Source organism: Cetorhinus maximus, chromosome 13 (genome assembly GCF_964194155.1).
Source record: "Cetorhinus maximus chromosome 13, sCetMax3.hap1.1, whole genome shotgun sequence".
Taxonomy (NCBI): Eukaryota; Metazoa; Chordata; class Chondrichthyes; order Lamniformes; family Cetorhinidae; genus Cetorhinus; species Cetorhinus maximus.
Genome location: NC_135891.1, coordinates 47130238 through 47418595, shown reverse-complemented (window position 1 = coordinate 47418595; position 288358 = coordinate 47130238). Strand labels below are relative to the sequence as shown.

Sequence of the window (288358 nt, the reverse complement as noted above, 5' to 3'; positions counted from 1 at the left end):
GTGGTGACTAAGAATTGATCCTTGGGGCACTCCAAAAGTAATGGTGCAGAAGTATGCTGGCCTTTATTGCAAGGGGATTGAAGTACTGGAATAAAGAAGTCTTGCTACAATTGTACTGGGCTTTAGTGAGACCATATGTGGAATACTATGTGTAATCTTGGTCTCCATATTTAAGGAAGTTGGGGGGATTAGAGCCCCACTCTGTATATTTTTATGAAATAGATATAGATATCCTCATGGCTATTTCTAAAATTTTAAAAACTGGACAAAAGTCTTTTAAAATGGCTGAGACCCTCAAACAAAAGGAGCTTTTTGGCAGTGCCAGGGAAACTCATACCTCGTTATTCTGAAGAGGCACTAACAACACCGCTGTGGGCTGCACAGACCAAATTCAAAGAGAACTATACAAAGGCCATCTGCATTCCCCAAACCCAGGTTGCCCAACCAGAGTCTATTCATCTGCTAGGACAATGAACCACGCAACCTTCCTTTCAATTCTTAATGTTTGGAACATTTAACCATCTCATGACCCCAGATGAAGGATACAAATCCCATGTCAAAGGCAATGTGGAGAGGTGGCATGAACCTCTAGCTGGTGAAACCAGTTATATTGCCTTACTGTACTGCAAACTCAGTCTGCCATTTTACCATCCAACTAGCAGTAGCACAGAAAAGGGGCTCCACCCAGATGGAACACCTGGCCCAATCTACACTGTTTCTACTGGAACTCCTGTACCATCGCCTACAAGACTGATTCATCTCTGCATGCCTTCCTCATCGTGGGAAGTCAACACCACCAGAAAAGTAAATTACCCAGCATTGGTTTTCAACCCACTGACCTCCATGAAGGAATACTTCATTGGACTTTGACTCAGAACTCTGGGATCCACGTGATGCAATAATTATTTTCTCTGTGGTCTTTGCCTTGTAAATCTTTCTTTCCTCTATCCCTCTTTAACTGTATGAGTGCAAAGGAGGCAATGTTGCTACCCTCCTCCCACATTTCAGTGTGTGCAAATAAACTAACCCTTTGAGTTCTTCCTATCTCAAATTTGCTGTGGGGTTATAATAGAATATTTGATCACACCAAAGGGGTTGGGAAATACACCACCACTTATAGAGGGGGAAGCAAATCAAAAACACCTTTCTGTTTATAGATGGGTGGCGAGAGGAGAAATCAGGGCTGTGAAATTAACTCCTTTCCTTTCCGTAACCGAAGGACATACTTGCATAGGAGGCATTATAGCAAAAGTTCACTAAACTGGTCCATGGGATGAGGATGTTGTCCTATGATGAGAGGTTGAGTAAATTGGACTTACATTTTATGAAATTATGAGGGGTGACTTCTTTGAAGCATACAAGATTCTGAAAGGGTTGATAGGGTGGACGCTGAAAGATTGTTTCCATTAATCAGGGAACCTTAAACATGGGGGCACAGTCTTAGGATCAGGGGCCAATTATTTAGGATTGAGATGAGGAAAAATTACTTCACTCAAAGGGTTGTGAATTTTTGGACTTCTCTACCCCAGGGGGTTATGGATGCTTCATTGTTAAATATATTTAAGGCTAGGATAGACAGATTTTTGGTCTCTCAGGGAATCAAGGAATATGGGGAGCGGGCAGGACTATTGCAGTGAAGCCCAAGATCAGTCATGATCACATTGAATGGCAGAGCAGGTTTGGTGGGCCATATGGTCTACTCCTACTCCTAGTTCTTGTGTTCTTGTGGGAAGGGAGAGAAACTATTGCAAGTGATTCTCTGGCTATGACTGGATAGTTAAGAATGGAAGCAGGCGAGCACAGTCGCACCCAGCCGACGGTTGGAAGAGAGAATGGTTAAGAAGGATGATGAGGGGTAGTTTTTCATGGTCAGAGTCACATGGAATGTCATTTGCGACTTTGGTTACAACCATTTTAGTCCTGTGACAGGAGGTGAATCTGATTGGAGGGATTAAAACATATAGGCCAGGATTTTCCTATCGGCAATTTGGAGGCGGGGCTTGCTCGGCGACGGGAAAATGACGTGGAATGACGTCGGGAGGAACCCCCGACGTCATCCTGGTCCCTTTAAATTTTTAGGAAGGCGGGTGGAAATCAGCTGTCCGCCTGCTGACCTATCAATGGCCAATTGAGGCCATTGACAGGATAATTAAGACAATTAAAGACCTGCCCCACCAACCTTAAGGCTGGTGGGTAGGCCAGGAGCCCCAGCGGGCTCCTGATAATACATGAAACCTCATCCACTGGCAGGATGAGGTTTCATGTCCGTTTTAAACAAGTTTAATAAAGCTTATGTCCTTTTTATTAACATGTCCCATCTCGTGTGATATTGTCACATGAGGGGGGACATGTTAAGAATAATTTTATTTTTCTATTTTTTAAGTTTTGTGCAGTCACTAATCTCCCTGAGACACCATTTAGTTTCAGGGAGCAGTGTGCTCTTTCGCGCATTTTGACAGCTGGGGATTCCCTCCCCCCTTCCGCACAGGAAGCGCTATGTGCTTCCTGTTGGGCAGGCCGCTGGACGGGCCTTAATTGGCCCGCCGTCTCAAAGTGGCGGGCCCTGTTTCGGTGGCGGGGGTCGGCTGTCCGCCCGCCGCCGAGCTGGTGGGGCCTGCATGTCCACCAAGGGCAAAATTCTGCCCATAGTTCTAGGAAAAACGGGCATGGATTTGGGAGGTGACAAAACGTTCAAGGACTTTGGAGAGGAAAAGCTGGTTTGAGTAGTAATTGGCAAGGGCACAGCAGTCATGTGTAGGCTTTTTTGAGAAGTGGGTGATGATGGCAGGTTTGAAGGGAAGGGGGCCAGTATCTGAAGAGAGGGCACCATTAACAATATCAGCTAACATCTGTGAGACAGAATAACCACTTCAAACAACAACAAAAAATGTATTTATATGGCGCCTTTAACATAGTAAAATATCTCAGGGCACTTCACAGGAGCATTATCAAACAAAATTTGATACTGAACTAAGGATGTATTACTGTCAATGAGCTTAGCACAAGAGATAGGTTTTAAGGAGCATTTTATTGGAGGAAAGGGCGGTAAGAGAGTCAGTGAGGTTTAGGGGGGTAATTCTAGAGCTTAGGGTCTTGGCAGCTGAAGGCATATCCACCAACAGAAGCATGATTAATTTCAGGGATACACAACAGGCCAGAATTGGAGGAATGTAGATATTTGAGAGATTGTAGAGCTCGAGGACATTACAGATCAATAGGAAGGGGAGAGACTATGGAGAGATTTGAAGGCAAAGGGAAGATTTTTAAAATTGATGCAGTAAAGTAAAAGTGCAGCCAGCTACATCTTAGATAAGTTTCCACTTTAAGGAGGGGGTTTAATGTGGAGGCGATGGCCTCACCCAGCGGCTGGAAAGTCAGGGGCAAACCCACCCCTGCCAGCCCTGTAAGCCACAATGTTATTTTCCGTGGTTTAGAATTGGTTGCCTGAGATCGTGGCTTCCATCTCCCTGAGGCAGGATGTCCTGCCTCCAAGCTGTCAGCCAAACAGAGGTAAAATACCACTGGAGGCAGGTAGGTGATGGGTACAGCAACCCCTACCATCCCACCTGATTTTCCCCACCTTTGTCACCAACCCCCAACCCTCAGACAGCCAGCTCCCGGTGTGTGTGTGGTGGTGGGGGGAGCAGGGGATTGTAAAATTTCAGCCTAATATTAAACACTGCAACTCTAAATAGCTTTTCCTGTAGATTGCAGCCTGATAATAGAATTGTATTATTTAAAATAACAGTAGTCAGTTTCTAACATTTGCATTGAGACAATGAGCGGGGGTTAGGATATAATGCTTTGGATAACAATATTGTAATCATGATTGACTTATTAGTCATTGCTAGGAACAATTGGTGGCTTCATTTCATCAAAATTCAGCTTCCTGATGAGGTTACCTTCAGCAAGTTTATTTTTCCACATGAATCATTTTGAAAATGGTATTATTCCATTCCATTTTCCTCTCAGCATTTTTCTTCTTTCTCTTTGGCTGCTGCAGTTTGCATTTTGACATTTTGTCCCTCTATTTGATTTTGTTCTCACAGTTTCTCTCTTTTTATTCTAAATATCTTATTTTCCCCATTCCCTGCTACTGTTATTTGAACCCAATCACCCACCCTCAATTATTATTTCTTTCTTCAGTCTCTGCACTCTTCATTTCAAGGTTTCCCCTCCTTGTTTTACACTCTCCTTAGTCATTAACACTTTAATCATGTTTTCTGTTTTTTTGGCTGTTGAATGTATAATCAGCAATGTTTTCTTCGTTTTTCCTTAAATTTGATTTGAATACTTTTCTCATGGTGGCACACAATTGATTTTATGTTTATATATTATTTTCCTGTCTCTAAGTCAATCCTTTCACAGCACATATCATTACATTGGTTTTAAGTGCGAGCAGGCAACTTGTTGGTGGAATTATGCTAATGTTGTTCTCAAACTTACTTCACTCTCTGATCTTCCTATTTCGAGAATAGGTCTTAATACCTCTCTCAAGCATGGCCTAGATAAGGTTAGGGACTCACTATCACATTATCATCATCACTTTGGGCCAACTATAATTCATTGTTTTTCAGATGAGATGAAAGCGAGACCCCCGTCTGCTTTCTCAGGTGGACATTTTTTTTTGAAAAATATACTTTATTCATAAAATATCTGGACATAAGTCTGAGGATGAGCATGCACAGGGAAATGCTGAGTGGGTAGACGCTGACCCGGGCATATTCCAGGGAGGCTTTAATCCAATGAACCTTCAGCTAGCACACCACATATGGACCTCCAGGACAAGCCAACACAAAAGCACCAGTGGTAAACCCATGGTGTGCCTAAGCTGCCTTATGTTTACATTTTCAGGTGCTACAACTTGGTGCTGACTGTGAGTGGCATCTGAGACAACCTGCTGTCTCTGCTGTCCTGTTGGCCTCGATGACCCTGGTGGTCGTCCTCTGGCCCATGGAGCCTGTGCTGGCCCCGCCTGGGAGGGAGCTGCCAGTTCCACAGCTGGCATCTCCTCACTTGTTGCAGCCTCACCGGATGCAACGGTCACTGGCAGAGGGGCGGATAAGCTGCCGCCTTAATCTGGGGCGCCCTGAGAGGAGTCCGTAGAGACGACAGGCAGCTGCTGCGCCGACACAAGGTCGCTTCGGGCCTCCCTGCTCACTGTGGATGGATGGGTACCGAGCTGGGAAACTTGGTACCCAGACCATCTCCCACACTGGCACTGACTAGCTGAGGTCAATGCCAATGTGAGGGCTTGCTGGTCCGAGCACATCCCCAGGAAGCCCTGATGGGTCTCCAGGAGGAGTCTCTCCACTAGAGTCGCCACTCTCTCCATGGAGGACACATGGTTCTCGGACATGAGGCTCATTTCTTCGGCGATAGTCCAGGTAGACTCCTCCACCACAGAGACCAAGCCAAGCATAGCCTCATGTATCACACCCAGATGCTCCCGCATACCCGGTCGCATTTCCTGCACTTGCTGCATCGCGGACAACACCAGAGGCACATCATCAGGCACCTACTGAGCATGTGCCTGGTCCCCTGCAGTCCTCCGACTGCTGGCACCAAAGGGCACTCTCTGTCTCTGCCAGATCATCCAGCGACTGTGAAGTGCCCTCGCCGCTGTGCCCCGGGACATTAGTCGATGTTCTAATTCTCACCGAGGTGCTAGTATCTGCGCTGCTGCCTGCCTGGCAGAGATGGTGTGACGTTGGTGAGACTTCAGGGCCCTCAGGTGTGAGGGGGTCCTCTGCTGCTCCACCTCCTGGCCCTGCTCCACTGATGCTGAAAGGAAGAACAAGGACATTAGATTAGCTAACGTGGAGACAATGTCAATGTGTATCCTTGTCCCCAGGATCATTATGCGCTCAAAACAAAAACAGAATTACCTGGAAAAACTCAGCAGGTCTGGCAGCATCGGCGGAGAAGAACTCAGTTAACGTTTCGAGCCTTCATGGCCCTTCGGCAGAACTGAAGCATAGTTAGGAGAAGGGAGAAATATAAACTGGTTTAAGGTTGGGGGGGGGAGGGGGGGGGGAGAGAGACGCTCGAAACGTTAACTGATTTCTTCTCCGCCGATGCTGCCAGACCTGCTGAGTTTTTCCAGGTAATTCTGTTTTTGTTTTGGATTTCCAGCATCCGCAGTAGCTTTTAGCTTTTTGTTTTTATCATTATGCGCTCATCCTTCCATAAGCAATGGTTAAGCCATGTTGCAAACTTCAATCACTGAACATTCAGCAGTGCCATGGCTGCTGGGAGAATAATGGTGACCTCAGTGCTGGTCATGGTGCATGGACATACCTGTCCATGGCACCCCAGCATCACCGGCACCAGTGGACCTGGGCACATGGTGCCTCTCCAGACCTAGGGCATCCTACTTGAAATGGCTGAGAATCACTAACTGGGCCGGCCCTCCGCCAGTCCTCACCCGCTCGGCGGCATTATGTGCATTCTTCTGCTGAAAAGGAGAGAAGAGCATTGATTAGTGCTAATTGTGCCTTTTCTCTCTTCACGGACGGCCCATCCCAACTAGAGTGGGACATATCAGGGCTCCAGTGCCTTCTCACCCCACTGCTGTCGAACACTCACACAAAGACACTAGGCATGTCCCCACCCCCCACCCCCACCCCCACCCCTTGGACACATGCTGCCTACATCACATTAGGCACCACACGGTCTAACCTTCCATAGCAAGGAGGCACAAGCACATGGAGCGCAGAGGACAGCAGATCGATCGGTGCCAAGCTACCTTGCAGCTCCCCTCCCAGCATGTCATCACCCTGACTTTGACATGTCGCGGAGTTCCAGCACTGCGCCTAGGCGCAGCTCCTCCAGGTTGCTCCCAAAACAGTCATGTGGGTCACAGTCTATCACTTGCTGCGGGGTCAGAACCCGTTTCCTCACCATTGTCTCAGGGTGACCTTGGCCTGGGCAATATCTGCTGGCCCACCCAACAAAGGACACATGCCGTCAATGATTCAAAGCAGTCACTACACTCAGACTTCGGGGTTGTGGGGGGGCACCAGGGGGGAAAGCCTACCTGCTGGCTTAAGTGACCAATGCCAACATGGTAATCACCCTTCCTGAGTGCAACAGGTCGTTGAAGCGCTTGCGACACTGGATCCAGGTGCACCGCACCACATCGCGGGAGCTCACTACCTCCGCCATCTCCTCCCAGGCACGTTTAGTCATGTGGGGTTCCTCCTCCTCCCGTCCTGGGATATGAGGACCTCCCTCCATGCTGCCACCTCCTCGAGGAGGGCAGCAAGGCAATCATCAGAAAAACGAGGTGCACAGTGCCCCCCCGGCCCTTTCCTCCTGCCTGGCCTGCTCACCAGCAGCGCCCTGGGGAGCCCTTCCACTGGCCATGTTTCACAGCCTTTGAAAGGCTGCAGCAGCTTTTTAAAATAAGACCTGGTGGGCATTGCAGCCCCGCCGCCACCCGCCCACTCCTGCTGTCCTCAGGAACCGCGCTTCATACTGGGCGGGCCTTAATTGGCCCGCCCGCATAAAATGGCGGCACGGACCCAATCACGGGCGGCGATCAGGTCCACGCCCGCCCTCGCCCGCTCCCACTCTGCCACCACCCCCACCCCCTGGCAGCCAGAAAATTCAGCCCTTCGAAACTGGAGCAGGTTATACTTTGATGACTTACAGCTAGGTTCAGAGTTTAGTTCTCAGACTGATTAACGACTGATGGCTCTGATGGATCTGCTGGGTCCTGGGATAATAAGGGTGCAATCCCTGAAACCAGCTTCAATCGCATGACCACTGGGTTAACACTTCTGAGGTTCACTGAGTTTAGTTTGGCTGGGGTAGGCCAGGAAGTTAATAGTGGCCAGAGTTTCGATCTTCTCTTCAGTACAGTGTGAAACATGGAGACAGGCAGTCTGAAAACTCTATAGTGTTTAGGTGTTGACTCATTCTACAAGTGCTGTGAGGTATCCTCGCCTATGTCCATATTTAATTAGGTATTCGCTAGAGATTTGATACTGTCTGTATCAAGTCCAAATGCCAAGTCACATGATTTGCAACAATCATCTTAATAGTTTGTTTGTGTTCAATTTTTAAAACGTATTAATTGAAAATTCAAAATATGACATGCCTGTACTGGACATGACAGCATCCAAAACCCCAAGTCAAAGACAGCAAATCTCTTTATGACCACTTAGATCTTTCAATCAAATGGTGAACTTATAGGCTCCCCACTGTGAAAATGATAGGATGTGGAAGCAGTCAAGCAGCACTAATACTACAATGATAGCACCCAGGCTTATGTAAACAAACAACTCGTGAAATTGCCAGCACCAATATTTTTTAACTCTTGGCTTTTTTCTCCCAAAATGTAAAGAGCAGGGGATTTAAATGTATTAACCACTCCATAGACCTTACCTCTGTTTTACGCACATTCAAGTCTACTCTTAACAATCCAAAGGGGGTATCTGACCTCTCCCAAAGGGGTGCCTGACCTCTTCTAAATAAGTCTGGTGGGTTTAAACCTTGAAAACAAATTTGTAAGGCCCATGAGTCATGTTTCAGAAACCTTGGTGACCAAAATTTCTTCTGTTTGAAGGTAGCTGCACTTTTACATGTGTCACTGCCCTTGCAAACTGTGGATGTGTGAATTATGTCCTGACTCTACCCCCACCACCATCCCCCCACCTCCACCCCCCAACCCCGGCAAAAATGGTAGGTGCCGGATATGGATGCGGGACTCCAGGATCGCATGCTGTACCACCATTTTGGCTGAGGTGTGGAGCCCTTCCGCACTTGTGAAAATTCGGGCCTAGATCTGAACTGTCATGCTTCCTTGCAGTGAGGGAGTTTGTTGTGCATGTGATGGACAGAACATCTGCCCATGGCTTCCCAATTTCAAGGTCCAACCAAAATGTGACAGAATGTTGACTGTAGAACATTTTTCATGTCTTTCCCCACCCCCCCACCCCCCAACACACACACACACACACACACACACAGATTGGATATAATTTATGCCCTCTTCAGCCCCAGGACTTTGATTTTCTAAATTAAATATTATTTTAAAAGGTCCCTCAAGGACTCAGTAATTCAGTATATTACACACTGCAGATAGTAATACTAATTGTCTCAGGTTTGATCCCTTTTACTGAGTTAGCCAATAATTTCTGAGGCAATGGCAATGTTGTTTTAGTTGATGGCACTGTCTTTGGATTAGGGAGGGAAAGATAACCATCCTGATCACTGTCCAGAAACCACTGATAGAAGTGAAGATAGACAACGTTAGATGCTCAGGCTTGCCAGTGACAAAGTATATGGTTGATTAATCTGATAATGCTCACTGTTCAGTCACATAGGTGAGATACTGTAGGGCAACATCCTCTAGTGTTAATGGCTATACTTGCTCAAACCAACCTGATTAACCTTAGTGGTGCAACAAATGGGCTAGAAATTCAAATTTGGCTTCAATTTACATGGGATGTTGTGGGGTTGAAAATTTTAGTCTAATTTGATTGTTGGGAAACTAACATGATTGGGTGAAATAATAGTTTTACATACCACCATTGAAGTCATTAATATAGATAGTAAATAATTGATGCCCTATGACTGATCTTTGTGACGCTCCACTAATTGTGTCTTTCCAACCTGAAAAAGACCCATTAATCCCGACTCTCTGTCTTCTGTGAGTTAACCGATCTTCAATCTATGCTAATACATTACCCCCAATACTGTGAGCTCCTATCTTGTGTAATAACCTTTTATGTGGCACCTTATCGAATGCCTTCACAAAATCACAGAATCACACAGTGCAGAAGAGGCCCTTCGGCCCATCGAGTCTGCACCAACACCGCCTTCTGGGAATCCAAATACACAACATTTACCAGTTCCCCTTTATCAACTCCGCTTGTTATATCCTCAAAGAACTCTAGCAAATTTGTCAAACATGATTTCCCTTTCACAAAACCATGTTGACTATGTTTGATTGCATTAAGCTTTTCTAAATGTCCTGCTATTTCTTCCTTAATAATGGACGCTAGCATTTTTCCAATGGCAGATGTTAGGCTGACTGGCCTATAGTTTCTTGCTTTTTGTCTCCCTCCCTTCTTGAACAGGGGCGTCACATTAGCGGTTTTCCAATCCGCTGGGACTCTCCCGGGATCCAGTGACTTCTGGAATATTTCGCCAATGCCTCCATTATCTCTGCAGCCACTTTCTTTAAAACACTTGGATGCAGGCCATCAGGTCCTGGCGACTTGTCTGCCTTTAATCCCATTAGTTTGTCAAACACTTTGTGCCTCGTGATAGACTGTTACAAGATCTTTCCTCTCATTAGCTCCTGGTTTATATGATTTCTTTGGAATGTTTATAGTGTCCTCCACCATGAAGACTGCTGCAAAATATTGGTTTAAATTATGTGCCATTTCCCTGTTCTCCTTTATCAATTCTCCAATTGCATCCTCCAGGGGTCCCATACTCACTTTTAGCTACTCTCTTTCCTTTTATATACCTGTAGAAGCTCTTGCTGTTTGTTTTTATATTTCTTGCCAATTTACTTTCATAATCAATTTTCTCCCTCTTAATCAGCTTTTTAGTCATCCACTGTTGGTTCCTAAAAGAAAATCCCAATTCTCTGGCCTACCACTAGTTTTTGCCACTTTGTATGCCTTATATTTAATTGGATGCTCTCCTTGACCACCTTTGTTCAACACGGGAGGTTCATCCTTCTCATCGAGTCCTTCTTTTTGACCGGAATAAATTTTTGCTGAGCATTATTAAATATCTGCTTAAATGTCTGCCACTGTTCATCTACTGACCTTCCCCTTAGCCTATTTTCCTAGCCCACTTTGGACAACTCTTTCTTCATACCTCTGTAATTGCCCTTATTTAAGTTGAGGACACTGGTTTGAGACCCGAGTTGCTCGCCCTCAAACTGAATTTGAAATTCTACCATGTTGTGATCAACTAATTGAGTGCAAACTATGCATTGAGCCTAGGATCTTCCTGGTTTATATAGTCCATTTACTCACTGAATAAATTGGTTAAGAAACTTAACCCATGAAGTGAAATTCCAATTGAACTTTCATATCCACATCTTACATTTCTTTGACGCCCAATAAACTGAGCTCATATTGTCACATTCATGCAATGTGGACTTATGAGATGTAAACTCGAAATAAACGTTTTAAAACAAAAAGAAGTTGAGGGGTCAGGTGACTGTTTCTTTCCTGCCAATACAAATGGAACTACAAGAGCCCCTGAGCTAATCTTCAAGTCTGTCCAAATCTAGACAGAGTCATTAAAATGTAAACAACCTTTCTGGACATATCTTTGAGAAATCATTAAAATACGTAAAATCCATCCAATGGTTAATGGCTGCCCTTCTCCAAATAATTAAAGAAAGTTGTTTCACAATGTTGTTTGCAGGCTTTTCAACTCCAGAGTTGAAATCCAGGGAATGGTGTGAAAAACTCCACAGCATTTTATCATGATGGTGTGAGAATGGGTGATACTCAGAACCCATTGTTTGACAATGGCATGGCCATCAGAAACCATTTGTGAGGACAATGGAAAGAAATACTCTGGTCACATGAAAGAAATTAGGTTTGTGATAAGGAAATTTAATAAGGCACATTTTTGGAGCAGAGCGGAAGAAACATTTAGATCAGAAAAGGAACAATATCCTGTTTAAGAAAGAGAGTTGGGTTGGCAATAACCTCGCCACCTGAGGAACCAGGCCAGGCTTTTGCTACATGGCTCTGATTGCACCTTGATAAAAGCAAAAAACTGCAGATGCTGGAAATCCAAAACAAAAATAAAAATAAAAATACCTGGAAAAACTCAGCAGGTCTGGCAGCATCTGCGGAGAGGAACACAGTTAACGTTTCGAGTCCGTATGACTCTTCAACTTTTGTTACTCAAGAAAAGATTGTGATCACAAAAGATAGCATTTTAAGTTTTAAAAATTTAGGAGATCATTGTCACACTTGCTTTTCCCGTGGATGAAATCTTGAAACAATACAGCCCTATAATCCTTTTTTGGCCCCCATGGAAAAGTGCCTGAGGTTTAGGAAGGCAAATTCACTGTTATTTATTGTTTGCAGTATCAAATTTCTCTTCTTCCACTCCAGTCAAGGTGCAATCAGCAACAAAAATAAAAATAAAAATACCTGGAAAAACTCAGCAGGTCTGGCAGCATCTGGGGAGAGGAACACAGTTAATGTTTCGAGTCCGTATGACTCTTCAACAGAACTAAGGAAAAATAGAAATGAGGTGAAATATAAGCTGGTTGAGGGGGGTGGATATTAGTTCTGATGAAGAGTCATACCGACTCGAAACATTAACTGTCTCCCACTCCGCAGATGCTGTCGGACCTGATGAGTTTTCCCAGCTATTTTTGTTTTTGTTTCAGATTTCCAGCGTCCGCAGTGTTTTGCTTTTATCTTTTCTTGAGTGTGTTTGTGCGTGCGCCTGTATGAGCATGCGAGTGGGTGTGGTTGTGTATAAATGTGTGTATTGAATAATAATCATTTATCTTTCTTTTAAAACTCTAGGAGAAAACCTGTTATTTGTCTGTTCCTGACAGCTACATCACTCAGGAGGTGAAAACGTTTTGATAAAACACGCTGGGTGGGATTTTGCAGCCCTGCCAGCTGCCGGAATTGTCCGGTCCCGCCAAAAGTCAACAGACTTTTGGCTGGGCAGCCAAATCTCCCGTGGCGGGTCCCACCATGACGGGGATGGAAAATCCTGGCTGCTGTCTAGTCAGTTGAGAGATGGGAAAAGGGGAAACCATCCCTATTGTCTCTCACTTGTCCATAACAATATCATGGAAGCTCCATTGTTATATCTAAAAGATTTATAACGGCCGATTTTTCAGTCAGTGGTGAAGCAGTGCCACTTGCCGCTGATTTCAAGAAAAGCTGCTCACAAAGAACTAGTGATCTCTGATGAATGGGTTTCACCTTAACATTAATTGAAATCTGCTGCCAAGTCAAGGGGATCTTCAGACATCCAGCAATAATGATGTCAAGTAGGTTAAGCTGCCAATCACATTGAAGCATGCTATCAGACAGCAAACTCAGCAATAAAATGCACCGGTTATCCATAATTTTTAAAACATATAAATTTACAGCAAACAAAATAAACAATCGAGTCATATACATTAGAAACTGAATTATCATAAACTTAAAAAAATTAAAAGCTTGGAATTATCAAAATGAAAAAATGTGACATTACATAAATGTAAAGTTACTTTTCCAGAGCCAGAGAAGTTATTTAGCAGTGCTTGTAACTTATACACTGTTATAAACTCAGCTACATCTCTTTAACATGGGCTAGAATTTTGCCCTTGACGGGCGGGTGGGCCCGACCGACTCGGCGGTGGGTGGGCAGCCGATTGCCGCTGAAGAAACGGGCCGCACTGCTATTTCCCATGGGCGGGCCAATTAAGGCCCACCCAGCGGGTTAGCGACTCCCGTGGAGAACGGGAAAATAGTCGCGGGGGCGGGCAGCCTCAGACTGCCAGTTCCAAGGGGAACCAGCAGCCTGTTTATAGAGTGGCCAGGCAGCCTCGTTGAGGCAGTGCACCATGGCCACTCGGGAAGAGAGAGAGGCAGCTGTAGTTGGACAGGAGCATGAGCAGGAGGAGGGGGGCAGGCTGCAGGAGAGGCTAGAGGGTGACAACTGTGCCCCTCGATTCTCCGATGCATGCCTTGCTGTCCTCGTCCAAGAGGTTTCCCAGCCGTTGGGATGTATTGTATCCGGATGATGGGAGGAGGAGGGCCCCCCATGTCACCAGGCAGGTGTGGGAGGAGGTTGGTGACTCTGTCAGCGCCCATGATGATGTGCGGCGCACAGTCACCCAGTGCCGCAAGAGATTCAATGACTCGCTGCACTCTGGAAGGGTGAGCACCATGTCAGCATTGGCCATTTGACCCAGCAGGTAGCCTTAGCCTTTGGGCCCCCCCCCACCCCCCACGTCTTGCTGTCATTACTGCATTGGGCATTTGGTGTACACTGGGTGGGCAAACAGATAGTGACCATGCTTACATCAGCCTTAGTGGTTGAGGAGAAGATGGGTTCTCCCCGCAGCATATGTTGGTGTTTGTGGCATTTGAGTAGTATGGGGGCAACCTGCAGGAGAGGCCGCTAGACACATACTCAGAACTCCAACACATGTCATATTGATGGTGATGAGATGGTGGAAGGGGAGCCTCAAGGTGTTGTGGCCAAGTGCCAACCGCTGGCATCGGCGCTGCACCTAGTTATGCCTCCTTGCTATGGGCGCTAAGACCTGTGTGATATTCAAAGTGATGGACGCCAAATGTGTCCAAGGGGGCCGTTGGGGGAGGGGTTTGGGACCAGCTGTACTATCTCCTGGGGACTGATCACCAGTCATGTGGACAGGAGCCGCTGGAGGCCTCAGATGGGCCACTGTGGTTGGGGTGCGGCGTGAGCGTGCAGAGTACATGAGCGATCAGCCCCAATAAATCCTCTTCTCTGTTCTGCAGGCAAAAAGTCACACAATCAGCGGGAGCGCCAGAGGACTGGAGGTGAGCACGCCCTGCTCCAGCGCCTCACACCCTTTGAAGAGCAGGCCATGGAGCTGGGGAGGAGGCAGGAGGCCAGGGCTGCCGGGGGCAGCGAGGGTGGGGTCCAGTGGCCAGGTATTTGAGTTCCATAGTCCCATCCACTCTGTCTGCCCACCATCCAAACCACTGATGGTTTCTGCAATCGTTAATGCTGAAACAAAGCTCAATCACAGACTGAGGCACTCTGACGTGTGGGTCGTCCCCTTGAGGAATCCCATCTCCACCACCTTCCAAAGCCGCCTTATCCCATTTATGACCACTATCCCCAAGGCCTAACATGCCATGGCATCGCTGTTGCACAGCTAAAGACTTATTGCATCTTAGGGGGTTTGGGACCTCCACCACCCTTTCAGCCAGTGCGCCCCACATTACTTTGTCCAAAAGGTGCCCAGCACCTCAGCTGTGAACCTCATGGCACTCAACTTAAATAAATGCCACCACATTACTCATCCCTGCGCCAAGGGGAAATGTTGCCTTCCGTCCACACGGTCTATGCCCCTCCTAACAGTATGAAGGTCAATAATGTGACCTGTCAATCTCTTGTGATCCACGGCAAATGTCGCAAGTGTTTGCAATGTTTCCTCAGCACCGCAACTCTCCAGGCCAGCATGCATCCAGGTCAGGTACCTCTGCACTCTCCCCACTCCAATGGTACATAACATGCCATGTGGCATTCCTGAGGCCATCTGACCAGCCTGTCTGTATGCGTGTCTAATGTTTGGGCCTCTTCTTGATTCTTTTCCACCCCGCCAATGTTTGTCTCCTTAGGGTCTTTAAGGGTGAGCGACTTATGAGGCTGGGGGGGAAAGGGATGAAAGGTGTTACTGACTCTACGCTAACTGATGCACTGTCCTTGTTGTTAATTTCAGCATCACCACCACATGGCCAAGCACATAGACACCGCAGCACCCCCTTCACACCTGAGGCCAAAGACGTGCAACTTGCGGCACATCATTTCAGCCAGCCAGGCACCAGCACAGACACAAACACCTAGGTGGAGAATTTACCATCGGCTAGTGTCCCGGGTCACAGTGGAGAGGGCACTTCACAATCGCTGGAGGAGATGGCAGGGACAGAGAGTGCTGATGGTGCCAGCAGCCGGAGGACTGCAGGGGATGAGGCACATGCTGAGTCCGGTACTGATGACGTGCCTCTGGAGTTGTCACCAATGCAGCAGCTGCAGGATAAGTGGCAGGAATCGCGTTTGCATCTGGCAGGGTTGCATGAGGGTGTGCTTCAGTTGGTCTCTATGGTGGAGGAGTCCAGGCAGAGTGTAAGTGAAGGCATGAACCTCAGGACAGAGCTTCAGGCTTCTCCCATTGAGAGATTGGCGGCTCTCATGGAGAGGGGGCTCGATCGGATGGAGACTCTTCTGATTGGGTTACGCTCTGACCTGCAATCTCTCACAATGGTACTGGCCATAGGTGGTCATTCCCAATGTGGGAGATGTTGTGGGCACCAAGTGTCAGCGCTCGGTGCCCATGCATCTGCGGTGAGCAGGGAGGTCGAAAGGGACCTCATGTCAGCGCAGCAGCTGACTGTCGTTGCTGCGAGCTCCTCTCATGGTGCTCTGGATGAGGGCAGCAGCTCCTCCGCCCCTCTGCCAGTCAACATTGCTTCCATTGAGGCTGCGACAACTGGGGAGGTGCCAGTTCAGGAACTGGCCACTCCCTCTCAGGCGGGGCCATCACAGGCTCCATGGGCCAGAGGACGCCCGCCAAGATCATCGATGCCAACAGGACAGCAGAGTCAGCAGGCTGTTTCATAAGCCACTCGAGCGATGGGGCAGCACCTAGACGTAGCACCCACAAACGTAAGCATAAGGCACCTTAGGCACTCCACGGGTATGTCACTGGTGATTTTGTGTTGGCCTTAGAATTGGGAACAATATACTTATGTTTGCAATGGAGACGTTTCTGTTATATTTTGGACATAATAAAGTGCACTTTTCTGACCATGGCTGAGGGTGTCTCCTTTGTGCTGCATTTGTATGTTTCACAGACATCTCATGAGCGTTTGAGTGGACATTGATGTTTCTGTACTAAGCTCTTAGTTGCAGCTGATAAGGTGGAAGATGTAGCACCTAAGTGCCACGTGTGGAAGTGCCAGGCAATGCTGGTCCTGCTGATCCATGTGTGTGGAGCTAGCTGAAGGTTCATTGGATTTATTTGTCCCGGGTGTCCCTGCCTCCTTGGTGTAGTAGCGGGTCGGCGTGCTGCCCCTCATCATCACCCTGTGCTTCCTCATCCTCTGAGCCACTGCTGGATTCATCATGTGCAGCCTCATCCAGGGCGTCAAGGTCTTCATCGTCAACTGCATCCCCCCTTTCCAGCGCAAGATTGTGCAGAGCGCAGCATGCTACCACTATCAGAGAGACGCGATCTGGGGGGTACTGAAGTGCGCCGCCTGAGCAGTCCAGGCAATGGAAGCGCATCTTGAAAGGCCGATGGCTCTCTCCACCACAGCCCTTGTGGTGCCCTGGCTCCTATTGTACTGCTGCTCAGCTTCTGTTCTTGGATGGCGGAGAGGCGTCATGAGCCACCTTCGCAGGGGATAGCCCTTGTCGCCCAGCAGTCAACCATCCAGCCGAGCCGGAGCACTGAAGAGCCCCGGCACCTGGGAGTGTCTGAGGATGTAGGCGTCTTGGGAGCTGCCTGGGTACCTTGCACAAATTTGCAGAATCTGTATCCTGTGATCACACACTATCTGCACGTTCATGGAGTGGAAGCCCTTCCTGTTGACGAAGGCACTGGGCTCACCTGCTGGCGCCTTGATGGCCACATGTGTACAGTCTATAGTACCCTGGACACGGGGGAAGCCAGCAATGGCCGCGAAGCCTCTGGCTCCCTGTGTCTGGCTGGCCTGGTCGCAGCGGAAGTGGATGAAGGTCAATACCTGTCTGAACAGAGCGTCTGTAACCTGCTTGACACAAGTGTGGACAGCTGATTGGGAGACAATGCAAAGATCACCCACTGAGCCCTGGAAGGAGCCAGAGGCATAGATGTGGAGGGCAACTGTGAGCTTCAGAGCCGCTGGCATGGGGTGTCCACCCACACAGTTAGGAGATATCTCAGGGCCAATCATCTGACAGATATAGGTGACTGTCCCCCTTGAGAGTCGGAGCCTCCTTCGGCACTGCACCTCAGTCATATTGAGGTAGCTGCTTTGCCGCCTGTATACCCTGGCAGCAGGATAGTGGCGTCTTCTGCAGCCCCTTGCACCTTGGACAACCTCTTGGTCCTGCACCCCTTGTGCCTGCGCCTGGCCTCCCAAAGGTGGATCCCCTGGAAGCTGATTGTCCAGTCCTGGCCTCCTCCTTATTCTATCCCTCCCTTCCTCCTCAGAGGAGCTGCCTCCAGTGGAGATGTCAGAACCCATATCCCCAGGCTAAATGGAGGCCTCCGGAAAGCTGCAGGCTCGAGAAAGATTACTGTCTGCAGACTGGTTTCAAAGTACACAAAAAGCTCTTGGAAATCAATGTGAACTGCTAACAATCAAACAGGCAACTTTAAAACACTTTCTGCAATTAAATCTTCGTGGAAAACATAAACAACCCCTCTGAGTCCACATATCCTGCCAATGCATTACTTTTATTTAAAATCCCCTCGCCGCCTGCCCATTGGGCCCGTGTGCCGCCCCGAAGTTCGCACGGGCCTCTCAAAATCCTGGACAATTGGCAAGTTAAGGGCCTTAACGAGGCCTTTAATTAATGGCGGACCCGCGTCTGCCGACCGAAATATTGCGAAGCTGCACGCTGACATCAGGACGCTCGCGCGACATTTTAAGCACTGCTGTGTGGGCTCCACCACCCGCACGTCAGTCAGAAAATTCTGCCCGTGGCATAACTTATTGGGTTTTTAATCTTGATATTACAGTGTAAAAGAGCAACTTCTCATCAGTTCGGCGACTGCAGCTTTTGGATTTCTGCATTATTCTGTACATGTGCAGAGTCCAGTAGTTGCTATCAGTATCCGAGGAGTAATGACAGCGAGTGTTAACAGTTTCATTGTCATCACTACTGAAAAATCCAGGCCATTATTTTGCACTAAACAGTAATCAACAGCATTTTCAGAAGAGGAAGCATAGCAGCAAAAAAAAGAGGAAGCCAAGGGGAAACAGAAACCATGAAAAATAAAAGGTTTAACAAATTCAGCAGCGACAAACTGGAAAAACAATACATTAAAGTGATGGCTGTCCATTACATTAATTGCCTTTTAAAGGAAAAAATAATCCATAATAGTGTAATATTTTGTCCATGACCTATTTCTTACATTTTATCCTTGTTTACGTTGCTGTTCTAGCTTCCCATTTGTGGTGAACAGAGTGGATTAACAGTAAAACTGCAAACAGTGCAGTCATTTACTTCAATGCTAGTCTGAGGTAATGACATTTCTGGACCAATTTAGTGCTGGTTACCAGCCAATATATTTCAAATTCTGATTGGCATTATCTCTGCATAGTTATAACAGTGTAAACAGTCTCATTTCACTCTCTGGCTATTTTCTAGCTCAAGAATAGCTATAACACATGGATATACTGACTTGGTAATTTGATACCAACAGCCATACGAACAAGATTAAAACAGGGCTGGGTGGGCAATGAGAGATCACATTCAGTTTGAATTAATATGATCTCCCAGTATCAAAAGGCTGGAAGAGTAAAAACAGTTAAATCAGATTAATACGTACTCCCAAACTAATTCCCCAATCTAATTGTTATTGTATTATCTAAATCAGTATGTTAGTTTTTTTTAAACTTGAGTTTCCTAGGAACTCTTACTAATTAGATTTTGCACTGCCAAACCCAATAGAAACTTAGCAGTCACTTCCTCATTTACGCAAACAGAGACAGAGACGGAAATTTGTTAGTGCCTGCACTTTTAAAAAGATTCCTGGCCTCCTTGCTTCTACAGTCCCCTGTACCTCAAAGCAAATTAACATTATTCATTTATGAACTTTGACATTAATTGCTGACAGCTTGTTCAATCATAGTTGAATAAAATATAAAATAGAATCTCAAGCGTTACAGATGAATCTGACTTTGTCCTTCTCTGATATCCAAACACATGTGTTGCTCACAAGAGTTGCAGGGTAGTTATCAGGAGTGAGAACCCTGGCCAATTTTCCCCTCTCTAAGTGAGGCCACTTATAGCACTCCCACCGTTACACTGGCTGATATCGGTTAACTCAGCTCACTAGGGAGTGAAGCTAAGTACAGATATGTCCTGGATGACTCCAAAACACGATGAGTAAATTTGCTGAACCCACCAGGAGATTCACAGTTGCTGTACATTAAAGTTTTCAACGCCTCATTCATCTGAACAAAGCAATAGTAAACATTAGGCATTCTCAGTTGAAGCAGGGCAAACATCAGTATTGGCAAAGAACTTTAGTGGTAGCACATAATTTTCCAGTCCATTCCATTGCTACTTTCTTCAATCTGCTTTAAATTCAATTGTTCAATGAATACTTTAAATGTGTTAATGCTGGATAATCTATTTTGAATCCTCATTAAAGTAAACTTCTTTAGAAAATCCAAGGGGAGAAAATACTGTGAGAATGGAACAAAACCCATCAAAATGTATGAAGCTAGGCTAATTGCCTGATAAATTATGTTTTGCACTTTTGAAGATTCTATCTAATCCATACCATAGAGAGGAGTAGGACCAGGAAGGAAATTACTTCTGAAAGATAGCATTACTTTCCAGGTCAAAAAGATTAAGTTTGACTTGACAGATGTTTACAGACATGAAAATGAAGGGTTTGCTGTCAGAAGAGCCTTGAGGGAAATTGAGGGTGGATGGGACCAAAACCAATCTGAACTCATTGCTTTACAGGATATGAACATCTTTATATCCTCTAAAGAGTGGTCTATGGGACAGCTGGATGTGATAATGACGAACAAGGGTGAAAGTTCAATCAGTAACCATACTACATATGTACTGATTAAACATTTATATGTAACTGTGAAAACATAGCAAGTTAAGGAACTTTTATCAATGATACAGGCTAAGATGTAGTTTCAACCAAACTGTGTTAAAGAAAGAATAAAAATAATGTAATCAAATTTACATGAAAACTACAATCAACAGTAAAAGTGATTGCCAAACAGATGCAAGAGTCACACACTACAGATTATACTTTAGAAACTGAGTTAGTCACATACTGAAGATATATATTCAGAAGAGAATTAGATATTTTGACATGAGCAAAACTTGCTGTGGGCCAGCTGAACAAATCATTTTTTTCTATATATTTGTTCACAGATGAGAAATGGCCAACATATGGCCCAAGGGATGAAAAAGAAAATCCAGAAGCACTTATCCATCTGAGAGGCAAAATGATGAGTCCTTCTCAAACAATGTTAAATAATATACTACATCATATTCCTCTATCAATGTTATATATGTAATATATGGTTTATATATTATATTTATATATTTGTTACACCTCTCGACTAACTGGAACATGATGTGTGGAATTGTCCCAGAGTTGCACGAAGTGTGGTAGCGGGCGGGTAAAGGGGCGTTTTACCCGCCAGCTGCAATGGCGGCTTTTTGCGCCACATCATCCCATTCCTGGCACGTCTTGCTTCATTAATTGTGCACACACAGGGAACACACCGGTTTGCTGGCGGGTGGGCTCAGATTTGCCCACCATGCTTTCTCGCTCTTGGCGCCATATTTAAAGTGCAGCCTGCTTCATGTCTTCAGACCAGAACTGCTCCAGGCGACAGATGGCCCCGAAAACAAAGAAGACGACAGCACCCAAATTTAGTGACGCCTCTGGGGCGTCTGCTGCATGCAGTGGAACGCTGCCACAATATCCTCTACCCCCGCACTGGCCGCAGGATGTCCGCCAGAGTTACCAATCAGGCTTGGAAGGCGGCGGTAACAGTGATCAGTACCAACGCACCACCAAAGAGGTTCGCCATCCAGTGCAGAAAGAGTATGAAAGATCTCATCCATGCTTCCAGGGTAAAACAACTGTCTCATCACTCTAAACTCACACAATCACAAGCCCATCACACATTCACTGGCATCTCACTCACTGCCAGCTCAAGAGACATCACAACTCACACTCTCACACACACCCTCACATCTCCATCTGGCCTCATCTCCTGTGGAGATTGCCTCCTCAGCCCTCACCCTCTTGAGGCCACTTGCACACATTAACATGTGTCCCCAGTACAGCCCGGGCACTGCAGCCTCTTCCCTAGCTTGAGGCCACTTCTCCCCCTTCCTCAAGCAAGCCCTAGCCCTGCAGCTGTTGAAAAGCGTGATTTCCCCCCTAAAACTGATGTGGTGCTACCTGGGAAGCCTGGCGCTGATGACCGCGAGTGCTGCTTAAAGCATGGTAGGCAAACAAACCTCAAAGTCCAGAATGAAGCGCAGCTCACCAGGTGCATGTCGCTTATGTTCAGTTGTGAAACACGTCAGTGTGATGCCCAGATGATCCAGCGTAGAGAGGTGATTCTGACGGCCAGGCAAGATGATGAGATACAAATGCATTGAAATTACATTTCCAGCGTTGGAAGGCGGGAAAGGAGGCCCGCCATTGACAGGCGGAGCGAACGATCGCAAACTGATTGCACCACTGCACAAAACCGATTTTTGACCTATATACATATGAACACATGAATTAGGAGCAGAAGTAGGCCACTTGGCCCCTTGTGCCTACTCCGCCATTCATTCAAATCATGGCGGATCTGAATATAACCTCAACCCCATATCTCTGCCTACCCCCGATAACCTTTCTCCCCCTTGTTAATCAATCTAGCTCTGCCTTAAAAATTTTCAAAGACTCTGCTTCCAATGCCTTTTGAGGAAGAGAGTTCCAAAGACTCACATCCCTCTGAGAGAAAAAAATTCTCCTCATCTCTGTCTTAAATGAGCGACCCCTTATTTTTAAACAGTAACTCCTAGTTCGAGATTCTCCCATAAGAGGAAACATCCTCTCCACATCCACCCTGTCAAGACCCCTCAGGATCTTAAAGGTTTCAATTAAGTCACCTCTTACTCTTCTGAATTCCAGTGAATACAAGCCTAACCTGTCCAGACTTTCCTCATAATACAACCCACCCATTACTGGTATTAGTCTAATAAACCTTGTCTGAACTGCTTCTGACACTTTTACATCTTTCTTTAAATAAGGAGACCAGTACTGTACCCAACACTCCAGATGTAGTCTCAGCAATGCCCTGTACAACTGAAACATAACCTCCCTACTTTTGTAATCAATTCACCTCACAATAAATGATAACATTCTATTAGCTTTCCTAATTACCTGCTGTACCTGCATACTAACATTTTGTGATTCATGCACTGGGACACCCAGATCCTTCTGAATCTCAGAACTCTGCAATCTCTCACCATTTAGATAATAACTTTTTTAAAAAATTCTTCCTGCCAAAAAGAACGATTTCACATTTGTCCACATTATACTCCAGATCTTTGCCGCTCACTTAACCTATCTGTCACTTTGTAGCCTCTTTACATCCTCTTCACAGTTTACTTTCCTACCTATCTTTGCATCATCAGCAAATTTAGCCACCATTCCTGTGGTCCCTTCATCCAAGTCATTTATACAAATTGTAAAAAGTTGAGGGCCCAGCAATGATCCCTGTGGCACACAACTCATCATATCCTGTCAACCAGAAAAAGACTAATTTCTGCTTCCTGTCAGCTAACCAATTTTCTATCCATGCCAATATGTTATCCCCTACACTATCAGCTTTTATTTTCTGCAATAACTTTTGATGGAAATCTAAGTACAGTACATCCACCTGTTCCCCTTTATCCATAGCACATGTGATTCCTTCAAAGAACTCCAATATATTAGTTAAACGTGATTTTCCTTTTACAAAACCATGTTGACTCTGCCTGATTGCCTTGAATTTTTCTAAGCCTCCTGCTATAACATCTTTAATAATAGCTTCTAACATTTTCCCTCTGACAGATGTTAGGCTAATTGGCCTGTAATTTCCTGCTTTCTGTCTCCCGCCCCTTTTGAATTATATTTGCTATCTAATGGAACCTTCCCCAAATCTAGGGAATTGTGGAAAATTAAAACCAGGGCATTAACTATCTCACTAGCCACTTCTTTCAAGACCTTAGGGTGAAGTCCACCTGGACCTGGGGATTTGTCAGCCTGCAGCCCTAACAATTTGCTCAACACCACTTCCCTGGTGATTGTAATTTTTCCTGAGTTCCACCCTCCCTTCCATTTCCTGATTTACAGCTATTTCCAGGATGTTACTTGTGTCCTCTACAGTGAAGACCAAACCAAAATACCTGTTTAATTCGTCCACCATCTCCCTACTTTCCATTATCAATTCCCCAGATGCACTCTCTATAGGACCAACGCTCACTTTGTTAACTCTTTTCTTATTTAAATATCTGTAGAAACTCCTACTATCCATCCTTATATTACTAGCTATCTTTCTCTCATACTTTAATTTTTCCATCCTTATTAATCTTTTTGTCATTCTTTGTTGTTCTTTATATTTTTTCCAATCTTCTGACCTGCCACCCATCTTTGCGTAATTATATGCTTTTTCTTTGAGTTTGATGCTGCCTTTAACTTTTTTAGTTAACCACGGATGGTGGGCCCTCCCCTTGGAAATTGTCTTTTTCATTGGAATGTATATATTCAGTGTATTCTGAAATATCCCCTTAAATGTCTGCCACTGAACTTCTTTTGACATATCCCTTAACCTCGTTTTCCAGTGCACTTTAGCTAACTGAGCGTTCATGCTCTCATAGTTGCCTTTATTTAAGTTTAAAATGCTAGGCTTGGACGCACTCATTTCTCCCTCAAACTGAATGTAAAATTCAATCATATTATGATCCCTGCTACCTAGGTGTGCCTTCACTAGAAGATTACGAATTACTCCTATCTCATTGCTCAATACCAGGTTGAATATAGCCTGCTTAAATAAGAGCAAAACACTGCGGGTGCTGGAAATCTGAAACAAAAACAGAAAATGCTGGAAAAACTCAGCGGGTCTAGCAGCATCTGTGGAGAGAAAAACAGAGTTAATGTTTCGAGTCCGTGTGACTCTTCTTCAGAGCTAAAGTGAAGTTAAAATGTGATGAAATTTATACTGTTTAAGAGGGATGGAGGAAGTGAGCTGGATAGAAGGCCAGCTATAGGTGGGGGCAAAGGAGAGATTGCCAAATATGTCATGAACAAAAGGACAAAGGGGTGTTAATGGTAGTGGTACTGGCTAAAGGAGGTGCTGATGGTGGCATTAAGGTCAGGAAGCAGAATGTGATAATAGCAGGACAAGGGTAAGCGCCCTGGAAAGAACAAGATGAACAAGTGACAGATGGCTCTTGTGAGGGGGGGGTTGGGGGAGGGGATGGTGGTGGGCAAAAAGATTGAAAATACGATAAAAGGTGGGGATAAAACAATGAATAAAAATGCCACCACCAAATACATCCTCCCTTCACCCTCCCACTGTCGGCATTTCATAGGGACCATTCCCTCCGGGACACCCTGGTCCACTCCTCCATCACCCCCGACACCTCATCCCCCTCCCACGGCACCTTCCCATGCAATTGCAGAAGGTGCAACACCTGTCCCTTTACTTCCCCCCCTCCTGTCCATCCAAGGGCCCAAACACTCCTTTCAGATGAAGCAGCGCTTCACTTGCACCTCCTTCAATTTAGTCTACTGCATTTGCTGCTCCCAATGCGGTCTCCTCTACATTGGAGAGACCAAACGCAGACTGGGTGACCGCTTTGCGGCACACCTTCGGTCTGTCCACAAGCATGACCCAGACCTTTCTGTCGCTTGCCATTTTAACACCCCACCCTGCTCTCATGCCCACATGTCTGTCCTCGACCTGCTGCAATGTTCCAGTGAAGCTCAATGCAAACTGGAGGAACAGCACCTCATCTTCCGATTAGGCACTTTACAGCCTTCCGGACTTAACACTGAGTTCAACAACTTCAGACCATGAACTCTCTCCTCCATCCTCACCCCTTTTTTTTATCCCCTTTTGTCTATGTTCATTTTCATTTTTAAATTTTTATTTTTTATCCACTTATTTTTATTTTTATTTATTTTCATTTTTATTCATTATTTTATCCCCACCTTCTATCTTATTTTCAATCTTTTTTCCCACCACCATTCCCTCCCCCCACCCCACCCCCACAAGGGTCATCTGTCACTTGTTCATGTTGTTCTTTCCAGAGTGCTTACCTTGTCCTGCTATTATCACATTCTGCTTTCTAACCTTAATGCCACCATCAGCACCTCCTTTAGCCAATACCACTACCATTAATGCTCCTTTGTCCTTTTGTTCATGACATCTTTGGCAATCTCTTCTTTGCCCCTGCCTATTGCTTCTATCCAGCTTCACCTGCTCCACCCCCTTTAAACAGTATCAATTTAATCACATTTTTACTTCTCTTTAGCTCTGAAGAAGGGTCATATGGACTCAAAACGTTAACTCTGTTTTTCTCTCCACAGATGCTGTTAGACCTGCTGAGTTTTTCCAGCATTTTCTGTTCTAGCATAGCCCGCACTCTGGTTGGCTCCAGAACATTCTGTTCTAAAAAACTATCCTGAAAACATTCTCTGAACGCTTCATCTACACTACCTTTGCCCATCTGATTTTTCCAGTCTATATGTAGATTAAAATCCCCCATGATTATTATGTTTTTTGGCAAACTCCCATTATCTCTTCTATTATACTCTGTCCTACTGTGTAGTTACAATTAGGAGGCCTGTACACCACTCCCGCAAGTGATTTCTTGCCTTTACCATTCCTCATCTCAACCCAAACCGCTTCTACATCCTGGTTTCCTGAACTTAGTTCATCCATCTCTAATATGCTATTACCATCATTAATTAACAAAGCCACCCCTCCAACTTTTCCTAACTTCCTGCCCTTCCAAAAATTCACAGACCTTTCAATATTCAGGTCCCAATCTATGTCATCCTGTAGGCATGTCTCTGTAATGGCTATCAGATCATAAGCACTTATTTCTATTTGCGCTATCAATTCATCTCTTTTGTTTCGAATGCTACGTGTGTTTAGATAAGAGCCTTTAGTTTTGTCCTTCTATTATTAAGCGGTCACCCAGTCTGCATTTGGTCTCTCCAATGTAGAGGAGACTGCATTGGGAGCAGCAAATGCAGTAGACCAAATTGAAGGAGGTGCAAGTGAAGTGCTGCTTCACCTGAAAGGAGTGTTTGGGCCCTTGGATGGAGAGGAGGGGGGAAGTAAAGGGACAGGTGTTACACCTTCTGCAATTGCATGGGAAGGTGCCGTGGAAGGGGGGATCTAGCCTTTCTGCTGATTTAGTCTTAGAATTGTACACTCTGTCCCTTCCTGTCGCTGCCTGTTTATCATTTCCCATATTAATACCTGCCTCTCTTGCCTTGTCTCTACTCTTTGGTTTACCACATCTTCCCAAATTTTATCCCTTGCCTCTACTATTCAGTTTAAAACCCTCTCTACTTCCCTAGGTAGGCAGCTGCTGAGCACACCAGCCCCAGGACAGTTCAGGTGTCGACCGCTCCAAAGGTAAGATCCCACTTTCCCCAATACTGGTGCCAGTGCCCCACAAATTGGGACCCACTTCTCCCACACCAGTCTTTCAGCCACACATTCATTTCTCTGTTCTTATTTGTCCTATGCCAATTTGCACATGGCTCAGGAAATAGTGCAGAAATTATTACCTTTGAGGTTCTGCTTCTTAATTTGGGGTCTAGATCATCATGCTGACAATGCAGAGCCTCCTTTCTCATCCGGCCTTTGTCGTTGGTATCTGCATGGACCACGACCACTGAATCCTCCCCCTCCCACTGCAAGTTCCTCTCCAGCCCTAAGCATATGTCTTAAACCCTGGCACCGGGCAGACAAGAAAGCTGTCTGGACTCTCGCTCTTGGTCACAGAGAACAGTGTCAATTCCCCTTACAATGCTGTCCCCTACTATCACTACATTCGTTTTTGCTAACCCCACTTGGATGGCTTCCTGTACCATGGTGCCATGGTCAGTTTGCTCATCCACCCTTCAGCCTCCACTCTCATCCAAACAAGTTGAAAAAACCTCAAACCTGTTGGGCAATTGCAGAGGTTCACACTCCTGCCCTCTGGGTCCCTTTACCTGCCTCACTCGCAGTCACACCCTCCTGTTCTGGCCTCTGACCAAATCAGCAAACCCTATCCTAAGGGGTGTGACTGCCTCCTGGTATAAAGCATCCAGGTAAATTTATCCCTCCCTGATGTGTCGCAGAGTCTGCAGCTTAGCCTCCAGCTCAATGACTCTGAGCCGAAGTTCCTCAAGCCGCCAACACTTACTGCAGGCATGTTTGCCCTGGATCACAATGTTATCCAGGAGCTCCCACATGTTGCAGCCTTGAAACATCACCTGTCCTGCCATCCTTAATGTGTGTTAAATAATTACTTAATTATAATAATCACTTATTTAATGTTGCTTTCTTATACATTTGATTAACTTTGCCACTAAATTGTGTACTATTTTAAATCTTAGGGATAGAATAGAACTTGCTCACTTACCAGATGCTCACCAAACAGCCAGGTCTTTTCCTTGTTGTCTGCTCATGCTCATGATGCCTGATGCCAATAGGGGTGAAAAATTCTGGCCAATTTGCTTTAAAGAAGTGTTTAAACCCCTTGAGTGCTGTGGCGCACACAAGCCAGATTTTCTTGTTACTTTTTTTAAAAAGAGCAAATAAATGCTTATTTCTCAATACCCAAAATATAATTGCAACATCACCCACTCACATTCTCTTACAAGATGCACATATACAAGAAAAGGTGATTACAAAAGAGGTAGCACACACTTAGACCAGCATCTTCCGGTCGACGAGCAGGGGCATAAAATGATGTGGGGTAACATCGGGCGTGGGTCCCGACATCACCCCGCGTCATTTAGATTGTCAGTTCGGCGGCACGCATCCAACTTGGATGCGCGCCCGCCGACGTGCCAACAGCCTATTAAGGCCATTAAAAAACCAATTGAACTCATTAATGGACCTTAAAATGGCCCGTCAAACCTTAAGGTGGGCAGGCAGGCCGGGAGCCCAGGCGGGCTTGTGAAAAAACATGAAACTTCATCCACGGACAGGATGAGGTTTCATGAGTGATTTTAAAAATGCAGAATATTTTACAATAAAAGTTGTGAACATGCCCCAGCTCATGTCACAGTGTCACATGAGGGGACATGGCAGGAAAAATTTTTTCTAATCTTTATTGAAAGTTTTAAATCGGTGCCGATCTCCCTGAGGCAGCAGTTTGCCTCAGGGAGATCTATGTGCTCTTTCGCGCACATGTACGGAAGAGCGCACTCCCGGCTGAGGGAATCCCCCTTTGCTTCCTTTGCTAGGTGGGATCTCTTCCCTTTTGAGTCTCTTTGTCTCCCAGACTGATTTCTGAGGCTGCTTTCAAGGTATATACTAATACATGTTTCTTACCATCAGCTGGCTTCTGTCAGGTGACCAAAATATTGATGTTCTCATTGTCCACAAAAATGGTCCCTGATGACATTATCATTGACACACAATGGAACTTGAGTCTTGGCTAATTGCACCTTCTTGTGATAAGAGTGGTTTTGCTTCACACCACTTCTGCAGAATTTCTTTCTACAGCCATTAAATCTCTGTAACCATTGTACATCAGTTTCTGTAGACTTTTAGACAATAGTAGTTGTTAATCCCACAGGAGAAATCTGTTGTACTTTTAGTGACTCTTTAATAGAATGTCCTAAAAAGGTCATTTACATTTTAATGTCCTGACCAGATACACAAGCTACTACCAGCCTTGGGCACTTTCAGATATATTTTCAGGCAAGGAGAGAGGTCACCTGACCCTATGACTCCATCTTGTTTCAAGAAAAATTGTCCACTTTCCATTTTGCCTTTTAAAGTGTCCAATTTTCACAAATTTGCAGGCATAACTATATGGCTATTTATATATATATTTATATATATATATATATATATATATTTGAGCGATGTTATGCAAAAGACATAGGAATTGGGGATGTTCCATGCCCCTCTTTTCCATAGAGTCCATGTGCATGGAAAACAAGCAAACATAAGAGCATAAGAAATAGGGTGAAATCTTGTATTCATTCTGGTAGCCTGTTTAGAGGCGGGAAGGGCATGTACTTAGGCAACTCACCACCTTACCATGCATGCCCGAATTAAGTGAAGGGCGGGAAGGCCCATGGTCGACCTTCCCGCCCCGTTGTCAATTGAGGATCTTAAGTTGCCAATTAAGGACCACTCAAAGGCCTCATCCCACCTCTGCTCGGATTAGCCCAGCTGCCAGTTGGCCTGTCGCATGTGGCGTACATGGCAGCTGCTACCCTGCGGGCAGCTTGTCACCTCCGCAGAGCAGAAATCCCTCAATCAAAGGCACTCAGTGCCTGATCGACGGGCTAGACATCAGGAAGGGGGAGCACATTGAAAGCCACTCCCCTGCTCTTGCTCCTGACACACATGCCCCCCTCTCACCATGACCCTCGCCCCATGAACTCCCCCCTCATATCACTCACCACTCTGTGATCCTGGGGTTCTGGCTGGGGGTTGTTCCTCCAGCAGCAACCACGGCCTTCTGCATGGTGCTGCTGAGCACAAGAGCTGCTGGCCCGTTTGACCAGCAGCTCTTGCTAGGCAAGACTTCCGCACCCAGGGACCTGATTCCAGAAGAACGCCCGTCACTGGCCTCACCACTGCCTGATTAGCATGAGATTCAGCAGGTCTTCCAGAAAAAAGGCAGTGCAAGTCTCTCACCAGCTCTCTGGGACCCCCGATGTCTCAACAATTCTTCCCATAGGGGTAGGAGTAGAACCCAAGCCTGCTATGCCATTCAATAGATCATGGCTGATCTTCTGTCTCAACTCTATTTTTGTACCTGCTCCCCATATTCCCTTGATTCTCTGAGTGACCAAAAATCTCTCTATCTTAACCTTAAATATATTCAATGTTGGATGATCCACAACCATCTAGGGTAAAGAATTCCAAAGATTGAGTGAAGAAATTTTTCCTCATCTCAGTCCTAAATGGCCGGCCACTTATCCATGTCCTTGATTCCCCTGACAGGGGAAAGAATGTAAATGTCTAACTTGTCAAGCCTCTTCAGAATCTTGTACATTTCAAAGAGATCCCCTCTCATTCTTCTAAACTCCAGAGAATATAGACCCAAATTACTCAGCCTCCCATCCCATATGTGAGAAAGAAGGAACTTGCATTTATACAGTCTCTTTCATGGCATCAGAACAGCAACAAACAACCTGGCTTTATAAAACATCTCTAATGTAGTAAAACATTTCAAAATGTTTAAAATTTATGTGCTCAGACTAAAAAAAAATGTTGCTGAAATAAGGAAGCAAACATTAGGACAGGCAACCAAAAACTTGGCCAAAGTAGGTTTTAAGGAGTATCTTATGGGAGGAGAGAAAGATGGAGAGATTTAGGAAGAGATTCCAGACCTTTGGGGCCTAAACAGCTGCAGGTATAGTTGATAGTGGTGGGTTGAAGGAGGTCATAGATGTACAACAGGCCAGAATTGGAGAAACACAGAGTTCTTGAAGGTTTGTAGGGCAGGAAGAGGTCACAGTGATGGGGAGGAGTGAGGTTATGGAAGGATTTGAAAACAAGGATCAGAATTTTAATATCAATGTCTTGGTGTATTGGGAGCCAATCTCGGTCAACGAGAAAAGACAGAGGTGCTGGGTGAATGGGATTTGTTGAGTTAAGATACACCAAAGAAATTCACAACCAATGAAGCCACTATTACAATGCAGGAAATGTAGCAGCCAGTTTGGGAACCTCAAGGCCCCACAAGCAGCAATGAGATAAATGGCCAGATAAGGGGTAGAATTTAATCCAGCCCATTGCAGCGTGAAACATGAGGGCCAGGCCCACTTAATCACAAGAGAGGTTGCATGTCAGTCTGGCAGCAGTGTCAATACCTCCCGCAATTAAGTCAGAGGTGGGAAGAGGCTGATACAAGAGACTTGCCCGCTTGCAGCGGGATGCAAATTAGGCTCATTAACGACACCAATTATCCCTGAGTCCACCAGAATTTAATGGTGGCTCAGTGATTAAGTGGGAGCAATATGGCTTTCCTGTGCCAATCAAATTAGCCTGGAAAATCAAAGTACCTCAAAACTTTGAACAGGTTGAGCATTTTCACACCTACTATACAGTGGCCAGGATTTTCCTGTCGGCAAGTGGTGGGGCGGGGCCCGCTCGCCGATGCATAAAATGATGAGCAGTGACGTCAGGCAGAACTCCATTTAAATTTTCAGGTGGGCAGGGGTTCAGCAAAATCAGCCGTGCACTCGCCGACCTGTCAATGGCCAATTGAGGCCATTGACAGAGTCATTAAAGTAATTAATGGACCTGCCCGTCCAACCTTAAGGTTGGCGAGCAGGCCAGGAGCCCTGGCGGGCATTAGAAAAATCATGAAACCTCATCCACTGGTGGGATGAGGTTTCATGTAGGTTTTTAAAAATTTAATTAAAGTGGTTTTAAAAGTCATGGACATGTCCCAACTCATGTGACAGTGTCACATGAAGGGACATGTCAGGGAATTTTTTTTTTCTATTTTTAATATTTTTTATTGTACAGCCGATCTCCCTGAGGCAGTACTTAGCCTCAGGGAGATGAGTGCGCTTTTTCATGCACATGCGCGAAAGAGCGCATTCTCGGGTTTACGCATAGCACTTACATGCGGACGTCACGCTGGGTGGGCCTTAATTGACCTGCCCATGTAAAATGGTGGCGCGCCCCCAATCAGGGCCACCAATCAGAGGCGTGCCTCCGTGCACCTGCTCTTCAACTCCACCCACCCCCCACCCCCCACCCCCCCCGCCCCCCCGCCCCCCAGCGGGGGGGGAAGTTCTTCCCAGTGTTATTTTTCACTAGCAGTCCTAAAAGATGTCAAAAAGAAACACTATTGAACAACATTGTGTATGAATTTTAGTGCCAGTACAATGTCAGGTACATAGGCCATGCAGACCCATGCTCATCCAGCCTGTGTTTGCAAATCCCAAAATGAATCTTGCAAATCTACTGTTGGATGTGATACCATGATTGGGCAGTACTTGCTGAACAATCCTAAGTGCACTAATAGCTGCACTAACCACCAATTTAAGATAATCAGTCAAATTCATAATGTGGCTCATTTACACTTGCTAGAAGCCACATACATTCAAATGCAGGGACCTGTTCTTTGAAAACAAATGTAATCAACAACTTGTATTTATATAGCACTCTTCATGTAGTACAATGTTCCAAGGCACTTCACTGGAGTGTTACCAGACAAAAGTAATAGGTTAAGGCCTGAATAGTATTGTGAAGTAGTAATAAAGGGCATGTGTGGCTAAGATCAAACCTTGCACCATTTTTGAATTACCTGGGACCTTGGGGAGCCTACAGTGCTCCATATCTTTCCCCATGGCCACGCCTTGGCCAATCAGAGCTGACTTGCCAACCAATCAGCACCCTTTTCTCCTGTGGTATAAATTGTTATGATCGTTTGAAATTTGGCATTCTTGCATGTGTCCTGTTGAGTGCAAGACAAAAAGCTTCATCAACACACCTCTCTTTTCAGAAACATTCAAGAAGATATATTGCATGATATTGCTTTTTTTATGTGCATTAAAATGCGTTTTGAAATTAGATTCATTAAGGACAATTATTTGTGAAGGAAAGAAGGTGCTCAGATGGTGGGACCCACTAAAGTCTGTGTTCCTGCACAACTCAGATCAAGCACTCTGCATAATCAACATTTTCCTATGTTATCTGGATTATTAACATCACCCACTCCCCCACCCCCAGTGGTAGCATCTTTCCTTCATCACTGTGTCCCATTTCAAATTTTACAATTATCTTCTACCCTAGCATGTGCATCTGTGTTTATGCCAGCTTTGAGTGGAGATGGTAATGCAGGGTTCTCTGGTGAGTGAGACTCATTCAATGTGCCTTACAGCACTAGTGGTTCTCCTTATTTTCTAAAGAGAGCAGATGGGAAATAATAAGCACACTTAGCCATCTGGGTAATGCATATTGTTACATGTACTACTGTGTACTTGTGCATTATTCAGTGATAATCCAATTAGGATTAGTAATTTTGACATGTATGAAATGTAGGTCCTAGCAAGCTAAGAGGACTTAAAATAAATAAATCTCTAGGGATGGATGATATTTATATTTATACTGGACAAAATTTATTAAGTGCTGATTGAAGAAGTCAATGATGCTGAGGAGGGCCTACTAGACTGGAAAGAAATAAACCAATTTCAAAAATGACGACAGAACATATCCAGATTACAGCTCTTGCATCAACACCAGCTAAATTATCAATTATCAGGACCAAACTTCACAATGAAATCTTGATAAGTTAGTAAATTGTGCCCTCAAATATGCATCAGCTTTACTCCTAAACACAAAAATACAGATTAAATGGAATGATAGTCTCATGGCAACTCCATTCTACCATGCATTCTCTATAATTTAGTTTATATAGCCCTGCTACTTTCACTTCTACTACCTCACACCTGCTGTATGTTGGCATAACATTTTTTTTTGTGTATATGTATATATATAGTTCCTCACTTTTAAATACTTTTAGGACCAAAGATTGAACTTTGGATCTTTATATTTTGCATATTTTAGCTATGTGCCAGTTAAATTTGCTGAACTATTGTGAGAGGGGTTAGTAATCTGTTAACAACAGCTACTTTCCTTCATAGCCACGCATGCCCTTTATTACTACTTCACAATACTATTCAGGCCTTAACCTATTACTTTTATCTGATAACACTCCTGTGAAGTGTCTTGGAACATTGTACTACATTAAAAGTGCTATATAAATACAAGTTGTTGTTTTTGTTGTTGTTGTAGTACTCGCCTTTAAGGCATATGACCTCTTCCATGCCTCTACTAAGCTCTTCCTTAAGCAGGTGACACAAAGTTGACTCTCTTTCAATGACAATGACAATTCATGTTTGCTCCTTCCTTGGCAAATGTGGGAGCGCCTCTTCCCTTTGCATTAATCTATGGCGATGTTCCATGACATTAACAAATATTGTCAGGTTTTTTCCAATATTCTTTGAAACATTCTCATCTAACATTATATACTCCACAATTGGGTAAATGAGCGTATCAACATTTATGCAAAATTCGTCACTATTTGCTTGAAAAATCTTAAAGGATCACTATTTCAGGTGAATTATGAATTACTGAATTTTTTGCTCATTGCATATGATATTACAGTCATAGGAAGTGCCTGTGTCAAAACCAGATCTTCCCATATTTCCCATCCCATCAGTGAGTGGATGTTAATGTAATAGAGAAATGAGAATTACTCACATTTTTCATAAAGTAAGTGTCAATAAAATAAACCATGTCTAAGCATTATTAGCAATCACCTACGTTATAAGCCTGGGAAATGATAGCATCTGACTTTCCCTTTGTCGCTGACATAAAGAAAACTATTCTTCAACTCATCTACTGCAGTGTGACCCAGAAAGGTTAAGGTTCAGAACTCTTTTTCAAAATATGCTTTTAAGAGCCACATTTGGGAGCACAAAGGAAAAGAATATGTCCTGAGGTTTAAGAAAAATCACTAGCTATTAGTGTCACCAAAGAATACTGCAAATAAACAGATTTTTGGATGATTTATCTTGTTCCATCTTTTTACAAAGAAACTGTAGCATCTTATTCATAAGCCAATACTCAGTACAGCCTTTACTGTCTAACACTTGAACAGCCATTTATGCATTCTTTATTTTGCTAGAAAACATATTCAAAGTAGACTTTTTATGGTTCCATTAATTATTCAGATCTTTACCCATTACGTATACAAAGCTTTTATATGTGCCAAGCCTTCTTTCCTTTCTAACCTGCTACAACCTATCTGATTATATACTATAGCGTAACATTATCTCTGTTTCTAGAGAAAAGAACACTGCATGCTTTCCTCCCGGAACATATCCTAGCATTGTCAATTTCTGCACAAAGGTAATAGCCCTTGTCAATTGCAAGCGCACAATGGTGTACCAAATACCAAAATTAAAATAGAAAGCAAAGTTTGTTGGTTGGGTTTGTTGACTGTCTTCATAACAAAATATTTTCCATGCCTTACATTGATTAAGGGAGAAAGAAACCGAAGAAATGTGCATCATTATCACAATCATATCACAGCACAATGATGCCTTTTTACATGACTTTTGTCACTGCGTCTTGTGTCTTTTTGGCAGGTGTCTTTTTTGGAGACGATACTACTTCAAACGAATCCCTGATGCAACGGGTGGAATCTAGTAGAAATTTTATGAAAATCCTCCTCTCCTCCCACCAGCAATTGTTTTCAAAATCTCGACTTAACCTAAATTGTAAAACTATCCCACTATTTGCATATATTTCTTATTGACCCTATGAAGTCTCACTCTACCTTTACCTTACTTTGTTCTTGTACAGGCCTAGATCATGCAGCTCCTCTGTGGCAGTAAGAACTGGGTAGCCAGCCCACTTAATTCTCTATCTATCTTGCAATAGATCATGTTCTTGAAGAGGTGCTACTGCAGCCTAATCAAGACCCCCTTCAAATTTTCTCATATTTCAAATTATTTTCTTTCAAACTCTCCCCAGTTGCCATTGGGTATATTGAACATATGTTTCTGCATTCTGGTAGCCTTGCCCACAGTTGAACATATCTTTTGGCTCTTTCGTATTACACAACCCCTTCAATCGTTTATACTGTGGGACGTCATTGTCATTGGCTGTCCCTCGATTTGAGGATGCCATTGGCTCAGGATCACAAGAGTTGACTGAACAGGCCAATTCTCAACCCACAGATCTTTGGGCACATGGGGCAGGATGCCCCACAAGGTAGTAGGATCCAGAGTGCAGGATTTGTTTTCTTTTCTTTCCTTCTCTGCCTCATCATTAAGGCGCTGTGACTCAAAGCATGATGTGACTTGATGGAGAGATTGTCACCATTTTGAACAATTGGTAGCAAGCTCCTCCCAGCCATTAATGTCAATGCTGTCCTGTTTCAAGGCGAGCTACAGAGTGAGTTTGAAGCATTTTCTTTGTCTTCCCCTGGAATGTGGGTCATTTGAGAGTTGAGAAAACAGAACCTGGTGGGGGAGATGTTGCTTGGCCATCCAGGCACAGTGTCCAGGCTTTGAAGTTGATTTTGCAGGATTTTTTGCCTGAATGCTTCTGGAGCTGGCTTCAAGAAAGACCATAGCATCTGCTGGGTGATTCCTCCATTGCATTCAAAGGATGCAGTAGAGGCATTGCTGATGGAATTTCTCTAGTGCTCTTATGTATCGCTGATACACAGTCCAGGTCTTACTGTAGTACAGGAGTGTGGTGACAACAACTGCTCAGTGAACTAGGACTTATGCTGATTTGCAAAGATCTTTGTTGTCAAACACAGTGCAATTTGTAGAAGGCTGAGCTGGTGCAGCTAAACCACTGTTGGATTTCTTCATCAGTGGTAGTGTTTTGAGAGACGTGGTTGCTAAGCTATGGGAAGGGCTCAACATATTCCAATGTATCTTATTATGGCTGTCCAGGTGTGGGTTGATATATGAGTTTGGCAACATTCAAGGACAGGCCGAGGTATTTGTATGCAGAATTGAAGAGGTTGTGGCTTGCAGATTTGGTGCAGAGTGGACAACAACACTGCAGTCATCCTCAAACTGTAGATCATGTATGTCTGTGCTGGTTCAATTTAGCTTTGGCACAGAGGCAACTGAGGTTAAAGAGTTTTCCATCTAGGCAGTATTTAACACTGACACTAAAGGGCAGTTGATCTTTGCTGAGGTGAATAGCCACGACAGGTAGATTGTAAATAGGATGGGAGCTATCAGACAGCCTGGCTGGACCCCGGTGTCAATTTTGAAGGCTTCTGTTTCAGATCTCCCTCTCAAGGTAGTTGCAGTCATATCATCATGAAGCAACTGCAGGATTGTGATGATGTTTTTCTCTTTTCCACTTCCGTCACTCATGTTGTGGGACAACGGTGAGGCAGTTATGCATACAAGACTTCTGTGAATGCAGTTTGTGCAGAGTCACAAACACAAATTAGTCATCCTGACTGAAATTTTCCACTTGATGGAACCAGGACCACAATGGTGTATTCAATTGTACCTGAGGTAACAGAAAATGTCGATGAGGGTAATGCTGTTGATGTGGTGTACATGGACTTTCGAAAGGCATTTGATACAGTGCCACGCAACAGACTTGTGAGAAAAGTTATTGCTCATGGAATAAAAGGGGAAGTAGCAATGTGGATACAAAATTGGCTGAAAAATAAGAAGCAGAGAGTAATGGTCAATGGATATTTTTTGGGCTGGAGGATGGCTTGTAGTGAAGCTCCCCAGGGGTCAGTTTTGGGACCCTTGCTTTTCCTGATATATAATTAATGATCTAGATGTTGGTGTGCAAAGGACAATTCAAAGTTTGCGGATGATACGAAGATTGGGAGTGTTGTGAACTGCGAGGAGGAAGGTGTAGAACTTCAAAAGAACATAGACAAGTTGGTGGAGTGGGCAGATAGGTGGCTGATGAAGTTCAATGCAATGAAGTGCGAGGTGATGCATTTTGGTAGGAAGAACATGGACAGGCAATGTAAAATGAGGGGTGAAATTTTGAAGGGATTGCAGAAGCAGACCTGGGTGTATGTGTGCATAGGTCATTGAAGGTGGCAGGACAGGTGGAGAGAGCAGTTAATAAAGCACATAGTATCCTGGGCTTTATTAGTAGGGGCATAGAGTACAAGAGCAAGGAGGTTATGCTGAATTTATACAAGACATTCGTTAGACCTCAGCTGGAGTATTGTGTACAGTTCTAGGCACCACATTATGGAAGGATGTGAACACATTGGAGAGAGTGCAGAAGAGGTTTACAAGAATGGTTCCAGGGATGAGAAACTTCAGTTACAAAGATAGATTTGAGAGATTGGGACTGTTCTCCTTGGAGAGAAGAAGGCTAAAAGGAGATTTGATAGAGATGTTCAAAACCATGAGGGAGCTGGACAGAGTAGATAGGGAGAAGCTGTTCCCGCTTGAAAAGGGATCAAGAATGAGAGGGCACAGATTTAAAGTGATTTACAAAAGAAGCAAATGTGACGTGAGAAAAAATGTTATCACACAACAAGTGGTTTGGGTCTGGAATGCACTGCGTGGAAGTGTGGTGGAGGCAGGTCCAATCGAGGCATTCAGGAGGCATAATATGATTATTTGAATAGAAAAAAAGTGCAGGGGTACAGAGAAAAGGCAGGGCAATGGCACTACGTCATAATGCTCATTTGGAGAGCTGGTGCAGACATGATAGGCTGAATGGCCTCCTTCTGTGCCATTAAAATTCTATGATTCTGTGATGGTTGGAGCTTCTGCTGGGTTACGTTTATTTATATGATACAATTTCCCGGATATCTGTGTAACTAGTACAAAAGATCATGCAATTTTAAGTGCAGATTGCATTTGAGGCAATTGAATTTTCCATGGTCTTTTGTGCTAGTTTTAAAACCACAGTGCTAAAAGCAGGCCCCATAACTGGCCCCACCCCAGAGTAAATTAATCACAATTGGAAGTTTAATTGTGCTCATTTGCAGGACTTCAGGGAGCCTCCAAATGTTAAGCTGAATCTTTTTTGGTTGCAAAAACACTAAGAAGCACGTTTTGAAAGATCCTGAGTGATTTTTTAAAAATATCTATATATTAAGGAGCTCACTACTGTACCCCAATCTAATCAGAAAATAGTTTTGTATATTTTTAAGAATCATTTTCAGTAATTTCAAATTAGGTTACTCACTGGTGGATTGACACTGTGATTTAAACTGTTTATGTTTGTGATAAACCCATTTTTAGCTATATTAATCAAACTTTAATAAATTTACTAAATTACCATTCATTTATATCAAGGAATATCCTTTATCCAATTTTTTTGTAAAAAAATTGTGTTAAAACTTTGCTCAGTTGCACAGATTAATGGCAGAGGTTGCATTGGCAATATGCAAATTTGGTTGGAAACTTGGATGAAAATATTCTTCAAAATGGCACAATTCTGGGCGCGATTCCCTAAAGGGGAAACTACTCGTTTTATTTTTATCTTCCAGTTGTTATGATCCTTGGCCACTACCCGTAACGGGGGATCCGGTTAGGGACCAATGACGTTTTGTTTAAAGGGGATATAGGGTGGAATTGTCCCAGATTTGCACTAAGTGCAGTAGCGGGCAGGGGCCAATGACATTTTACCCACCGGCCGCAATGGCAGCTTGTCATGCTATATCATCCCAAATGTGCAAATTATGCGTTCCGGGGAAACGTGCCATTTCCATGGCGGGCGAGCTCTCATTCACCCGCCATGCCATCAGTTTGCCACTTCATCACACTGGGCATCATATTTAAAGTCCAGCTGCGCACACACCTCTCAGTGCTTCCAGCCCACAACTGCTGCAAGGAAGACATGGTCCTAAAAGGAAAGAATACAGCAGCCTCCAGGTTCAATGACGCGCTGCTCGAGCGCTTTTTGGTTGCAGTGGAGGCACACTGTGATATCCTCTACCCCCCGCTCTGGCCGCAGGGTGGGCAGCAACAGCACTAACCCGGCCTGAGAGGTGGTGGCAGTACTGGTCAGTGCCAATGCCCTGCTAATGAGGGCAGCCACCTAGTGCCACAAGAGGGTGAATGATCTCCACCATTCCACCAGGGTAAGTCACTCTTCTCATCACTGTCAACTCACACACTCACAAACCCATCACACATCCACAGGGCTAACTGCCAGTTCAAGGGACCTCACCATTCACTCTCTGACATACACCTTCATTGACCTCACCCCATCCATGGAACCATGCACCACCCATACGTGCCAGGCATAATTACCATCTGGCCTGGCAGGCATCCTGCTTACACTCCCTCCATCTCTATTCATGCAGGATAAGCTGGCACACAACAAGAGGGAGAGGTCACAGACTGGTGGACAAATGCCTGAAATCAAGGCCCTCACAGACTTTGAAAACAGAGCCCTCCAGCTGGTCGGCGACGATCTGGATCAGTCCTGTGCTGATGGTGAAGTCGGTGGTGCTCTACCGAGTGAGGATCCAGCAGTGCAACATCCATCAGGCAACCGTGCTGTGAGTGATGTGTCCTGTTTCACAGGCCACTGCCATACACTAATTATCTCCCCTTGCTTTCGCAGGCACATCTAGGAAACAGCCAAGAGAGTCCATGATGCAGGGGCTCCAATCAAGCCCCAAGGGAAGCTCAGAAGAGGAATCCACTGAAACCCCCTGTTACAGCACTCACCCACACCCTCCACCAGCGCAGAGATACACACCTTGGTGGGACCTAGCTTTAGAGTAGCCTCAAATCACAATCTGGTGAGCACATCACACTTTCTGATCCACAGCAGGCAGTGGCAAGGACTTCCAAGGTGTCCAACACTTGGAGGACTGCTGGAGGGCAGAAATTATCTGAGCCCGAGTCAGATGACGAGCCTCTGGACTCGGTCATGTCACAGTTGCTGGAGCTGCAAAGACAAGCTCGGGAACATCAGGAACAGATATCCACTGCACTTCTCAGATTGCAAGGCACAGTGGGGAGTCTGTCGCCCTTCAGGTTGAGGTAATAGCGCTGGCCTGCCAACACACTGAGGTCAACACTGGTAGGATGGTGGTCACCATGGAGGCCTTGGTCCAGGACTTTGCTCCTGCATCGCTGTGCGGGCTGATCTCCATTGCCGACACCATAGTTGGCCTCTAACAGTATGTACACAGCAGAGGTGTGGGGCAGCCTGATTTCACTGCTGCTACCCCTTCTCCTCAAGGACTCAGCCAGGGAGGAGGAGGATCATCCAGGTGACTCCAGGAGTGTCTGGCCCATCTGAATCCCCTCTTCCTGTGACCTAAGCAGCTCCTGCTCCACAGTCCGAGGACGGTGGCACTGCCACACAGCAGAACCCCAAAAGCAGACCGGGACCCTCCAGGTCAAGGTCATCACAGACAGAACATAGCAGTCAGCAGGGTTCCTCCACCTCCGCTGTGGATGTCCGGGGAGCATCAAGACATAGCGGCAGGGTTAGGAAAGTTAAGAAGATGTAGTTGCACAGTCTGGGCACGGTGTTAATCACTTGTACATAATGTTCACTATAGTAAATAAGCTCCCAAGCATGTCTCCCTGCCTATGGCTCCTTGCTCTGATGAGCAGTGTTCATGTCACTCAGATATGACAGCTTTCTGTACACGATAAAGGCAGGCGTCTCAATCCAGGGCCTCTTCCCTGTGCTTTGTGCAGCCTTCAGACCAAAGTGATGGTCCAGCCTCTCACTCACTGGACATATTAGTCGTGCCTGTGCCTCGGTAGTGCTTGTTATTGCTGCCAGAATGTCGTGGGCGGGTGTCACAGAGTTCCGTCATTCTCTCTGTGTGCTATCAGTACCTTTGAGGTGAGAATGGCCCCCATCTCTTCAGCATCTGTGACCAGTGACTCTCTGATCCTGAAGGGGTCAGTTGCTGAAGATGGACAAAGGATTAGATGGCTTTAAAGTTTCATGGCTGTGTCTGTATGATATGATCCTAATCACAGACTGCAAACAAACTGCTCTCAGCCAAACAGGAGTCAGATATTCTCAGAAGCTATGTGAAGACCTATGGAGTGTCCTCACTACATGTGGTCATCATCCTCCTGCAATCGAGTGACTAATCGGGCCTCCACTGCCTTTCGATGACAGGAGCATTATCACAGAGGCTTATGTGCACTGCCATAAGTCAGACTGGAACTAAACGTTCATAGATGCAATGTGAGAATCTTATGGTGTCTCCTCACAGCATGTCATCATCATCCTCCATAAATCTAGCAGCTATGAGGGCCTCCTGAGCACGCCTGCCTCATCTGGCAGTGTGAGGGCCTCATCGATGTCATCGTCACCTTCAAGGACCTCCTGACCCACATCCCTGTCGTCGTCTTCCTCATCGGAGGAGACCTCCAGCTCTGTATCTCCTCCTCAGCCAGCTCCTCTCCCCTTTGCAGTGCCAGGTTGTAAAGGGCACAGCAGACGATAAGGATGTGTGACACCCTCTGTTGACTATATTGCAGGGCTCCACCAGACTGGCCCAAGCACCGGAACCTCATTTTCAACATCCCGATGGTTTGCTCCACCAAGTTGCGAGTTGCAGCATGAGATTCATTCTCCCTTTGCTCTGCTGCAGTCCGAGGCCACTGCACGGGGGTCAGCAGCTGTGCCCTTTGTGGGTAGTCCTTGTTCCTAGGAGACAATTCTGCAGCTTCTGTGGACCCTGGAAGATGTCAGGGATCTGTGACCGACTGAGGATGTAGGAGTTATGAACACTCCCTGACACTGCAGGATGCAATTGTGGTGGCCGCACACCAGCTGCACAATCAATGAGTGGAAGCACTTGTGGTTGACATACTTGACTCCATAGTTGCAACGGATATCTGAGCATACCTGTGGGAAACCCGAGATCTGGGCGAATCCAATTGCTCTTGCATCCTGGCTCTCTTGGTCTCGGGTGAAATGCTCAAAGTTGTGTGCCCTTGTGAAGATGGCATTCGTTACCTCTTGGATGCATTTGTGGGTGGAAGCTTGTGATATCACACAGAGGTCACATGTGGAGTCCTGAAGGAAGCGACTGGCGTAAAAATTGAGTGCCGCGGTCACTTTCATGGCCACTGGCAGTGGATGCCCTCCATGCCCGCCATGGCGCCAAATCCTGCAGTAGCTAGCAGATATGTCCAACAAGCTCCCTAGACATGCACAGTCTTCAGCAACACTGGTTGTCAGTCATCTGCAGGAATGAAAGGCGGCGTCTATAGACCCTGGGTCTAGCCCCTGTAGCCCTAGCCACCCTTTCTTCCAGAGGGTGCTGCTCCTCCCTCTGTGCAGCCAGGTGCCTCTGTCGCCCTCTTCTCTGTTGTCTTCACTCTCTGTAGGCCATCAGGCATACAGCTGCTTCACCAGGCTCCATGCTCCTGATGTACTCCCCCTGCAGGATGAAAGAGGGAGACACTTGGGTTAGCCTGGGTATACTAAAAACCTCTCTTGGTTAAGTCTGAAGGCCACTTAACACATCCCGGAGAGAGCTGGCCACCACTTGGATGGCCAGAGATTAGTGCACTGCATGGATGCCTGAGACCCCACCCTCCTCCGCCCCACTCTGCCCCACCGATTGGTGGCAGCCTTGCTTATTGGGCTCAGGCGCAGGCATTCCCCTAACCCACACTGCAAGGCTGTACTGTTAGCTTCACCCATGGGGAAAACCGGTCCAAACCAGGATGATAACATTGCAGGGGGCTGTGAGCGCCTCCACCAGTGACTGCTCCATGGCCAGCTTTAGCAGGGAGATTTACAACATGTGCAATAGTCCGACTGCTCTGCAGTCCACTAAAACATTTATTAGTTTGCAGCCTGTGCCCAAGGCATGAAAAGATCTGGAGCACTTGGTGGCACTTTCTTGCCTCTGTGTTGTTTGAGTGGGCAGATAAGCTAAAGGCTCGATTCCACACATGTCAATGTGACTGCGTCTGAGCTGTCTCAGCTGCAGAGAAATGATCACTTTCTACAAGGTTTCCCTAATGCGTGGCTGCTTCCGTCCCCCACCACCCCGCACTTTTGCACTAACTTCAACCACAGGGCATCCCTTGGCCCCCCCCCATCCAACCCCATCACTCCTCAACCACAAGGGAGCTCTTGCCCCCATCCCCAAGTCACCTCAACAGCAGGGCAGCCCTTGCCCCCACCCCCAAGTTGCCTAGCCGCAGGATAGCCCTTGACCTCACTCCTTCAACCTTGAGGCCCGACAAGCGACCCTGGTGAGTATTGCACAATGTTACTGTGCACTCACTTCCGTGTTCCACTCAAAGTGCAGCCCACCAAGTGCATGCCTTATTATATGCTGTTGTGAAACATGTCGGTGTGCAATCACGCCAATGTGGGTGGACGATCCAGCGTTCGGGGTGCTGATTCCAGTGGGCTGGCCTTATAATGATATGCAGATGTATTACAATGAAGTTCCTGACATCCGATGGTGGGAAACATGGCCCACCATCAAAAGGCTGAGCGGACGATCGCACGCTTGTTTCACAACGTTGTGAAACCAATTTTTGGCCTTCTCGCCATATTGTCTGATCACGCCGCCAAGCATGCTCGATGCCAGTGGTCACGGACGACTCTGCTCCATAGTTTGAGATTCAAGATGCTTACTAAGTGAATAAAGCCACAGATTTCATGGGATTTGAACAGCAGAACTAAACTTTTCTGTACAAGTTCAGAAAAATAAAACAATTTACAATATCTATCTTATACACTAACATTCAGGGTAAGTTTGAGGTGCATGTGAATTACCAGGTGTACTGTGGTCAGACACACTACACTACACAATGAGGGAGGCCGTCATATAGCCGCTAGACTGGTATTCTAGTGACCCAGGGTAATGCTCTGGGGACCCAGGTTCGAATCCCACCAAGACAGAGGGTGAAATTTGAATTTAATAAAAATTTGGAATTTAAAGTCTGATGATGACCATGAAACTGTTGCTGATTGTTATAAAAACCCATCTAGTTCACTCATGTCCTTTAGGGAAGGAAATCTGCTGTCCTTACCTGGTCTGGCCTACATGTGATTCCAGACCCACAGCAATGTGGTTGACTCTTAAAATCCCCTCTGAATAACGGCAATCAGGGATGGGAAATAAATGCTGGCCTAGCCAGCAACACCCACATCCTATGAACGAAAAAAAAAGACAAATGCAACCAAACCTGATTCCATGGATTTCTCAACAACCCACATGGATGTTTGTCAGATTGTGAGCCAACCAATCTCACTGAAACATTATCTTTCTCACTAGGGTTTCCAATCTCCACCTTTGAGGATGTCACCTTGGAATTTTCTCCAAAGGTCACTCCTACCCAGATGGTTTCAACAATGACCCACTTCACAGGGCTTCAAACTCGCCTTCCGAGATTTCTTTCCCCTGGACCTCTGAGTACACTCAAGCTTCACCTTCCAAGCACAATTTCAGGTCTTCGACTGTGGCAAGCAGAATACCACTGCTTCAACGGGGTACCTTTGCCCTAAAGGCCTACAGCATGGAGTCACCAACCTTCAGCTGCCTTCTCAGATCTTCAGGCTTCTCTCATGCCCACTTTGCTTAAAGTCTGCTCACTGCAGCTCTTTCTTTATTTTGGAGCCTATTTCTCTGCTCCTTTCTTTTAACTCAAATTATTTCTGTCCTCTGTCTTTTATCACTTGCCTGGTACTTCCTTTTGGGATGTCTCCATGTCCCCCTCCCTGATCTGGGACCCTCCTGTATCCTTCTCCCTGGGACACCTACTTCAGAATGACACTTCATATCAGGTTATCTGACCTGCCTTTTCGTGCCGTTCCTTTTGTTTCTACGCAGGTGCACAGAGTCAGTCCTCAGCCTGAAGAACGTAAAATAACCAAACTGCGCATGTGCAGCCAGTTCACAACCGGTGTATGCACAGGAGACCTGAGGTTTGTTGGGAATTGGAATTCCCAACCTCCGAACTTCAGACTAAGTTAAATTTAGGTTTCCTCACACAGTATACTGTATTTTAAAGGATGGTATAAAAGGTTTTCGTTTTCATATATTATCCTTCATCACAGAGCTTATTTGTTTAGTTCAAATCAAAGTGCCACTTGTGTATTGTAGCAGTGGATTTTGGTCATGAAGCTGTTTTGCAAATGTTCTTCTTTTTTATTTGACAGATTTCTCAATCCCACTTCACCAATCTATGCTCCTGGAAGGGATACTAGATGTCCTCAATACATTGCTCAAGAGGTCATCATTCACCTTTGAGCCTAATGGTAAAGGTCCCATTGCTAATGAGCTAAAGAGTGGGAGAATTGTGTAGTCCTGTTCCCCCAATGTCCATGCAAGAGTACACCCACCCAGAGTAGAAATTTATCTTGAGTGGTGGTGCAAAGTGGGGCAGGACCAGATTGACCAACCATCCTAGGCAGTGGCAGATATTTAATTCCGTTGATTGCATTGAAACTAAATGTTTAGGCACTGCATTTGGCAGAGCTGACACTGCTCGGTTTGCACCATTGCCCAGGATGAATTTCTGCCCCATTGAATTTTGATCAGGAACCCTGGCCTATTTTTCCTTTCTAACTCAGGAGGATGAAGTCAACTATAGCTTCCGGCTACTGTCCTGACTGAAATCTACTAGCTCAGCACAGACTAAGGAATGAACTCAAGTCCTTCAAGCTCATTATGGCTTAGTTACTCACTGTTTCAGCCAGCTGAGACATCGGAGGAGTCTTTAACCAAATGTTAAAGCTGGAGGAGGGTGTGGCATCTTTGTCAGTTTTCAAGTTTTGTTCAATATTTTCATGCCTCAGGTTGCAATAAAATTGTATGCAAAACACCTGCCAACTGTAGTTGGGCACAAGTCGTAGCCTGCAATGATAATGGTGCTGACTGTATACTGAGAAGGACACTACGTAATGAATTTGATCATTTTCATTCCGGAACACTGACCTTGATTTTTATTCCTTCAATTTTCTCCCCTCCTTCTCCCCTTAAGTCAATGTCTTGTTAAGACAGAGACACTCAGGCAGCCCATGCCCTCTGCTTCTTCACAAGGTGGCTGTTCCTCATGCGTGACTGCTAATTGTATTGGAACATCATTCCAAACCTATTCCTGCCCAAACCTATGCAGGAGTTGCTAGATACCAAACATGGGGGAGATCATTTTCTCTGTTCGTAACAAAATTCTAAAATGATTTGCTTATTTATTTTGTGCGGCATACTTGTAGTTTGTAATAGGGCACAGATATTTTATTGTGGTGGATGTGGCTGAAATGAAATATAAGATCAGTTGTTGATAAGTTGCCAAAGGTCTCAATGTCAGCAATATGTTGCAGCTGCAAGTTACTTAGTCAACTAACTGTTAATGGAACGGATAGCAAACAATAAAAACGCAAGCTAACCCAGATCAATTCTGTATTAATTTGGGTGTACTCACACTCTTAGCTCTGGTTCAGAAGGCTATGGGTTCAAATTCCTATACTAGGAATTCTGTGCTGCAGTAACAGAGTTCTTTATTGGTGGATGTTATCTCTGGAGTCCCCCAAGGATCTATTCTTTTCCTTCCACTCCTCTTTCTTATCTACATTGGGTGGAATCTGGTGCCCACCCCTGAGGTGTGTTTCATGGTGGGGGAGAATTTAATCGATTGGGATGGTGGCGGGTGAGAAGCCTGCCATCTTCTGCACCCGCCCACACCTCGATTAAGTTTGTAGAGTGGAGGCCAGTGGATAACGTCCCTGACCTGCTGCCAATTGAGGCCCTTAAGTGAGTAATTAATGTCTTAGTAACTTAAAGGCCTCGTCAGCTGTGGCTCAGTTCATAGCACCCTCGCCTTTGAATCAGAGGGTTGTGGGTTCATGTCCCACTCCCGGAAACCAAGAACTGTGATTGTACTCAAAAGAGTTGCAATCTGTGACTGTTGATAACTCGAAAGAGTATCCTGCCGCCACAGGTATTAACCCAGTAGCAGGCAGGGGGCTCACCAAGCAGGGAGCACTACAAGCGGGATTGCTTGTGGGGTTACCAGCAGGAGGGGGCCACTCATTCAAAGACAATCAGTGCCTGTTCGAAGGACCCAGCATAGGGAAAGAGGGCTGTCCTGCTGAGAGCCCACCCTCTGTCCTTGCTGTCAAACCACACCACCACCACCCCCCACCCCCGACTTCTGCACAACCCTATCCTGCGATCACTCAGCTGTGGCCTGGGATCCAGTGGTGAGTACAGGCCTCAGGTGGGTGTCATACCAGCAACAACCACCACCTGTCTGGTGGTACGGCCGTTCAATAGAGCCGCCAGCCTCTGATTGGCCAATACCTCTCGGCTGGTGAGACCTCTGTCCCGGGGGTTCCTGATCTCTGTGTGAGGCCCGTGCTAGTCTGTCAGGTGCTTGAGTGAAACATGATGCAGCGCACCTTCCCTAAAAGAAGCGACACAGGTTTCTCACCAGTTATCCAGCTGGCAACCAAGACCCCCATCACCTCCACCTATTATCTGTATACAGGGAGTCCAGTTTGCACTTCCAGCATCTAGTGTTAAAGGGCTGTATCAAAATCAAAAGAGAGCTGATAAGCAAAGTCGCCACTAATTTATTTTTATTGCCCATGCCTATTCATTTAACTGTGTGGCACTTATAATTTCTTTTGCACAGCTGCTCACATGCAGTATCTTAAAGGGGACCACATCTAAGTGACCTGTGCAGTAATTTAAGCATTGCATGTGAAATTACAAACACACGCAGCTTCTTGTGAGTATTGTCAGCATAGCCTCCCTGTACATGAACGATGTCGCCATCTTCTGCTCGGATCCACTGTCGGTGCGCAGACTGATCCACATCTGCAGCCAGTTCGAACTGGCCTTGGGAGCTAAGGTAAATCGTGGGAAGAGCGACGCCATGTTCTTTGGGAACTGGGCTAACCAATCCTTTGTCCCCTTCACCATCAGGGCTGACGGCCTGAAGGTGCTGGGGATATGATTTGGAGGGACTGGGGCATGCATCAGAAACTGGAAGGAGCGAGTGTCTATGGTGCAAAGAAAACTGGGTATGCAGGAGCGACGCTCCATCTCCATTGTCGGTATGAACCTGGTCATCAGGTGTGAGGCACTCTCGCTGTTGCTGTACGCGGCGCAGGTCTGGCCCATTCCAGACTCCTGCGCGATGGCGATCACCCGAGCCATCTTTCGCTTTATCTGGAGGACGAAAATGGATTGTGTCAGCAGGGACGCGATGTACAAGCCTCTAGATAAGGAGGGGATAAACATGCCCAACATCGCCCTCATACTGATGGCCACCTATGTGTGCAGCTGCATCAAGCTGTGCGTAGATCCTCAGTATGCAAACACCAAGTGTCATAACGTGCTGAGGTTCTACCTGTCCCCGGTGTTGCGAAGGATGGGTCTGGCCACGCTGCCGTGGAACGCTCCAAGCAGTGGGACCGTGCCGTACCACCTATCCCTCGTGGGAAAATTTATGCAGAGAAACACCTTTTACCACAAATCCATCAGGCAGTGGTCGGCACATAACGTCTTATAGGCCCTGTGGGAAAAGGAGATGGTGGATCCTGTGGGATGGTTCCCCGAGCAGACTGTCAAAGTCATTTGGCAGAATGCCTCATCGCCAGAACTTTCCAACAAGCACCAAGATATAGCTTGGCTGGTGGTGAGAAAGGCCCTCCCCGTCAGATCCTTCCAACACGCCAGGAGTCTCACCCCCTCTGCATGTTGCCCTTGAGGTGGCTGTGGTGGGGACGAGACCGTTGTTCACCTCCTTGTGGATTGTGCCTTTGCAAAGAAGGTCTGGAGAGAGATGCAGTGGTTTCTGTTGAGGTTCATCCCGAGCAGTTCTGTAACACAGGACTCTGTGCTCTACGGGCTGTTCCATGGGACACACACTGAGACAAACATCAACTGCAGCTGGAGGATCATCAACTTGGTGAAAGACACTGTTTGGTCTGCCCGAAACTTGTTGCTCTTCCAGCGCAAAGAGCTGTGCCCGACCGAGTGTTGCAGACTGACACATTCCAAGGTCCAGGACTACGTGCTGAGGGACGCACTAAAGCTTGGGGCAGCCGCCGCAAAGGCGCAATGGGGAAAGGTTGCTGTCTAAGACCTTTCTGCCACAGTGCATCGAGGGGCTGGGAATTGTTTAGAGCCCCTAGGGCTGTACAGCTCACAATGAATGTATGCATTGAATACTAATTGTATTATAATTGTATGGAAGCACCTCAGAGTGCAACATGATGTATGCTGATAACTCCATTACCATTGTCTGATTGTCTGTGATGACCATATTGAAATGATTGTAATATTCACTGATTGTATTGATGCACCTCGTGATCCATGTGTAAAAGTTGAATCTGATTGCACTTTTTGTGGTGGCGATTTAGAAATGTTTTGTAATGTTCTTCCAGATATTTTATGAATAAAGTATATATATTTTTAAAAAGTCAGCAATTTTCATCCCATTAACACTGACAGAGAACCTGAAGATACTTTGAAAGGGGCTATACTGCTGAGCAGATAAAGTGCTCGCAGTGGGCCCTTTTAATACACAAATCGAGGCCCCAGTCATTGCCTCATTTTCTGTAACTCCGTCCCTAAAGCCTCTGCCTCTCCACATACCTCTCATCCTTTAAGATGCTCTTTAAAACTGTGATACTCATCCTGTATAATTTTTTTATTCATTCACGGGATGTGGGCTTTGCTGGCTGGGCCAGCATTTATTCCCCATCCCTAATTACCCTTGAGAAAGTGGTGGTGAGCTGCCTTCCTGAACCCCTGCAGTCTATGTGGTGTAGGTACACTCACAGTGCTGTTAGGAAAGGAGTTCCAGGATTTTGACCAGGTGACAGTGAAGGAATGACGATATATTTCCAAGTCAGGATGGTGAGTGACTTGGAGGGGAACTTCCAGGTGGTGGTGTTCCCATATATCTGCTGCCCTTCTCCTTCTATATGGTAGTGGTTATGGGTTTGGAAAGTGCTTTTGAAGGAGACTTGGTGAATTCCTGCAGTGCATCTTGTAGATGGTACACACTGCTGCTACTGTGCATCAGTGCTGGAGGGAGTGAATGCTTGTGGATGTGGTGCCAATCAGGTGGGTTGCCTTGTCCTGGACAGTGTCAAGCTTCCTGAGTGTTATGGGAGCTGCACTCATCCAGGCAAGTGGGGGGTATTCCATCACACTCCTGACTTGTGCATTGTAGATGATGGACAGAATTTGGGGAGTCAGGAGGTGAGTTACTCGTCACACGATTCCTAGCCTCTGACCTGCTTTTGTAGCCACAGTATTTATATGGCTAGTCCAGTTCAGTTTCTGGTCAATGGTAACCCCCAGACTGTTGATAGTGGGGGATTCACTAATGGTAATGCCATTGAACATCAAGGGGAAATGGTTGGATTCTCTCTTTTTGGAGAGGTCATTGCCTGACACTTGTGTGGCGCAAATGTTACTTGCCACTTGTCAGCCCAAGCCTGGATATTGTCCAGATCTTGTTGCATTTGAACATGGACTGCTTCAGTATCTGAGGAGTTGTGAATGGTGCTGAACATTGTGCAATCATCAGCGAACATCCCCGCTTCTGACCTTAGAATGGAAGGAAGGTCATTGATGAAGCAGCTGAAGATGATTGGGCGACGACACTACCCTGAGGAACTCCTGCAGTGATATCCTGGAGCTGAGATGACTGACCTCCAACAACCACACCATCTTCCTTTGTGCCAGGTATGACTCCAACCAGCAGAGAGTTTTCCCCCCGATTCCCATTGACTCCAGTTTCGTGAGGGCTTCTTGATGCCACACTCAGTCAAATGCTGCCTTGCTGTCAAAGGCAGTCACTCTCACCTCACCTTGGGAGTTCAGCTCTTTTGTCCATGTTTGAACCAAGGCTGTAATGAGGTCAGGAGCTGAGTGACCCTGACGGAACCCAAACTGAGTGTCAGTGAGCAGGTTATTGCTAAGCAAGTGCCGCTTGATAACACTGTTGGTGACCCCTTCCATTACTTTACTTGAGAGTAAACTGATGGGGTGGTAATTGGCTGGGTTGGATTTGTCCTGTTTTTTGTGTACAGGCTATACCTGAGCAATTTTCCACATAGCTGGCCAGATGCCAGTGTTGTAGCTGTACTCGAACAGTTTGACTAGGGGTGCGGCAAATTCTAGAGCACAAGCCTTCAGTACTATTGCCGGAATATTGTCAGTGCCAATAGCCTTTGCAGTATTGAGTGCCTTCAGCTGTTTCTTGATATCACGTGGAGTGAATCGAATTTGCTGAAGACTGGCATTTGTGATGCTAGGGACCTCCGGAGGAGGTTGAGATGGATCATCCAATCGGCACTTCAGGCTGACGATTGTTGCGAGTGCTTCAACCTTATCTTTTCCACTGCTGTGCTGAGCTCCTCCGTCATTGAGGATCGGGATATTTGTGCAGCCTCCTCCTCCAGTGAGTTGTTTAATTGCCCACCACCATTCACAACTGGATGTGGCAGGACTGCAAATCTTAGATCTGTTCCGTTGGTTATGGGGTCACTTAGTTCTGTCTATCACTTGTTGCTTATGCTGTTTGGCATGCAAGTAATCCTGTATCATAGCTTCACCAGGTTGACACCTAATTTTTATGTATGCCTGGTTCTGCTCCTGACATGCCATCCTGCACTCTTCATTGAACCAGGGTTGATCCCCTGGCTTGATGGCAATGGTAGAGTGGGGGAAATGCCAGGCCATGAGGTCACGAATTGTGTTTGAGTGCAATTCTGCCACTGCTGATGGCCCACAGCACCTCATGGATGCCCAGTCTTTAGTTGCTGGACCTGTTCGAAATCTATCCCATTTAGCACGGTGGTAGTGCCACACAACACGATAGAGGGTATCCTCAATGTGAAGGCAGGACTTCATCTCCACAATGACTCTGTGGTGATCATTCATACTGCTACTGTCATGGACAGATGCATCTGCGGCAGGCAGGTTGTTGAGGATGAGGTCAAGTATGTTTTTCCCTCTTTTTGGTTCCCTGACCACCTGCCGCAGACCCAGTCTAGCAGTTTTGTCATTTAGGACCCGGCCAGCTTGGTCAGTAGTGGTGCTACTGAGCCACTCTTGGTGATGGACGTTGACCTAGAGTACATTCTGCACCCTTGCCACCCTCAGTGCTTCCTCCAAGTGATATTCAACATGGAGGAGCACTGATTCATCAGCTGAGGGAGGGCGGTACGTGGTAATCAGCAGGAGGTTTCCTTGCCCATGTTTGACTTGATGCCATGAGATTTCCTGGGGTCTGGATTCGATGTTGACACTCCCAGGGCAACTCCCTCTCGACTGTATACCACTGTGCCGCCACCTCTGCTGGGTCTGTCCTGCCGGTGGGACAGGACATACCCAGGGATGGTGATGGTGGAGTCTGGGACATTATCTGTAAGGCATGATTCCATGAGGATGAATATGTCAGGCTGTTGCTTGACTAGCCTGTGAGACAGCTCTCCCAATTTTGGCACTAGGCCCCAGGTGTTAGTAAGGAGGACTTTGCAGGGTCGACAGGCCTGAGATTGCCGTTGTTGTTTCTGGGCCCTAGGTCGATGCCGCTGGTCTGTCTGGTTTTATTTTTGTGACTTTGTAGCGGTTTGTTACAACTGAGTGGCTTGCTAGGCCATTTCAGAGAGCATTTAAGAGTCAACCACATAATGCCATGGAATTGCTCATTTCTTCTTTAAGCAGCCAGACAGGCCCTCAAATTTAACTTCTTACCAAAAAGACAGCAATACAGAACTTTCACAGCAATGCTGTACGACATTATAGATCATTTTGCTTAAATCCCTTGAACCTTGAAGGCATCACCTTCCAATACAGAGGCAAACGTGTTTACAACTGGGGTGGCCACATTGTGTTTGAATGCACTCTTTTTGCTTCATGCCCAGGCTGAAGCGTTGGGAAGGGAATCTGCTCCAATACTTCCACAAACATTTTTGCATTGACTTTGTAGGGCGAATTAGGAAAAGTGATGTGTGTCAGTCCACCCTCTGGTTCCTCTCTCCCATGTTTAAAATGAAATTGTTATCAGATTTTGGGTGGCTCAAGGCAAGGCTGCATTTATTACCCAATGCCAGTTGCCGTGGGAAGGAGGTGTTGGGTCTCCTTGAACCACTGCAATCCTTGTGACAATGGAGCCCATGATGATATAGTGAATTCCAGGAGATAGATACAATAATGATATATGTCCAAGTCAGAATGGTGTATAATGTGGAAGGGAAGTATCTGACCTCTGGCCACTCTCAGTGTCACGCTCAAATAATGTGGCTGAAACAAGCAATCCACCATGCGGACAAAAGTGGAATGTTAACTTGCCTCTTAGCCTCCACCTTCATTTCCATGTTGTTGATTTCTGCTTAATGTCACTTTTGTTTTTAAAGCTCAAAATGGATTTAGCAGCTCATCATTGTGTTTATTTTATCTGTTATGGTTTTTCATTTTCAGTCCTCATTTGTTGCCAGTTTTCCTGCAGATAAACTTACTAAAAATAATTTCCTTGTCACATTTATCAGGTGCAAATGTTTGTAGTGCCACATCATTGAAATCCTATCAAACTTGAGGGGTAGGTTTTGCTGAAGCAAGTGATTATTTTATGGTGACTATTAGATCATAATTGCCCTTAACTGTATCTTCATGAATCTTTACCACACTGGAATGAAACCCTGCTATTGTCACTAACCACTAACTGACTGGCAATAACCCATTAGTAAATACAATATGGTTGAATTAAGTTTATTTGAGCTTCTTGAACAAGATTTGCATTAAATGCCCTGAAAGAGTTTTGGCTGAATAAGTCTCAACATGCCAATGCCCTAATGGGCTCCACACTGACAGTACATAGCCTATATACCGCTATGATGTTGTAAGGTGTCTCAGTAGTTTCTCTACTAGTCACTGCTGCCTGCAGTGCCCACAAAAATAAGGGTGTGGTGATCTGGCATGAAATTCTGAACACACCTCCATACTTAAATGGTCACAAAGATGTTGTGCAGTTTGCTGACAGCTTGATAACTTCCCTTCTGTGAAACAAAAGCAGTTTTTAAAAAATCGTTTTCAGAATCAGGTCACAGCCCAGATGATCACCATTACTGACTAGCTCATGAATTACAATAAAGGTGTTACTGCAAAACCTGATTCAGGATCTCACTCATGTTGGCTGCCAACATGTTATCAGTTTGCAAGCTTTGTCCCTCATCTATTTGAATGAGACATATGCAGCCATATTTTAAATGGAGCCAGCACCAGTCACCAATAAAACAACGGCAGAGTCATTTTATTTAGAAGAGATCTGTATCTTGTAAAGGAGTAGGAAATAGTTTCATAATTTACAGTACAAAAGCAGCATGATGTCACCAACAAGTCAGAACTGCATTCCAGATACTGAAAAAACTAGTTGCCAAAACTGTATACTCTTTATTTTACTGTCACTCCTTCATACATTCATTCTTCCATTCTGTTTCCTTTTTTCCCTTTGTCCCTCTTTCTCGCCCTTTTTCCCTTCTTGCTAATGCAGGAATGCAGTCAAAAAGTTAAACATTAAGCCTTTGTCAGTGTAGTCTAGAGGTTAGGCTGAGTAGTGTCTGTAAAGTATAGTTGCTGATATATGATCTCTGAGATTCGATCCAACACTGACATTAAAAACAGGTGCTCCTTGCCTAAAGGCAATATGCCAGTCCTCTCGTAATTCTTGTCAACATTTTAATTTACAAAAGATGTAACATGCCAGGTTTCTTGCATTCATTTGGAGCTGAAACATGAAGGAAAACTTTTTGGGCTTTAAAGTTTTGTGCTGGCTTAATTTTGAAGATCCGCGTTAACAATAATCTAAAATCCCCTGCCTAACGGCTTTTGCAGTAAGTCAACATGAAGATTCCTCATGACTGACTACATGAGATCTGATCGGATAATTTCTCCAGAAAAGGGCTTTAGTGCCAAAACACTGAGACTGTTGTTGAAGTTTCAAGAATATATTGGACCATGTGCATGTACTTAACTATGTAATACATGCTAAGAATCTAAAAATAGCTAACTGCTGTTTCAGACTGGGATCCTTTGTCAAAAAGACAGTATCCTTTTTCCTGGTCTGCATAAGCTGTATAGTCAAGATTATTAAATATAGATTCCACAATGTTCTTATTAAAACACTAAAGCATTATGTGAATATTTTATTTTGGATTAATTTTAAATTAACCAAACAGATGACAAGGAAACTTTGAATGCTGTGATGGCCACAAGCTGTAAAATTCCTGTGTTGAATATATATAGCAGTTAGAGTCACTGTGTTAGTCATAACACAGACATTTCACCAAAGTGTTTGTAGAATACGTGCATTTCTGAAGCCTTAAAGGTCTGTTCTCCCAATGATAAATTAGTTATCAAGCAACTGTCTTACAAAACTATATTTACATTCAAAAGATGGCTGCCTGATAAAACTATTTTAATAAGAAAGAGACATCTGATGTGTTGGAAACACTGTATAAACTTTACAAAAATGCCAGTTTCAAGATAAGAATCTACATGCAGTGTAAAAATAGCATACTTCAGAATCGTTTATTTGAATAGACTCAAAGGACAACCGTGAGTTAAATATATTCAGCTTAATTATAAATGTGAACATTGTTGGATAACAGAGGCACTCTTTCTTTTTCTATACGTTAATCTTAATGTTTCAGTCTATAATTTTCCCCTTGATACCTTGTCACAGTAAAGGCTTGTTTAGTAACTAATTGGTTACAATGGTGCATTGTATAACAATAAAACCAGTCTTTTAGGCTGCAGAGGTAGATACGAAACAAGTTTCACAAATAATAGTGAACAATATGTGTTGCTTAAAGAGCTGAAATAAAATAAACTATAAATGTACAATTTGCAGAGTCTCAGACTAGTGATGCAGTGAAGTTCATGTTGAATGTTTGAGTTCAGGTTGTACAGCTATTTAAAATTATTACAGTGGTGTGAACACAAGAATGAATGTGACCATTTTCCCTATTTCAGTTTAATTTAGGTAGCAGGGAAAAGGCTCTGGCTGTAGCTGTAGTCACATGATAAAAGATAAAATCTTTTCAAAATTAACAAGTAAATTCTTTGCTTTTAAATTCTATCCCTTTCTAAAGGAAACAGTATGATTTGGTTCCATTGGTGCCAGACGCCCTTTAATACTACACCCAAGTTTTTATTATTCATGTATGAATTTGATGGTGATTTTTGGCAGACCATTAGCGTGTAAAGACATCAGAGCCAAGCTGACTTCAGCCCTGATCCGTGCATGTTGATCAGGGTTCACTGGATAGAGAGCAGGACCACCAGGGCACTGAAGATACTTGTAGGTCCATCGTGGCCTTTCTGACTGAGATCGGCTAATTCAGCGCAGAATAGGGATCAAACCTCTGACCTTCCTGGGCTCAGCAACTCGTTGGTTAGGGTCACTGAGCTACGAAAAGAGGAAACTAATAAAGTTATGAGCTGGAATTTTATGGCCCTGTCACGGCAGGGTCGGGGCTGTAAAATGCGGCGAGCCATTCTAAACTCCATTGACATCGGCGGGAACGTAAAGTACCACTACCGTAAAATTCCGCCCATGATTTTAAACAATATCTTATTCATTGGCCAACAGTCTCCTGGGGTCGAGGTTGTGGAGGATGGAGTGTTCTGATATTCTAAGTTCCATCGTTTCACAAAGGATTCAATTTGTAGCGGTCTAGTAGGGATGTCTGAATCCCAGCAGTTTAAACAGGCACTTGATCCAGTGGAATTGGTGGGGGATGAGTGGGGGCAAGGGAAGGAAACTGGAGAAGAAAAGAGGCCTATTTATCGGAGATTTGCAATATGAATATGGATGTGTGGGGGTTCTACTTGTCAATTTGCTTCATCATTTTGAATATAAAATGAAAGACAGAGGTGATGAAATAATTGAGCTATGTCTGGATTATCTTGCTCCGTTGCATCATCGTAGCTAAAGGCATCAGGCATCCTTTCTATGGCCTAGACACGTTTTGGAAAAGAAACCAAAGACATTATTAATAATAAATGCTATGATATCTAATGCACAATCCAGCCCTTGAGGTTTTAACTTTCCTGATAAATGTTTATTAACAATTAGAGATTTTCTCTCAGATTAACTGTAGAAACACTGAAGCTTTTATTTAAGACTTTCTTAAAATTGTGGTTTCTTTCTTAAGACCAGCAGACCACTCATTGTTCCCTGTCCTCAGGTACTGTTCCCCTCTCTTTCAAAACTTATATCATCATCCCCTCTTAAAAAAAACATCTTGGATCCCTGAGTCCTTGCAACTGCCACCCCATATCCAACTTCCCTTTCCTCTCCAAAATCCTTCAATGTGGTTTGACCTCACAAATCTGTGCTCATCTTTCGCATAATGTTTGAATCTCACCAATCAGGTTTCTGCTCCTACCACAGCACTCATGTGGCTCCAAACAAAGTCACAAATTCCATTCTCTGTGATGGTGCCCATAATGCATTTTCCTGCTACATCTTCTGTGACCTCTCTGTAGCCTTTAACATGGACAACCATGCTCCTTGAATGCCTCTCCTCCATTGCACTTGCTCACTTGATTTCACTCTTAGTGATCTGATCATAACTGAGCATCTCCAGCAACATTGCTTCTGGAGTTCCCAAGGATTTCTTCTCCCTTCCCCGAACCCTTCCCAACAACACTGATGGCTGTGCCATCAGCCACCAAGGCCCCACACTTCTCAAATATCTCCCTAAACCTCTACGCCTCTCCACCTCTCCCTCCTCCTTCAAGATCTACAAGGCTCATCTTTCTAATGCCTCTCCTTTTTTGGCTCAACATTTATATGTGTCTACGTCCCTGTGAAATGCCGTGGAATGTTTTTTCTACATTAAAGACACTACATAAATGCAAGTTGATGTTGTACTGTAGTTTATAGTGGATCTAGTTTCTAGTAACAGCTGTACCAGAATAATTCATGCACTGAGTTGAATGAGAGGGACCTGCCATTGCACCAGGTATGTTGAAATGTACATAAAACAGCTCTTTGTAATTTTATGACTTCCTCTTAGTGGAAACATGGACATAGTTCAAAAATGATACGCAATAAATCATTCATTACACATTTTGGAACTAAATGGGGGGAGGGTGCGAAATAACTCCAACATTTTTTACCATAATCTTTCACTTAAGATACTTTTTCAAATATTTGAAATGTTACATTATTTTAAAGATATGTTTTCAATTTTTTGCCCTCCTTTCCTGACGATAGAAATTCTTGTTGGCCTACCCATCTACAGGCCCTAGTAACAATCTGATTCATTGACCAGGTTTCATTCTTTCCCCTTGTCAGCTCAGACAGCAAATACCAAAAAGCTGATCGACCATAGGAAGCATCAGAGAAAAGCTAATTCCTGGCAATATCCAACGTCTACACTTGCTTACCAGAATACACCAGGACTGGGGACCCTGGTTTACTTTATTTCCTTTCGCAACAGGCTTTTAAGACGATTGATTACACCACCACCAGACGAGATGTACAAGCTGAGTGAAGATCAGAGATCAGATGTAGGCCTTCATGACCTATATAACTCAGCATCACAGCACACAAGTGTTAGAGCCTTCAAGATAAACAGTAGACTTAAAGAAAGAAACACTGGTGGGAAGGGAACAACAGGATTAGCTGGAAGCAGAAAAGAAAACCATTGAAACAGCAGACGGAAAAGGACCAGAGAAGAGAAAAGTTACAAAGGAAAACAGCAGGAGGATCCAAAAGTCTGTAAATGTGGAGATATAAATAGCAAGTTATAAACGTTGGGCCTGAAACATTTCCTGTACACGCGAAAATGAGTAGATTGAAAATAGTTTTGTTGTGCCTTTACCTCCTTTGGTTTTGCATGAATAAAGTATGTGAAAATATAAACACAGGTAAAAATGTAAGTGGACTCAACATATAGATCTCTGTGAAACGAAATACCTTCCTATAAAATTTAAATCAATTGGCAGATTTAATGTTCAACATGTGTTCAACATCTTTTAAAATGTTTATTTTAGAATCAGTTTTTCAGCGGATGCAAGTGATTTTTATTAACAGCCTCACATAGTGTGAGGAATATACTGTTATTAAAACTTTTACTAAATCAATTTGCAATGAATAAATGTAGTAACAGAAACATTGGAGTGTTTTTGTTATTCTTGGAGTTATTGATGTCACTTGAACTCCAAGATTGTAACAAATACTTCCCTGTCACATTTTATGTATATCTTTTCTCTCTCTCATTTGCGTCCCCCCACTACCAAAATATGACTCTATCAATGCTGCTCTGTAGCTGAGCACCAGGAAGTAGCTCATAAAATCTTGGGTGACACTAGGCAATGTAGACCTGTTTGCTGTGGGGCACACCTGTAAATGGATACTCAGAACTCCTGCCTAAAACAGGCCCAAGGCTACTTGAATTTGTAAATTGGGGTACGCCAGTGGTAGGACTCTATTTACAACCCAGAAATAAAATAGGGAAGCATGCACTGCACACACTCTGCCCATATGCACCAGGTATGAAGAAACCTAACTAACAGGCCTTAAATGCACTGCTGGAAGCTGCTCTGAAAATGCCTGGAATATCTTTCAAGGAAAATTGCATCAGGTTGGCCTTGGGCACAAAAGTATTTTGATACTCTGCTTGCCCCTGCTCGATGAGCCACCTCCCCTTTACTGTTGACATCTGTCTTGACTCACTCATGGAACTCTGATTCGGTGAGTTGCTCCCTTACTCAGTGAGCTGGGTAGTTTGCCAATTGTGCTCCAACATGGCTCGAATGTGAAGGCGTCAGGCAGCGAGTGCAGCACTGCCATCTTCACCCTTTCTTTGATCTTAAGTTTAAAATTTTCCTTATAGACTCCAATCAATTGCTGACCTGCAAATGTTATCCTGTCGATCAAATCCAAACAGCACAATCAGTACTTGTCAAGGTTGGGTAACATAGATTCAAAAAGTGGGACTAATGCTTGTTTCATGTGATTTAGAACCCTAGTGATCAGTGATACTCCGTCATATAGTCACATTTTGTAAATCCCACCTGGATAGCTGAATAGGAAAGGTAAAAAAAAATCCAGGTTTGCTCTTCTGCTTTCCAGAAGGTGCTAACACATGCTGGGGTATGCTTCTTCAGGAACTGGCAACATTAAATGACCTCAAGCATATAGCAATTCTTCAATAGGTAGTGAATGTTCACAGCTTATTTGTTTTTTGGAGGACATTAAGATTACCAACAATTTGCATTTGTAAAGTGTCTGGTAAGTAGGACAAAATCCCTACATGCCTGACAGAAGCTTAATTAATCAAAAATGGACATTGAGCCAAGTGGAGATATTAGGGAGAGGTGATCTAAAACTTGGTCAAAGAGGTGGGTTTTAAGGATGGTTTTAAAAGGATAAAACAGAGGTGGAAAGGTTTAGGGATGGAATTCAGAACTGTAGGGCAGAAGTTTACAGTCCCCCATCAGCAGAGATTTGCAGGGGGAGGGGCCCATGAAGTTCCTCAGGTGGCCTTCCTGCCCACCCCAACCTGTCTGCAACATTATGGAGTGTAGGCGAGGCCTGAGTGGTCTGCCTGCCCTCTCCCCAGTTGAAGCCCTTAAGTGTCCACAAATTTTCAGCTGGCAGGAGGAGTTTAGGGATGGGGGTGGGGGAATGTCTGGAAAATCAGCTTATTTGGGCCACAGATGGGAAAGGGTTGGGCGGGCGGGGGGGTTGCCTCCATCATTGACCACCCTTCCAGATAGGGCGTCCTGCCCTCCAAGGTATGACCCCACCAGGGGCTCCCTCCCTTTGCCCCCGGCTCCATTCCCCACCACCTCCAGGCCACCGCCTGCTGTGAGACCCCATGGCTACCTGTCCCTGTAGACTCTGGCCCCTAAATTGATGGGTCTGCTTGTAGTCCTATCAGTCGCCATCGCTCCCAGTGGCACGGATGGAAGTACAGAGCTGCCAGACAATCTGATTGACGGGCAGCTCTCTGAGACAGGACTTCTACCTGAGTGAGGGGTGGAAATCTTGCCTTCAGCCAATTAATGTTCTTCAGATCATTAAATGACCAAGGGGCATTTGACATTGGCAGGGGTGTATTCCTTACCATCTCTTCAGGTGGTGGGGCAGGAACCCTCACAATCTGAAAAATTCTGCCCTTAGTGTCCAGATGGCTGAAGGCATGGTCAAGTCTAATCCTGGTCTCTCCCTGTATTGAATGCACACATCTTGCAACAGTGTGTCACTGCAGAGTCTTCACAAGACACAATTTTTCTTCTCTATTACTTGCAGAGTGAGCCCACTCTGGTTCCGGTTGACTTCAGCTAATGCAGTCAGATTGGGACTGGAACCTGAGGCCTCCTTGATCCCAATGGTTCAAATGCACATGGATATACACATAAAATTGCTTATTGGTATTTATTAATTTCCGAGGAAGACAGTTTTTTCTTAAAACGGTCCTTAAAATCCACCTCTTTGACTAGGTTTTGGATCACGCACCTAATGTCTCCTTCTTAGCTCTCAGTGTCCATTTTTGTTTGATGTAGGTAGTGTTTTTTCTATGTTAAAGGCTTTTGTTATGATCCCCTTAGAGACTGATAAGTTTAGAAAAAAGATATGGGGCGGAATCGTCCCAGATTTGCACACAGTGAGGTAGTGGGCAGGTAAAATGATGTTCTACTCGTCAGCCGCAATGGTGGGTTTTCATGCTGTATCATCCCAACCCCGCCGCATGAGCTATGCATTCTGGGAAACACGTCATTTTGATGGCAGGTGGGTTCTCATTCACCCCGCCATGCCATCACCTCACCGCTTCATCACACCGGGCACCATATTTAAAGTCCAGCCTCGCGCACACATCTCAGTGTTTCCAGATCACGAATACTGCAAGGAAGATGTCCACAAAAGGCAAAAAGACTGCAGCCCCCAGGTTTAGTGACGCATCACTAGAATGTCTTTTGGACACCGTGGAGGCCCGCGGCGATGTCCTCTACCCCCACTCTGGCCATAGAATAGGCAACGGCATAACCAATCAGGCTTGGTAGGCGATGGCAGTGGTGATCAGTGCCAATGCTGCACAGAAGAAGTTGGTCATCAAATGCTAACAGGGGATAAATGATCTCATCCATGCAACCAGGGTATGGCAACGATCTCATCACTCTAAACTCACACACTCAAGCCCATTCACTGGCATCTCACTCACTGCCAGCTTGAGGGACACCGCCACACATACCCTCACATGTCCATGTGGCCTCATCTCCTTACCATTCTGAGGCCAGTTGGACAGATCAACATGTGCCCCCACACACACCCTGGGTGACCCTTCTTTCCCAGTACAGCCCTCGTCCTGCAGCTTCTTCCCTTGCCTGAGGCCACTTCTCTTCCTTCACCAAGCAAGCCCTAGCCCTGCAGCCACTGTGCACCCACAAATGGCTGATCTAGGAGCTAGAGACCTGCCGTGAGCCCCACCTAAAAGTGATGTGGTGCTGTCTACGAGCGCTGACCAAAGCAAGGTAGGCAGACAAACCTTGAAGTCCTGAGTGAAGCCAGCTGGAGCATGTTTTCCCGCCGACATGGACAGGCAATCCAGTGGGACAGGAGGTGAATGATTCCGGCGGGCAGGCCTAATAATGATATGCTGGTGTATTACAAAGAGGTTCCCGATGTCCAATGGTGGAGAATGCGGCCCGCCATCAGTGGGCTGAGCGGATGATCGCAAACCGGTTCCGTGTCGTGGTGAAAATGATTGCTCCATATTGTCCACTCATGCAACCGAACACGCCTGACACCGACGGGCACGGAAAATCCTGGCCATAGGCCTAGGTCTTCCTGCCTCCAGGTTGTCGGGAGATACGCCTGCCTTGGGAGAAAGTGCCCACAAGGACAGGGTTTTCATTGTGTGGGTGTGGGTGCAGGCTGCAGTCGGGCTAGCTGAGCCAGGAAATGTTCGGAGGCAGCCACAGGGGCTGCCTGATGCAGAAGTGAATGTGGGACTTTGATCCAATAAAAATAAAAATAGAAAGGTCTTCCAGCCCTCATCTCTCACCCTCACACACTCCCCATGCTCCATCCACCACCTATGGCACCTCATATCCCCTGTGCCAAGCTATGCCCCCAAACAACCTCTATGCCCCCTCAAGGAGGGTGAAACCAGTGACAACTATCCACACAGAAACAGCAGCAAGCCAATCTAAATATTTAGGGCCAAGAAAGGGGCAGATTGGGAATGTCGGTAGGATGTTCTCAGTGCTGGACTACCCCCCACTGCTGATACCTGGAGGTGGCTTTCAAGGCCAAGGGGCCTGAAATGACTCCTGTACTTGGCTCCCCACTGGAGCCTGAGGGATCAGTGGGTCACAGCTGAAGCCACAGGCCATCCAATGGACAGGTTTCCACTACACAATGTTGGCCTGGTAGCTATAGTTACAGTTTATTTTAGTAAAAACCTTTTCAGAGAGTGCCTCAAGATGGAGGTGTCTTTGCAGTCCTGTTCCTGCAGCAGCAGCCTCCATCCCTTCCAAAGCTGCAGGCCCATTGATCAGCTTGCAGCATCAGGAAACCACTCACTGTCTCTAATTGGATGGCGGATGTGGAGGTGATCAAATGGAGGCTGCCTCCCATAAGCTCAGTGCCACTGCTGACAAGTGCGGTGTCAACATAAAATGGTCCCAACTGACGATAAGATCCCATCCATTGTTGTCAGTCCCTACTTCTGGCCCCTAGTCACCAACTCTATCCCTCTTACTGGCCGCTGTCTGAGCTGAAATGACATTGTTCGCATCCTTGGTGTCATTATTGACCCCAAAATAAGCTTTCAATCTCATACCCACACCATCACAAGACTGCCTACTTCCACCTGCGTAACATCGCCTGACTCTACTCCTGCCTCAGCTTATCTGCTGCTGAAACCCTCATCCCTGCTTTTGTTACCTCTGGGCTTATTATTCCGACACATTTCTGGCTGGCTTCCGATCTTCCGCCTTACATAAATTGAATTAATCCAAAGCTCTGATGCCCATATCCTAATTTGCACCAAGTTCCTTTCACCCATCATTCCTGAGTTACTGACCTATACTTGCTTCTGGTTATGCAACACCTCAATTTTAAAATTCTCATCCCTGTTTTCAAATCCCTTCATGGTCTCATTTCTTCCTATCTCTGTAACCTCCTCCAGTCTGATCTGCACTTCTCAAATTCTGGTCACTTGAGCATCTCTGATTTTAATTGCTTCACTATTGGTGGGTGTGCCTTCATCCCTCTAGGCTCTAAGCTCTGGGCTTTTGCCCCTAAACCTCTCTGGCTCTCTATCTCACTCCTCCTTTAAGACAGTCCTTAAAATCGATGTCTTTGACCAAGCTTTTGGTGATCTATCCTGATATGGCCTTATGTGGCTTGGTGTATAATCTTTGATGCTGCTGTGAACCGTCTTGGAATGCTTGACTATGTCAAAGGCACTATATAAATACAAGTTGCTGTTGAAAGTTTTCCCGAATTGTGTGGGTTCCTGGAATTCCAAGCTGTATTTCAATCGAATGTCAAAATATGAATTAAACATTTAGTATGGGTGTGCTTCATCCATGAGCTTTTACAAAGATAAATATACAACACCCTGTGGTCATTTTTATTTATTATTGTAAATATTTATTCAGAATTATGACATTTTGTGTGCAATGAACTTTAGGGCTTTAAGTGAAAAAAATTACCTTGCTCACTTTACAGCCTATCCATAATAATTTAAACATGCATTACAATGATTTACAAGTTACCAATATTTTAAACATGGGTCCAGTTACATTTTAATATATATATTTTTAATTAAAACCATCTGCTCTATTTGTAATACTTAAGAGATCATTGCCACATCCTCTGATTCTAATTAGTTAATTGCTTGCGAATTTTCTTCCCTGCAGCCCAGTCATTCTTTTAAACAGATAAACTTAATTTGGTTAACAAAGGCCACTCTCATATTTGTAATATATTCTAAATTGTCATTTTATAAAGGTTTTCTGTAGCTGCAAGCACCAGTTCAGATCCTTTATTTATTATTATTCTCACGTCTGAAAACAGCATGAATTAACCTTTTGCACAGAGATATGCACAATGTCTTGTAATTCTTTTTAGGTCTTGTGGAGTGGGTAATCGTTGAAGGAATTAATACATGAAACAAAATCAGGAAATGCACAGCAGATGAATTGATATTTGAAAGAGGAAATAAACATACTAATTATTTGGATTGGTCTCTTTAACAAAACTCTTCTGTGCGTTTGCACCAATTGCTGTTATGTGTTGCCTCAATGCGTATCCTACTTTTCAGTTTCAACAATGGGGTTCTATATTTCTCGTGCATTTCACGGAAGGTGGGACTGGCATAGTGTCCTTAAATCTAACCAGAGCCTGAATAGAAGTGGGAATGTTGAAACCGTGATCAGGTGCTACTTACTTCGAAATCACTTTGAAGCATCTGGTTACATTCCAATGATAAAGATTTGTTTTGGCTCTCCATTATGAAAAACCAGCTCACCCAAACACAAAGCTGATCTGCTGAATGTGCAGCTTCAAGTACAGATAATTTGAGAACGAAATGTCTGCATTGTGATTCTCTTTCTTGATTTGTAAACTAGATTTTGTTTTCAGGATAGCCAAAGTAAAAAGAAATATATTAATTTGTGCCTGCAATATCTGCAGTGCCTTAATGCCCTGCAATAATGACCTCACTTCTAATCTTATATTTCCCCATCTTTAGCTCATTGTTTTTTTTCCTGAATAGTTTCAGGGGTCTCTATGGAGTTCTGCCATAGAGGAGCCTCACATTCATTAAATATAGTCAAGTAACAGCATTGTTATGAAACTGTGTCTAGAAAGAAATAAAGAGTTTAAACAAGATCACACACTTTCCTTATCATCCTTCCCTCATAGTAGGAAAAAAATAGTTCCAAATGCTAAAATCTTATGAAATGCTTTCTGCAGGAAACAGATTGAATCATACAATGGGGAGATGACTGAATGTTTTTCAAATACAGTGTGGTGTTTGGCTGACAAAAAAATCTTGGCTGATCTAGCTCACTGGTGGTAGGGAGACAAGAAAATTGATTTTGTTTTTAAATTAGGAAACTCCCCTTCGCTCTCAGGTGCAGGTTAGGTTTAGTAATCTGCCTTTTAGCTTGCTTTTCTTGGGTTATCCTTTAGTTAGTCACTAATATGAAACTCCTCCTTTCATATTTGGAGATACACAGAGGGGGAGCTGTGCCTGCTGTGATGTGTCATAATGAGATATAGAGCATAATTAAATGGAGAGAATTGCTTAACTGTAACTTCAAAGTGATAAGTAGCTTTAGAAAACAGAAATGAAGACTTGTGAGTGGTAAAAACAGAAGATGATAAAATTACACAGCAAGTCCTCAGCATCTGAAAATAGTAAAAATGGTTCAACATTTCAAGTACAGTTCTGACCAATAACCTCAATTCAGAGAGCAGTTAGAATGAAACTCACTGCGTTGTTGAGGTGAATAGCATAGGTGCATTTAAGGATAAGCTAGATAAGTTCATGATTAAGAAATAGAAGAATAGTTTGGTAAGGTGAGATGAATTAAGTAGAGTGAGAGGAGACTTAGAGGCATAAACATTGGCAAATTGATGTGCCTAATGGGCTGTTTTTGTGTTGTAAATTCTACGTCCTTGTATGTGAAAGCTGCCTATTGCAGATTTAAAGCTGGATGATTCCTGAATTCCATTAGCAAGCCACCAAAATGAGGAGTTCTGGGCCACTTCTCATGTTAGTGAGGAAGAGACTGCTCTTTGCTCATCTTCTTTAACCCCACTGATAAGGCCAAAATTGGATATTTTGTCAAATGGGGAATTGCAGGCTTCCACTGTTTAATGACAGAGCACTATGCCATGTTGCCACCTTGAAGTTTGCATAATTAAAGAATTTGCTCCACCATTGGCATTTGTACCTTTAGTTGCCTGGGCCCCAATCTCTGGAATTTTCTCCCTAAATCTCGCTGCCTTGTTATCTCTCCCTCCCCCCTCCATTAAGATAGTCCATAAAACCTACCTCTTTGACCAGGCTTTTAGTCACCTGTTCTAATGTCTCCTTATGTGGCTTGGTGTCAAATTTTGTCTAATGTGCTACTGTGAATTGCTTTGTGATGTTTTACTATGTTAAGGGCACTATATAATAGCAAGTTGTTGATGTTGCCTGACATCTGCCAAGTCCAATCTTTGGTTGCACATAGGCACTTCAACAGTTTTAGAGGGGAACTCTTGAAAGAAACCGTCCAAGGTCAAAACCAGGTTGGCAGAGTACAGAGGAAATAATAAATATAAAAGAAAGACTGCAGATTAACTAAACTCAACATAAATAAATGCATTCCTGAGACAGTCAAAGCATTTTTTTTTACACTTTCTGCCATTTATGTATTGGAATCTCAAACATGCTATTGAAAACATAATAATTGCTGCTATGCATCAGGTCCGGGTTGAATTAATTACAATTGGATTAGACAGGAATGAAACAGTTATGCCGCCAATTTTTTTATGGTTCTGGTATTTTTCTCAGATTATATTCCAGTATTTTAGGCTGCAGAATTGTTCACTGCGTTTATAAGTTTATGATGTTTGGAAGCCTTTAGTCAGTATTTGACATTGTAGCTCCTGCTCATTCTTGTCAGAAGTCCCATGTTTGACTAGGGGGTCAAGGTGGCAAGCAGCAACTAGCAACCATGGTATAATATCCCAGGAAATGATCAATGTCTTCAGGAAAGGAGAAAAAAACAGTGAATATTTTCAAAATTTGTCGCATGCAAGGATAAATATAAATAGAATTAACTGCAGAAATAGTTAGACCAACAAAACTCTTTGGAAAACAACATCTACCCGGCTATGTGGAAAATTGCCCAGGTATGTCCTGTACACAAAAAGCAGGACAAATCCAACCCAGCCAATTACTGTCCCATCAGTCTAACCTTGATTATCAGTAATGTGATGAAAGGGGTCATCAACAGCGCTTTCAAGTGTTACTTGCTTAGCAATAACCTGCTCACTGACGCTCAGCTTGGGTTCCGCCAAGGTCACTCAGCTCCTGACCTCATTATAGCCTTGGTTCAAACATGAACAAATGAGCTCAACTCCAGAGGTGAGGTGAGAGTGACTGCCCTTGACATCAAGGCAGCATTTGACTGAGTGTGGCATCAAGGGGCCATAGCAAAACTGGAATCATTGGGAATCGGGGGAAAGATTTCTGCTGGCTGGAGTCAATTTGCATAAAGGAAGATGGTTGTGGTTGTTGGAGGTCAATCATCACAGTTCTAGGACACCAATGCAGGAATTCCTCAGGGTAGTGTCCTAGGCCCAACCATCTTCAGTTGCTTCATCAATGACATTCCTTCCATAATGAGATCAGCAGTGGGGATGTTCGCAGATGATTGCACAATGTTCAGACCATTCATGATTCCTTAGATACTAAGCACTGCATGTCCAAATGCAGCAAGACCTGAACAAGATTCATGCTTGGGCTGACAAGTGGCAAGTAACATTCACACCACACAAGTGTCAGGCAATGACTATCTCCAACAAGACAGAATCCAACCATCGCCCCTTGACGTCCAATGGCATTACCATCGCTATCCCCCACTATCAACATTGTCGATGTTGATCAATGGGGGCTATCGTTGACATAAAAACATAGAAAATAGGAGCAGGAGTAGGCCATTCAGCCCCTCGAATCTGCTCCACCATTCAGTATGATCATGGCTGATCCTCTATCTCAACGCCATACTCCTGCTCTCTCCCCATACCCCTTGGTGCCTTTAGTGTCTAGAAATCTATCTATTTCCTTCTTAAATATATTCAGTGACTCCAGAGCCTCCTGTGGTAGAACTCACCAAGGATTCTTAAGCAGCTCCTTCCAAACCCACGACAGCTATCATCCTAAAGGATAAGGGCAGCAGACACATGAGAACACCACCACCTGGAAGTTCCCCTCCAAGCCACTCACCATCCTTCACTGTAGCTGTGTCAAAATTCTGGAACTTCCTTCCCTAACAGCACTGTGGGTGTACCTACACCACATGGAACTGCAGCGGTTCAAGAAGGCAGCTCACCACCACCTTCTCAAGGGCAGTTAGGGATGGGCAATAAATGCTGGTCTAGCCATCTGGTCTAGTCATCCTATGAATGAATAAAAAAAAAAGACACCTGGTTGTTGCAAATCACTGCAATTTCCGGAAGTTTCCAATTTGACCTGTAGGGGCGGAATTTTCATTCACTCCATACAAAGTAAGTGATGGGAAAGGAGTGGATCCAGTTTTAGGAAAGCTTTAAACTGGGAGCTCTTGCACCTGACCCCCAAACTGGACCCAGTGGGTAGTGTCGTTGGTACATTGGGTGAGTTGAGGCACACCAGCCCCCATATGGATGCATGCTGATTCCACCATTGAATGCTATCGACATGCAACCAGAATGGTCCACTTTCTCAGAGACTGATTGGACTCTCGCTGTGGCTGAACACGAGGTGGGGGAGGACCAAAGCCAATGACCTACTCCTGCTGGGCAGATAAAAGCAGAAGTTTGCCTTGGCATGGGTGCAGTGTGTGCCAGTGATGTGCCCAAAGTGGTGCTTGCCCCCATGCTAATGATGTGCTCTCCAACGTCAGCATGCTGTGGTGAGCTCAGTGCTGGAAGGGACCATCAGGTGCAGTCCCAATCTAACTGGTAAGGTGACAACGTGAGCAGGTTCAAAGCCTCATTATGGTTTTAAAAAATAAATAATCAAAAAATATTTCCTTGTAATTGGGTGGTGTGTACTCTCCTCCACTATATCTCAGCAATCTCTTACAGCAGGATACACCTGATCACCTTGAGAAACACTGTTGAGGATCTATTAGCTCTTGTTAAAAATTAAGTTATAAAGTTTTAATAAAATAGATCACCCAGCTAGGCATTGCTTGGGGTAAGCATTCAGCAACTGTTTCTTTAAGGTTAGCTCTTAATATAATGGGCACATTATTTCCAATACATTTATGAGCATATTTCCCTCATACATTTTTAGTCTTTCTTATGGCAGGTGTCAGTCTCAGCAGCTGTTAAGATATGGAAGCAGCTTTGTCCAACCGGGAGAAACACTAGATGGTAATATCGGGCGTCATACAGGTGGTATAGCCAATCAAAGTGTCATGAAAAAAAATATTACTACTGATGATAATAATTACTAAATACTGACTTTTTTATACATATGCTAACTACAATTTAACTTTCTCAATTAAAAATGTTAACAATTAAATATCAACCATGGTGACTACAATTCCAAAGTTACAAAGAAAACTGAGTTTTCTCCTTCATCCCATTTTATCTTACTTTCGTGACAGAACTAGTGATCAGTCAGGAACAGACCAGAGGATGGAGAGGCTCAGGTCTCACCCACCTCCTCAATCACCATTATGATTTCTCTGTAAGCAGCTGCCAGGATACACACTCCTTGTTGCTGGCTCCATGTTGTAGCCTGGATTGATGAAGCTCAGGCCAGGAGACTTGCCTGAATAAAAAAGCTTCTGGGTTTTAACTAACATGTTTATTTCTCACTTAAAAAAAGGGGCTTTGCTATTTTGCCTTGTTCTGAACACAGTTGTCATTTTTTAATATAAATACAAGATATAGATTACACGAGTATTGGTGGCTATTGCTTACAAAGTGAACAAAGTATTTGAAACCCAAATTTAATACTCTTCCACATATTTTGGAGATCTGCTGTGGTGTTGCTCTTACAATCTAGAACACAGTTAAAATGGCTAGCTGCTAAGATGGGGCAGTGTTTAAAACGGCCTCCTTGGGTCACTTAGGAAAATGACATAAACAAGAAAATCCCAGGTAATTGTCCCTGTCAGCAAACTCCAGAGTTATAGACCATGATTATGGCTCTTAATAAATTTCTGGCTCCTAGGTTAAAAGAAAGCACCATGAACCAGTTGGATTGGATTTTAATCTGGAGGTGAGCTTCTGTTAAGAGGGCTGTTGTGAAGTTGAAAAATGGGTTTCCTGAATGTCCTGCAGAACTCAGCTAGGGTCACAGGCTGGTGGCATGTAGATGTGGGGAGGATTCTGTGATTGGTAAAGACACAGTGGTGGTGCTTAATGCCAAAGTGCTATCTAGTTTCTGGAGACTGAATGTAAAAGTGCTTTTACAGATTAAAATGCAGTTTAAAACTAAAACACAAATGTGCAGAAATGGTGTGACAGCATAACAGTCAAATTGTGACATATAAAGTCATCATGACAGTCTCCAAAGTTTTATTGTATTATACTCAATCTCCTGTGACATTCCCCAAGAGTCCAGTTGAAGTGCAGTCTTCAGGTGATGGCCATGCTGCAGCACCTCCATCAGGGCAAGTGTATAATTACAGCCTGACAAGTTTTTCAGAGAGCAATTTGTTGGAACACACTCAATTCCAAGTCACATTCCTTCCTAACTTGGACATACAATGCCTTTCCTTAAATCATCACTTGGTCAGAATCCTGCAATCCCCTGGTATTGTGGGAACACCATCAATGAAAAGATATAGTGGTTCATTGGCAAGACCCTTCACCATATTATAATAATATAAAAGCAAAATACTGCAGATGCTGGAAATCTGAAACAAAAACAAAAATAGCTGGAAAAACTCAGCAGGTCTGACAGCATCTGTGGAGAGGAAGACAGAGTTAACGTTTCGAGTCCGTATGACTCTTCATCAGAACTAAAGAGAAATAGAAATGTGGTGAAATATAAGCTGTTTAAGGGAGGTGGGCCAGGTGGAGCTGGATAGAGGGCCAGTGATACGTGGAGGCAAAGGAGAGATTGCCAAAGATGTCATAAACAAAGGTCAAAGGGGTGTTAACTGTGGTAATATTAGCTAAAGGATGTGCTAATGGTGACATTAAGGGTAGAAAGCAGGATGACCAAGTGACAGATGGCCCTAGTGGGGGTGGGGTAGGGGGAAGGGATCGAAATAGGCTAAAAGGTGGAGATAAAACAATGGATGGAAATAAATATTAAAAATAATAATAGAAATAGGTGAGAAAAGAAAACTATATGTATATATAAAAAAAATATATATTATTAGAAAAAAGGGGATCAAAAAGGAGATGAGGATGGAGGAGAGAGTTCATGATCTGAAGTTGTTGAACTCAATGTTAAGTCTGGAAGGCTGTAAAGTGCCTAATTGGAAGATGAGGTGCTGTTCCTCCAGCACTGTTCCTTCACCATATTCTTGGACCAATGATAAATGGACAATGCCTGCTGCATCACTCACTTCCCAAGGACATTTTGTAAATATAAAAAATAGTTTCCATAACTAATTTGGACATAGGAATTTACAATGGAAAAAGCTGAATGGCAATTTGTGCGTGCATAAGACTTTAAATACATTAATTATATAAATGTAGATAATAGTCTGGAGATCCTTTGTCAGTGCTATCTGTGTTCTTATTTCTCTTTCATTTTTCTTAAGGTGTCTTCTACCTTGTTCTACACTAGCAAGAAAATGGAAGAGAAATAAGAACAAAAGTAGAGTTGGCAAAGGATCTAAAGTTGAGACATTACTCTATGTTTTCTTTTTCTGAATTTGTACAAGCACTGTATGTTTTTACCCTCCTCTGCTTTCATTTCAAATTTCCATTTTGTAGAGTCTTTTTTTAATCTTTATATCTCAGTTGAATACATCAATTGCCTAAACCAGCACTCAGCTTCAAAATTATCAGTCTAAGAGGACAGTTTTAAGATAATTGTCTTACATGCATCATTCTCAACTAGTGCTGCAGCTAATCTATTATTGGAGCAGCTGACATGCAAATACAGCTGGTAAAATTGGTGAGTAGGTTTTGCAGAACTTCCTGCTTGTGCAACAGAATTGATATAGTCTTGTGGTGTGTGGTGCTTCATTTTTACACTTCCTTATCATCCAATTTGATGGCACCATTTGGGATGTGTTAATATTGTTAGTTTATAGTTGCATACAGAAGTTTTTTTTACAGGATGAAGCAAAACATGTATTTTAAAGGCTTTTCCTCATGAGGAATTTTTTTATTGGTGAATATCTTGCTTGCCACATTTCTCTATTTTCTCCGTCAATCTTTCCCCTCATCACCTTGACATACTTCAAATATCACAATCAATTACATTGCAAAATAAACTCAAGAGTATAAAAAAAGGAAACCAGCATTTCCTGCTGGACCAATCTATGAAGGAATCACATCTTCTCATTGTCCTCAGGATTTCTAAATGACCTCAATATGTGCATAATTACAGCAATTAGATGGTGTAGCCTATAAGGGATGGCTCACATTTCACACTATTAAATATCACTCCTGCCCTTTTAAAAGAGACTGTGTTCACTTACTGAGTATTGTCACATGAGATCTAGTAGTAGTCAGAAATATAAAGGACATATATTTGATACAATATTTGATATAACATATATTTGATATAACATTTTTGATGACCTCAGAGCATCCCAAAGTGATTAAGAGCCAATGAAGTAGCCACTGTTTTAATGTAGGAAACATGGCAGACAATTTGCATACAGAAATCCCACAAATAGCTATGAGATAAATGATCTACTTTTTAATGTCTGTAGTAAAGGGATAAATGTTAGTCAGAGCACCAAGTAAACACCACTGCTCTTCTTCAAATAGCACCATCAGATCTTTTCCATCTACCTGCAAGGGAAGACAGGACCTTAGTTCAACATTTCACCAGAAAGACAGCACATCTGACAGTGCAGCATTCCCTCAATACTGCGTTGCAGTATCAGTATCATACATGAGTCTCTGCAGTGGGGCTTACCCACAATCTTCTGCTTCAGGGATGAGGATGTTATCACTGAGCCCAGGCTGACACCATGAAGGGGAAATCCATAGGACAGGTAGGTTAAGCAATAAAGAGGTTAAAAAAAAACTTTTTCACAAAGGAATAAAGAAACTTTTTAAAAATTGTGCCTTGAAGTGATTGCCTAGCCTGTGAATTGAGTATTTTTGGAACCTAAAGCTTTCTTTCTGCATCCTTTGAAGTCATTCTGGTTAAATAAATGCTTTTAGTTATAAATCACTAAGAGCTATTTCATCTCATCTATAGCCAATGCTTCATTCTGTTTCATTCCTATTAGAAAAAATGAAAAGATCACTAAATTCAAAAGCAACTTCATACCATGCAATAAGCTTTCAGGGCAGTCGAGCATCATTTTGGGGTACCTGTCCAGCAATACTTTTTATAACCTACTGAAGTCATTAAAAGCTGTTATCAACATAGTAAAGCTGGTATCAATATAGTTATATTGACTAAACTTTAACTCAGGTTCTTAGCACAGAGCACACAATGCACATGAATTGTGATTCTGAGAAGTTTAACGTGAAATGCAGAGAAAGTACTTATATACAGTGCAAGTGATAGCATGTCTCCCATAGGCCAAAAAGTTCCTAAACAATAGCATGCCTTGGGCTATATAAATCATTGGGACTTAAAAGGAGAAATTCTTAGCCAATCTCAAACCAGTGTGCTGCATTTTCCTAAGTGTTCTTTTCACCTCTCTATGTCTTGCTGGGTTTGTTTCCAGTCCTGGCTACCAAGAAATAATAAAGCTGTGCCCGTGGAACAATAGGGATAATTTTTCCGTTTCGTACTGTGAGTGAAGAGCTTCACTCACTGAAAATGTATCTGGGAAATTGTGAACAGAAAATCATAGGAAATTACTCATATGCATTCCTGTTGAAACATGGAAGATAGGAGAAGGTTTGAAAGAGTTAGCCTAGCAACAACAGATTAAATTAATTTCAAAGGCAGGAAGTCGCTCATGATAAAAGACAAGTCCAGGCATGAAGGAAAATTACTGAAGAGGAAGCAAATGTGAAGTCATATGGCAAGGGCAATAAGACAGAACAAGGGAGTCAAGCAGAATTCATTATTGTGCAAATAGGCTGCAATGTTTAGATTTTAGTCATACGATAGGTATACAGGTGCAATATCTGAATCTGGAGGGCTAGACTTGATTGTACTCAGTTTGCGTAACTTCTCTTCAAATTGAACTTAATAAACTGAGCATCTAAAACTCATGCTTAATTCAATTTTGTAATTAATCACCATTGGCAAGTCAGCCTTGATTTTTCTTTGAAAACCTGGGATGGTACACCTGACTGAAGTGAGCCCTAAACCACCAAGGACTCGATTCAGAAGAGCCTTGTGACAGGAGCTATATCATTACGACCTTCCATAACCCACAGCAACAACACAATAAGACACTAAATAACGAACATATAGGCCGGAACTTTCCAGCCCCATTGGCATCGGGCGTCTTGGCTGGCGGGAGGGGACAATATGGCAAAAGGCCAAAAATTGGTTTTACGCCGTCCTGAAACCAGTTTGCGATAAGCGACTCCACCTGTCAATGGCGGGCCATGTTTCCTGCTACCGCAGGTAGGGAATATCATTTAAATATATTTACATCTAATTATAAACCCTGCTCACCGGAATCATCCCCCCACATCAAATTTACCGCTCACAGCAGCACTTGAAAAAATTTGTCAAAAGTGAGCATTCTGCCGCAGCTGAGGCGTTCAGCTGCAGCTCCATTGCCGTGATTGGAGTCGGGCCGCTGAAGCTTTTCTGCCCACTCAAGCAACACAAAAGCATGAAAGTGCCACAAAATGCTCCAGAACATTTCACTCCTCGGGTGCAGACTGCAAATTAATGTGCGTTTTAGGGAGCAGCAGAACAATTGGCCGACTGAGCAAGTTGTACCATCCCCTTGTGAAAGGTTGCCAGTTACTGGTGGAGGCGCTTACAGCCCATTGCAATGTCTTTGTTAAGCTGTGGACTAGTATCCATTATTGTTCAAGCTAACAGCGCAGCCTTGCAGTGCAGGTTAGGAGAATGCCGGTGCTGGAGCTGAAAGCACAGCACGTAGTCCAATGGCCGAAGCTGCCGTCAATCGGTCAAGTGGAGTGGGGCGGAAGTGGGTGGGGCTTTGGACAGCCAATGAACGCACAACATACTGGCATCCAAGTGGTGGCCAGCACTCTCCTGCATGCATGAAGGCACCGTCAGACTTAACCAAGTCTTAGTACACTCATGCTAACCCACTCTTTGATCCTGCAGGAGGAGAACAGCAGGATTATGGAGCCTGGTGATTTAGCCGTATGCCTCGTAGCTTACAAAGACCAGGGAAGAAGAAGAAGAGAGTGGTGGAGGCACCTGGCCTGGCAAAGGGAGGAGCGCCTCCCTCAAGATGAAGGGGCGGCAGGGCCTGCTGCGCATACAGCTGAAGATCCACAGCGAGCTGAAGATCCACAGAGAGCCGTCGCTAGTAGGCGCCTCGCTGGACCCAGGGTCTATAGACGGCGCCTGTCATTCCTGCAGATGCATGAGAATCAGTGTTGCTGAAGACTGCGCTTGTCGAGGGAACTGGTCAGTCACATCTGCCACCTGCTGCAGGATTTGGCGCCACGGGGACATTGAGGGCATCCACTGCCAGTGGATGTGAAAGTGACCGCTGAGCTGAATTTTTACGTCAGTGGCTGCTTCCAGGGCTCCACAGGTGACCTGTGTGGGATCTCGCAAGCCTCCACGCACAAGTGTATCCAGGAGGTCACAGACATCATCTCGCGAAGGGACAGAACTTTGTGCATTTCGCCTGGGATCAGGAAAGCCAAGAAGCAAGAGCGCTGGGATTTTCACAGATCTCAGGTTTCCCACAGTTTCCATTAACTGCATTCACATGGTGCTTAGATCTTCATGGCAACAAGCAGTCAACTATGTCAACCTCAAGGGCTTCCATTCTCTGAATGTTCATTGTGTGACTATCACAAACGCATCCTCCAGGTCTGCGCGTAATTCCCAGGAACTGTCCACGACTCCTACATCCTTAGCAGGTCTCAGATCCCTGACATCTTCGAGGACCAGAGAGGCTGTGGGGTTGGTTCCTCGGGGACAAGAGCTGCCCACAGAGGACGGGGCTGATGATGCCTTTGCGGCGGCCTCAGACTGCAGCAGAGTAACGGTATGACGAGGCTCATGCCACGATCTGAACTTTGGTGGCGCAAATGATAAGGCATTTTGAAAATGAGGTTTTGGTGCCTCAACAGGTCTAGTGGAGCACTACAATACAGTCCCCAGAGGGTGTCGCGCATCATCATTGCTTGCTGTGCACTCCACAACCTGACACTGCAAGGGAGCAAAACCTGGCTGAGGAGGAGATGGAGGACCTGCATGTCCTCTGATGAGAAGGACATCAAAGGGGATGACAGTGAAGAGGTCCTTGAAGGCGAGGATGCCGGCGATGAGGCTATCTCACTGGCCAGGTGAGGCAGGCGCGCTCGGGAGGCCCTCATTGCTGCAAGATTCGTGGAGGACGATGACGAGATGCAGTGAGGACAGTCCTGTCATCCTCACCTTGCATGTGTGAACATTTGACTCCTGCCCGGCTGATGGCAGCGCACATACCCTCAGTACTCAGGTTCATGTCATGGAGACGCAGCGGAGGCCCTAACAGTCGCTAGATTCCAGGATGATGATGATGACATGCAGCGAAGGCATTTCATAGATCTTCACAGTTTTTGTGAATGTCATACTCCTGTCTGGCTGAGGGCAGCTCGCTTGTGCTCTGTGATCAGGGTCATATCATGGAGACGCAGCCGTGAAACTTTAAATGCACATGATCCTTTGTCCGCCTTCAGCACCTGACCCTTTCAGGAGCACAGTGTCACCGGTCACAGATGCTAAAGAGATGGGGGCCAGCCCCACCTCAAAAGTGCTGAGAGCACACAGAGAGAATGACGGAACTATGTGACATCTGCCCATGACATTCTGGCCACAAATAACAAGCACCATTGAGGTGCAGGCATCACTAATGAGTCCAATGAGTGTGAAGACGGACCATCACTTTGGTATGAAGGTTACACTGCACAGGGAAGAGGCCCTGGACTGAGACAACTGCCTTTATCTTGTGCAGGAACCAAGGTTTCACATCTGAGTGACACAAACACTGCTCATCATAACAAGGAGCCATAGGCAAGGATACATTCATGGGAGTTTATTTGCAATAGTGAACATTAAGTACAAGTGATTAACACCCGTGCCCATGCTGTGAAATTACATCTTTACCTTCCTAACCCTGCCGCTACATCTTGGTGCTCCCCGGACATCCACAGCAGAGGTGAGGCAGCCTGCTGACTGCTATGCCCTGTCTGTGATGACCTTGGTGGGTGACCTCTGGAGGGCTGAGACCAGGAGGGCCCCAGCCTTCTTTCGGGGTCCTGCTGTGTGGCAGTGGCACCCCCTTCAGCCTTTGGAGCTGGAGCTTCTGGGGGCAAAGGAAGAGGGGATTCAGATGGGACATGCACTCCCAGAGTCACCTGGATGGATGGCCCCAAGGTGTGCACTTGCTGATCCTCCTCCCTATGCGTGCCCGAGGGCCCCTGGCTGACTCCTTGAGGAGAAGGAGAAGCTGGAGCGAGATCGAAATGGCCCGCACCCTTCTCTCGTTGGCACTGTTTGAGGCCAACTATAGTGTCAGCAATGGAGTTCAGCCCACGCAGAAGTGCAGGACCGATGTCTTGGACCAAGGTCTCTATGGTGGCCACCATCTGATCAATGTTGACCTCGGTGCATTGGCATGCTGGCGCTACCACCTCAGCCTGAAGGTGGACAGACTCCTCCATCGTGTCTTGCAATCTGAGGAGTGCAGCGGACATCCCTTCCTGATGTTCCCGAGTTTGCCTTTGCAGTTCCAGCAACTGTGACATGACCAAGTCCAGAGGCTCATCATCTGACTTGGAGTCAGCAGATTTCTGTCCTCCAGAAGTCCTCCGAGTGCCTGAAGCCTGGAAAGTCCTTGCTGCCGCCTGCTGTGGATCAGACAGTGTGATGTGCTCACCAGATTTTGACCCCGAGGCTACTCTAGAACTAAGTCTCACCGAGGCTCTGCGAACGGTGGAAGGTGTGGGTGAGCGCTGTGATGAGTCTTCAATTAGGGTGTCATCAGATTCTTCTTCCAAGGTCTCTTCGGGCTTGTGGACCCCTTTGGCTGCTACCCAGGCGTGCCTGCATAAGCAAGGAGAGATAATTAGTGCATGGCAGGAGACTGTGGAACAGGAGAACTGACTCACAGCATGGTTGTCAGATTGATGTTGCATTGCTGGATCCTCACTTGGTAGAGCATCGCTAACCTCACTGTCAGCACAGGAACGGTCCAGATTATCCCTGGCCAGCTGGATGACTCTATTTTCAAAGGCTGTGAGGACCTTGATTTCAGGCATTCCACCACCAGTCTGTGACCTCTCCCTCTTGTTGTGCACCTGCTTGTCCTGCATGAAAACAGATGTAAAAAGTGTAAGCAGGACACTTGCCCGACCAGCTGAGAAGAATGCCTAGCATGTTTAGGTAATGTGCGGTGACATGGACAGAATGAGGACACGATCGCAGGGTAGATGAAGGTGTGTGTGAGAGAGTGAATAGTGATCTTCCTTGAACTGGCAGTGAATGAGATCCCTGTGTATGTGTGATGGGCTTGTGAGTGTGTGAGTTGAGAGTATGAGAAGAGCGACTTACCCTGGCAGAATGGATGAGGCCATTCATCCTCTTTTGGCACTGGGTGGCTGTCCTCTTTAGCAGGGCATTAGTGCTGACCACTGCTGCCATCGCATCCCATGCTGGATTGAGGGCCTTGCTTGCTGGTCTTTGCCCAGATCAGGGGTAGAGGACTTCGCGACGGGCCTCCATAGTATCCAGCAGGCGCCCGAGAGAGGCATCCCTAAATTTGGGAGCAGCATGTTTCCTCCCTTGGACAGCCATGACTTTGCAGCAGCTTGCAATCCCTTAAAGAGATCTAGCTCTGTGTAGTGACGTCCTTTAAATATGGCGACAAGATCACTGAAGGTCTGAGGTGAGGCGGGGCGGGTGAATCAGAGGCCGCCTCGCCAATAATCCGGTGTGTTTCCCGGGAATGCGTTATTAAAGAGGCACCGGGAATGGGACGATACGAGGCAACAACCCGCTATTGCGGCTGGCAGCTAAAACGTCCTTTTTCCCTCCTGCTACCGCATTTTGTGCAAATGTGGGACGATTCTGCCCATAGACATGTAAGTAGTAAATTGGATGGAGAAAATAAATCAAGTACAAAGTTGTTTGCTGTTATAATGTGCTGGTGGCTGAGGAAACTATAGACTTGTTGCACCGTTCTCAGCTTTTATATAAGAACGAAGTACTGTGGATACTGGAGATCTGAAATAAAAGCAGAAAATACTGGAAACGCTCAGCAGGTCTGCAGCATCTGTGGGAGAAAAAACAAGGGTTAACGTTTTAAATTAATAGCCCTTCAACACCCAAGATATCCATCCTGATCAGCGACAAGGGTAAAACTTACAGAGAGTCTGTGAGTTTCTTTCAGAAAAAAATTCCAATAAGAGTCTGGAGTTGGCTAAGATCCTATTGGAATGAAATGTGTCAGATATAGTCAATGGCTTGTATTAACTTTGAGGATTTTAAAAAAGAGATTGTGCAGAAGGCAGAAGAGATAATGCCAGCAAAGTTAATATCAGGCCTTTTACAGCATACAAATGTTGTAAAAAAATTCCTTAAAATATCCTGGGTTGGCACAATTAGGCTGCAAAGTTGATTATGCCCTAAAACGGGTATGAGGTTCGTGCAATTAACCCATGCCCACTGCTTCCAATATAGGCAGCATGCAAACTTCATGGCTGCACATCTGAGGGTCACAAAATTGTGAAAGGCTATAGCATGACTTAAAGCTCGTCTTAAAAATGAGGTGCGTTCTGGCTGGAACAGGTGCTGCAGCTGGTTGCAGAAGAGAGTGTGAGCAAGTAGAACAACAAATTATGGTACAACATGGCAGAGGGTCGACTCTGAGATTTTCTTACACTCAAGGCTTTGCTTGAGGAGGTTCAAACAGGAGAGGTCATCTATCCACAGAGAGTCAGGAAGCCCTCCATATAAATGCTCAGAAGGCAGTGGGAACATGTAGCTGTGACAGTAAAGGCCTTGACCTGAAGACTTGGATGCAGTGCTGTAAGAAGTTTAACAACCTCACACAAGCAGTCAAAGTCAGCAAGTGCATCTTCAAATGCTATAACTTCATAAGTGAACCACCAGCCTGGCATACTGCTCAATGCACTGCATGTCTATCACTCGCCTATCATCAATTGCTATCAATTACAACTCATAACTAACATTCATAGATTCACCTCATCTTCAAATACATACTGCAGTTGCAAGCCTGTCACCCACGTCTAACATCTTCCACACACTGTCAGCTATTCAACCATGTAAGCTAAGCCACATCAGCAAACTGTGTTGCACCACGCTCACTGACACACATCCTTCTCTCTTGCAGGACAAAATGGTACATAACCAGAGGCAACAACACTTATCTGGTTGGGGATAAGTCTGGTTGCAAGTCCTTATCTGTGTGGAAGAGACATTGCTCACCACCACTCGAGAGGCCATGAGTGAGGCCATGACCAGCGGCGGGGCAGAAGAGGGCACTGGTAAGCTCATGCCTAATGCTGCTTCTCACATCCCACTCTGCTCTCATCCAGTTTCAATAACAGGAACACATGAATTTATACAGCATCTTTGATGTAATAAAACATCCCAAGGGGCTTCACAGGAGCATTATAGGACAAAATATGACATCAAACCACATTAAGAGATTTGGGCAGATGAGCAGCTTGGTCAAAGAGGTAAGTTTTAAGGATTGCCTTAAAGGACATAAGAGAGATAGAGAGGTTTAGGAAGGGAATTCCAGAGCTTAGTCCCCAGGTAACTGAAGGCCCAGCCATCAATAGTGGAAGACAATGATGAGGAAGAAACACCATCACTTGCTCGAACACTCACAGCCTCCAGGTGAAATGCTGATGCTGCACATACCTTAGAGGATAGCTGAGAGGCAACATGTGGCATGAAACTGGGCAGGAGTGGCCTGTTGTCGATGCAGAAGACAAGGATCAGCTTGCCAAAGGATAAGGTCACACACAACCTCTGTTGCAGAGACTTTAGACATATGGACTTCAATGGGGTACCTACAGAAAAAGGCTGATGAGTATGTACAGAGAAGTGTCTGGTGCATTGTCTGTCAGACAGCCTATCATCACTATCAAGGAGTATGGAGCAATCTGGTACAGGCATTTGTGCAGAGCTTAGATCCTGACTTTTCTAGTGTTGAAGTGGTGGCCAGCACCACGAAAAAACTTGCGGATCCAACCATGATGCGGCACCTGATGACTAATATCAGAGCTTCCAATACAGCACAAACAGAACCCGGGCAATGCCTGACTGCTGAAGTGAACCTCAGACTGCAATATAAATATATTTTTGCTGAAGTCATGCAAGCTCAGCTTGCAGCCATGCAGGGTCCACAGCAGTCCAGCAATCTGTCTTCCAATACATTGCAAGGATTACTGAGGCCTCAAAGGAATGGCAATGGCACACGGAACACAAACTTGTCTTCATCTCTTAAGATGACAGCATTCACTCTCCCACCACTGCCACTCCAACACTGCTCTTAATGGTGCCTTTCAGCCACCAGCCAAGGCTGCTACCGTCTATTCCAAAAAGGCACAGTCTAAAGTTGGGCCTTCTAGGACCACAGCTGCAAGAGATTGGCCTGCAAAGCCATGCAGTCCCTCCATTGAAAGTCAGCAGCCTTCCACCAGCCATGCTGCAGCCACTGCATAGGAGCAGTAGGGCAGGGAAAGGCACACGGAAGGCAGGCGCTAAGGGAATGCACAGGGGTCATTAGTTGGCTATTGCATGAAATATTGGATGGTTCAATTTTTTAAAAGTGATTTAGAATCTTTGCTTTGTGGTGGATTTTGTTTAGTGTTGTGGTCGAGAGGATACTATGACGGTCAATAACAGAGGAACAGTAAGACTGCTGCTGAATAGGGAATTGGGGTTGCATTCACTGGTACCACAGTTGGATCAGTATATGGACACCCCCACTTGGATGGATGTGAAAGGTCCCATAGCACTATTTTGAAGAAGAGCAAGCAGCTTGGGGCCTCGGTTTAACATTTCATCTAAAAGACAGCACCTCCAACAATGTAGCATTCACTCAGTGTGCGAGGCTTAATTTTTGTGCTCAAGTGGGATTTGAACCTGGAATCTTTAGATGCAGAGGCAAGAATACCACCAACTGTGCCACAGGTCAGTTGTAACAGATGGAGATTTCATTGGGCTCCTTGGTAAAGCAGAGGAGAATTCTGATGTATTGTTCCTTGCTGAGGCTGAAGTAGGAGAATTACTGCCTGAAGTCCCTGGGCGATATGCCCTCTTGCTGAGAGTCCTTCTCCCCAATTTCCTCTTCCCTCATTGAGCAGCTGTCCTCGTCTGTGTTGCCTCTGCTTATTCTCCCTGTCATGCTACAAGCCAAAGGGATAGAAACTAAAGCACACCCATGTCTGTGAGCAAGTGGCCTGAGCAGAATTGTTAAGTTATACCACGGCCTTCAGCACATGCACTTCTTGTAGACTTCAGCAACTTTAAAAAGCAGTACAAACCATCAAATACTTCTGCAAATACAGCAATAGCCAATGGAAATAAACCAACAACTGACCTGAAAGTAGTCAATGATCTTGTTAACTAATGTTGAAGGAGTCCTTCCTGCTTTTAATGCATGTTCATCTGTGCAACATTAAGACATTGTGTTAGTCAGATGTTCAGTTTGAATATGGCAGTGCCGGTGTCAAATCAAAGTTACACGCTGACTGATGTCATGACCTGCCTATTCTGCATATTTCTGGTGCCCGTGCTAATGCCCTTACCAAAATGGCATCTGGCACGGCCAACATCAGAAGTGAGCACGTGCACTCTGGACATCTTTTTTTGGATTTAAAACAGCACCCGTAGGACCATAATCACGGTTGCTATATAACTGAATTTTTCAACCTTGATGTATAACAAAAGAGTTAGGAAAAAAAAAAGAGAAAGAGGTTAACATCCATAGCGAAAGTTAAATTTGCTTTGAGAAAGGAATAGTGTTTTCAGCATTTTCTATTTTCATTTCAAAAGGAGGAGGCTACTGGATTCTTTGTTCAGTCTCTGAAAGTCTACTTCAATGTGTAAGCTTGCCAGCTGCATGATCCTGAAAGTTAACGGTGATGTTATCAACTAATAACTGCTTCAGCAGAAACTGCTGCTGTTTTGTGTGTCTGGTTTTGAACTGATTTGGAGTAATTCGCTGGAATGTTTGATTAAATTAAGAGGCTGCTTTTCTGTGGATTTGCACTGCAGACAGCTAGTAATGCAACTTATGTGAATAGTCCCTATGTGTGCAATTTGGGAATATCAGGAGAATATCAGGCATTTTCATAGTTCATAACCCATTATGCAAATCAATGTCTTTGAGGTGCATGAATATATAAATGTTCTTGTATGAATAAATCTCTGGAACGGGAGACTTAAAAGAAAACTGCCTTTATACATTTTAAATTAAAGGCATGTGGTGTGGATTCATTTTGAATGAAATCCAAGTGTTAAACTCACAAAAGAGTTTTCAAAAGTTAGAAGAAAGCTTCTGCAAACTGTTATTGTGTGATTCATTCCACCTCTACCCCCAACTGTTTCGCCAAGTGGAGTTAATTGCTTGCTGTACTATTTTTTTTAAAAGCAGTTGATCTCACACTTTTAAAGTTTCTAGCACTTAGATTTGCTTTTGGGTGGGGATTTTCTAAATCAAAATGCCTGCTGTAATATGTTGATGATTTGCTGCTAACTGCAAAAACAAAGGAAGAACATCTCCTGTTGTCTAAGTGAACTGCTTGAATTGTTAAAATTAGGTGGGGCAGGGTGGGCAGTTTCCTGGAAGACTAATCTGGAAGGTTTGTATGAAATCATGGATAAATTGGAAGAGACCAATCTTAGATTTGCCATTCAAAATAGGAAAAGAAAATCCAATACACAGGGGTTCAGTGTAAACCATATAAAAATGTTCAGATGCTGTATATTGGATGTTGCTCTTGTGCTCACAGGTAAATGATGGTCATCAGTATGGAGACCACATATGGAAGGAGAAAAGGTGGAAAAATGTGAAGACAAATAGTATTGAAACAAAATAAAAAATAAAACTGGAAAAGAACCTGTCCGATTTAACAAAGTAGCCGCAGCATCAAAAGGCTGGTAGATCATGGAATTGTATTCTATAATGATGTGCGCTTTGAGATTGCATGGGTTGTGCTAAACGTGAGCTTGAATATGTCAACACAATTATGTTAAGGGGTTGTTCACAATTAATAGTTAATGGTAGGAGAATTGGTAAAAGGATTGCTAGTGAAGAATTGGAAACAGGGGCTGAGACCTGAGAAAGCCTGAGGGCATTAAATGGCAAATAAAATAAGGTTTGACAGAATGGCTAGAAATAGAAGCCATGGTGGAGTTGGCAGGAGTGAATAGGGTAGATATAGAAAACATGTGTGAGTGTGATCAGCTAATGCAAAGACAACTAAAAGGATTGTTGACAAAAATGCACCAAAAAGGGGGTGGCAGCTTTGAGGAAGCACCAGAACACACTGCTCTCCATCAAGGAGTTAGTCAAGTATCTTGGAATAGATACAATAAAATAAATAATACAGGGAAAATATGAGGTCAACTAGAATCAAAGTCTTACTAGGGGCATCATGTGCAGCTTGTACACAGCTTTTGCAGTAAATATAATCCAAAAAAGACAATATATTATGAAAAATAACCATATCTCCTTCACCCACAAAGGGCAATTAGAGAAGTGGTGGAATGAGGTCACTGATTACAATATGATGTGCCAAATGGGATTGGCTACCTTGGCCCTATGGGATGAGCACAAGGACAGGAACAACATCTCAGAGGTACTGACATACCCTTACTAACAAAGAATGGAAACCAGCTTTGGAAAATGCACCAGCTAGAGCCTACCAGATGATGCAAGGCTCTGGAATAGATCCGATATACAAACAATTTGAAGAACACCCACGCTATCTACTGAAGCATGATGGATTTTGGTTAGCACTGAACGTGGAGTGTACCCTGTTGTTTTGGCATGATACAACAAATACCACCCTGGCCTGTCGGTTCACAATTAATGAGGGATCACCCAATTATAAGATGAGTCTAGGCTTCTGGGAGGAGTGACAGACTATAGATCCTTTAAAAGCTAGGGAAAATACAGGGTATTTTATGGGTATGGGCATCGGCGGGGGTGGGGGGGGGGGGGCAAGGTGATCCATTTAGTTGCCCATCCTTAATTTTCCTTGAATTGAGTGGCTAGGCCATTTCAGAGGGCAGTTAAGAGTGAATCACATTGCTGTGGATCTGGAGTCACATGTAGGCCAGATCAGTTAAGTATCACAGGCTTCCTTCCCAAAAGGACATTTGTGAACCAGATGGGTTTTTAACAACAATTGATGACAATTTCATAGTCATCATTAATTCTAGTTTTTTACTGATTGAATTTAAATTCCACCAAATGCCATGGTGGGATTTGAACCCATTGTCCCCCAAGCATTAACCTGGCTCTCTGGATTACTACAGCAGTGATATTACCACTCCACCATCATCACCCCACCTCAGCCACCTATGTAATTGTTGGATTGGTAAGGTGTCCTAGATTGGAACATCAATTTTACATATCCCCAACTGAAAATAAAAGAAATTAGATAAGACACTGGTGCTAAAGCACCATCATAATGTAACACATCTCCAAGTGAAACTGCTTTAAAGAAGGAAGTGATCCAAGCAAGCTCACATATTAGGCATTACATACCCCTCTATCCCTCAGCCTGAAATATGTAACCCACAAACAAGCTGGGACATGTCAATGAATTTTTTTAAAAAATTTTATTCAATTTATAAACACTTCATGAATCCTCATCCTGCCTGTGGCTGAGGTTCCATGAAAAATGTGAAGGCCACTTGGGCTCTTTGCCTGCCCGCCAACCTTAAGGTTGGACAGCAGCTCATTTTATTGGTTTAATTAGTTTTTAAATGGCCTTAATAGGCCTTTGACAGTTTGGCAGGCGCGCAATCAACTTGGCCGAACTGAAAATCTAAATGACGCGCGCCCAATATCACCCTGCATCATTTTATGCCTCGGCGAGTGGCCCCAGCCCTGCTCGCTGAGCCAAAAATTCTGGCCCTGGTTCCACATGTACGCTGCTGACTTTCAGGTCTGTCTCACCACTACTTTTTTTGACCCCTCTTCTGTACCTGACCTGTCACACTCTTCCTCTGACATCAAGTAGTGGGTGAATAGAAATTTTCTCCAGCAGAATACTGGGAAGACGGAAGCCATTGTCTTCGGTCCCTGCCACAAACTTCACACCCTAGTTATCGTTTCCATCTCTCACTCTCTCCCTGGCAGTGGTCTGAAGCTGAATAAGATCATTTGCAACCTTGGTCTCATATTTGACTCCGAGGTAAGTTTTGACCACATACGCTCTCTGTCACTAAGATTGGCTAATTCCATTGTACTACTATGTCCCTGCCTCAGCTCATCTGCTGCTGAAATCCTCATCCATATCTTTTTCTACAGCTCTCTGTGCCATACACTTTTCCCAGCTGTGGGAGAAGCTGAAATTTTCTCTCATACTTCCACTTCCTTTCTGTGCAGCGAGCAGGGTGCCTGACTCTTTCCTCCCTTCCACGGGGAAGCATTTGATTTCCCCTTGCATGCTCCCCACATTGTCATGCCAATACAAAAATATTAAAGAAAATGAATATTCATCTTTATAAACACATTCAAATTTGTAAGAGTTTGTAATGTGTCTCTAGGCAAGCAATTGCTTTACCATGGTCTAAGCTTCATGTGCCAAGAATCCTGGTTGATTTATATTTGAACCTGGAGGAGGATTTCCTCTATATGTTGTTTGTAGTGAAATCCTACATCAAAACTACATTCTAATTCCATATTAAGTGACAAACAGAGGACATCTTTTTCAATGTCTTTATACTAGTTTCCTGATTGTTAAATCACAATTAATAACAAATATAAAATTAGTGTATAGTATCATCCTTTATTTTCCCTCTGTATAAAATTAAAGAAAAATCCTTTCACTAAATTGCCTTTGACATAATGAGAGCTTCATTAAAGAGAAAAACTCTGTAATGTGTTCAGGAGGAAATGACATAATTACTTTACCACTCAATGACCTGATTTACTTCACTATGAGTCTCTCTTGGCACAATCCAAAGGGTACGTGTTTGCCTTTACAGGTCCATTTGATTATTGTGAAAGCTCTTTATCCTGGTTGATTCTGGTTTAAGACCCCTTACGGCTTTCCAACTCCCTGTTCTCCTTTCAGCAACCCCTTCAAATCTATCCTTTTGATCACAATGCTAATGGCCACTACTAAAGTCTTCTTTAACTCAGTGTCAATTTTATTATAATGCCCCACAAAGTGCCAGAGGGCAGAATTTCATAGTTGGCATATGGGGACTGGCCCGACACGCATGCGCGTAAAATGATGCGTGGTGACGTCGGGCACGTGTCCTGACATCACCGCACGCCATCGTGATATTTCGGAAGGCGGGCACGCTATGAATTCGGAGGCACACCTGCTATTAATTAGTGGGCCGGTTAAGGCCCTTGAGGCAGCAACTGACATCGATTTTTTGCAGCCCGTGCGATTTTCAGGGTGTCGCACAGGCGCAACGGGCAGGCGGGTAGGCCACATTTTTAAAAAACCTCATCCAAGGGCTGGATAAGAAGGGTGAATGGGCTCACTAATGCTAGTTGTAAGAACTTTAGTTTATTACTTACTGCTACTTGCTTGTGTGAACAGGCCAACTTCATTTCACTTCAGATCTGCTTTGACAGAAAGAACAGGCTTCAGTTCAGGACACTGGAGGAATCATAACACTTGGGGCCGTCCAGGTAAGAGACAGCCCTCCATAACCCTGGGAATGGGGATTGTGGTCTCTGCTGGAGGCACCTCCTCTGAGGAAGAAGAGAGGGCCTGAAGGAGGAGGAGGCCAGGAGTCCATATTCAACCGCCAAGGGAGCCATCTGTGGGCGGACTGGCACAGGCACAAGGGGCGCAGGGCCAACAGGAAGTCCAAGGTGGAAGGGGCTGCAGAAGACACCACTATCCTGCTGCCAGGGTATACAGGCGGCGATGCAGCTACCTCATGTCTGAAGTGCAGTGCCAAAGGAGGCTCCGCCTCTCAAGGAAGACAGTGACCTCCATCTGTCAGATGATCGGCCATGAGATCAGCTCCAACTGTGTGGGTGGACACCTCATGCCTGTGGCGCTGAAGGTCATGGTTGTCCTCAACGTCTATGCCTCCGGCTCTTTCCAGGGGTCAGTGGGTGATCTTTGTGGAGTCTCCCAATCAGCTGTCCACAGTTGTGTCAAGCTGGTGACAGATGCTCTGTTCAGGCGTGCATTGACTTTCATCCATTACCGCATGGATGAGGCCAGCCAGGCAGAGCGAGCCAGAGGCTTTGTCGTGATTGTTGTGTTCCCCTGCGTCCCAGGGTGCAATCGACTGCACATTCCTGGCCATCAAGGCGCCAGCAGGTGAGCCAGGAGCCTTCAGCAACAGGAAGGGCTTCCACTCCATGAATGTGCTGATAGTGTGTGATGATAGGATGCAGATTTTGCAAGTCTGTGCAAGGTACCCAGGCAGTTCCCATTATGCCTACATCCTCAGACACTCCCAGGTGCCGGCGCTCTTCAGTGATCCAGCCCAGCTGGATGGATGGCTGCTGGGTGACAAGGGCTATCCCCTCAAAGGGTGGCTTATGACACCTCTCCCCCATCCAAGAACAGAGGCAGTGGCACAATAGAAGCCATGCCTCCACAAGGGCTGTGGTAGAGAGAGCCATCGGTCTTCTCAAGATGCGTTTCCGATGCCTGGACCGTTCGGGGGTGCACTCCAATAACTCCCAGATCATGTGACACTGATAGTGGTTGCATGCTACAATCTGGCGCTGGAAAGGGGGGATGCAGTGGAGGAAGAAGATATTGATGCAGCTGCTCTGACAGCAGACAATGAGTCCAGTCGTGAGTCCGAAGACGAGCATGCTCAGGAGAATGCTGAGGGGATAGATGCCGACCTGGGCAACCTCCAGGGAGGCAGCGACGCCCGGGAAAGTAAAGCCATTTATTTCCAATCAGAGTCTTAGAGCAGGCAATTTGTATATCTAAGCAGCTTATTCCTATTTTAGATAATAGCGGTGAGTGCTGATTTATGCCTGCTCAAAGTTGATTCAGGTTGACAAATCATGATTCTGAAACTGCTAACCTATAATTATGGACTTCCCCGGATCCTAAATAATGCATCCATCGCAAAAAATAGATTGGATGTAGTCAACTACACTCCAGCTAAGGCAAATGGTGTGTGATGATGTTCCACAGTAATTATAAGCAGCTCTTGTCTGGTAACACTAGCCTTTCTGATGAGTGATTTGAGTTACTAAGTTAGCCAGTATATAACTAAATGTTTTTTGAATGATGCAACCATTCTCTATTAAGTTTCCAACCCTATATAAGTAACAACAGCAAATGTTATCAGTAACAGTGTATGTATCATACTGTTTTGCTTTTAACCTTCAGAACTCCATCCAAATATGGCAGTTCGGCAACAATAAGTTAACAAATTAAGTGGAATGAAAGCTCACATTGTTCATCTGGCATTCTCTTTCTGTCTAATAGATATAAACCACGGAACGAGAATGCCACTACATTACTCTGAGCAAAGGGCAAATAACTCTGACTACTGTCAGCTGAAACTATTACATCATCTATTTCCATCTTAATCATAGGATCCTGTATACCACATCCTGGATTAAGCACCAGATATGATGGAAGTGGGTTGAGGGAGGCTTAAAAAGACTTAATGTAATATATCTGCAAAAAAATATTTTGAATAATTGAAAGAAATGTTAAAACAGAGGAGCTGGAAATAGACAGCAGGTCAGTCAGAATTCGAAAATGGCAGGGCTGCTTTTGAAGTGGCTTTCTGACAGAATTCTAACAGAGGGTCGCAGATCCCAGCCAAAACATTAACCTGATTTTCTTCTTCAGGGACTGACTGGCCTGCTCTTCATGTCTGACAGTTTCTATTGATTTTTCACACTTGTTGTTATTTCACATTTCTTGCACATGAGCACTTTGCTTTCTGCTGAAAGAGTTTAAGTTCTTTGCAGGAACTTTAGTAGATATGATTTTCACACGATCCTGATTTTCAACTTGATCTGTCTGATAGATTTGTGACATTAGCAGGTTTCTAATTCTCACCTCTTTCTCAGCACCAAAAGATGGGGAAGTGGGTTGATGGTACCTTCCTGTCATCTGATTTTCCACTTTCTCTAGCAGTAGCAGAGATAAGATGAGACAGAAGCTGCTTTCAACACTGCTTCAATTGAGTAAGTGTTTCCTGTTCCGAGGCAGTTTTGAAATTTTCTCATTATGGTGTGAATTTTTTTTGAAAAACTTATAAACATGTCTTTTAAAAATGGATTTACCAAATGATGAATTTAATGTCCACTCTATTTCATTGCAATGGATAAACAAATGCCCACTGAAGGAAGTCAGGCTGGTTTGGCAGATATATTGTATTTTTTCACACCTCTTTACTGAGGATACTCCTTTGGACGGCAGGGGTGTGTCTTTCTGTCATTTCCTGGCCCATCTACACTAAGGGAATTCCCATCCATCAGAATTCAGAACATTACTTCAACAGCTTGTAAAACACAGATGCATGAGTTTCTCCTGCAGGTAAGAGTTTCTATTCAAAAGAAAATGCCACCTAGTGTCCAGAATTCAGAACTTGCCAACTCTTTCTGCTGCTGCTGATGCTTGTCGCTACTACCGGGAGATCTGCTGTCAGGGCATGACGTGTTTGTATGTCTTGCGCCATCCTCACACATCCACTATAGCTCGTCTGCAACCACTCTGTGATGTCCATCATCCAACAATGCCTACATCAACCCCTCTTTCTGCTGCCGTCCACTTTGTCCTCTAGAAGAGATCTCTGTAGCTTTCCAGCTCTGATCAAATGGCCAAATTACTGACATTTTCTTTTCTGGATGTCACTTTTTACTGTTCTTTTTGCTCTTGCAAATTCAATCACCTCTTCATTTGTCTTATGCTTATATACAGAATTTGAAGTATATGTCTTAGTATCCACAGTTCAAAGGCCTCGATTTTCTTTCACAGATCTTTACATATTGTCTGGGTTTTTAGCGATCTATTTTAAAAGGGTCAAACCTTGTTTTATACGTTAAAAAAATCAAACTCTGCATTGCTACATACTGTTTTGAATGTGTTGAATACTATATTTTAGAATGCTATAATATATTAGCTGTAATTTAATCGATACAATTCTGAAATTTTGGATGAGAATAGAAAAGTGGGATACATATTCTTAAAGAAATGTAATTTTATTGACCTTCGCAGACAAATTACCCTGAATTCAAGTAAGACAACTCCCCTACAGGGTTTAAGACATAAAGAATTGCTCAAATATTCTAGGGTAAATGAATCATGAAAGCTCAGCCTTTTGGGTTAATAGTTATATTTTCTGAAGAACTTAATGACTCTTATTCAAAATGGCACCTGGACACTATTTTCCTGAGGGTGATTTCATCTAACATGAACTGTGAAAGGTAACTATCACGATTCACCTGTTATAATGCGGCCTTTCAAACCTGCAAAGTTGTTAAGTAGCCACTTTAACCGGTATAATTTCCAGAAAAGTTTGGCAATGAATGGAATTGTGTGTATGTTCTGGTTCCATGAAACTGAAACTGGAGCAAATGCTGATTTACTCACAAAGCCCTCCGTGTAGCAGGAATCCCAGTATTGTCCTCCCCTCCTCATTATCACTGGCGCCACTTGTTCACTTGTGATGGCTGTACTGAAATATGCATATTTTGCGAGCATTTGATGACAACTTACATACTGCTCCTATGGAGCATTGCTCAAACTGTAATAAGCTCCTTGAGCATAGGGGAGTGTCCTTGAAAACTGAAGATTTAACAGAAATCATTACATTCAGAAAACAGTGTAACATTTATGTTAAAAAACGCAGAGAAGTTATTTGTTCAAGTCCAAGCATTAAATGGGCCTAGGTAACAGGGAAGTCAGATCCACATTATTTAACAATAGAGGTATTTTGCATGAATTCTTTGAAGATGATATATAGCCTGCTGAAGAGAAGGAAATGGAAAAATATTAACAAATTGCATTCGTACAGCACCTTTAACATGATAAAACGTGCCAAAACACTTCACAAAGGAAAAAAATGGATTTAGGAGAATTGAGGTGGGTGGGGAGGTGGGGGTAAGTGTGGAGGGGTGCAAGCTGGATACTTGGAAGTGTGTGCAGGGAGATAAGGTTGTGGATGGATTTGTAAACAAGAATCAGAATATTAAATCTGTTGCACTAGAGGCAGGTGGTCAGCAAGAACATTGATAATAGGTGAGCAAGATTTAGGATGTAGGTGGCAGAATTGTGGACGATTTAACATATCTGAATTTAACAGACTCCAGAACTTGCCCACCATACAATGGGCTTGGTTTAACCACCCACCCCTGGCCTTGGTCACATCAAGTTTTACAAACCTCACTTTTCTCTGGAGGGCACTTTAGATTCTTCTACCCCCACCACCTTCACCACTAACAACAAAGTGCAAAGAGCTCAGAAACTCCTTCCTCACCATCTATTCAGCAATTTTCCCCCTTCCCCACTATGTCAAATTTCCCCCAGTTGCCATCCCACTTTAACTTTGAACCTTCATCTTGCCCTACTTTCCTCCTCATCTACTGCACCTTCTCCAAGCTAATCTCATCTATAAGATTATCTTCAATCCCTTCACCCCATTCCAATTAAATCCCTCCCCACCCAACTTCTCTTTCCGGTCCCCATGCTAATGGATATTGTAAATGGTTCTCACTCCACTCTCCCATTCAAAATCTCTATCCATGCCTTCTCAATACTGGCAAGGCCAGCATTTGATGCCCATTCCTAATTGCCCTTGAACTGAGTGGCTTGCTAGGCTATTTCAGAGGGCAGTTAAGAGTCAACCACATTACTATGGGTCGCATAGAGGCCAGAGCAGGTAAGGATAGCAGGTTTCCTTCGTTAAAGAACATGAGTGAACCAGATGGGTTTTTACAACAATTAATGAAAATTGTCATGGCAATCATCACTGAGATTACCTTCATATTCCAGATTTATTAATTGAATTCAAATTCCACCAGGCACCACGATGTGATTTGAACCCATATCCCCAGAGCATTAGCCTGGGCCTCAGGATTACTAATCTAGTGGCATTACCACTACGCCACCATCGCCCTTTCTAACCTCTAACCTCCTTTTTCTCTCAGGTGTTGTTGTCTCCCAGATCCATTTCTCACTCGCAACTCTCTATATGAATCCCTTCAATCCACTTGTATACGTTTCAGAGTATCAAAATGGCACCAATCAACTCTGAATAGAATTCTGATCATGACTTAGGTGTCTTATCCCTTCTTGTTTTTCTTGATCACTCCACCACCCGCATTAACCTCTCCACTGCCTGCATTCAGCTCCATCACCCCACTACCCCTCTCAACCACTCCACTATCTGCTCCATCGCTCCACCACCTCTCTTGACCTCCCCACTGCCTCTGAGCTGTGAAACTGTTTGTCCAACATTCAGTCAGATGAGCCTTAATTTCCTCCAGTTAAACATTAAGGGCCTTGGCCCATACCATGATCCTCTTCTGTGGCCACAGTCTCAGGCTGAACAGGACTGTTAGCAATCTCAGCATCTGATTCACATCTGAGTTGAGCTTCTGACTCCATAGTCTCTCCAATGCAACAAAAACTTTCTTTCATCTCCATATCACTAACCTCAGCCTCTACCTCATAGATCTGCTGTTGAGACCTTCATGCATGTTTTCCACTTCTAGTCTTCATTACTTCAAAGCCTCCTGGCCCACTTCCTGTCCTCTATAAACTTCAGCTCATCCAAAACTCTGCTGTTAGTATTCTCCCCCGAATTCTAAAGTCTACTCACATTTCAGCCCCATCCTGATCTACACTGGCTCCTATATCATTGACTCGGCTGTTGGGTTGGAATAGTTTCAATAACTCCCAAAGGCAGCCACCTGCAAACACTCTGGGCGGAATTTTCTGCTGTGGAGATTAAGTGTGGTGGCGGGTGGGAAAAGTCGGCACTGTCATGAAACTAACATTTTTTCATTATATTATTGTGGTTTATTGTAAAGTAGGTTTATGGGTGAACATAAGTGGTTCTGTCCGCGTGTCTTAATTGAATTAGAGTCAGATAGATGGCAAGCTTGAAATTATCGAAAGAAGTTAGGGGTGAAAGGCATTTGAAATGCTAATGATTATACATGGATGAAGGCTTAACATGTAAGGTGTGAAGAAACTTGCATTTTTAGATAAGCGAAGGGGTTGTTTGGATTTCAAAGGGATGATAGGATGTTTACAATTAACGAGATAAGCAAGGCCAAGCAGTGTGTTTATTTTGCTAAAGATACTGACCATATTAGCAATCTGAAAGATTTTTATATTATAGGGAAAGTAAGACATATAGAACAATGGAATTTACAGATTAGAGAGAGAGAAAACACATATAAAGAGGAATAGAAAACTATGTAGCGGTATGGCCATGTAAAATCCTGAAAGGCACACCATATGACAGACTTGAAGGAAGCCTCTAGCCACTTTTGCAGAAGTCTGTTGTGTCCAGTAACTAAAGTTGTGTTAAAAAGCCTTTGGAATTCCGCTGTCAAGTGGGTGCTGTGGTAAACTTGCTGGCTTGCGTATTTAAATTTAAAATCTATTTTGGGACTGTTGCCTTAAAGGGGATGTATATTTGGGAGTCAGGTTAATTAGGGATTTTGGGATTTGTTATAGTACTAAGTAACTGCAATCTTATGTATGTGCTTGAAATCTTTTCTTTTGTTAATAATTGTTTTAATTTAGTTTTTAAAATCTATAAAGGGGTTACTGGACTCATTACTTATGAATTCAGAGCACAAGTCTTCTCTTAATAAATACAAATTGCAAGGCCATTGTGATAGCGTGGCCAAGGCTCCCTCGTGGATTTGGTCCTCTTGGCACATATCACCTGCCACATCATAACAGGCATGGCTCCTGCTGGTTGGCGGGGCAAGTTGCCGTGCCAGATCATCTGCTTTTCAGCTAATTATTTATGCATAAACGAGCAGCACATTGAATCTTGTTGCAGGGCAGGATGGAATTCGTCCACCCTGCCATTACCTCATCGGATCAAAGGTCCGGCTGCCATATTCAAATGACACCCACGCACTCATTCACTCTCTGTATCCCAGAGCTTTTTGTGACGAATGATGTTTCCCAGAAGGAACAAGCCCTCTGCTCCTAAGTTTAGCGATAGGTGCCTGGGGAGACTGCTCCAGGCAGTTCAGGACTGGTGGGAGGTCCTCTAACCCCATGATGGGAGCTGGATGTCTACCAATCTCACCATGCAGGTTTGGAAGGCGGTCGCCAGGGAGGTCAGTGCCCATGAACATCAGAAGAGGATTGCTCTGCAGTGCTGAAAAAGGATGAATGATCTCATCTGCTCTGCCAGGGCAAGTCAACCATCTCGTCACTCTCAACTCTCACTGTCATAAGGCCATCAGGCATTCACAAGGTTACAGTCCACAGGGATCTCACACACTACCAGGAGAAAGGAGATCACCACTGATTCTCCCACATACACTTTAACATTTTTATCTCTTGTGACATCCTACACAAGTCATGCCATCAGCCCTTACAGAGGACCACTCAGCACACACAGGTGGCATGCATGCTTATAATCTGCTCTTACATCCATCCTGCTTGCAGTCTGTCCATCTATATTTAGACTGGACAAAGAATGAATAACAAGAGGGAGAGATCCCAGACCAGAGGGATCTGCCGGAGCTCTGGCCACTCACCTACTTCAAGAATCAGGGGGCAGATCTGGCTGTTGAGGACAGGGACCATTCCTGCACTGAAGGCGAGATTGGCTACTCCCAAAAAGCCAGGGGGGCTCCATCCAGAGTCATCGCCCACCCGTCAACATTGTGAGTGCTCTTTAATAAAGGTGACTCTCTAGCCTTTTATCTCTTCTATTCTCACTTTTATCTCTTCTCTCTATTACAGCCACCAGTAAGGAAAGGCCACAAGAAACCTCCACCCAGTCCATTAGCTCCAGCCCCCAGAGCACCTTGGATAAGGAAGCTGAGGAAGCATCTGAGGGATACATCACTGCGTTCACCTGCACTTTCCACCTGTGCAGAGACACACACCTCGGTGGGTCCTAGTTCTAGAGCAGGCTCGGGGTCACCATCTGCTGAGCACATCACAGAATCAGATCCACACCAGGTGGAGGCAGTGACAGCCAATGTCACCAACACTCGGAAGATGGCTGGAGGCCAGGCTCCTGCTGAATTGGAGTCCGATGACGATCCTCTGGAATCGGCCCTCATAGAGATGTTGGAGCTCCAAAGGTAGGCAGGAGAACAGCAGGCAGGGCTGTCACCAGATTAGAACGGAGGATAGAACAGTCCATCCATGTTCTGTCTGATGTCATGGCTCTGATATGAAAGCATATCAAGGGCACTATTGGAAGGGTGCCGTTCACCTTGGAGACCCTGGTCCAGCACACTATGCCGGATGTGCGTTCAGACCTACATACCATTGCTATATCCATGAGTAGCTTCACCAGTGGCTAGGTGATAGGGGGACAGGGCACCAAGACCTCATCAAGGAGTCAAAAGAGAAGCACTCGTGCAGCCACAGGGAGAAGGAGCGTCAACCAGGCACCCAGGGTCAATCCACCCAGGACCCTCCATGTGTGTTCAGCCCCTCCAAATCTCTTCTGCCTGTGACCCCAGCAACTCCAGCTGCTCAGGCCGAGGAGGATGCACCTGCCCCACAGCAGGAGATCCTAAGCAGGCTGGGGCCCTCTAGGCCTCAGGCCTCCAGAGGATACATGCCAAGTTCATCACAGACACCAAGACACAGCAGTCAGCAGGCTGCCTCCACCGCTGCTGCGGATGTCAAGGATGCACCTAGGCATAGTAGAAGGGTTAGAAAAATTATGAAATACTGAGTGCACAATGATAGCATGATTGTTCACTCACTGTGCACAACTGTAGATATATTTTGCTTTTCTGGAAGTCTCATCTAGTGAATGGCTCTTCTATCGATGCCTTGCTCTGAGGTCATCCAAATTTAAGAAATGCCCACCTTCTCACGTATCTCCCATCATGTGCCTCAGGTCTATGATGTTTCACCCAATCTCAGCTCAGGAAGTGACCTTTCTGTCCACAGAAGTGACATGAACAAATCCAGTTGCTCTATCAACAATTCATATGTAAGACTTGCATCAGAGGATCATATTCTATGGCCTCATGAGCATAGATTTTGGAGTTTTGTTTATTTTCCTGTTGCTGCTGCACTGAAGTCTGTTCTCTGTGGATGTTATATGTTTTAAATGCCTTGGAGTCATTCCAACTAAGTGAACTTTTCAATGACCTCCATGTAATGTCTGTCAGGTTAGTATGCAGGTACAGTAGGTAATCAGGAAGACTAATGGAGTGCTCTCCTTTATTAGGAGAGGAACTTAACATAAAAATAAGGATATTATGCTTCAATTATAAAGGGCATTGGTGAGACCACATGTAGAATACTGTGTACAGTTTTGGTCTCCTTATTTAACGAAGGATGTAAATGCATTGGAGGTGGTTCAGAGGGGGTTTACTAGATTGATACCTGGAACAACCGGGTTGTCTTATGAGGAAAGGCTAGACAGGCTGAGCTTGTTTCCACTGGAGTTTAGAAGAGTGAGGGGTGATTTGATTGAAGTATACAAGACTCTGACTGGTCTTGACAAGGTGGATGTGGAAAGGATGTTTCCTCTTGTGGGTAAGCCCAGAAATAGGGGGCACTGTTTTAAAATTAGGGCAGATGAGGATATTTTTCTCTCAGAGGGTTGTGTGACTTTGGAATTCTGCCTCAGAAGGCGGTGGAGGCGGGGTCATTGAATATTTTTAAGGCAGATGTAGATAGCTTCTTGTTAGGCAAGGGAATCAAAAGTTATCGAGGGTAGGTGGGAATGTGGAACTCGAAACACAAACAGATCAGCCATGATCTTATTGAATGGCAGAGCAGGCTCGAGGAGCCGAATGGCCTACTTCTGGTTCTATTTCGTAAGTTTGTATGTCTCATGGGCATGTCTGCCTTGTCTGGCCTGTGTTATGGCCTCTTGCTGTGGGGCGTCAACATCCTCGCCCTCATCGAGCTCATCCCTTTCAATGTCTTCCTCATCAGTTGAGGTGTACAGCTCCTCCATCTCTCCATGTGGCAACTCATTCCCCATTTGGAGTGCCAGGTTGTGTAGAGCACAGCAAACCACGATGATTTGGACACCCTCTGGGATCAGTACTGGTACTGGAGAGCGCCGCCTGATTGGTCCAGGCATCTGAAATACATCTTCAAGGTGCCAATGGTCTGTTCAGTCAAGGAATGTGCCTTGGAATGAGTCACTTTGTACCTCTCCTCTGAAGCACTTTGTGGCTGCTGAACGGGGGTCATTACACAAATATTTTGGGGGTAGTGTTTGTCACCGATGAGCCAGCCCTGAATGTGCTGATGGACTTCAAAGATCGGTGGCATCTGCAATAGACTCACCATGTAAGAGTCATGCGAGCTCCCAGGGTATCTCGTGCAGACCTGCATAATCTGCTTCTGGTGGTTACAGATCAGCTGTACGTTGAGAGAGTGGAAGCCTTTGCTGTCAATGACTCGTTGTGGCTGCTGCTAGGGAGCTCTTAAGGCCACATGTGTGCAGTCGAGGGCACCCTGCGCCTGTGGGAAGCTGGAAATCATTGCAAATCCCACTGCTCTTGCACCCTGGCTGGCTTCATCCAGGGAGAACTGGATGCAATTGTGTGTCTTACTGAATAGGGTGTCGGTGATCTCTCATATGCATTTATGAGTGGAGGACGTAATATTCCTCAGAGGACCCCAGGGGATCCCTGGAAGGACCCACTTGCAAAAATGTTGAGTTTGGTGGTCACCTTTAGAACCACTGGCAATGGATGGCCTCCTAAGCCATGGGCCATCAGATCCTCCTGAAGAACTTGGCAGATGTGAGTCACCACATCCCTTGACAAGCAAAGGCATCTTCAGTACTGTCTTTCACTCTTCTGCAGGTATAAGAGGGTCTTAGGTACACCCTGGATCATGCCAAATGCCTTAGTGGAATCGGTCTCTCCTCCTCAGCTCCTGGGTCTTCATGGGGCCTTGCTGGCCCATGTTCCTCAGGCCAAGGCTCTTCCCTTTGCCCTGCTTGATGGTGATGGGCCCTCCTTCTCCTCAGCTCAGGAGAGCCATGAAAAAGGCAGCTTTGCCTGCTGCCTCCATTCTGCAACTCCTCCTCATCACTGTGGAAAAATTGAACAGAGACATGATTGAACATAATCCTGCAATGATCATCTTCCATCACCAAGCTAGGGAGTTATTATGAAGTCCTTGGGCTGCCTTCATTCCAGGCATTCCATCCCCAGATCCTCCCTTGCAGTTGCAGTACAGCCTTGAGGATCACTGGAAGCTGACCCCCAAACCCCCCACCCACCCCCTAAATACTCCAGACATGACAGTGCATTCACAGGGGTTGGATGTGGATGAGTACATCTAGGCACTATAAGACTCAGTCGGGGCACTGTCGCTCTCCTCTTATCCTGGAGCTCATTGATATTCTTGTAGATATCCCTGTCCTTCCCCCGGAGCCATTTTCTGTGGATATCCTGATGCCCCACATCGATCTCACCCCTCCCCATCTTGAGGCCCTATGCGCTGTGACCTACCGAGACGCTCCCCACCTCCATGAGGCCATTGAGTGCCCCCCTTTTACTTACCAGTTCCCCATTTAAAGACTGCAGATATTTCCCCTGACTGTGACTGTGTCATCTGCCGCACAGCACCAAGTCATCACACCCCCAGGACTCAAATGTGTGAGGGACTGGCCATGCCTTGCACACCATGCTGCATATGACTGACACAACATGGACAGGCCCTCCACCTCCCTGGACTGAGAGCAGGACATATGTGCCAGGCACAACCTTGTATCATGGTGCGCACTGCCCCAGGATAGCCTCAGGCTTAAGCCCTTTCTTCCTTTCATCCCCCTTCCCCCCCAATTTGTCTCTGTTCACCCCTTCCCTCCAGTGCTCCAGTCAGACACTGCCACCCCAGTCAAGCGTGTGCCTTCCAGCTCCTTCCCTTGCCTTTGTCTAGTCTCACCCTGTCTCAAGTCAAACATGTACCTTATAGGCCCCCTCCCCCTTCCCTTGCCTGAGCAGCTTTGTCATGGAGTCAGAGCAGCTGCGAGTGCAGCGCAGTGAGAGGTAAGCGAACACTGCGTGTACACGCCTCAAAGTCCATGAGTGAAGTGCAGTTCGCCAGTTGCACATCAGTTATATCTGGTTATGATCCACACCGGTCCAGTTAGATGTCGGCGTGGCCAGTAGATTTGGAGTGGGAGTGTGATTCCGATGAGCTGGGTTTTTAATGAACGTCCATGAGGTGCAAATGCGGTTCCCGACATGGCATGCGGGAAGCCCAACCTACCGTGGAAGTCGGGAGTGGAAATTTGCAATCCGTTTTTACGTCAGTGGAAAACTGACATTTGGCCACACTCCGAATTTTCCGGTCCCACCCACCACAATGCCTGCTGCTGGTAGGACTGGAAAATTCCGCCCTCTAACTTTATTGTAAGATATTTACAGTTATGAGAAGTCTCCCTTACACTAATTTGTTTCCATGCTGCTTTCCCTTAGTCCCTAAGATCAGATGAGTATATGTCACTTTCCTTTTATGGCATCATAGACTATTACAGTTAACCCTTTGTGGGACTTAGTCTAACATACAGCATTATACTACAGCTCCCAGACCCCAGTGCCTGAAATTTTAAACACAAATTTTAAAAAATACCTCCATTGTCTCACCCCCTCTCTATCTCTGCAATATCTTTCAATTTTACAACATTCTGTGAACTCTCTGTTCCTCTATTGTTGGCTCATTTGCATCTTCCCCAACCTGCACTGTACACAAAAACAAAAATTGCTGGAAAAACTCAGCAAGTCTGACAGCATCTGTGGAGAGAAAGACAGAGTTAACATTTTGAGTCTGTATGACTCTTCTTCAGAACTAAAGAGAAGTAGAAATGCGGTGAAATATATACTGTTAAAGGGGGTGGGATAGGTGAAGCTGGATAGAAGGCCAGTGATAGGTGGAGGCTAAGGAGAGATTGCAAAAGATGTGCTGTATGCACATTGGCTGCTGCATTTGCCTACATTACAGTGAATGCACTTCAAAAGTAATCCTCTGATTGTGAAGTATCTTGAGGGGTGACTTGATTGAAGTATATAAGATACTGAATGGTACTCACAAGGTGGACATGGGAAGGATGCTTCCTCTTGTGGGTGAGTCCAGAACTAGGGGGCACTGTTTTAAAATTAGGGGTCACCCTTTTCGGACAGAGATGAGGAGAATTTTTTCTCTCTCAGAGGGTTGTGCGACTTTGGAACTCTCTGCCTCAGAAGGTGGTGGAGGCGGGGTCATTGAATATTTTTAGGACAGAGGTAGATAGATTCTTGTTAGGCAAGGGAATCAAAGGTTATCGGGGTAGATGGGGATGTGGAATTCAAAACACAAACAGATCAGCCATGATTTAATGAATGGCGGAGCAAGCTCAAGGGATCAAATGGGCTACTTCTGCTCCTATTTTGTATGTTTGTATGCTTGCCAGTTTCCAATGGCACAAAAGGAAACATTTCCAGCACTGCTTATGGGCCAAGAGGGTCCAAGCTTGCTCCACCTGCCCAAGCCAACCTGCTTCCATCCCTGCAATCAGACTGTTCCCCCACAATCAGACACCCCCACATGCTATCACCAGCACCCTCTAACGATCACCAACCATGACCCCATAATTGGGCTTCTGCCTGTGATCACTGACCTCCACTATTCTCCATGATCAACTCTCAATCATACAAGCCATACTGTACCCACCACCATTGTGAACTTTGCCCCTGCAGCAGGAAACCTACCTCCTCCTGGGCTGCGGCTTCTGTTGCAGCATTTCCCCTCCAACTGAGAGCCAAGCTTGTCAATCGGGCTGGATACTTGTTGGAAAAACTCTACAGTGCTCAGGGAAACCCAGACTTATCCTATTCTGAGCTCCTCCTCCACAGTTGGAACCCCCCCCACCCCCGCCACCCCCCAGTAAGGATCGGGGCCTACATATTTAATGGGAAAGTACCTTTTATGACACAATTAATGGTACAGATACTGGTAAAAATGAGTAAGGGAAATCTGGCTTTAAAAAAGTTTATAACAGCCATATGTTTAATTCCAGTCAGCTAAATAAGCAATTTTGTTTTGATTTATTAGGTAGTATATACCCAATACTGTGCAAGTTTGGTTAAAAGCACATTTCTCAACTCTAAGCTAATCCATGTAAGAGTCTGCCCTCCCATATGTCTATACTGACTCATCTCGAAACTGTTTTACTCTTCCTTTAATATAGCTCTGACATAATTTCTTTTAATTGTGTAGCTTTTATAAATCCCAGATCTAACCACAACATTGATCTATAATTGTAGCAGACTTAAATCAATGAGGAAGCATTTGTATATTAACAGCTATTGCTTTGCCTAAATGAAAGTACAGGTATATAACTATAATATCTGCAGTACCGCCATCAAAAGGCCCCAGGGTTATTGTGGTGACATTTAAAATTTCTCTTTCATTCAAAGTTTAACCAAGTAACTCCAATTTTGAATTTCAGTTAGTGCTATTTTGATTTATATTTCTTTGTTTCATTGCACAGTTTTCTTTTCTCCTGCCTTGAACAAGAGTTCAACTGATTTTTTCAACTGAGTGTTTTTGTTGCTAATTTATTTTTATCCATTTTGGGAAGTGTGGTATTAAAGCTGGTTGCCACTTTCTTCCAATTCCACTCACCTGTTAATTCATGCAGACTCTTGTTAAACTTAACACACAAAAGAAAACAAATCCTTTAGAAGAATGCAATATTAATTTTCCACCAGACCAGTCCAGGCATCAGAATCGCATCTTCAGCATCCCGATGGTCTGCTCCACCAAGTTGTGAGCTGCTGCATGAGCCTCATTATAGCGTCGCTCTGCTGCAATCTGAGGCTGCCGCACGGGTGTCATCAGCCACGTCCTCTGCGGGTAGCCCTTGTCCCCGAGGAGCGAACCCTGCAGCCTCCTTGGACCTTGGAAGACTGCAGGGATCTGTGACCACATACCTTCAGGGTGCATTTCTGGTGGTTGCATACCAGCTGCACATTCAGTGAGTAGAAGCTCTTGCGGTTGATGAGATCCACTGAGTGTAGTGATAGAGACCTGAGCACCACATGAATGCAGTCAATCGCACCCTGCACCTGTGGGGGTCCCGAGATCAGGGCGAATCCAATGGCCCTCGCATCCTGCTGTCCCAGTCCTGGGCGAAATGCAGAAAGTTGTGTGCCATGGAGAAGATGGCATCCGTGATCTCATAGATGCGTTTGTGAGTGGCGGATTGTGAAATCCCACAGAGGTCACCTGTGGAGCCCTGAAAGGAGCCACTGGCATAGAAATTGAGAGCCGCAGTCACTTTCACAGCCAATGGCAGTAGATGCCCTCTATATCCTTTGGCACCAAGTCCTGCAGTAAGTGGCAGATGTGAGCCACCAGCTCCCTAGACATGCGCAGTTGGTGTCAACACTGGTTCTCAGTCACCTGCAGGAATGGCATGCGGCTTCTACAGACCCTGGGTGTCACTAGGCGCCGACCAGTCACAGCATGTGCGGGAGCCCCTGCTGCCCCTTCTTCATGAGGTTGCTGCTCCTGCCTTTGCACGGCCAGGTGCCTCAGTCGCTGTCCCCTCCGTCTTCTACAATCTCTGTAGGCCATCAGGCATACAACTAGGTCAACAGGATCCATGATTCTGACACAGGGCCAGGAAAGGTGCTAAGTGCAACCATGATAATCACATCTTTCTCTCTTTCATGCTGCATGAGGATCGTGTCAGGATGAAAGAGAGAAAGACTTGGTTATCATGGCTGCACTTAGCACCTTTCCTGGCCCTGTGTGACCGCCCCATAATGCTTCCTGGAGAGTGTTGGTCACCCCTCAGATGGCCAGAGATGAGTGCGCTGCATGGCTGCTCTGTCAACCTGCAACATGGGGGACACTGGTCCAAATGGGGATGCTGAGTTTGCAAGGGGCAGTGAGCACCTCCAGCAGTGACTGCTACATGGCCAGCATTGGTAATTGCACAACGTGAGCAGTCCAACTGCTCCGCAGTCCAATAAAGTGGTGGCGGACTCAAAGTCTGTGCCGGGGTGGGGTGTTGGTGGGTGGGGCGGTAAGGTATGGAGCGCTTGGCGGCCCTTTGGTGCCTTTACACTGCTGGCATGGGTGGGCAGGCTAGGAGCCTGACCCCAATCTTATCACTGTGGCTGTGCCGGATCTGACTTAGTTGTAGAGGCATGGTCAGTTTATACCAGTGTCCCTAATGTGTGGCTACTCCCCTTGCCTACCCTGCCCTCTGCCTTGATTGCCTGTGCACGAGTTGCAGCGCCAGGGCAGCACTTGACTCCCCTCCTCAGCAATCGCCTCCAAGGCTGGCCAACACTTGCCCCCAGACACCCCCCCACCCCTCAGCAGTCACTTCCGAGTTTCCCCCACCCCCCGGCACTCCTGAGGCCTGTAAACAATGGGTGAGCTGTGGAGAACGCTGCTGCTCACTCATCTCAGTTCCCTCAAAGTGAAGGCTGCCAAGTGCATGTCGCCTGTGTGCTGCTGTGAAACACGTCGGCGTGCTTTCCTGCCAGTGTGGACGGACAAATAACCTGGAAGGTTGGCCTTTTAATTATATGCTAATGTATTACAATTTGCTCCCCGCTGACCTGTGGCAGGAAATGCGGCCTGCCATCAGCGGACTGAGCAGAAGATTGCGATCTGCCTTCACACCGTCGTGAAGTGGGTCCCGCCATATTTTCTACGCACACCACCTATTACAGCCGCTGTCCATTCCACCCATAGTATATGAAATTGTTTATTTTAAATCAGGAAGGGTCCTGGGTGTCTTTCATCATGTATAAAAACTTTAAGGGATGACATGTATTCCAATTAGACTTACTGGAATGATCTAATTTGTCCATGTTGGATATCCTGTCAATATGAATTATATCAAAGGTTGGTATGATATGGATATTCTATTCAATATTATTAAAAGATTTAATTAACTACTGCACCTCAAAATAGTTAAAGAGGATGTAGATCATTCCCTTGAGGACTCAGTGAGTTTATCCAATGAGCAGCTGAGCCATAAAGTCTTTCATTTGATCCCTAGTATGTGCTGAATTGGCTGCTATGAGCTGGATTGGCATTAGAGGGAATATAATTGGCCAAAGTGCCTCTGGCTAGATTTCCCACTCTTGAATATTATTCAGAGAACTCTGCTCTAAGTTTATATTTGCAGAGATAAAGTGAAGATAGATTGCGGACCCAGCAGTTAAATATCATGCCACCAGTTATACCCAGTTTCAGACAGAAATAATGGCTGCGTGGATAAGGTATCAGCAACTGTGGTCCAGAAGGAGGTTGACACTGTGAGGAGAGGGAAATGACCAAATGAAGGCAGCAATAAAACATAATGTACAAGCAGTAACTCGGGTGTCTTTTTAAAACCTACAATTGGTTACATCAACATAGAATCAGGCATGGAGAATGGGCAGTTAGGTCATAATATATATAGAATGTTAAGGAAGAGCTGAAAATTGACCTCAAAGATTTTACTCTGTTTATGAATTATAGTGTTAATGTTATTTCTGTCTCTGGTACTTTATTAAATTAGTTTCATGTGAATTTTAAAAATAGTTGCATTTGAGGCCTAAGCTGACTATTTCTGGCAGGGAGAGAGAATGTGTAATTAGGAGATTTGGGAAAAAGAGAGGATGGGTGAACATGATTGTAGATCTCCTCATGACAACTATCCAACAGCTATCACGGAATATATACCTCAACACAAGTCACTTCTGTAAGGAGAGGAGGAGTAAGATGAAAAAATCGGATAAGTAAAGAAAATAACAAAAGAAATCCAAACTGTTCTGTCAATCAGAATGGCTTAAAGTTTCTAGAGAAACTGTTTAAGATTGCAATATAATTCCTTGAAACAGCTGGAGAGCATTGCACAATTATAAAAATATTATGCAACATGTGGGAGTGATCAGGAATCATTACTGTTTATTGCTTAAGTAGCTGTTAGTCACATAACCCATCCTTATGTTAGAAGTGACTGCCAATTAAACCTTCATGGTAATTGTATCCTAACACTTTTTTATTGTATACTTATCAGTTACAGTATAGGCATGTACATCAATTAAAAGTTGCATGGACATTGCAGTGCATTAAGAAGAACATCTATATTGGAACTACTCTAATTGTAACACAGTTGGTTCTACTAAAGTTAAACTTGTGAGTACACCTAATGGCCAAGTGGTTAAAGACACTACCTTTATGATGGTTTCCAGTTTGATTCTGAACTTATGCTGTTAGGATCTCAACTATTGTTGGAACTTCGGAGAGAAAAAATCATTTTAATTTCCGATCCATAACCACTGATCCTTGATGAAAATTATTTATATATGCCTCCTTCTTAGGTAGTTCGTCAAGACTGAGGATGACTTGCTTCCCCTCTGGCTTGATGTGTTCTGAGATGGCTGATAAATCCAATGCATGATCTGCAAACTCTGCCACATGTGGGGCAGGTGGTGCTTGGAAGGCCGGGTAGCCAATGTGTTTTGAGGTTTATGTGCACTCTCCGACATTTTGACTTTACTCTGCATGCTCCCAATGAGGTTTCTTGATGTGTTCAGTACTTTTCTGAATTAATCTTCTTCATTTTGGTCAGTCACAAGCCAGAGACTCCCATGAATCAGCAGGGATGTTTGATCTCTTCAGGAACGGTTTGAGGACATTCCTAAAACATTCCACTGTCCTCCTGGGAGTCTCCTGCCATGACTGAGTTCCGAGGAGAACAGTTGCTTCGAGAGTCAGGCACACAAAAGACATGTCCCATACAGTTTTGAGTGATTAGCGCCTTGATGCATGTTGGTTTGGGGGATGATGCTGCAGTTGGGTCAGCTTTCTTGCCATTGGATTTGGGGGATCTGGAGGAGGCAAGGCTGGTGGTATTTCTCCAGTGTTTTGAGATGTCTACTGTAGGTTGTCCAAGTCTCCAAAGCAGAAAGAAGCAGGTAAGCCATGACCTTGGTCTCTGGTTTGAGATTGTTGTGAAATCATGCTTTATATCAAAAAATGATTTTTTTTGAATTTACCGGCTGGAGATTTAAAAAAAGACTAAAGCCACATTCCATTGACTTGGGGTCATAGTCAAAGATGGCTGCACATTTGCAGCATTGTACCTTCTACATTCCAAAACCAGTGAAATGGAGACAATGGGTGGAATCGTCTCAGATTTGTACTAAGTGCGATAGCGGACAAGAAAAAGAAAGTTTCACCTGCCCGGCCGCAATAACGGATCTTCATGCCTTATCATCTCAATTCTGCCTCATTAATTATACATTCCCGAGAGACAGGCCGTTTTGATGACAGGCGGGCTCTCATTTGCCCGTCACACTGTCACCTCACTGCTTCCTCATGCCAGGCGCCATAGTTAAAGAGCAGTCGCGCGCACACCCCTCAGTGCTACCAGCCCAGGACTGCTGCACAGAAGACATGGCCCCGAAGGGCAAAAAGACCGCAGACCCTCGATTCAGTGATGCGTTCCTTAAGCACCTTTTGGACACCATGGAGATCCACTGTAATGTCCTCTACCTCTACTCTGGGCGAAGGCCAGCAAGCAAAGTCACCAATCCAGTATGGGAGGCAGTGGCAGCGGTGGTCAGTGTCAATGCCCTGCAAAAGAGGACAGCCACCCAGTGCCAAAGCAGGATGAATGGTCTCATCCATTCCATCAGGGTCAGTCACTCTTCTCATTACTCTTAACTCACACTCACAAACCCATCACACAAACAGGGAACTCACATCTCAAGGGACAACACCACTAACTCCCAAAGGCTGGTGAACCAGGTAGTGCCTGGCCCACCCAACTCTGTAGTATACCTGGATGATCTGCTGGTAAACAGTGACACCCGGAGAGACCACCTAGACCTGTTAGAGGCCCTATTCTGAAGGTTACAGTCTGCTGATCTAGTGGTAAACATTGCTAAGTGTGAGTTTGCTAAAGCTCAGGTAACCTACTTAGGGCATGTTGTGGGTCAAGGTCAGGTGTTGCCCAGGACAGAGAAGGTACAGGCATTGATGGATTTCCCTATCCCCGTGCATTTTTTTTGGGGATATGTGAGTTCTACTGTAAGTTTGTCTCAAACTTCAGCACTACAGCTGCCCCATGACAGACTTGTTACAGAAAAGAAGCAGAGGCAGTGTGGTCAGGAAAGTGTCAAACAGCTTTTGAAAGGCTGAAAGCCATATTAATCATTGAACCCATGCTGGCAGCTCCAAACTTTAACCAGCCTTTTAAAGTGGTAATCAATGCTAGTGACATAGGGGTAAGTGCCTTCTTGCTCCAATGATGGGTCAGACAGCGAGAGGCCAGTTGGATATTTCTCAAAAAAAATTGAACAGTAACCAAAAGAGGTAGTCCACTGTAGAGAAGGAAACTCTGGGACTGTTACTGGCTCTCAATCACTTTGAAATATATATCCAAAATGGTTATAGAGTCCTTAGTTTACACAGATTACAAACCCTTAACAATTGTGGAGAAATTGAAAACTCATAAGGCACAGCTATTTCAATGGAGCTTGCGTTAGCAACCATATCACTTCATTGCAAGGTCCACATTTTGTAGGATTTTGCCATTGATCTTAATTGACAGGGGAGGTGTTGTGATGTGAGAGCTGATTGGGAGAGGACCTTAGTTTTCCAGGTGTTTACTGAAAGGCCCCTTTTCTCATATGCTTCCCTGAAGGAGTTGACAATGACCTGGAGCTCAGTTTCAGAGCTTACAGTGAATACAGTATATAGTTTTTAAAAATGGTATTCTTTTATATAAACATCGCTGAGTGGTTTGCCATTTCAGAGAGTAGTAGAGAGTCAATCACATTCCTTTAGATCTAAAGTCAAATTTAGACCAGGCCAATAAGAATGGCTGATTTCCTTTCCTAAAGAGCAGTAGTGAACCAGGGAGACTTTACAACAATCTGTGATAGTTTCATGGCCAGCTTTCAATTCCAGATTTTATTATTTAATGAAATTTAAATTCCTCCAACTGCCAAGGTGGATTTGAAACTGTATCCCAGGCCATTCACCTGGACCTCTGGGTCACTAGTACAGTGACATTACCACTGTGTACACCTCAATACCTGAGCCTATACGCTTGGGCCATAAATTTTCACTGAGCGGGCAGGTGCATGCCCAGCCCGCTTGAGGGTAAAATAGCGCGTGATGACGTTGGACGAGCGTCCTGACGTCATTGTGCACTTGCACGATATTTCGGTCAGCGGACATGTGCTAAACTCGGAAGTGTGCCCACCAACAATTAAGAGGGCTATTAAGCCCATTAATGGCGCAAATAACTGGGATTTTACCCTGACCATCCAATGGTACGATTAGCAGGTGGGCAAATTGGCCAGGTAGCCTTTGCATTTTTCAGGAAACCTCATCCAAGGGCGGGATGAGGTTTCTGGTATTAAAATAAAATAAAAATAAAAATCTATGCAAAGAATTTTTATCATGGTCTATGCTCAGGTGACAGCTTGTGTTGCGTGGGCATTTTTTTCTGGATTTAAAAATCTTCATTTGATATTTTTGAAGTCTTCAGCTCCCTGAGGCAGCTCTCTGCCTTCAGGGAGATTTCTATGGGCACTCCCCCGTGCTCGTGCTGAATTCAGTGCATGCCCTCCTCCCACCCACAGCCCAGGTAGCACTGACCATTTCGGCCTGTGTTTCATGCTGGCTGGCCATTAATTGGCCACATAGTGTGAAATCGCGGCTGGGTGCCAGTCACGGTCGGTGGTCCGTTCCCCGGCCGCTCCCAGGCCCGCCAATAGTGCCCGCACGCCGACCTAAAAATCCTGCCCTTGAATATACACCTGTCAGATGAAAACAGGATCAGGTTTGGCTATGATAATTCATGCAGTCAGATGGTCTAACTAGACTCACCGGCGCACAAAAAAAAAAAGGTCACTTTTACGAGGAACCAGAGGTGGCTATCATCTTCAGCAAAGAAAGTTAGAAAATAGGGGTTCTTTTAAAAAACAAGCACCAAACATGATGCTTTAGATAAAGGAACAATGTGGGAACTAATAGTAAAGCAGCATTAATTCTATGCTTTATTTAAAAATGACTAACAATCATCGCATTCACCAGCAATGTCACTTGATGCTGAAAGCAACACAAACATTGCAAATGCTGCAGCTGTTATGTCCAAGCTGAGTAAGAGAATGTGGAACAACGGCAACCTGACTGAAGACACCAAACTGAGTCTACCATGCCTGGGTCCTCAGAGCATTCCTCTCCAAGGGTGAGATCTGGACAACATATGCTAGGCAGGAGAAAAGTCTGAACAGTTTCCACTTTTGTTGTCTCAGACATATCCTCAACATCTCCTGGAAGGAAGAGGTCAGACAAACATACGAATTAGGAGCAGGAGTCGGCCTCTCGAGCCTGCTCCACCATTCAATAAGATCATAGCTAATCTGATTTTAACCTGAACTCCACATTCCCTCCTACCCTTGATAAACTTTCACCCCCTTGCTTATCAAGAATCTATCCACCTCTGCCCTAAAAACATTCAAAGATTCTGCTTCCACTAGTTTTTGAGGAAGAGAGTTCCAAGGACTCACGACCCTGAGGAAAAATTCCTCCTCATCTCTGTCTTAAATGGGCGACCCCATATTTTTAGACAGTGACCCCTGGTTCTAGATTCTCCTACAAGGGGAAACATCCTTCCCACATCCACCCTGTCAAGACCTCTCAGGATCTTATATGTTTCAATCAAGTCGCCTCTTACACTTCTAAACTCCAGCGGATACAAGCCTAACCTGTCCAACCTTTCCTCATAAGACAACTCTCCCATTCGAGATATTAGTCCAGTTTAAACCTTCTCTGAACTGCTTTCCAACCAACCCAATAGTCCTGGAGCATGCTAAGTCCATCAGCATACTTGGTGCTAAGCCAATGCTGGTTTAGCCATGTGTGTTGGATGGATGATGGCTGTATACCCAAAGACCCTCTGTGTGGCAAATTGACCACTAGGTCACAACCTCCTGGGAGTCCATACCTCCACTACAAGGACACCTACAAGTGAGATATGAAGATGGCAGATGTTGACACAGAGAACTGGGAGACAGTCAGTGACAGCTGTGACCTCTGGGGGCTGACAGTTTGGAAGGGCATTGGAAAAGGCGAGGAGAAACTAAAAGCTCAGCTGGCTGAGAAGAGGGCGCAGAAAAAACAATGGCCAGTGAATCCTGCAACTTCTCAGCCACTGTCTTCCTCTGCAGCAAATCTGGCACAGAATGCCATGCCAGTTGGGGCTCCTGAGCCACAGCAGGCGATGTTTAACACAGAGTTGACCACCACAGAACAAACCATTGTCTTGCAAAACAGAATGCGCTGCCACATACATATTGTTTCCCCGCTAACCAAGCTGTTTGAAAAGAGTGTGCTTTGGAAGGTTAACTTGTTTTTTTGACTTGCTCTAAATCAAATTGTAATTTGTATTGTAAAATGTTATCCACTGATCCCTTAATAAGATGTTTTAAAGGAGTACAACTGGTCAGTAAAAGATGGCATTCGTTATGACCATGGCTACATTTAAATTGTCTATCGGTATGCAGCCAGCAGAGGGAGTGCTAGGAACAGCACTGCCGGCAAAATTAGCCCTTTGAAGAGTTTCCAGTTTTCAAGCTATATGTTCCTTATCATAAATAGGATTTCATTTGAAGCAGGGAACAATAAAACTCCTACATTTATTCTAAGCAACCATTTATTAGCATTAAATGTTGATGAATTTAACTCTAATATTTCTCAAAAGTCTGGCATTTATCCATTAATTTTTTCTCTTACTTTAAAAGTTAATGAAATTTATAATAGAACATTAAATGTCAATCTTAAATATTTATTCTAAATCTGAATTCAGAAAAGGTTTCCTCATTTGCATTATTTTCTGAGCAAAAGTAACACGGTCTTCCAAGGCGACATTTTTCATATGAAAGTGTTACAGTAGTACTCGAAGTATTCACACATTGTAATGTTTTAGAGCAATATTCCTTAGCTAGGCTTTGAGAAAACAAGATTAAGGAATTCCTGGATTTGTTGCCTGGTATGTGCTGAATCAGCTGATCTCAATTTGCTCAGCAACCCTGGGCTAGGGAGAGGAAAATATATCAGGCAGGGTTCCTGCTCTTGATCGTTATCCTGAAATATATGTTGGAATATCTCTGTGGACGTTAGGTGAGCAAAGGCTTGTGTTTAGCTGTAAATCCCATTACTTAAATAGGTTGCCAACGCTCACTGTTTAAGCTCTTAAATGAAGAATAGCGGCTTGAGTTAGGTACTGGAGGATGACTGATTCCCATGGGACAGAACATCATCAAGGATCAGTACTTTCAGGAAAAGAGGGTAAAAGGGACTAATAATATAATCTTAAACATACAACATATATGAAATTACTCTTCAGTTAGTAAAATAATGCTTGGTAAAGGGGAGTTAATTTACAAAGCGTCTGAGGCTGTAAATCAAGAACTGCTTGATCTCAATAGCAAACTGAACAAAGCAAGCTATCACTCTACAGATGGTGAACTGCCAAAAGGTAGAATATAAATCAGATAAAAGCTTGCTTTATTAGAATATAGGAACACAAATAAGGGTTTGTACAATGAAAATATTTTTAAGTGCTCTAAATAGTAATTAACTGTATACAGGTGAATCAGAAGGAATGCATTCATAGCCTGAAAGGGAATGCCCAGAAACTGTTCAGAATTTGTTGGCAACAATTCAGAGAACTCTTGAGTGTTTTAATAGCATAATTAACACATAATGAAAACTTTATAGCATAATTATTTTGTGATGAAATAAAGGTGATTTTTTTGTGAAGTTTTAAGTTTCATCAGTTTTGTTGAACTCAGAATATAACTTAAAATTCTTTTATTAACTATGGATAATAATGAAATAATTAGAGGAAATAGGATAAAGGAAATTAAGGCATATAAACTAAATTATATAGACTGAAATTATCCTAAGTATTTCATCGCTAATGTGTCAGTCAACATAATTGATCAAATTATAAATTAATTTCCAAAATGCATAAAGCACCGAAATATTGGCAAAATATTCATGAAGGATTTCAACTTCTGAAAATTACAATATCCGAAACAAGTTAAGAGTTTCTATCAATTATGCAGGCGTTCAACAGTTTCATCAGATCATTTGAAAAGTTAATGAAATGCATTAAAATCAAAAGCTGTCTCATTCTTTCCTTAAAATAAGGGTTGGATGCCCCCTGTTGTACAGATTTAGCATAAAATATGTGACTACTGCGTAGCTCATCCTAGCATATTGATGAAAGGCAATATTTAATAGAGGCAATGGGGGTTTCGTCCACCAACAGGAGAGCTGGCAAGAACTCTGTGTTGCCTCTTTTCAGGGAGGCCCTCTGATTTAAGTGCCAATTAGGCACTCAGCTGAGCAGTGGTGGGACTTTCCTGAGATCAAGGACCCCGGGGCAGAAGTTCCATTTGCCGAGAGCTTCTGATCAATCAGAGGCCGGCAGCTATTCATTGCTTGGAAGCGCCTCCAGGGAGGTGGTGGCTGCTGCTGGTACTACACCCACCCTAGACCTAGGATTGCCCATGGGCCCAGACACAGGTAAGACTGGCAGGGGGGGTCGTGAGGTGGCGACAACGGAGGTCTCTTGGTAGGGAGGGAGGTAAGGCCCTGGGGGATGGCAGTCTTGCCATTGCCCACAGGGGGCAGTCCTTGCGGGTGGGGTGCACAAGGGGGGTGCATTCCACTTCCTGCCTGAGGGCCGTGTAGTGTGATGAGAGCAAAATACTCCGGATGCTAGATTCTGAATTAAAAATAGAAAATGCTGGGCAAAACTTCGCAGGTCTGACAGCATCTGTGGAGAGAGAAACAGGGTTAACATTTCGAGTCTGTATGACCCTTCTTCAGAGCTCTGAGGGGTCATACAGGTTCAAAACATTGGCCTGAATCTTCTGGTCAGCGTGTGTCCCATCGTCATCGCGCATCATTCCGATCGTCAGTTTAGCGGGCACGCGCCAGAGTTGGCTGCCCACCCGGCAAGCTAGCAAAGGCATATTAAGGCCATTAATCAACTAATTGAGGCACATGTCAGGGCTGCCTGTCCAACCTTAAGGTTGCCGGTCGGGTGAAGAGCCCAGGTGGCCTTCGCATTTTTCAAGGAACCGCATCCACGGGTGGGATGAGGTTTCATGAAGGCTTTATTAATTTAATAAATTGTTTCATGTGAATTGATAAACATGTCCCACCTCATGTGACAATGTCACATGTGTTTGAGACATGTCTGAATAATTTTTTTTTATTTATCAAATTTTTGTGACTTTTCTTAATCTCCCTGAGGCAGCTCCATGGCTCAGGGAGATTTCTGCGCTCTTTTGCATGCATGCGTGAAAGAGCGCAGGCCCCGACTCTCCTTCCTCCCCCTGTCCGCACAAGTAGCACTGAGCACTTCCGGGTGCACATCACGCTGGGCGGGCCTTAATTGGCCCGCCTACGCAAAATGGCAGCGCCCTGCCGATCGCGGCCAGCGATCAGCTGCGAGCCCGCCCACGCCAGCCCAGCCTGCCCGACAGGGAGAAAATTCTCCCCATTAACTCTGTCTCTCTCTCCACAGATGTTGTCAGACCCATGTAGGGTGACCTGCCAGGCTTCCCCCTGCCCTGATCTCCTTCTGGCAGCCTCAAATTTGAGGCCGGGTGGGCAGTAGCCCTTAAGTGGCCAATTTGGCGTTAATTGAGGTGAGATTGGGCATGCTGCCCTCGGCCCCACTCGTCCCTCATAAAATTGCAGATAGGTTGGGGAAAGATGGGAGGAAGGCCAACTGGGGAATTTTACAGCCCGCCCCACCACTGCCTCTACAACCCCCACCCCGGCTGCAAACCTGTCGGCTGGGGTCCTTAAAACTCTGCCCTTGATGTTTTTACAAAAACAATTAAAAAGAAATTATGAAAATGTTTAGTCAAATTATGCATTTCTAACAACACACTTATTTAATACATAGAAAATGGTCTAGATCTATCACATGTAGCTTTAAAGATCCTGAAATCTTCCGGAAGTACGCTAATTAACTAACTAGAAATATGATCAGAACTATATTCTTGGGCATGCCCTGAGTGCTAACAGATGCAAGGGGGACAGCCAGAGCTGTCTACGTTATGTGATTTCACCAAGTAGTAAAGCATGTTGCTAAGCTTCCTGGAATGAAAGGGCGAATGGGCTGATATCACTTTGTCTTCCCTGCAGGATGGATAACAACGGGATCTGTTTGCACCGCAACATCTGCTGTCTTTTTTCCTCCCTGTAAAGCATAAAAATAAAGATGGAAACATTGACAACTGCAGCAGCAGTTTTTACAATCTATACATGATGTTAGCACTTTTACATCAGCGAGATGGATATGTCAAGGACTCTGTATTTTACACTTACTTTCTTTTAATTTTCTTCCCTCTCTGTTGAAAGAAGCCTCTCTTACTGGGATACAGTTGCAAAGATATAGGCCACTGTCCAGGAGATTGACAGTGTACGCTGGTGGGCTGCTTAATTGTGGAGTACATCACAGCTGACGTTAAACTTGTCCTCCCACGCCATTCACCAAATGAACATTTCCAATAGTGGGCTCTGTTTAACAATTGTGAATGGGAACTTTGATTTTTTTTCCTTCCCTAACCCAAGACGCTATAGTCCATTATAGTGCCTCTACCACAGCCATATTTCAGATCGGCTAACACAGCACAAACTTTCTTTTAATTGTTTTTCCTCTCTCTGTCGCAGCAATAACAGTGATATATTTGATTGAATACAACCACTGATTAAACAGAAACTACCCACAGCATTCAACTCAGCTTAGCGGACTGTGGAAAACTGCAGAACAGTTAGTTCTTTTCAAAGAAAAACAATATTGTTCCAGAAGAAAATTTATGATGAGTATTTTTAGTTGTCTGCCAAATTAGCTATTACTGTGGTACCTCAACACAAGTGGACGTTATTTTTAATTTGAGCCATTACTTTGAGACTAGTCAACCACGAAGGTCATCACAGTCCTGCCATCCTGACATCTGCATATGGGCTCAGTAAACAAATGGCTGTTAAATAGCAATCAGCAACAAAATTCCTTTTTGATTTTCCCTTCCTAATTTCCTAAACTGAAAATCACAGCATGCATTGTATTTTCATATGACCTGAATTAAGATATGTTCACCTTCCTGAAAAGACTTTGAGCTTTAAGCAAATTGTGTACATTTTATTTTTAGCACACCCTTTTAGATTTAACAAAGTATTTTAATTACTGTTTATTTTTAAATGACTTTAATGCTGCCCAAGTGAGATTAACAAACCTCCAGGGTCTGGGGATTAAATCTTTAAAATAGTGCTGGTGAAGTACAAAAAGAAACACTAAAAATATGTAACAAAAACAAACAGCAAGACCATATGGATTGATGATAATAATAGTGATTCAATAATTCTGTTTGGACATCTTGATCATTACTTATCTGTGCTCATTACCAGACTCTTCAAATGAATACTTCAGGATTGATAATGAATAGTGACTATGATGCCCTTCAAAGTTATATTGCTGCTTTATTTTAAACATCACAATCATAGTTAACTTGCATATGAAGGTTAAACAAATTATGTTAGTTGCAAGTATGTATTTTTATTATATTCTATATCTACTTTTTGAAATTAAAAAAGCTCTTTCAAAATATTTAAGTCTTAACCATAACCTCTTATATAAGATAAAACTGTCCATTAATTTCAGTTTTTCTGATTATTAATCATATAATGTAAACCATTCATAAGAACATCTTTCTTGACTGTGAAGTCTGAACCTAAATGTAATTATTGAAAAAGATCCTCTGCTTCAGTAGATGATCTTTCAATTCTCCTCTCATTAAGCCCCCACCTTCTGTTATATCTGGTGTATTTTTCCAGACATTACAAGCATTACCCACCAGGGATTATTACATAAAGCAGAAGGAAAATCTAAACGCAAGACCAGCTGTGCTCACTGATCCAAGCTGGGGGTTAATCAGTGTTCGTGCTGAGGTAGGGTGGATTTTAGGTAGGTAGATTTATCTAAATGTTGGAGTATAGTGGCACTCTGATATTAATTCTACAGTATTATTTGTCTAACTAGTGATCTGTAAATTATGCAACTAATCATTTTGGCTATATACAACGCACAACAGTAACACTTCTGTGAGTAACGATAAACTGTTATAATCTGATTATTAGTCAATGAATGTAAGCCACTAATAGCAAGTGGTCTGTTTGGAAAGACAGTGAGGGTAAGTAACCCTGTTGGTCACACTCGTGTGACAGTTCACTGATAACTTCTGCTGCAAAGTCATGCGACTATATATCATTTTTAATCTCCAATGCAACTTTTTACAGGTTCTTAATCACAGCCGGAATTATCTAGGAAGGCATATTGCCTGAGGTAGAATTTTAAATACATTTAAAAGGAAAATTAAATTGTGAGTTAATCTATAACACTCACTGTGCTGATTTGGAGTGGCAATGGCACAGGTTTAGAAACATGTGTACTGATTTCTCAGTTGACAGGCAAGTACTACAGCTGGGGAAACTTAGACAAGCAAAAGAAAAATAACTAAAAGCATGAATCAATAAAAAACTTGTCTATTTTTCCAACTACAGCAGCAAAGTAAATTGTGTTGTTTGTACATCTGAGTCCTTACTAGTGATTGCTGTTTGAATTTACCAATTATATAGTCACGAGACTTTATTTCTATACAGTCTTTCATGTAGAAGGTTACAATTCTCATGAAAATTCGCTGACACTACAATTCTTTCATCAAGTCAGTGGGATAAACTATACAAAGGCAAAAATGGCAAGTCAGGAAAGATAAAACAGCAAAGGGGAGGGAACAAACCTATCATTATGGTTTGCCAAAACGCTCAAACTCCATAAATTATATGAATTAATATTTAATTTAGTTTCTAAATGCTTAAATTGCAAAGGCTTTGGAAACTTATTTGATCTGAGCTTCTTTAACATACCAATTGTTTTAGAAACACCCCAAATGATTGCTTCTTTTCGAGTCTCTTCTCAGGCGCTTCTGTGGCTTTGATGTTATTGCCATTCGGTATTGACACTGAAACAGTGTTTGGTTGCTGTGAGGGAGGAAGAGCTTCCACAGATTTTGTTCTCCGAGGTTCTTCTTGATCGCCCTCTGGTGCTGTTTTTTTCTGCCTTGAACTGTCTTTGCCTTTCTTTGCTGGTGGTACTGAATTTTCTCTAGTCTCATGTCCTTTCCTTGTCGGGTCATCCGCCAAGCCTGAGTCCTGAATAAAGAGAAAGTAATGTAGTCAGAATCTGAAATAGTGACATGAAACCTTCCCATTTTCTGTAAATGGAGACAGAAAGCGTGCCATTGTGTTGCTGATGTGATATCAGTCATAGCAAAGAGGCAAGTGTGTGGCTGGAGAGATGGTGTGGAAGGTAAGGTTCTGGTTTCTGGAACATGGGGAGCCGTTCTGGCATAGCATGGATGGGATTCGCCTGAATAGTGTTCGGTCCAACATCCTTGCTGGGAGAGTAACAAGCAGCAGGGAATTTAACCCAATATGACGGTGTGGAGGGGAAAACAAGACAAGGAAGCAAAAAGGTAATTTAATGAGAATAGGGCATTAAGAAAGATTATGGTGAAACAGTAAGATAATAAAAAACAGATCAGGGAATGGAAGTCTTAAAAAGAATAAGATTGCCAGACAAACAGGCCAGGTTGGAGTTTTCTGTGCATGAATTCATTAAGTAATCTAAATAAAATCAGGCACTGTTTGTGCTTGGTGTTATGATATAAAGGCATCAGCAGAGACTTAACTGTGGCTTAGACGAGAGCATGAGTGGGTGCTAAACATTGCAAGTTACAGAAGGATTAGAATAGAACAAAAAAGAGGCTGTTGGAATTAATCTAATGCAAAAACTGAATTTAGGAATAAGAAAAGGACAATTACACTGTGACCTGAAATTCACACTCCCTGGTTGGCAGGTTTTTAGACTGGGGGTGGAAGGGGAAGCTTGAAACAGCACAAATGGGCTTCTAGCTGGGATCCTGCCTGCCCCGACCTCTCAGCGACTTTATGCTGGGACAGGTGAGGCCTCAGACAGGCTGCCTGCCCTTGCCCCAATTGAGGCCCTTAAGTGGCCAATTATTGGCTGCTTAAGGGCTGTTTCCCGGCCAGCCTCAATTTTTAGGCTGGCGGGAGGATTTCCTGGGTGTGGGAGAAGCCTGAAAATGACTGGGTTTAGGCTTTGGGTGGGAAGGGGTGGTGGAGGGGCGGGGCGCCTCCATCAGAAGCACCATTCTAACTTCGGATGCCCCCCTCTTAAGTCTGGTGGCTGCTGGACTGCCCTCCCCTCCAGCCTATCCCACAACACTCCTATCCCCTGACTATCCACCTCCGCCCCCACCCCCACCACAGGCCTCCCTATGCTCCCCGCCCTGAGATCCCTTTCCATGCACTCCTGGGACTTGGGCGCCATGGATTTCATGAACTTCCACTTCTGACTACTGCAGCTTCTATCGCTGCAGGGACTAGAGAGCTACTGGCTAATCAGATTGGCCAGCAGCTCTCTAAGGCAATACTTCCTCTCCAGCGAGGGGCAGAAGTCTCGTCTGCAGTCAATTAATGCTCATTTGAGTGTGAAATGGCTGCGGGGCAGGCAGTGTCAGTGGAGATGTGTTCCCCACCAACTCTTCAAATGGCAGGACGGGATTGAAATATCCTGGCCTATGAAGAATTTATTAAAAATTACTACACAGTCCATGGAAGCAGGATCCATAATAAATGTTAAAATGGAAGTGGAATTCATATTTTACCAGATTTAAAAAAAAATGCATGTTTCTTTTCACATACTGACAAAGTACATGACAGGCTGGATCACTTGAACTTGCTTGCAAGCTTTAGACTCCTGTACTAAACAACTCTATTGCCATAATTCACTGCAAACTGTTGGCTGAAAAAGCAAGGGCTTTTTTTTTATCATTTGCAGAGTTTGCAAAAATGAGGCACATTGTGAAAATAGCATCACTAAAAATCAACCTGCTCTTTTTCTTGGCTCAGACTAGCTGTTAATTGCTTTTGCTGCTGGCCCAGGAGCGATATCTCTGCTGCACACAGTGGCTGGAAAATCTCAATCTATTGGTCGTCTGAGAGGTTTGGAATTGTCATATACATCATTGGCTGCTTTCCCAGCAGTGCCATCCATTTGGAAACCTAAAGTGCTCTAAGGGACAAATTGGGAAGATTAACTATGTGGCGTGGGTAGGGGAGGATGGGCAAAAGAAGAGAGGAAGGAGATGAATGCCAATGTGAACTGGAGGGTAGGGGAGGCAAGTGTCAGCATGAGCTGGGGAAGAAGAGTGGAAGTGTGACGAGGGTGAAAGGGTAGAAAAGTGTCCGATTGAATTGGGGGAAAAGGGAAGAGAGTGCCAGCTTGAACTGGAAAGAGGAACTGAGGAAGTAGAGCCTCAGGAACTAGGAGGAGTAGTAAACAAATTAACCTTCAATAAGACAATTTAGCAACAGATAGTAACAATACATATTTGCAATAGCCAATAATTTCTCCATAAGATGTAAGGGAAAATTCCTGTATTGTTTGCCACTATCTGTTGGAATTTTCTGGTGACTTTGGTAATCGTGGAATGTTAGCAAATTCATGAAAAACCAAACTTTTATGATATACAGCATTGGTCCTCCAACTACCCACCGCAGTCTCAGATTAGATGCAATTACACATTTGATCCTTGAAACCAGATATGAAATTGCAAAATGATTTACTTTTAACTGAAACTTTAAACACATCTTCTCCACAAATCTCTTTTCAATATACAATTCAGCAGCAAGCCATGAACAATTTCAAAGAACATAAAAAGTCCCATCTTCTCAATTCAAGTGCGTAGCTGATTCCTTATTTAGGTAGCTGCTTGCATACGGAAGCATTTATTTCCTGGCAGTTGAAGCTTGTTTTTACATTAAGCCACCTCCTATTCAAACACCATTATCTGGTTGCACAATTATATACAAGACATTGCATCACAGGATTGCACAATTTAGGCACCGAGCATAAAAAAGCATTGGGTCCAACATTAACACCGGATCAAAATGTTGGAACTCCCTTCTTAACAGCACTGAGTGTGCCGACACCAGATGAACTGCAGCAGTTTAAGAAGGCAGTTTACCACCACCTTCTCAAAGGCAATTAGGGGAGAGCAACAAATACTGGCCTAGCCAGCGACATCCATATCCCATGAAAGAATAAAAAAAACTGTGCAAGTCTGTTAAAATCGCACCCAATGAGCCTGCCAGCTGGACATTAAGGAATATTGCCGGCATCTAATTAGTCAGCAGGCTCAGAGGTGGGACATTTCCATTGATCCCACTCCCTGCTGCCAGTGAGCTGGAGAATTTTGTAATTGGGCTTTTATTTTGCCGTCATCTGTCTCACACTTTGGGCAGGACTTTCCCTTCAGGGAATGGGGGGCAGGGCCAGCTCGCCAATACGTAAAATGATACGCGGTGATGTTGGATGGAACTCCCGACGTCACCACACCCCATTTATATTTTCCGGTAGGTGGGGGCGCAGCAAAATCAGCTGTGTGCGCGACGACCTGTCAGTGGCTAATTGAGGCCATTGACAGAGTAATTGAACTAATTAGTGGACCTACCCACCCAACCTTAAGGTTGGCGAGCAGGCCAGGAGCCCGGGTGGGAATGAGAAAAAGCATGAAACCTCATCCACCGGCGGGATGAGGTTTCATGTAGGTTTTTAAAAATTTTAATAAAGTTTTTGTAAAGATTATGGACATGTCCCAACTCATGTGACGGTGTCACATGAGGGGACATGTTAGGAAAATTTTATTTTTCTATTTTTAGCTTCTTACATTTAGATCCGATCTCCCTGAGGCAGCACTTAGCCTCAAGGAGATGAGTGCGCTCTTTTGTGCGCACGCGCGAAAGAGCGCACTCTCGATTTTGGGATATTCCCCCCCCCTGCCCGCACAGGGAGCGTATAGCACTTCTGTGCGGACGTCACGCTGGGCGGGTAAAATGGCACCACGCCCTGATCGAGGGCGCTGATCGGAAGCACGCCTGTGCGTGCCCGCCCTTCAACTTCGCCCCTGACAGGGTGGGGGGAGGAATCCTGTCCTTTGTGTTCAAATGCACTAATAATTCGTTCAAGTCTCCATGGTGTTTTGGCGGGTTGTTTTCACACAGGTGCAGGTATTTCATCCTCATTTCCTGAGGAACCCCGAAACTGACCAGGTAGGCGCCTGATTGGCTTTTAATTGCATTGGGGCACCCGGGAATTGCCACAATGGGGTTTTGTCTCACGCTCCAGCCAATGGGTGGACCCACTGCTAAGGCCATTAAATTCAACTCATAATTTTTTTTTCCCTTTCATAGTCCATTTCATTGCATTTGATGGTATGGGACAACTCCTGGAGCTTAGTATAATGCTTTGGCTCCAAACCCTTTAATCCTAAGGATATCTGACATCTCCCCATTCTTTAGCAGTCCAGGTGTGGGGGCAGCTGTTAACAGGAATCGTACCCACTTGGAGGCAACACAGGGACTGCCGGGTGCTTAGGCAATCTGGGCAAAAAGTGATCCAGCACTTTGTCCCAGCGGCAAACAAACCAATACAATAAAACAAAAAAAAAGCCCTTTAGCCCTCACCCCACACATCCCCTCACACACTCCCCATGCCCCATTCATGCCAAACCATGCCACCTCATGACCCCACCCACCTCTATGGCCCCTCATACCCCCCATGCCACCACCATGTAGCCCCTATGCCAACTTAGTGCCAACTCATGCTAACCCATGCCCCCCCACCCACCATCCTGTGCCCTTACACCCTCCATGCCAACTCACTCAGTATCTATCATGGGCAGACCTCAGGGCCCATCCTGAGGGGAAATAAAATAAAGCTTTGTGTCTATTGATGAATCCACTATTTAAAAAAAATACTCTCATTGATAAAATCCCATTCACTACATTTAAATTCCTTCAACCACTTAATCCCTTAAAACAACAAGCATTTGTATTCATAGCCCCACAAAGACTTTATAACTATTTGGAGCTGCCCAGCAAACTGTGAGCTGACAGGCAGCCTACTGTGATAATGACAGGTTGTGAAATCAGTCATGCAGCACAAATCCTACAATGAAAACCCTCAGGCTTATGTCAACAGACAGTGAAATAGCAAGCATTGTCTTTTTTAACTTGAATACTTATTTAAAAATTTAAAGGCCAGTGTAATTAAATTCCTTTATAGTTCCCTTGACAGCTCCATAGTTTCAATGAGCTTGACAGTTCCAATGAGTTTATCCACTTTTTATGCACATTCTGTCTACTTTCAACAATCCCAAAGGACACCTTATCTCTCCCAAAGGTGTCCCTGGACCTATTCAAAAGGGTACCTACCTCCTCAAAGAACGCTGCTAACTTTAGACTTCCACCTGATAGATTTAAAGTGCACAAATCATGTTTTGGACATTCTACTAGCAAAAATTAGATTTGACTGAAGGTAGCTGCAGCTTAAAATATGCAGCTCACTCCTTGAACCACAGATGTGCAAACTACAACCCGCCCCCATTTACAGCCACCCCCGCACCCGCACTGCCAAATATGGCAGGTGCCAGAATTGGGGGCGCAACTTCTGGAATTTGACCTCCAGTGCCATTTTGGATAAGCCGTAGACCCTCATATCATGGCAAAAATTCAGGCCTTTTTCTTTGACGGAAAAAAGATCCAGGCTGTTTATCCTTTTCTGATAGGTATAACCTTGCATTTCCAGTGTTATGATTGTAAATCTTTTTTACACTCTCTCCAGCTCTCCGGTGCTGTTACATTCCTTTTATAATATATCAAATGAACTGTACACAATACTTCAAATGTGATCAAACTAAGATTCAATGCAAGCTTATCGTAACTTCTCTGCTTTTCAAATCTACCCCTCTAGAAATAAACCACGCTTGGTTTGCCTTTTTTTACGGCCTTATTATCCTTATGATCTTTGCTATCTTTCCCCTGCTGCAGACAATCCAAAGCTTCTTGTTACTTTAATCTAAATAAAATGGCATAAGTCTGGAGCTACAACATCTACAGATAAAGAGTGACACGTACATAGATGGGCCCCCTGTTGCTTCTTCAGCCACAGAATTAGCTACAAAGGTTCTTTATATTAATATCGATGATGTAAAGAGTAAAGTCATGCCAACACATCTTTTGCCTGTAAAATCACTGGATGAAAAGTGACCTCACTGCAGAAAACAAAGCCACAACTGTTAAATACAAACAATAGGGTATCATGCAAGATATTTCTTCTTGTTACCGAAAAGGCACAAAAATAAAGTTTTATTAACAACCATTAGGGATTACGCTCCAGGTGATTGACCTTTTCATGTATTTATGGAAAATATACTCACAATTTAACCAAATTATTTAAATTATTGTAAATTTATATAGAAAATTCCAAGCAGTATTTGCCCTCTCGATTTGGCTGCTAGTTGTATTACTATTCCGCAGCCCTGCTCAACCTATGATTCTTAGAAGCTCTGATTTTCCCATTGAAAGCAATGATAAGAGCAGTGCTCAGAGCCAAGTGTAAGTGAAAAAAAAGCAGGTGATTCCCCTGACTGGGAAGCCAGGCACTGTGCGATGACTTCTCTTTTCCGAAACAAACGCACTCAGAAAAATTTAAGAAAAAGATTAACCGTGGGTGTAATTTTCTATGGGCAGGGTTTTCCAGTCGTTGGATGGGCACGGCGGGCAGGCCTGGCCACGAAACGGTCCGCCTCCCGCAATCGGGCCTCGACCGCGATTTCACACTGGCTAGCCAATTAATGGCCAGCCAATGTGAAACGCACGCTGGGAGGCTCAGCGCTGCCAGGGTGGGGGCGGGAGGAGTGCGAGTGCAGAAGGCTGCCTCAGGGAGCTGAAGAATTGTGGACACAAAAAATAAACATTTTAAAAATGACAGAAACATATGTCCCCACATGTGACTCAGTGACATGAAGGATATGTTTAAAATAATGCTTAAATTTAAAAAAAATTACTTCTGGAAACCTCATCCCGCTCGTGGATGAGGTTTCATAAAAAATCCAAAGGCCGCCCGACCGATTTGCCCACCCGCCAACCAAATGGTTGGACGGTTAGCGAAAAGTACAAATTAATTACCTGCTTAAGGACCTTAATAGGCCTCTTAATTGTTGGCGGGTGCATTGACGACTCTCGCGCCTGCCCGCCGGCCAAAAGATCATGCGATGATGTCGGGACGCACACCCGATTGGGTCGGGCACGTGCCTGCTCGTGGGGCGTAAAATCCTGCCCTATGTGTACTTGAAGGAAGGACCATGATAGACCCTTAGCCTTGGTCATATCTTAGTACAACTTCTTTAAAATGTCGACTACTTACAGCGACCGGAAAAAATATCAGCTTACAACTTTGTAGCTTATACAATAGGCCTGATTTTAACTCTGTGTAAGTGGATGGGGTTTGAGTGAGTTAAAATCTTGCCCAAAGAACCTTTATGAATTTAGGAATGTTCTTTGGGATTTTACTTTTATTTCAGTAATTCTATTTTATGAAGTTTTTGAAATGGACAATTTACAGGAGAGATGTCCTTCCTTCTTTCTTTCCTGATGGTGTTGAGTCCTTGCTCGGGTTTTGTTTAATTGGTAGCCCTCCAGTACATGTCTCAATGATTATTTTTCACATGTGGGCCCGAACAGACTCTTCGACCATCATCACAGTTGACCATGATCCTGTCTGGCTGAAGCCTGCACACGCATATGCGTACATACACGCATGCACACCTTTCTAGTGGACATTGTTAAAATAGCAATCAGGAACCCAAACCCTGATCATGTTTCTCTTCCTCAATTCACACCTATTGATGTCAACTGAGGCTCGACATCTGCCCAACTGATGTCAGTTAACTCTACACAGACAAGGAATCCAATGTGAGGCCTCCTAGACTGTATGGTTAAATTACGCACAGGGTTTTCCATCACAATGAGGGACAGGGAAGGTCAGTAATCAAGGCAGGTAGGGATGGGAAGGTCAGCCCTCAGAGTGAGGGAAGTGGAAGGTCAGCCATGGCAGAGAGGGGTGGGAAGATCAGCCCTCAGAGTGAGGGAAGTGGAAGGTCAGCCATGGCAGAGAGGGGTGGGAAGGTCAGCCCTCAGAGTGAGGGAAGTGGAAGGTCAGCCATGGCAGGGAAGGATGGGAAGGTCAGCCCTCAGAGTGAGGGAAGTGGAAGGTCAGCCATGGCAGGGAGGAGTGGGAAGGTCAGCCCTCAGAGTGAGGGAAGTGGAAGGTCAGCCACAGCTGGGAGGGATGGGAAGGACAGCTGTGTTGGGGGCTTGGGATGTGAGAGTGGAAAGTAGAACATCATGGTGGAGGAAAGAGAGAGAACATCATAGAGTGCACTGAGGTCACAATCTGTGGGGGATGTAGGGAGTAGGAGGATGAAGCTTTTCTCAACAAGGAGCGCTGGAAAAAGCACTTAACCTCTGGAACTGCAGCTCCTGCCTCCCTTTCATTTCACAGGTTCCTGACCTCTAGGGGGACCGGCTCAGCAACAGTGAACTTTAAATCAGACTTCCAATTGCACTGTGAGAACCCTTAAATAGGTTAATACAGAGACTCCCCTCCATCGGATACTCAGATACCTCTTCAATTGTGCTATCAAATGACAACAGGTGTGTGCACTGTGGGTTAGGATCAAATTTTGCACATTTGACAGTTTAACCAGGCTCCTTCCCAAACCACACATCTCTCCCACCTATCATTGTGGATGGTGGCAGTGGGGAGGGGTGGTGTTGCCAGGGGGCTTATCTTGAGGGCAACATGGAGGGAGTACACAGTGCAGTAAGGAGTGACAGTGCACTGCATAGTAAGGGGTGACAGAATGCTGTGCAGTAAGAAGTGACAGAGCATTGTGTAGTAAGGAGTGACAGTGCACTGTGCAGTAAGGTGTGGCAGTACACAATGCAGTGATGAATGGAATGGCAATACATTGTGTACTATTGTATTGTAATGTAACTAGGGCTAGACAATAAGTGTGGCCCTGCCCATGTCATCTACATTCCAAGAATAAAATAAAAATTCAGTCATCTTTATATAATCATAGAATCAACATACATTTATGATGGAACTATCAATATAAACTTGTCATTACATCCTCCTGCAGATGAAGGGTTTCAACTACATAAGTGTGGCCAGAGGAATTTATACCAGATTTAAAAAATAGGGTAGGATGTGTGACTTTGAAAGGAGGACCAAATTATTTCTGTGAGCCTTGGACCTATTACCCCACAGCCCAATAATCCTGCTTCTATTGAAGACCGCACTTGGCCTTAACTCCCCTGTGTGGTGTCAAAGAAGATCGACTAGCGCTTAAGTAAATGACTCGTGAAACTTTTCTGAATGCTTTCTCTGAGATCAACTCTGTGAGCTGTTCTGCCACCTCCCCCATCTCACGGGACCTATTTTTCACTCTCCGGGGCTTCCCGTTTCTGCTCTCTAAAATTATTTTCCTGCCATAGTTCTTTTAATCCATCCTGACTACCTTTGGCAGTTTGCCAGCGTAGGTCACTCTCTCTTTGGAGAAAGACTCTGCAGCGTGTTTCTGCCAACTCCCTTCACACTTCTACCACTGGATGGAGCTTCACCAACTTGAGAAGGTGCAGATCTCCATATCTATACCTATAATGTCACGAGTGCATTGAGGACAACTCCATTTCTCCGTAATTCATGGGACATCCACCGGTACTTTACTAAATCGGTGCCCTGTACATTATAGAAAATAATAAAGGCACTTACCTTTCCTTCAGAACCTTTTGCAGATTCAGCGTATTTCTCATCCTCTTTGACTGACTGCAATCATAGATACAAACTGCCATTACTTTATGAAAAAATATTGAATTGACCCTTAAATAAGATTTGCATTCAGTTTCTTGATATCTGTTCTATGTATGTCTCAATTATGCTGATGAGTTCAGGGTCAACAGCAGCAGCAAACAACATGTCAGCTAACTTGTTACCGGCTCTTTTTCTGCTGGCTCCCCATTGCTCCGTTTCTGTTCAGTTACTTTTAGTGTTCATCAAATTTTACCTTCTTCCCATGAGGATATTCTGTAATATGTGTTGAAATGAAAGAGCTTCTGGAAAAAGCATGAGTTACTCCTATTTATCACCAACTACAGATAAAGGAGGAATTTTTAAATTAAAACAAAGCATGTCTCTTTAGAAAAATTTTTAAAATGTAGAAATTACACAGACAATGCATTTACAAAGTGAAAAGACAGGTCACAATATTTTGTTTTCATGCTTTTCATCAGAATTTTATGTTCTTATTCCAGATTTTCAGTATTGCTGTTTTTTTTTCTCTTTAATTTACCCTTAGGGTTTTATTGCCTCTGTGACTGCCAGCCCATCATTCATTTTAAAGGATGGAAATCACAGGTTGGCAAATCTCAGAAGCTGGAAACTTTAACCTACATATTTGTTATAAGGTCCTGATTGATCTCACCTAGTTTTACAATCAATAGAAGAAAGAGCGGGATGATGATTCCGTGCCCCCCAATGTTACAGCCAACATTTTAAGACTTGTCTACACATACTTGCATTTAAAAAAAATGGGGAGAGTACTTTTTTAGGTGCTTCTCATGGTCATTTTTTCTGAGCATTTTACTTAATTACTAAATGGTTTTTAACTTTATCAAGAAACTTCATTTCGGCGTGTAAACTTTTTTCTTGATTTTTCTCCCAACTGGGATGTGGTTTGGTGTTATTTACTGGTAAACCCCAAGTGCTTATGTGTCATTTGTCAGTCTTAATGATGAATGCTGTTCAGTTATTCCAATGGCAACATAGCAAATCTGCTCCTGTCTTTAACTCATCTCTGATGGATACACTTGTGCCTTCCAGTGGGGATCATGGGGCAGGATTTTCCCCCCGTCGGGTGTGATGTTGAAGGGCGGGCGCGCACAGGCGTGTTTCCAATCGGCGCCCCTAATCGGGGGCATGATGAATTGGCCCGCCCAGCGTGATGTCCGCATGGAAGTGCTGTGCGCTCCCTGTGCGGGCGGGCCGGGGGGGAAGAAACCCAAAATTGAGAGTGCGCTCTTTCACGCACGCGCACAAAAGAGCGCACTCATCTCCCTGAGGTTAAGTGCTGCCTCAGGGAGATCGGCTCTAAACGTAAAAAAGCTAAAAATAGAAAAATAAAATTTCCCTGACATGTCCCCTCATGTGACATAGCAAATCTGTTCCTGTCACATGAGTTGGTTCATGTCCATAATTTTTACAAAAACCTTATTAACATTTTTAAAAACCTACTTGAAACCTCACCCCGTCCATGGATGAGGTTTCATGCTTTTTCTAATTCCCGCTGGGGCTCCTGGCCTGCCCGCCAACCTTAAGGTTGGATGGGCAGGTCCATTAATTAGTTTAATTACTCTGTCAATGGCCTCAATTGACCATTGGCAGGTCGGCGGGCGCGCAACTGATTTTGCTGTGCCCCTGCCTACCGGAAAATATAAATGGGACACGGTAACGTCGGGAGTTCCACCCAATGTCACCGCGCGTCATTTCACGCGTTGGCGAGCGGGCCCCGCCCCCACTTGCCGATGGGAAAATCCTGCCCATGATCTGGTGCTGGAATCAGTGGTTGACAGTATCTTTTTTCATAGGTTTTTCATAAAGGCTTTGGGAGAATGCCAGAGGCAAGGCTCCAACTCAAATTAATCAACTTTTAATGTTTCCTAGTCCCATTGACTTTTTGTTATATAGTTCATTATTGGCTTAGTGTAAAATTATGTCCTTTGCGCTGCCTAATTAGAATTGTGCCTGCTACATACTAGATTAGTAACAAGTGTGTCTACATCAATGATACAAATTTCTGGTCTAAATTGGAACATGACTTAATTTGTGCCACATTGTATTTGATGTGGTCCTAAACAACGCTAACTACATTCTACTAAGGTCACGACTCACAAATGTTTCTAATGAAATAACAGTGGATATCTGTAACCGATTATTGCTTACAACCATCACATTTTCAGCCAATATTGCTTCTAACAATCAGTACTTGTAAAAAGAAGAATGTTCTTTGTTGACTGGCAGAACTAAATAAATTATTTTCAGAAGTATATGGCTGCTGTAAAGACCTTTATTCATAAATCCTGTATAAATTTTCAAAAATGCATTTTCCAGCAATTTGTTATTTAGATACATGCTGCAATTCCACAAAAGTTTCCTGAATACAAACAAAAGCATTGGGAAACATTAAATATTTTTCAGCATGCAAAAGGTCTGTTAGAAATAGAAATAGTTAATTCCAGGGTTCAGAGCTGTGTGCACTTTTGGTGTTGGTCAATATAAATGATTTAGACGTGGAAGGATACATTTTAAATGTACTGCTGATACAATAGTAGGAGTTTTGGCAAACATTGAGGAGAACTGCAAACGATTCCAGGAGAAAATAAACAGGTGGGCAGATTAGAGAGACAGATTAGAGAGACAGATGGCAGATACAATGTAACATGAAGAAGTGTGAGGTAATGCACTTCAGGAAGAAAAACAAGGACTATGAGTATAAAACCAATGCAAAGATGCTGAAGTAGGAAAAGAACAAAAAAGGCCCAGCGATTGAAATGCAGAGTAGTTGATGCAGAGGCTGCTGCATCTCTTCTGGAAATAATGAATGAATATTTGAAAGCATGAAAGATATATGGCTAGGGGAGAGAGAGCAGGGCAGTGGGATTAGTTTCAGATTGCTCTAGCAAAGAGCCGGCACAATGGGTTGAATGGAGTCCTTATATACTGTAAAATTCTATGGTCCTATTATTAACATCTCATTTCTTTGTCAGCATCGTCAGTGAGTATGTGCCTCCAAATGTGTGTTGTTGCTCTGTTTCAAAAGGAGCCCAGTTTGCACTGCTAATGTAATCTGGCAACCACAATTAAAGAAGGTGACTGCAAAAGTCAGATGCACAGCAGCTGGTTTTTCGCTGCTATAGGTGCCATGTTGACTCTGAAATGGCATCTTTAGCAGGCGTACTTCTGGGCCTGACTTTGTACTGGACAGTCCAGATTTCAGCATATCTGGCCCCGTTTCAATACTAGACACTCTTAGGTCTGGTATTTCGAAACTCTCACTGTTCGCAAGGCTGTGGCTCAACCTGATGGAAGGTCTGTCCATTTGTGGCATTTGACGATCAATCTGGATTTAATTCAAAAACGAATGATATCAAGATCCACCAATTAGAGGCCGGGCAGTTCCAAATGGTCACCCTACCAGCCTCATCCATTATTTCCAAGTTGGTGGGTGCACCCCTGGAAGAAAAGTACTATCAGACGCCTCCTTATGATGTCATTCTCAACATTACATGACATTGTCAGGTAATACCAACATTGAACCATTCAAAATCATTTCCAGCCAGTGAGTGCCCACGCAAAAAGTTCCTAGTGTTTTCCTCATCACACCCGCAATCCTGACACACACACACCATTCACCATTTCAAAATGCCTAAGAGAGAGACATTGGCCTGAATTTTTCCCTTGTTGGGCGCACGTGATCGGCGGGCCCGGGACCGGACGGGAAATGGGCTCCCGACCGCAATCGGCCCCGACTACAATTTCACGCTGGATGGCCAATTAAGCCCCGCCCAGCGTGAAACGCATCTTCTGTATTGTCGGTAAGGGCCAGGCGGGGGCCTGTCGGGCACCGGGTCCAATGGTGACCCAGCAGGCGCTTTAAAACTGGCAAAGGCAGCTCCCTGGAGGCTGCCAGGGGAGAATATTTATTCGCTCCGGAGACTGGAACAATGGCCTCACCAGGAAACGTCAGGCAAGAGGGCATATCGGGTGGGCACTTGGCCCCCCATTTCTCGGATGAGTGCCTCACGGTCCTTTTGGAGGACGTGGGTGTCAGGCAGACACCTTCGCACTCAGGGATGGCAGGAGGGGACCACAGCGCCAAACCAAAAAAGCTTGGGGAGATGTGGCAGCCAAGGTCAGCAGCCACGACATTGTGAGACGCACATGGGTGCAGTGCGGCAAAAGGTTCAACAACCTGCTGCGCTTGGCAAGGGTGAGTACCGTGTTGGCATGGATCAGTGTGGAGAAGTGTTAAGGGCTGGCTGTACCCATGTGGAGCTCAGGGGTGTTAGAGTCTGTGTGCCATCAGTCAATGATTCCGGAGCTGGCCAAGGGCGTGAGTCCTGGTTGCTTGGCCTGAGTGCCTTGCAGCTCGAAGGCCACGACTCGGATGTGCCCTGCAAGGTATTCCTCAGGTGGGGTTGGCCAGGCTACAAGGGTGCTGCAGGTAGAGAGTGACTAATCAATGCTCCTCTGTCCTTTCAGAAGAGGAGCCATAACAACATAGAGAGGTCAAGGACAGGTGGAGGCCCCTCAAATCTCCTAATCATGACTAGGTATGAAATGGATGCTTTGGAGCTGGAGAGCCGCTACCCACCTCGTTCAGCTGGTTGTGGAGAGGCAGGGGTCTCTGACGAAGGTAAGAGTGCAGTGCACAGAGGTGAGAGTGTCGAATTGTGCAAACATTCTTGTGTGTAGTCTCATCATTAATGGGGGCCTCAAACCTGGAGTCCCCATTGAAAGACAATAGCACCATGATGCAGATCTCCATTGTCTCACCTGGGTGCCTGGCATGCACAGTGACAGCGTGATGCCTTAAACTAATGACATGTCGTTGTTCTCCCTTAGATTCGCCAACACACACTCAATCTCAGGAACCCAAAGAGTCATCCTTGATGCCAGAGGACCACTGGAGGCAGACAGTGCCCAGGGCGCCAGCAGCTGGAGGACTGCTGGAGACCAGGACGATGCTGAGTCGAAGGCAGATGATGAGCCTCTGGAATTGTCCATTAGGCAGCAGATGTTGGATGTCCAGCAGGATGTGCGGGAAGATCTGGCGGAGATCAGTGAGGGTGTGCATGTAATGTTCTCTGTTGTGGAGGAGTCCACGTGGAGCATCAGTACTGCGTTGGCCCTCATTGCCGAGAGCACTACCTCCTCCATTGAAAGGATGGTGACTCTCATGGAGAGGCAGCTCCGAGGACAGAATCAGGGGTTCCTGGGGTTGTGCTCAGACCAGCAACCCTCACACAGGCAAGGACCTCAGGTGGTCAGTGCCATTGTGAGAGATGGATGAGGCAACCAGTATCCCAGCTAAATGCCCATCCATCAATGGCTTGCAGGGAGGTCCACAGCGACCTCACCTTGGCGCATGACCTGCTTGTTGTCTCTGCCAACTCCTCTCAGGGCGCTCTGGATGATGGCAGCATCTCCTCTGCCCCTCTGCCAATGACTGTGGCAACTGTGGCCGTGATGACTGGGGAGATGCCAGCCGTGGCACTGGCCACTCCCTCCCAGGTGGGGTCAGCACAGGCTCCACTGGCCAGAGGATGACCGCCAAGGTCATCAAGGCCAACAAGACAGCAGAGTCAGCAGCTGTCTCCAATGCCGCTGCCAGCGAGGGTTGGGGAGGAGACACCAAAATGTAGCACTCATAAACGTAGGTTTAAGAGCGCAACTGGGACTGTTCCCGGGTGATCTTCTGTTCTGCCATGTTTTGTTGTAATGACTAGTGTGGCTATTAACACCAGATATAGTTCTGTTCATTTGTTGAGAGTGTCAAAATGATATAACTTTTGCTTTTGTCTTAAAGACCTGAGTGTGCTTCACCTTTTTTTTTGGTGCAGGGCACATCAGAGCTTAATGCTGGACGTGAGTGGCTAAACTTTATTGCACAGGCCCTGTGTGGACTTTGGGTTCAAAGGAAAGGGTCATTTCAGACATCCGGGATGGAAGCGGCAGCCCTGGCATGAAGTCGAAGCAGATCTTTGGCAGCCTCGCTGAAGGAGCGTTGGATCAAGGTGTCCCTGCCTCCCGAAAGGTTACAGAGGTCTGCCTCTACGCCCTCAGTGTTCTCCTCACCAGGCTCCTATTCTGACTCACTACTGGATTCATCCTCTGTGGCCTGTGGAGCTGCCTCAAGATCCTCTTCCTCCAGTGGGTGCCCCCTTGCCAGTGCCAGATTGTGGAGAGTGCAGCATGCAACCACTATCAGTGACACCCGCTCTGGAGGGTATTGTGCTCCCCCTGAATGTCCAGGCATCAGAAGTGCATCTTCAGAAGATCTATGGTCCTCTCTATTACCACCCTTGTGGAGGCATGAGTCCTATTATAACGCTGCTCTGCCTCTGTTCTTGGGTGGCGGAGAGGCGTCATAAGCCACGTTTTCAATGAATAGCCTTTGTCACCCAGCAACCATCCATCCAGTCGGGCTGGAGCACTGAATAGCCTTTGGCACCTGGGAGTGTCTGAGGATGTAAACGTCATGGGAGCTGCCAGGGTACCTTGCACAGACTTGCAGAATTTGCATCCTGTGTTCACAAACTATCTGGATGTTCATCGAGTGGAAGCCCTTGCTGTTGACAAAGGCTGCCGGGTGACTCGCTGTATGTATGCAGTCAATTGCACCCTGGATGCGGGGGAACTCAGTAATCGCTGCAAACCCTCTGGCTCACTCAGCCTGGCTGGTCCCCTCATCGGAAATGAATAAATGTCATTACCCACCCGGACAGAGCTTCTGTCACCAGCTTGATGCAACTATGGACAGCTGATTGGGATACTCCACGAAGATCCCCCACTTGAGGGCCACTGTGACCTTCAGAGCCACTGGCATGGGGTGTCCACCCAAACAGTTGGAGTGATCTCAGGCCCAATTGTCTGGCAAATGGAGCTCACTGTCTCCCTGGAGAGGCAAAGCCTCCTTCGGCATTGCGCCTCGGACATGTTGAAATAGCTGCATCACTGCCTGTAAACCCTGGCAGCAGGATAGTGACATCTTCTGCGGCCCCTTCCACCTTGGACTACCTGTTGGCCCTGCGCCCCTTATGCCTGTGCCTCTCCTCCCACATGTCGCTCCCCTGGAAGCTGTATTGGGACACCTGGCCTCCTCCCCCTTCTGCCTCCTCCTCAGAGGAGGAGGTGCCACCTGCAGAGACCACAATTCCATTACCAGGGTTACAGAAGGCTGGTTGATACCTGGAAGGGTCCACATGGTCAAAATCCTCCAGGGGCCTTGGAGACACCAATGAGTCCTGAAATGAAGCCTGGAAATGCTAAGAATGAAGCTCAGAGCAGAGATGAAGCTGTCAAGTTCAAATAAGCAACCAGCTGCAAACTATCTCCTAAACTCTTGACTACTCACAATGGCAATGCAGCTGACTCTTTTTATCCCACCCTTGGATGAGGTTTTTTAAAAAGTATGTTGGCTGCCTGCCCATTTTGCCCATGTGACGAGCGTGAAATCGCGAACAACTGACTTTTTAATGGCCTTAAGTGGCCTTTTAATTGATGGCAGGCACGGATCTGATATCCGCCTGCTGATCTGAAGATTGCTCCCGTACGAAATGACGTCGGGCACGCGCCCACCCGTGAGGTGTAAAATTCTGTCCATTGTTCAATCCTGAACAGTTAAAAGAATGTAATTTGAGAGCAAAAAGCAGGGGGGGGGAGAAGATCATGCATCCATGTCAGCCACTGAGGAAAGGGAGGTTTTAATCAGTACATATTGTTGGAAAAGCAGAAATTTAACACTGGACGTGTAGGTACATCATCATTGAGCATTTTTAAATTGCCTATGTTGTCTCAAAACAACAAAATGACTGCGGCTGGACTATGTAAAGTCTATGAGGCCATGAGGCACCACCAGTCTTACAGGAGTGTCAATTGCAGCACTGCACGTCAATTCGGAGTGGTACTGCAACCTGAAGGGATCTCACTCCCTCAATACCATACGCAGCAACTGAAAAGGTCAGTGCCTGATATCCTGGCAGGGGTCATGATGCTTTTATTCTGAGACAGTCGGCAGCACCATCAGTCTTTGAGCCACCACGACAAACCAGAGGGTGATGAGAGATATCTGCTGGCCACATGGTCCATAGCTCCAGCACACAACCATGCACACATGGGCAGAACACATGAAACAAAAGCCATGCTGGCATACAGGAGGCTGTCATCGAGCAGACCACAGGGATGCTCAAGCAACACATCTGATGTCTGGGCCGCACTGGAAGAGCCCTGCAGTACGCAGCAGAGTTGGTGCAAGGTTCGTGGTGGTCTGCTGCATGCTACACCACCTCGCCATTATGAGGGTACACGTATATGGAAACAAGCTAAGGAGCAGGAGGAGAAGGGTGGTGATGGTGGAAGAGGAGGAGAAGGGAGAGGACAAGGAAGAGGAAGGAAGGAGGCAACCAATGCAGCTCCTTTCATGCTGGGCTGTCCATGATCAACTCATCCAACTGTGATACCAATGAATGCCAACCCCAATTCCCCATTAAACAACAGTTCTGCACCTCCCTTCCCCCTGTAACTGACTTATCACAGCATTTTCTTGGCCACAACGCTAAAATGAAAGCCGCTACAAAACAAATGTTTCAAATCAAATTTATAAATCTAACATTGCCGTATTGCATACAAAAAAGAACTCTTGTGCATTCCCTTCGTGCCTGTCCTCCCTGTGCCTTTGCCTGGCCTAGCATTCTTGTGCGGTGGCTGCAGTGTGGCTGGTTGAAAGCTGCTGTCTTTCAGTGAAGGAAGCTGCAGATGGCCTCGCAGGATACCATTACCCTTGAGCAGCTCTGGCTGCACACCTGAAGAGTGCGTGCAAAATCATAAGAAGCTAGCACCTCCTCCTAAAGGGGAGGTACATTCTGGCCAGAGCAGGTGCTGGAACTAGTTACAAAAGCAGAACACTGAATTATGGACAACATGGCAGAGAGTGAGTCCTAAGATTTTTCAATGCTACACTAGAGATTAGTCACTCCGGGAGATGGGACTCACTTTGCAAAATATATATGTAATATAGAAAACAGCAATGTCAAACTTCAGAGGAACACTTACTCATCATGTTGAGCAGCAGAAAGCTGTTCCACTTACCAAAGTATACACCAAGCTTAACTATTAGTCAAGGTGATAGCTAAACAGCAAAAGCAAAACAAACTTTTGTGATTCCTGAAAACTATAGTTGCCAAGTGAGAATCATGCTGGTGTTTCCATTATGGCTAATCCCGCAACTTTCCTGGGCATTTTTACTGCATTCCTACTGCACTTTACTCAGAACTTTTTGTTGTAATTAATGTTGAAAAATGATGTTGGATCTGACATGGTTAATTTTCTGTTACAATGCCCATGTTCAGCATACAGTTTAGGGCTGCAAACTCCATTGCACACATATTCCCTAGTCTCTGAACTGAGTCCAGAAATGAGACAGGATCTCAATAGAGGCATTTTGAAAACTAGGGTGGAATTTGAATTCAATTTTTAAAAATCTGGAACTAAAAGTCTAATGATGACCATGAAACCACTGTTGATTGTTGTAAAAACACATCTCATTTGTTAATGTCCTTTAGGGAAGGAAACCTGCCATCCTTACCTGGTCTGGCCTACATGTGACTCCAGACCCACAGCAATGTGGTTGACTCTTAAAAAAAAAGCTCTCAGAACCAAGGCAATAAATGCTGGCCTAGCCAGCGATGCCCACATCCCATGAACGAATAAAAAAAAACTCTGCAGCCATGATGAGAGCAATCTGAGCCTTCGTGGCAGCATGCTCATGGGGCTTCAGTCTGAACTTCCACTGTAGCACTCTGGCTTCTGCTTGTGTTGCAATAGAAGTTGAGACATTGGCCATCAGATGCCGCATTATGCATAGGTCCGCAAGTGTTCCTGTGAAGTTAGGCACTACTTGCATGTTGAAGAAGATGGTTTCTAAACTCTGCCCAAAGTCCTGTGCCAAGTTTGTGCTGAATTCCTCCATGCTCCTCTTTATTGACAACAAGCTAATTAGCAGGACTGCACCAAGTATTTCATTGTGCATACCACCAAACTTCTGTATGCCAACTCATCAAAGTCCTCATCTGAGTCTTCTGCAGCACAGTTCATGTGCTAACTCACCCTCCAGCAACCTAGCACCAGTGCCTTGTGCCCTGCCCTGGCTGTAACCTAATCATGCCCAGTCTCTCTCCACATGCAGATCCCACCTCTAAACTATATTCTAAAGTACGTGCAGTTTCCATATCTGAGCCGGTGGCTATGAGCGCTAGAGGGAATAAAAGTGTTTCATCGTTGTCTTCCTGCTCTTCCACCAATGCCTGGCCAGGCTGCAGTTCACGGGTATGTGAAAGGAGTTTTTTTTTATTCATTCATGGGATGTGGGCATCGCTGGCTAGGCCAGCATTTATTGCCTTGGTTCAGAGAGCATTTTGTTTTTAAGAGTCAACCACATTGCTGTGGGTCTGGAGTCACATGTAGACCAGACCAGGTAAGGATGGCAGGTTTCCTTCCCTAAAGGAAATTAGCAAATGAGATGGGTTTTTACAACAATCGACAGTGGTTTCATGGTCATCATTAGACTTTTAGTTCCAGATTTTTAAAAATTGAATTCAAATTCCACCTTCTGCTATGGTGGATTAGAACCCAGGTCTACAGAGCATTTCCCTGGGTCTCTGGATTACCAGTCCAGTGACACCACTGCCTCTCCTAAGACACAAGGCTGGGGTTGTGGCAAGTGGAGGGGAGAAAGCATGAGGTGCATGCTTACACCACTTGAAGCTTGGGAATCAGAAGAGATTGATGGATGAGGGGCATGCGGGATGTGAGGAGGAGGATTAGGTGTGTCATCTTTGATGGTGTTAACCTCGCTGCCAGCCATGGGCTTAGTCATGGCTGCTCCAATGATGGCAAACACCATCTCCTCCAATGGGGTGAGGACATGTAGCCATGCTTGTCCCCTGATTATGCACCACCTTGTCCTGAAAGAGAGAGGCAACTGTGTTAGCATATGTAGTGCAATCTATTTGCATAATGTGACTGTCATGGTTGAATAGCTGACAGTGTGTGCAAGCTGAGATGTTGGTGTGCAGCTTGCAGCAGGGCTAAGGTGAAGTGAAGCCATGAATAATAGAAATGAGTCATTATTGATAGAGATTGTTGGTATGTAAGTAATGGGCGTGTGGTGCTGGAGCAATATTGTTAGGCTAGTGGGACAGGCGGTAGAATGTGGCATTTACTGATATTGACCACTGGTGTGAAGTTATTAAACTTCTTGCAGGGCTACATCCAGGTCCTTGGGGCTAGACTCTTGGCATTGCCCACCACAGCTATTTGCTCCCATTCTGAGAGTTTGTTTAGAGGACTTCCTAGTTCCTGGCAGAGAGTGAATCTCTCTCCTCCTTTTGCACTTCCTTGACTAGTCTCTAGTGTAGCATTGGAAAATCTTAGGACTCACTCTCTGCCATGTTGTCCGTAATTCAGTGTTCTGCTTTTGTAACTAGTTCCAGCACCTGCTCTGGCCAGAATGTACCTCCCCTTTAGGAGGAGGTGGTGCTAGCTTCTTATGATTTTGCACGCACTCTTCAGGTGTGCAGCCATACAACAGCATGCTTGGCAGTGGCTGCATTCTACAATCATTTAAATTATTTGTGAGCTGTCTGCATCAGAAACAGCAGATGAAGTTAGTCCTTCATCCCAATCCTCGCACTTGTTTTCATGCCTTACCAAATTTTGCGGCCAGTCACTCCGGGAGATGGGACTCACTTTGCAAAATAATATATACATAATATAGAAAACAGCAATGTCAAACTTCAGAGGAACACTTACTCATCATGCTGAGCAGCAAAAAGCTGTTCCACTTACCAAAGTAGGCATCAAGCTTAACTATTAGTCAAGGCTATAGCTAAACAGCAAAAGCAAAACAAACTTTTGTGATTCCTGAGGACTGTAGTTGCCTAATGAGAATCATGCTGGTGTTTCCATTATGGATAATCCTGCAACTTCCCTGGGCATTTTTACTGCATTCCTACTGCACTTTACTCAGAAATTTTTGTTGTAATTAATGTTGGAAAATGATGTTGGATCTGACATGGTTAATTTTCTGTTACAATGCCCATGTTCAGCATACAGTTTAGGGCTGAAAACACCATTGCACACATATTCCCTAGTCTCTGAACTGAGTCCAGGAATGAGACAGGATCTCAATAGAAGCATTTTGAAAACAAGGGTGGCATATTTTTCTACCAAGTAAAACACAAATTTCCATTTTATTTAACACCATGGAAAAAGCATTTTCTAGTACCTTATGTTTCCTTAGTTTAATCCCACAATATTCAGCAAATGGTATCTACCAAAAGGTTATGTAACCTTGCCATGGAGAAGTTGTGGAACTTTACAAACACTATTCCTTGGGTGAATTAGGAGTGGATTCTTCAACTACTAATTTTTTACTCACTAAAGGAGAAAAGTAAAGAAACAAATCTGTCTTTGACATTTCCTCCTCTACTTTTAACCTGCTATTTCTTGCTCTCCAGATGGCATGAACCCTTTGTTTTTCTGTAGTTCCTGTACTCTGCCTATTTCCCAGTCAATGTGATGTATTTTGTTCTATATTGGAATAACTTCCCCAAGTACAGTCTCTAACAAGTCTAACTGAGTAAAAGATCACTTCAGGTGATTTATATAGGAAAAGAAAAGTCATACTTACCAGACAATAGACATATCTACGTAAAGAGGGGATTTTTTTTTTCCTCTGGCTTGACCCACTGGGAGCAGGTGCGTCAAAGAATCATAAGGAATCTGTAATTCAGGATTTCCCCACAAACTCCACAGCATGTCAGTGATTCGCTCGCTGTCCAGAGGCCAGCTGATTGACTTCTGGACCTCAAGGTGCAGGTCAGTGAAGACTGCAGCAGATGACTGCATGCCAGAGAGCGGAGGGGGTGCTCAACCAGGGAAGGGGTGGCAGATTAGGGAGGGGGCAGGGTGGGAGTGGGGTGACTAGGGCAAGGTTCCATCGAGTGGGATGCTGATCCGGGGTGGGGAGGGGGAGGGTTGGGGCAGGAGGGATCTGGAACTGGGGCAGGAGATGGTTGGAGCCCTCATGGTGGGGGAAACATATGGCCTGAGGATCGTATCGGAGGCCTGGGGGTAGAGTCGGATCCTTGGTGGAAGAGCGCAGGGATGTTAGGAAATCAAAGTTCAGAGGCTTGTGGGGGGATGGGGGGAGGCATGGAGGGGTTGAATCTGTTGTCAGGTGTTGGTCGTTGTTCAGTAGGAGTTATTAAGGTATTCGTAATCTTCGGTAGTTTAACAGTAAGTAGTTAATAACTACTAGAAACTATATATACTTTATAAAACCTATATATAAAGTAAATGTCCAAGCTAGGAGCTGTCTCCATGCTTCCTTCTATATGCGGCTTTGTCTAACACTACACTGACCCCAAAGTATTGGTCATGTTTTCTTACATCACTGTGTGGTCATTACTGTACTCAGTCACATCAACCCTTCATGAGCCAGACCCTTTTACTACATAATCAGACGCAGAAGGGAAAAACAATAAAAACTGGGAAATAAGAATACTGGTCTGAACTGTTTTTTCCTTCTGGGGAGGCCTCTTGTTGGGGGGAGAAAGGGGTATTGTGGGATGGTTAGAGGCTAGAGGCCTCATGGTGGGTTCGAGGTTTCGGGGGAAAGATGTTTGAGAGAGTGCCAGGTACCTGAATCGAGGAGGCAGGTGTGAAGGCATTTATCTCTTGAATCCACCAAGGGCTCGCCTAGGTGAAGCTGCCAGCTTCCCAGACATTTGGCAAACCCAGCCCCCAGCAGTTAATCTGAATGAAAATGAAGCTTGCAGCCTCATTGCCATATTTAAAGATGCAGCCCACTTCCTTGAATTAGGTTCATTGCTTGCTCACTTTCTTTCCTCAGTTAAAGCTAGAAATGGGTGATTTGAAGATCAGTTTTGGTCAGGAAATAGGTTTTTCAGGTCAACTCAACAGGCAGACTCTTCTGGCTGGTGTGCAGGTGGCGGAGCCCGCACGCCAGCACTTAAAATGTCGCGCGAGCGTCCCAACGTCAGCGCGCGGCATCGCGATATTTCGGTCGGCGGGCGCGCTATGCAGCGGGACGTGCACCCGTCATTAATTAAAGGCCTCGTTAAGGCCCTTAACTTGCCAATTGTCGACGATTTTGAGGGGCCCGTGCGAACTTTGGCTCGGCGCACAGGCCCAATGGGCAGGCGGGTAGGTGATTTTTTTTACAAACCTCACCCAGTGGCGGGATGAGATTTGATAGTGGTTTTAAAAACGTTTAATAAAGTTTTTGTTTATTTCATTAACATGTCCCATCTCGTGTGTCATTTTCACATGTGGGGGACATGTTAATTAATTTTTTATTGTTCTATTTTTTATATTTGCCAGCCTTTCAGCGATCTCCCTGAGGCAGCACTTTGCCTCAGGGAGATGTGTGCTCTTTCACGCGCATGCACAAAAGAGCGCACTCTGACAGTTGGGGAATCGCCTCCCCCGCCCCCGCACAGGAAGCGCATAGCGCTTCCCGTCAGGCGGCCCACTGGGCGGGCCTTTATCGCCCACTTAAAATGGCGACGGGCCTGTTTCGGCGGCGGCGTCGATCGGCTGCCCGCCCGCCGCCAAACTGGTGGGGCCTGCCCGCCCATCAAGGGCAAAATTCTGCCTAACATGTCTGTTTTTAAGGTTAAAATTCAGACCAAGATCTCAGGACTGGAGGATATATGTTAATAAAGTTGCACCTGTTTATTTACCATCTGTTTGAAGAAATTCAGGAAGCCCTTTTTGGCTGGTTTAACTTCCTCCTCTTCAGATTTCACTTTCTGTGCAGATTCAGGACTTTTAATCTCCTGTTTTGATATTTGTTTTTGTGGCTGGGATATGCCTTTTTCAGATTTTGCATCAGTTGTACTGGTCACATTTTCTTGTTCAACCTGAATAATAAATAAAATATTATATTTATTGGTGAAATTACAATGACATACAGATTTGAAAATGCAGCATTGTCTATACACATGATATGCACAGGCAGTACTGGTCCAGTATCCTGGATCCATGGTGGACTACTTTTGACCTAAGCTTCTACAGTAAGTATATATCACTGATGCCAACATTTTACCATCTGGATAATGACAGCATAGAAAGTTACCATGTATTGTTTTTAAATAAATCACATTACCAATAATGTGTCAATAACCAGTATTCAAAAATGTAACTTCAATTTACCACTATGTAATGATTTGTGCTGTCCTAATAGCCCAATAGATAATGTACAGAATTGTGTGTTATTCAGCTATACTGCCCTGGATTATATTTAAATACTGGATCACAGTCAGAAAATTATGGGCTACAAAAACCAGTCTCACATCCTGAACAAGGAAGGAGGGAAAATCAACATGTGTTGAATTGTGGTTTCTGCCAGATGCATGAATGTGTAAGGACAGACTTTCTGTATTCATCCACGCTATCAAATACACCAGTTATATTTATTTCCTGTTTCTTTTAACCAAATTCTCTCCAACAAATTTTTCCCCTCCTCCTTTCCTAAAATTGTTGACTTGGGTATGGTTTCATACGTGCTGGATGCCCTTCAGTATCTTTCCCAACTAGCCATTATTCACACATATGCCTCAATAGGGAGTGCTAGTAAACTATTCAGCATAGGAGACTTCTCAATGGAGCCCAATCTTATCCTTACCCACATTCAGACATTCACTTTTCCAGCAATGAGGGGAGGGAATTTTTCCTTCCTAATTAAGGAGCGCTGAGGCCAATTGTAGCTGTCCAGTTGCTATCAGATAACTCAGCACACCATAGGTATCAAATCTGGACCAAATGGCTGAACTATTCATAGGGGTAGGTTCAAAAATGAAGTATGTCCTCTTGGATGAGTTACCAAAAGGCCAGCAGCCAATAGTGGAACTATGCAAAATATGACCATCACCTTTATGAAGTGGAAATAGGGAAGGATAAAGAAAAGAGCCAGAGAAAAGATATAGTTACAGTTCCCATAGAGATTGATAACTTTACACGAGAGATTTGAATTCCCAGTGACCAACTGAAAGGATCACATGTCAAGGTCTTAAGACTTCTACTACAACAAGTAAACTAAAAGCAACTAAACACAATTTAGTAGGCAATGAATACTACAGAATAGATAACTCTCTTTAACTTTTTAACATGGCCAAAAACCCCATGCCACAGTTATACTTCACTGCCTCCACTCTGCAGAATTGCGGTTTTTACAGGAGCCAGTCCAACATAACTCCCAGCTGCCAATGAGTTTGCTTCTCTTTGTTTTGTTGAGTAGTAACATTGCATGATCATTAAAACTCTCAACTACCGGAAAAATCACGACTCTTTACCCCTTTCTCCCTGCCTCAGCCAGAATAAATCTTCCGGATTCCTTAGATTGTCATGGATTTTTAAAATCCTGTCATGGGATGTGGGCATTGCTGGCAAGGCCAGCAATTGTTGCCCAAACCTAACTGCACTTGAACTGAGAGGCTTGCTAGCAGCCATTTCAGGGTAGTCGAGAGTCACACATTGCTGTGGGCCTGGAGTCACATGTACGCCAGACCAGGCAAAGGACATCAGTGAACCAGATGGGGTTTTATAACAATCAATGATAGTTTCATGGTCACCATTACTGAAACTAGCTTTACATTCCAGATTTAGTAATTGAATTTAAATTCCAATAGCTGCCATGATGGAATTTGAACCATTCCCCAGAGCATGAGCCTGGGTCCCTGGATTGCTAACTCAGTGACATCACCACTATGCCACAATCCACTCTAAATTCTGCCTGGTAGTCCAGTGAAAGGACACACTCTCTTCTCTGCTGACCACACTAGCTGCAGCCCTTTGTCTTTCTGTGAGACCTCTCTCTCTCTCTGTGTCCAAAATCTCAGAGACAGAAGATCTGCCCACAGGCAGCCCCAACTGGTCTTGTCTTTGTTGCAGGTGTGAACATGTTGAACCTTGCTCTTAGTAAGTCTTGACTTGGGCCTCCTTGTCCGCAGGGTAACCAAGCCAGCTCGGCTTTTCGTCAGACAGAATTCGAAGCAGATCACATGACTCTTCACTATCTCATTTAACATTGAATTAGAGACAGTCCCAAAACATAATCAAGGAGCACTAGCAAAACTGAAGTCAATGGGAATTGAGGGAACCCTCTCCACTCGTTGGAGTCATACCTATCACAAAGGAAGATGGTTGTGGCTGTTGGAGGTCTATTATCTCTGTGCCAGGGCATCACTGCAGAGTTCCTCAGGGTAGTGTTCTAGGCCTAACCATCTTCAGATCCTTCATCATTGACCTTCCCTCCATCATAATGTCAGAAGTGGGGATGTTCGCTGATGATTGCACAATGTTCAGCACCATTCTCGACTCCTCAGATACTGAAGCCGACCCTGTCCATATGCAGCAAGACCTGAACAAGATGCAGGCTTGGGCTGGCATTTGCACTACACAAGCGACAGGCAATAACGATTTCCAACAAGAGAGAATCCGCCATCTCCCCTTGACATTCAATGACATTACCATCGCTGAATCCCCCACCATCAACATCCTGGGGTTGCCATTGGCCAGAACTGAACTGGACTACACCATAAATACTGTGGCTACAAGAGCACGTCAGAGGCTGAGAATTCTGTGGCGAATAACTCACCTCTTGACTCCCCAAAGCCTGTACAACACCTACAAGGCACTAATCAGGAGTGTGGTGGAATACCCTGCACTTGCCTGGATGAGAGCAGCTCCAACAACATTTAAAATGATCCACATCATCAAGATCAAAGCAGCACACTTGATTAGCACTCTGGCCACCACCTTAAACATTAACTCCCTTCACCATCAATGCACAGCTGCAGCATTGTGTATCATCTACAGGATGCACTGCAGCAACTCACCAAGGCTACTTCTACAGCACCTTTCATACCCACAACCTCTACCACCTAGAAGGACAAGGGCAGCAGATGCATTGGAAAACTATTATGACCACAGCCGGTGTTAATTGCTGTGCAAACCAAACCTCAGAGGGAAACCTGGCTTACGGGCCTTACCCTTTTGTATAGTATTCTGAAAACGAGAAGATGATGTACCGACCTCAGCAGTAAGAGGTCCAGTAGCACATTTTGGGATTTAAAAAATTAAAAGTAAAAGTTTTGTTAAACCAGGAATAAAAGAAAACTTAAGCACACAAGATTACAGTTACACAATTAAAGTTAGCCTTACAAAACATTCCCCCAAAAAAACTCTCTACTTGGTTGAGCCTACAAGTAAGCGCCTTCCAGGTAACACTACCATATAGATGTTTAACTATAAAATCCAGTAACGTTATCCAAGGCAAACTGCTGTAGCTTCAATAAAAGCATACCACATGACCTCTACCTTCTTCCACTCTGCAGAGGAAACCACTTCAGAATAAAACTGCTTGATGCAGCCCAAGACTTCTCTGGCTTGACTGGATGGCTGGTTCAAATGGCATCCTCTCCCAGCCCAGAGCTCTAGCTATAGCTCAACAGCTCCAGCTATCTCCATCCTAAGCTTTCCACACTAACTCTAAAATACCTTTCCCCCCCCCCTTTCATCTGAGGTTCTATTGTTCTCACACCTCTTTGAATCTCAAATCCTTCCAAACATTAAATCTTTTATGTCTCTATTTTGTCTTTGCTTTCAGGTCAATAAAATATAACATCCCCACTACTGTTTATCTTTGGAACTCCTGCAAGATGCAAACATGTTTCTTACTCACCTCTGACTCTCCCTTGATATTCAAACAAACTCTCAACTTACCTAAAAATGCAAATGTTTGATCTAACCCATTTACTTGTACCTCAACCTAACACCCCTAACCTTTTAAATCCCCCAGACAACCTGACTCCTTTCAATCTTTTCACAGCTTCATTAAATCACATTCACACACACAGACATCCAGCCTTCTTTACAGAATAATACAATATTCCCCAAAAATATTTAAAAAAAAATAACATCCATTCTCACAACACCATCACAGCAGGTTCCCCTCCAAGCCACTCACTGTCCTGCCTTGGAAATATATCACTATTCCTTTACTGTCGCTAGGTCAAAATCCTGGAACTCTCCTCCTAACAGAACTGTGGGTGTACCTACACCACATGGACTGCCGGGGTGTAAGAAGGCAGCTCACCACCACCTTCTCAAGGGCAATTAGGGATTGGCAATAAATGTGGGCCTCACTAAAGAATTATTAATTAAATTATTTTTCTCTTGTTGGAAATATCAATAGGAGCTAATGTATATAACTAGGCATTAATCCACAGAATACAAGTTGGAGACAAGTCTTTGTCATTCATTTTGCTCTGTGATATTCCGTGAGAACTATCAGTGCAATGGGCATTTAAATTATCAAACAGCCTCAGGGAACCAACTACAAATAGAAATGTATATCCATTCTGTATTACACATGGATAAATATGATTAAAATCTGTGCCACTGTCTTATTGGAATTCTAATAGCAACTGTGTTCTAAACTTTTCCGAGAAAACTCTCATAACTCAGCCATTCAGTTGATGTTTTTGTATCAGCATCGGAGTGTGGCCAAAAGTATCCTATCCCCAATAGTTTTGATATTGCTTATATCTGTCATTAATTGTAGCAGAAAAATAATACAATAAAGTTGATATAATTATCAAAACAACTTATTAAGCTGTCAAAAGCTGGATGGGCAATGCATAAATAAACTGCCTGGTGTGGTGTTGAGCCATGTAAAGCAGGATCCTTAGAGAGCCACCGTACTGATTTAGCTGATATCAATTTGCAGCAGCTAAGTTGACTCTGAGACTCTAGGCGAAGAAAAGAAAATCTTAGCTCAGGTTCCTGCTTTAGATCATTAACCTGGACCTGGTTTAATGTGGTTACAGTTGCCAAGTTATTCTTTCCTTGTTAAATACTGATTATGTGACAAGATATGTAAAATGATGTGGTTCCGAAAATGTGTCAAAATGTTCATAATTAATATTTCCATATGATAATACAAAGGGTGAATGGGAAAAAATGACTTTTATTTTTCTTTTAAGAGCTGGATAAGTGCTCACTAAATTTATTTTTAATATTCACCTGCCAAGACAAAGCAAATTTAAGAACAGCCATTTACTGCCTCAGATTCAACATTTCCAACCTTGTGTCTCTAGAAGATATTGTGCATTACTTGCAAAATAAGTTAGCTGTGAAAGTAGTGTTCTTAACATTTGGGGTCTGGGGAGAAGGAAAAAAAATAACAGCCATGGTTCTCACTCTGCTAAACTCTTGTTTATAAGTATGGCTCATATGCTCATCGTGTGAGGATAGAGTTTGGCTTGTTGGTCATGGCCCTCCTATGGTTCATCAATTATGGTCTGAGCTCACACTGTACAAAAAGCAACAGAACCAGAGGAACCTTACCTTTGAAACATATGCTGGCAAAAGAAATAGAGGAAAGACAGAAGAAAGATAACTGATATAGAAGACCATGCATTGGTACATGAAATTTCCTGGTTCTGCAATATAAGTGGAACAATTTATCCCTAGGATGCAGAAATTGACAAATCTATAAAACCAGTTTATGCTTACTCTTCTCATAAATCAAAGATATAGTCACTGTGTATGGTGGAGTAATGTAACTAGTAGCGTGCTAGTTTGAGGTGAGCTGGCAGATGAAGAAGCAAGACATTTCATCTGAGGGGTAAGAAAAATTAGATGTTTTTGACATGCCCTATCTGAATCACACCTCCCGCTATTTGATCTCAATGGCATCAATAACAGTCTTACAGAAGTCAACAGCAGACCACTGTGCCCTCCCAAATAGAAAATGATGCATGGTAATAAATGGCCTCCCAAAAAGAAAATTAGAAGAAAAACAGCACTTAGTGTGATATAAATTCTGCCATTATATTAACATTTATAGCTAGCATGACAGTTTAATACAATTGTAGTACAGTACACAAAAGGCTAAATTCAGCACTCCTAGGAAGGAACTCCTTTGACTGAAGTGCACATCATGGCATTGGGATTGCATTCAGTAATCCCATCTTTGACACATTTCCTTCGACTGAGTGTCTCTGCTGGCTTCAGAGGATCACAGAATTTACAGTAGATAATTAACTTACATGTTGATTTGCACTGACCTGTGGTACTTCCTTGATGGTCTGAGTGAAGAAAGAAAAGACCAAAATGAATTGATCATTAAATAAGATTTTATGTTGTCAAATATATAACTAATTTTAGAAATGTTATACCTGGGAGGTGCAGTTGCATTGAGTAATGTGCAATGGCCACTGCCACAGAACAAGGGTCTTTCTGACCTCACTTGAGACTGAACCATGTAACAGCAGAAATAGGACAGCCACATGCAAGGCTGAATATCCAACACACATTCCCAATTAAAATGTTGTTCATCAACAGTTATACTTACACTTCTCTTCATCTCTCTGTAAAAGGAAGTGAATTTTCATAATATTCATGTGAGTTTAATAAGATCCTATCCTTTATCAGATTTATTTGTGCCTATGTACTTGAGGTATGTGCAACATTTTGATTTAACTTGGACTACTACACACAAGCTATAATTCTGCAGCCCCAGCCAGGATGCCAGGATCCCTTGAAAGGGATACCAATCAGAGATAGGGCTGCAACACTGGTGTCTTCTAATTAACCCCATAATTTCAAAAAATGTGATGCTATTACTTTAATACTTTCTGTTTTAAGTGTTAAATTGTAGTGGTGGTGATTTGCTGGTTTCTGACTGACAGCTTCTTCTACCTGTGTAGTTAATCTGTTTGTATGTATTGCGGTTAATAATTGGGCTTGGCTTTTAGTTTGCCATTTGTTAAAGGTGTCTATAATGAAAACTTAGATTTGACAGGCTGCTACATGTCCAGAATTAAATTTGTAATTAACTATGTAAGTGAGCTGTCCAACTATAACATCAAGAGTTATTTCATTCGGTGTTTCAGGAGAGCAACACATATATGTACAGATTACAATACAGCAGGTCATAGTAATAGCTGAGGGTTATCATTAACCCGAATAAAAAATGTTTAAAGTAATGAAATTACTGTGCTGTTACTGACCTTTTGCTTAAACAGCTTTCCAAATGGACTTTGTGTTGGTGACTTTTCTAGTTTTGCTTTATCGGAGGAATCTGCATCATTTGTCTTGGACATCTCCTGTTCTGCTGCTTTTTGTTCTAATTTGTGGGATTTAGCTGCTGCTTCTTTATGTTCACCATTTACTTTATTCTATCAATAAAACAAAATACACTCATTTTTCATTATCACACTTGCACATGATTAACCTCGAAATTGAGCTGGCTCAAATTTTCCTTAAGATACTTATAATCAAGAAAACCATTGCCATTCTGCTTCTGTTTTAGTTGGTTCTGCATCACAGGCTAATATCCATATTCTGCCAACATTTCTATGGGTAATGCTAACTGAACCAGGCATTACCTGCTGAAATGTTAGTCCTGGGCCTGAATTATTCAGTCGGCGGACGGACTCGGCAGGATCAGGTGGCCATGGAGCTGACCGCCACCCGCGATCGGCTCCGCACTGCCATTTTACACGGACGGACCAATTAAGGCCCACCCAGCATAAGACGAGAGCTGTAGCACTCAGCGCTACCTGTGCGGGCAGGGGGAGGAGGGAGAGTCAGGGCCAACGCAAAAGAGCGCTTCAATCTCCCTGAGGCAGCTCCGTGCCTCAGGGAGATTGAAGCGCTTTTGAAATAAATAAATGTTTGAAAATTTAATTAAACGTTCCCTCATGTGACTGTGTCACATGAGATGGGACATGTTTTTATATTTCAGAATTTTTTTTTTATTTCAGTGGTAAAAGTTTTAGGAAACTTCATCCCACTCGTGGATGAGGTTTCCTAAAAGACGTGAAGGCCGCTTGGCCTTTTCGCCTGCCCGCCAAACTTAAGATTGGACGGGCAGCGTGAACAATTACATTAATTAATTCACTAATGGCCTTAATAGGTCTATCAGTTATTGGCGAGCGTGCAGCCAACTCTGGCGCACACCCGCCAAACAAAAGATCGTGAGAGGGTGCAAAGATGTTGGGACGCGCGCTCAACATCATCACGCGTCATTTTACGCACGACATGTCGGGCCCGCCCCACACGCCGACTGAAAAATTGAGGCCCTGATAATGAAAACTTTTAAATGGAAATAATTCATTGCAAACTAATGTAAAATTAACTCTATAACAAACTTTTTACAGAGCCTTAAATTTATGATTTATATCCTGGGTTATTTAAGATTACATTCTCCCTATCCTTCAAGATCTCCTATTGTACAAACATTTGTTTTGGTCATTGTTCTGTAAATGCTTGGAGTGAATGACAATACTGCAAAGTGCATATAAGGCATCAAAGACCCAATTTTATAAAAGCAAAGTGGGTGCAATGTCTGGACATATTCATTTTGCTGGCAGAGAACAGGCCCCTGCATATGAATATAGGTAACTTTTAGCAAATGTAAGTGAGCTACATTGTGAGCCCGAATGATAATCTTAAATTGCCTGTTAGTGTAGTTTGTAGCACACTTGGGATTGTTCAGCACGTGCTGTCCAATTGCGGAATAATATCTAACGTTAGACATTATGTTCTGAGTTTTACAAGCACGGGTTGGTTGAATACAGTCAGTACTCTGCTTATTGTGAACAGCCGAAGGGATGTGCTGCTTGATACGATCCGCTAGTCATTTGGACATACTGCCTACCCACCTGGCATTACACCGGCACTGAAATTCAATGAATGAATACATGCAGCTGCAGATTCAAAGATGGCAAACATGACATCTACATATTAGAATACGGTGATGACACGTTTGCTATATTTGAAACTGCAGGTGCATGTAAGAATTTCCTTACACACCTGAATGTGCTCCATCTTGCGCTCTAATTCATCCTTGAAATGGAGTAATCTAACAAACTCCCTTTCCTCGACGTGCAAGTTGAGAAATATGCTTAAGAGTTCTCTACTACTGTCTACCACAAGCCTACCTTCACAAGTCGATATACGCTTTCGGATTCCTACAGCTCCATGTGCTATAAGATTGGTCATATTGGAAACCTCATAAATAGGGCCCAAGCCATTTTCCCATCATGCAAGCTTGATGCCAAAATAGGGTGCATCAAAGCTATTCTGTGGGATAATGGCTACTCTGACCAGCACATTGTGCGATACATAGAAAGCACACTCATAAATGGGCCTAAGGTCGCCACTATCAGACCTGAAAACTGCCCAGTCTATATCAAATGGCCCTGGAAGGATAAAATATCTCAGAACTTTGAGCAATAGGTGAAGCTAGCCATTCAGCATGGAAGTGGTGGCCAAGTCCATCAACACTTTTACGGACCCATGCATGATGCAGCATCTGATGCCTGTTGTAGCTTCCATCGCAGCACAAGTGCAGCACTCAATGTCCAAGTGCTGCAGTAGCTCAGATTGCTATTATGCAAGCCCAGACTGTTTTCATCATGGCTGTGGATTACAGTGTTCAAAGAGCCTTTCAGGGTGTCACAGCAGTTAAGCAACGTGTCCTGAAACAGATTTCCAGGATTATTGAGATGCTGCCTGGGGGGAGTGACAGTGGCTCCACGGAGCATAAATCAACTGTCCTCTTTCAGGAAGAGAGCATTTGCCCTCCCATCACTGCAACACTGCCAGTGTTCTTGCCGTTGCCTGTCAGTCAGCCAGCTGAGACTGCTATCACCCAAGCTGAGATGGTGCAGTGCACAGCTGTGCTTTCTGAAGCTACATCCTCCAAAGCCACCTGCAGTCTCCTTTACTGAAAGTTAGCAGCAATCCACCAGCCATGCTGCAACCTCTGGGGCAGCATTACATAGCAGGACTAGGACAGGTAATGGTACTCAGTAGACAGGCACCAAGGAAATGCAAAAATGTGATTGACTTATGTTTGTAAACAATATGGCACGATTTCATTCATAAATTTGATTTGAAATGTTTAATTTTTGTGACTGTTATTTTTGCATTATGGCCAAACAGATGCTGTGATGGTAAACGACAGAGGGAAGGTAAAGTGTGAGACTGTCGGGAATAGGGTATAGGGGTTGTGCTTACTGGTACTGCACTTAAGTTAGCTCTCCATGGACAGCAGGGAACTGTGCTAGTTGTCTGCTTCCTCTCTTTCTCTTTCTTCTTCTTCCTTTTCTTCATCATGCTTCTGCTCCTTTGCTGCTCACCTAATAACTGGTGACAGATGGTATGTGATATAACCAAACCGCAAAGGGAAGAAAGCAATAATAAGAGGTTTACCTTGTCATCTGAGGCCTGCTGTGAGCCAAGCTCTGTCTTGGAAGAAGATTTTGTTGGTGTCACCTATAATGAAAATTACAGATGTTTTTATTATTTCTGTGTAACAATGCCAAAATAGTTGAGTCTAAAGTAGAGATTGAGCAGTTTAGGCCTATATTCGCTAGAGTTTAGAAGGATGGGAGGAGATCTAATTGAGGTATATAAGATGCTAAAGGGGATACAAAGTAGATGTCGAGCGGATGTTTCCCCTTCTGGGGCATTCTAGAATGAGAGGCCATAGTTTTAGGCTAAGGGGTGGTAGATTTAAATCAGAAATGAGGAGGAATTACTTTTCTCAAAGGGTCGTGAATTTGTGGAATTCACTACCTCAGAGGGCAGTGGATGCCAGGACGCTGAATAAATGTAAGGAGGAGATAGACAGATTTTTAATTAGTAATGGATTGAAAGGTTATGGGGAGAGCGCGGGAAATTGGAGTTGAGGACGAAATGAGATCAGCCATGATCGTATTGAATGGTGGGGCAGGCTCGAGGGGCTGAATTGCCTACTCCTGCTCCTAGTTCTTATGTTCTTAAAGGTGATAAAGACAAGGATCAGGGCTTCAGCACCTGATGAACTGAGGCATGGACTGAGGTTGGTTATAGGGAGGAAAGTATGTAATCTTTGTGATGGAGAGAATAAGAGAGTTGGAATCAATAGTGACAATACGGAGTTTGTAATGGGGACCAAAAAAAACATTGTTTTCAGCTTCCCAATGTTTAACAGGAGAAATTGCGCCTTCAAAACTGGATGTTGGATGAACAGTCTGACAACAGAGAAGCAGTGCATGAATTGAGACAGGTGATAGGTAGAGCTGAGAACTAGTATGCATGCAGAGCTTGATCCCATATCTTTGGATGATATTGTCAAGGGGCAGTATGAGGAAGGGGAGGGTGGGAGGGAGGGAAGAAGGTGGGTGGTTCCAAGGATCAATGCTTGTAGATTCCAGAGGTAATGTTATGGTTTAAAATAAAGCAATCACAAGAAGTGAGGGAAAAAAGGAAATATCCCTTAACAGCAAATAGCAACTGAAATTGAAAGGTCATCAACCTAAAACATTAACTCTGTTTCTCTTTCCACAGACACTGTCAGACATGCTGAGGATTTCCAGTATTTTGATTTTTTTTATCTCAGATCCAGCATCTTCAGTATTTTACATTGGGAACAAAATTCTCTGGATAGCAAAGGCCCAGGAATAGATCTCTAGGTCAGCATACATTCCTCAACTAACAATACCAAGCAGATTCACTGCCAATTAGTGTGTGTGATCTCCCAGTGCACAGATGAGCTACCATGCTTGCCAAAAAACAATTGGCTATACTTCAAAAAAATCCTTTGACTGTGAAATAATTCTTTTCTTTTTGTCACAAAGGGATTTAATAAAAAAACTAATAGTCTTATTTAATTTACTTTCATGCCTTAGGTAAAGCATCAAAATAATATAAAAACAAAATACTGCAGATGCTGGAAATCTGAAATGAGAACAGAAAATGCTGGAAAAACTCCAAGGTCTGGCAGCATCTGTGGAGAGAGAAACAGAGTTAATGTTTCGAGTCTAATATGACTCTTCATCAACATCACGTGCACTCTGCCCGAAGGTAGGTCCTTGGGTCACAGTCTTCACAATGGCTCTCTATGCCAGTCTTTCCATTTTCCAATAGCTTCCTTCAATTTTCAAGTCATCCAATATTGATATTCTTTTCCTTCCTATTCCTCTTTTTCCTTGAAATCTTCCCTCCAAAATGTCTCTTACTAGTCCGTTCCCTCTTAAGATGTGCTCTACCCAGTCTCTCTACCTTTTCCTAATTAAATTCAGCAAATTTCTTCATTTACTCTCCTCAGCATTTCATTTGTTACTTTTTCTGTCCAGCTGACTCTTTCCATTCTCCTCCAAACCCACATTTCAAAGCTATTTAACAGGCTGGGCTCCTCTTTCTGTAAGGTCCAAGTCTCACATTCAGATAAAACACTCCAATTCAAGCTCTTTACACGTTGCTTCTTCAGTTCTTTATTCAACTTTTTGATTAGCAACTATCTCTGCTTACTAAATATGGCCTTTCCCATTACTATCCTTCTTCTTATTTGTTTGTTGCACCTACCATCTGCAGATATTCTGCTTCCTAAATACTTGAATTCTTGCACCAGTTCTGGTTCTTTTACTTCAATGAATATATGAATATTTCTTGATAATTTTGAGATACACATAACTTTGGTTTTGCCAATGTTCACTTTCATTCCAAAATTCATTCCTGCTGTTACTCGTCTATCTACTCATTCTTGTAATCTTTCTTCTGTGCTTGTTTTGTCATTTGCAAATCTAGCTGATGTTCTCATTTGCCCCCACACACCCCTCTGCCACCCACCCCCCCCCCACCCCGCCCACCTTAACGCCAGATTCTGTGTTTCAAACATTTTTTTGATCAATGCTTCTTTATAGACATTGAAGAGGACTGGTGATGCACTCTTGTTGTACTCCTCTTTCAATTACACATGGTTACATATGGTTCTGACTTCCCATTGGCTACTCTCACTGTTGCTGTTTGTCCTATATACAGATTTCTTAACAGTCATCTAACTCTCCAGTCTACTCCAATGTCTTTCAGCACTGTCAAGGGATTAATCCAGTCAACACATTCAAATGCTTTTTCAAAATCTACAAAACAAACATATACTTCCTGTCCAAACTCTAAACTCTGTTCACTCAACAATCTTATAATGCTGATTGCTTGATCGTCCCTCTTCCTCCCGGGAATCCAAACTGGTCGTCTTCAATTTAGTTCTGTGCTTTCCCGGACACTATCAGTTACAATTTTCAACATAACCTTCAATGCTTGGGCAATGAGACTAATAGTACTAAGGTAAAGCAGAAAAAGTACAATTCACATAGTTTCAGTTACAACATCTAAGAGACAAGATTACTCAATTCTTTTTGGTATTAATTTACAAATTTAATCCATGAATACTTTGATAATAATACAGAAACATACATATATAGAAACATACAAGATTTCTGGCACAAAAGGGGGCCATTTGGGCCATTGTGTCTGTACCACCCAAAAAAGTGCTATAATGGGGACACAGTGATGTCATGGTAATGTCATTGGAGTAGTAATCCAGAGGCTCAGGCTATTGCACTGGGGACACGGGTTCCAATCCCATCATGGCTGCTGGTGGAATTTAAATTCTATGAACAAACCTGGAATTGAAAAATTAGTCTCAGCAATGGTAACAATGAAACTATCGTCAATTGTCGTAAAAACCCATCTGGTTCACTAATATCCTTTAGGGAAGGAAATTTGCTGTCCTTACCTGGTCTGGCCCACCTATGACTCCAGACCCACAGCAATGTCACTGATTCTCAACTGACCTCTGAACTGGCCTAGCAAGCTATTCAGTTCAAGGGCAATTAGGGATGGGCAACAAATGCTGGCCTTTCCAGTGACGCCCACATCCCATGAAAGAATAAAATTAATCTAATCCCATTTTCCAGCTCTTGGTCCATCACCCTGTAGGCCAAAGCACTTCAAGTGCATACCAAAGGATTATTTTTAAAATGTGATGAGGGTTTTTGCCCCTACCAAAAAAATTCTCCTCTTCTACCAATTACTAAAAATCCATGCTCCCTAGTTACTGACTTCTCTGTTAATGGAAATATGTCCTTCCTTTCCATTCATAGACCCATTGTAATTTTATACACCTCAATTAAATCATCCCTCAGCCTCCCTCTGTCTCAAAGAAAACAAGCCCACCTGATTCAATCTTTCCTCATATCTAACATTCTCTATTTCTGGCAACATCCTGGCAAATCTCCTCAGTATCCTCGCAAGTGTTAAATGTTTAAATTTAAATGTCTACCTTTAAAAAAATAGCACCAGAAGAGGATTGACCTTGCATTGAAATTTGTGTAAATCAGGCCTTGGATCCCTGAAATTACCTTATGTTCCTTGTACATCTGCAGGATGTCCTTGACTACAGGACTTAAAAATCAAGGCTCAAAAGAACAAGCTATGATTGCTTACAAGTGTTTTGAAGAAATTCATGACCGAATTATCGTCTGCAGGTGTATCTGCTTTATTTTCCTTCTCGGGCTCCTTGAAGTTCTCAGGTGATTTTGATGCTGAGTTTTGAGATACTTTGTCACCATATGACGACGTTGTATGATCCCTGCTGCTGTCACCAGTTTCCTGCAATACACAGTTGTCAGTACATATGCATTGTACAGTACATATTCACATATTTACGATATATTAGTGAGCCTCCCGAACTGTAGCTTGCAATGAGTCAGAAGATTTGCTGTGTTATAACGAGGTGGATGTTTATTCCACATAGAGGATAAATCAGAGCCACTGGCTAAGGGTTACTAAATCAAGTTCGTTTTTTTATTAGAATGCAGGATGTTTACTGATACTTTGGGGATTGAATTTCACAAATCTTTTGGTTTTACTGTGAATACAAAAGTTGCCTTGATATATAAATAATTATTTTTATCTTGCATGATTTTTGAAGTTGTAAATATGTAGCAAGATGGTGTACAAAATGCACCCAAGTGGAGGTGGATATCTAATCACTGGTAATACTGGGAAGGAAAAGGGTATTTAGAAAAATGCATTTGGAGGTAATCCTGCATGCCAACAGCAATACAGACAGACTTGGATTTTATGTAGGAAAAATTTGTTTGCGTAGCACTGCTTTGCAACTACATAGATTGGCCAGGGGCAAATTACCTACACAGCCACTGTGGATTTCACCATTGATATCACTGAGGAAACCTGGATGGACTGTTCAGGAAGGGATCCACAGTGCGGCCTGCCCCCAGGAATCTACAAAAAAAAGCACTCTATGCAAACAATTTTGTGTCCCTATAGCTCTGGGGGATGGTCCTAGGCTTCAATGGGTATGTATGGTCTTGGAGCTTGACAGCACTGTACAGGGGCTGCGGGAATCTGGTAGTATTATTTTGGAATTGCTGTGGAGGGAGGAGCTGGGGTTTGGCCAAACATGCAGTTGAGTCATTTTTGGCTCATAGTGATTCCTGGCTTCAGCAGTGAAAGGAGGGTGAGGGCATGGGTCTGATTCCACAGACTGAGGGGAATAGCATGTGTGCGAGCAACGGTTGTGACTTTGCAAGGGGCCTCTGTAAACAATGACTATGCAAGTTTTGTGATTATCTCCTGGACGTTTTCCTGTCTCTTTTACACACATACAAACACAGCGGTGAGAAAATCAAGCTAATTGCTATCAAGAAAACAAAACATCAGTAGCAGTTAAAGCTTTTCAAATTCTGCTTTGTTTTTTATTTGAAGAGACAGAATCGTTAATTAAAGAAAGAGATTGAGGCAGATTTGCGATCTCCCCTCCCTGTTGGACAGGAAATGATAGCATGATGAAACTGGAACGACAGCACTTAGTCAACATCTGTGTCACCATGAACAAAAACAAAAGAAGCTGGAAAAACTCAGCAGGTCTGACAGCATCTGTGGAGAGGGATACAGTTGACATTTCGAGTCCGTATGACCCTTCGTTGGAACTAAGACATATAGAAATGAGATGAATTATAATCTAGTAGAAGGGGGTGGGACAGGAGAGCTCGATAGGGGGCCAGTGATAGGTGGAGGCCAAGAAGAGACTGCCAAAGATGTCATAGACAAAAGGACAAAGGGGTGTTGATGGTGGTGATATTGTCTAAAAGATGTGCTAATGGGGACATTAAGGGAAGCAAGCTAGTGGCAGATGGCCCTAGTGCGAGTGGGGTGGGGGGAAGGGATCGAAATGGGCTAAAAGGTGGAGATGAAACAATAGATCAAAATAAATTTAAAAATAGGAGGGAAGAGAAAAAATTAGTTGTTAAAAAAAACAAAAAAAAATGTTTTTAAATTATAAATTATTGGAAAAAGGGGGATCGGAAAGGGGGTGGGGATGGAGGAGAGAGTTCATGATCTGAAGTTGTTGAACTCAATATTAAATCTGGAAGGCTGTAGAGTGCCTAGTCGGAAGATGAGGTGCTGTTCCTCCAGTTTGCGTTGAGCTTCACTGGAACAATGCATCAGGCCAAGGATGGACATGTGGGCATGAGAGCAGGGTGGCGTGTTGAAGTGCCAAGCGACAGGGAGGTCTGGGTCATGCTTGCGGACAGACCAAAGGCGTTCCGCAAAGCGGTCACCCAGTCTGTGTTTGGTCTCTCCAATGTAGAGGAGACCGCATTGGGAGCAGCGAATGCAGTAGACTAAACTGAAGGAAGTGCAAGTGAAATGCTGCTTCACTTGAAAGGAGTGTTTGGGCCCTTGGGCGGTGAGGAGAGGGTAAGTGAAGGGGCAGGTGTTGCACCTTCTACAGTTGCATGGGAAGGTGCCATGGGAGGGGATTGAGGAGTAGGGGGCGATGGAGGAGTGGACCAGGGTGTCTTGGAGGGAACGATCCCTGCGGAAAGCTGCCAGGGGGGGTGAAGGGAAGATGTGTTTGGTAGTGGCATCATGCTGGAGCTGGCGGAAATGGCGGAGGATGTTCCTTTGAACGTGGAGGCTGGTGGGGTGATAAGTGAGGACAAGGGGGACCCTATCATGGTTCTGGGAGGGAGAGGAAGGTGTGAGGGCGGATGCGTGGGAGATGGGCCGGACACGGTTGAGGGCCCTGTCAACCACCGTGGGTGGAAAACCTCGGTTAAGGAAGAAGGAAGACATGTCAGAAGAACTGTTTTTGAAAGCGGCATCATCAGAACAGATGCGACGGAGGCAAAGGAACTGAGAGAATGGGATGGAGTCCTTACAGGAAGTGGGGTGTGAGGAGCTATAGTTGAGGTAGCTGTGGGAGTCGGTAGGCTTGTAATGAATATTGGTGGACAGTCTATCACCAGAAATTTAGACTGAGAGGTCAAGGAAGGGAAGGGAAGTGTCAGTGATGGACCACGTGAAAATGATGGAGGGGTGGAAATTGGAAGCAAAATTAATAAATTTTTTCCAAATCCAGACGAGAGCATGAAGCAGCACTGAAGTAATCATCGATGTACCGGAGAAAGAGTTGTGGGAGGGGGCCTGAGTAGGACTGGAACAAGTAATGTTCCACATACCCCATAAAGAGACAGGCATAACTGGGGCCTATGCGGGTACTCATAACTCTCCTTACCCCACGTGGATTCCACCCCTCATGTTTCGAACCCACCCAGGATTACAGGTATCTCCAGGACATACAATGCTCCTCGGACTGCTGTTCTCGTCGCATCCCAAGATCCACACTCAGTGCCTTGCACCGCCATATGAACACACTTGACCTCTCCCTCCAGCAGCACAGATGCACCCTATTTCTAAGCTGTACTTGCCCCCAGTTTCATTTTATTCTTCGTCTCATCCGACGCCTCAACAAGAAACTTTGTCTTTTTCTTTTAGATGCAAAGGAACGCAAGCTCCAACAACTCATCGACACCAACGCCCATCTAGGACCCTCCACCCCTGCCCGTCCCTCTGTCCCCATCCCGTCTTCCAATTCCAGCCCCAGCCATGTAGTCACCATACCCCCTGACCTTCCCCTCTCCGATGCTGAACGTTCAGTGCTCAGCAAAGGACTCAGTTTCATACCCTTACGCCCTCACCTCAATGAATTTCGGGCTCAGCATGATGCTGAACTCTTCTTCTGCCGCCTTCGTCTCCATGCTCACTTCTTTGGGCAGGGGTCCTCTACCCGTTCAATGGATCCTTTTATCCGCCTCCAATATTCTCCCTCCATCTGGACCCCTCCCTCTGGAATTTTACCCGCTCTTGATCTTTTCATTGAGAACTGTCGGCGTGACATCAGTCATCTCAATTTCTCTGCTCCTCTCACCCACTCTAACCTGTCTCTTTCTGAACTTGCCACACTCCGTTCTCTCAGGTCCAACCCTGATTTTGTCATCAAACGCGCTGACAAGGGTGGTGCTGTTGTTGTCTGGCGCACTGACCTCTACCTCGCAGAGGCTGAGCATCAACTCGCAGACACATCCTCCTACCTCCCCCTGGACCATGACCCCACCACTGAACATCAAGCCATTGTTTCCAGGACAGTCAATGACCTCATATCCTCTGGAGATCTTCCCTCCACAGCTTCCAACCTCATAGTCTCCCAACCTTGGACTGCCCGCTTCTACCTCCGACCCAAAATCCACAAACAGGACTGTCCCAGCAGACTGATCATGTCTGCCTGTTCCTGCCCCAGGGAACTCATTTCTTGCTATCTTGACTCCATTCTCTCTCCCCTTGTCCAGTCTCTTCCCACCTACATCCACGATTCCTCTCATGCCCTACATCATATCAACAATTTCTAGTTCCCTGGCCCCAACCGCCTCCTCTTCACCATGGACGTCCAATCCCTCTACACCTCCATCCCACACCGGGATGGTCTGAGGGCTCTCCGCTTCTTCCTCGAACAGAGGCCCGAAAAATCCCCATCCACCACCACTCTCCTCCGCCTGGCTGAACTTGTTCTCTCACTGAACAATTTCTCCTTAAACTCGTCTCACTTCCTCCAAAGAAAAGGTGTGGCTATGGGTACCTGCATGGGCCCCAGTTATGCCTGTCTCTTTATGGGGTACGTGGAACATTCCTTGTTCCAGTCCTACTCAGGCCCCCGCCCACAACTCTTTCTCCGGTACATCGATGACTGCTTCGGTGCTGCTTCATGCTCTTGTCTGGATTTGGAAAAAATTTATTAATTTTGCTTCCAATTTCCACCCCTCCATCATTTTCACGTGGTCCATCCCTGACACTTCCCTTCCCTTCCTTGACCTCTCAGTCTAAATTTCTGGTGATAGACTTGTCCACCAATATTCATTACAAGCCTACCGACTCCCAAAGCTACCTCAACTACAGTTCCTCACACCCTGCTTCCTGTAAGGACTCCATCCCATTCTCTCAGTTCCTTTGCCTCCGTCACATCTGTCCTGATGATGCCACTTTCAAAAACAGTGTCTTCCTTCTTCCTTAACCAAGGTTTTCCACCCACAGTGGTTGACAGGGCCCTCAACCGTGTCCGGCCCATCTCCCACGCATCCGCCCTCACACCTTTCTCTCCCTCCAAGAATCATGATAGGGTCCCCCTTGTCCTCACTTATCACCCCACCAGCCTCCGCATTCAAAGGATCATCCTCCGCCATTTCCGCCAACTCCAGCATGATGCCACTACCAAACACATCTTCCCTTCACCACTCCCCCCGCCCCCCCCCCCCCCCCCGCAGCTTTCCACAGGGATCGTTCCCTCCAGTACACCCTGGTCCACTCCTCCATCAACCCCCTCCCATGGCACCTTCCCATGCATCTGCAGAAGGTGCAACACCTGCCCCTTTACTTCCCCCCTCCTCACCGTCCAAGGGCCCAAACACTCCTTTCAAGTGAAGCAGCACTTCACTTGCACTTCCCTCAATTTAGTCTACTGCATTCGCTGCTCCCAATGCGGTCTCCTCTACATTGGAGAGACCAAACGCAGACTGGGTGGCCGCTTTGCGGAACACCTTTGGTCTGTCCGCAAGCATGACCCAGACCTCCCTGTCGCTTGTCATTTCAACACGCCACCCTGCTCTCATGCCCACATGTCCGTCCTTGGCCTACTGCAATGTTCCAGTGAAGCTCAACGCAAACTGGAGGAACAGCACCCCATCTTCCGACTAGGCACTTTACAGCCTTCAGGACTTAATATTGAGTTCAACAATTTCAGATCGTGAACTCTCTCCTCCATCCCCACCCCCTTTCCGATCCCCCTTTTTCCAATAATTTATAATTTAAAAACATTTTTTTTTGTTTTTTTTTTACAACTAATTTTTTCTCTTCCCTCCTATTTTTAAATTTATTTTGATCTATTGTTTCATCTCCACCTTTTAGCCCATTTTGATCCCTTCCCTCCACCCCACCCGCATTAGGGCCATCTGCCACTAGCTTGCTTCCCTTAATGTCCCCATTAGCACATCTTTTAGATAATATCACCACCGTCAACACCCCTTTGTCCTTTTGTCTATGACATTTTGGCAGTCTCTTCTTGGCCTCCACCTATCACTGGCCCCCTATCGAGCTCTCCTGTCCCACCCCCTTCTACTAACTTATATTTCATCTCATTTCTATATGTCTTAGTTCCGACGAAGGGTCATATGGACTCGAAACGTCAACTGTTTCCCTCTCCGCAGATGCTGTCAGACCTGCTGAGTTTTTCCAGGTATTTTTGTTTTTGTTCTAGATTTCCAGCATCCGCAGTATTTTGCTTTTATCTGTGTCACCATGAGTTTGGTGAGTGCCTTGAAATGGGCTGACCAGCGTCACTCCAGGAATAGACAGGAGCCTCGTTAGCCCGTGAAAATTGGGGGCATAAGAAATACCAATAGATGAAGTGTGTGCTATGCATCGCCTGAGCATTGGTAACTTCTTGTTCAGCTGGCCTAACCTTAACAGAACTGCTACAGGCCACTCAAAAGTGAGTCCGAGATTTGAAATCTTTTTGTGGTGTCAGGAGGAGCATTGGTGGTCCTAAAAAAATCCATTCATTACAGCGCATGACTGCCCCTCAATCGCCTTTCCCCACTTAACCTACCTAGGCCAGCTGGTATTTACAGAGTAATCCATAAGACCATAAGACATAGGAACAGAAGTAGGCCATTTGGCCCATTGAGTCTGCTCTGCCATTCAATGAGATCACGGCTGATCTGATAATCCTCAACTCCCCCTCCTTCCCTAATTGGAAAGTGGCTTTGGATGTGTGAGCTTATGAAACTCAAATAAGGCTAAACTATAAAAACGGCTGGGGCTTCTAACTGCATTGCCAACATCACTGATAGAAACAGTCACTTCAAATCGCTGAATACACTTCATTGTCTGCGGCCCCAGTTTTGACAAAAACCAAGCTGAGGGGGTGCAGTTAAAATGAGGGGAAGAATGTACTCTCTCCAGTCATAGTAACTTCCCATCCAGTTTAAACAGCAACCTATTCTTTTGGGGGGAGCAGAACAATGGACCCTAGTTGGGCCCATTTGTAAATTGAGGTAAGGATTATGTTATCGGGGCCTGATCTACTTTTATAGCTGAGGGCTTGAGCAGGGGAACAGTAATGGATTCGCCATTAGATCAAACCTGTTTGGTATGGATGGGACAGAATTGGTCCAGGAGATATGTTTCAAATTTTTTTTAGGTTTCCTCTGGATTGGAGGAGGCAGGGCCTCCCTTTCCCTGGATTCCCTTTCCACCCCTTCACCCATGGTTATTGCATTGGGGGCATTAGAGTGAAGCCCAATGTAACCTCATCTAACATCCACTGATGTGCATGATTCAACAGCACTCCAATTGTTGCCTCGGTTAAAATTAATTAATGTAGCAGAAGCAGCAGATTGAACCTGAGATTCTTTAGGTATTCGAATATCTGCACTACATCAGGCTGTATAGTTATCTATTTGACAACTGGAAAGGTAACTTCAATCCACTTAATACAAACATTTATATATTTTGAGATTATGTGAAAGGCTAAACTATAATTTATGATCTTGCAACTGGACTTTACATGTCAGAACTGAGCAGATGACACTTAATAAATTATTAACAAGAAACTTGTCAGAACTCATTTAAAGTCAGGTGAATGCAAATAATATGCAAAATGTTTCTGACTAACAGGAACAATGTTTGTCCCTTTGCTCCATGCAAATGATAAAAGTTCTCAAACTATGACTGATTCAGTGAGATCCAATGAGAGACACATGGGGGGCGATTTTCAACTGTTGGCCGCATGCTTCTAAAAAGAGCAGTTGGCAGCTGAACATCAAAGTGAAAGGGCACATGGGCCTGTTAATGCAGGAACATAAGCACCTTAAACATGCAAACCAAAGTCACAGAATCACACAGTGCAGAAGAGGCCCTTCGGCTCATCGAGTCTGCACCGACATGTGAGAAACACCTGATCTACCTACCTAATCCCATTTACCAGCACTTGGCCCATAGCCATGAATGTTATGACGTGCCAAGTGCTCATCAAGGTACTTTATAAAGGATGTGAGGAAACCCACCTCCACCACCCTCCCAGGCAGTGCATTCCAGACCATCACCACCCTCTGGGTAAAAAAGTTTTTCCTCACATCCCCCCTAAACCTTCTGCCCCTCACCTTGAACTTATGTCCCCTTGTGACTGACCCTTCAACTAAGGGGAACAGCTGTTCCCTATCCACCCTGTCCATGCCCCTCATAATCTTGTACACCTCAATCAGGTTGCCCCTCAGTCTTCTCTGCTCCAACGAAAACATCCCAAGTCTATCCAACCTTTCTTCATAACTTAAATGTTTCATCCCAGGCAACATCCTGGTGAATCTCCTCTGCACCCCCTCCAGTGCATCACATCCTTCCTATAATGTAGCGACCAGAACTGCACACAGTACTCCAGCTGTGGCCTCACCAAGGTTCTATACAACTCCAACATGACCTCCCTACTTTTGTATTCTATGCCTTGATTGATAAAGGCAAGTGTCCCATATGCCTTTTTCACCACCCCACTAACATACCCCTCCGCCTTCAGGGTTCTATGGACACACATGCCAAGGTCCCTTTGTTCCTCAGAACTTCCTCGTGTCATGCCGTTCATTGAATACTTCCTTGTCAAATTACTCATTCCAAAGTGTATCACCTCACATTTTTCAGGGTTAAATTCCATCTGCCACTTATCTGCCCATTTGACCATCCCATCTATATCTTCCTGTAGTCCAAGACACTCAACCTCACTGCTAACCACCCGGCCAATCTTTGTATCATCCGCAAACTTACTAATCCTAGCCCCCACATAGTCATCTATGTTGTTTATATAAATGACAAATAATAAGGGACCCAGCACAGATCCCTGCAGTTTGCCACTGGATACTGGCTTCCAGTCACTAAAGCAGCCTACTGTCATTACCCTCTGTCTCTTACAACTAAGCCAATTTTGAATCCATCTTATCAAATTACCCTGTATGTGCATTTGCCTTCTTTATAAGTCTCCCATGTGGGACCTTGTCAAAGACTTTGTTGAAATCTATATAAACTACAACAACTGCACTACCCTCATCTACACACTTGGTCACCTCTTAAAAAAATTCAATCAAATTTGTTAGGCATGACCTCCCTCTGACAAAGCCATGCTGACTATCCCTGATCAAACCTTGCCTCTCTAAGTGGAGGTAGATTCTCTCCTTCAGAATTTTCTCCAATAGTTTCCCTACCACTGACATGAGACTCACTGGTCTGTAGTTCCCTGGCTCATCTCTACAACCCTTCTACGTCCTAAGATGGTCACAAGGCTCCATTTACAATTTTCTTGTACAAATATGTGAGGCATGTGTTCAGCATACTCTGTCCCTTTGAAGCAGGTGGTAAGTAGCCTAACCAGCATTCCTTGAAAACTCAACTGATCAAGAGAAAGCCCAGAATTTCTGGAGGGAGAATTGTTGTGCAGCCAGGGAAGCAAGAATGTTCCATCTGGTTCCACAAATATACTGGGGCCCACTGCCATCTTAAGCATGCTTAATGCTCTCAGATTGGATCTTCCCAAGCCAGGCCCAAGCTGCCAATGACTCAGCGTGGAACCTGGTCGATTGCCTACCCTCCCACAACTGTCAAACTGGGCAGTGGGGCACCTTTAACTTGCCAGCGGCATTCAATTGATGCAAAAAAGAGAATGAAAATGGTTTGGGATTCCTGGCAGCAGCTTTGGACAGACAGCAGATTTATTCCATCAACTTTGATTCCCATTGAACTGAAGTTCAAAAGATCCCATGGATATAAAATTTGACTCTGTAGCACCACTGGTGCAGGTGTGACAGAGGCCCAAAACTTTAAAGATGCCAGCTGGAATGCTCCCTGCCACCTCTACGTGGTTAGCATCATACAGTCAGGACATACATGTTTCCAAATTCAAGGTAGTCTGCAGCTCCATCCACAACATTAGGGCACATCTCTTCCCAACATACATTCGGAAGCTACCCTGGAGCTACAAAGAGGAAGATTAGGAAGGGAGGCGATATCTAGGGCCCCTTTGCTCTGGGCAAGCTGTCCATGAGCAGATACTCAGGCTCAGTTGCTCTACAATTTGCCACCTTTGAATCTATTTCCTGCATACCATCACAGTGTCCTCTGGCCAAAATTATTAAATAACATCTACCCACAAAAAATGGATGGCATGCCCTCCGGTCCCCAAGAATCAACAACACTGGTGTGGAGCCGATGTGCTCCACACTGACCTGCCCTGCAGCCATAGAGTACTGAAGGACGGAATAACGATGGCCGAGTGGGACTTCTGTCCATCACTGCGGAGGAAGTCCTGCCTTCTGGAGCTGCCGGCCAATCCAGGAAGGCATCAGTAGCTGCTGCCAGGAATGCAGGAGAAGGAGATGACTATCAAGGCCCATGGATCCCCAGAGCAGTTAAGTCTGGAGCCTTTGGCCAAGAGGGTTTGCGTAGGTTAGGGAGAGGAGTGGTGGCGGGGAGGGGGGTGGAGATGGAGGGGCAGTTTTAAGGGAGGTAGCGGGTAGGAAGTTTGACCTAAGGGGGGGCTGACCTGCGATCAGCAAAGGGCAGCCCCCGAAGAGCGGCCCTCATCCCCCGCTTCGTTTCCATGCATTGGGCGCAATGGTCCGTGTCCGCTTGTGCGGGTGTGCTCAGCGGCATGAGCGCAAGGTATGGCGAGAAAGCCAAAAATCGGCTTCACAGAGTCATGAAAGCAGTTTGTGATCGTCTGCTCACCCCATCGATGGTGGGCTGCATTTCCCACCTTTGGACGTCGGGAACCTCATTGTAATTCATCTGCATATCACTGTCAGGCCAGCCCACCAGACTCATTCCCCTGCCTGCTGGATCATCTATTCACGTCAGCGTGATTGCATGCCGGTGCAGGACACATCTTGACAAGTGTGACGTGCAGAAGTCAGGACTTACCGCCAGGGCCTTGCCCACATTGCGGACATCTGAGGAGCAGAAGATGCTGGAGCCCGACAGAAACACTGGAGGAATATCCATGGCATGCTGGGTGGATTCTCATGTCTCTGCTGCAAAGCATCCCACGGAAGTTGGAAAGCCACCATTGAGGGTCTACTCATGGGTTCAGAGGAAGGTCCGGCTGTGTTTGGGAGAGGAAGATGTATTGGGGGATGGGAGAGGAGGTCCAGGATCATCTGGGAGAGGAAGAGATGTCAGGATGGGGTGAGGTTGGGAGAGGGGGAATGAAGGTGTCAGGAATGGGTGAGGTTTAGTGGGGGGAATGGGGGTGTCAGGGTGGGGTGAGGTTGGGAGGGGCCAGTTAGCCTAGTATCTGTCATAGGGAAAATGTTAGAAACGACTATTAAAGATGTTATAGCAGGACACTTAGAAAAATTCATGGCAATCAGGCAGAGTCAGCATAGTTTTGTAAAGGGGAAATCATGCTTGACTAATTTTTAAAAAGAATTCATTCATGGGATATGGACTTCGCTGGCTGGGCCAGCATTTCTTGCCCATCCCTAGTTGCCCTTGAGAAGGTGGTGGTGAGCTGCCTTCTTGAACCGCTGCAGTCCATGTGGTGTAGGGACACCCACAGTGCTGTTAGGAAGGGAGTTCCAGGGTTTTGACCCAGCGACAGTGAAGGAACAGTGATATATTTCCAAGTCAGGATGGTGAGTGACTTGGAGGGGAACTTCCAGGTGATGGTGTTCCCATGTATCTGCTGCTCTTGTCCTTCTAGATGGTAGTGGTCGTGGGTTTGGAAGGTGCTGTTGAAGGAGCCTTGGTGAATTCCTGCAGCGCATCTTGTAGATGGTACACACTGCTACTACTGTGCGTCGGTGGTGGAGGGAGTGAATGTTTGCGGATGTGGTGCCATTTAAGTGGGCTGCTTTGTCCTGTTCGGTGTCAAGCTTCCTGAGTGTTGTGGGAGCTGCACTCATCCAGGCAAGCGGAGAGTATTCCATCACAGCCCTGACTTGTGCCTTGTAGATGGTGGACAGGCTTTGGGGAGTCAGGAGGCGGGTTACTCGTCACAGGATTCCTAGCCTCTGACCTGCTCTCGTAGCCACAGAATTTATATGGCTAGTCCAGTTCAGTCTCTGGTCAATGGTAATCCCCAGAATGTTGATAGTGGGGGATTCAGTGATGGTAACGCCATTGAACATCGAGGGGTGATGGTTGGATTCTCTCTTGTTGGAGATGGTCATTGCCTCAACTTGTGTGGCACAAATGTTACTTGTCACTTGTCAGCCCAAGCCTGGATATTGTCCAGGTCTTGCTGCATTTGGATATGGACTGTTTCAGTATCTGAGGAGTCACGAATGGCACTGAACATCATGCAAATTGTGCAATCATCAGTGAGCATCCCCACATATGACCTTATGATGGAAGGAAGATCATTGATGAAGCAGCTGAAGATGGTTGGGTGGAGGACACTATCCTGAGGTGGTGATGTCCTGGATCTGAGATGACTGACCTCCAACAACCACAGCCATCTTCCTTTGTGCTAGCTATGACTCTAACCAGTGGAGAGTTTCCCCCTGATTCCTATTGACCCCAGTTTCGGTAGGGCTCCTTGATGCCACGCTCTGCCAAATGTGGCCTTAATGTCAAGGGCAGGCTCGAGGGACCAAGCACCCTACTGCTGCTCCTAATTCGTGTGTTCGTACGTATGAAGGTGTCAGGATAGCGTGAGGTAAGGAGGGGGGAATGAAGGTGTCAGGATGGGGTGAGGTTGGGAGGGGGAAATGAAGTTGTCGGGGGGTGAGTTGGGAATGGGGAGGGAGTACAGGGAGGAGGGAGTGACAGGGAAGAGGATGGCAACTGGGGAGGTAGGTGTAAGGGGGGGGTGAAAGGTGTAAGAGAAGGAGTTTGAAGGGAGGAAGGAGTGCGGATAGGGGAGAGTCCGGTGGGGATGAAGGAGTGTGGAGAAGGGGGAGCCCGGTGAGGAGGAAGGAGTGCAGATAGGGGGGGAGTCTGGTGGGGAGGAAGGAGTGTGGAGTGGGGGGAGTTTGGCAGGGAGGATGGGGTGTGGAAACATGGGGAAGTAAGGCTGAAGGAAGGAGTCGGGAAGGGGGAAGGACTAAGGGTGGAGGAAGATGTAAGGGGAAAAGATGGGGGAGCGCCCGAAAAACTGAATCAAGACCATGCTGTCTAAATCGAAAATGAAACGATAGTCGTGATGGGAGAGATCAGGTGCTGCATGGGAGTGTGATCATTGGGTGGGCGGAGATGCAGGTCAGCTCAGACGGACAGCTGAAAGCGAACCCCAGCAGGCAGCATTGAAAACACTCAGGATATTGAGATGAGTGTGATATGTGAAGGATCCACATGTGTGGGAGAGTACTTGCACGAAGCTCCGAAAGGCCCTGCCACAAAAACACTTCTCCCTCCAGCATCACTCATTGGCCAGCTGTTCCCTCTGGGATGACAGAGGGTGAGGTTTAGGCAGTCACAGGCAAAGGGGACTCGGAGGGAGAGGACAGCCTTCGAGATTCCTGAGTGAATGATCCAGGGGTGTCCAGGTGCCGCTCCACTTCCCTTCAGGTACCCGGGGGCCCCGGCCTGACTCCTTGAGGGGAAGGAGCACCTGGAGGGACGTGGAGCTGCCCTGTTTCCCTCCTGCGTTGCCACTGCAGGAACTCACCCATGACTCCCACAATGGAGCGCAGGTTTGCACACATTTCCGTGTTCTGCTGGACCAAGGTCTCTATGGCATCCGCCATCCTTCCCATGTAGACCTCCATCCTTCCCATGTAGACCTCCATATGCGCACATGTGGGCACCACTTCATCAGAGAGCTGATGAACGCACACCTCTGATTCTGTGACACTCTGTTGAGGATTTACAACAGCTGTGTGTGATGTTCCACCGTCTTTTGCTGACTCTCCAGGATGTTGGAAGAATGAGAGGCTCCTCACCTGACTTGGACCTCACAGGTGCCTCTTCCGCAGCAGTCCTCCGAGTGCAGGGGAGCTTGGCCAAACCTGCCTCCTCCTGCTGCAGACATGTGTCCGTGCAGTGACCACCAGATTGTGAACCCAGGCCTGCTCTAGACCTAGGTGCCACCGAGGTGTATCTCTCTGTGCTGGTGTAGGGCGTGTGTAAGCGCTGTGATGGGTCTTCCAGGCTGCTTATTTCCAGCTCTTCAATGGAGGCGGTGTCCTCTTGGCTGGAGATGAGGGACTGGCTGGCTGAGGGTGTCAGTCACTTGGCAGAGCTCCCTATGAACCGAAGCAGAGATAATTAGTACATGGCAGCAGAATCAAAAGCAGGAAAGAGAGCACTGACATTTGTGATGAGAGAGGGATGATCTGGTGCAGGGAGCATCCAAGAGGGTGGCCGCTGCTGACTTCATGATCCATGCAGGCACAGTTCACGTCCTCTCCAGTCAGTGCAATGGGGGAATGAGGGACCTAATGTGGGTCACTTCACCCCTGGTCTGGGACCTCTCCCTGCTGATGTGAGCAGGTTTCTCCTGCATGGAAACGCAGGTGGAGAGAGTGTGAGCAGGATACATGGCACTGCATGGAATGTTTGTGTGGTGAGCGGAGCCATGGACGGGATGAGGATGAGGATGAGGGTATGAGCCTGATGGAGATGTGAGGGTGTGTGTGAGTTAGTGGTGTTGTCCCTTGAGGTATGAGATCCCTGTGGATGTGCGATGGGTTTGTGAGTCTGTGAGTTGAGAGAGATGAGAAGAGGGACTTACCCTGGCAGAATGGATGAGACCATTCATCCTTTGGCGGCACTGGGTGGCTGTCCTCTTTTGCAGGGCATTGGCGCTGACCACCATTGCCACTGCATCCCATGCTGGATTGGTGATGCAGCTACCCATCCTGTGGCCAGAGCGGGGGTAGAGGACATCACGGCAGACCTCCACAGCATTGAAAAGGTGCTCGAAGGATGCATCACTGAAGCATGGGGCTGCAGTCTTCTTCCCTTTCAGGGCCACCCCCTGTGACAGTCCTGGGCTGGAAGCACTGAGAGGTGTGCAAGTGGCTGCACTTTAAGATGTGGCACCCAGAGTGCTGAAGCGGCAAGGTGATGATGTTGTGGGCGAATGATAGCCCGCCCACCATGGAAATGGCGTGTTTCCCGGGAATGCATAGTTAATGCAGTGGGATTGGGACGATACGGCATGAGAAGCCACCATTGCAGCCAGCGGGTAAAACATCATTTTCCCTGCTTGCCACTGCACTTAGTGCAAATCTGGGACGATTCTGCCCTTTAAGCATTTGAGTGCTAAAAATCAGGCTTCCCACTCTCACCTGGCAGACCATGCCAAATGTTTTCTGGCATGGGCAGCATGTTATCTGGGTCAATGTGCTTGATAATAAGCCTAATTTACCCTTGATTATTCATTTAAATATGGAAGGTAGGCTGCTGATTTTGACACTTGCCCGCTCCCTGTATTATGGGGGTAAGCTCGGGGTTGGCAGGAGGGTCGTGGGATGGACGCCCACCCTATTTGACGTGCCCCGCTGCGGGAAACACACCCACCGGGGGCACATAAAATTCAGCTCATTGTGTTTTAAATTTGCTGCAGAAATCACCTGACCCACAAATTGGCCAGGTTTCTAGCAGCCTCTGAAAGTGGATTACTAGGGTACATGTCTGGGCAGTCTGCTTGATGGACTTCACCCCTGCCATTGTCGAAACTCTCTGCAAAACATAACAACAATAGGCTTGCAGACTTCATGACTCCAGAAACTGTCAGGAACAAAGGAGGACTAACAAAACTCAATATGTACGAAGGGTGCTACCTGCTTCAATGACATCTTGATAGCTTTGTCAATGGGAGGTCGAAGCTCATTTGTTAATATTGATTGTCCTCTATTATGTGCCAATAGCAGCTGTTGCATGGTCGAAACCCCACGTCTGAAAAGCTATGATTATACGCTTATCTGTTTGTTACAGCAGAAGAGTCTGCAGAAGGAAGTAACATCCAGAAGGCAACAGAATGTGACCTCATCTCTCTCACTCTTCTATTATCAAATTTGGGACCTTATCCCTATGCCATAATATCTACTTTGGAAAAATACGGATTACAGTTTAAAAGAGACTGTCTCCAGGAAAACAACCATCTTACATCAGCCGTAACACCCCGGAATTTCAAAACCACCAAAGGAACCTTGGAACGTATATTTCTTCTTTTCTTATGGACTTCAACTCTTATCAATTCCACCTCCACCAACCTGTAACTTGTTCTGTTCTGCATGCTTGTGTGTGTGTGTGTGAGAGAGAGAGAGAGAGAGAGACGCAGGACTCGTTGTGTGTTTTTACCTTTTAAATAAGTCTTATATTGTTAACCCAAGTAAGTTTTTAACAATTAAACTAACTCCTTCCTTGTTAACTCAAGAGATCAGGCTGGCTTGTTTCCTCATATTGCTTTACATACAGTTAAGTACAAACTGAATTGAAAAAATAGCAATTTAAAAAAAAATTCAAACCCTTAAAGCCAAAGAGAAATTTATTCAACCCTCCAGATTTGGTTGCAACATATGTTAAAAAAAACATTTTTATTTTATTTTTAGATAACTTGTAAAACTTCAGGTCTTTAGTATCTGCAGTTCAGGAAGACTAACTTTAAGTTAAGTTGAAATATCTGTTTATACCATAACTGCATTAAATCAGTCAGTGGGTGGGTTATCTGTTCACACATTTTTGAAGTGTTCTTGGGTTTGTTGTTGGGAGGTACGGGGAAGTGAAATGAGTCAATATATCTCTAGTTTGCCTTGAAGGGAGAGATTGCCTCTGAAATTCTTTGCTCTGCAGCAGTTAACAAGTCTCATGGTAATAGGGAACACACCGGGCTGCCTATCAGATTTTTAAAAAATCCTCACCAACTTTCTCTCATTTCTTCCTCTCCTGAAGTTGTTGGATATGGTGACCACTATCATAATAAAGCCGTTAATAGGTTTAATTGCTTGAGAATCAGAGTTCCTACCTCTGAGCCAGAAGCTCCAGACTCGAGTCCCACCCCAGGACTTGACGGCCAAGGAAGGTGAGTTTATAACATAGCCAAACAGGTTGAATGTCAACCTGCAAATCCTTTCAACACATGCCAAGGCAGGCAGTAAGAGCGGGAAGGATTCTTGGTCAGTCACATGATGTAAAGTATGCTGGAACCTCTACTATCACCATCCATTGCTCCAGACTACAACATGCATGTAAAAGTGTGTTTTGCTACAGCAACTTAGTTCCCTGAGTGATCAGTAACACAACACCACCATACTAGATTATGAGAATCATCAGTAAATTGCATTAGGTTTGGGTCCAATTGCAGTGTCCTACCATTTATGTGTTTCATTTGGATCCATGTGTTGGTGGTACACACTTGTCAATTCAGGAATTGTAAACTATGCTATTATTAGATCCCTTAAAAATATCTTAAGAGGCATGTTGAGCTTTCTGCACTGCATGCCTTTATAGGACTCCCAACAGGGATTGCTGGATAACAACTGAAATTCGGAACACTACTAGATTATTTGTATTTTTTCTGCTAAACCAGAGGCACAGAGGCTAACTGTAGCTCCTCCACCTTAGTTGATAATGACTAACTCAGTACACAACAGTGAGAGAATCTAAGATGTTTGTCAGGCTTAGCTGGAACATATCAAACACGATTAGGATTCCCTCTTTTCTGCTAAAACAGACTACATTCCAGAAATATCCGAGAGAGCAAAGATAATCGCTGGCTTTGTTCTCTACTACCTTCTTAAACTCCTCTTCCCTGTATGCTCCAGTCTTAATTTTAACAAAACATGAAAAGCTCCTGGAGACCTTTGTCACTAAGAGTGAGAACAAGTGTTAAACTTGCTTTGCTGCTTCACACCCCACTTCTCCTCACGCACCAGGCCGAACATTTCTCAGACTCTCCCCACCCTATCCCTGAGCGCACATGTTTCTCTAGTATTTGTCCTATCTCCAAATCATGCTCTCTGCATGACACCGGCCACCTGCTCCCTTGATCTCATTCCAGTAAACTGCTGACCAAATGGTTCCTTCCACTCAGGGACTGTCCTCCTTGCTTTCAAAACTACGTTATCACATCTACCTCAAAAAGCTCCCTCTACCCTTGCAAACTATCATTCCCATCTCCAATAAATTATGCTTCACTCTTGTCACCTCCCATATTCATGCCCATATTTCCTGCACCTATGAATTTAAATCCGTCCGATCAAATTTCCCTATCTGGCACAGCACCAAAATAGTTTTAACCAAATTCAGAAATAAAATTGTCTGTGATTTTGACTGTGCTGCAGTCCCCTCCTTATCTTCAGCTTCTCTGTAACTTTTGATATCGTTGGCCACACCATCCTCCTCCACTGCCTTTCCTCTGTTGTCCCGCTCATTGGGATATCCCTTATTTCACTTTCCAATATCCAAGTCATCTCTGGTGTTTCCTAAGGATATTTCCTTGCCAGATCTTCTACATCATCTATCCCTTGGCGACATCATCCACAGTCTTCCATATGTATGATAATGAATCCCCAGCTTTATATCTCCACCACCTCACCAATCTCTCAATCCCTCCACCACCCGTCTTGTCCAACAGCTGATGCAATATCCACTTTGAATGAGCCACAATTTCTTCCAATTTATGGGAAGACTGAAGCCATGGTCTTTGACCTCCACCATAAACCCTGCCCTTATCACTAATTCCACCTCTTTCAGTCACTGACTAAGGCTGAGCCAGACAGTTTGCCATCTTGATATCTTATTTGAGCTAAGTTTCTGATCCCTGTATCCTTTACATCACAAAGACTGCATTTTTCCATCTGTGTAACATCAGCTATCACTGCCTTATCTCAGCCCCATTCCTTCTGAAACTCTCACCAATTTTTACCACCTCCAGATTCAACTAATCCAATACTTTCCTGGCTGGCCTCCACCCTTCATAAATTTAAGCTTATCTAAAACTCTGCTACCTGTACCCACCCTGCACCATGTGTTGCTCACCTACTATTATTTTCCGAGCTGAGCTCCATAAGTTTTCAGTGCATCAATGCATTCAATATATAATTCTTGTCCTCATATTCAAACTGCTTCATGGTCTTACCCCTCCCTATCTTTATAACCTTCCATAATCCTACAGAATTCTCTGCTCTACTCTCCTCCCCTCCCAGCCCCTGGCCTCTACCCCTAACCTTTGTTCCTCTGATTCTCACCCCTTCTGCATGTCCCCCCACTTCGTCTCAACACTGGTGGCTGTGCTTTCATCTTGATAAGCCCCATTCTCTGGAATTCTTTTCCTAAACCCCTCCATCTCCTTTTCCTCTTTAAAGCATCTCCTTTGGAGCAAATGTCATGCCTCTAATCTAACCCTTTGATTTAACATCCACGTTAATTACCGTGCTGTGAAGTCCCTTGGGATTATTTTCTACATCAAAGGTGCTATACAAATGCAAACTGTTGCTGTTCTACTACATATGCAGTGCTGTTGAAAAGAACGGGGAAAGAAGAAGTGCTGAACTTTATTGTTGTTTCAAGCATTGACTGGGTCAGGAATGTTTACTCCATATTAAGCATGAGTTGACCAGCAGAAGATAAGATGGCTAGGAATAGAATGGGAAATGCAGTGAAAGAAAGAAATATAAATGGGATTTGGAGAAGTTAATACGTTTATGGCAACACTAAAACTTCACATTTCTTCCAAGGTTTACAGCACAATCTCAGCAAGAAGGGGATTATTTACTTTAACCAGAATTGAACTCTGCCACCACGCCTTCAGTTTTGCTCCAGGCTAACAAAGCAGTAGATTTTTATTACTTTAGTATATATCTTTGATATGTATATTCTGTGAATTTAAACTGCAAATTAATAGTAAGCATATTAATTAGACAGGCAATTTAATTCAATATCCACCAAAATATGAAATGCCTCAGCCAGCTCTGTGAGTGGGGTCCGTTGTGAGCCAAACACAATGTCGTCTACAGGGACTTGAAAGAAAAATAATAAATGTTGATAACATTTAACATATATAAACCTTGGAAAAACATGCATTCATGCTGGGACGTTCAAAAGTATGCACAAAAGTAAATTCAAACGTTTTGCCATAAGGGTTTTTGTGTAGACAGCACACTTTGGTACCCTCCTGTTGTACCATATATAAACAATCTTATTTTGTGCTTGGTTATAAAGAAGCAACGTTTAAATTTCAATGATCTTAGTGTTCACACATCATGAGGAATTTGAAACAGAATACTTTCAGTTCTGCTGCAAGAAGAAAAACAAATTACGAAGGAGAAAGTTGAAAAATACTATTATTGTTTTATGGCCTTTGGAAAATAAACTGTAAATTGATGCAGTGTTGAACTTTGAGTGAACAGCAATGTCGTATTAAAATGAATCATTTATTGTTACTGAAATACTAGCTTCTAGCACAGGATAATGAGGTGCTTGTGTCGGAACTAGCAGATGTTTTGAAAAGAACTTGCAGTATAATGGAGAATGCCAGTGCTAGGATTAACACAAAGCTTTTCTTACTGAATCAGCAGACATTTTATTATTCAAAGCATTCTAAAAATGATCACTATTTATTACACACCTCCCTTCTCAGTTTTTGTTCTTTATTATTTCTTAAACTAGCACGATATTTCAAAACAATTATTTTGTTGCAGTTATGGTTTATTGGGGTATCTCTCCCTGATACTTCTGTTTGAGTAACAGTTGGCACAAAATTTTGTACATGTTGGGTCTTCCTTAAAATGCATGAAGATAGTAATGGTATTGTCTAAATTGAACCTCAAAAAAAATGTTTGGCAAGTTATTGGCTACAAAGCCAATATTTCTGAAAGTTTTGACACTAGCTTGGCCAGTGTGAACCCTACTGACTCCCCATTCATTCTTGCATGGAAGTTGATCAATCTTGGGGCAGCTTTCATGATTGTATGAGACTGAGTGAGATAAAATGCAGACTTCAAAGAAAGACCTTGCTAGACAAGGAATACGAGGATTCTGTAACAATAGTGGTTATTGATTATGAATGAAGTAAACTTTTTGGCCTTCTTTACTGCCATTGTCATATGATTTTATGTCTGAATGCACCCCCTGACACAGCCGCATTTTCATGTCAGAGGTGGGAGATGGGACTAATCCTGCTATCGCGACCCCCGCCTCTGTTGCCAGGCTGCAAGGATATGGGACTTTCCCATTGGAAGGCCCCACTTTGTGCTGGAGGCAGGTCTGCTGTTCTTTTCAAGAGATCGCTTATCAGTGCCGGGAACAGCTCTAAGCCTCAGTTGCTGGCACTCAAAAATGCTGATACAGGGGTCCTGGGCTTTCTGTGAGAGGGCCCATCAAAATCGATGCATGCCCAAAATTTGATCCCCCTGCCTTTACCTGCTCCCTTACTGACCTTTCTCAATGTTAACTTGCCGCCAATGCCACCCTTAAGCCTCTGAAACTCCTCTAACTTAATGCAACTGATGACTTGTTCAAGAACAGTTGGTGGAAACTTCTAAAATGAACATCAACTGAAGCTAGGGCATGATTCTAGACTCCCCACACAATTGCTTCCATTCTAATATCTGCCTGAGTAATTCATACATCTTCATATAATATTTTATATTTCTTTAATGTTTATCTTTCTACTATTTCATTTAATGGAGTCATCATGATTTTTGATTCATGCTATACCATACAAAGGATCTTAATTATTATTTTAAAGAGGTTTCCTGGCCTTCTGAGCCGCCATCATGGCCCTTCATGCTGCTGCTCACTTGGTGGGTAACAAAGGGCTTTGAAGCCCACCTGCTCAACAAAAATCCTGCAAGGTCTGACCTTGGGCCTTTCAATAAGCGTGGGTGGGCTTCCTGCCTCCCGCCTTTTCCCGCGACCCACAAAATGGTCGCCGGTGGAAATGGAATTGAGGCTTATGCCCAGACAGCTCGGTGGCCTTTTCTTGGCTTTGTCTCTCCCATTTGCTCCCATTTTGGGACTGCAAAATCCAGCCCTATCTGTCCAACAGGTGCTGCAAGTAATTAAACGAAAAAAAGCATGCAGTATGCTGTACAAGACTCCTTGCTGAGCAAGAGCTGTATAAATGGAAGCAATCGGCTTTTACTGTCACTTTAGCAATGCACTCACATTGCTGGGATCACAACCAGCTGTACTAGAAATAGCTACTTTCTTAAAAAACATCACAGTAAAGTGCATAATCATTGTGGGATTTGCACAAATTTCCCTAATGCTTTATGAGACATCAAGCTGAGAAGGGATCAGATGTGGAATTAATTAAAAAGGCTTCATTCTTTCCACAACAGTTGAATTGGTTTATTTTAATAGAGCTCACATCCGATAAAGGAGCAACGTCGTGTGTTTGGAAAAAATATTTTTTCTTCCTCTGGGCAACTAATGAGAGTTCTACACTGCAACTCGAGGTGGAGCTGCAGAGAATTTCCCATCCTTCTGCCAGAGCTTCATGTTGCAACTGATGACTTGTTCAAGAACAGTTGGTGGAAACTTCTAAAATGAACATCAACTGAAGCTAGGGCGTGATTCTAGACTCCCCACACAATCGCTTCCATTCTCGTATCTGCCTGAGTAATTCATACATCTTCATATAATATTTTATATTTCTTTAATGTTTATCTTTCTACTATTTCATTTTATGGAGTAATCATGGTTTTTGATTCATGCTATACCATACAAAGGATCTTAATTATTATTTTAAAATATCCTAAACCAAAGGATTAAAGCCACTACAGCAGCCAGCGGATGGAGGTGGAAGACAGGTTTGTAGCTAGATGACCAGGTTATGGGGTGTTGCTATTCATATACCATTCAGAGCTGAGAGAAGAGTCAATAGGTTTGTCCAACACTCATTTGGTAGAATTTTCAATCTCAGTAGGGCTGTAAAATGGGCGATATTGGGTCATCGCCCCACCGCACTGCCATCCCGATTTTCCTTTGCACTGAGAACACTCACGGAATGGAATGGAATAAACATTAGGTAGAAATTTAGCTTTTGGGAAGTGTGAGAAGAGCATTGTGATTGACCATGTCAATTCACTCCCTCTGACAGATTCACATTGTATCATCTTCAGCAAAACTGTACAGTCACACACCATTCTTATTTGAGTCTGTTAAAATCAACTAAACTAGTACAGCTGACTCTTCATTTGAAAAAAACAAGAATTTTACCTTCATGATATTGAAGAATTTTCTGAACAAGGACAAGGAAACAGTTCCAAAGTGTTACTGCTCTGTTACACAGTATTTAAATTAATAGAGTTGTACCTGAAGTAGGTTATATGCTTCAAAATTTCCTCCTCCAGGATATCAAAACTGTGACTATTTTTATGAGGCATTGTGTATGAACTGCGCTGTTGTGTTTGGTAGAGTATATTTTCTTAGACTATTTGTACAGCAGTTAACAGTGACCAACTAGTACTTATAATACAAGGAAGCATTATGAAGCGTTATTCAGCATCCCAAAGCAAAGACCAACAGCTGTAGATTTAACACACTGGGCTTGATTTCAATCAGGTCTAGCTGTCCTATATCATCATACCTTACTCTATATTAATGGGGTACGCACATTTTTGACACTGGCTGCTGTTTGCAACTGAGTTACTGGAATTGGTGATCAAGAACTGATTCTAAATTACAAATACAATCTAACAGTATTACTAATAGAACCATTGGTATTTATTATTTTGGCCCATTATGTTTGCGTCTACTCTAGAAATCCAAAACCAAACCTACTGCTCTGCTCTTTCCATTATTGCCCAATATTTTTCTCTGCTTCCAATGCAGAAATTGGCAACTTTATTGGCAGTTTGATTACATATGAATTTAAAGTTGTTGTCTGGTTATGTTTCATCTATGACAGCAGTATCATTGATTGAGCACTTTGGATTATGTCATCCAAGTTTCAAATTCTAAAGAGTTAATGTTTTTTCAGTGTTAACTACCATGAAAATTTCCCTCATTGTGTTAGCATGCACTTTAATTGAGATTTTGTGAGATACTTAGTTACAATTCTACAAATTTAATAATTCCAATAGGCCTCTGATCAATGGCATTAATTGGCCTCTTTGTTGATTTAACATCCATCTGCCACTTGCCTGCCTCAGTTCACGGCACCATATTGGCCCCTAAATCCTGTCCCATAAACCAAAAGGTTGTGTGTTCAAGTTTTCCTCCAGGATTTGAGCAGGGAATTCAGAGTGACACCTTTACAGCACTGAAGGACTGCTGCATTGTCAGCGTTGCTGTCTTTCAGGTGAGCAGTTTGCCTATTCATGCAGATGCAACCACTTAAACAAACACAAGTGAGCTCTCCCAGTATCTGGTCAACACTTATCCCTCAATCAAAATCATCAAAAGCAGGCTAACTAGTCTATGGGATCATGCTGTGCCAGTTAGCTAGCACATTTGTGTGCAAAACAACACTTCAAGAACAATTAATTGGCTGTGAAGTACTTCAGAACACCCTGAGGCCACATAAAGTATAAAAGGTGCAATATATACACAAACCTGTCACTTCTGCTCCAATAATTATAATTCAAATCTCTTGAGAATTATCCACAGAAATGGTAGTCTGCAATGAAGGTTGCTTGCTTATTTAAATAACGCATAATCAGCACTTAAATGTGCCAACTAGGTAGTAACTAAATGTTTCAAAAATTTAAAATATTAAATTTTTCAAAATATTTGTGTGAAATTATATAATCTTGCCATTTTAGGAAGCACAATATCCTGAAGAATTGAGACGAGCTGATACGAAGTATAACACTTAGTCAGCACAACAATTCTCCAGGTAAAATCATGCATGATTTTTTGATGACAACTGTTCAAGAACATTACTCATTCTAGAAGATAACCACCATGGATTCCCGGATGGCTGAGCTGGAAATGGGGAAAAAGAAACTGGGGAACCTTGGAGGAAATTAAATAGATCAGAAAGTTCAAAGATATAGTTGCCAAAAGTGCAGAGTTAGTTGATCCCTGCTGTGTCAGGGTAACAAGTAATGCTCTCAGTGCCCTGGAAATGGAAAAGAAAATTCTCACACTTGGGACAGGGTTTTCATGCAGGCTCAAGTGTGGGTCAAAAGCCCGCACCATGTGGGAAAACGTCACTTATCTGTGCTTTTCCCGGGAGTGGCCAATTAAATAGCAAGATGGCAGGCTCGTCTTCCAATGGTGAGCAGAGTTGTCGATGCTTGAAGGCCTATGGGAGGCCCTTCAGCTTGGAAGCAGCAGCAAGATGCCATGGCAAGTAAGTGAGGGAAAAATCGCTCCAAGATGGAGGCACCGTCTCGCCAGCCTTTTCAAATTTAAAATAAAAAACTGATGCAGCATCCAGCATGGAGGGCCCCTAAGCCTTCAGGCAGCTAAACTGTCTTTCACCTCCTGGGAGACCTGGAGGCTGACTGGAAAATTCCAGTCGGCCTCCAACAATAGGCCTCAGTAGGCCTTTGATTAGTTCAATGCCAGCCACTTGCACGCAGGTAGCCTTGTTGACCCTAATTGTGCCTCTGGGAAAATGCCCCGGGGCAATGGGGATGGAGCTGCGAAGTAGCATGTCTGCCAGCATCCACCCATCTCTGTGCTCATGCTTGATGAGACCTAAAATTCCTGCTCCTGATCTGCCCCATGGGACTGGCTGTAAATTCAGTCTCTGTGGATGTGGAATCAAAATAGGATCACACTCAGCTGTGATGCACCTATAGCAGAATACACAGCAGGCATTCATGGCTGAGACTCATAATTTCCAAAATTTTCTGCATCAGTTGCCAGTGGCCAACATTTGCACCATTTTGCATTTTGTTTGACAATAGGTACTGCCTTAGACTGATAAGGTACAATCTAAATGCACGATTTGAATTAGAGATTATTTAATTGATTAATTCAGTGGGCCTCGCAATCATTAGAGACAACTGTAGTTACTGATGGAATACTTGTTTGGGGTGTGATGTTTTTGTACCATGCAATAAAACAGCTGTTGAATTTAAACCTATGAAACCTTCCCTTGTGCCCATATCAGGAATGAAACTATTCTATTCGAAAACAAATTCAGAATGGGTGCCATGAGCTGGGCACTGTTGTCTTCATATTTCTTTACTGAGATATAGATCAAGGGCTCACCACCAGAGTATCATCAACTTAACAGTCTTTGGAGTGTCGCAGGAAGGAAATCCTGATATAAAAATGTTAACTGTGCCATTTCCTGGTAGTTTTGCTGTTTGTTCCAATTTTCCTGAAAGGTATGGACTCTTGCTACAAGCCCTTGGTAATTTGCCAAAGGGCCATTCTTCTGTATGAGCTTTGACAGTGAGTGCCTTACTCTGAAGCTCAATCTTATTTTCACCAGCTTTTCCCTGGATAGCAATCTGAAATGGAAGTAATGGCTGATTTCCACAGCCCACCCCTCACCTCCCCGTGCCCCCAAACTACCAGTTCTATTGCCCTGACTGCTGCATCAACTATGATCAACTAATTCAACACCAACTAAGAACTGAAGTGGGAACCTTCTGCATTTTATTGTTTTTATGTGCAGTTTGTATGTAAGTAGAATATTGACTGCACTGGAAGGCAACAATATTGAACCCCAAATAACTGTCAAAATTTGCTTGTTAAACCTGATGCTAATTTTTTAAAAATCCATTCAGCTGTTTTGTTCAGGTTGCAGATTGTGCTTTGTGAGATTGGTTTGCATAGATCATAATCGACCATGAAGCAACATCACTCACTGAAAGTTATTACTCAATGCAAATGAAAATGCTGCAAATGAAAATTTGACAAGTAAAGCTAACAGAAAATAAAATTGTAACTAGAATGGGAAACAAAAGCCACTTCAGAAAGGAAAACTAATTGGTAATAGCTTCTGTACTGGTCTTGCGCATCTTCCAATTGCCAACTGAAAGCTGCCTTCAAAGTCTCCTGAGAATATGCTGCACACCCACTCTGTGAGCTGTGGGTATTGGGTGGCCATAACAGAGGAACTGAGACTTTAAATATCCCCTCCCCTTCACAAAAAACATGTGAATTAATAACCTGGTTTGAGCTTTGACTCAATTTGGAGGACTCTCACTTTTGATTTAGTTAAGAGAGTCCAAGGCCTTAAAGAACTTCAGCACACAAAAGCAGCTCACATTCTAGTGTAGCACTGAAAGTGCTGCATTCTCAGAGATGCTTCTTCAGACAAGATGGTAAACGGAGACACTATCTGCCTATTCTGCTGGTTAGGTGGTTATTGTTTGCAAAATAGAGAGTTCTGGTGTCCTGCTTAATGCCTTTTCTTCAGCCAACATGTCAGTCTTGGCTCAGTAGTAAATCATTCACCTCAGAATCAGGAGTTGCGGGTTAGCCCCACTCCAGAGACTTCAGCACAGCATCCAGACTAAGGCCTGAATTTTCGCAGAGTTGTGGATACTCTGCAACATATCCAAAATGGTGGACAGACCTAGGATTTGGAATTCCGGCCCCCATATCCAACAGAAAACATTTTCATTTGGGGGGGGGGGGGGGGGGGGGGTGGAGTGGAGAACAGGCATGGGGTGTAACTTCCACATGTGGGAATTCCAAATTCAGTAGGGCCATTTGAACTGTGTGGCCAGGATTTTCCCCTCGGCGATTTGGGGGCGGGGCCTGGTTGCCGAGGAGAAAATGACACGGGATGACGTCGGAAGGAATCCCCCGACATCATCCTGGTCCATTTAAATTTTTAGGAAGGCGGGCGGACAGCAAAATCAGCTGTCCACCCGCCGACCTGTCAATGGCCAATTGAGGCCATTAACAGGCTAATTAAAATAATTAAAGACCTGCCCGTCCAACCTTAAGGCTGGCGGGCAGGCCAAGAGCCCCAGCAGGCTCCAGATTATTGATGAAACTTCATCAACTGGCGGGATGAAGTTTCATGTCCATATTTTAAAAAATTAATAAAGTTTATATGGTCTTTATTAACATGTCCCATCTTGTGTGACATTGTCACATGAGGGGGACATGTTAATAATTTTTGTATTTTTAAAGCTTTTCGGACTGTTAATGGTCTCCCTGAGACAGCACTTTGTCTCAGGGAGAAGTGTGCTCTTTCGCGCACATGCGCAAAAGAGCGCACTTTGACAGCTGGGGATTCCCTCCCCTCCCGCACAAGAAGTGCATAGCACTTCCCGTCGGGGATGCTGCTGGGCGGGCCTTAATTGGCCCGCCCACTCAAAATGGCGGTGGGCTAAGTTTCAGTGGCGGGGGTAGGCTGCCCACCCGCCGCCAAGCCGGTGGGGCCCGCCCGCCATCCAAGGGCAAGATTCTGCCCTGTGTTAAGTTCAAACAAACCCCATTTTCACTACAGCAAGGGCCTTATCCCTCAGTGTGTGAATAACCAATGTTTAGAGTAGATGTAAACACTCTTAAAGGCTGGATAAGGTATCTAAAGCTATGTTATTTAAACGCTCTTCCCTTTAAAAAATGAAACCAAAACTGCCTGCCTGTGTCTGAGTTGAAAAAAAACTCATCTAGCAGTTTCAATAGTTGTTTGTTGACATAACCCTAATTGCTATTACTACAGCATTATTAATGTTTGAATGCTTTGCATAAGCTATCATTAGCACAGTTGTGGGGGGGGGGGAATGACTGTACCTTCACAGTTTGATTGACAGCTCAAAGAAGTTATTACAGGATTAACTGTCATTCATTTGGTCTTATGAATAGAAATGTTTGTTATTATAAGGAATAAGTATTAAAGAGATTTAGATGCATAGAATGGCCTTCCATGAATTAAAGTTTTTATAGTGTACCCTGTAATAAATATTTAAAGCTTTATTTTATTTCATCTCAGCATGGTTCCTGAATCCATCCATGGTGGATACTAGGTGAGCTTACATGGAAGGTATAAGGGCACAGGGTGGCGGGTGGGGCGGCATGAATTGACACTAAGTCAGTATAGGGGCTATAAGGGGCCGTGAGGATTGGTGGGAATCCGGAGTTGTCATGAGCTGGTGAGCTGGCACGAAATTGGCAGAAGGGCTATAAGGGGCTATGGGGATGGCTGGGGGCGCATGGGTTGGCATGGAAGGTATGAGAGGCCATTGGGGGTGAGTGGGGGGCATAGTTTGGCTGGGTGGTCAAGGGGAGTGGGGGGGGGGTGTTGGCAGCTGAAGAGGTGTGAGGGACGAAGCTAGAGGGCCTAGACAATAAGAAAACAACTGGGACAAAATTCCAGAGAACTGAGGTTGGCCTTTTTGAACAGTCTGCTTCAGCACTCAGCAGTCCCTGTGGCCGCGTCTGACCTGTGTCCAGGGCCACTGGGCCCAAGTCCATGCCTCACCCACTCCTCCAGCATGAAGATCCTGCCATTCAGGCCACTTTTTCCTGAGGCCGGTGTATCAAACTGAGAGATTTCCTAGTTCTGCACACCCACTTCGGGATAGCGAAACCAGGCCTAAGATTACTTTTGCAGTGCTGAGGGAGGGCTGTATGAGTCATTCAGATACAGGTTACCTTAAATTTCTCAGGTCTCCATCCTAGTTTATTTAAATAGACTTCCTGCTCAAAATAACATGAAAAAGATCATAAAAGCAAATACTGCAGATGCTGGAGGTCTGAAATAAAAAGATAAAGTGTTGGAAAAACTCAGCAGGCCTGGCAGCATCTGTGGAGAGAGAAACAGAGTTAATGGCCTGGATTTTCAACCTCCAGCTGGATAGAGGGAATTGGGAAAACCCTTGCTCTGCCTGCCCACCTTGGGAGAAAGTGCCCACAAAGGTAGGATCTTTATTGCCGGGGGCTGGGTGCAGGATGCAGCCGGCCAACTGATCCAGGAGGAAGTGCGGAGATACCCACAGAGGCTGCTGGTTGCGGAGGTGGGCTGTTTAAAAGGCCCGCCTCATTGCTGAGGGACTTTGTCCCAAAAGAAAACGCCCTCCAGCCCTCACCCCTCACACCCCCTTCACCTTACAATCACACCCCATGCCCCATCCATGTCACCTCATGCCCCCTGTGCCAGGCTCTGGCACTTACATGCCTATTGACCCACTGTACACTTTCTTGAACCAATGGACATCACTTTATAAAGTGGAATGTATAAAAATAAGTTTTGAAAAAATGTCCTCCATTGAAGAAGTGTTCTCATATGAAGAAAAAGGTCTGCAGTGAAAGCTGATCAAAGTGTCAATCAACCAGGCCCTTTGAAATCTCAAAAACCACAAACTACAAGCACTTAATTCTATTTGCTTATGTCAACAAACATAGTGAAACTGTCTGCAGAGATCAGAGGGCCTAAGCTGGCAATCAAATAATGTTTACGCTACGAGCATTGGTTCTAGAAAGTGTATAGTGGGTCAATAGGCATGGAAGTGCCAGGGCTTGGCATGAGGGGGAGATAGGGGTGGGTGGAAGGGCCCAGCCAGGCATGAGGCCATGAGGGGACATAGGGGGTGGGTGGACGGGGAGAGCTTGGCATGGGGGCATGTGGGGGCATGGAGAGAGGTTGGAGGTAATGTCACTTGGCATAGGGGACATGACGGGGACCTTTTGAACTTACCTTTTGAAAGGTCCCTCCATGCACACTAAGGTTCACAACTCCTCTAAGGTGGGCAGTGACAAAGTGGTATTGTCACTGGACTAGTACTCCAGATACCCAGGGTAATACTCTTGGGACCTGCGTTCGAATCCCACCACGGCAGATGGCGAAACTTGCATTCAATAAAAAATCTGGAATTAAAAGCCTAATGATGACCATGAAACCATTGTCGATTGCCGTAAAAACCCATCTGTTTCACTGGAAGGAATTCTGCCTACATGTGGTTGACTCTTAAATGCTCTCTGAAATGGCCTAGCAAGCCGCTCAGGCCTCAAGGGGTGGGCAATAAATGCTGGCCCAGCTAGCAACACCCACGTCCCATGAATGAATAAAAAAAAAAGAACCTCGACTCTTTAAAACCTGGCCCAACTCCATGACAATTGCGAAGGAGTAAGAGATGCCTATCTCTGCAATGGAGCCAGCCTGCTCAGGAGTGCTGAATGCGGGCTTCTGACAGGAAGCAGCCTGCACCCTTTAAAGGCACTCCCAAAAATCAGACAGCCCAGGAATTGTGTCAGGAATTCTAGAATTGTGACTCGTCCGCCATTTTAAAAGGCTGCTGAATCAACCCGACTCAGTGAAAACCTGGCCCAATGTTTCCAGTCCAGTATGACCCTTCAAAGAAGTCATATTAGACTCAAAACGTTAACTCTATTTCTCTCTCTACAGATGCTGCCAGACCTGCTGATTTTTCCACCATTTCTGTTTTTAACTTATGAAGAAGATCATGTTGGTCTTAGTATGTCATGAAAGTATAATAATTTTCATAATATTTTTCTGGTTTATTGTGAAGTAAGTTTATGGGAGTAAGTATAGTTAGGTCTGTCCGTGTGTGATTTAATTCTAATTGGAGTCAAGTAGACTGCAAGTTTAACTCAACAAGAGAAGCTGGGTGCTTGACATGCTATTGAGTAAACATGGATGCTGCCTTAGCATGTAAGGTGTGAAGGGAATTTGCATTTTTAGGTAAATGAAGGGATATTTGGATTTCAAAGTGATCCCAGCCTGTTTACAACTTGCCAGATAAGCAAGGCTAAGGAATGTGCTTATTTTTCCCAAAGGGTTTCTGGCAATATTGGTACCATGGAAGTTTTTATTTTATGAGAAAGATACGGTTTCAAAGGCACATGGAACAATAGAATTTACATATTACAAAGAAACATATATAAAGGAGAATGAAAGGTTATGTGTCAGATAAAGGCCATGTAAGATCTAACAGGAGTGTGTGAAATAGCCTTAATGGCTATTTACTTCCTCAGGCTGTTACCTTATATTCCTAAATTTCTGCTTGTATGCCTCAGGAACCAACTTATATGCACTAAAAAAGCTTTTTCTACTGCCTCATAATCCACCAACACTTTTTCTGACAGTGAAGCATAAACCTCATGAGCTCTACCCACTAACCTAGACTGTAAAAGTAATGTCCAGTTTTCTTGTGGCCATTTCATCTGTTTAGCTATCTTCTCAAGTGAAATAAAGAATGCCTCTACATCCCTTTCTACAAACTTCAGAAGAGCTTGCACAAATTTAACCATCTCCCCACTGTGTTTTAGGCTGAAGGCTTTTCCAACATCAGAGCCTTCCAGCATTTGTACATAAGTCTGCTGTCTACCAAAACTGAAGCTGAAAAAAAGCCATTTGGAATTCCACTGTCCAGGATATTGTGTTAATTTGCTGGATCTGTTTAAAATCTAAAATCTATTTTTGGATGGTTGCCTTAAAAGGGTTGTAACTGGGGGTCAGATTAATTAGGAATTTTAGGAGTATTATAGTAGTAATTGTAGTCTTACGTACATGCTTGACATCTGTTATTTTGTTAATAAATATTTTAATTTGTTTTTAAAAAAACCTCTAATGGTCTTGGTGGACTTATTACTTCTGAATTCAGTACACACATCTCATAACAAATACAAATTGCAAAACTATTGTGATAGCACAACCAGGTTTCCCTTGTGGATTTGGTTTGCCTGGCACATATCATCTTTCAAGTCATAACAAATTGGGGTTTTTTGTGGGATGTTTGAAATTCCTTGATTGGTTTGGAGTTGGTGAATCTTAAGGTTACGAGTCCGAGTAGCACATTGAATTCAGGAGTTGATGTGAGGGATTTTTAAAGTGGTGAGACTGCAAAAATGGCTGTATCCATGGCTAAAACTTTTAAACTCTGATTGGGTTACAAAAAGTATCTAAGGGTAAGTTAACAGAATTGGTGGATAAGTTGCAGGTGAAGTTACTTGTAGGGGCAAAGAAAGCAGATATAGTTGAAGTGATAGCACAGAATTTGAAGTTGGAAGTGATACCTGACACTAGTGAGACACAGTTGGAAGTAGTGAGACTTCAGTTACAAATGAAGAAGCTTGCATTTGAACAAGCAATGGAAATGAAAAAACTTGAACTAGAGGCAACAGAAAATGAAAGAGAAAAAGAGAGAATATTTCAAAGAGAAATAGCAATGCGAAAACCTGACCTCCAGAGGGGAAAGTTAGCAATGGAGGAGAGGGAGAAGGAAAGGGAAAGAGAATACCAGCTTAAAAATCTGGACTTTAAAAAAGGGACCTCATACGCTAAGCAAGGCTCTGATGTTGGAAAAGCCTTCAGCCTAAAACACAGTGGGGAGATGGTTAAATTTGTGCAAGCTCTTCTGAAGTTTGTAGAAAGGGATGTAGAGGCATTCTTTATTTCACTTGAGAAGATAGTTAAACAGATGAAATGGCCACAAGAAAACTGGACATTACTTTTACAGTCTAGGTTAGTGGGTAGAACTCATGAGGTTTATGCTTCACTGTCAGAAAAAGTGTTGGTGGATTATGAGGCAGTAGAAAAAGCTTTTTTAGTGCATATAAGTTGGTTCCTGAGGCATACAAGCAGAAATTTAGGAATATAAGGTAACAGCCTGAGAAAGTAAAACAAAGTAATTTTGACCGGTGAATATGGGCATTAAAAGTGGAGAGAACATATGCAGCTCTTAGAGAAATAATTCTTTGGGAAGAATTTAAAGATTCAATTCTCTCAGTAGTGAGAACTCATTGGAGAAACAGAGGGTTAAAACGGCAAGACAAGCAGCAGAGAGAGCTGATGATTATGAGTTAGTTCATAGATCTAAACCTTTCTTTCGTCAGCCTTTTAAATCAGAGAAGGATAGAAAGTGGGAAGGTGAAAGTAGGTAATCAGGGAAGAGAATGAGTAGGTGGGAGTTCCCAGGAAGTTTTTTCTCAGAATAAAAGGAAGGTGCTGAGGGTACAAGTGACGCTCAAAAATTGAGGTGTTTTCATTGTAATAAAGTTGGACAAACGAAGTCCATGTGTTGGAAATTACAGAGAAAACCTGTTACAATAATCGGAATGCAAAAATGTTCTGGAAGTAAAAGTGCTGTTGGTTATGAGGTCCAGGCACAGGAAAAACCGGTGGATTGTGTACAGAAAAAACAGTGGTTTGTGTACAGGTAAAATAAGAAGAATTAGTGATAGGTAAAGAAGTAGGAACGTGTTCACAATTTATCCAAGGGAGTTCTGAGGAGCAGGTTTCAGAAATGTTTAAAGATTTTGTATGTGAAGGGGAAGTCTTTCCATGTGAACAGGGTGCAGCAGATAAAAATAGGCAATCCTCAATGTTATGAGATAATGATATTTGTTGTTGAGGGGGAATATTGCAGGAACAGGTGATAATAAATGGGGTTCATGGGAATGCTAAACCTATTCCATTAAAAGGTAAATTTAAAGAGTAAGTGTAAAACAAGTAAGTTGATTGTTGGAGTAATGGAAAAATTGCCCATTGCAGGAGTTCTATTTATTTTAGGTAATGATATAGCTGGGTCACAGATGTGGGTGATGCCTACAGTAGTAGTTGAGCAGCCTGTGGAGGTGCATTCAACAGAAGTGTTAGAGAAAGAATATCCTGGATTTTTTCCAGATAGTGTAGTAATGGGATCACAAGCTCACAGGTTGAAACAGGAAGAAGAGGAAGTTACAAGGCTGAGGAAAGGTGTTGAAGTTCAATTAGCTGATACTGTATTTGATAAGATTGTTCAGGAAGAGAGAATGGAAGAGAATGCAGCTGAAGTGTTTAGCTCAAGGCAGTTGGTAGAGTTACAGCAAAAAGATCCACGAATAAAGCAGTTATATCAGACAGCTTATTCAGAAACAGGGGCAGAATATACTCAAAAGAATGTTATTGCAAGTGGCGACTGTATCAAGTTTCAGCAGTTGAAAAATGAATGAAAGTGCATCAGATTGTTATACCATCTGGATATAGAAATGAGATACTAAGAATAGCTCATGAAATTCTAATAGGGGGCATTTAGGAATTAGAAAGACACAGGCAAAAATACAAAAACATTTTTATTGGCCTGGATTGCACAGAGGTGTAGTCATGCTCTGTACAACCTGTCACGCATGTCAGGGAAACCACAAGCAGTGATTAAGCCGGCACCTTTAATTCCCATTCAAGCATTTGACGAACCTTTTACTAGGGTCTTGATTGATTGTGTAGGACCCCTCCCTAAGACTAAAAGTGGAAATCAGTGCTTGCTGACAACAATGGATGCGTCTACAAGGTTTCCGGAAGCGATACCTTTGCAAAATGTTAAGCAAAGAGAATTGTGGAAGAGTTGACTAAATGTTTTTTTAGAGGATATGGTTTACCAAAAGAAATACAATCAGATCAGGATTCAAATAGCATGTCACAGCTATTTATGGAAGTAATGAACGGTTTGGGGATAAAACAGTTTAAGTCAACAGTTTACCATCCTGAATCACAAGGGGCTTTTGAAAATATGGCATCAAACTTTAAAAACTATGATGAGGGCTTATAGTCAAGACTATCCATAGGATTGGGTTGGGGAATTCCATCTGTGTTATTTGTATTATGGGTGCTCCTAATGCATCAACTGGATTTAGTCCTTTTGAATTAGTCTATGGTCATGAGATAAGGGGACCACTAAAGTTAATTCATGAGAAATTGGTGGGTCAAAATTCAGAAACTACTGTCCTGGATTATGTATCAAACTTCAGAGAAAGATTGAACAAAGCACCTGAGTTAACGAGGGAACATTTAAAGATATCACAGCAAGTGATGGAAGTGAAGGCAGATAGGAGAGCTACAGCTTGTAGTTTTTTGCTAGGGAAAAAATGTTAGTTTTGTTACCTGTGCTGGGTGAATCGTTAAAGGCAAGGTTTAGTGGGCCTTACAGGATTGAAAAGAAACTGAGTGAATTAAATTATTTAATAAATACTCCAGATAGAAGAGGGTGTGCCATGTAATTATGCTTAAAAAGTACTTTGACAGGGAGGAGGAACAAAGGGAGGTATTAGTGGTGGTAGATAAGGAGAAAGATATAGAAATGAAGGATTCTGAAATTAATTTCCTTCTAATAAAATTGGATAATAAGAGGGTACATAAAAATTTAAATGTAATATTGAGTTACCTTCCAGACAAGTGTCAAAGTGATTTGGAAAAGCTATTGCAGTCACACAAAGCTATGTGTGGGAATAAGCTGGGGAGGACAAAGTTAGCTATACATGATGTGAGTATAGGAGATTCATTTTCAATAAGGCAACATCCTTACAGATTAATACAGCAAAGTTATCACAATTACAGAAAGAAATTGAATTTGTGCTTCAAAATGATATCATTGAGTCTAGTTGCAGTATTGTGATGGTACTGAAACCAGATGGGACACAAAGACTGTGTGTGACTATCGAAAGGTGAATGCAGTGACAAAAGCAGATTCACATCCTATACCATAATTGGAAGATTACATTGAGAAAATAGGACAAAATTTATCACAAAGATTGACTTGCTGAGAGGATGTTGGTAAGTACCGTTATCAGACAGAGCAAAGGAGGTATCGGCTTTTGTGATGCCAGTTGGACTATATCAGTTTAAAGTCATGCCATTTGGTATGAAAAATGCACATCAACTTTTCAAAGGCTGACAAACAAAGTAATTACAGGGCTGAGCAGTTGTACTGTTTATATTGACGACTTGATAGTTTTCAGTCAAGTGTGGGAAGAGCATTAACACCATCTGGAAAAATTATTTAATCAACTACAAGAAGCTAATTTGGTGATGAACTTGGCTAAAAATGAATTTGCAAAAGCGCAAATTACATATTTAGGCCATAATATTGGACATGGTAGGGTGGCTCCGAGAGATGTGAAAGTCAAAGCCATCATGGATTTCCCCATGTTTACAACAAAATGACAAGTTTTGAGATTTCTGGGCACGAGTGGGTTTTACTAAAGACTTATTCCAAATTGTAGCAGTGTGGTTGCTCCTTTGTTTGAACTATTAAAAAGAAACAAGAAGTTTCAATGGACACAGGAGTGTCAGAAGGCATATGACAGTTCAAAAACTGTATTGACTATGACACCAGTTTTAGCAGTACCCAATTATGCCAAGCAATTTAAGTTGGCCAATGGCGCAAGTGATGTGAGCATTGAGGTTATACTGTTGCAAGAAGATAAAACTGGAATTGAGAAACCGATAGGGTATTTTTCACGAAAGCTGAACATATAAAAGAGAAAATATTCAATGATCGAAAAGGAGACTCTGGGTCTGGTGTTAGTGTTACAGCATTTTGAGGTTTATGTTGTAAATAATTCGCCAGAAACAATTATTTATACAGACCACAGTCCTTCAAAATTTCTGGACAGATTTTGAGACCGAAATGCAAGGCTGTTCCAATGGAGTTTATTACTAATACCATTTAATTTACAGATTATACATGCGGCTGGACGAAAAAAAATCTAATTGCAGATGCATTGTCGAGAGTTTAAAGCTCAAGGGGAAATTGGACATTTAAAACCTGTACACTGACCGGAAATGACCTCTGTTGATACACAGGATTTTTATATATATTGTTATGTTAATGCATGCATCTGGTAATGTAATAGTGTGCGTATATAGGTAAGTATAGTAGATAGTGTAAGATGGGTTAAGGAAATGAAGCCGTCTTTTTAAATTATGACGGTTCATTTTTCCATAAGGATGGAGGTGTCATGAAAGTATAATAATTTTCATAATATTTTTCTGGTTTATTGTGAAGTAGGTTTATGGGGGTAAGTATAGTTGGGTCTGTCCGTGTATGATTTAATTATAATTGGAGTCAAGTAAACTGCAAGTTTAACTCATCAAAAGAAGCTTGGTGGTTGACATGCTAATGAGTAAACATGGATCGCTGGCTCAGCATGTAAGGTGTGAAGGGAATTTGCATTTTTTGATAAATGAAGGGATATTTGGATTTCAAAGCAATCCCAGTCTGTTTACAACTAGCCAGATAAGCAAACCTAGGGAATGTGTTTATTTTTCCCAAAGGTAACTGGTAATGTTTGCTCTATGGGAGTTTTTATGTTATGAGGAAGATACAGTTTCAAAGAACAATAGAATTTACATATTATAAAGCAAGAATCATATAAAAGGGAGAATGAAAGGTTATGTGTCAGATGAAGGCCATCTAAGATGTCACAGGAGCGTGTGAAATAGCCTTAACAAAGCCTCCAGCATTTGTCTGCCGTCTGCCAAAACTGGAGCTGGAGAAAAGCCATTTGGAATTCCACTGTCCAGGATATTGTGTTAACTTGCTAGATCTGTTTAAAACCTAAAACCTATTTTTGGACAGTTGCCTTAACGATGGTGTCACTGGGAGTCAGGTTAATTAGGAATTTTAGGAGCTATTATAGTAGTAATTGTAGTCTTATGTATGTGCTTAACATCTGTTATTTTGTTAATAAGTATTTAAATTTATTTTTTTAAATCTCTAAAGGTCTTGGTGGACTTATTACACCTGAATTCAGTGCACACATCTTGTAATAAATACAAATTACAAAACCGTTGTGATAGTGTGATTAAGTTTTCCTCATGGATTTGGTCCACCTGGCACACATCATCTGGCATGTCATAACAAGTCACAAAATTGATGATAACATGTTTTGAAACTAAGCTTAACATTATATGTCAATTAAAATATATTGTCACAGGGAATGTTCAGAAGTGTAAAATTAATTGTTTGGAGATGTAGTACTATTTCCTATATAATAGTCATCTAATGCCCACACTTTTCAGCAGAGGTGACTGGATAGTGAACTGAAGTACTAAATCTGGATGGCCTTTTGCCCTTCAGTATTTAATATTTCAAGTATGGCATCTTTGACTGAAGTATCAGCCTATTTTATGTATTGAAGCTGAACTTAAACTTATAACCTTTCAAGACAGGGCTGAAAGTGATACCAAGTGAGCCAAGTTGACATTATATCACAGAATTGTTATAGTGCAGGATGAGGCCATTTGGCCCATTGTGTCTGCACTGGCTCTTAGAATGAGCAATTCACTTAGTGATGTAACGGCTCTTTCCCATGCCTGGTCCAAGTCTCAGGGAACCCCGGCCGTCCATAGTTAAATTCCAAAAGTAGTAGAATAATGAGGCTCGCAGCCACAATATAGTACTTAAAATGCCAAATTGGCTCCTTGTAGTGGGTTGACCACACAGCCAGTTTTCCATCAACTGTTACAACTGGAAATGGCAGGATTGGTGTTGGGATTCTGATTTTTAAGACTTTTAACCTCCACCCTATCCAAATCCACCTGTTTTTTTGCAGTTAAAGCTCCCCCATGTATGTATGTATATACGTGAAAAGTTAAGTACCAAGGGAAACCACATTTAAAACCTGAAATTACGTCAGAATGGGCAATTATTAAACTGTGCAAATAAATACATTTAGCCTGGATTACTGTTGAATTGAGAATGGCCTGTCCTCTTTAAGCCAAATTTCCATAAATATGGGCTCCATTTCAGGGGGGGTGGTGGTGGTTGTGGTGGTGGTGTGGTGTGTGTGTGTGTGTGGGCTTAAAATTGATGAAAGCTGACACACCTGCAAGAAGCTCATCCCACAGCCATAATGTGCTGCCGGTGGGCAAAACAAGCAGAGAGTGAGACTTCAGTCCCTCTGTGGGAGGAAGTTCCACCCTTGAGAACTGCCAGCCAATCTGGCTGGCCGGCAGGTCGAGCAATCCCAGCAGCACCAGAACTCAGTAGTGGGCGCTGCTGAGAGCCCAAGCAGTCCCCGGGATCTGGGACACAGATTTCAGAGTGAGATGGGGAGTGATCACAGAGCCCAAGGAGGGGGGTGGGTTTTGGAGCCCAGATGGGGGGAAACAAAGGTGAGTGGTATCTCACGGCAGGAGGGGGGAATCCCAGATGAGCACAGGACATAGCCCTCTTCCTTCCCGCTCTTTAAGCAGCTTCCTTAAAAAACCAGACTGCCCACTCCCGCCCTCCTGCCCACATCAACCATATTATGGCATGGGCAGCATATTATTCTGGTCAATTGGCTTGATAACAAGCTAAATTGAACATTAACCAGCAATTTAAAAATGGTGCCGAAATCGACAGCCTGCCCACCTACTGTAGGGGACAGCTCGGGAGTAATCGAGAAGGTTGCTACCTCTCATATTTTACATGCCCCCTCCACTGAAAATACCCCCTCTAGGGGGCCGTAAAATCCAGCCCTATTTTACATATCCTTCTATACATTCCTTATTGGTGGTTAAGAAAGTAAAGGGTAGTTACAAATTACTCATGGTTATGTAGCTGATCTTCGGATCAAGATATGGGTTTATGAGGCCTGTTGTACACGCCTGTCGTATGGCTGTAAAACATGGATGACTTACAGCTATCAAGAAAGGAAGCTCAACAACTTTCATCTTCACTGTTGGCGGCGCAACTGATTGTCTCATGGAAGGACAAAATGACAAATGTGGCAGCCCCCTCAAAGGCAAAGCTCCCAACTATCTTGGCACTCATCAAACAGAGGCGGCTTCGCTGGCTCAAGCACACTCACAGGGTAGGAGATGGGTGCATACCCAAGGATCTTCTGTATGATGAGATAGCTAGAGCCAGGCGATCAGTAGGAAGCCCAAAGCTCCATCTCAAGGAAGCTTGTAAGTGTGACATTAAGGCCTTTAACTTCAATTTTTGCAACTGGGAGGCAATAGCTATAACAGAGGAAAATGGCGACATCACCTTAGCTGACATGGCCACCATGATGATCAGTGGCTACAGCAGCATGGCAACAGGCACCAACACTTCAAACAACAACCCACAACGATGCCTGATAATCACTTCATGTGCGGTACTCTTGGCAGAACCTGCCTCTCACAAATTGGTCTTTTCTGTACATCATATGAAGCTACCCTATTCCCAAAAGATTTGATTTGTGGCATGTCCATCATCTTATGTCAATGGAAGTATGCTGATGGTGGCAATGTGGCTGATCATTGGTATCAGAGAATATACATATATGCTGGGTCGGTGGGGACACAGGTGGAACAACGTTCAGCTTCATGGCAATAATGCAATAATGCATCTGTTCTATCCTTGGTCATGTGATGGGATAGGTGGCCTCACACAAAAACCCTGGATCCACTTGGTCTGTGAAACACACCTCAGGATACTGATAATTTCTAACTGACTGAACGATCTGACATGAGTAACTGAAATGTCCATTTGTAATTGCATTTTCAAAACAACTGTTGAGTTTTAAGTTATAGGATGTGATTTTAATATTTAGGCTCTAGGACTGTATACCTAAGGTCTGATTTTCACGAAGGAGATGGGAAGCATGGGTCGAGAAAGTTCCCAGATCCGCAAACCGATTCCTTTAAGGAGGCCCACCCACCCTACTTTAGTTCGGTGAGGTGGGGATGGGATGGAGTTGGGCCAACCTCCTCCAGCGGCAGGCTTGAGGTGCCAGAGGAGGGCGGATGACGAGGCCAGCCGGCTAGAAGGTCCACCATCATTTACTGGGATATCAGCCCAGTTATAATCTTGACTGTCAAACCCTCTATCCCTCTCCGCACCCACCCCACCCACCCTCCATCCCTCCTTCATGCCCCTCATACTTCCATTCCCCCTCATACTCACCAGACTCCTTTATAATGCCTATGCCTCCTCCATGACCCCCATGCAGCCTCCATAGTCACTCACCCAGCATCCACTATGGACAGAACTCATGTAATAGCAATGGAAAGTCTTTGAAATGGACATGAAAAAAAATTAAACTTCTAACAATCTAATAGAGCCATCACTCAAACACACTTCCTATTGTTAAAGAAACTGCAGAGCCACTGGAAAAAAGTTGAATCCCCTCAAGTTGTCATTTAGTTGTAAAAACAAATGCCTATTCAGAAATTACATTGAAAGCAGATAATCCTTTAATAACCTCTTAAAACTGTCAGTCAAACTGTGTACACAACCTACTGCTGAGATAACTAGTTGATTAGCTTTTGAAACTCATCCAAGCATTTAAAATGGAGGGGCCAAAACAGGCTATTACAGATCTAGACAAAGGAGTCTATTGAAACTGAAGGAACATTTAAAAAAAAATTTCAAAGCAAATGGCCGGCTAATCAAAGACTTCCAAGAGCAAGTAGCTGCTTATTTCTCCATTCCCCAACTGGAACTAGGATTACCTGTGGTTCACGACTTCTCTGAAGTGCCATCAACCACATCTCTTAACAGAATAGCCCGACTCCATCAAAATTGTGGGGGGGAGGGGTTTGAACTGGTTAACTCTGCTGTAAGACCGCTGCGAGCAGGCTGGCTGCCTGCACCCTTAGCCCATGCTGGCCAAAATTGCCAGAAATGGGAATAGGGGCAGTAATCTGGGAAACGGGCTTCACCTGCCATCTTTAAAGGTCTCCTGCCTCAGCGAAAATGTGGGTTTGGACTTCTGCCCATCAGAGGCTAGCAGCACATCATGCTACCAGTGCCAGTGAGAGCGGTGTATGCTGGCAGCATTGCACCTACCTGAGGTCCAGGATCGCAGAAGTACTCTAGGCCACAGGTGATTGAAGGCGGGATGGGGATTGTCAGGTAGGGGGCAGGGGTGCCTGAGGCAAGGGAGGTGGGTGGCTTTCAGTGGCCATCAAATCCTCCTGTCCAATGCCAGGTCTGTCAATCAACACAGTGTTCCTGGCTTTAAAGGATCCCCTGGGAGGTTGCTAGAAAACCAAACAGGGTTCACTAGGTGGGCTTTCCGAGGGCACAGGAGACTCATGCAATCTCCAGTTAATCCCTGAGTCACCACTGAATTGTGGTGGGCTCAGAGATGATGGCTGTCAACTGATTCATTAACGAGCCAGCGACCGAGAGTCCTGTGTCACTCCCTTCTGCCCTCTGTCCAAATTGGGAGAGGTTTTCCTGCTGCCAGGACTGTATTGGGCTCCTCCCATGACTAAGTTGGCCTAGCCATCACGGTTCCCACTGCGACAGGCTGCAGAAAATCTGGCTCCATATCTAACCTTTATGATGGCTCAGAAACAATAAAATAGTCAGATCCTGAGAGAGGAAAATGCAGCCTCCTTTCAGTTGCCACGACATTGCTTATACACTGATCACAAGTCCATGTTCTTAGCTAATGTGAAAGGACTATGCCAGACCTACAAAACGCTGGTTTTGAAATGAAGTGGGCATCGCAGCTGAGTCCAATCCTGTTCTCTCCTAGTATTCACACAAGTTTAAGCCAACAGGGGTCATTGGTTGGTGATCGGGAATGGAAACCAAGGCTACATATCCAATCCTACCTGAAAAGTTTGACATCATTTGTGTTCAACAGCATTCATGTGCACTCATTTGATACCACTTGCGCTCAAAAACAATCACTTAGCTATCATTTAACATCAATGGTACTCAAAGGCAATAATTTAGCTATCATTGGATATCAATTGCACTCAAAAGCAATCATTTAGCCATTATTTGACATCAATTGCACTCAAAACCAATCATTTAGCTATCATTTAACATTGCCAGTAATGTAACTGACATCAATGTCATCAAAGCCCCAAATCACAGTGCTCAAACATTTGCGATTAGCAACATCACTTGAGCATTCGGACACTAAAAGCGATCATACAGTTATTTTCCATATTTCTGAATTTCAATAGCTTCAAACATCATTAAACTGAGCTAACAGCAGACCCTGCTTTGGTGAGGTAGTTTTATGTTTTACTTTATAGCCTATAACTCTTGCAGCACAACCCTGACCCCTGAGATGCACACCCACTCCACTCTCAGGTTGCAGCAGTTCTCTCACCATCAACACCCCACCCCCAGAGCAATTTTATTCCCCACCACCCCGCCGACCAATCTTCTCCCTCGACAGCCCTCCACGAACAATTTTCACCCACTCCTCCAAAACCCCCACCTAGGAGCGATTTTCTTCTACACACACCCCCACTCCCCCAAACTTTCCAGAGTCAAACTTTTCAGATAAGGTGAGCAAACATAAAGCAGTATTAGATCATATAATCAAAAGCTTAGTCAAAGAAGTTAAAGATTCAGGGAAAATCACGGACTACTTTCCCCACAGTGCAGGCTTCTGGCCCTTATTTAACACTGATGTCGGGGTCCTGAAGCCTGTCAGGGATCACTGCATCTACAGTGTCAGGGCTCACTGCATCTACAATGTCGGGGCTCACTGCATCTACAGCGTCAGGGCTCACTGCATCTACAGCGTCAGGGCTCACGGCATCTACAGCGTCAGGGCTCACGGCATCTACAGCGTCAGGGCTCACGGCATCTACAGCGTCAGGGCTCACGGCATCTACAGCGTCAGGGCTCACGGCATCTACAGCGTCAGGGCTCACGGCATCTACAGCGTCAGGGCTCGCTGCATCTACAGCGTCAGGGCTCGCTGCATCTACAGCGTCAGGGCTCGCTGCATCTACAACGTCAGGGCTCACTGCATCTACAGCGTCAGGGCTCACTGCATCTACAGCGTCAGGGCTCACTGCATCTACAGCGTCAGGGCTCACTGCATCTACAGCGTCATTGCTCACTGCATCTACAGCGTCAGGGCTCACTGCATCTACAGCGTCAGGGCTCACTGCATCTACAGCGTCAGGGCTCACTGCATCTACAGCGTCAGGGCTCACTGCATCTACAGCGTCAGGGCTCACTGCATCTACAGCGTCAGGGCTCACTGCATCTACAGCGTCAGGGCTCACTGCATCTACAGCGTCAGGGCTCGCTGCATCTACAGCGTCACGGCTCACGGCATCTACAGCGTCACGGCTCACGGCATCTACAGCGTCACGGCTCACGGCATCTACAGCGTCACGGCTCACGGCATCTACAGCGTCACGGCTCACGGCATCTACAGCGTCAGGGCTCACTGCATCTACAGCGTCAGGGCTCGCTGCATCTACAGCGTCAGGGCTCACTGCATCTACAGCGTCAGGGCTCACTGCATCTACAGCGTCAGGGTTCACGGCATCTACAGCGTCAGGGCTCACGGCATCTACAGCGTCAGGGCTCACGGCATCTACAGTGTCAGGGCTCGCTGCATCTACAGTGTCGGGGCTTGCTGCATCTACAGCGTCAGGGCTCGCTGCATCTACAGTGTCAGGGCTCGCTGCATCTACAGTGTCAGGGCTCACTGCATCTACAGCGTCAGGGCTCACTGCATCTACAGTGTCAGGGCTCGCTGCATCTACAGTGTCAGGGCTTGCTGCATCTACAGTGTCAGGGCTTGCTGCATCTACAGCGTCAGGGATCACTGCATCTACAGCGTCAGGGCTCACTGCATCTGCAATGTCAGGGCTCGCTGCATCTACAGTGTCAGGGCTCATTGCATTTACAGTGTCAGGGCTCACTGCATCTACAGTGTCAGGGCTCACTGCATCTACAGTGTCAGGGCTCGCTGCATCTACAGCATCAGGGCTCACTGCATGTACAGTGTCAGGGCTCGTTGCATCTACAGTGTCAGGGATCACTGCATCTACAGTGTCAGGGATCACTGCATCTGCAATGTCAGGGCCCAGTGCAACTACAATGCTGGGGCTCATTACGCCTACGGTGTCGGGGATCACTGCGTCTAAAGTGTCAGGGATCACTGCATCTACAATGTCAGTGCTCACTGCATCTACAGCGTCAGGGCTCACTGCATCTACAGCGTCATTGCTCACTGCATCTACAGCGTCAGGGCTCACTGCACCTACAGCGTCAGGGCTCACTGCATCTACAGCGTCAGGGCTCACTGCATCTACAGCGTCAGGGCTCACTGCATCTACAGCGTCAGGGCTCACTGCATCTACAGCGTCAGGGCTCACTGCATCTACAGCGTCAGGGCTCACTGCATCTACAGCGTCACGGCTCACGGCATCTACAGTGTCAGGGCTCGCTGCATCTACAGTGTCGGGGCTTGCTGCATCTGCAGCGTCAGGGCTCGCTGCATCTACAGTGTCAGGGCTCGCTGCATCTACAGTGTCAGGGCTCACTGCATCTACAGCGTCAGGGCTCACTGCATCTACAGTGTCAGGGCTCGCTGCATCTACAGTGTCAGGGCTTGCTGCATCTACAGTGTCAGGGCTTGCTGCATCTACAGCGTCAGGGATCACTGCATCTACAGCGTCAGGGCTCACTGCATCTGCAATGTCAGGGCTCGCTGCATCTACAGTGTCAGGGCTCACTGCATCTACAGTGTCAGGGCTCGTTGCATCTACAGTGTCAGGGATCACTGCATCTACAGTGTCAGGGATCACTGCATCTGCAATGTCAGGGCCCAGTGCAACTACAATGCTGGGGCTCATTACGTCTACGGTGTCGGGGATCACTGCGTCTAAAGTGTCAGTGCTCACTGCATCTACAGTGTCAGGGATTGCTGCATCTACAGTGTCAGGGCTCGCTGCATCTACAGTGTCAGGGATCGCTGCATCTACAATGTCAGGGCCCAGTGCATCTACAGTGCCAGGGATCACTGCATCTACAATGCCGGGGCTCATTGCGTCTACGGTGTCGGGGCTCGCTGCATCTACAGTGTCGGGGCTCGCTGCATCTACAGTGTCAGGGATCACTGCATCTACAGTGTCAGGGCTTGCTGCATCTACAGTGTCAGGGCTCGCTGCATCTACGGTGTCGGGGCTCGCTGCATCTACGGTGTCGGGGCTCACTGCATCTACAGTTTCAGGGATCACTGCATCTGCACTGTAAGGGTTCACTGCATCTACAGTGTCAGGGCCCAGTGCATCTACAATGTCAGGGATCACCACATCTACACTGTCAGGGATCACTGCATCTGCACTGTAAGGGTTCACTGCATCTACACTGTCAGGAATCACTGCATCTACAGTGTCAGGGCTCGCTGGATCTACAGTGTCAGGGTTCGCTGCATCTACACTGTCAGGGCCCAGTGCATCTACAGTGCCAGGGCTCACTGCATCTCACTCTCATTCAGAACTGCATATTTAAGCCAGTAATCTACCTCGCATTTATTCTTTTCTGATAAGATTTGATTTCTGTTTCACTTATTTCCAGTTCTAACTGTTAATACTTCGTAATCAGCACAGCTCATGCAAATGGTGTTTAAACTACAGTAGAAACTAAACTTGTTCCTGAAGCCTCTGAACATTCTTCACTTACTCTGCTGTCAATGAATATTATTTGATTTTAAATTTGTACTGTAGTTAGGACACTGTATACATAAGTTAAGCTCTTTCAATTATTACATATCAAATGGGATTTACATTTGAATTAACACATTGTGTATTTGTACAGAGTGAATACCCAATTTACCGGATTAGAAAAATGAAAGGAATGGGACCGAAAGAATTTAGAAAATAATGTGATCATAAACAGGGTAAGTACCTCGTACTGGGGAAATTTCTATTTCCAGGATAATACTTCTAATATTTCTATATTTTATCATCCCCCAGCTTTCTTATCTCATCTCCAGGAGGTGGAATGATTCTGTAGACATTCAGCATCCTCTCCTACCTCATCAAAATGGCTAATTTTGTGTCAAATGTCCGTTTGTCTTGGGGGCCATACCAGCTGAGTCCAACCTTAGTTTCAGTGAAATTCTACACATGCTCTTTCCAGTGGGAGTTGCTGAACCATGATCAGAAGCAGGAATACTGGTGTTTATATTTCCTATCTAGCCTAGTGGAGCTGCAGCTATCGTAATGGTACTATGACGGAGATCGGCTAAATCATTTGAGAAAAATTACTGAACCTGTGGCTTTACTGAACCTTACAGAAAATGTTACCCTCTCAGCCAACAAAAAGAATGAATTCAGCCACGCAATGTTGCTTTTTCAGTTAATAACTGGCATCCTATGCCCTCAATATGGCAGGTACGAAGTGTGCGTGCATTTCAGGTGGAAATCTGACGCCTGCCATATGGGGAAAGGAAACAAAACTGTTACATAAAAGAGCTTATACGTGTAAGCACCATGCAAGTACATAAGGGGCCTAAAGCTTATTTGATCCCCCCAATGCACGATTGGTTTGTCCTGAGGTCGTTAGCGCTGGTTCCTTTCAGTGAAACCTTGACACCACCAACTATGAAAAACAATTGGTACCGTAAGTGCTGTAACTGCAGGGCTATGGGCCAGGTGCAGGAAGGTGGGATTAGAAAGGGCACCTGGGTGTCCTCGGGCTGGCATGGACAAGATGGGCCAAATGGCCTCCTCCTGTGCTGTAACTTTTCTATGGTTCTATGTGCTCCCCTTGGTTCCACATTTAACAAACCTGAGCAGCTACTCCCACCGCCCCCCACAATCACTGCTTCTCCCTATCGCACCCCCACCTCCCCCTCCCTCCAATCCCTGTCAATGCCCTTCTACCACCAGGCCCCAATTCCCCAATCCCCTACTAGTCTGGGGTCACCTGTGATGCTACCAGCAGTACGATCTTCATTTATTCTTTGCACTGCACTAACTTGATGTTAATGAGGCCCAACACCCAATGTCGGGGGTATCTTGGGCCGTACTACTAAAGGACATGAATTCTATTATGTGCCTGCCCCAACTTGCACTCAAAAATGGGAATATCGTATTTCTACCCCTTTTAAGTTGTAATTCCATAACCTTTTAAAACACGTCCGGAAACAAAACGCATTTAAACAATTTTAAGTTTTCTTCAATTCCAGTTGTAGATGTTAGTTTAATTGAATGAAAGCAGGTAGTACTCACCAAGTATTGGTGTACGTTATCCAGTCTGTGTATCAGCTCTGTAGCTTCTTTTTCGGCATCAGCTGGGTCCTGACTTCCAGCCTTCAGGTCTCCTTGGTTCTCATTTTGTGGTTTGCCCTTATCTCCCTGTTTGAACAGTTTGTCAAAAAAGCTTACTTCTTTTTGTTTTTGTTGTTCTGTTTCTTTTACAATGTGTTCTGCTGCATCTGCTGGTTCAGCAGAGAGCTGTTGCTGCTTTAAAGCAGGAGTTCCCTTTTGTGAGGAGGATTCTTGAAGATTCACTTTATCAACTGATGCTGTGTTCACTGAAGCACTCTCTTGATTGGCTTGGAGCTTTCCTGTTCCTGATATTGGCTCTGTAGAGGGGCCATTAGCACGCCCTGGTACAGAGCGAGAAAAGGACATGGAAAATCTGGATTTAGAAACTGGCTTGGCAGACTTCTCAAGTTCTTTTTCCTCCGCATTAGTATTGGCACTAATCTCCATTGTCTTTTCCGATGTGAAGGCCCCAGTGTCCTGTTTAACATCTGCTACTGAGTCTACTGCAAAACATGAACAAAGATCCTGTTAATAATCAGTCACAGAATGTTGTGGATATATCCGGGCTTGACATGTCAGTGACATTCTTAATTTGAATATGTCTACATCTACCTGGCACAAACATGATTTTTCCTCAAACTTAAGCTCCTACAGTCTGAACTGAGGAGAATTTAAATATCCTGATGAAAGGTCATCGACTTGATCTCTCCACAGATGCTATCTGACTTGCTGAGTGTTTCCAGCATTTTCTATTGTACATTGCTTTTGTAGAATTTAAATGCAGTTGCTCAAAATATCAAGGGAGATGTGTGAGATTATAAAACAATGTGCCAAATTACAATCTCAGCACTTGGAAATGTGCTGGCTATTAGCATATTACTTTGTAAGCATGTTGAAAATGTTAGGGATTGTCGTGGGTGAAGAGTAAGATAAAACACAAAAAAAGTTACTGGATGGGACAGGTTCAATGTGAGTCCTTTGCCTGTAAATTTATTAGTTTATTGGAGTCTGAAACTGTTCCCTTAAATTGGAAAGTGGCCAACATAGTTCCAATCTTTTAATAAGAAGGCAGATCTGGTTAACTACGGCACATTAGCTTCATGTCAGGAATAGACAAGATGCTCAAGGGAATAATTACAGATACAGCATATAGCAATGGGTGAAATTTAAGGTCTCCTCCCCCTACAGGTGAGTTTGGAAGCAGGGAGAAGGCTCCGTGTAATTGGGTGGGAGGGTGCGGGTTGCAGGTAATCAACCGTGCCTATCGGGTTTGCCTGCAGCCTTCCAGGGGCAACCCCTCATTCCCAGCTGCTCTGTACCTAAATAAGGGACCCAGCATTGGGAAGGAGAGGCCCTGCAGGAAGCCACACCCTGTCCTTGCTGCTGATCCCCCATTCCCTCCCCTGTCTGGCACCCCCTCCCTGAGAAGCCCATCCTTCCCCACTTACCTGACTCTGGAAGATCCATCGCCAATCCTCTGCATCGGTCACAGTGCAATATCAGCGGTGACCACTGCGCTGGGCAGTGCTGCTGGTACTGCAGAGCTGCTGGCTCTAATTGGCTGGCAGCTCTCAGGGGTGGGATTTCCATGCTCCTGGGAGCTCAATCTGAAGGGAGGTCCGATGCTATGCAAGTACGAGCCTGATTGTACCGAAATAGGGTTGGGCTTCCCATGGAAAGGCAATGTGGGGCCCCCAACGGTTCTCCAACTGGTGGGCAGACCCCCTTCACCACAACTAAATTCCACCTCATATCAGGGACACCCATACAGCTTCTGAAAAAAGGACTACTGTACCAAAATGACTGCATTTTAAAAAAATTATCCGCATAGCCGATAAGGTGAACCTGGTCGACAGTGAGTCAGAATTTACTGTCAAAATAATGGTGAGGCTAATGGTGCTCACCATTATGTATGTACAAATAGCGCAGCAACTTCAGGTGAGCAGCACAGCGAGAGTGGGACCAGTGACAGAGGGCAGTAGGATAAAAGGAGTGAGAGTGGGGGCCCCATGAGCAAAGTGGCATTGGGATCATTGACTGAGAGCAGCAGGGATAAGAGAAGTGGAGAGAGAGAGAAAGAGCAAAAAATAAATCAAGCAGTGATGTTATAGGGCAGCTGGTATTGGTCAGTATTATAATTTTCTGCTCATTAAGCTCAAGCAGTAGTTTACATTAAAAGCTGGAGAATATATTATTTCATTGAGTTAATAATTTAAACTTGATAAACTAATTAGTTAATAAAACTAAAGGTGCTAAGTGAATAAAAACCTGAATGCATTAAGTAGATAAAACAAGGATAGATAGAGATGGCAGAGCAGGTGGTGTGTTGTAGCTGCAGCATGTGGGAGTATGTGGAGTCTAGTGAGATCCAAGCAACCGCGCCTGTGCTAGGTGACTGCTTGAGAAATCTTGTCTCAGAGTTGTTGGGCTGGAGTCTGAGCTGCAGACATTGAGATGCATCAGGAAGGTGCAAAGTTATCTGGACACATTGATCCGGGAGGCAGTCACACCCCTTAGGTTAGATAGTAGTCTAGATTTAGTGAGTGGTCAGGGACAGGAGGATGCGATTGTGAATCAGGCAGGTAAGGGGACTCAGGAGGCAATGAAGGAGGAGCCTCAGTCTTTGACCTTGTTCATCAGGTATGAGGTACTTGATATCTTTACGGAAGACAACAGTGAGGATGGACAATTTAACTACGACACATTGGCTAGGTTTTACAGGATGCCGTGGCTCCCCACCCCACAGCTAAAAGGTTAGGGGGAGCAGCGTTAATTGCTTTAAGACGAGACTTCCACCCCACACTCAGGAAGAAGTCCTGCCTCAGAGAGCTGCCAGCCAATCGGATAGCTGGCAACTCTATAGTCCCAGCAGTGCCAGTCGGGGGCGGTGGCCACTGCTGGGACTACAGGCAGTCCCAGCACACTAAGGAGCTCACTTAAGTCCGAGGTTGGAGGTCACAACAAGGGTGTAAGGGGGATAGAGTTCAAGAGTCCAGGGAGAGGGTTAAAGGGGGAATGATCTTGGGGGCTGACTTCAATGGGCCCAGAGGCCACTCCTTGCCTGACACCAGTCCATGCAGATAAAGCTGCCAGACTTCCCACGTGGTGTGGGCCTCCCCCTCTCACAGGTAAAACACCAGTGGCGGCGGGCTGAGGCCCTTAAGTGGCCAATTATTGGTTGTTTATGGGCCTCAATAGGCCAACGGCAGGTGGGCTGCCCGACACCTCTCCCACGCGCCGTAAATTTTCAGATGGGTCGGAGAAAGGCAGGTAGGTGGCAGGAAAATCACCTACTGGAGTTTACGTGCCCCTGCCTTCAAACCTACTGGCAGGAGGGTGTAAAATCCAGCCTGATGGCAGAGGACGCCATTTAAGTGGGGAGAATAAAAAGGAATATGGTCATGATAGGGAACAGATAATGCCCTCTGCAGACACAACCTGGAGCCCGACACAGACACAATCCAAGGCCCGGCACCATGCAGGGTTATGGACATCTCTTCATGGCTGAAGAAGAACTTGAATTGGGAGAGGGAGGATTCAGCTGTCATGGTGCCATGTAGAAACCAATGACACAGGTAGAACTAGGAAGAGGTTCTGCTAAGGGAGTTTGAGGAACTGTGGTCCAATTAATAAGAAGAACCTCAAAAATAGTAAACCCTGGATTATTGCCTGAGCCATATGCTAATTGGCATGGAGTCAAACAGCTTAGATAGTTGAATACTTGGGTTAATGACATGTGAGACAGGGGTTTTGGTTCAAGGTACATGGACACCAGTACTGGGGGAAAAGAGATAGCTGTCCCTTTGGGATGGGCTCCATTTAAACTGGACTGGCACCAGTGTGCTGGCAAATTGAATAACCAGCGCAGTAGATAGGGCTTTAAACTAAAATTAAAGGGGGGAATTTCAGGTGAGGGAATGTTTAGAAATCTAAAGGGAAAAATCCAGGCCACAAAACAGTATAATGGTTTGAGTAAAGTGTGACAGGAAGAGACAGAGAGCTTAACAGCAATTGTGGAACAGTGAGTCTGGTAACGCAGAGAAACTTGTTGGAAGTTAGAAGCTGGTCTGCCAGCTAAATGTGGGTGCTTAACAGCCCAATGGAGGTTAGGGAAAGGGTTGCCCCTCCAACCATCGGCCACCTGATTTTAAAAATAATTTTTTGAAACTTATCGGGCCCAATTCCCGAGGTCTCCTGCTTTCCTCAGCAACAGCCGTCTCTTCTGGTGATGCTGCTGAGGCTTCAGAGCTGCTGGCCCTCTGATTGGGCTGCCACATTAGGAGCCTGCCTGCTGTCCTTGCTTGTCATTGGGCCCAGGAGTGGCCAATCAGGGAGCCCCCTGTGGTAAAATTGCTGAGCAGGACCCACTGCTGGCAAGTACAGGTGCAAGACCTGATTTTTGACAAGGCATTGGGGTCCTGTAGTAAAAAGCAGTTTTGAAAAGACAGATAAAATGGAAAGGGTCTGGGAAAAGCCTGATAATAATGGGTGACACAAGGACAGCAGTGAGCAAGGAGCTTGGCTCAGACGATCAGGAAGAGGAATCAGTATTGGTGGAGATGCTTTAGCTAAAACAAATAGGATGCTAAGATGTATTTATGGGACAATTTATATAGAATAAAGCATACTATTTTGTCATTGTACAAAACCTTAGTTAAATCTCAGTTACAATACCAGAGTGGAGTTTCTGCTTTGAACATAATAGGCAATCTGGGTCCAAATGGTGCTCAAAATTGCACAAGTTTTCAGAAAGAAATTTTTTGCCCAAGTTTCTCACGTGTTCTGGCTTCCTTTTTCCATCATTGACCCTCTAAGTACCAAATCATTTTTTAGTTTCAAATTTGATCTAAGCCTTTGCTCAGCCAGTCTCCAATACTATTAATGTGAAAATGATTGTATATATTATGTTCCAACTCCTGTTTAAGTATTTTATATTGTTGATCTAATGTTCTATTTTGCCTTCCAGTCAACCCAAGGTCAATTTTTATTTTGCTATAATATTATTTTTTCCCAATCAAGTGTGCTTGTCCTCAACTTCTATCTTTCCTACTCTAGTCTTGTACAGGTTCAAATATTATTGTTGTTGATTTCCTAAATCTGAAAGTGAGGTTAATGCTTTAATGTAGACCCTTCACTGAAACTGGAACAGACGATGAAGTATGGACTCGTCTTGTTCTTCTACATACCAGCCAACTTACTTTGTATTTCCAGCATTTTTATTTCCATCTCATGACTTGGATCCATCCAATTTACCAAAACATATGACAGTACAGTACATTGTACTGGAGGATGTAAGATGGGGTTATCCTACCCAAATCGTTCCCTTAACAATCTTGACTTCTTTCTCATAAGACAATGGTTTGCACCGTATTGATCAACTCTGTGTTAAGCATCACTTTATGTGGTTAAGGAGCCCCACTCTGGCATGGCAGCCTCTGCCACATTTGCTGCAGAGGAAGACATTGGGCTGAGAAGGTGCAGGGTTTGCTGGCCTTTGTTTTCTCTGGGACCTCTTCTCAGCCAGCTGAGCTTTTCATTTCTGCTCAACTCTTCCAATGCCCTTCCAAACAGTCAGCCTCCAGAGGTCACGACCGTCAGCGACAGTCTCCCTGTTCTCTGTGTCAATTACCACCATCTTCATATCTCACTTGCAAGTATCCTTGTAGCGAAGGTATGGGCGCCCAGCAGGTCATGATCCAGTGGTTAACTAGTGAACTAGCTAACTCTTCTTTGTATGTACATTTAAAGTAAAAGATATTTAATTTGTTGAATTTTTTCCTTTAATTTCTTTTGTTTGAAGTCATTCTTTTCCATATCTTAACTTCCATAAATCCTTGACCACTGCAGAACCACCATATTTCTTAATATCCTTGTTAGGCAACTTGTCATGGAATAACTTAAGGCATGCCCATTCATACATTCATTGAACTCATGGACTTGCAGATGTTTACACTTAAGTTTCAGGGAATTTAGACTAAAGACACTTCAGGAAAAAAAGACTGTTTTCAGAGGCCTGCTGAGGACACACTGACAAACTTTAAAAGATGCTGATCATCAGAATGAAACACTGAGGACACAGTGGGCTGAACGGCCTAGATCCGTATGTGCCGTAACCATCCTATGATTCTATGATACTTAACATGAATGAAACCTTAAATAAAGGCAAAACCTGATCTGTAGAAGAGTCATACAGACTCGAAATGTTATCTCTGTCTCTCTCTCTCCACAGATGCTGTCAGACCTGAGTTTTTCCAGCATTTTTTGTTTTCACGTATGAAACCTTGTTGTGTTTCACTTAAATTTTGACAATGCCTTCAACAAGAATGCATGGTTAGGAACAACTTATCAAGCCCGTGTAATAATTAGCGAGTTCTTGATGACATCCGAGAATAAATTTTAATTTTAGTAAAAACGAAGCACCAGAAAATTGGACTGTATGACCTCTACAGCCATTTCTCCAATCCACACTCATGAGATTCCACATAGGGAACACAGACTCACAAAATTGACTTTATAGTGCTTGTCTGACAATCATTTTGTTCCACACTTTTGCAAGAATGTTTCTCATTAATCGTGAGCTAGATGCAGAAACACAAGACACAGCATTCAGCATGATGAAGACTGAGGAAATTCCTTTGATTATGAACAAGGAAAATAATATAATGGTTCCAAGGATAAGTTATTATCAGGAATAACAGAATATGTCCTTTAATATGTTATAAGGGAGTTATTATTTTAAATAATAGTAACAAATATAATGTTCACTTTGATTAAATCTTGATCAGGAAAAATGAAATATTTTACTTTTCTTACTAAAAATCTTTAAACATTGTTAAAATACAATACATTCATTGGTATTGCTTTGAGGTTTGCCCAGCATGTCTTTTATTTTAAGGGAATAGAGGTGATTAAAAAACATTGTGCTGATGATGTACTGAATTCTTTTTGAATCAATATTTAAACATTCATCACACATTAGTACAATATCCATAGTTAAGTCCACACTCATTTTGAAATGACCAGAAGTAAAAAAAAAAATCATCAAGGCATGATCCCACTGTATGAAATCAATAGGCTGAGTTTTATCATCCTGATGACAGGCTGGAAAACCTGGGGCAATCCCGCCTTAGCCGTTTACTGTACTCTGGCCACATTATTTTTCCTGGCGGGGGGCGGTGGTTCAAGAAACTACTAATTAGTTGCCGTAGGCCTAGCTCATTAACATTTTAACTATCTTTCATTTCAGTGTTTTACATCTAATAAACATAACTCTTCTCCAAATTTTTTCTCTGGAAAATGCATATAAAAATCCTTAAATGTGGCAGTTCCTGTAGCTAAGCAGCCCATTGACACTCATAATTTAGGCTCATGAATAAAGAATGGGCACCTAAACTGGAAGTACTGGAGAGCAACCAAGGCCACAGAATTGAATCACCACCTTAATTAGGAAGCCAGAGGTAACAGAATTGTTAATGTTAGTCAATGCTGAAGTGACCTTTATGATCAGCAATAATGATCCAGATTGCAAACTTAATTAAACATTTGGAATTGTAAATTGTTGTAAAACCAAAACATGTACTTGCCATCTACAAAAGTGACACTTAGCAGGTCAGATGTTTCTAAAAGCAGAAGATTGATGGAAAGAAAAATGCTCACTTGCGTAGTGGAATAGATAACTGATAGAAAGCCTGCTGCTCGCACTTCAACAATCACCTCGTACAGCAGTTTGGTATACAAATGGTTTGACGACTGAAAAGAAATGAAAACTGAGACACCCATTTAGTAAACAACTTTTGTTCTTAGCACAGCACCAAAGAGAGGGTGGTGGTCAAAAATTAGTTAAACAGTTTTAGAGTTAGTCTTAAAAAAAGTTTACTCATGAACCAAATATTCTTATTGCAGTGTGCAAGTCCAATTAGAATGATCACTTCTGGAGGGATTTTTTTTCATTTTCAGAAGGTTAATTCCATTTCAGTTGGCTCCATATTTGAAAGTTTTACCCCAGAACATTAGCAAAAAATTTCTCTCAAGTCTGCATTCTGGCTCAAAAAAACCCAATTAAATGTGAAAATGAAGCAAACATTTCCCAATGTATTAGGCTACAGTGCTTTTCTAAATTTCAACTGCAACCAACCATATTCAATCAACTTGTAGAACACATCTGTTCATAAAGATGTATAAAAAATTCCACGGTCCAACAATTTGTCAAAATATTCTAGCATGAAAGTTGGCTCCGTAGCTCCTGGTTTTTCAATGTTACAGGTGCCATTTTGCCTCCAAGATGTAGGTGCAGGGGGCATCTGCAGACGTATGCAGAGCAGGCAGATTGTGACATCAATCAGCCTTTAAGAATGATCTGAGTCCAGTGCTGCCATTTTGTAGTTCAACACTCCAGCTAATGCCTTCCCTTAACCTTGCACAGCTGAACATGTTCAGCTGCAGAAAGAAATCCCCATGAGCACTATTTAAAGGGATCATCAACTGCTTTTAAATTTGATCTCTGCTGGCTCTTGATGTGATTATAGTTTTTGGTGGTTCACAGAGTTGTTCAAAGTTGCTGCAGTTTTCAGGGAGTGGTCTGTCACTTGCTGTTGGAGTTATCCTGACTTGAGACATTCTGTACAAAGCACTTGGTCCCATACATGGATGCAACAGGACATGGCCCACTTGGCTTACAGAATATAGGGAGAATAAGCAGAGGTGATATCACAGGACAAGCTGTGGAAAAAGGAGGAGGAACAGAAGGCCACATCCACCCAGAGTGTTCAGACAGCAATTTTCCTGCCCGAACCTCAGCAAGCAGCAAGACACTTCCATTCCTTTTTTATTCATTCATGAGATGTGGGCGCCGCTGGCTAGGCCAGCATTTCTAATAGCCTTTGAGAAGGTGGTGGTGAGCTGCCTTCTTGATCCTCTGCAGTCCTTGTGGTGTAAGTACACCCACAGTGCTGTTAGGGAGGGAGTTCCAGGATTTTGACTCAGTGACAGTGAAGGAACGGTGATACATTTCCAAGTCAGGATGGTGAGTGGCTTGGAGGGGAACTTCCAGGTGATGGTATCCCCAAGCATCTGCTGCCCTTGACCTTCTAGATGGTATCGGTTGTGGGTTCAGAAAGCGCTGTCTAAAGAGCCTTGGTGAGTTCCTGCAGTGCATCTTGTAGATGGTACACACTGTGCGTCGGCAGTGGAGTGAGTGAGCGTTTGTGGATGGGGTGCCAGTCAAGCACTCCTTCAAGGATGTCTTCACTGAAATCTGCCACCTGCTCCAGCCACAACTGCAGCCTCAGAGAAAAGCAAGGACATAATTCCCAGTGACTATGAAGGTGACAAAGGCCCATGAACTTTTAGGCATTTGGCTCCAGGGTGTAGCATATAATATTTGTGACTCCCAGTTCATCATCCTCTGTTGCAAAAGGGAGGTCACTGAGGTTCTGTATTTCAAGAATGCCGAACACACTTCATTCTCTCTTGTCAGAGAGAAACTGGCTTTGAGAGGATTGCAGGTTTCTCCAAGGTGTAGGGTGCTATTGACTGTGCGCACACTGCTTTGTGAGCACCTTACGTTACTCTGCGATGCACTGCAACCAGAAGGTAATCAAGAAATTCCAGTAACTCCAGAAAAATAAAGTAACTCAGAAAATCATAGGGTGGAATTTAATGTTGGTGACAGGGGGAACCATCAGCTGGAACATCAGTGGGAACTCTGTGTTACTTTCCAGAAGAGGTCCAACGCTATTCCACGACAATCAGGCACTTGGGCAGCGTTGAGCCTCCTGTCAAATTAAGCCCCAAGCAGGTTGGGAAACCCGCCCTGAGAGCTTCCAGCCAATCAGAGGCTGGCAACTCTCCAGTACCAGCAGTGCCAGTGGGACTGCAGGTACTGCATTTGGGGACCTTCACCAGGGATTGACGCTGGGTCCCTGCAGAGAAGCAAGTGTGGGTGGGGTGGAGGTAGCAGGGAGGGGACACCAGTGAGGAAGAGGATAGGGGGTTGAAAGCAAGAGTGTTCTGTGGGCTACCCTCTTCTGAGGGACCCCCCCTACCAGGCCACAGGCAAACGCAACAAGTTTACTATTTTGGGCAGCCTTTCCAGGTGGCAAGTTCCCCGCCCACCATTGGTTGAATACCTGTGGCAGCGGGGTGACTGGCTCTTTAAGGGCCTCAATTAGCCTCTATTTGGGAAGGCTGCCCTCCACCCTTCCTGTCTGGAGCTTGATTGGGGGGAGTTGAGAAGACAACAGGATCTCCACTCTGCACTATCCCACCTAATTACATGGTCACCCTGCCTCTTAACTCGCCTCTGCAGGGGGCATTAAACTCCACCCATAGGATGGCTACAGCACAGGAGGAGACAATGGAAGATACTGTAGATGGTCTATGGGTCAGCCTCAACTGGAACTTCCTCCCTAACAGCACTGTGGGTGTACCTACATCACAGGAACTGTGGCAGGTCAAGAAGGCAGCTCACCACCACCTTCTCAAGGGCAATTAGGGATGGGCAATAAACGCTGGCCTAGCCAACGATGCCCACATCCTGTAAATGAATTTTAAAAATCTCTGGCTCTAGAAGGCCTGTCTTTGGACTACACTGACTTGGCACGCACAGCAGAGGTCTGTGCCGGCTGGCTGACGGGCAACCGCAAGGGCACTGGCCCATTGGGAGTAGTGGGGGGAGAAATACTGTCATCCTGAGAGAGGACAGCAGGGTTGTGCTTCATTGAGACAGTCCCACTCCTGTGGGGCAGTGCTTCAACAATCCTAGTAATTGGCTGAAGGGCAGATTGTTGAACTGCTGTGATACCTTGTAAGCCCCTTTGAACACTGGTTTCTGCAGTTGTGAAGGCAGCAGTCTGAGCTTCCATGGCAGCAAGGTGACCTTGCATGATTTCAGTCTCAGCTCTCCTATTGCAGCATCTACTCAGGATGGCAACAGAGCGGAGACATTGATCATTAGACATTGCATCCTTGTTGGGTTCGCAAGTGTGCTAATGAAATTGGTCACCACCTCCACACTCGATGGACTCCACGCTCTGTGCAAAGTCATGTCCAGTCAGTGCTGGACTCCTTCATAGTCCTTGGCAGTGGCAGTAGGCTTTCTGGCAGGCCTACCAATGCAACAAACAATTCATTATGCATAGCAATCAGCCTTCTTGTGTAGGCCATCCTGTTGAAGTCCTTATCTGAGGCCTCTGCAGAAGAATGTGTGTGCAACAGCACCTCCGCCCATTCCTCAGCAAGTTGGCACTGCCTCGGCGGATATGTTTATCCTCTCACTAAAGTGTGAGTTGTATCAGTATCTTGTGTGAGAGAGTGACAGTGTTTCTTCTTCATCACTGTCTTCCTGCTCTTCCACCTCTTGTTATTCCATCACTGCCTGGTCAGGTTGCAGTTCTTGGGTACATGAAAGGAAGGATAAGGCTGTGGTGAGGGGAGGGAGGGAAACCAGGGACTGCATGCTTACACCATTTGCAGCTTGTAAATCAGATCCAATCACTGATCTTGACCAGCCGTGTGAGGTCATTGAACATCTTGCAGTGGCGTATCCAGGCATTGCCCTTCATGGTTAACTGTTCCCACTGTATTTTCATGTATTGGAGGGCCTCCTCACTCTCTGTGCGTTGAAAACAACTCTTTTCCTCCTCTTCACAGCCTCCAGTGCCGCGTCAGAAAATCTTGAAGCCCACTCTCCAACATGTTTAACTATTTGTGTGTGTTTCCCAGCATGACTTTCAGCCAAAATGCACCTCCCTTTTAAGAGGTGCAGGCTGGCTTTAAATAGTGCTTCATAATTCTGTGTCCCCTTGCTTAGTCGTGCAGCCAATCAACAGCGCACTGAGCACTGGCTGCAAGCACAGTCGTTTAAATTAGCAGACAGCAAGGGGTGACTGAATTGCTCATCATAATCCCTTGTCCATCCTCACAAGTTATAGAACTTCACAGCCTCTTTCTTTGATAGTGACTAATTGTGTCTGTCCTGTACAAATGCGTAAATTACAAAAATTAGCATAGGCAAGAATTCCTTATATGCTGGGGAGGTTTATGTTGAAATCACATTAAAAACATTAATAGGTAAAATTGCTTTGTTTTAGTAAAACCAATAGAACACTGAAATGTTCAACTCTTGTTAATTAATGTGAAGATAAGACTGACATTTAAAACCTCTGTATATTCATATAAGTTGTTGTTGATTCAAAGTGCAAATTATTTGATCTCCTTAGTATCAGAAGCTAAAAATCAAAGGAAGAGAGAAATTATAAAGAGTTTTGGTGGGAGCTGTAGACTCAGTAATTTTCTTAACCAGACACAGCATTAGCAAGAACTGATACAACATAGATGGTTCAGGGTCTACAGTCTCTGGCCTTTCATTGTGGTTTTCTGTTGTAAATTAATTTAGTCTTGGGTAACATTATAGACAATTTAAAAATATGTGGAAAAACTCAGCAGGTCTGACAGCATCTGCGGAGAGGAACACAGTTAAAGTTTCGAGTCCGTATGACTCTTCAACAGAACTAAGGAAAAATAGAAAAGAGGTGAAATATAAACTGGTTTAAGAATGGTGGGGCGGGGTGGGGGGAGGTGGTGGGACAGGTAGAGCTGGATAGAGGACCAGTGATAGGTGGAGATAGCCAAAAAAATGTCATAGACAAAAAGTCAAAGAGGTGTTGAAGGTGGTGATATTATCTAAGGAATGTGCTAATAGGTGACATTAAGAGTAGAAAGCAGGACGAGCAAGGTACAGATAGCCCTAGTTGGGGTGGGGAGGCGGGAAGGGATCAAAATAGGCTAACAGGTAGAGATAAAACAATGGATGGAAATACATTTAAAAATAATGGAAATAGGTGGGAAAAGAAAAATCTATATAAATTATTGGAAAAACTGGGGATCGGAAAGGGGGTGGAGATGGAGGAGAGAGTTCATGATCTAAAATTGTTGAACTCAATATTCAGTCCGGAAGGCTGTAAAGTGCCTAATCGGAAGATGCTGTTCCTCCAGTTTGTGTTGAGCTTCACTGGAACAATGCAGCAGGCCAAGGACGGACATGTGGGCATGAGTGCAGGGTGGAGTGTTGAAATGGCAAGCGACAGGAAGGTCTGGGTCATGCTTGCAGACACACCGAAGGTGGAGAGACCAAACGCAGACTGGGTGACCGCTTTGGGGCAATGGTGGACTTTCCATTCGAGGCCCTGCCCACCCCACTGTAAAATCGCTATCAGCGTCAGGGCGGGCGAGAATCTGGAGGGGATCCCGTCCATGCGATTGTATGCTCCCCCACCCCACCACCGCCTCGGAACCCAATGGGGGCAGGGGGGTGTGGCGAGCTTCAAATTCTGGCCTTTGAAATTACCAGCAGGGTTCCTATGGATGAATCATTAAGGACATGTGAATCAAACATGCATGAAATAACCAGAGTGTTATCCACATTAGCTGTTCTCTCTCTGTAGGTTTAACTTGTGTCCTTTATTGGTTAGGTGTGTCAGTATAACATCCTTGTATCTGTGTTTCCGATGGAATGCTGAGCTCTCCACAGTCTTTCAAGTAATCACAGAATTGTTGTGGTGCAGATGGAGGCCATTCGGCCCATCGTGTCTGCACCAGTTTTCTGAATGAGCATTATGACTTAGTGCCATTCTCCTGCCTTTTCCTGGTAACCCTGCACATTGTTCCTATTCAAATAATCGTCTAATGCCCTCTCGAATGCCTCGATTGAACCTTGCTCCACCACACTTCCAGGCAGTGCATTCCAGAACCGAATCACTGTGTGAAAAAGTTTTTTCTCACATCACATTTGCTTCTTTTGCACATCACTCTAAATCTGTGCCCTCTCATTCTCGATCCTTTTATGATCGGGAACAGTTTCTCCCAAACTACTCTATCCAGTTCCTTCATGATTTTGGACACCTCTATCAGATCTCCTCTTAGTCTTCTCTTATCCAAGGAGAACAGCCCCAACTTCTCGAATCTATCTTTATAACTGAAGTTTCTCATCCATGGGACCATTTTTGTAAACCTCTTCTGCACTCTCACCAATGCATTCACATCCTTCCTAAAGTGTGGCCTAGGATAATGTATGCTTTATTAACTGCTCTCTCCACCTGTCCTGCCACCTTTCAATGATCTATGCACATATACACCTGCACACCCTTTAGAGTTGTAACCCTTGTTTTATATTGTCTCTTCATGTCCTTCCTACCAAAATAAATCACCTCACACTTCTCTGCATTGAACTCCATCTGCCATCTATCTGCCCACTCCACAAACTTGTCTAGTCCTTTTGAAGTTCCACACTGTCCTCCTCACAGTTTACAATGCTTCCAAGTTTTGTATCATCTGCAAACTTTGAAATTGTCCCCTGCACACCAAGATCTAGATCATTAATATATATCGGGAAAAGCAAGGGTCCTAACACTGACCCCTGGGGAACTCCACTACAAACCTTCCTCCAGCCCAAAAAATATCCATTAACCATCTGCAAGGTTATTTAAAATCAGTGCCAGCTAGTCTAACAGGTCTTAGGTGAACAAATGACAAAATCAGAACATTACAACAATTCATTGCTATTTTCAATGATGAAAATACAATGATATGCAAATCAATGTGAATTTTATGTTCTACCCATTATGGATGCTACAGTTTTAATGTGGCTAACATTTTCCCTCATTTCAACTGCTTAAACTTGTTCTGCTGCTCAATTACTTGCTATTATTATCCTTTCCAGCAAAGGTAATTAATTTGCAAAATCATGTTTACTTTGAAGTTTGATTCACCTATCACTGCATCCACTTCTAACATAGATAAAGCTATTTAAATTGTCTATAATAAAATAAAAGCAAAAAACTGCGGATGCTGGAAATCCAAAACAAAAATAAAAATACCTGGAAAAACTCAGCAGATCTGACAGCATCTGCGGAGAGGAACACAGTTAACGTTTCGAGTCCCTATGACTCTTCAACAGAACTAAGGAAAATAGAAAAGAGGTGAAATGTAAGCTGGTTTAAGGGGGGGATGGGACAGGCAGAGCTGGATAGAGGGCCAGTGATAGGTGGAGATAGCCAAAAGATGTCATAGACAAAAGGACAAAGAGGTGTCGATGGTGGTGATATTATCTAAGGAATGTGCTAATAGGTGACATTAAGAGTAGAAAGCAGGACGAGCAAGGTACAGATAGCTCTGGGGAGGAGGCCGGAAGTAAACTGAGTTTGATCTCGGGCGATGGGGGGTAGGGGGGGGAGGTGGTGGCTGGGGTGGCTTCCAGCAGAAGGCCTCTTTTGACTGGAGCCCCCTCTCCCTAGCACTAGGCGACCTCCGGCCCTCCCACACTCTCTGGCTAACCCCCGAGATACTGATTGCCCCCTTGGTGACCCCTCCAGATGTTGCCTACCCTCCCTGCCCTGGCACCCCTGCCATTTACCTGTCCTCTGGGTCCCGGGACTTAGTTCCAAGCAGCTACCTGCAGTGCCTCATATGGCCACTGTAGCGCTGTGCCTGGAGGGACTGGAGAGCTACCGGCCAATCTGATTGAGTGAGGGCGGAATTCTTGCCTTATGCTAATCAACGCTCGTTAGGGCATAAAACGGCATTGAGATGGAGTTGGCGGGGTTGTGTTCCCTGCTGACTCCACGGATGGGCTCAGCCCCCGCCATCCTAAATATTCAGGCCTATATTTTGAAAAAATTTCAACCATGAAACAGACGTAAATCTTCCAGCGTCTTTAACTCCTTAAACTCCTTAGCTTAGGGCACTTAAGTTTGTATTTCTAACACTGGGCCTGAGCTTCCTCAGGGTGGCAATCACCATCAGATGGCCACACTGCTCCTAGTTTCTTATCTTAAATTTTTTTCCATCCTGTCTCGCTCCATCCTTCTGACTCACGCCAGCTGAGATCCAAATAGGGCAGCACGTCCCTGGGATCTAGCATCGAAGGGCAGCTCTGTCGAAGGGATAGAGGCCACATCCCCTTTTTTAACGACACGAGCTGCCAAAAAATCAGGTAAGTTAAAGGTCCATTGAAGTTTAAAGGTCCTTGATGGACCAGGGAGAAGGTAAGTGGGTAGGATTTGGTTCGGGGAGGGGGGGCAGGATTGGAAGTCGGAGGGGCAAAAGGTCGGGGGCGCAGAAGTCGAGGAGTCGGAAGGGGGGGCGGTGGTCGGAGGTCAGGGGGTCAGGTCAGGGGTTGGCTCGGGCCTGGGGGTGGGGGGGTGAGAGTGGGGCCTTGGTGGGGGAGGGGAGGGGGGGTGCTGGTGGTCAGACTTTGGACGAGCATCCCTACATCATCGCACACTCGCATGACATTTCGGTCAGCGGGCACACGCAGGAGTCAGCAGCGCGCCTACCGACAATTAACAGGCCTATTAAGGTCATTAAAGTAATAATTAAGTTCAATTTTTTGCAAAAAGGCCAAGCAGTCATTGGATTTTTTTTAGGAAACTTTGTCAGCAAACAAAAATTAAATAAAAATGTTTAAATTTCATTCATAACATGTCCCTGCTCATGTGGCAGTGTCACAGGAGGGGACACATTTTTAACATTTTAAAAATCTTCCTTATTTTCAAAAATCTTCATCTCCCTGAGACAGCTTTGTGCTGCACCCGTGCGCACGCGCGAACTTCTGCGCTTACCCTCCTCCGCCCCCACATTAATTGGCTCACCAGCGGGAAGCCGCGGTCCGCAGCTCAATCATGGTCGGCTTCCCGACTGCTCATGCTCGCCCCGCCAAGCCCACCCGCCGAGGGCAAAATTCTGCCCATGGAGATGTGTTGAGGTCAATGGAACCGTTGAACATGATCTCGATACACATATGCTCAGCTTGATGGGAAGGCAATGCTGAGGGCAGAAATGGGCTAGGAGCTAGGATGTAATGCAGCTGATGTATGCTCTTTATTATCAACAAAGCGGAACCGCGAGGGCTCCATGGTGTGACTGCATTTTCGGGGTTGCAAGGGCCAGGCCCGAGCATAACGGGAAACTGATGGTGTTGAAAAGGAGGCTTTTAATGCCTGTCAGGCAAATATGTGAAGATGGTCATCGTGAGGTGATCTGTGTCCATTGAAAGGTCAAGCTAACTGGAGCCCCGCCTTCCTAACTGAGAACGGAGGGTCTCAATGTAACGTGGATTAAAGGTAGCGCTGAGGACTGAGTGCTTTGAACAAGCGTTAACGCCTATTGAATGTTCTCGCCAGCCTTGGCCCAAGTCTAGCCTCGCAGCATTATCATTGAAGTGACACATAAGGCATTTTTCCATTGCTGGAGATGGATCTTCTTGAGGTGCTTTGTCAGACCGAAGGTACACTGCCATGAGTCCACTGAGGACTGTAGTGCAATTCCTGCCTCTTGTAGGCTATCTTAGCTACTGGGATGCTGGAGAGACACTTGAAGAGGCATCACCTTCTGTCATGCGATGCCAGAACAACCTCCTCCAGTTAGCACCTCATCTCAGCAAGGTCACATGCCCCCGTGGCTTCATCACCCCTCAAAAGGATGAGGACGTGGTGAGCAGGATATGTAAATACTCAATCTCAGAGTGAAGAGAATGGCTGAGAAGGCTAGCCACGCTGGTGGTGATGTGGGCCCATCGTGGAAGGCACTGGTCCAAGAGGTTAAGCACTGCTACTCACCATCATCGTCCTTGAATCTGGTGGCTATGAACACCTCACGTGCACATCTGCCTCGCCTGGCCTGTGCTATGGATTCTTCCCCTGCAGTTTCGCCTTCCTTGATCTCATTATTCTTATCCATCTCAATGTCCTCCTCATCGGAGGAGATGTGCAGATCCTGCTCATGTCACGGTGGCAGGCCAATTAATGTGGGGGCGGAGGAGGGCAAACGCGGAAGTTCGTGCATGTGTGTGTGCAGCACAGAGCTGTCTCTGGAAGATGAAGATTTTTGAAAGTAAAAAAAAGAAGATTTTTCAAATGTTAAAAACATGTACCCTCCTGTAACACTGTCAGCACCTGGCAAGTCCTCCCCACTTTACAGCGCCAGGTTGTGAAAGGCGGAGCAAACCACGATGACCCATGAGACCCTCGGGGAATGTACTGAAGTGCTCCGCCAGATCTGTCAAGGCATCGGAATCACATCTGCAAGATGCCAATGGTCTACTCCACCAATGTTCGTGTGGCAGAATGGGAATCGTTGTAACTCCTCTCAGCTGGAGTTTGTGACCGTCATTAGCCACATCCTTTGCAGGTAGGCTTTGACACAGAGGAGTCAACCCTGGATTTTTGCGGCCCTTCGAAAATGTCCAGGATCTGCGATCTACTCAAGATGTAGGAGTCGTGGCAGTTTCCTGGGTGTCATGCACAAACCTGCATGATTTGTTTCGAGTGCTTGCAGACCACCTGCACATTGAGCAAGTGGAAGCCTTTCCTGTTGATATATCGTTGTGCCTGTTGCCAGGAAGTGTTTATGGCCACATGAGTGCAGTCAATGGCACCCTGCACCTGTGGGAATCCAGAAATAGCCTGGCTAGCTTGATCTCTAGCAAAATGCATGTAATTGTGGGCCTTGGCAAAGAGGGTGTCCATCACCTCCTGTATGCACTTGTGAGTGGAAGCTTGAGATCGTGCAGCGATAACCATTGGAGCCCTGGGAAGAGCCACCTGTGTAGAAGTTAAGAGCGGCGGTGACTTTCAGAGCCACTGGCAATGGAAGTCCTCCCTGACCCCACGGCATCAACTCATGAAGAATGTGGCAGGTGTGAGCCATCAGATCCCTGGACATGCGGAGGCATCAATGACACTGTGTCTCACTCATCTGCAGAAAAGACATGCGCCTTCTATACACTGTCAGTCTTGAGAGGCACCTACGTGCAGCATCTCTGTGACCTTCATCCTTTGGGTTCAGAGGGGACCCTGCTGCCCCTTGCTTATCAGGGTGAAGGTCCTCCCTTTGGTAAGCCTGGCGCTGCTGTAGCACTCTTCTCCCGCTTTGTTCCTGCCTGTATGCAATGATGCACCAATATTAAATGCACCTTCCATCTTCCTGAAGGGTTCTTCTCCACGGGAACATTGAAAGAAAGGAATGACTGAGCATCAGCCTCCAAAGGTTCTCTTTCTGTCGCTGACTTGTGAGTGACTGTGGATTCAAGGACTTGGTCACAGTCTAGGCACCTATTAGCCAATACAATCCTGGCCATCACAACGACCTCTCTCAGTGTCACAGTATGCATCCCACCACCCCCTCCCAACCTTCTGCCGCATTTCAGTAGACCTACTGCGATAAGATGGATTTGGCCAGGCACTTGGATGTCATGTATTTATGCGAGGTGATAAATTACTCATTCAGTGGATTCAGTGGCTACACCCTTTAGAATACACACGAGGGCACATGCTCTGTGAGGGGGAGAGATTCTTTTTGGGGAGCCTTGGAGTTCTCATCTCTGAACCTGGCAACTGCAAGCCTCTTGAGGTGGGGTTTCCAAGAGGCTTCTCCTGTTTGTCCAGATGTCCACGTGTTTTTGGAGTCATTATCACACTGGGGAATTACCATAATTTGGTGCAATGGGTTATTGCAGGGAGAGCAATGACTGGAACACATTGGAATTAATCTCACATCAATGTGCTATTACATTGAAGGCTCCAGATTGCCTCTATAGTTATTGAGATGCTCCTAACATACCTCAGCTGCGCTTTCCTCCTCATGTGGTAATGCAGACTCCAGGTGGGTGTGCCTTTAATTGGCCCCCCAGGGCTGTGATCCACACCTCCCAGAAGCCCTCCCCAACAGCGTTTTTTCTTAGTTTCACTTTCTGAGGTTCCAAGATGGTGGTCCTCAGGTTTTATTACCAGACCAGCTTTGACCCTCCCTGCATGACCATGGAAAGCCCTCCCATCATCCTGGAGGAGCATAACATCCAGGTTTCCCTCCCTCCTATTACTCTCAGTCCTCCCCTGTAGTCTGTGATCCCATTGTAACTATGGTTGCTATCTCTGTTAACCCCTCCAACACCACCACCCCCCCAAAGTCATTTGAGATGGATGTGCCTATGCTCCATGTAGATCTTACCCCTCCCCTACTGAAGTCTACTGTACCATCACATATAGGGACCCCCCCCTAATGAGACCATCGAGTGCCTGCCCCTACACGACTGGTTCCCCAACTACAGGCTGCAGATGCCTCCCCTGACTGTACCATCTGTGGCCAAGTACTATGCCAGAAACCACCCAGACCACCATTCGTAAGGTGGTGACGATGCCCTCCACGCACTATGCTGGGCACGACTGACAGTTGGCTGACATGCCCTCCCCATTCCTGGACTGGGGTAAGGACTGTCTTTGGAAGCTCAGCAAAGTGAGCTGAAGCACTTCTTCACTCCGCATTCCTCCCAGACTGGCCCCAACGAGCTTATTTCCTTTTGTAAGAGACTCTCTCCCAATTCTGGCTCAGAGGATGCTGCCCTGCACCCCGAGTCATGTATTTAAGCAAAACCTTCCCCATTCATCCCCCTCCCCCCAGTTGTGCTTGCCCTCCAGCTTCTTCCCTTGCCACTGTCTTGTCTTTGCAACCCCCCCATTCCAGTCGAGCCCATTACAACCCATCCCCGCCTTACCGCTGGTCTGGTATATAGAGCCTTGCCTCTGTAAACCCCCTTGAACGTGAAATGGCGGTGCCCGTGAAGCCGGCGTGCAGTCCAAGGTGCCATGAGTGCTGTGCAATGCAAGGTAGGTGAACAAACCTCAAAGTCACGAGCGAAATGCAGGTCGCCAGGTGCACGTTCCTTATTTGCGGTTGTGAATCACGCCTGTCTGATTAGACGCTGGCGTGGCCTTTTGATCCAGCGTGGGAGCGTGATTCCGGTAAGCTGCCTAGATAATGAGCATTCATGATATTCTAATATATTCAAATGGCGTTCCCAACACGGTGCAAAGGGAAAAGTGCGTCGCCATTGAGGGCTAGAGAGGATGATCACAACCTGCTTTTACGCCAACAGGAAACTGACTTTTTCACTCCCACAATATTTTCCTCTCCCACCTGTCATTACGCCCGCTACAGGCAGGTCTGGAAAATCCCAGCCAAAAACTCTACAAAAGTGTGCAACTATGCATGAGCAGAGTTGTCCCCTGTTGTTGCAGTCGTACTGGCAGACTGGAGATTGCACTTACTAGTTGGAGGCTGGCAACTGCAGTATAAAAGCAATATTACATTTTACCATGACAACTTTCAATTATTATGTTATTTATAAGTGCTTGAAATGGATAGAGCAATGGCACTGAGCATTACAACAATCATTCAGAATCAAATTCAGGAACATCGCCATCTACAAGTTCTCCTCCAAGCCACACACCATCCTGACTAGGAACAATACCACTGTTCCTTCACTGTTGCTGGATCAAAATCTTGGAACTCCCTCCCTAACAGCACTATGGGTGAACCTACACCACATGGTCTGCAGTGGTTCAAGATGGCGGCTCACCACCACCATCTCAAGTGCAATTAGGGATTGGTAATAAATGTTGGCCTTGCCAGTGAAACCCACATCCCATGAAAGTTCCCAATCTAAACTACAATGAACAGGTAGGAGCTGAATGGAGACTTTTTAAATCATGGGTGGTGGGTGTCATTGGCAAGGCTAGCATATATTGCCCATCTCTTATTGACCCTGAGAACGTGGTGATCAGCCACCTTCTTGAACTTTTGCAGCATGTGCGGTGAAGGTACTTGAAGGTACACCTTCTTGCAGAAAAGAGAAAAATGAGGGGAAATTCACACCTGGGTGTTTCCTGTTGTCTCCTAGCACAGGATCATTATTCCTGAACTCTTGCCAGTAGAGGCATCAAGACAATCAATACATTCAATGAAAAGGTACAAAAAAAATTAAAATTCTAAAATATGTCAAACACAATACTATGCACAGCTCTGGGGTCCACATTATAAAAAGGGTATGAAGGCATTGGAGAAAGTGCAAAAAAGATTCATAAATATGAATGTTATTGGTTGGATGATTATGTTATTGAAGATACAGAGGTGGTGGGCATTGTTTGATTAAGGACTGAAAGCATGTAAGAGAGTCAGCTGGAACACTGGGGTAGTAGTTAGGAGGCAGAGGTCTAGAATGCTGCATCCTGTGAATAAATGTAGTAACAAGGAAAATATCTGTGTCTAGTTTTGTACTTCACCATTTGGCTTGGATCCATTTAACAGGTACCAGAATTGAAAGGCCATTGACTATAAAGGTTAACTCTGTTTCTCTCTCCGCAGATGCTGTCTGACCTGCTGGGTACATCCAGCATTTTCTGTTTGTATTTCAGATTTTCAGCATATGCAGTATTTTGTTTTGGTACTATCCTTTAAAACCATTAGGCAGATTGAAAAGATAAATGTGCAGAAGATGTTTCCACTTGTGGGGAAGACCAACGCTATCAGTTACCAATAAATCCAATGTGAAATTTAGATGAAACCTCTTGGGCCAGGTTTTCCTAAATTCGGACAGAACAGAGATGGAATGGCAAAAATAATGCTGCTGCCAACAACAATGGCTGCCAATTTGGGTCAGAACATGGCCCACTTCCCTGGTGTCCCGTCTACACTCCTGCCCAGCCCCGGCCACTAACTGTGCAGCAGACCTGTCTATAAAGTAATTCAGACCCTGACCCCATGAAGATCACACTTCTTGGCAGCCTAAAGATGGTGGCGGGATTTGTTCTGCCTCCCAATTCCCACCTCTGATGGGAAAATCTGGTTCCTTGACTCAGTGGAAAAATGTGGAACTTACTCCTATAAGGAGTAACTGAGGCAAATAGCATAGATGTGTTTAAAGGGGAAGCTAGACAAGCATATGTGGGAGAAAGGAATAGAAAAATATGCTGATTGAGTTAGATGAAATGGGATGGGAGGAGGCTTCTGTGAAGTATAAATGACAATGCAGACCAGTTGGGAATGTCCAATTTCTGTGCTACAGGCCCCATGTAATTCAATGTGCAGCGTCAAGTTATGTGGGAAGAATTTCCACAAAAGTTCTCCCAAATCCATGCCATAATTTCAGCAGAAACCCTGAAGAAGTAGCATAAACATCCCTGTTTAGTTACTTATGCCGTTCCTCCCTGGTTCCAAAGTTATGGCAGTGGTTCAGGAGAATCTCCATATCACTCCATATGACATTCTGAAGATCTTTAGAGTTTGACTCTGCTCATAAATAACCCATAATGTTTTTACAGGCTAACGCAATGGTGCTTAAAAGAAGCTAGTTACATTTGTTCTCATACCAAATAATTGTTTGCAAACATGCTTTGAGCATTACGTCCTTTGGGGATATATACCAAATGGAGTGTCAATGCTATGAACTACATAAGCACTGGTCAGGAGACATTCTCTCCATTTTGAGGATGCGGTCACAAGGATGCCTCAACCAGAATAAAACTGAATTGCCGGCTCGGAACTTGAATCACCATTTCTTTCCTTTGCAATATCTTATTGCTCCTCAGAAAGCTTCACTCATTCTTATCTAATCTCCCTTATCCATTACTGCTACTTGACCACCCACCATAAAGCACACTTCTCAACTACAACTCAACACTGAGCTAGACATATGAGATCTGATATTATTTTCAAAGAGCAGGTCCTATATTAGTCAAGTCTAAACAATTTGAAAACTACCTGACTCAGTTCACATGGGCCTTGATTTGGTAGAAGAACCATAATCATTTATGTGCCTTGTAATGTGATAATTAACTGCAGTGAAAGGAAGTACAAATGACAACTAACTGCAGCTGACACCATGTGGGCTTTGTAGGACGTGTCCCAGGGAAGGTCTGAAAGTGAACCCATACAAGTACTATATCACACAATGCACAATGCAAGCTCTAAGACAGAAGCCTGCAGAACTTGTGACTTGTCAGCATTTCATGACTACAATAAACCTGTTGTATAATAGATGCAGAATACATTATCTAAAATGGCATACATTATCTAAAATGGCATTCATTATCTAAAATGGCATTCATTAGCCAAGAAATGCACTGCTTGGGTTGTAATTCTTGAACACAGCTATAGATGTGAAAGACATTAGATTTGAAGTTTGCAAATAGAAGCATTAAAAATTATTTTAAATTAAGCACTACATTTTATTATATGCTGAATATATTTTGTATCAAATATATATTTTCAGGGAAAGCATACACAAAAATGGATTAGAAATTCTTAAATATTTAGTTGCCAGCATATTTCACTTTAGAAGTATTAGAGCACGAGGTATCCATTTTCAAAGTTTGACTCCGCATTTGAATCTTTAAGCAGTGTTGTGACTTGTCTGTAAATGACAAACCTCAGCAAAGAGTTCAAAGCTACAAAAGCAGCAGCATTTTTAAAATATTTTTTTCAACATGTTCACTGTATCAGAGGTAATTACTAATTAGAAAACTGTTGTCAGTCAGCCTGTGGGCCCTATATGGCATCAGGAGTACAGCAGATGCCTGGAGGTTACCTTCTCGCGGAAGACCATGGAAGACATCATTCCAGGATTAATTTGAGGCCTTTCCCACTAATCTGGCCATAGCTGTTGGTGCAGGCCAGCCTGTGGTGGGGTTTCCCCTCCACAATTGTGAATGAGCAGGTGTGGCTTTTTTCATTTCAACTATTTTAAAAGTGCTAAGACGTCATCTCAAGTTGGATGCGTCCTCTCTCCCTTACCTGCAACAGCAGGCTGCAGCCTCTTCTGTGCTGGAGGGCCTCATAAATTGGATGGTGTATGTGCCCGCTGGCCACTAATTGGCTAATCCAGCCAAAATCGATGCTGGGTGGCTGCTCCCAAAACAGTGAGGGGTTAGGACCTGCTTTTGACCCCGACTTCGGGGTCCTGATCCAAAACAGAAAATCTACCCCAAGTCTCTGGATTGGAACTTGAACTCACAATCATTTGCCTCAGAGGTGACAGTACTACAAACTGAAGCACAAAGGCCAATATTAATGCCCTCACCACTAGTTAAGGCAGTGTGGACTGTTTTATCCAGGAAACCAATCTTTACACATTTATATTTATTTACAGATTACACATTACAAATTTACACCTCCTAACCCAACCCATGTAAAAAATGTCACCCTTTGCAGGGCATCATGCTGCTCTTGAATACTGAATCTATATCCTCATGAGATTGGCCATTCTCTCATGGTTGGAGTTAATGAGGTCGAGCTCCCGAAAGACAGACTGTTAAGTTTCAATAGCTGTTTAGAAATGAAGACCGAAACCAAGACAGGCCCCTTCAGACAGAGTTTTATTGCTGGTCATAAAACTCTCCACCAAGAGAACTAGTCTCAGCTGTTATCCCTTTTATACATCCAAATGGGTACTTAGTTAAACAACCTAATAATTAGCAATTGAACTTCTTTAACTGTTTCCTTCCACAACAGATTCCCCTCTTCTTAAAGAAAGTAACCCTCAAGTTTTTATAATCACAAAAAAAATGGTAATAACAAACATCAATATATATTTTTTCATTCAATAAATTGACCTTATTCCCCTCCTTAAAAAAACACATGTATAGATAGGTCTGCACAAAACTGGTATTTTTTTTTCTTTTTAAAAGAAAAAGGCGTCCCTCTTTGAGGATTGCTAATAACTTCTTGGAGCTTGCTCCTCCTTTGGTGAAGCAGTCAGATAATTGATAGGTGCTATCAATCCATTTGATTGGAGGTGTCAGCTGTGGCTCAGTTCATAGCACCCTCGCCTTTGAATCAGAGGGTTGTGGGTTCATGTCCCACTCCTGGAAACCAAGAACTGTGATTGTACTCGAAAGAGTTGCAATCTGTGACTGTTGATAACTCGAAAAGAGTATCAATCCATTTGATCTTGGCAATCTCCTTATTCTTGAGCACCTGTTTTAAGCTTGCAATGTCAATTTGCAATCTCTTCTCGTTAATGCACTTCGTAGAGTGAACATTTTCCCAAAGTGACTTATTATCTAGAAGACATTCAATAGGTACCGTTCCTGAATACTCTTTTCCATTTAAAACTTCTGCCAGTATCTTTGATATAAAGAGTACCATACCTACCGTCTCAACAAGGGTGAGAGTGTCCACTGCTAATGTACTTTTTACAGCTCTTCGTATCTTTTTAGATTCCCAGGCCAAAGGGCAGCATTTGGCTTTTTCCCCCCCCCGAGAAATATTATAAATCCTCCTGCACTCGAAAATCCACAGGACGCATCACTGAATACAATCAGTTTCATTTTTCTAACATTACCCAAAGATGGGAATTTCAAAACACACTGCTCCATTTTTAATTTTGCCAATGTTTTGTTTGCCCGGATGATTTCTTTAACCTTGGGGTCATTCATTTTAGTGCTCAATTCTAAAACATCAAAACTGATGGCTGGCCTTGTTTGTTTGCCTAGCCAATTGAGTTGCCCAATTAGACTTCTGAGTTCCTCTTTTTCTGTTTCAGAAACTGCTGCATCTTTCTGGGAGGCCCTGCCACTGCTAATTGCAACGGGATTGACATTCTCTAAATAAGATTGCTGATGTAAAAAGACATGTTATCCACTCTGCCTGATTTCCAATCCAATGTACTTAAACGCAACAGACCCGATTTCCAATTTTAAATTCCGTTCTGAGCCCACTAATGACAACGGTTTCAAATTCGCTACTACCACCGCACAAAAAATCATCTACATGTATCATAAAGTTTCCCCTCCATAGTGCCAATAAAACACTGCCAGGTCTGCTTCCAACTGAAGACAGCCCAACTTTAACAAAACTGACCTCACTGAGAAATACCAAACTCTGGAGGCATTATTTAAACCGTATACAAATTTATTTAGCTTCCAGACAGTCCCTTCTGCGTTTGATGCCTCTTTTGGTGGATGGAGAAAAACTTCCCTTTGAAGTTGGTGTCCCTGCAAAAAAGCAGCTTTAATATCAATGGACTTACATTCCCAAGCATTTGTAGCTAATAGAGCCAAAAAGATCTTCAGCATGACCTTGCCTGCCGTAGGTGAATCTACTTTTATATGCCGGTCACCCAATTCTTCTTCAAATCCTCGTGGTTTTATAAGTCCCATCAGGGAAGCACCTTTTCCATGCATATCCATCTATGAGACAAAGCTAGTTGTTCCCTATCTGGCACCTCTCTATATACCCCAAATTCTTTCCAACTATGTAGTTCTTGCTGTTTGGCATCCTTTATTAATTTATCGTCTAATTTGTTTGAAGCTACTAAGACCTCGCGATCGCATGGGCTTCTGCTCCTTGTAGCATTACCAGTCTGTGCCATATTCCTTGACCTCATTAAGCTACACCCACGATCCTGCCTTCTTTCACGCTCTGGACTGTTGCTGTTTGATCTCCCTCTCCCATTTATAGGTGTTCTTCAACAGTTCGCAATCTCTTCCTAGAGGCATGTTCACTTCCAGACTCACTGTCTGAACTGATACTGCATTTCCGTGCCTTCACTTTTGTACTTCATGTGTCCAGTCCATAGGCCTAACCTCCTGTCCTTTTATCTCATACATTTAACCAGTTTTTATATTTTCCAGTGGCCTTCCCTCCTCTACCTACAACCGTCGCTTCCCGCCATTGACTGGCCCTTCTGACAACGATGTAACTTTAATGCCAGCTTTCGGTAGTTGTCCTCTGGGACAAATCGCCTCATCTTCTTTGTCTGAATTTCTGTCTCCATCTTCAGGTACCCTTGTCAACTTCAGCTACCTGGTCCTCATCATCATGCAACATTTGGGTATGAGAAGTACATGATTCCTCGTCCTTTCCTACAACACTTTCTGAACTCGCAAATTTGTAGTCTGCACCAACTAACCTTGATGAGTGTACCCGAATAGTCTGGTTCCCGTGTTGTAAAATGATTGTTTTACCATTGTTACCTATAATTTTTCCTGGGCCTTTCCACTCATTAAGTCCTCTTTTATAGTATACCATGTCTCCCTGATTAAAAATAGTTTCTGATGGACATACATTGTGTCTCAGAGCTCGCCGATTCTTTTGGAAACTTCAGCTTTAAGGAACACTCTTCTATCCACATGCCGTGCATTTAACTGCTCAGAAAAGGTACAGCTAATTATAGTTCCCTCCCAAGCTGGGGGATGATCACTTAGAACTGAAGGAATTTTTGGGTTTCTACCAAAACCGACTGATATGGACTATAGCCCCCAGCCATGTGCAGCGAATTCTTGGCATGGACAGCCCATGCTAGAGTTGATGTTAGTTTATAGCTTGGTCTATCTGCCAATATTTTACGAAGCATCTCATTTATAACCACATGATTCCTTTCACACACTCCATTATTAAAGGGGCTTTTCGTTGCAATATTCATCACTATTATATTCATGTTTTCGCATTATCCTGGAACTCGTTATTAGCAAATTCCCCCCTATTATCAGTGAGGAATTTCGCTGGTGGTCCTAATCCGATACCTTTCCATTTCTCCATTACCTGATTCACAATTATTTTCTTTTCTTTACTGTCAACTGGCTAAACCTTGTTGCCAAATCTATGAAATGTAAAATAAAAATGTTCTTTTCTTTATCCCACACCTTTAAATCCATTGCCACAACTTCATTGAAATCCCTCGCTAAAAGTAGGCTCACTATCAGCCATGATGCTGTCCTTCTGTATTTCTTACATATATCACATCTATCGTATAGCATACTCTCCATCCCTAGGCAAAATTTTTAATCTTTGTGAAGGGTGGGCAAATGGCTGATACAATTTTAACACAATTTGCTTTTTGTCTTTCCAAATTACTATCCCCTAACGCTAATAACACTTCTTTTATCCTCTTTAGTAGAAAAGTAAAGTTTCATTAAAGGAATACAGTATTGTCCAGATTGCGTAAGTTGTAAATCTACAGGTTTTCCAAAAACAATGGCCTTGTCATTTTCCATATCCAGCTTCATTTGCGCTTTCCTCATCGATGGTCTGTTCAACAGTAACGGTATTTCGCTAGACACTACGTCCGTGCTGATGAAATGATTGATTCCAGCTATCTTACAGGGAATCACTACCCTTTTTAAAGATTTTAGGGTATTATCATCTCCAAATCTAAAACTGGTGGAACTCTCAAATTCTTTAAACTTATTCTGGTCCTTGTCATTTAAGGAGTCCAGGTAGCATTTTAACCAATCTATTCCAGTCGTGCTTCCGCTATCTAGCACCACACAGTTGAAGGACTCTGCAATCAAGGCATTCATCCCTGGGCTGAAACTTCTTGTAACTAATACAATGCTCTCTCTTTGGTCAATATCCCCATCTTCTTCTTCTGAGTCTTCTGTCTCATGTTTAATGTAGTGGCACTGTCACTGGACTGGTAATCCAGAGACCCAGGGAAATGCTCTGGTGATCCAGATTCAAATCCCACCATGGCAGATGGTGGAACTTGAATTCAATAAAAATCTGGAATTAAAAGTCTAATGATGACCATGAAACCATTGCTGATCGTCATAAAAACCCATCTGGTTCATTAATATCCTTTAGAGAAGGAAATCTGCTATCCTTACCTGGTCTGGCCTACACGTGATTCCCATAGTAATATGATTGACTCTTAAATGCCCTCTGAATGAGGGCAATTAGGGGTGGACAATAAATGCCCATTTATTGCCTAGCCAGTGATGCCCACATCCCATGAATAGATAATTAAAAAAATTGTCCAAGGAGTTTCTGTCCCCATTGTTTCTAGTTAAAAATCTCCTTTTATACTGACGCCTGAGTCCTGTTTCTAAACGATCTCGCCATTCCGTTAACATTGTATCCTCCATTTTCTGTCATACCGACAAACGGCTCATTTGTGCCACAAACGTTGCCAGAAAGGAATGTTTGCAGTGTATTCCATTCTGCAAACTTAACTCCCATTAGAACTGGAAGCCTGTCCATATTCGATACTTTGGCACAGTCTAGTAACCAGCACCGATTGGGGAATTTTGAGATGGAACTTTTGCAATCTTGCATAGTCTACTGAATTCCATTATGTAATCTTTTATGGAACTTTCTCCAACTTTCCAAATTTGTCAAAATTGCATCATGCTTCGTAAGCACTGAATAAATCATCTTTTTGATAGGTCTTATCCATAAAATCTAATGATGTTTCCAAACCTTCATCTGCGTCTAAATGCTCAGGCTCCAACTCTGAAAATACTTTGTATCTTATTTTGCTTTTGTATGGTAGCGAAAGTGCCAAGGCCATTCCCTGTTTTTATTTGGCCAGGACGTAACCCATGTCCACATAGTTACTTCATTCTTCCATTGCACATAGGGTCCACTCTCAGAAAACATCGAAGGGTAATCATACCCCGAAACTCTACACTTTGAGTCAGCCATTCTTTTTTTTTAAGTGACTCCAAACTAATCTGCTTTTAAAGTTAACACCAAATAAAGTCTTTTGTCCAAAGAAAACCTAATTTCCAATCTTTTACTTACAAGCAGCAACCATTCTCTGCTACCACTGCTAAGTTCCAACAGTTGTTTAGAAATGAAGACGGAAACCAAGACAGAATTTTACTGCTTGTCATAAAACTCTCCACCAAGAGAACTAGTCTTCGCTGTTATCCCTTTTATACAATCAAATGGGTATTTAGATAAACAACTTAATAATTAGCAATTGAACTTCTTTAACTCTTTCCTTCCCTAACATGGACGACCTCATCGCCACAATGAACTCCTCCACTCAAAGTGCGTGAGCTCACATTGCATTAGGGAACTCCGCCCTATATCCACAGATCTGCTGCCAATGTTCCAAGAACTGTGCCCCATAAAGTGACACCCGAAGGCCTACCTCAATGCCTACTGGAGCATCATCATCATTGCTCTCCCTCCTCCGAGGGGTACTGTTCACAGATGTCTCTGACTCTGACACCGCCTGCTGCACTCTAGTGCGGTGTCCATCACCATGAGCCACCAACTCTATACATGTGCTAGTGGGATGGTCAGATTTGACAGTGCATCCTTGGACAACTCTTCTTGGAATCTGTGTGAGACATAAAAAGAGGTAACTGGAGTAAGCCCTTGACATTTTGAGAGCATGCATGGGTCCAGGCTATGCCTTCAACTACCTTTGCAGAATGCTTATCATGAAACCCACCATTTGAACTCCCCCGATACCAACGTCCCCTACTGCCTAGTGCACTAACAGCACCACTTCCACGATTGGCATCATGTTCAAAAGTGCCTTGAACACAGTCTTTGCCATCTGCTAAGGGCAATTCTCCAGCACCAAAAATGAGCTCAGCTGGCACCATTGCTATTTCCATCGCCATCTCCTCGACAGTGTGAATCACCCATAGCCCCATGGATGCATCAGCAGTTCAGACTAACTCTCTGATGTTGTGAACTCTCTTGTCCTGCAAATACAATATAAGAGTGATGTAAGCCCATTATATCGTGCCAGCCGGGACAAAGCTCATCCATGTGGTGACAGATCATAGTAGTCATATCCATGACAATCCATAACTGCTTGGACCCTACATGCGTGCCCTGCACATACCTCTTCTATAGCATGGATAACTGTGCCAGATCTGCCCCAACAGATGCATCATTCAGATGTCATCGATCAGAGGGATCTCTGTGTGCTTCCAGCAAACAACTCACCTTGTCGGAACGCAGTAGGCCATAGAACCTCTTGCAGCATTGAATACAGGAAAGTTGATGTTGACTGTTTCACTCATGGTGGATACAATCTCCTGCCATGCTCTCTTCATTCACACTGGGTGCATTTCTCCTTCCTCTGGAGTATATGATCCTCCTCCTGTGCGGCATCTCTTCAACCAGGAGCTGGAGGTCCTGGTGCAGAAGTGGGGAGCGCCAAGCCTCCTGTACCTTCAGTAGCTGGCATCTTCTGTGACATTTTGGCATGACAATGAGGAAATACATGGGTAAATAAGGCTTCTAGCTTCATTCGTTGCCACGCTTAAGTTATGTCTGCTGACATGCAGGAACTGATTCTCCAGCTCAGAACTGACTGATTTTGGTGGTGTTTGGGGTGGGGGCTGGTGGGGAGCAGGCTCCGTAAATGCAGGGTGGCCTGGCATATGTTCCTGTCACGCCAACATGGCATGTTATGCTCTCAAGCACTGCTGACCTGCTCCCTCTGAGTCACACTCATTTGTGATGATAATGTGCTGTTGTGAGGATAATGGGCAAGGCGCAATTGAATGCCTGGATTCTGATAGATGGGTGGACAAAGGGTAGGTGGAAGGGCAAAGGTTCTGCGTGTGACCCCTTAGGCATTATGCTACTCTGGGTCAACGCAAAATATTGATGCTGCCAAGATGCTGCCTTGGTCCATGCCAAGATCCACAGCTTGGTCTAGTGAAGCTTTGCCAGCCTTGAGGTTACTATTGTGTGCTCCTTCAGAACACAAGAGCAATAGGCAACATTAATCTCTATATTTTCCTACGGATGGGCCATCTCTTCCAGTGTCAATAACCAGTTGGACAACTATTAGTTATTACTCACCTGACTTGTAATAGACGTCTTCTCCCATGATTCAGCAACACATTATTAGCTTCCTGACTCACAGTGGGAACTGCTTACAGGAGGGCCCTTTATACTGTGCCCAAGCAGGGTCCACCTCCGCATTCAGTCTGCTTCCAGTGTCTATCCTGCACCCAGCCCCCTGGAGCCAAGATTGCACCATTTAGGGACCTTTCTACTGAGCTGGGTTGGGAAATTTACCCCCTCAAGCTACTTGCCTCAATAGCAAAAGTCCAGGCTGAAAACTCTTATTACTGGAATAAATATTATCCGCGTGTTAATGAACTATTTGATCTCCTTCTTCTTAGTTCACTAACTTGACCTGTATTTTTTAAAATTTAGTTGCATTGGCCCTCTTTTCCTATAAATTACACAAATTCTTACAGATGGCATTGCATCGTGCCATCAAATTGTTAGTGGTCAGTGCTCAATTACCAAGCATTTATGTGGCTTAACAGAGCCTCACACCAAACCTACCAATAACGATAAATCAGCGTTCCACACCCACAAGGTAAACAAGCCACGTGATGCTTTTATTCAATTGTATGTTAATTTATTTGTTGAAATTAGTGTCTTGTTCCTTAGAACTCTTGTGGAAAAAGTCAACAGTGGTATAAGTTGCTGAGGAGTGTCAAGCTTCTCTGTCTTTCAGTTATATACTTAGTGATTAATTCAAGAAAAATGATAGTCACAATAAAGTTTAAGAAAGATAAAGCATATAAAAATGGACGTGTTTTCTGTTTTTTTAAAAAATGGTTCATACCTTAATAACATAAGATACAGATATTTTCTAATGAATCATAGCTAATATTTGAACTTAAGGTTGTTCTGTAATTGCTGGAAAATAAACACAGTTCATATGGAAAATATTTACCTTTTATGCTAAAAATGATGTGTAGTGGCTGCTTGTACATGGTGATGGATTTCAAATTCTAGGACTGCTAGAACTGCGACTTTTTGCTAAAAAATAGGGGGTGGATTTAAAATGGCGGATGAGACCCAGAATCGGAAGTCCGCCAGATCCAATTTTTGTAGATAGGGGTAAAGGGCAGCGCATAATTCGCACAGGAGGGAAACCCGCACTCAGCAGGACTATATGCACTCAGTACTGAGGTCAAACAGACCACATTTTGGCTGTTGAAAGGGCCTTACCCCACAACGTGGGAGTCAGAAATTGATGGATTAGATATAAACACTCTTGAAGGGCGGATAGGGTCTGCATAACATTCATGATCTGAAGTCTTTTTAAATCTCCTGCCCTTCAAACTTAAAACAAAGGCTGCAGCTGTCACTGAGTTTGAAGAACCCTCTGCTGGCCTGCATTGATTGATAAACCATCTGCTGCAGCCCCACCAGAAAGTTGACATTAATTGTGCTCAACAACATTCATTTGTGCTCATTTATGATCATCTATAATTATTTAGCCATCATTTGACATCATTTCCATTTAAAAGCAATAATTTAGCCATCATTTGACAACCTCCATGTTCAAAAGTGATCATTTATCCACCATTTGACATCCCAAGTAGCGGTCAACTGACATCATTCATCATCAATGGACATCAACAGCACTCAAGCAACATCATTTGTGATCATTTAGCATCAGTCAATTATCTTCAAAGCACCCAAAAGCATTCAACTGACATCAAAAGCAATCAGAGCTTGATCGTGGGGAAAAATTCTAAGTTCCAGCAAGCGTAACAAAACTTGACTAAGCTGCAATTAACAGTTGACATCAACAATATCGTGTCATGGAATTTTCTAAATCCTAGCTAAAGTAGTATGTTATGCGTTGTGTAGATTCCACTCGTCCAGAGTCCAGTGAAGACCGCCACAATTTCCGGACATTGGCTCAAGTGAGATCACCAGAAGCTGCATTGCCATTGTGGCCCTCAATGGGGGTGAACCATCATTGGGAAAAGAAAATCCAGGCCAAAAACGTAATAATTTCAGTCCCCAATGCACCTCTTCACTGTCAAAGCTCAACAGAAAACACTTATACCACAAGACCACATCTGAGAAACATGCAAATAGATGCATGCATTCTGAGCAATGTTTGAACCAAAGTCACGTGCCTTTAACTCGCTTTGTGAATGGGAGATGCAGAGGCCACACCCCCCCAGTAGCTCATGCGCAACCCGCAGACCCCTTTCTGTGCTGGGTCTTCATTGTGCTGCCTCCCCTGCTTGTTACCTCCTCAAAGAATTCTAATAAATTTGTCAGGCATGAAGCCATGCTCACTCTGCTTGATTATATTATGCATTTTTAAATGCTCTGCTATTACATCCTTTATAATAGACTCCTAACATTTGCCCAATGACAGATGTTAAGCTAACTGACATGTTTTTTGTCTCCCTTTTTGAATAAAGGTGTTACTTCTGTATGACCATGCAGAGGTATTGGGGCTGCAAGGTGTGAGGGCTAGAGTGCCTGATAGCTTATCTGAAACAACAGGGACTCAGTCTCAGAGAACCAAGGTGGGTCTTCTAACCAGCCCACCTTGACACTCGCCTGCCCTGTGGCCACTTACATTCTGCTTCCGAGATCGGCAGGCCCGACTGCAACCTGTCCCTGCACCACAACCCTAATTTCCCAACCCGAGCTACCCAACTCAGTCGCAAAAATCCGGCCCTAGATAGTCTTTATAACTGCATTTTTCGGTTGAATCTCTGTCACAAAAACCATAGTATATAGGTGAAGAGGGCTGTGATTTTACTGTTCTTTTGAATTGTGATGTTGTACTTATTTCATTGATAATCTAGTCCTCACTGCACAGAACATTTTTATTTGTGAATGATGTACTTCCTTGCACATTCCCTATATGCTGGTCTATAGCTTTTATTTCTCTCACTTTAATCAGCTGAAAACATCACTGCCAATCACATAGCTAATCCAAACTTCAACCTGTTACTTTCTTATATTCTGTCAACCTTGAGTCAGTTAATATTGGATCATGCAACTCCTGAGGTATAGTTAGTGTGACAATAGATAATTTAATAGTTAGGGACAAACCATTTTGATAACAGAAATAAAAAAACATCTTTGGGGAACAGAACCTAAGCTCAAACAGAGGTTTTACATGAGCGAAATACAACGGATAAAAAGACGTCCAGAGGCGCACAGAATCTTTAAAAAACTGGGATGAAAAACAGGGAAAATAATGATCAAAAAAACAAAGTAGACTGAATGGTGAAATTAGTTAAAGACAATAAAGGGATAGACGTGGCCAGTACAGTTAGGGAAGTTAAACCACAAGAGAATAGTACTTTATACTACATACCTTTGGCGTTTCCAGACTTTAAATGCAATTTCCTCATCAGGTAATCAATTCTGCAGATATCTTCAGATGGAACAAATGAAGAAGGCAAAGAGACAGAATGATGAAAAAGAAAGCAAATAGTAGAGAATAAAAAGAAATAGAAGTAACGAGATGTATATATGCAGTTTGTGTTTTATGCAAATTTCTCAATCCTGCCTCACTCCTGCTCAGTGACAAGGAGGTACCCAAGTACTTGGTCATTTCACTACCCACAGACGATCATAGTTTCAGACTTTTCATTTGATTTTCTACGATGACAGTTTGATTTTATAGGAAAATCTGTCACACGCTGATTTCAAAATTGGCTGCCTTTGTGAGATGTGTATTGTGTTGAAAATATGCAGCACAAGAGAACAACATCTCAATCCATTCACGCACCCAGTTAAAATAGTTCTAAAATGTTAATGAGATTTAATAATTCTTTTCACATTTTAGTGAGAATGTTCAGTAAAACAGAACACTTTGCAACGGTGTACTTGATGTACTGTAACTCACCACTTGTTAATTATTCTGTCATATATGTGAAACAGCTATGATTGTGTTAAATGAGTAAAAACATGTTTAGGCCTCACCATCAACAGTGATTTTTGTATATTTTCCATTAATGAACAATCATTGGATTGTTTCAGTAAGTCTAAATGTGATCTATGGAATACAGCTCCGCTGGGTGACAAAGCTGGTGCCTGTACATCAAAGTTAATTGATAACATGTGTGACTACAACACCCTGGACTGAATGAGATCCATTCCGATCAACATAAAATTTAGACATGAATCCAAGCCGTGACCTAGAGATTGGACTTTGCTGTGCTCAACTTTAGGGCACAAACCAGAGGCGAAAGCATCAATTTCACCAAGCTCTATCCTGCTTACAGTTTACCATTCTTGTGAGCTTCATAGAGTCAGAATCAGATGCAAATGAATGTCATGTCAAACATTAGAAGTGATAAATGCTTGATCAAAGGTGGATTTTAAGAAGAGTCATAAAAGGAGAACATACAAATTAGGAGGAGTAGGCTATTCAGCCTCTCAAGCCGGCTCCGTCATTTGATCAGATCTGATTATGGTCTCAACTCTGCTTTCCCATCTATCCCTATACCCCTTGACTCCCTTGTCAATCAAGAATTTGTCTATTCAGCCTTAAAAATATCCAATGACCCTGCCTCCACTGCTATCTGGGGAAGAGACTTCTACAGACCAATGATCCTCAGAGAAAAAAATTCTCCTCTTCTCCATCTTGAATGGGAGACCCCTTCGTTTTAATCTGTGTCCACTCGTTCTAGACCCACCAATAAGGGGAAACAGCCTCTCAGCATTCACTTGTCAACACCCTTCAGGATCTTATGTTTCAATAAGATCACCTCTCATTCTTTTCCAGTGCTGCTACAACACTGGTATCTACCCGGCGATGTGGGAAATTGCCCAGTCCTATACACAAAAAGCAGGACAAATCCAACCCAGCTAAATACTGCCCCATGAGTCTACTCTTGGTCATCATTTAGTGGGAGGCGGTGGCATAGTGGCATTGCCACTAGACTAGTAATCCAGATACCCTGGGAAATGCTCTGGAAATGACCCTTCTTCAGGTCATACGGAGTTGAAACATTAACTCTGTTTCTCTCTCCACAGATGCTGCCAGACCTGCTGAGTTCTTCCAGCATTTTCTGTTTTTGTTTCAGGAGATGGAGGAAATTCCAAACCACGGGGATTAGAAGGCTGAAGGCACAGCTTCCAATAGCAGGGTAAAGCACAAGAGACTAGACTCGAAGGAATAGTATTCTGGAGTGAGTTGTAGAGTTTGAGAATAGGGTGGGGCAAGAGCAGGAAGGAATTTAAACATGAGGATAAAAATATTAAAATATTACATTTTTTTCATATTGTAATATAACCTGCCACGCTGAGTGATGCTAGATTATAATCTATATTTGTTTCTTTTTCTCTCATTAATTTGAATAGAAAGATATATGATACATATTGTGCTCTAGCTTGGATATTTAATTGCTTCAGCAGCACATATTTAACTTATTAAGTAACATCTGTTAAATAGAATAACTTGGCTATCATGGTTTCAAATGCAGTGTAAAACGAATCTGTATTCAGGGTCAGTATTTTAATGGTGTTATCATGTGCCAGATCAGGAAGGGTTTCCGTTCTGCATGACTCACCCCCCTCAAAACACAGGACTGAAGTAGTCAACTTTAAATAATTAACGTTTTCAATTCAGGTTAATTTATGAACTTTGCCTTTTATTTATAATGACTTTTTAATTGTTAAAAGTATTCCTACATGAGAACTGCTAAAGCAACAGCAGAAAACAGGTCTCAACTTCCTTCCACTACACAAAACTATCTGATACATGTACTTGAACTTTGGGTGTCAACCCATGGCGGAATGCCAATTACTACACAAAATAATCTTTAAACTGCAACATCCTGGTAATTCACTAATGCTGGGTGTACTTCTTCAGTGTTTGCATTACTAATCCAAGAGAAAACATAACTTGAAGTTATCTGGAGATTCACATTTGTTTTAGAGCTACCAAAAATGTCACCAATACCTATGTAGCAAAATGGCATTCTCTGGGTTTAAACTCTATTGAATAATATTTAAATGTTTACCTTTACTTTATGTTCAGCTGTGGCCTACAATAGAGCAGGTTTTCCTACAAGCCGTTTGGTCTTTCAGCTCATTGGTTATATAGCAAGTTGATGTTTCAATTAACCAGAATTAATTTTGCCTAATGAAACAATTCAGATGGAAGTAATTCTGATTATTTAATTACCTCTTTCCAACACTAGTCTAAGAGAGTTATTGGCAATGCAAGGAATGATTTTGGTTTCCTTTGTAAACAGTTCTGTACTTGTTTACAAAGTGCACTAGAGCCATTTATTGGTGCAGAACTAGTACTACAAGTCAGAATTAGACTCAATTCCTCTGCTTGGACTGACTATGAGCGGAATCTTGGGGGCGACAGGGGTCTTGCCTGCCGGCTGGAGAACCAGCGAGAGGCCTGCTGAACCATGAGCCAATCAGGCACTTGAGTGGCCACCACAGCAGGCCACTCCCCAGGATCAGGGTCCCCAGCAGAGGTCAAGCCGACAGGTAGCTGCAGGCCAATTAGAGCCCAGCAGCTCTTCAGCAACGTTACAGGGGGAAGCCGTGGCTGCTGCTGGAACAACAGTCACCAGAGGCCCACGGTCGTGCAGTGACACAAGCTACATGTAAGTAACGCGGAAGGGGTTTTGTGGGGTGGGGGTCAATGGATAGGGGGTGTAGGGGTGTCAGCAGCAAGGGCAGGGGGGGTGGCTCTCAGTGGGCCCTCCCCCACCCGACTCCAGGGCCGTCGATCAGGCATTGAATGCCTTTGAGGGAGGTAACCACCCATCCCTGCCCCCTGGAAGACAGCAAGCTGCCTGCACAGCATTACTTTCTGTGCTTCCCACATGGCGACAGGCCCAACTGCAGCAGGACTAATAACAGCAGGGTGAGGTCCTTAAGTGGTCATTAATTGTCCACTTAAGGAATTCAATTGGCAGCAGCTGTGAAGGCTGACCATGGGCCTTCCCACCCTGGATTTAATTAGGTTGAGAGGCAGGAAGATGGTAAGGTGCTCACTCACCACCCTCCTGCCCGATTAATTGCCATCCTTCAATCATGCCACTAGAGAGGGCTGAAGATTCTGTCCTCTCTAAGAATGAAATAAATTTCCTGCTCATCAATAAGCTGTGGAGATTTGAGTTTTACTACTTCTATTTAAATCAGCACCAATACATGTTTACTGGTCTGCTTCAAAAAATTTCATGGTAACAAATTAATTTTTTATTCCTTTTGTTTACTTACTTCTGCTGTGGTATTATATCAAAATTATCGAGTGAACTCGAGAGTAGATGCATATGTCCCAGAATAACAACCAGTACTTCTCTGGCTGTGCACACAAACAGTTCATGGAGAATAGTTACTTGCAACTTCACACTTATTGTTTTTTGGGATGGACCGAGCATCGTCAGGGCGGTTGGTGAACATTGTCGGGGGAGGCGGGGTGAGCATCGTCAGGAGTGCTGCGGTGCTGCAGGCTTTGACACTCCAGCTGAGTTACTTCAAGTTGTGCTCCTCAGCAGGCTTTATGCCTTATAGGAAAATCTCTAAGTAAATCTGCGTAAAACGGGGCAAAGAGCCCAAGTCTGCATGATTCTGGCCATCTGATCCCACTGTTGTAGGTAATGGACTGCAGCCTGGGCAGGGTAAAACCAGCAATCGGATGTTTAAACTTCTAGGGTAAATGCCGTGCATGTACGTGTGTCAGGACCTCCTCAGGGTCCTGAGGCACATCAGTGACTTAAGTTGTTCACTGCTTCCCATACGAGATGATTCAAGCTATCATTGTGCACGATGACAGAAACACACAAGATTTGCAAAACGTGTATTCACAAACTCAATTCATCATTAAAAACTTTTCAATATTAAATAAAATGGCACCATTACCACTAAAAATAATTTAATGTTTAAGACAACATTGACCCAACTTGATGTGACCATAAGGTAGTGTACTGAGTGGAGTGGGGGCAGAAGCTTGTGCATCTATCAATTTTAATATGATTATAGATTAACCCCTTCACCCAAATGCTCTGCAAATATCATCGCTCTTAGGCAGGTGACAATTAAGATTTTAGATACTGTAGTTCACTTTAACTGTTCCTGCTGGCGTGATTTCACCGAAAAGGAAAATTATTCAGAGCATAAATTCAATTGGAACAGTTTAAATCCACTCCTGGAGGTCATCAAAACTTACAGCAAAACATAGGGCGGGATTTTCCACACCGGCCCGCCACCGGGATCATCCGGTCCCACCACAAGCCAATGGACTTCTGGCTGGGGCACCACCTCACCCGCAACAGGACCAGAAAACCCCAGCCATAGATATCACATGCAGCAATAATTGCACTAAAGAGGAATATATATATATATATATATATACACACAATAGTGAAATTAGTTATTCTGATATCATAATGTCGGGAGTGACAAGGTTGGAACAGCAATATGCTTTTCTCGTATAAAAAAATACTTTGCATTTATATAGTGCCTTTCATAAGTGCTGGTGGTCTCAAAGCACTTTACAGCCAATGAAGTTTTTTTGAAGTGTAGTCACTGTTTTAATGTAGGAAACATAGCAGCCAATTTGCATACATCAAAGTCCCACAAACATCAATGTGATAATGACCAAATAACCTGTTTTTGTGATGCTGATTGAGCAATCAATATATCAGGACACTGGAGGTAATCCCCTGCTCTTCTTCAAAATAGTGCCGCAGGATCTTTTATGTCCACCTGATAGGGCAGGGCAGACCAGGCCTCAATTTAACATCTCATCCAAAATAAATATCTGAATAAATCAATTCAGTGTGAGATTTCTGGGTGGAGTGATTTTAATCTTTGCTGTCCAGTAGAAACTAATTAAAATCATCCAGGTTACTTAACTGACTGTTCCCAATTTTAACTGAGTGGGCAACAAGGACATGTGTCCAACTCCAGTAAGGTTGTTTTGTTTTTACGCATGCCAATCGCATCATCGGCATCTAACTGCATTTTAACTTGGTGGCTTGAGCAGGAAGCTTCCCAATGAGCCGGAATTAAACAGCTCAGGTTTTTAAAACTTTTTATTATTTTCTTGTGGCGCCAAGAGAAACAAGAGTGCAGCTCCAGACCCTACCAGGAACACTGAGGCCTCCCCTGATGTGGACTCATGTCTCGTCTCTAGTTTGAGATCCTTTCAGGCCAACCCCAGCAGCTGAAATGGCACCTACCTGCTATTGCTGAGTGACATCCAGACCATGTGATTTTTCAGTCCCTTCCCACCCGGAATGGGTAGGCTGGCGGGATTTAAGTCAACCCTGGAGTTATAAGGCCCCAGGTCTCACTTCTAGAGAAATGTGTGATTTTCTAACTCACAGCACTATTCACACACCTAAAACCAGCCTAGAGTTAAAAAAAAATCGAGCTTTTAATTTTGATCCCAACTAACCTGTGTGTGTAAAGATAGGTTAATGGCTTCTTCAATGTTGCAGCAGGCATCAGAATTGAAAACATGTTCTTACTTGGGTGGATTGAGATGTGTGCATAATATTACAAGTATCATAAAATTGTTATTTGGTAGTACAGAACTTGAGTAATACTGAAAAAACAGCCTTTTTTTATTCGTTCACGGGATGTGAGCATTGCTGGCTAGGCCAGCATTTACTGCCCATCCCTAATTGCCCTCGAAAAGGTGGTGGTGATTTGCCTTCTTGAACCATTGCAGTCCATGTGGTCTAGGTACACCCACAATGACAGCTGAGTGGCTTGCTAGGCCATTTCAGAGGGCATTTAAGAGTCCACCACATTGCTGTGGGGGTCTGGAGTCACAGGTAGGCCAGACCAGGTAAGGACAGCAGATTTCTTTCTCTAAAGGGGATTAATGAACCAGGTGGGTTTTTACAACAATCAACAATAGTTTCATGGTCATCATCAGACTTCCAATTCCAGAATTTTTATTGAATTCAAATTGCGCCATCTGCCGTGGTAGAATTCGAACCCGGGCCCTGAGAGCATTACCCTGGGTCTCTGGATTATTAGTCCTCGGAGTGAGTGCATGCAGTTGTTGGGCTCAAAATGGTATATTTTGAGCAAGAGGTGAGCAGGAGAGGATAAAAGGCGTGGATTGAGAGGCCTACCTGCTGTGAGACCAGTGGTGGAGTGACATCACTAACCACAACATGACGTGAGTGCAGAGAAAGCAGCAGATTGGTGAGCAGGATTAGTGAGTATTTCTATTCTTTAAAGTAAAAGTAAGGTCATTAGTTTATGTTTAGGTCTCTAGGCTTTTTTCTCTCCTTTTCTTAAAAAGTAGCTTGTTAAGTATAAGATCGATACTGGTGTAAACATTATTTTCAATAAAGTGTAAAGAGCGGAGATACTAGAGTAATTAATTAGTAAATTAAATTAAAAAACGATAAGTGATGGCAGGTCAGGTGATGTGTTGCTGCTGCAGCATGTGGGAATGTTCGACAGCAAGATGATCCAGAGCGAACAGATCTATAAGTGTTTGCAGTTCGAGGAACTTCGGATCCAAGTTGAGGAGCTGGAGTCCGAGCTGCACATATTGCGCCACATCAGGGAGCGGGGGAAGTTACCTGGACAGTTTACTCCAGGAGGTGCTCACACCCCTCAGATTAGGTAATTCAAATTTGGTCTGTGATCAGGGGCCAGAGAGTGTGACTGCAGGTGAGGCAGGTATGGGGACCCGGGGGTAGCGTTCGAGGAGCCTCGGCCCCTGTAAGTGTATAACAGTTACGAGGTTCTTGCAAGCTGTGTGGACAAGAGCAAGGACTGCAGGAAGGATGAGCAAACTTGACCACTGCACCGTGGTACAGGGAGCCATTCAAGTGGGGGGAGGAAATAGAAAGGTGGTAATGGTAGGGGATAATATAATTAGGGGGATGGATACTGTTCTCTGCAGCCATGAGTGAGAGTCCTGAAGGCTGAGTTGCCTGCCCGGTGCCAGGGTTAAGGACATCTCCTCGGGGCTGGAGAGGAGCTTGGAGTGGGAGGGGAGGGATCCAGTTGTCGTCATTCACGTTGGTACCAACGACATTGATTGGAATAGAAAGGAGGTTCTGCTAAAAGAATTTAAACAGTTAGGAGCTAAATTAACAAGCAGAACTGCACAAATGGATTTGAGGATTCTCATGCATGAATCACAAAAAGCAAGCATATAAGTTCAGCAGGTAATGGGTAAGGCAAATGGAATGTTGGCCTTTATTTTAAAGAGAATGGAGTATAAAAATAGGAGAGTCTTGCTAAAATTACACAAGGCACTAGTTAGACGACAACTAGAATACTGTGAACAGTTTTGGTCCCCTTATCTAAGGAAAAATAAACTGGCATTGGAGGCAGTCCAGAGAAGGCTCACTAGGTTGATCACAGGTATGGAGGGATTTTCTTATGAGGAGAGGTTGAGTAGGTAGGGCCTGTACTCATTGGAGCTTAGAAGGATAAGATGTGACCTTATTGAAACATAAAAGATTCTTAGGGGGCATGACAGGGTAGATGCTGAGAGGTTGTTTCCCCTTGTGGGAGAGCCTAAGACCAGAGGGCATAATTGCAGAGTAAGGGGTCGCCCATTTAAGTCAGAGATGAGGAGCAATTTCGTCTCTCAGAGGGTAGTCAATCTGTGGAATTCTTTACCGCAGAGGGATGTAGAGGCTGGGTTGTTAAGTTTATTCAAGGCTAAGAGAGAGACATTTTTAATCAGTAAGGGAATTAAGGGTTATGGGTTAAGGCAGTTAAGTGGAGCTGAGGATTATCAGATCAGCCATGATCTCATTGAATGGTGGAGCAGACCTGATGGGCTGAATGGCCTACTTCTGCTCCTAAGTCTTATGGCTTATGGACAAAATCTCTACACCACTGAAGCTTTCAAAACTTTTTGTTTTGCACTCATCAGGACAGCTACGCAAGATAAACCAACAGCAAAGGGAACAACAATTTATTTTGCATGAGAAGAGAGCGCGGATTGGTTGGCAAGTGGACTCTGATTGGTCAATGTATTGCCATGGGGAATGAATCAGAGAATGATGGTCCCCCAAGTTTTTGTTTAGTTGGAAATGGCATGATGAGTAGACATGGTCCATTGTTTTTCTGTTTTTTTCTCTCTGTTTCCAAAAGAAGCAAATGTGAGGTGAGAGAAACGTTTTCACACAGCAAGTAGTTAGGGTTTGGAATGCACTGCCTGGAAGTGTGGTGGAGGTGGGTTCAATTGAGGCATTCAAGAAGGCATTGGATGATTAAATAGAAACAATGTGCAGGGTTACGGGGAAAAGGCAGAAGATTGGCACTAAGTTAAAATGCTCAGAGAGCTGGTGCAGACACGATGGGCTGAATGGCCTCCTTCTACACCAAAACAATTCTGTGATTCTGTGGTCCTTCTGTCTGCAAAGGACAGGGCCCTGTGTGTGAATATATGTGGCTTCTACCATGCATAAGTGAGCCACATTGTGAGACCGACTGATAATCTTAAATTGGTTTTCAGTGTTATTTTAGTACAATCAGGGTTGTTTAGCAAGTAATGTCCAATCACAGAATCACAGCTAATGCTGGACACTATTTTGAGTTTGCAAGCATGGGCTGGTTGGGTGTGGTCTGTACTTTGCCTGTTGTGAACAGCTGAAGGGACACGCTGTTTGATATTGTTCACCAGTCATTGGGATATATGGCCTATATACCTGGCATCACACCAACACTGAAATTCAGATACCACATTACTTATCTGTGTGATAGGCAGGATGTCTTTTTGGCTTGATGGCAGCATCCTGTTAGTGGAGAATACCACTCTTGTTACTACTGCATAGTAACAGCGTGCAACAGCTAGCTTCACCTGTTGCTCAAATTTTTGAGACACCTTACCCTTCCAGAGTAATCCGAGGTAAGCGGGGCACTTTTCAGGGCCCAAAATGGCTGTCTTAGACTCATTTATGAGTTTGAACCATTTGCTCGCCATGCAAGCTTGATGTTGAAATAAGGCATCAATAACATCAAAGCCACCCTGTGGGATAATGGCTACCCTTATACAGTGAGCAGCGATCTGATATCATGAGAATGCATAAAATTGGTTTCTGAGCTTTAAGCCATCTGAAGTCTCTGACAAGAAAGACGTATTGTAAAAACTACAAATTCAAATGAAAATTTTCTGAATGTTAATTTAATGTTACCAGGCCTCAGGACAGGTTTGTTCTAAATTTGGCATTCTATAGAATCAGTTTCAATGTCAAAAACCTGGAACATGGAGAGTAATGGTACAAAGGATGCTGTTCATCTTAACTCAAGATTTACCTCTTGAATGGTTCATACATACCAGCAACACTCTCATTTTGAACTGAGTTCTGCAAGTGTTTTCCAAGAGTAGGACCATTCTGAACAATCGTATCATCCGTTTCAGTCTGAAAAAGGAAAATGCTTATCATTATCAAAAGGTAAATTTTATAATGTATTTTGGTCAATTCAGTGTATGGCAGGTGACGCTGTCTTGCTATGAATGTAACAATTAAGCAATTTGATAACTATATTCATATCATACACATTTTAATAATTGAATGAGGAAAGTCTTTAATTTATGATTGACAGTAACATGTGAATTACTGTATTAAGGTTTCCTCACCAGTGTAACAAATTCTGTATTCACTAATTCCTTTGAGATTTTTGCAGAAACAAAACACTGACCATAAATTTGTTTAGAAAAAAACTTTCCTGAGGACTATTATGAGTATGTTGGGAATTGCATATTCTCCAGTACACATACATATCTTCCTGAATACATACATATACACAGACACATATACAGACCAGTTAGCCTAACATCAGTAGTGAGGAAATGCTAGAGTCTATTATTTTTTTAAAATTCGTTCGTAGGATGTGGGCATCACTGGCTAGGCCAGCATTTATTGACTTGTTCAGAGGGCATTTTTAAAAGTCAACCACATTGCTGTGGGTCTGGAGCCACATGTAGGCCAGACCAGGTAAGGACAGCAGATTTCCTTCCCTAAAGGACATTAGTGAACCAGATGGGGTTTTTACAACAATCAACAATGGTTTCATGGTCATCATTAGACTTTTAATTCCAAATATTTATTGAATTCAAATCCGAACCTGGGTCCCCAGAGCATTACCCCGGGTCTCTGGATTACCAGTCCAGTGACAATACCACTATGCCACCGCCTCCCCCTAAAAGACATGGTAATAGAACACTTGGAAAGCATTAACAGGGTTAGACAAAGTCAGCCTGGGTTTATGAAAGGGAAATCATGCTTAACCAATCTGCTGGAGTTTTTTTTAGATGTAACTAGTAGAATAGATAAGGGAAAACCAATGGGTGTGGAGTATTGGGATTTCAAGAAGGCTTTTGATAAGGTCCCACATAAGAGGCTAGTGGGCAAAATTAAAGCACATGGGAATGGGGGTAATATACTGGCATGAACTGAGAATTGGTTGACAGACCGGAAACAGAGAGTGGGAATAAATGGGTCCTTTTCCAGGTGGCAGGTAGTGACTAGTGGTGTACCGCAGGGATCAGTGCTTGTGCTCCAGTTATTCACGATATATATAAATGACTTGGATGAGGGAACCAAATGCAATATTTCCAAGTTTGCTGAGGACACAAAACTGGGCAGGGTTGTGAGTTTTGGGGAGGATGCAAGGAGGCTTCAGGGTGATTTAGACAAGTTGTGTGTGTGGGCGAACACATGGCAGATGCAGTATAACATGGATAAGTGTGAAGTGATACGCTTCGGTGTGAAAAACAGAAAGGCAGAGTATTTTTTAAATGGTGATATATTGGGAAATATGGATGTACGAAGGGATCTGGATGTCCTTGTACACCAGTCAATGAAAGTAAACAGACAGGTGCAGCAAGCAATTATAAAGGCACATGGTATGTTGGCCTTCATTGCAAGAGGATTTGAGTTCAGAAGTAGGGATGTCTTACTGCAGTTATACAGGGCCTTGGTGAGACCACACCTAGAGTATTGCATGCAGATTTGGTCTCCCTACCTAAGAAAGGATATACTTGCCACGGAGGGAGTGCAGTGAAGGTTCACTAGGCTGATACCGGGGATGGCAGGACTGTCGTATGAGGAGAGATTGGTTCAACTGGGCCTGTATTCACGAGAGTTTAGAAGAATGAGAGGGGATCTGATTGAAAAGTATAAAATTCTAACAGAGCTAGACAGACTGGATGCAGGGAGGATGTTTCCCCTGGTTGGGCAGCGCCGCCCTCTGCAAGAACTGCAAACAGGAAGGGCACCAGACAAAGGACTGCAAACAGACCAAGTGCTGCAACCTGTGTGGCGAGGCAGGTCACCTCTACAGGACCTGCCCCAAATGCTGCCTCACTTATGCACAGGCAGCCAAAGCCAACGAGGGGGAAGCAGAGGAAATGCTTCGTGTCACTACTACCAAGGACACTTGCAACACTCCAACCACCATGGCCCCCAGTGAGAACAACAGGACAAAGGAGGACACAGAGAGAGACAAGGTGGAGGAAAAGATTGAGGCAGCAGAGAGCCAATCAACAGCACTGCCCCCTGAACCTCCCACTCCTCAGAAGAGCGAATCAATGGAGGAAGAGGCAGCAGCGGAAAATCAGCAGGGAGAGTGGCAGCTGGTGAAGAGAGCCAAAAGGAAGAAGGGACCAAGCCACTTCCCAGACAAGTGGCAAGAGGCGTCTCCCATCCAACACGGATGACAAGGGCAGCTGCTCTTCGGACAAAGAAGGGAAAGGACGGCACCCACAGAAGAAGCAGCAAAGCTCTAGGGAGTTGGAGGATGAGACGCCCGAGCTCCAGAACATTGGAGACAATGAGGAGACCAGTGCACCCCAACTTTGCCCACAACCAGAAGAGGCCAGCACACCCCAGCCCCAGGAATCTGGGAGCAGTGAGGCGTTCAGCGCACCCCAGCTCCGGGAAGCCGGGAGCAGCAACGCCCCAGAGGGGGAGAGGATTGGAGAAGCTTCTCCAACAAAGGACATTTCAAATCCCGTTCTCTGCACGAACCCCCAGATGCCACCTGAGTGGAACATCTCCAATGGGGTGGTTCAGGACAGTTTCCTCAGCCCATCTAAAGTGAGGCAATTTCTGCACACTGTGGGTATGAAGGAGCAGACCAAAGGTCTGAGACTCTCAGAGACAACAGTTTTGGTAAGAGAATAAATGTTTTAAAATGGGGGGTTCTCCCAGGACTGAGGGACTGGGAACTGTTTAGAGCCCCTGGGCTATACAGCTCAAAATGAATGTCTGCAAATGATTGTAGTATTCATTGATTGTACTGATGCACCTCGTGATACATGTTGTAAAAGTTGAACCTGATTGTACTTTTGTGATGGTGATTTTGAAATGGTTTGGAATGTTCTTGAAAATATTTTATGAATAAAGTATATTTTTGCAAGAAAAAAAGTCTAGAACCAGGGGCCACAGTCTCAGGATGTGGGGCAGGCCATTTAGGACTGAGATGAGGAAAAATGTCTTCACTCAGAGGGTGGTCAACCTGTGGAATTCTTTACCACAGCAGGCTGTGGAGGCCGGGTCACTGAGTACATTCAAGAAAGAAATTAATAAGTTTTTGGATATTAGGGGCATCAAAGGGTATGGAGAGAAAGCGGGAATATGGCATTGAGATAGAGGATCAGTCATGATCATACTGAATGGCGGAGCAGGCTCGAAGGGCCGAATGACCTACTCCTGCTCCTAGTTTCTATGTTTCCCTCTAGAAGGTAAATGAACTATCCTGAAAATCTTCTCACGAAGAATAAAGAATTTACCTCATTGACCTAAATTTGTATATACTGTGGTGGTGCAGCAGGTCTCACTCAAATTCTATGGGGTTGAGATCATAAAGTACAAATTCTTAATGCCAATGTGCCAAGGGCAAAACTAAGTTCTGTGCGATATCAGAAAACAAAAGCTCAGCACCTCTTTTTGATTGGATTTAGAAAAGAACATAGCTAATCTCTAAAACCAGGCCAAAGGAAATCAGTTACATTGTGTCTATGCTGATATATTACTCACATAACAATAGTAACACCCACAATTTTCAATTCTTTGTAGCAGGAAATGCTGGAAATACTGGAAATACTCAGCAGATCAGGCAGCATCTGTGGAGAGAGAAACAAAGTTAACATTTCAGGCCATTGACCTTTTATCAGAACCAATAAAAGGTCATTGACCTGAAACGTTAACTCTCTCTTCACAAATGTGGAGGTTTTTCTGCTTTTACTTCAGACACCCAATATCTCCCGTGTTTTGCTTTCACTTCAATTCATAGCCCTGCCTAACTCATTACTGTTATGCCAACAGGAAGGCTGGAAAATTCACAACAGTACACGTAACCCTGTTCAACTTACAAACCACAGCAATTGCAAGAAAACAGTGAAAAGTTTCAGCATTTTAAAATAAACCTGTCAAATACTAAATGCACATATTTCCCTTCTCATAAATTAGAAATACATATCTCTATTGAGGATTTCTGGGCAATGGTGATGTCTTCACTAATTATAAGAGCATTCAACTCTCAACACAGCTATGGCATTAATTTCAATGTGAATAGAGCTTCCCTGACAGTATGGTGATGTTTGGTTTTGCACGCTCATTCTCACATGAACTTTCAAATCTTGTTTAGGAAGAAAAATAAATGCTTGTTCTCAAGTCACTTTGTTAAATTCTGTTGCAATCTCGGCAGTGCAATGGATGAAATAAAAGTCTATAGAATATCTGGGTCCATTATAAAAAGCAGTAGAAGACCAAAAATAGTTAAAGGAAAGCTTTTTGGTTAACTAAGCCCAGAGGACAATAAAAGGGCTCAGTCCTTAACAGGCACATGAGCCGGTGGCAATTCCTTGCTACTTATTAGTAAAGCTTTTCTACCATGTGTTGAAACTGAATGACCTCCCAGACCACTTAAAATCACCTTGAATCTCAAAGGCAGGCCTCCTATTGTACACACACCCCACATTTTATTTCCTCACTGTACTTTTTATTTATTCGTTCACAGGATGTGGACATCGCTGGCTAGGCCAGCATTTATTGCCCACCCATAATTGCCCTTGAGAAGATGCAGGTGAGCCGTTTTCTTGAACCGTTACAGTCCATGTGGTGTAGGTATACCCACAGTGCTGTGCTTTGTCCTGGATGGTGTCGGGGTTCTTGAGTGTTGTGGGAGCTGCACTCATCCAGGCAAGTGGAGAGTATTCATCACACTCCTGACTTGCGCCTTGTAGATTGTGGACAGGCTTTGGGGAGTCAGGTGGTGAGTTCCAGGTTGTTCACCGAGTGACAGTGAAGGAATGGTGAAGTAGTTCCATGTCAGGATGGTGTGTGGCTTCGAGGGGAACTTGGAGGTTGTGGTGTTCCCATGCCTCTGCAGTCCTTGTCCTTCTAGGTAGTAGAGGTTGCAGTTTGGAAGGTGCTGTCGAAGAAACCTTGGTGAGTTGCTGCAGTGCATCCTGTAGGTGGTACACACTGCTGACACTGTGTCGGTGCTGGAGGGAGCAAATTTTTAAGTTGGTGGATAGGGTGCCAATCTGGATGACTGCTTTGCACTGGATGATATCGAGCTTCGAGTGCTGTTGGAGCTGCACTCATCCAGGCAAGTGGATGACACTCCTGACTTGTGCCTTATAGATTGTGGACAGGCTTTGGGGAGTCAGGTGTTGAGTTACTCGTTGCAGAATTCTGAACCTCTGACCTGCTCTTGCAGCCACAGTATTTATATGGCTAGTCCAGTTCAGTATCTCATCAATGGTAACCCCCCAGGATGTTGATAGCGGGGAATTCAGCAATGTTAATGCCATTGAATTTGAAGGGGAGATGGTTAGATTCTGTCTTGTTGGAGATGGTCATTGCCTGACACTCATGTTGCATGAATGTTACTTGTCACTTATCAGCTTAAGCCTGAATATTGTCCAGGACTTGCTCCTGGACATTGACTGCTTCAGTATTTGAGGAGTCGTGAATGGTGCTGAATATTGTGAAATCATCAGTGAACATCTCCACTTCTGACTTTATGATGGAAGGAAGGTAATTGATGAGGCAGCTGAAGATGGTTGGGCTGAGGACACTGCCCTGAGGAACGCCTGCAGTGATGTCCTGGAACTGAGATGATTGACCACCAACAGCCACAACCATCTTCCTTTGTGCTAGGTATGACTCAAACCAGTGGAGCATTTTCCCACTGATTCCCATAAACTCCAGTTTTACTAGGGCTCCTTGATGCCACACTCGGTCAAATGTTACCTTGATGTCAAGGGCAGTCACTCCCATCTCACCTCTTAAGAGTTCAGCTCTTCTGTCCATGTTTGGACCAAGGCTGTAATGAGGTCAGTAGCTGAGTGACCCTGGTGGAATCCAAAATGGGAATCAGTGAGCAGGTTATTGTGGAGTAACTGCCACTTGATAGCACCGTCGACTGAGCCTTCCATCACTTTTCTGATGATTGGGAGTAGACAGCTGGGGTGGTAATTAGCCAGGTTGGATTTGTCCTGCTTTTTGTGGACAGGACATACCTGGGCAATTTTCCACATTGCCAGGTAGATGCAGGTATTGTAGCTGTAGTGTTCAGACTATAATCCTGAACTCACTCAAATAACTTAACATCACTCAAAACACACACGAATATTAAAAACATGCTTCTTGCCAGCCCCACCCGTGACCCACCACCCCAACAACTGAGAACCAGTGGATTAAACTATGGACAGAATTTAATGAGGGGGACAGGGGGCCCAACATCTGCCACCAAAATTGGAGACACCCCTCCGGGCACCTCAAGATAATCAAGATCCTAATTGGCAGCAGGAAGCCAACCACTGGGGCTCTCAACTCCATGGAGAACATTTAATTGCTGCACCTTCCCCAGCAGACTCTTGCAGACTAGTCAAGCAACAGCCTGGCATAGTCATAATTACAGAATCATACCTTACAGATAATGTCCCAGGCACCACCATCACCATCCCTCGGTATGTCCTGTCCCACTGACAGGACAGACCCAGCAGAGGTGGCAGTACAGTGGTATATAGTCGGGAGGGAGTTGCCCAGGGAGTTCTCAACATTGACTCCGGAAGCCTCATGGCATCAGGTCAAACATGGACAAGGAAACCCCCTGCTGATTACCACCTGATGAATCAGTGTTCCTCCATGTTGAACACCACTTGGAGGAAACACTGAGAGTAGCAAGGGCGCAGAACGTACTCTGGGTGGGAGACTTCAATGTCCACCTCCAAGGGTGGTTCGGATGCAACTCTACTGACCGAGCTGGCCAAGTCCTAAAGGACATAGCTGCTAGACTGGGTCTATGGCTGGTTTGTGAGGGAACCAACAAGAAGGAAAAAACAATTGACCTGATGCATCTTTCCATGATAGTGGTATTGGTAAGAGTGACCACCACACAGTCCTTGTGGAGATGAAGTTCCATTTTCACATTGAGGATACTCTACATCATGGGGTGTGGCACCACCACTGTGTTAAATGGAATAGATTTTGAACAAATCTAGCAACCCAAAATTGGGCATCCACGAGGCACTGTGGACCATCAGCAGAACTGTGTACAACCACAATCTGTAACCTCATGGCCCGGCATATCCCCAAACTACCATTACCATCCAGGCAAAGCAGCCCGCCTGATTGGCACCCCATCCATAAAGACTCACCCCCTCCACCACCAGTGCATTGTGGCAGTAGTGTGTACCATCTACGAGGTGCACTGCAGGCTCCTTAGACAGCACCGCCAAAATCACGACCTCTCCCATCTAGAAGGACAAGGGCAGCAGACACATGGGAAATCCACCACCTGGGAGTTCCCTCCAAGCCACTCACCACCCTGACTTGGAAATATATCACTGTTCTTTCATTGTCACTGGGTCAAAATCCTGGAACTCCCTCCCTAACAGCACTATGGGTGCACCCACATCACATGGACTGCAGCGGTTCAAGAAGGCAGCTCAGCACCACATTCTCAAGGGCAATTAGAGATGGGCAATAAATGCTGGCCAAGCCTGCAAAACCCACATTCCATGAATGAATAAAGAAAACATCAAACCAGGGATCAATCCTGGTTCAATGAAGAGTGCAGAAGGGCATTCCAGGAGCAGTACCAGGCATACCTAAAAATGAGGCGTCAACCTGAAGCTATTAAGCAGGACTACTTGCATACCAAACAGTGAAAGCAGCAAGTGATAGATAGAGCTAAGCAATCCCACAACCAACAGATTAGATCTATGCTCTGCAGTGCTGCCACATTCAGTCGTGAATGGTGGTGGACAATTAACCAACTAACTGGAGGAGGTGGCTCCACAAATATCCCCATCCTCAATCATGATGGAGCCCAATACATCAGTGCAAAAGATAAGGCTGGAGCATTTGCAACAATCTTCAGCCAGAAGTGCCGAGTGGATGATCCATCTCGGCCTCCTCCTGAGGTGCCCCAGCATCACAGATGCCAGTCTTCAGCCAATTCACTGGATATTGCAAAGGCTATCGGCCCTGACAAGATTCCAGCAATAGTACTGAAGGCTTGTACTCCAGAACTAGCTGCGCCCTTAGCCAAGCTATTCCAGTGCAGCTACAACACTGGCATCTACCCGACAATGTGGAAATCTGCCCAGGTATGTCGTATCCACAAAAGGACAAATCCAACCCAGCCCCATCAGCCTACTCTCGATCATCTGAAAAGTGATGGAAGGAGTCATCAACAGTGCTATTAAGCAGCACTTAGACAGCAATAACCTGCTCACTGACACTCAGTTTGGGTTCCACCAAGGTCACTCAGCTTCTCACCTTATTACAGCCTTGGTCCAATTATGGACAGAACAGCTGAACACAAGAGGTGAGGTGACAGTGACTGCCCTTGACACCAAGGCAGCATTTGACCGGATGTGGCGTCAAGGAGCCCTAACAAAACTGGAGTCAATGGGAATCAGGAGGAAAACTCTCCATTGGTTTGAGTCATACCTAGCACAAAGGGAAATGGTTGTGGTTGATGGAGGTCAACCATCTCAGTCCTAGTCCATTACTGCTGGAATTCCCCCAGAGCAGTGTCCTAGGCCAACCATCTTCAGCTGCTTCATCAAACACCTTCGCTCCATCATAAGGTCAGAAGGGGATGTTCGCTGATGATTACACAATGTTCAGCACCATTCGCAATTCCTCAAGTACTGAAAAAGTCCTTCCCTTCTGCAGTAAGGCCTGGGCACCATTCAGGCTTGGACTGATAATTGGCAAATAATATTCACGCTACACAAGTACGAGGCAATGACCATCTCCAACAAGAGACAATCCAACTATCTCCCCTTCACATTCAATGCCATTACCATCACTGAATCCCTCACTATGAACATCCTGGAGGTTACCATCAACCAGAAACTGAACTGGACCAGCCATATAAATACTGTGGCTACAAGAGCAGGTCAGAGGCTGGAGATTTTGCAGCGAGTAACTCACCTCCTGACTCCCCAAAGCCTGTCCATCATCTGCACGGCTCAAGTGATGGGATACTCTCCGCTTGCCTGGACGAGTGCAGCCCCAACAGCATTCAGAAAACTCAACACCATCCAGGACAAAGCAGCCCACTTGACTGGCACCCCATCCACCACCTTCAATATCCACTCCCTCTAACACCAACGTAGAGTAGCATCAGTGCATACCATCTACAAGATACACTGCAGGAATTTACCAAAACTCCTTTGACTGCACCTTCCAAACCCATGGCCTCTACCACCTAGAAGGACAAGGGCAACAGATGCATGGGAACACCACCATCTACAGGCTCCTCTCCAAACCACATCCTGACATGGAACTACATTGCTATTCCCTCAGTGTCGCTCAGTCAAAATCCTGGAACTCCCTTCCTGACAGCACTGTGGATGTACCTACAACACATGGAACTACAGCAGTTCAAGAAGGCAGCTCACCACCACCGCAATTAGGGTTGGGCAATAAAATTGCTGGCCTAGCCAGTGGCACCCATATCCTTTGAAAAGATTGAAAAAATGTAGGACAGAAATCCTGCGTCCCCAAGACCTGCTGCTAATTATAGGCTGGCAGTTCTCATTATACTGTGTCCTGGAGTGGTGACTGCTGCTGGTGAAACATTTGGGGCCCATACCAGAGATCATTGTTAGATCCCTGGGGAAAGGTAATTGAGGGCGAGTTTGGGACTGCGGGGAATGGGGTGGGCTGTGAGGTGGGTGTCAGAGGAAAGGGCAGGGGGTTGGCTCTCTGCAGGACATGTAATGAGGGTGAGCTTAGGGGCGTGTGGGAAGGTGGTGGGTTGGGCACCCACCCTATTTTCCCTTCCCGATGCCAGGCCCCTTGGTCAGGCACTGAATGACCTTGCATGAGTGACCCAACACCACCCCAACCCTCCCCCCGCTCCCCATGCTGCTGGCTGAATACCTGTAGTGGCAGGATGAAGCCCTCAAGTAGGCATTAATTGCACACTTATGCCCTCACTTGGCATCCAGGCAATATGGTCAGACACAAGCCTTTCCACTCTACTTAATCAGCTGGAGGCGGGGATGCAGCGTGGTCTCTACCCTGCACTCTCCCATCTGATCAAACACCTCACCCATTAAATTCTGCCCCAGTTCATATGACTCATGAGTATAACACAAACTTTGTGATAGCATCACTAAAGAATTACAGCATTCAGTAACTGACAGGAGAGTAATATAAGATTACCCTTTGTAGCAGATTACAGTGTTGTCACTGTGCAATACTTACACAGTGAATTTCTATAAATGCGGCGATTAATGGATGTTATTCCAAACTATATAAGGAATATTCACGTACTACGTAAAATGGGGCAAGATTCTATTTGCTCTCACATCTTCTCCAAACTTTGTTTGCCTTCTATGCTTCCTATTTTACTTCCCCCAACAAACAATTCACAATCATAAAAATAGGACACGTTCAATTTGCTGATGTATTGAATCTATCTATCTATCTGGATGTCTGTTTGGCAGGTTACTCAGACGCATACTTTACAAACATGAAATTGTGGGCATGACCCACTGCAGTCCGACTAAAACCCACTTAGCTAATCCATCAGGCAACAACCTCCAGTATCCCTTCACAAGATTCATAATTCAACTCTTTCTTAAATGATTTACCTCCCACCCAGAAGTCCATTCCATGTAAGATCGATCTTTGCCTGAAGAAGAACATCCTGATGTCAGTCCTAAATTTGAAATTCACTGGCTTGTCCTCGTCTTACTGCTATAGAGAACTCAAAGTCATGCTTCAAATATCTTGCATGTCATTATTGTATTATTTACCATTATCAGACATTCCCAATAGCTTATTTCAACATTGAAAAGCCCAAGATTTTCTAGTGGTTCCTCAATCCTCTGACATTCAGGATAAATCTCATGATTCTTCTCTGGGCTGCGTCGTGCAAAGATGTCCTTGTGTCTTGCTGACTTTGGCAGGAGTTGTAAAACAGGTGGTAGAAGGGTGGCCACCCCTGTTATACACCCCATGGAAGGGAAATCAGGTAGTGTGTAAAACAAAAAGCATATCCATTGTCCTCCATTTTATGCTCTCGCTGTAAGTTCCATCCAATAATAAACTTAAGGTGTTGTGTAACCAAAAGACTGTACAATTGTTACATCACTTTCCCAACTTCACTTTTTTTAACCATATAATTCAGCATCACATTAGCTTTGTTGTTCCTTTCTGCAATGACTGGACATGTTGTTCCTTTCTGAAATGACTGGACATGTTAAGTCGTGAGCCTACCATTAGCCCCAGATCTCTTTCAATTTCACCTTATAGTACTTCACCTGTATTACCAGAACACACACCTTCCAGTTTTCATTCTTTATCATGTCATTTAAGGTCAAATTAATCATTTAAAACAATTACTATAGATATGCTTTAAATGTCAAACCTTTAAGCAACTGCAAAATTAAAATAAAATAAATGTGTACTGAAGAAAGATATTAGCATTACCGTGGCTTGTTTCAATGCTGAGGATTCCGTCACAGATTCATCTTGAGATTCTTGTGATATTAAACTGCCCATGATGAATATACTGTTTAAATGAAGAATCAGAGTGAAGATCCATTAATTTCAAATCAGACACAATTTAAATTTTGTAATGCAAATAACAGCAATGAACGATGTTTGCATGAAGAATATCCTGATGTCAGTCCTAAATTTGAAATTCCCTAGTTTGTATTATTCACCCTTATCAGACATCCCCAATAGCTCATTTCAACATTGAAAAGCCCAAGATTTTCTCAATCCTCAAACAGTAGCTATAAAATGTAAAAAGCACAAATCCGCACAATGCAAAGAATGATAGAAAATAGTATTAAGCGATTGTTTGGATTTGTTCCTAGGAATAAATTACGTACATGTTATGAGTTCTTCTCAATGAACAAGAAAAGCAAATATTGCAGGTGAACTTTCAGGAGATAAAAACTTTGAAACTTCTTTCAACCCTACGCAATCCGGCAAAACTTTAGATACCAAGCTAAATACTCACACCAACGTATTCATCCCTAACCACCTACATTCCACAGTCAAGTGTGTAGTCCACCCAAAACTTTAACCATTTATTCTTTTCAGTGAAAGAACCATTGCACAGGATGGTTGGGAATGTCCTAACTCCTCAAGTTTAGAGCTGATTGTTCCAGCTGGCTTTCACTGCTTCAGGCTCCTGGCACTTTAAAATTGTTCAAGAGTCAGGTGCTTGCAAATCTAATGTGTTTCAAATATTGCAAAATGTGTATGTTTCAAAGGAAGCTGTGCATATGCTCCACCTCCAAGAATGGCACAGAATGCAGTTTAAAACAATGCGGAGTTGTGTGTCTGACACTATACAGCACAGAATGCATTGCCACAACATTGTACAGGTGCATGTCTGTTTCTAATGTAGAGTGCAGTGTATAGCAACAGTGTACAGCTATGTAATAAAAACAAAATGTTTTAGAAATACTCAGCAAGTCTGGCAACATCTGTGGAGGGAGAAACAGAGTTAATGTTTTAAGTTGAATATGTCTCTTCTTCAAAACTGAAGGAGGGTAGAAATGAGATGGGGGAGGATGCCGAAGAACAAAAGGGAAGGCCTGGGATAGGGTAGAGGGCAGGAGAGATGAAATGACAAAGATGTCCTGGAACAAAAGGCTAAGGGAGTGGTAACAATTGCAGTAGGCAGACAAAGCATTTGACCAGAGTGAGTGTACATGCCAGAATAATGAACAGCTCTGTCCAAAAGCAAAAACATGAAGAACAAGATTAAAACTGGCACATAGCCAAAAAAAAAGCAAAATAGGGGACAGAGTTCATGGTTTGAAATTGTTGAACTCAACGTTGAGTCCATATGGCTGTAAAATGCCTGATCGGAAACTGAGGTGCTGTTCCCCCAGTTTGGGTTGAGCTACACTGGAACAATGAAGCAGGCTGAGGACAGAAATGTGAGTGTGAGAGCAAGGTGCTGAATTACAATGGCAAGCAACTGGAAGCTCAGGGCAATGCTTGCGGGCTGAGTGTAGGTGTTCCACAAAGTGGTTACCCTGTTTTCACATTTTTTGGAGATGTGAAATCATCCATTTTAGCAGGAAGAATAAAAAAGCAGCATAGCATCTGAATAGTTAGAGACTGCAGAGCTCTGATTTGCAGGGGGATCTGCATGAATCGCAGAAGGTTACCATATAGGTATGGCAAGTGATTATGAAAGCAAATAGAATGTTATTGTTTATTACGAGCGGAATTGAATACAAAAGTAGGGAGGTTATGCTTCAGTTATGCAGGATATTGGTGAGACCACATCTGGAGTACTATGTACAGTATTGGTCTCCTTATTTAAGAAAGGATGTAAACACGTTGGAAGCAGCTCAGAGAAGGTTTACTAGATAAATTCCTGTCACGAGCGGGTTGTCTTCTGAGGAAAAGTTGGACAGGCTACGCTTGTATCTGCTGGAGTTTAGAAGAGTAAGAGGCGACTTGATTGAAACATAGAAGATCCTGAGGGGTCTTGACAGGGTGGACGTGGAGAGGATGTTTCCTCTTGTGGAAGAATCTAGAACTAGGGTCACTGTTTAAAAATAAGGGGTCGCCCATTTAAAGCAGAGATGAGGTGAAATTTTTGAGCCTTTGGAACTCTTTTCCTCAAAAGGCGGCAGAAACAGAGTCTTTTCATATTTTTAAGGCAGAGGTAGATAGATTTTTGATAAGCAAGGAGGTGAAAGGTTATCAGGAGTAGGCGGGAAAGTGGAGTTGAGGTTACAATCAGATCAGCCATGATCTTTTTGAATGGTGGAGCAGGCTTGAGGGGCCGAGTGGCCTACTCCTGGTCCTAATTCATATGTTCATATATTTGTACGATGGTGGTATCACACTGGAGGTAGTGGAAATGGGTTACTTTGAAGGTGGACCAAGTGAAGGTGAGAGAAGGATGAAAATTGGAAGGAAAATTGATGAAATTATCTAGTTGTGGGTGGGAGCTGGAAGCAGCAGTGATACAGTTATCAATTTACTGGAAAAAGATTTGAGGGGGAGACCCAAACGGGCCTGGAACAAAGAATGTTCCATATACCCCACAAAAAGACAGGCAAAACTAAGACTCCTGTGGGTACCATAACAACACCTTATATTTGGAGTAAGTGTGGCAAGTTTGAAGAGAAATTTCTCAATGTGAGAACAATTTCAGCCAGATGAAGGAGGGTGGTGGTGGATGAGAAACAGCTCTGTGTCTGTCTCTAATATACAGAATGCAGGGCAACAGCAGTGTAGAGGTATTTTCTCTGTCAGTTCAGGTCCTTCAAGCCTACAGGTGACCAGCAGGTATGCGAATTATAACTTCTACACTGAACAATCTTCTCTGCTACAGCAATGTTATGAACAGCAGCACAAAATATCTATTTATACTAATTTGGGCTCAAGTTTATTATGTAAACTTAGGCTGACCGGGCTCCCATTTAGCCTTCTTAGCCGGCTTCAAACTACCCCAAAACCAATGTTTTAGTATCAGGGCTGATCCACTGCAATCCCCTCACATCAAAATTAAATATGTTATTCATTGATTTATAATTGAGCACTTTAAGAGGGTTATGGGTGTAATTCTACAATAATCTCCATGCCATTTATGGGCTGGATTTTACCAGCTCTCTATGGATGAATGATGGACTGGAATTTGAGTGGGGTGGGGATGGGGCGGGATCGGTGTAACATGGGGCTGAATTTTGACGTCGGCGAGCAGGGAGCTGGGCCCGCTCGCTGACGCGTAAAATGGCACGGGATGACGTCAGGGGGGAAGCCCCCAACATCATCCCGCCCCATTTAAACCTTCAGGAAGGCAGGCCCGCACCAACCTGTCAAAGGTCAATTGAGGCCATTGACAGGATCATTAAAACAAGTAAAGGACCTGCCCGTCCAAACTTAAGGTTGGCAGGCAGGCCAGGAGCCCTGGCGGGGAATAGGAAAAACATGAAACCTCATCCACCGGCGGGATGAGATTTCATGTAGGGATTTAAAAAGTTTAATAAAGTTTTAGTGTAAATTATGAACATGTCCCATTTCATGTGACATTGTCACATGAGGGGGACATGTTAAGGTTTTTTTTTCTCTATTTTTAATGTTTTTAGAACTGTCAGCGATCTCCCTGAAGCAGCACTTAGCCTCAGGGAGATGTGCACTCTTTTGTGCACATGCGCGAAAGAGCGCACTCTCGCTTTTGGGGAATCCCCCCCACCCGCACAGGAAGCACATAGCGCTTCCCGCCGGGCATCACGTTGGGCGGCCTTAATTGGCCCACCCACGTAAAATGGCGGCGGGGCCCGCTTCGCCAGCGGGGATCGGCTCCCCGCCCGCTGGAGATCAGGTCGGGCCTGCCCACCCAGAAGGCAGAAAATTCTGCCCATGATGTGAGAAGGTGGGGGGGTGCAGAGTGACCGGTACCTTCCTGCCACCATGGAATTTTACCAGTGCTAGGAATGGTGAAGGATGGCCCTGCTGCCCAAAGGCCAATTGATTTACTTAAGTAGCCAATTTAGGGCCTCTTCTAACTGCTGCTGGCGTTTTACCAATGGCAAGTTGGCCCTCTTCTGAGTCCAGAGATTGCCTGGTATATCCTGGCAGTCTCCCTGTGGGCTCAGGTGATGGCCTTCCTCATTGGTCGCACTATGATAAACAGAGGGGCTCCCAACATCAATGGCCACCCCCACGGCAACACCCCCTGCCTTCACCAATCCCCAAATTCATCAGGGCCTTCACGACTGGCCTTGGCGACCTGCCATTTACCGATCGCAAGGGTGGCCTGCTTCCATGGCATCCTCTGTTGGGTACAGTCCCTCCCGATGGTGCTTCTGAAGCTGCTGAGCTGCCAGCCCTCAGGTTGGTCAGCAGTTTTTGGACATGGGCACCATCCTTTAAAGGGTCAGGAGTCTCGACGGCAATCAATTAGTTGCCGGACTGCTGAAAATTACAACCAGGGGTCCCACAAACAGCCGAGGTGGGGTTGGCCCTGGCTTTCGGGCGCATCATCAGGGGTCCTGCAGCGGTGCCAAAATTCCAGCCTCAGGGGTTCCCTGGTTAAAACCCCAAAGAGTGACTGTTGCGCCCCACCACCAAGGAGTGGGTTCAGGACTCGGAAACGGCTCCTGTTTCCGGCCCTCAAAGCGAAAATTCAGACTGTTGTGTCTATGGTGACTGGAGTATCTTACAGTGCTTGTGTTTTGATGATAACTGATAAACGTTCTCTTTAAAACTGAGTATTACTCAGAAAGAAGGAAGGAGAGGGGGATTAAAAGGGAAAGGAAATTAAAGATGGTGGGAATGAGAAAATGAAGGAAGGAATGAGCAAGCCAATGAATGAGAAAGGAGAATTGGGAATGTGAAATATAATGAATATATGCAATTCAGAAAGGAAGAATGAGAGAGGAAAAGGAAATGAAAGTGGCCAAGAGGGACCGAGAGAAAAGAAAAGCGGGTGAAAAAGAAATGAAGCAGAGAAACAGGAGGAATGAGGGGGAGTTTAAATGAGAAAATAAAATCCAGATTATTAGTAAGTAGTTAGAAACAGTCATCCTAACAGGCAATGTTTCAGAATTTACACAATAATATACCAGTATTTACTGTGAGAATATCTGTGGGCATACGAGTACACGGTGTTCACATTTGCAGGTGTTAGCTGGTACATGATTTATGTTTCTGGCTATTGAGCTTAGTCAGCTGGCTTAGAAAGCCACTCCTGTAAAATAGCAACTTCAAAATAAAACTCATCTTTGTATCGACATAATATTGGCTGTTTCAAATGAGGCAAACCTAGTAACAGCACTAAGCATTCCCATGTGAGACACAGATCAATAAACTGCAGTATGTCCTCTTCATTTCTACATTGTCCCAAACATCGATCTTACTCCATGAAGTGATCCTGTTACACTAAGAGGATGTCATTTTTATTTCTTCACATTCATCCCTTAGAGAAAAGTCTGAAGCAGTGGAAGGATCCACAGGCCAATTACATTCTGACAGGCTGTGTCATGAATGTGTCTTCCATCTTTATACCAGACCATCCCCCACTGAGGATGGGCGGGATTTTCTCATGGGCTGAGGGATCCCAAAATTAAAAGCAAATGAGGGTCCCAAACTTGCACTCTTTGGGTGCCATATCAGTGGGAGCTATTTTCCAGGAGGCAGCCTTCTAATTGGCCACATTCATGCTCACTGTCCTATTAAGGGCAGCAGGCAGGCACCCACGCTAAAAGCAAAATACTGCAGATGCTGGAAATCTGAAATAAAAACAGAAAATGCTGGAAAAACTCAACAGGTCTGGCAGCATCTGTGGAGAGCAAAACAGAGTTAACGTTACGAATCCGTATGATCCTTCTTCAGGGCAGGCACCCAATGCTGCCAGTCCAATCAGAGGATGGTTGCTCTAGAGCCTTGGCAGCTCCACCAGGAGAGGTGGGCGCTGCTGTGGCAGGTCTGAGAACACAAGGATGCTTCAAAATGGAGGTGTAAAAATAATTCAATGTTTTATAGGGGGAAGGTGGCAGGCTCCTCAGGTCAGAGCAGAACCCACAAAGTCAACCCTAATTGAGTCCTTCACTATTTGAATTTGCCAGCCTGCGTTCTGCTTCTCCAGCTGTTCCTGGGAAACATTCCCGGCAGCAGGAATGGGTGACGGAGCCACCCTGAAACAGCCTCCCCACTCAGCACCTACTGCCTCCACTCCTGCTCCGCCATAGGCCTGGAAAATTCAGGTCAATATCACAGAATGAGGCTTTGCAGAACTTAGACTGCAGTACAAATTGAAATTGCCTGATTCAGTTCACAACCGAAATGAAATTGCTGTGCTTCCAGAAAATACTTTTTTATTTTTATTACATTGGCATGTTTCTAATCTGTTTACTTTTTCTAGGCATCAAATCTTGGAACTTCTCAGATTAGAAGAATTAGTACCGGGCCGTAACTTTTGAGCTCCAGGGTGGTGTATCTGGTGGATACCCCAAAGATGGGCTGGGAAACACCCACTCCTGGAAGTTCCCAGGTAAGGACAGCATGGCAATTGCCTGGTGAGTTCAAACTTCCTTTGGGCAATTGTCCTGCTTTGGGAACCACCCAAAAACACAGTTAAAATCACAAACTTCGAATGGTTCTGACTGTTACCCAGGAAAAAGTTAGAAGAATTATCACCACTTCTAGCTTCTCCCGACTCCCAGCTCCCCCCCACTCCCAACTACCCCCAACTCCCAACTGCCCCCACCTCTGTATCCCAACTCCCCCTCCATTTCCTAACACCCCCCTACTCCAGACACTCCCCCAATTCCCGACCACCCCCAAGTCTCCCAAATCCCCTCCCAACTCCTCACACCCACCCCGGCCCCTGACTTCCCCGACCCAACCCGACTCCACTCCCCCAATTCCTAAACCAGACCAGACCCAACCCGACTGCCTCCAGGGCCGACCCCCCAACCCAATCCCCCAATCCCTACCAAATACTAACACTTACCTTATATACTTCCCTTCTCCCTGACTTGTGAAAGAACTTTAAACTTGGCTGGACCTTTAAACATATCTGGTTTACAACAGTGGTTTACAAAAGAGGCGAGGCTTACTTAACTGCGACTGAGCTGCCTTCGACTGTAAGCCTAGGGAGCCAACTGCATTACACAAATCTTGCCCGGCCTGAATTGGAAGGTCAGGCGAGATAGGAGCGGTTGAATTTCAAGGTAAGTAACTGTGAGCAGAGTGGCAATCTGACTCAATCTGCCACTCCACCGGAAGTTACAGGCCATAGTATTTACCAACTGATCTCTGGGAAGGCTATAGTGAGACAGTGCAGAGAAAAACTTTCCAGATAGATTTTAATTGGTATATTAGTAATACTACTGCAGAAATCAATTAAGGAATACTGTTCCTACAAAGTGTTGTTAAGACTTAGCAGGTCAGGCAGCATCAGTGGCAAACGAAACAGAGTTAATAGGCTGAATGTTACATTGGGACCGCATCTGCTGACACAAAAGTTGGTGGTGAGCCCACGTGGACGTGGCCAATTCACCTTGCAACCGGTTTATGGCCATCAGGTCTTTAATTAGCTTGACGTGATATTCCACTGCATCAAAGGGAAATCCCACCTCTGAAAACTGCCAGCCAATCAAATGTCCCAGCAGTGTTACCAGGAGTGGTGGCCATTGCTGGGAGTGCAGGCAGTCCCCAAAGGCAAACAGCATAAAGCCCGGACATACAGGTAAGTCCAAAGACTTGCCAGGGCCAGTTTGGAAGCCCCAGTGAGGAGGCAGGTGGGACCATGATAGACCAGGCAGGCTGGAGGGAAACAGTGAGAGTAGAATTTTTTTGGAAGGGATGTCTGATGGGCACAGGGTGCCTGACCAGAAGGCAAACACAATCTCCCCCTCCCCCCACCCCCGCCCACCCAACCAGCCTGGCTACAATTCTTGTAAGGTTTAAGGTTTTACTGGGCAGACTGGATACTGGGAGGCAGCTTCCCCCGCTGTGGGCAAAAATTTCAGTGGTGGTGGGAGGAGGCTCTAAAGTGGTCATTAATTGGTCACTTACAAGCTTATGGGTGAGTGGGCCACCCAACACCTTGTTGTGAAACTATGTTTTATATTAAAAAATGATATTTAAATTTACTGAAAACTCTGATTATATATTTTTTAAAAGTCCAAAGCCACATTCCAGTGCCTTAGGATCACAGTCAAAGATAGCTGCACATTTGCATCATTGTATCAGCTGCATTCCAAAACTATTGAAATGGAGGCAACCTGTCTGCAAAGCCACACCAAGCATAATGGTCTTGAAAGAAATGACTGGGGGCCATCCCTTATCCCATTAGCAAAGTGTCCAGACAATGACCTGGGTGGAGTTAAACCATTAAATTTAATGGAAAATGGGACCCTGGCTAAGAGAGGACTTCCCAGCCATGATCTAATCACGGTCACTGGAATACACTGGCCACAACCATATTTAGGTCACTGGTAAGTTGGAGAGATAAGGTCATGTAACAAGCCAACTCTGTGTGTTTAAGCACCTGTTTTCTCTGCAGAACTAGACAAGCAATTGAGATGCTGAAGGAACAAGACCCTGAGTGGGTTTCTTGCCCCTCTCTCCATCCAATTTGCAAGTTTCTGAGCCCTATCTGCTGATTTTGACTATACAGGTGCCAGAGACCAAGATTTTAAAAAGAACTCAACCCAGCGCTGCTGTCTTCAGAAGAACAGATCAATAGTCTGTCTACAACTTTAAACTGCCCCAATGCTGAAAGCAGCAGGGCCACCCAGTGAAAGCATCAGGACTGCCAAGTTCAGCCTGAAGGCAACCAGGTCACCAACCTTCAGGTATAACCCTATAATTTACTGGACTCTAAATTATTTAATCTAACCTCCCCGCTCTGTATCTATTTGTGTCTGTGTGAACTTCAAACTTGTGCGTGTGTGTGTGTGAAAGTCGGAGCACTTTTATTATTTTACTAAGACTGGATTAAGTACAATAAAAACTATCCTCTTTTCTTTTTAAAGCTCAAGAAAACCTGTCTGATCATGTATTTTATGGTCACAGCACTTAAACACTCACTGAATTAGCAAGTATATTCATTTTTTAAAAAGAAACCTGTTACATGCAAACAAGGAGGGAAAAAAGAGAGGAGCCATTCAACCCTTCCTCACCTGATCATAACAGCCTCCCCCGCCACAGGTAAAATACACACAGGAGCAGCTGGGTAGATGGTGGGAACAGCGCTACTGCCATGATACCCAATTTGAGAGCTCCACCCTCCTGCCAACCCATCCCTGGGGGAGTGTAAAATTCTGGCAAATGTTTCAGGTCAATAGTGTTCATCACAACTGGAAAAGGTTAGAGGTGTAACAGATTTTTTAAAGCAAGTTCAGAGCCAAGGGAAAAGGGGTAGGTTGTGATGGAGCAAAGGAAAGAGCAAGGCTGATATTTGTGATAGTGTGGAAGGCAGGAGTGATTACTTAGGATATACGGCATTGAAACAGGCCACTCAGCCCAACCATACAGGTGTTTCTGCTCCACTCGAGCTATTTCTATCCGCTCCATCAAAACCTTTCATAAATTTAAAGACCTCGATTAGGTCACCCTACTGCCTTCTCCTTTCAAGAGCAAAGAGGTCCAGCCTGTCAATCCTTTCCTGATATATATACCCACCCATTTCTCACAGGATCATTGTAAATATTCTCTGCATCATTTCCAGTACTTCTGTATCATTTTCATAATATGGCAACCAGAACTGCATGTGGTAATCTAGTGTTGCCTAACCAAGATCCAACACAGGTTTAGAATATCTTCACTACTTTTCAAATCCATTCCTCTAGAAATAAAGCCTAGCACTTGTTTTTTTTAAATGACACTAATCTGTGGCGCAACTTTTAGTGATTGTTTTGTTTATACTCCAAGGTCCCTTTGTTCCTCTACCCCGCCTAGACTCGCACCTTCCAAGTAATAAGTGACCTTCCGATTTTTCCTACCAAAATATGCCTCACATTTATCGGTGTTGAACTTCATTTGCCAATACTTCGTCCATTTTGCAAATTTATTCATGTCCTCCTGTAATTTGTTGCAGTCCTTCTCAGTATCGACAACCTTCCCCAATTTGGTGTTATCCACATATTTAGAAATTCTGCTTTGATTCCAAAGTCCAAATCATTAATGTAAACTGTGAACAGCAGTGGCCCCAGCATTGATCCCTGTGGAACATACTTCCCACCTTCTGCCACTATGAATAATTATTCTTTATTCTCACTGTATGCTTTCTATCTTGAAGCCAGCTAGCAATCCATTCTGCCACATATCCTCTGACTCCACATTCTCTGACTTCATTCATCTATCGTGGGGCACCAAATTGAAGACCTTTTGAAAATCCAGTTAAATTATTTGTACTGCATGACCATTGTCAACTCTCTCTGTTACCTCCTCAAAGAATTCAACAAGGTTGGCCAGGCAAGATTTTCCCTTTTGAAATCCATGCTGACTATTCATACTTATATTTTTTGTTTCTAGGTGTTCTTCTTTTCTTTCCTTAAGTGTGAATTCCAGTATTTTTACCATCACGGATGTTAAGCTGGCTGGTCTATAATTCACCGGGCATATTCTGCTCCCCATCTTAATCATAGGAATTACCTCAGCTATTTGCCAGTTCTCTGTCACTACACCATTTTCTAACAATTTGTTAAATATATGTACTAATGCCTCTGCTATCCCTTCCCTAGATTCTTTTAAAATATGTGGACACATTCCACCTCAAGCAGGGATTTTATCGCCTTTGAGTTTATTTAATTTATTCAATACATCTTTTTTATTTTAAACACACTTCTCATTACTCATCTCATCATTCAATGTCATGTCTATTGTTTTTAACTCCCCGGTAAATACTTAAGCAAAATAATTCTTTCATAGCTCTGCCATCTCTTCATTGTGAACCTGTGGTTAAATGGCTAGAGTTCCCTGCAACTAAATGGCTAGAGGGTTAATGGTACAAAGTAAAAATGAGTGGGAATGGAATGAATAAAGAAATAAAAGGGTCCAAAAGAGGTGTAAATTGTTACAGCAGAACTATTACCAGCACCTGCTGCATGAGAAAATGTGAGCAATGGATATGATTTATACTCAATATTGAGGCTGCAAAGGCTGTAAATACCTGATCAAAAGATCAGGGGAAGAATTTCCCCCCCATTTGGGGGGGGGGGGGGGGAGTTCAGGAATGGGCGCGTGCGGGCACGCCTCCAATCAGCGCCCTCAATCGGGGGCGTGCCGCCATTTTATGTGGACAGGCCAATTAAGGCCTGCCCAGCGTGACATCTGCCAGGAAGCACTATACACTCCCTGTGCAGGCGGAGGGGAGATGACAAATTCTCTAAGCGGGGAGTGAGCTCGCATGCGCGCGAAAGAGCGCACTCATCTCCCTGAGGCTAAGTGCTGCCTCAGGGAGATCGGCGCCAAATTTAAATATGGTACATGTAGAGAAATGAAATTACCCTGACATGTCCCCTCATGTGACACTGTCACATGAGTTGGGACATGTCCATCACTGTTAAGTAAACTTTTATTAAATTTTTATAAACTTACAGGAAACCTCATCCCGCCCATGGATGAGGTTTCATGCTTCTTCTGAAGCCTGCCAGGGCTCCCGGCCTGCCCGCCGACCTTAAGGTTGGACGAGCAGGTCCATTAATTAGTCTAATTACTTTATAAATGGCCTCAATTGGCCATTGACAGGTCGGCGGGCACACAGCTGATGCGGCTGAGCCCCTGCCGGCCTGAAAATTGAAATGACATGGAGTGACATCGGGAGCTCCACCCGACGTCATCCCGCATCATTTTACGCATTGACGAGCGGGCCCCACCCCCCCACTCACCGACCTCAATATCCTGCCCTGGGTGTTCCTCGAGTTTGATTTGAACAGCTTAGGAAACCAAAAACAGAACGGTCAAGTGGGAGTGGGCTAAAAAATTGAATTAGCAAGCAGCCAGAGAATCAGGGTCTTGCTTGCAGACTAAAAGGTGATCAGTAAAGCAATCACCCAATCTGCAATTAGTCTCTCACATCTCTTTGATGATCACAATCTCTAAGTGTACACTATTAAATAAAACTAGACACAGTGATACCATTAAGATAGAATTTGTTTTGGCTTTTGGTAAATGGTTTGCAATATGAACTTCTTAAAACATTAACTTTATAAATTTGACTAAAGGTTATGTACACAGAGGTATAGGATTTGCACTATCAACAAGCCATTACTGCTCGATGAATCATGAATAGATTCACACCTTGTTTGCATACTTGTTATATTCACTGATGGTTCAAATCTTTCTGAAAATAATATTTGTTAGCACAACTTCATTTTGAACCAAGTACCTTTGTTTTGCCTTGTTTGCCACAGGTATTGCTTTATTCTTCTAATTCATATTATTGAACATAAGTAAGTAGGATTAGTTTGACACAATATTATATTATTTAGTCCTTAAAACGGATTTCCTCCACAGACCACGTACAAACTGCACTATTATGGACTTTACCTTAGCCAAAGATCTAAGTGAATAATTAAAAAGAAAATAACATAAATAATTATGTTCTGAATTTCTTCCTGGTACAAAACTCCAGAAATCTGCTAATGAAACCTATATTGTTAGTCAGCCAAGGCTAATTGCTTTCTATGGTCCCAGTCACCACAGGAACCACTGTGTTCCATGGTATAATTAATCACCTGTTCTGATCTCCATAACGTTCAGATCAATTTCTATTCAGATTTTTGTCTACCAGCATACTTTGTACTTAATATCCTCAGTTTCTTCCACTTCTTTATCTGTTTAAAGCTGCTGGAACCAAGCTGGTCCAGATTAGCCTCGACAGTGACTGTCCCAGAAATGGGACCAGAATCACAAACGAGGGACAAAAATGAATTTGCAATTTGTTCAGTATGCCCACAATAATAGAAGGATCCTGGCAAGATAGCGGGATTACTGGAGCTTCATTTGAAAAAAAAAAGTTTTCTATATTTTAACTGGTAGAATAGATACTATTGTAAGCATTGTCAAACAGATTGAAGAAGAAAATTTAGGAGGTTTTTTTTATTCAACGCACTCACTATATTCAGGAAAAAATAACTTGTTATTCTGAAACAAAGAAACAATTTTTTCTAATTACCTGCAGACAAGCAGATCCATAGGTGACTGGTCTGAATTCACAGTCCCTGTTATTTGCAATAGAGCAATTCCAGTGCACTGCCCATGAGAGAGCCCAAATATTCTAGTGTTCTACCAGCTGGGAATAATTTGTTCCTTTTATTTTAAATTTTACTGAGGGCATTATCTTCCTCTATATAAAAAGGGTTTTTTTTTAAACAATCTTCCAAACTTCCCTACTCTTTTAAAGAGTGCCAGTTTTATTTTTTACTATGGAAGCAGAGCTTTACTTGATACAAGCACCACAACTCTGCTGTGAATATATTTTTGAAGCTACTAAATGTAAGTTGTAAACTGTTAGTGCTCAATGGTTACATGGGATAATGCTGCTGTCATTGTAAAGCAAACTATGACAATCTGTCACAAGAGATTTATAAGCAGCATTTGAAAGATTTGGAGGCAGAATTTTCCCAGCCCAGTAGAGGCCAGTTCAGTAGTGACCGGGAAAGTCCCGGAAATCGGCATTTCGCCCTGCTCTTAGCAAGGTCCCACCAACAGCAATGAGGTGAATGAAAATAATCTCTTCTAGTGTGTTGATTGATTGATCGATATTGGCCAGGACACCACGATCCCATGTGTTTCACAATTCTGAAGTGGCTTAATAGCCATCTAACTATTTGTGTAGCAGCTGCAGAGGTGAACAGTGCTGTGGAGGGTGGAATTCAGCAGGAACCCATGCACGATGCTACAGAATGAAAGTTTGTTTTATTGCCAGGCCCCTTCAGAGTTATTTGATGGGATTTTGAAGAGCTGGACTGATTTTTTCACATTTCCATGAAGGCCAAGTGGCACTAAGCATCTTGAAAAGTTGTTGGGAAGGTGAGTGGCATCCCCAATCTCCTGGATATGGAATCATACAGAATCTTGCAGCACAGAAGGAGGCCATTCAGAGTTAAATACCATCTAAAAACAGAGATAGGAGCTGTGATCATATAATGGATGCTGCTTGTAAAATACATGTTACGTTATCACAGTACCAGCCAAAATGGTGCGAATATACTCAAAAGAAGGCCTTTGAAAGAGCATATGGGGTAAATCCTGTCTGTCATTACAAACAATCACACAGTACCTTCAAATCTCAAAAAAGTGTGGGAGCAGCTGAACAAAAGTCCACTGCATGTGCATTTACTGTCATTCTCATCCTAAGAATGAATCGGAATGCACCATTAATTTGGCATGGCAGAGCACAAATGACCCATTTCCTGTGAATTGAAATAACTATCTATAATTTCCGCATAAATATAAAATAACCTTTCCTCATTGCCATTTTGCACAATTATACATTGTGCTTCTTCTAAGTGAATTTATCATGCAGCAGCGGAGCTAGACATGCAGGAGGAATGACAGCTACATCAACTTGTGCTGAAGCAGATGATGGCACCTTACAAGCCCACATTCTCCAACAACCTGAGACAAGATAGAGGTCAGGCTTTTGCTGTTTGGCACTCATGTTGATGTCAGTCCTGTGTCAACACCAAGCCCAGCACAACTGTCAATGGAACATATCTTGGGCCTGGGATGTCGCAATGACACCTCACAAACCTTCTGGAACTGATCATCACCAGCCAGCCATCTGCAAAGCAGCCACCAATCCCAGGTAAGTGCCCAGGAATTACAACAACTAGATGTAAATTAGGACTGAAGTAACATTCAGGCTATAGGGTCATGGCAGTATCCACAATCGCAATCATCTCACTGTGCTTTTTGAAACGATTTCCATAATTAATCATAAAAATCTTTGCACGTTAATGTACTCTTATCACAGCATCATAATTCTGCACATGGACTCCAAACAGCAAAAGTAGACTAGGCAGAGAAACACAGTGAGGCACAAAAGGATTAAGATCAAATGTCGGCATGCTCAATAGATGGATATTTCTTATCCTGTTCACGTTGTAGCCCTCCAGATAATTGGGCAACCGAAGGCTATTGCCACATTATAATAGAAAGTAATACTAAGTAATGTACCATGGGCACTGTACAGGGCAACTGCATAATTCTATGTACTAGAAGTAAAAATAAGAGGGATAGATATTGTCAAGAGGGTGTTGAGAGAGACCGAGGAATGCTAGTTGACTTGTCATTCACCATGCTAAAAACAATGTGAGAAGCAGTAGCAAAGTAAGTAGGATGCTGTGTTATATTCCAAGTCAGTTGAGCTTAAATTCCCAGAAGTCAAGCTGGAATGATATAGTGTGCTGGATGGATGGAGGTGAAGTATCACATACAATTCTGGACATAACAGACCATTCAAGTCCTAGTCAGTGAAGAAGAGAAAGATGAGGCTGATCCCCAGTATTGGACAGAGGAGCTTTGAGAAGTGATTTACTTAGCTAACGTCCTTCAATCTCACAAAGAAATATTTCTGAGGGGATATTAAAGAAATGTCATTCTCAATAGGATAGAAAAAAAATAAAGCAAAAGAGCTTTCAGATACATTAAAGCTGTCAGGCAAGAAATTCAAATGTAATGTAATTGATAAATTTAGGACAGAAATTCAAGAATTATTTTCTTAAATAGAGCTTTATAAATGACTGAAACAGGTTGCTTGGATGGTTGAGGCCAGGACACTAGACTCATTTAAAAGCCCTAGCAAAACTGCAGTCAATGGGGATCAGGGGAAGAACTCTCCACTGGCTGGAGTCATGCCTAACACAAAGGAAAGATGGTTGAGGCTGTTGGCGGTCACTGCAGGAGTTCCCCAGGATAGTACCCTAGTCCCAATCATATTCAGTTGCATCAATGACCTTCCTTCCATCATGAGGTCAGAAGTGGGATGTTCGCTGATGATTGCACAATGTTCAGCACCATTCATGACTCTTCAAATACTGAAGCAATCCATGTCCAAATGCAGCAAGACCTGGACAACTGATAAGTGGCAAGTAACATTCGCGCCACACAAGTTCCGGGCAATGACGCTTTCCAACAAGAGAGAATCTAACCATCTCCGCTTGTCATTCAATGGCATTACCATCGCTGAATCCCCACTATCAACAGCCTGGGGGTTACCACTGACCAGAAACCAAACTGGGCAAGCCACATAAACACCCTGGCTCCAAGAACAGGTCAGAAGCTAGGAATCCTGCAGCGAGTAAATCACCTCCTGAATCCCCAAATCCTGTCCACCATCTGCAAGGCACAAGTCAGGAGTGTGATGGAATACTTTCCACTTGCCTGGATGAGAGCAGCTGCAACAACACTCAAGAAGCTCGACACTATCCAGGACAAAGAAGCCCACTTGACTGGCACCCCATCAACAAACATTCACTCCCTCAGCCACCAATGAACAGTAGCAGCAGTGTGTACCATCTACAAGATGCACTGCAGGAACTCACCAAGGGCTTCTTCAACAGCACCTTCCAAACCTATTACCACTACCATCTAGAAGGACAAGAGTAGAAGATAGATGGGAACACCAACACCTGGAAGTTCCCCTCCAATCACACACCATCATGACTTGGAAATAAATCACCGTTCCTTCACTGTCACTGGGTAAAAATCCTGGAACTCCCTCCCTAACAGCACTGTGGGTGTGCCTACAGCACATGGATTGCAAGAGTTCAAGAAGGCAGTTCACCACCATTTTCTCAAGGGCAATTAGAGATGGGCAATAAATGCTGGCCTAGCCAGTGACACCCACATCCCATGAATAAATTAAGAAAGACATGGATGAGGCTGTGAAGTTGGGACTGTTTTCCTTGGACAGGCTGAAGGCTGAGAGGAGACTTGATAGAAGTTTTCAAAATCATGAGGGGGCTGGACAGAGTATATAGGGAGAAGCTGTTCCTGCTCATAAAAGGATCAAGAACGAGAGGGCACAGGTTTAAAGTGGTTTGAAAAAAGGTGCAAATGTGACATGAGGAAAAACTTTTTCACACAGCGAGTGGTTCGGGTCTGGAATGCACTGCCTGGAAGTGTGGTGGAGGCAAGTTCAATTGAGGCATTAAAGAGGGCATTAGATGATTATTTAAACAGAAACAAGCTGCAGGGCTATAGGGAAAAGGCAGACCAATGGCACTAGGTAATAATGCTCATTTGGAGAGCTGCTGCAGACACAATGGGCCAGATGGCCTCCTTCTGTGCTGTTAAGATTCTGTGATTTTGAGGTAGAGGTAGAGGCAAAGTTTACAAAGTTGGAATGCAATCTATGTGATGGCAGAACCTGAGCTTGGCATTGCTTAGGATGCCTTAAAACAGTCTGTTTCAAACTGAGACAAGTGGATGGAGTGAGGGACAAAATAGTTCAGAAACTGAAGAACCACTTCAGTACTCAACTAGCACTCAGGTCTGGCTATCGGCACCATTGTAATTTATAACCTGTGGTGTCAATATGTAGTGACACCATGAACCACTGGAGCAAGACATAGGTATTATCGCCTCATCATCAAGGCTTCCTTCCATCCTTAAAAACCTCAGTAAAGTTGGATTTGTGGAGAATGTATGAATTATGGGACCATCTTGGGAAGCAGGCATCAATATAAACAATCTAAAGTATTTGCTTTTATACTATATGCATATTAGACTAGAACTCTACTTGGACCTTGAAGCTACAATTGACACAGAAACTGAGAGATGCTGTTACATTGGCAACCATGGGGATACTATAGTGCTGATCGAAGACTCTGCCTGTAACTTATCCTTCAGTCGGTGGCAGAGGTCAGTAGACATCTCCCTGGAGAACCTTAGCTTTTGCTGGTCATTATGGACAAGTAGCTACACCTTCAGTTGGGAGTAGTTTGTGTATGCGCCTATGCTCCTGCAACAATATACATTCTCATTCTTAAAAAGTATGCACTCAGCTCACATGCCTTAGTTGTCACCCCAACCACATGGTAGCTATAAAGTTTCAATGTTATTTTAAAAGCCGTTTTAAAATGGTCAATTACAGACAAAGCAATGTTAAACTGTGTAATATTCTGGTAGTTTTTCTATCAGTTAAATCTACACTATCAATAGTAATTTGTCCAGCTATTGCAGAAAGAGGATAGTCGATAGCACAATCCTATCAGCAATGACTGGTTAGGGCTTGAAAATGGACAATGGCTGAACACGTGAGCCTGTGAAAAAGGCACCCTTCTTACACTTGTTGAACACGAGCTTTCAAGAAAAAAGTGTTATTGTACCTCAGCAAATGTACCGATAAGTGTGAATATTATTGTTCCCAAAGATAAAAAAAATAATTTCTGAAAACGAAAGGGGAATTTTCCTTCACTTTTGTTTCAGTTTTGCCAAAACATCGTATTTTAAAGTTAATATATATATTCTAATTTATGAAATAAGCTCCCTGAAAATATCATGACTTCAATCACGTTCTGGCACATTTTTTAAAATGTCGCAATAGGCTCTTAAATTTGCGAGGCGGGGCGTCTTCCTCCAGACGAATGTGGATTAATCTGCAAGGAAAAGAGGTAAGACTTGCCTGCAATAATCTACCTGCAGTTCGCTCTCCTCAGCGCAGATCCGATTGCAGTCAGATACAAGAAGTGGTAACTCAAGTGCTAACTGCTATCGTTTCCTTCCACTGGCCGGCTTTCTTGTCACTGGTGGCCAGCCTCGCCGGCTATAAACTGCTACCTCGGAGCTGAAGTTTAACACAATTGCTTAAGGGTGGAGCTGTCACTGCCATCCGCAGTCCTTGTCAGATCGTGCCTGGGGTTGGTGTGGCACTTCGGGAAAAAAAATCCAACACGCAAACAGTTTCTCAAGAGAACTTGCAGCAGAAATTTAGTAACAATGAAAAATATCTACCCAACCCACATAAGGTCAGCACATGCCAACCAAAGTGGACGATCTAAAATACTGGAGCAGCTAACAACGTTTTTCTTAAAAACTAGTAATACTGTAAGGGATTCACTACATAAAATAATCAAACTAAAATAAGAAAATTGTAATTTATAAACGTTTTTTTTTCTGTTACTATAGTGTGCAAACCTCCTTAGTAATACACTTTTAACTGAATGCAAAATATTTTTTTAGCCTTTTACTATTTCCATAACAATGACTAAGCAGCCACGGGGAAAATGCAGAAAGTTAAGATACAAAAAAAAATCTATGCCTAACAAGTGTAAAGAATAGAGATAATAAAATTAACAGTGCAACTGTATCAAAATTCAAAAAGAAACATAACATATCTTTCAAATATTGAGATAACACTTTTCAGTCAGTAATGAACTGGAATGATACCCCGCTGTTTGTACTACGTTTACATGAAACAAAAGCTGGCAGCATAAATTCTTTGCAGGAGTGAGATAACGTTTCAGACAAGAAGTTTAAGGACATACAATACAGCCGCTGTTTTTGCTAATCTGAGCACGACACTAAACTAAAAATTCTGTTTCAGTTGAATAACCTTCGACTAAACTTTTACATTGCAACAAATGTGTGTTTGACATGTGAATGTTTTGAAAGCTGAGTTCAGAAGCAATATAAAAAGAAAGCATCTAAAATGCGAGATAATTTCACATTGATACATTCGGTAAACGTATACAAAATAATTGATGGCCAGGGCGAATAAGTGCATGACACTGAATTGATTTGGGCTTGGCATGTGGTGTGCATGAACCCTGATGCAATAAAGGGCCATATATACCTCTAGATTTTAGTTTTGTTTAATTGAATTATTATCCTTTACATTTATACAATGTTTTCTGAAAATATCCAGCATCACACCATCGTGACAACTATAGAGTTAGAGATTTTTAGTAATTAAAAAAGATCGGTATGTGACATTCCAGAGCTACTGCAAAATGGAGACGTGTGGCAGAGATGAAGAATTGTTGAAAAATAAAAACCATTCTGATTTAACAACCACTTTAATGTAATAAATTGTCGCAAGGTGTCTCACAGGACTGTTATCAAACAGAATTTGACGCCAAGCCACTGAATGAAATAATGGACAGTTGACAAAGGTAGGTTTTGAGGGGCACCATAAAAGGAGGAGGGAGAGGCGGAGAGGGTTAGGGAGAGAATCCAGCATTTAGGGCCTAGACAGCTGAAAGCATCGACTCCAATGGTGAAGTGGTTAAAATCAGGGATGTGCAAGGGGCCAAAAGTGGAGCAGTTCAGAGATCTGGCAGGGTTCAGGGCTGGAGGAGCTTAGAGATAGGTAAGAGCAAGGCCATGGGCGGATTTGAAAACAAATGAGAATTTTGAAATTGAGACATTGTCAGACCTGGAGCCAATGTAAGTCAACAAGCACAAGGGTAATGGGAGTGATTTAGGAAACCAGCAGCAAAGTTTTGGAAAAGTTCCAGTTTACAGAGGGTGCAAGATGTATGAATAACAATAGGAACGATCCCTTGAATCATTCCATATTTTATATCAGCCACTAGAATGGTACGATCATTAGAAGAAAGTAAGTGACAGGCAGCAACCAGTTCGTACAAGCTATGATGATGAAAGATGTTTTGAGTTGTTTCAATGAGCTGTTCTGAACTACATGTGCCCTGAGTCTTTACTCATTACACTTACGATAGGAACACAGGCAGTACACATAGCAGCTGTAAGTTTCTTGTTACAATTCTTTTGTAAAGTGGTGTGCATTGGAAGATGACATACATGCCTGTTCAATTGTATTGAAATAGCCAAGATTCAAGCTGAAAAAGATCTCTAAGGTTAAGTGGACGTAATCAGTAAATTACATCCAATATTAGTCACATTCATGTACCTGGTGTGCAAATTTCTATCTGCACTTAAACGTCCTGCCAATCTCATTCATAGACACTGAAAGATAGAAATAGGTATGAAGAGAAGGAACTCAGCCCAAACAATTGGAACTTAAGCAAAGCATCAAATTCTCACGATATAATTCTTCTTTCAAGTTTGAGAATTGAAGTTTCAAGCAATTTAACCAGTCACATACATTAGGAACAGCATTTTTAAGAATGTGCAATCCTAGAAGTTTTTCAGGTTTTAATGTGACATGCTGAGGCAATAAAATGCTTTCAGAGAAACAGAAATTACTGTGAGGATAATTAAAAATTGCTCCAAAAAAAATCACATTAAAACACCAAAAAAATGACTTGTTTCCTGCTGTGCCAAAAATTCTGGGTTTCATTTTAAACCCAATCTGAGCCAGCATTTTGTTGTTGTTAACTTCATGTGATTGTATTTCTCAATTATTCATTTGGAATATTATATAGCATTGGTTGAACTGTCTTTTTTGTGAGCAGCATGATGTACTGTTCCCCCCCCAGTGCTGAAATACTTGTTCTATGTTCATTCTATGTATTTGTAACTTAGTAAATAAAAGTTAACAGTAATGCAGCATTTATTGTTTATAGTTTCACAAAATACTACAAGCTGAGTAGGAGGATTTAATGCATATTTCAGTGTGAATGGTGTTATTTTGATAATGTACTGGGAATGCCATGATGATTGGGTCTTCATAGCTGTTTTCTGACAATCCTTAATTACTTTAGACAGCCAGCATACTTGAAATATTATGGTAATGTTCAACAATGTGCTTTATTCATTCCTTGCATATCAAATTAAGGGTTTAAATGTAGATTTTCATTATTTTAAAAGTATTTAAATATATTTTCTCCCCCTCTTTGGATTTTCTCAGTCTATTTACCATTCCAGGTCAAAAAAGGCAAGCAGTGACCTGTTCACAACCCTGTATCCTACTGCCAAGTGACATGAGGTGCTGCAGCACCACATACTAAACCACAAATTTCATAACATTTCAAAATGAAATAAATCAATTTTTATAAAATTAACCACATTTTGTAGAATTTTGTGTAAAGATGATCATCAGGCACATTTATGAATATTAGTGGGAATTAAATGTTTAATTTATTCCCTTTAATTCTCCATCAGGCATTTATGCATCATATTTAAATTTTTTAACCACTGTGCTGAACTTGGAAGAGCTGATTTGACATAAATAAAAATGACAGGCACGTAGGATCTAAAGATTCATGCCTTAATCTGCAACGTCATAATGTAAAATTACCATTTTGGGCACTGGATTAGTAGGAAATGTTTATGCATATTATAAACATAATATTTTATACAGTATGTTGAACTAGTGCAAGACATTGGTTGGTCCATAGTTAGAGTATAGTGTGATGTTCTTGACTTTGTATTGTAAGATGGAACAATTGTTAATTATCAAGAAAAGAAGAGATAAATCATGCTGTGGAAACTATCGAGGTGTTTCCCTCTTCCTTTGCAGGGAAAATCTTAGCATGTTTTCTGATGCATCACCTACTTACTTTGGCTGAGGAAATCCTCCCAGGGGCACAGTGCGATTTTAGACCTTCCAGAGGAGCCTCCAACATGGAGGTCTTTGTTGCTGGACAAACCCAAGAAAAATGTTGAGATCATCACCAGGGACTCTTCATTGCATTCGTCGACCTGACCAAAGCATTTCACACAGTAAATAGTGAGGCCTTGCGGATTTTGCTGCAAAGATTTGGATGTCCAAGAGACTTCATAATCCTGCATTTGCTTCACAATGGTAGGACTGCAACTGTCTTTAGTGGGAAATCTGAAACAAACACCTCCAAAATCCAGGCCAGGGTCAAGCAAGGCTGTTTCATAGCTCCCATACTATTTACAATCTATCTGACAGTTGCTATTCACCTCAAAGATTAACTACCCTTTGGTACCAACATTAAATACCTATAGATGGAAAACTCTAACCTCAGTCG

General features: G+C 44.1%; 1 protein-coding gene across 3 annotated transcripts; it reads right to left on the bottom strand.

Moving 5' to 3' along the window:
• Window positions 1-115055: 115055 nt before the first annotated feature.
• Window positions 115056-284361, bottom strand: bcas1 (brain enriched myelin associated protein 1). 3 transcript variants are annotated; one of them, XM_078555361.1, is made up of 12 exons: window positions 284136-284359; window positions 265485-265566; window positions 253847-253931; window positions 208198-208739; window positions 159786-159950; window positions 155730-155792; window positions 152519-152686; window positions 151574-151594; window positions 145184-145363; window positions 130353-130406; window positions 120515-120799; window positions 115056-117791 (listed from the first exon to the last, which is right to left on the bottom strand). In XM_078555361.1, the coding sequence occupies exons 2-12, from the start codon at window positions 265554-265556 to the stop codon at window positions 117717-117719; spliced, it is 1710 nt and encodes a 569-aa protein (XP_078411487.1). In that variant the 5' UTR covers window positions 265557-265566; window positions 284136-284359; the 3' UTR covers window positions 115056-117716. The 3 variants fall into 3 exon arrangements, with proteins under 3 accessions (XP_078411487.1, XP_078411490.1, XP_078411488.1); XM_078555364.1 differs by lacking the exon at window positions 130353-130406 and having other exon boundaries at window positions 284136-284361; XM_078555362.1 differs by lacking the exon at window positions 151574-151594 and having other exon boundaries at window positions 284136-284361.
• Between the last annotated feature and the right edge of the window lie 3997 nt (window positions 284362-288358).

What these genes read in the sequence shown, in the direction of transcription:
- bcas1 (XM_078555361.1), bottom strand. Translation starts at nt 265,556, where the DNA reads ATGGGCAGTTTAATATCACAAGAATCTCAAGATGAATCTGTGACGGAA. An exon ending in ATAACGTACACCAATACTTG is followed by an intron (nt 159,951 to 208,197) that starts GTGAGTACTACC and finishes TGTGTATTGCAG; the next exon opens with GAAACTGGTGACAGCAGCAG. An exon ending in CAAAAGGTTCTGAAGGAAAG is followed by an intron (nt 120,800 to 130,352) that starts GTAAGTGCCTTT and finishes CTCTTTATTCAG; the next exon opens with GACTCAGGCTTGGCGGATGA.